The sequence below is a fragment of the Mirounga leonina genome, unplaced genomic scaffold (genome assembly GCF_011800145.1).
Source record: "Mirounga leonina isolate KUSES-001 unplaced genomic scaffold, KU_Mleo_1.0 Mir_53, whole genome shotgun sequence".
Classification (NCBI taxonomy): domain Eukaryota; kingdom Metazoa; phylum Chordata; class Mammalia; order Carnivora; family Phocidae; genus Mirounga; species Mirounga leonina.
In genome coordinates, this window is record NW_023270807.1 from 70,707,127 (window position 1) to 70,964,640 (window position 257,514).

The 257,514-nt window shown below is 39.1% G+C and overlaps 5 protein-coding genes, 3 long non-coding RNA genes and 3 pseudogenes across 9 annotated transcripts in view; 4 read left to right on the plus strand and 7 right to left on the minus strand.

Annotated features, from left to right (window-relative positions):
• The window catches only part of FRK (fyn related Src family tyrosine kinase), a 98,930-nt gene extending 71,728 nt beyond the window's left edge, over positions 1 to 27,202 (minus strand). The window contains exon 1 of the mRNA XM_034990334.1: positions 26,209 to 27,202. Within this exon, the coding sequence (XP_034846225.1) occupies positions 26,209 to 26,582 (374 nt within the window). The 5' untranslated portion in view covers positions 26,583 to 27,202. The remainder of the gene's footprint in view (positions 1 to 26,208) is intronic.
• LOC118001738 lies at positions 4,703 to 4,792 on the minus strand (annotated as a pseudogene).
• A 37,673-nt stretch (positions 27,203 to 64,875) lies between the features above and the next one.
• Positions 64,876 to 210,512, plus strand: NT5DC1 (5'-nucleotidase domain containing 1). The gene is made up of 12 exons (XM_034990335.1): positions 64,876 to 65,134; positions 71,221 to 71,312; positions 72,709 to 72,780; positions 74,546 to 74,652; positions 79,982 to 80,061; positions 81,386 to 81,470; positions 181,740 to 181,914; positions 183,638 to 183,735; positions 192,422 to 192,540; positions 193,662 to 193,814; positions 201,025 to 201,193; positions 210,174 to 210,512. Exons 1-12 carry the CDS (start codon positions 65,042 to 65,044, stop codon positions 210,287 to 210,289), a joined length of 1,359 nt encoding a protein of 452 aa, XP_034846226.1. The 5' UTR covers positions 64,876 to 65,041; the 3' UTR covers positions 210,290 to 210,512.
• COL10A1 (collagen type X alpha 1 chain) lies at positions 83,051 to 90,106 on the minus strand. Its single transcript, XM_034990337.1, has 2 exons — positions 89,948 to 90,106; positions 83,051 to 85,233 (listed from the first exon to the last, which is right to left on the minus strand). The coding sequence occupies exons 1-2, from the start codon at positions 90,099 to 90,101 to the stop codon at positions 83,363 to 83,365; spliced, it is 2,025 nt and encodes a 674-aa protein (XP_034846228.1). The 5' UTR covers positions 90,102 to 90,106; the 3' UTR covers positions 83,051 to 83,362.
• On the minus strand, positions 207,432 to 217,156 carry LOC118000576. Its single transcript, XR_004676502.1, has 3 exons — positions 215,809 to 217,156; positions 213,538 to 213,641; positions 207,432 to 208,687 (listed from the first exon to the last, which is right to left on the minus strand). It is a non-coding gene; the product is annotated as an uncharacterized LOC118000576 (long non-coding RNA).
• A 2,164-nt stretch (positions 217,157 to 219,320) lies between these two features.
• TSPYL4 (TSPY like 4) lies at positions 219,321 to 222,091 on the minus strand. Its single transcript, XM_034990336.1, has one exon. It carries the CDS (start codon positions 222,015 to 222,017, stop codon positions 220,773 to 220,775), a length of 1,245 nt encoding a protein of 414 aa, XP_034846227.1. The 5' UTR covers positions 222,018 to 222,091; the 3' UTR covers positions 219,321 to 220,772.
• Positions 222,092 to 222,146: 55 nt separating this feature from the next.
• Positions 222,147 to 226,873, plus strand: LOC118000577. Its single transcript, XR_004676503.1, has 3 exons — positions 222,147 to 222,223; positions 224,972 to 225,099; positions 226,027 to 226,873. It is a non-coding gene; the product is annotated as an uncharacterized LOC118000577 (long non-coding RNA).
• A 6,523-nt stretch (positions 226,874 to 233,396) lies between these two features.
• Positions 233,397 to 234,192, plus strand: LOC118001332 (annotated as a pseudogene).
• A 4,434-nt stretch (positions 234,193 to 238,626) lies between these two features.
• TSPYL1 (TSPY like 1) lies at positions 238,627 to 241,856 on the minus strand. The gene has a single exon (XM_034990348.1). The coding sequence runs from the start codon at positions 241,625 to 241,627 to the stop codon at positions 240,467 to 240,469; it is 1,161 nt and encodes a 386-aa protein (XP_034846239.1). The 5' UTR covers positions 241,628 to 241,856; the 3' UTR covers positions 238,627 to 240,466.
• Positions 241,857 to 248,769: 6,913 nt separating this feature from the next.
• LOC118000587 overlaps positions 248,770 to 257,514 on the plus strand; it is a 28,995-nt gene continuing 20,250 nt past the window's right edge. Inside the window, exons 1-2 of one of the 2 annotated variants that reach the window (XR_004676505.1) lie at positions 248,770 to 249,002; positions 254,791 to 254,951. This is a non-coding gene — a long non-coding RNA (uncharacterized LOC118000587). Of the gene's footprint in view, positions 249,003 to 253,385; positions 254,952 to 257,514 lie in introns of those variants that run through there. The other variant, XR_004676504.1, reaches the window with a different exon arrangement.
• LOC118000585 lies at positions 252,425 to 253,090 on the minus strand (annotated as a pseudogene).

Here is a 257,514-nt window from a genome sequence, read left to right on the forward strand (position 1 = left end):
AAAGAAAGAAAGAAAGAAAAAGAAAGAAAGAAAGGAAGGAAGAAAGAAAGGAAGGAAGGAAGGAAGAAAAAAAGAAAAGGAAGGGAAAGGAAGGGGAAGGAAGGAAGGAAGGAAGGAAAGAAGGTGCTATTAAGCTATAAAAGACATGGAGGAAACTTAAATGCCTATTGCTTAGTGAAATAAGCCAATCTGAAAAGGCTTGATACGATATTCTTCCAATTCTATGACATTCTGGAAAAGACAAAAATACAGAGACAATAAAAAGATCATTGGTAGGGGTGCCTGGGTGGCTCAGTCGTTAAGCATCTGCCTTCAGCTCAGGTCATGATCTCAGGGTCCTGGGATTGAGCCCCGCATTGGGCTCCCTGCTCGGCGGGAAGCCTGCTTCTCCCTTTCCCACTCCCCCTGCTTGTGTCCCTCTCTCGCTGTGTCTCTCTCTGTCAAATAAATAAATCTTTAAAAAAAAAAAAAAGATCATTGGTTGATGGGGTGGAGAGGTGGGGAGAAGGATAAATAGGTGGAGAACAGAGAAGTATTAGGCAATGAAAATACTGTGCATATCATAATAATGAGTATGTGACATTATACATTTATCCATACCCATAAAATGTGCAACACAAGAAGTAAACATTAATGTGAACTACGGACTTTGGGTGATTATGATGTGTCAATATAGGTTCATCAGTTGTAACAAATGTAGCACTCTGGTGGGGAATTTTGGTAACAGAGAAGGCTATGCATGTGTGAGGACAGGGAATATATATGAATCCCTATACCTACCCCTTAATTTTGCTATGAATCTAAAACTGCTCTAAAAAATGAAGTCTTAATAATAATAAAATATAAAAAATGTAATTAAATAGTAAAAGCTTAACACTGTAGTATCTCCTAATCCATTGGATCATAGTTCTCTCTTCATTCATTCATTGCATATTGATTGAACATGGTCCTTGGAATACAGTAGTGAAAAAACAGACAAAAATCCCTGTCTTTAAGTCAGTTGTATTCTACTAAAAAGGCAAACAATAAACTAAATAAATAAGTAAATTGTAGACTATAATCTTAGAAAGTGATAAGAAATTTTGAGAAGGTAAATGCAGGAAAGAGAAATAGGTCTCGCAAGATGTGTGGTGTCACCACTTCAAATAGGACAGTCAGAGAAGGCCCCACAGAGCTGGTGACATTTGAGCAGAGAATTGAAGGAGGGGAAGGAGCAGGCCCCATGGACATCCAGTGGAAGAATATTTCAGGCAGAGGAGAAGGAAAGTGCAAAGTCCCAGAGGAAGGCATGTGACCGATGTGTCCTGAATCATGGAGGAGACCAGTGTAGCTGGAGCAGAGTCAGTCAAACAGAGTTGTATGGGGCACCTGGGTGCTTAACCATCTGCCTTCGGCTCAGGTCATGATCCCAGGGTCCTGGGATCGAGTCCCGCATTGGGCTCCTTGCTCCTTGGGGAGCCTGCTTCTCCCTCTGCCTCTGCCTCTCTCTGTCTCTCATGAATAAATAAATAAAATCTTTAAAAAAAAAAACAGAGTTGTAGGGTCCACATCGAAACTTCCAGCTCCCAGAGGACAAGATATGTATCTTTCTTCTCTATTTCCAGTGATTAGCATGAGGCTTAACATTGCAGGAATCACTACATAAATGTTCTTGCCTAAATTATCAATAAATACTATCAATAAATATATTGATAAGTGAATTACTGAATGTTGTGAGTTGAATCATGTCCCCTTCAATTTCATATGTTGAAGTCCTAAGTGCCTGTACCTCAGAATATGACCTTACTTGCAAATAGGGTCATTTCAGATGTAGTTAGTAGAGGTCATATGGAGCAGAATGGGCCCCTAGTCCAATATGACTATTGTTTTTATAAGAAGTGAAAATTTGGAGACTCAGATACACACACATACCACGTGAATATGAAGGTAGAGATGGGGGTGAAGATTCTACAAGTCAAACCAAAGACTGCCAGCAAGCCACCAGAAGCTAGGAGAGGGGCAAAACATATTCTCCCTCATAACTCTCAGAAGGAACCAACCTGCCAACACCTTGATCTCAAACTTACAGCCTGGAGAACTGTGAGATAATACATTTCTGTGGTTTAAGCCACCCACTTGGAGGTACTTTGTCGCAGAGCCCTAGCAAATGAACAGACTGAATCAACGTTTTCCTCTGACAGAGCCCATACATAATGTTAAGGGAAAGCAAAAGAGATCCAATTTTTATTCATGAGGAAAATATAATTAGTAAAAGAACATATGGAAAAAGTTCAAGTTTGTTAGTATAGAAAAAATTTTTTAAAAATTGGATTTCCAGTCACTAGAAAAAATAATGATGATACTGTGTACTGACTATGGTTTTATGAGAATGTAAGCATTCCATACTGTCAGTGGAATCCTTTTGAATCCGTTTGAAAGAAATTTGGCAGTAAGCATTAAGAGCCTAAGAACTATTCATTACCTTTGGCTCTGTAATTTAGATTCTGGGAATCTATCCTAAAGAAATGATACAAAACATGGCAAATCTTTACGTAGAAAGATATTCTTTGCTATGCTATTCACAACACTTATAAAACTTAAAAATGGGGGGCGCCTGGGTGGCTCAGTCAGTTAAGTGTCTGCCTTCGGCTCAGGTCATGATCTCGGGGTTGAACCCCGGGCGTCAGGCTCCCTGCTGAGCAGAGAGCCTACTTCTCCTTCTCTGTCTGCCCTTCCCGCCCTCCCACCACCCCCCTTTTGTGCTCTCTCTCAAATAGATAAAATCTTTTTAAAAAATTAAAAATGGGGGCACCTGGGTGGCTCAGTCGGTTAAGCATCTGCCTTCGGCTCAGGTCATGATCCCAGGGTCCTGGGATCAAGGCCCCCATCGGGCTCCCTGCTCGGCAGGAAGCCTGCTTCTCCCTCTTCCACTCCCCCTGCTTGTGTTCCCTCTTTCGCTGTGTCTGTCTCTGTCAAATAAATAAATAAAATCTTTAAAAAAAATTTTTTTTAATTAAAAATGGAAGAAAACCTAAGTGCTAACTATTAAGAGAAGGGTTAAATAAATTATGGTGCATTCACTGACAAGAATATTACAGAAATTTGAAAAACTAATAAGACTCTATAGTACCTTAAAATGCACAGAAGTGAAAAAGCAGAATATATACACTGATTACTTTTATACAGAGGACATATGCATAAGAAAACTTAGAAAATATTTTTATATTTTTATATTTGTTATATATGTATATCACTTGGCAAATGTTTTTAATAATATTCAAGATTAGCAGCGTCAGGCAACATATGATTAAGTGCCAAAAATACTCAAGAGAATTTCTGAGAAGAGGAAAATCGCATTTAGCTGTAGTGGTTAAGGGGAGATGTAATGTAGCAAGTGGGTTTATTTAGAGATATATACATACATATATAGAGATATGGAGAAAGGAAAGGAGAGAGAATTCCTAAAAGACTGATATGGAACAAAGGAAGAATTTCTAAAAGATGATACACATCAAAAATGTGGACAGTTACTATCTCTGGATGTTCAGATGAGAGGAAATTTTTCTTCACATTTTTCAGTATTGTCTGAAACATTTTATAGTAAGCCTTTATTAGTGCCCACAGTCAGAGAAAAGTGAACTTACGTCCATTTTGGAAAAAAAAAAAAACAAACCTAACATAACCAAATCAGAGCCAGATGGCAGCTTTACTTCTCCCAGAACCATACCCAATGGGCTTCTCCCAACTAAGGCTGTTCCTGTCTCAATCCTGCTGACTCAGTCCATGGAGCTTGTCCCTAACACCACCATATCTTAAAGAAGTAATATCTACAGAACGAATAAAAGAGAAAACTCAAAATTCATGATGGCAGGCATAATAAACTTGTTTAATAATGTGGCATTCAACAAGAAATCATTAATAAGCATGAGGTATATTGATGAACATACCTAATCTACTCGTCATTGTTATTACATTCCATGTTTAAGCACATTACATTGTTAATTAATGTTGGTTAATATTAGAAATCCTGTTAATTACCACTTAAATGTCAAGTAGCATTACAGCAAACATATATTCATTTATATTTCATGTCTGTGTTTAATTTCTTAGGGGAGGGGGAAACATATTTGAGCTGCAGAAGGTAATTTTCAACACAGAATTGATTCATAATTTTTTTGTGTTTAGAACTATTTTTAGATGTGCATATATTGTACTGAATTCATTAAGAAAAATTCTTCATTAAAGATATAAATAAGAGAAAAATAAATTCAATGTCAAGGATTTTGAAATGTCTAGAACTGAAGTCTAGATATCTGTCTATTAATAATACAGACTTTTGTTGATGTTATTAGAAGTACAAGAGACTATTTTGTTCAAGTCCCAGATTTTCCCTTCTTACACTTAACATCCTTGAGCAAGAAAGACTGTGTTCTCAAGACCATGCAACGGCACACAGTCTACCACGTACTAATGAGAATGAGTTTGAAATGCCAAACACAGATGAAACATCATCACTAGTTAATTAAAAGGCTACTTTTTAATTCCAAGGGCTAAGTGGAAATACTAAAAAAGTCCTGTGGCAGAAGTAGAAGCCAAGGAGAGACAGATGAGGAATGGAGTCAGAAAGAAAGGTAATAGTGGAAATAGGGGATCCCTCTCAATGACATAGGAAGCTGCTGGAGAATTTTGAGCAGAGAAGTAATTTTAATATTCTGTCATTTAAACAGAGTCACTCTGCCTGTTGGATTGAGCATAGACTATATTTAGGGCAACAGTCACAGACTACAGAAATGACCCCTGAAAGTATAGTCTTTTAGGGCAATAGTCAAATCAGAAAGGCCAGTTAGGAGAGTATCACACAAAGCCAGATTGAAAGATTAAGGTGGGTTGGACTAGATGGTAGCAAGACCTGTCAGAGATGGTTGACTTGTGGATATATGCCCCAAGTAGAGGCAAAATGATGTGCTGATTGACTGGAAGTGAGGTATGAAATAAAAATGGGAGTCACGGTGAGTCCAAGATACTTGGCTTAAGCAAGTGGAGGTCTAGTTGCTATTGACAAAGAAGGGGAAGGCTTTATGGTGTAGATTCAGGAGCTCAGTCTTGGAAGAGGTAGAAATAGCTGGAATTTGGAGCATTCCATGTAGATAAAGAGATTTTAAGTAGATCATTGAACACATGTGTCTCAGATTGAAGGAGATGACCAAGAAAGTAAGGGCAGACGGGGAAGAGGAGAAAAGTTAAAGGACTGGGTACTATGACATTTAGTGGTCAGGGAGAAGAGAGGAACCAAGCAAAAATGTCTCAGTTGGAGATATAGGAGGAAACCAGATGAGAGATCAATTAAAGGAAGTTTATTAAGGCTAGTGGAGTTATCAAGTGTGTTAGTGTTAATAAAATAATTAAAAAGAAGACTAAGAACTGACCAATGGATTTTACAATGTGGAGTTTTCTTGGTGACCTTTGATCACCAAGGTCAAATGAGCAGGTTCCCAGAGTGGTAAGAGTAAAAGTCTAATTGCAGTCAGCTCAAGAGATAATCAGCCGGCAAAATTCAGATGTGGGGAACTCTACAGACAAAGGAAATAAATTTCAAGGAAATAGAGTGGAGGGATCCATGTTAAAAGAGATTTAAACGAGACAAATTACCCAACTGTAACATATGGATGTTATTTGGATTCACAAACAAACCATAAAAGAAATCCACAAAAATTTACATTCAAACAAAGTATCAAAAAAGGTTAATAAGACTTTGGGAAGTTTCTCAGTGACTGAATATTTGATGATATTAGGAATTTTTAAAAATTTCTTAGGAGTGATTATTATAATTATGTTTAAGAGTATTTCATGTTGTTTACAGATGCCTACAAAAAGAATTTACAGAAAGAATTACAGGATGTCTAGGATTTGCTTCAAAACAACCCAGTGGTGGGGTGGGAGTAAGGGTAGGAAGAAGGAATATGAGGATGAGATAAAATTGCCATGTGTTGGTAATTGTTAAAGCTGAGTGAGGAGACATGGGGGGTGGGGTGCTGATACTGTTTTCTATACGTCTGTAAAAAAATTAAAAATAAGAGAGAGAGAGAAAAGAAAAAAAGAGACCCAAGTATAGGCAACGTTTTCAAAGGTATGCCGTACAGAAGAGATTAATGTGCAGTAGCCAGGCGGGAAGAGGAATTAAGAGGAATTTAAGAGTTAAGAATGTTGATCTTGTTTGCCACTACATAGCTTTCCAAGATGAAATTAGTTGAAAAATCATTTAATTCTTTACCAACTAGAATTTAAATTGTAGTGGTGAATTTAAGAGAGGTCAGTAATTTTTATAAGAAATCAAGACCCATTATTCAATTTCAGTTGAACCGCCAGCAAGCTTAAGAATCAGGCCCATTCTAAACTTGCTGAAGTTTTTATTCTTTTCCAATATGATCACAGTCATTACTCATTCCTACACATCCAGCAAAAACATACTTTCAGAAACCTTCTACCTAATAATATTGATTGAAAAGCCTGTTTCAGAGTTATAATCTAGTAACATGTTTGATCAGCAAACTACCGTGCATGATAGCCAATAAATTTGGATTAAATGTAACAAATGCCTGAATCAAAGAAAGGAAGAAACAAGGAAAATTATCATATAATTCATGTAGCTACTCCTTAAAATCAAACTTGCCGACTCATTGACCTTTTAGTAGAATTACTATTAAATGTCTTCCTTAATTCTCCACTATACTGATTATTGTTTCCAATATTGGTGGCTAAGCTAACAAGTACTGAGTTTTTGTGTTGCCAACAACTATTCATGAATAAATAGTGAGCAGGTGAATGTCTGTTTCTATGGTTTCTATTTACAGTGGAGAAGAACATTCACAGTGATCTTTGACATTTGTTACTGTCCTTTGTAATAGAAATTTAAGTATTGTTTTCTCCTCCCTCATTCCTATCCTTAGTCTCCTTCATCTTGTCCTCATTTCAACTATTTTCTTTCCTTTTTTCTGGCTCTCTTTCTCAAGGGTCATTACCTCTAAGTTTCATTAAATATAATTCCATTTCAGTTTTCCATTCTTGAAAAAGTGTCTGGATAGAAAAGGAACATGCAGTAGATCTATCTGCTCTTTTTTAATAAGTTTGTCTGAACAAATACTTGGTTTCTAAAAATAGATCAGCAATTTAAGAAGAAATAACAAAGTTTCCTTCTGTGCTTGGACAAAGCCTCTTTCCATGACAAATCCTCGAGTAATAGGGATAGTTTCCCCCCTCTTTCAGCAGTGGCTGAGATCCCATTAGATAAGGTAAGCTCCAGGAATGCAGTGAACTTTGCCAATTCCTTGCGTTGCCCTCAGCAAATAAACTTACTTTCTGCTGGATCAAACTAAACCATTCATTACTTATACTCTTACTTCTTTACAATGGCACAAAATTATAGCAACCAAAAGTTGCTAAAATATGTTCAAATGCATAAAAACATAGGTTTGAAAAAGAAGTTGGGATCATTTTTCTCATAATACCCACTGTACTAAACTAAATCACCCAGTATGTACAGTGATCTCCGTCAGGTATGACAATGCAGTTAGAATGTTAAATCAAAATGCTTATTGACATATTTTATATTCCCAGAACCACTGAGCAAAGATGCCTGGTAGGCATTTCTTCTTTGCATTTGAAGAAGATTAGCTTTTGTTAAATTACTGTCAAAATTCAAATAAACTGAAAATACTCCTTTGAAAAAGATTTTTTTTTAATTGTACTTTGTCCATTTAATAAATGAAACAGCCTTCCAAGATAACTATCAGTCTACTTAACTATAAATGTGAATGTATAAATAAGGTGACCAAAGTAAGTGTGCTCTGTCCTAGGAAAAGTCATCATTGGAACCATGCAGAAGCTTATGGAAGACTTCCTCAGTATACGTTCACCTGTTTATTCTTTTAACTCCTCAAAAAGCAATTTCATATTCTGCATGTGAACATGTCATCAGAAAAAAAGAGTTGTTATTATTATTACTAACATAGCATTTCTTTAAACCATTAAATCAACAAATAACAAAGCCTTCAGGTTTCCCTAAGGGAGAATGTAACACACCCAAATGTGTCAGTACTTTCTTTGTGAGACTTTCTTAATCACTGGGAGCTAAGCAAGGCTATTAACTTCCTCTAATTCCCTACAAAAGTCTTTTGTTTTACCACCTTGCCTATACGGACCATTTTTCCATTAGCTAATGTGAAAGACTTCTTACATCACTATTAAGTTGCTTTAACCCAATTTGCATACAGTGTAGGAGGTCAATTCTTTTTCAGGTTCCAGAAGTCACTTACTTGGTTTCACTGTCGATGTGTGCATTTTTGTGGGTTGTTTTCTTTTTACTCTGTGAAAGATAATCTACACTAAAGTGTAATATATTACTGGATGGTAAAAAGAAGGTAGAAAGAAGAAGAAAAGGATTTAACTCACTTTCATCGACAATAATCAGCATTTTCTTTTTTTCACTGTGGCCCCAAAAGTAAAGCCTGAGATGAAAAACTGTATCTTGTTATAGTCTCCTTAGTATAAATGTTTATGTAAAGAAATGTAAAAGCCCAGGGATAATTTTTTAAACACGGTTAAAATAACATAAGCCTAGAATCACGAATTTCCCTATACGCCCGTATTTGTCCGACTTATTTCCATTCTTAGCAAGGCATCCTTATCTAGTCTTCCCTCAACCGCAAACCATGCCCCGCTAATTATCTACCTGCTCATCAATCTCTTATCCCACTTTCTCACACAGTTTCACTTCCTTTCATTTAGTTAAACACCAGCATTATATTCTTTTATTTTTGCTTATGGTAACTTCTGTTTGTTCCTTACATCTTCTTTTCTGATGTTTATTAAAAATCCATCTGACCTTTTTCCCACATTTTAAACCACTGACGCCCCTCCTTCCCTTTGTTCCAATCCTTCTCTTTGTTCCTCCTGCGTTTCTCTTCAGATGCACGTGGGTTTCACACAGGGTCGAAGCCCCCACTGACAGCACTTTCCAGCCTCAGTCTGCAGAATGAATCCGGCCCGTGTACGAACATACACTGCCTGCAATCCCAGGAACAAGGAGGAAGCCCGGGGAGGTTGTGTCGAATTCTCCAGCAAACAAAGATGTATGCCTGATTGAAACTGAGAAGGGAACAAATGAGGCAAGAGGCAGGGGAGACAGCACCAACCAGTGTTGGAAGCTCGGAAAAAAATTGGGAGAAATGTAAGGGAGTGGTGAGGTTGGGTTTTGACCAACAATCATTAATTGTATTCTATCCAACAACTTGTCATGTTTGCCTTAGAATTAGCCCCTCAATCAAGCTTAGAAAGACAATTTAAAAATGTATTCTTTAATTAGTATATAAAGATACAAAATTACCCTTTTCTTTCTAATTTAAGGTTTTAAAATGTAAAACATGTCTAGAATGATATTATTTATGTATTAAAGTAGGTTATATAATAGACCCCTATCAAATTCAGTATTTGTTCTATAAAACAAGAACAAAAAAAGAATTCAAAAAAAAGAAGAGAGAAGGAAGAAAATAAGCCAGACTTAAGTTCAAAAAAATGGTTATCATGAACAAGCATTCAACTGGTCTCTGAGCTTCCTAGTACCTAAGAATTTAAAAAAAAAAAAAAAAAAAAAGCAATGTGTAATAAAATTCTTATTATCTGCTATACGGAAGTAAATAATTTTTCAAGAGAAACAAACTTTGCCTGTGCCAATTTGTAATACAGTTTCCTACACTTTTTTTTTTTTTAGCACGGTTCCTTTTAGAATATCATAAAACCTATAACCCCGTATCCTAAAAAAGGCACAAATCTACATCACACAAATTTGACATGCAGTTTCAGAGGATTCGTGGACCATCTCAAGCCTATCTCTGGAGCCTCTAGGAGTCCATGGTTTACAGGTTAAGGATTCTTGTCATTGAAATTTGGAGGAAGGGCATCTTAAAAGTCATAGTGGATAATGACAACAAAAATTGCAAAAGCTGTATGTTTTTCTATCTTTCTTATGTATGTTAGGAGGGTGATATTAAAGGATAATTCAGTGAAAGTAATTTTATGAGGAAGGTAAAATCATGAACTCTATATGTTCAATCACAATATTTGTATGTGACCTTTTGGCCAGTACATTTGCTACCCTTTATTTCTCATGACACAAGTGACTTCTAATCATTTCTTTAAGTGTTCTACAGAAGTACAGAATTTACAATACTCAGATGAGTAAATCAGATAGCTACTGTTTATCATTCCTTCACTTTATTTTATAGTTTACTAACATGTATGCCTACCCAAACAATATGTTATTTGGTTTCCCTTATTTGTAGAATTTATAAAATAAAATCATATTATATGCAATCTCTTGAAATCTTCTTTTCACTCGACATTAGGTTTCCAAAATTCATCCATGCTGTTGCATACCACTCAATTCATCATTTTTGCTATTGTATAATACTCCATTGAATAAATAAACCACAAACTATCCCCTCCTATTAATGGGCATTTGGAGTAATTCTAGTCTTTTGCTATTAGAAACTGAGTTGCACAATCAACATTTGCTAGGAAAAAGGTTTTACTCTGGGGATGGGGCAGGGGAGGAATTCATAGGCCCATTATTAGTAGTAGTCTAGATCATGGACTAGCTGGTTATATGGATGTTTATTAATCATTATGCTTTAAAATTTACCATAAACTTGCACATATTATTTTGTAGTTATGAAACGTTTTCAAAAAATAAGGTTTTTTAAAGCCATTGATAAACTAGAATATTTTATTATATTAAAATTTTGGAAAAATGGGCAATTATGCTTTAAAAGCTATCAGGAGAGGCGCCTGGGTGGTTCAGTCAGCTAAGCATCTGCCTTCAGCTCAGGTCATGATCCCAGGGTCCTGGGATGGAGCCCCACATCCCGCTCCCTGCTCGGCCAGAAGCCTGCTTCTCCTTCTCCCACTCCCCCTGTTTGGGTTCCTGCTCTTGCTCTCTCTCTCTGTCAAATAAATAAATAAAATCTTTAAAAAATAATAAAAATAAGTAAAAGCTATCAGGAGTTTCATTAAGCACCAAAATTATCATAAGTGAAAAATTATCTGTTGGGATTTTTTGATCTTCACTAATTATCATGAAACTATTTTGCTTTCTACCACTTTACCAGGACCTACTAAATCAACAGCATGATTTTCCATTTTGTTAAACTACTGCTTCCTTAAGTTAGGCTTTTGATAAGAGCACAGAGTTCAAAGTGATTCAGCAGCAAAACCAGTATCTGCCTGTTTTCCTATAAGCTATTGCATAATACATATACAAGATATTGAGTCACTTTTGTATTGCTTTTATCTGAAATATCGCTGTACTCACTGTATTATAATAGCCTAAAGCTAAACAGAGGAATATTCTATAACTGTAGTATACAATAGAAGATAGTCAAGGCTTACCTAACCCACTCCTCATCTGTCTTCTAGGAAAACACAAAGAGGACCATATATTGTGTTTGTATATACAACATTAGTGCAAGAGATGGAATCTGAGTGCATTCTTTTTATTTTGTAAAATAGTACTACTACAATACCACAGAAAATAATTTCTAAATGTGTAGATGCAAAAAAAAATGTTTTTAATAAAATAAAAATAAAAATGTAGATGCAAGGTATATAATTAAGTACTGAAGTATTCTTAAGGAGCTGTTAAATGACTGAGTTCAATCTTCCCACATGACCCCAAAACTTGGAAGTATAGCACCAAAGAGAAAACTCATTGATTTTTCAAACAATTTTGGGAAGGCCAAACTGACCATGCTAAAAATGAACCCTCAACCTACTCTCGCTCTACCCCAACCACCAAATGCTAAATATCCCAACCCACCAGAAGATGTTGAAAAGCTACCAACTTTGATGCCCTACAGAGTGTGAGAACTGAAACCAAACAGACATAGTCCTTAGGACAGTGCATGCTCTGTTCAGCTGGGTTCCAACTGCCTCTTTTGATTTTGCTTTCCCTTAGCTGAGTGTCAGGACGAATCCAAGTCCCATGTGCAGAGCCCTATCATACAATATTCTTTCCTATGACTCAGCCCAGCCTAACCTTCCCAGTGCAGAGTCCTAGATGAAGCATAATGTTCCTCATTAAACTCTCTTCACCTCATGAAATCACCCATAATTATTTTATGAAACTGCTTTTTAGTGCCATCAGTAATCTCCAAGAAATTTGAGTAGTTTTTATCTCTTTCTCATTACTCCAATCTTTCTTTAGCATTTGACCCAAAAATCTCCTTCTTGACATTCTATCTTCTTATTTTGAAAAACATGCTATTTGTTTTTGTTCTACTTTCATGAATTCTTCACTGTTTCTTTCGGTGGCTCTTCTTCTTCTTCCTTGTATTAGTTAGGTTTTGCTTCAAAACAACTATTTAGTTAACTCATGAATCTAGAGGTGAGTGATTTGGGATGGGCTCTGTTGATCTTAGCTGGGCTTGACCATGAGTCTCCGGTCAGCTGGAAAGTCAGCTGGGACAAATAAGACCTCTCTTCACACAGTATCATCCTCCAGGGGGTTTGCTTGGTTTTTTCTCATGGTACTTGCAAAATTCCAAGAACAGTAAGAAAGCAAGTCCCAAGATGCAAGCACTTTTCAATCTCTGTATTTGTCACATGCACTATTGTTCCATCGGCCAAAACAAGTCCGTTGGCCAAACTGAGAGTCTGTAGTGTGTGTGGATGCAAGGAGATGTGAACCAACGGGGCCATTACTGTGATCTACACACTGCACTTACTCACCTAAAATATGGGCATTTCTAAAGAGGTGATCTTTGGTCCCTTCTCCTATTTCTTAGACTAACACTCTATTGTTCTTATAATCCTTGTGAAGTCTACAATAGTCTGCAATGCTTATTCTTGTGACATCTATAACACCTCTGTGTGAATGCCTTCAAAATTCAAAATTCCATCTTTATATCCATCACTCTATTAACAAGAAATACAAAGTCATAGGAAGAACAAATTATGAATTTTTCCAGTGAAGGTGAGAAAAACCTTCTTAGAAAAGGGTCTTATGGGCGCCTGGGTGGCTCAGTCATTAAGCATCTGCCTTCGGCTCAGGTCATGATCCCGGGATCCTGGGATCGAGTCCCACATCGGGCTCCCTGCTCGGCGGGAAGCCTGCTTCTCCCTCCCCCACTCCCCCTGCTTATGTTCCCTCTCTCGCTGTGTCTCTCTCTGTCAAATAAATAAATAAAATCTTTAAAAAAAAAAAAAAAGGGTCTTATGAGTTGAACCCTGAAAGAAAGGTATGATTTTTCCCAAACCAGGACTGATCCATGTATTTGTGTCTCCATTCATTCACTAAATAATAATTTTTTTAAGTGCATGCCACATGAGTTTGTGCTACTCTTATGGCATTTATCAGCATCTGTCTTATGCTAGCTGAGAAAAACAGCCCCTGACATCCAAGGACTACCCTTGTGCTATGAGTAGGCCTTGGTGTTCTCCCGTTGAACATAAGCAACCTCAGAGAACATTAACATCATCAGATGAGGCCACTCTGGGACCACGATGAGCAAGTCCAACACAAGATCAGATCACTCTGAATCACATCTGAATACCCACAAAGACATAGACATTGTCTAACCACAAAAATGACCAAACATCCGCTTATCTTGGCTAACATGAGTGACTGTTGTTTCTTTATCAATTACAGCCTTAATCTTGAACTAGTCTTCCTCCTTCTCAACAAAATTTATTAAAATACCCGATCATACAGTTATCCCCACTTCCTGACAGTAGTCAATCTAGAGCGAAGCCTTGCTTCTTTCAACCCTTCCCAAAATTATACCCCCAAATTCTATTATGCATTCTTTCTAACATGCTCTTACTGAGATGGTCCACTGTTGTCCATGCTGTGTTCTCCTTCCCCACACTGAGTAATAAACCAGCACAGGTATATTCCTGGTGGTCTTTGGCTGACAAGCACTGACATACAGTCTTGGTTTATTTGTCTTACCTCCAGAGATTGTTAGAATTCTCTGAGAAGAAGAAGCACTGTCTTGTTCATTTTGGTATCTCCCACTATCAAAAAACAGTGCCTTTAATAAAGTAAATATACACAAAATGCTTACTGAATGGATACATGAATCCCATAGACTCTATCTTTCTCAATGACTAGAAATGCTGAGGAGATTTTGGAGAAAGTGTCCTAAATCCTACTTCATAAACATAACACAAGCACCCTCCAGAGGGGACTTCTTAGAAGGGACTTCACCATCAGCACAATTCTGGGGCTTACAGGATGATGCCCCTCCTGTAATGAGAATCTTGGTATGTCATAATTGATTAATATTCAGATATAGAAGAAAAGATATATGTGAGATTGGAATAGCATCAGAGTGACTTTATATCTACCAACAATACTGGCCTTTCACAGGAACCATATGGGATTCTTCTGAATCACGCTGCCACTGTGGTAGGCAACATGTGTGTTAATGGAAATATTTATTTTGATATGAGATTCTAAATGCCTTTCAAAATAGATAGCTAATATAAATTCTAAAAGTTCTCAGTAATAGTATTTCTTGAATTACAAAAGCTCTTAGTTACAGCACTTCTTGAATTGCATTCCCATTTTACCCTTCAAAAGGCACAAAATTCATGAAAAAAATCTCTAATTGAGAAATTTAGTCTGAATTTAAAGGCCTACAAAATATGCATATGAATAAAAAAGAAGACAAATAAAAACATTTAAGAATCTAACACTAAAATTAAATCAATTTTTAAATAGGAAAAAAACTAATTGAAAAACTTTGTAGAAAAAAATGACCTCATGACAAAAAGATCATACACAAGGGACAGTCTATATGGCATCTGAAATTAATTAAATAAGCATGAAGGTGTATAATACAGATCACATGATCTACATTTGCAACTATATAGTTTAGCAAAATTCTTGTTACGTTAATCTTCAAAAAAATCCACATAAACTAATACTAAAGTTGCAGGCTTCAGGAAAACAGCCATAAGGAGGTCTAAAATACAATCAATCTGCATAACTACCTTCCCCCAGAAAAACTGGTCCAATCTTTCCAGTGCTAATAAGTGTTAAGAACTCCCATTAAAAATGGGAGTCAGAAAATGCTACAGAGAAATTAGCAGCTAATTAGTAAGAAAACTAGTAAAAAGAACATATAATTATTGTGTTTGGTAATGTTTTAGAATGTGACAGTGAAAAATCTATTAATATTCAGTAAAAGCATCAAACTTTCAGCATGCACAATCTGAAAAATATTTCATATACATAATAATTTGAAATTATGTCTGTTAAGCATAAAAACTGAAATTACAAGTCTGGCCCCATTACATTAATTTTGTAAATGGGTTTTGGTTTTCTGTCCATTTAAAAGCTCAGGCCAATAATTCCTTTACTCTAAATATAACCACAATATAGTTTAGTACGTATGTATATGATTTTTAAATACCATTTCAATAAGATTCACAATCTGTTTCTGGCTCGATACTCATTCTACATTATGGATGATATTCAAACCAATCTGTGACCCCTAAGTATTATTTCCCCAGGAGTGGATTAGAGCCACAAATTTCTGGGACTCTAGAAATTATGCTATTATGACTATGAGTCTAACCAAAAATTAAGACATGAACAATTCATTGAGAAAAGAATGCAAAATGCCCTATGCCTTTAGAAACTCATTAGATATTTCTGGTAGGTAAAAAAGCAACTCAGAGAAGAACTGTTAAAAAAAAAAAAAAAGGTAGTTTTGTCAGCTGCTCTTCAAAAGATCTGAGATTTGTAGATAAGTAAACATTCGTGTAATTATTCATTTACCCAAACAATATTTAGGGGTGCTTACTATTTAGGCACCACACTAAGCTCTGGGGCCCAAGGCAATGGCTCCTCTCTCCGCCTCCCACACCCAGAGCTTATAGTTTCTGATAATAGATAAGCAATGATGATGAATGATGTTAAAGGCTCTAAGCAGGTACACCTCACGTAGTCCAGAAAGTCAAGAAAGGCTTCAGGGAGAGAGGAACAAACAGGGTGATACTGAATATGAGTGAGCAGTAGTCAGGAAAAGAGGAGGGAGAGGTTTGTAGGCAAGACAGCCTGCTCATGTGAAGCCCAAGACCTCAGTGAGGGAGAGTACGGAAAAAAGACTAAAAGACACTCAGCATGTGAAACCCATTTCAGGGAAAAAATATTGTGAGCTGAGGTTAGAGTGGAGATGCACAAAGTATGATTCATTTAAGTATAAGTAAATGGGGAGCCATGCAACCCAGTAATAGGTAACATTTATGAAGCCCTTACTATATGTGAAGTTCTCTGTGATGTGCGCTTTTCACACAAATAATCTCATTTATGTCACATAATGACCCTATGAAATAGGTGTCATTTTTATTCCTATTTTACATATAAGAAACTTAGGCAGAGGGGTCAAATAATTTGCGCAAGTTCACACAGCTAAGCCATGACAGAGCCAGACTCAAATTTAGATCATCTGGTCACCCAGCCTGTGTTCTTAAACACATTTAAAAAAAAAAGGCAATTAGCATTATATTTCCATTAAAATTCTATGCCACTAACATTTTGACCTAGTTAAAATATCCAGCAAGAACCCAAAGGTTGCTCTGATTCTTATTCATGATATGGTGTTACCTCACTACAGTACTGAGAGTTGGGAAGTCCAAAGGGAATTTTCTGAGTTGATAATCAGGCAGAGTTAACTGAGGCAAAACCTTGTTTGTTTTTCTCTTGGGAATCTCAAGACCTAGTAGACAGGACCTAATAGTTGCCGAACAAAAGTTAGTTCTACTTTATCGTACAGAAGATTGTGTCTACTTTGGAAATGTCAGTTTGGTGAGATGTTTGACCTTTATTCATGAAAAATAACACCAGGATGTATCTACAGAAGCAAACTCAGCATTCAAATAAATTCATCTGAACAAAAACAAATTAGAAAAAAACCAATAGAATATTTTATCTTTCAAAAAATGAATCTGATTAAGTTGGAATTTAGGCTCTAATCTGGAGGACTGAAGCACAGTAGCTTATAAGTTAATTCACTCATATGAAAAATTTTTATAGTATTCATTTTATTTTTTTATATAAAATTTTTTTCATCATTAGTAATTTGTTGAAAACCTGAAAAAAAAATCAATACTCTTACTAGAGAAAGAGTTGGGTTTTTTGGTGGTTGTCCATTTTCTTTCTTTTTTTTTTTTTAAAAGATTTTATTTATTTATTTGACAGAGAACACAAGCAGGGGTGGCGCGAGCCAAGCTACTCATGCTGTTTGACGAAGTCCAAGTATGGGGGATGATCCTGAAAACAGGAGACTCCACAGCTGGCTCCTGCTCTTCTCTTTCATTTTGTTTATGGCAATCTTTATAATTGTGGGAATATTTCTGTGGTTTCATGATAAAGTGATTACTCATCTTAGTTACGCCTATCTAAGCAATCATAATGAAACTAATTCCACGAAGAATTAGTTTCTATAGAACAAAATAACAAGACAGTCACGCTATGTCTAGCACCTTTCTCTTTGCCTACTATTTTTTAGTTTTAGCAAAAGCCAATAAGCAGAAATCAATAAAGGTCATGTTAATCATTACAAAGGAAAAATGAAAGAAGGCTATGGCTGTAATCCAGAAAATGATCTAAGATTTGGAAAAACAAAAATATCCTAACATATAAATAAAGTTCCTCCGAGGCTGTCAGGAGGAGATGCTTGCAGCCTGATCCTGTGTCTGTGTCTCCTCATTCGCCGACGCCGTCCTTTCCTACGAGAGACCCACCCCGGCTGGAGCTGGACTCCGGCACAGGGGGAGCAAGAGAGGGAGAAAGAGGCTCCCCGCTGAGCAGGGAGCCTGATGTGGGTCTCAATGGGGGGCTCAATCCCAGGACCCTGGTATCATGACCTGAGCTGAAGATGGATGCTTAACGACTGAGCTACCCAAGTGCCCCAATACTTTGAAAGTTTCAATTGCAATATGCCATGCAAAACAACTCTTTCTTGGGGTGTCATTTCACTGCTTCTCAAAGATATCTTGAGATACATGTAATCAAATTTTACTATTCAGCAACTACTTTAAACTGCTATTAATTACACTTACACTTTAACTGTGATTTTTTTTTTTTTTTTTTTTTTTTTTTTTTAGAGAGGAGGAGGGAAGGGGAGGGGCAGAGGGAGTGGGAGAAAGAGAATCTTAAGCAGACTCCACATCCAGCAAGAGCCCAACAGGGGACTCGATCTCCGATTATGACCTGAGCCAAAATCACGAGTCTGATGCTTAACCAAGAGAGCCACCCAGATGACCCTTAACTGTGATTTTAGTGCAGTTTAGTTGGTTCCTCTTTTCCTCTCTTCTATGACTTTGCCATTATTCTTATAAAATTTATTTTATTTTATTTTAAAGATTTTATTTATTTATTTGAGAGAGAGAGACAGAGATAGCGAGAGAGAGCATGAGCGGGGAGCAGAGGGACAAGCAAGCTCCCAGCCGAGCAGGGAGCCTGATGTGGGACTCGATCCCAAGACCCTGGGATCATGACCGGAGCCGAAGGCAGATGCTTAACCGACTAAGCCACCCAGGTGCCCTAAAATTTATTTTAATTTAGCGGTTAATTATCATTTTTCTTGAAAATGGTGACAACTTACATAAAATTCATTATATAACAAATTAAAAGAAACACAGTTATGTTAACATAAGCATAATAGTTATATTAATATGAACAACCAACCATATAATATCTGTGATGTAATGTTTTATAAATTAAGTATTTTAGCACCATATTTATTATTTTACATCAAGGGATTAGAAGAGAATACATCATAATTCTATAGGTAATACAGTCACTTAATAAGACATTTTTCTAACTAAATTATTTGTCTTAAAATTCTTATGTTGGATTTATCTGAAACATTTATTTTGATAACAGCTATATTATTCTTATGATATATTTTACTTATATATGGAAATCTCTATTTTACTTAGTTTCTAAAACAATGTCTTATTTTCATTTTCCACATATATGCACTTAGTCTTCCTTGAAAACTATCACAAAGGGAAAGAAATAAATGATCTGGAAAAAGAACAATTACAGGATGACTTGCCTGTAGGTGATTTTCTAGTGATTTAAGCTACTCAAAGTAGATATGTCAGATTGGTTTGTGAATATACTGATGCCTTTGGTACAGCCACTGTGGAAAATAGTATGGAAGTTCCTCAAAAAATTAAAAACAAAAATATTACATGATCAAAAAATTCTACTAATGGGTACTTACCCAAATAAAATGAAAACCTCAATTTATAAAGACATATGCACTTCTATGTTTATTACAGCATTATTTACAATAACCAAAATACGGAAGCAACCTAAGTGTCCATCAATAGATGAACAGATAAGGAAGATGTGGGGTATCTGAAACATTATGAAATCATAAAAAAGATGAGATCATGCCATTTGAGACAACATGCATGGATCTTGAGGGTATTATGCTAAGTGAAATAAGTCAGGCTAAGAAAGACAAATACCATATGATTTCACTCATTAAAAAAAAACAAAAAACAAATGAATAAACAAAAAGCAGAATCAGACCTAATAATACAGAGAACAAACTGATGGTTGTCAGAGGGGAGGAGGATGGGAGTTGGGCAAAATGGGTGCAGGGGAGTGGGAGAAACAGGCTTCCAGTTATGCAATGACTACGTCATAGGGATAAAGGGGCAAGGCATAAGAAATATAGTCAATGGTACTGTAATAGCGATATATGGGGACAGATGGTAGCTACACTTGTGGTCAACGGAGCATAATGTAAAAACTTGTCAAATTACTATGTTGTACACCTGCAACTAATGTTACATTGTATGTCAATTAGACTCAAATTTTATATATATTTATATATATATATATATATATTCTGATGCCTTCATTTATTTATGTCTTAATAATAATTTTAATTTTTAAACTACATCATCCACTAATAAGATTCAAAAGGTGGCTTCATTACCCAGCTGAGAAAGAAGTCTACTGACATCCAGTTTGAAAATAACTAGGAACACTACGCACAACTTGTATTGGGTAGTTATCAAATTCAGCAGTATTCAAATCACCAAATAGTGAAGCTCCAATTCTATTTTAAAATGGTGGGGTAAAAGAATTCTCTTCCTTAGAATAGACCCCTTTATTTTTCAGTGCTACTTTCTTCAAGCCAGACAATGGCAATGATCTTAAATTAGATAAAATTTTGATAGAACTCTAGTTTGACACAGTAAAGAGGAGCACAATTAGGAAAATATGCCCTATACAGATGGGGAGAAATTCCATTACATTTATACTTCATAAAATTCTAACACTTTTATTTCATAGCATAAACTACCAACAAAATTACAAGGTACAAATATTTTTTTTCAAAGTAGCTCATAAAATAGTGAATAGGAGAGGAACTGGAAATAATCTGCCTTTATGTGGTAATTGAAAGGAGGAGAAAAACCTTTCCATTGAATGCTTTCATAGTTTAATTTGGTATAAAGTGTGTGAGCACCACCTAAAGCACACTTAGACAATTAGGCAAAGAACTTTTTAAACCCTTTGTGGATAAATGATTTGCTATGTGTAAATTGTACAATTGCTGACCATTTTGCTTTTCATCACTATATTGCATTAAATTTTTTTTTACAGTAAAAACATAGAATTTAAAGCCATTGTTCTTGGCTCCAAGATTTATATATGTAATTTCCATACCATTATTTTCTGGGTGAACTTTATTTCTAAAAACACTGTGAATAAAAAAATATAAATGGATGGAATACTACTCAGCCATCAAAAAATGAAATCCTGCCATTTGCAACCATGTGGATGGAACTAGAGGGTGTTATGCTAAGCGAAATAAGTCAATCAGAGAAAGACATGTATCATATGATCTCACTGATACGTGGAATTTAAGAAACAAACAGGATCATAGGGGAAGAGAGGGAAAATATAAAACAAGACAAAATCAGAGAAGGAGACAAACCATAAGAGACTCTTAATTATAGGAAACAAACTGAGTGTTGCTGGAGGGGAGAGGGTTGGGAGGATGGGGTAACTGGGGGATGGACATGAAGGAGGGCACGTGATGTAATGAGCACTGGGTATTATATGAGACTGATGAATCACTGACTTCTACCTCTGAAACCAATAATACATTATATGTTAACTGAATTTAAATAAAAATAAATAAATTTAAAAAAAAAGAAAAAAATGCAAACAGAGTTCTGAGTACTCAGACTCTAAGAGCAAGGCTTTTGAGAAATTCCATGTTGAAGATGTTGAAGAATAGCACTCATCTATGAAAGGACCTAGGAGTTCAAATTGAAGTTAAGGTAAATATAATAATTTTTCCTAGAGACAAAATAAGTCATTAAGAAAGGCTTTATTATATCACTTAATGCAAGATATTCAGAAAAGGTATTTCAAAGTGGAATAACAATCAAGTATTAAATTGGTTTATCTTTTAACAATAGCATAGTTCTTTTTTTAACATCTCTACCTCTTAGTATTAAAAAAACAAAACAAAAAAAAAGCTAAAACCTTCAACTGTTTTGCCCTGACATTGGTAACTCCAGAAGTATTTGCATTGTTTTCTCATTTCAGCAAGTCAAGAATAAAGACACAAACAGATAAATACTAATATGCATGCATTAAACTAGTCTACTTAGGAATTAGATGACTCAGTTTTCATTGGTTTCCCATTGCCTCCCATCTCACACAGGCAAATATAAACAATAATCTTTACTTAATGCTATATACTGAGCTCATTGTAAAATAAACTACATTAACTTCCACAGTATTTGAAAGGAAAAAAATAAAGTGTAACTTTGAAACACTCAATGAAGAAAGATATTAAAAGACTTCTTTGTGTAATTCCCCAGGTACTAAGGCACTGTGTGGGCCACTTGGACACCCTCACTCAGAAGACTGTTAACTGCTTAACTGTTAAGTTCAAATCACTACCACTTGAAATGGACTGGAATTCTAGAGGCTGCAGCTACCTGCACCAAAAGTATTGAAGGAATTTAGCCATTTGGTGGCAAGAACTCTCATTAATAACCTCTGTTCATAGATGAAGGCCATGGTGTACACTTAAATGAAAAGAAATGGTCCACGTTGACCAAGAGGCACAGTGGCAACATCTTCTGGGCATCAAGTTTTTATTCCAGTGGATGTGAAGATCCCAAGGGGAGCCCACTATAGGTCAGTAGTGACACACAGGAATACTGCTGAGAACCATTTCCAAGAGGAAAAATGTCAGGAGTTATGTGCAGAAAAGAAAAAGTATTCTTGGTTACAGATAGCCCATGAGAATAAAAAAATAGCCACAATATTTTAGTCATCTTATTTTGTGTTTGTTAGGCAAATATAATCTAAATAAGCAAAGGACACTGTGCTTGCACCTGTTACCCAGACTATTATCACTTTTGAATTGTCTTATTTCAGTTTACTTGTTTTCTTCAGCATTTGCTGTTTTGTCAAGTATGAATGTAGCTAAACCACTACATATGAGATATTAAGAGCTCAGGTTCCCAGACCATCGGGGAACCCAGAGATCTACGTGACCCCAGGGACCCTATAGATGAGCAAGCAGAGGTCCTAAGCAATTATATATATTGAATACATTTAAAATTAGTAGATTAAAAGGTTTTTAGAGTACAGGTCTTTCACCTCTTTGGTTAAGTTTATTCCTAGATATTTTATTGTTTTTGGTACAGTTGTAAATGGGATTGTTTTTTTAATTCCACTTTCTGCTGCTTCATTATTAGCGTATAGGAATTCAACAGATTTCTGTACATTGATTTTGTATCCTGAGACTTGCTGAATTCATTTATCAGTTCTAGTAGTTTTTTTGGTTTTTTGGTGTTTTGGGTAGAGTCTTTAGGGCTTTCTATATATAGTATCATGTCATCTGCAAATATAAAACTATAAAACACTGGTGAAAAAAAATTCAAGATGACATAAAGAAATGGAAAGACATTCCATGCTCATGGGTTAGAAGAACAAATACTGTTAAAATGTCTATACTACCCAGAGCAATCTATAAATTCAATGCAATCTGTATCAAAATACCAACAGCATTTTTCACAGAGCTAGAACAAGGAACCCTAAAATGTGTATGGAACCAAAAAAGACCCCAAATAGCCAAAGCAATCTTTAAAAGGAAAAACAAAACTAGAGGTATCACAATTCCAGATTTCAAACTCTATTACAAAGTGGTAGTAATTAAAACAGTATGGTACTGATTATAAAAAACAGACATACAAATCAATGGAATAGAACAGAAAAGCCAAAATAAACCCACATTTATATGGTGAGTTAATCTTCAACAAAGGAGGAATGAATATACAATGGGAAAAAGACAATCTCTTCAACAAACGGTGTTGGGAAAACTGGACAGCTACAGGCAAAAGAATGAAACTGGACCACTTTCTTTCACCATACACAAAAATAAACTCAAAATGGATTAAAGACCTAAACGTGAGACCTAAAACCATAAAAATCCTAGAAGAGAGTACAGGCAGTAATCTCTCTGACATTGGCCCTAACAACATTCTTCTAGCTATGTCTCCCAAAGCAAGGGAAACAAAAGCAAAATTAACCTATTGGGACTACATCAAAATAACAAGTTTCTGCACGGCGAAGGAAATAATCAATACAACTAAAAGGCAACCTACTGAATGGGAGAAGATATTTGAAAATGACATATCTGATAAAGGGTTAGAATCAAAAATATATAAAGAACTGATACAACTCAATACCCAAAAACCAAATAATCCAATTAAAAAATGGGCAGAAGATATGAACAGACATTTCTACAAAGAAGACATAGAGACGGCCAACAGACACATGAAAGGATGCTCAACATCACTCATCATCAGGGAAATGCAAATCAAAACTGCAAGGAGATATCACTTCACACCTGTCAGAATGGCTAAAACCAAAAACACAGGAAACAACAAGTGTTGGTGAGAATGCGGAGAAAAAGGATCCCTCTTGCACTGTTGGTGGGAATGCAAACTGGTGAAGCCACTGTAGAAAACAGTATGGAGCTTCCTCAAACAATTAAAAATAAAACTATCCTATAATCCAGTAATCATACTATTGCGTATTTACAAAAAAATATATAAAAACACTAATTCAAAGGGATACATGTATCCCTATATTTATTGCAGCATTATTTACAATAGCTAAACTATGGAAGCAGCCCAAGTGTCCACCGATAGATGAATGGATAAAGATGTGATAGATAGATACAGATATTTACATAGATATCTATAGATCGATGGATATAGATAGATAGATAGCAGAATATTATACACCTGTAAAAAAGAATGAGATCTTTCCATTTGCAACATGGATAGAGCAAGGGAATATAAAACTAAGGTAAATCAGTAAGTCAGAGAAAGACAAATACCATATAATCTCACTTATATGTGAAATTTAAGAAACAAAACAAATGAGCAAAGGGAAAGAGAGAGAGAAAGAGAAATCAACAGATTCTTAACTAGAGAGAACAAACTGATGAGTACCAGCAGGGATGTGGATGGGGGGATGGGAGAAATATGGGGTGGAGATTAAAGAGTACACTTATCATGATGAATAAAAAATAGAATGAGAAAAATATTAGTAGATTATGAGTTCGAGACTCTAATATAAATATTCTAGTATTCATTCGTATAGTATGCATGTTACGCTGAATATAAAACATACATAATACCATATCTTACCATACCGTATCTGTAAATCATATAGTAGTAAAAACAAACGCACATAAGTAAGAATTCAATGAATAAGATATTTCCTATAGATCAACACAGAAAACAATGTTTACGCAGATGATTTTCTCATTTGAGAACAATTCCATTCCTCAAAAGTCTAGGTTTCAATTCATTTCTATTTGGGCATAAAATAAGACCCTTCTTAACATGTATAGGTTCCTGGTGTTGGAAAGAATCTCAAAAATTACCAAACCTCCTTCTGTATTTGTATTTGAGTTTAGAAAGCAGCAGTACTGCCCCAATGGCACTTCCTTGCCATTTTATTCCCTGGGCTAGTAAAGGATGCTGTAGCTCTCATAAAAAGGAGAACCGTATGAGAAAATGAGTGAATCCCCAGTGGTTCGTTCCTCTACTAAGGATCCATTCTATAAAATGAGTCTGAGAGACATTCCCAGTCTTGGGTTTCACTGGAACCAGGCAGGAACAAAGTTAGGGAGTAACAGTCCCCACTTGCTTCCCAACCCACCAAACCTCAAGTATCCATTGTCAAGACTGCTTTACCTACTTTATAGTCAACCACCACTAGCCTAACCTCCCTCCTCCCCCACTCACCACGCCACCACTGTGCCTGGCACTTGCATGGATGGATGCATGGATGCATGGATGCACGGATGGGTGGACGGGTGGATGAGTGGATAAGTATATAAAATTTTCCTCTGTGGGTCCATCATAATTCACAGGATTTTTTTTCAATTATCAGAGTAGTCTTTATCGCCTCCTCTGGGGAAATACTGCCATTATATTTTCCTTGTTAAAACTTACTAAGTGTCTGTAGCTGGCCAGTTTCTAATCATAATAAAAGCTCCAAACTATCACAATTTGGGTAGCCTAAGTCCATATCTGGCACTCAAAGAAAAAAGCCTAGTCATGATTTTACTGGGAAAGAGTAGTGAAAAATCAGCATCTTCTAAATGTTACCCTGTATGTTAGTTGGCCCTGTGTGTGCCTAACAGAATGAAAAAGGATTAAAATTAGAGTTAGGGTTGGGGGTTGATGCTTCAAAAGTTTTAAAAGAGAGAGAGCTGGACTTCAGATTTGAAAGATTTAAGGAAGATCTATGATATACCTGCAAATGAAGTGCAGTTCTATTATTAAAGTGAGGCATGACTTATTTTAAGCCAAACCAAAGGTAGGGCATTAATTGCACCATTTGTTTACAGGGATGAAGATTCACGCAGGGCCCATGGATATACATATTGTAATAGAAGTCATTTCCACAACAATTACCTGCCAGTCTCACTCTCCCTTAGCAGGAGAGGCGTGTTTCGATTAGGAGGTTCTTACCAAGGCTTCCTCCTACTTTCTGGGCAGCTCTTTGGAAATGAGGGGGCTGCGGAGAGGTAAGAAGGAAAACTCATTACCCGCCCTCGGAGAGTTGAGAAAGTGTGGGTTTGTACTACTCACGGCTCTGCCTGCAGGCTCCTGTCCTCAGCCACATAGTTAGAAGGAACATAGCCCTGTAGCCGTTGGCCAGAGACATCTTCCCTTTTCTCCAAGTGCCTGGCAAACCACCAGCCCTCGCGGGAAGTGTCCAGGACTTGGAGCTTGTCGCCCGCGCGGAAGCTCAGGTCCTCTGCGGTCCTCGCCTGGTAATCAAACAGAGCCACAAAGTAGTGGCCGTGGCTTCTCCTGGGCTCCTGACTCTGCGACTGGGGAGGATCGGGGGAGCAGTGGGCCACTGGGTTCTCAATCACCACCGCCGGCTTGTCGGCCTCCTGGAACAAGCAGGGGAGGCAGGGCCGCAAGTTCGCCCAGAACCTCAGACAAGTGTTGCCCATGGTGCTGTGGTTGGGAGGAGGGGAGAGGGGCTTCTCCCTCTCCCCTCAGTCTCTGCAGATCCACTTTCTCTTCTTCCACCAGGCAGCTTGGAAGTCAGCACCAACTCCCCCGGCTTCCGAGAGGGTGCAAAGCCCTGTTTCACAAGGGGCAGACCTGCCTGCAGTGATCCCCGCTTGGGAACACGCACCTGCTTGCTTTCTGTGGCCGGAGCTGCTGCCCCAATGCCAAACTGAGTGGGAGCTGGGAGGCTGCTCGGGGAAAGATGCCTTTTCTTCTTGTCTGCTTAGGAATCCCACAGCAAAAATAAAATTAAGAGGGCTTTATTTAGACAAACGTCTGTGAACAGAAGAGTCATCTTGCTTTATGTCCCGAGGTAAAGTTAATAAGAGAAAGAGGTGAACTGCAGGTAAGATCGCATCTTGCCTCCGCCGGGAGCTCCCTCCCTGCTTCAGGTCCGTCTCTGTGGTCTGGCCGGTCCTGACCCCCACTGCTCTTTCCTTTTTGCTAATGATTAACCAACCAGCTGAGCCTATTGCCTTTAACATCCTGAGCTATGAGCTGACTGTGATAATTTCTCCTTACTTCCTGGTTTCCTTTTCTCTGTGATTTAAAAGAGATTCCTGTCCTCTCTACCTCTCCCTTCCCACACCCAAGAGAGACCAGCGCCCTCACCAGGGAGCCAAACTCTTAAAGCCCTGCCAAAGTCCATACTACCGGATAAACAGGCTAGCCCAGGGAGCTTTTTGTCTTGCTATGTTCCCAGCACAGATTTTTTTCCCCCGCTCATGAAGATAAGTAGGATTATTTTGCCACCACTAGGGGAAATTAAAAGGATAATTAAAGTGTCTAGATATTTGTTACTGGACAAATGGCAACTGGAAAAGAACTATTGAGTTCCTACCTTTTTTCATCACTATGAATAGATTTTTTTTTTTAAGATTTTATTTATTTATTTGAGAGAGAGAATGAGATAGAGAGACAGAGCATGAGAGGGGGGAGGGTCAGAGGGAGAAGCAGACTCCCTGCTGAGCAGGGAGCCCGATGTGGGACTCAATCCCGGGACTCCAGGATCATGACCTGAGCCGAAGGCAGTCGCTTAACCAACTAAGCCACCCAGGTGCCCCTGTAAATAGATTTTTAATAGCTTCAAAATATATTTACAGTCTGGAAAAATATGAGAGCAGCTGACTATAATGCTGAGACCCTGAAACACTGCTCTTTCCCACAGAGACATTTAATTTCCCATCTCTCATGTACTATTTCTGAAATACATACACATACAGAGAGATTAGGGGACCAGTAGAGAGAAGGAGTAGAAGGGCTGCATGTGAGCAGCTGTGGGTCTACAGGAATTCTGACTAACTTCATTGGTAGGACCTCAGGACCTAATGACGCTGAGATCAGACAGCCATCCTGACTGGCAGTGGGGTTTGCTCTACTTCCTCTTGTTTGGGACAGCTGACTCACAAATGTGTGCTCTGGATCCCAAGAACAATAAGGCAGAGAATGTGGACAGATCAACACACCACCATTTTCACTAGTAGAGGCCACTCTCAACTCATTTACGATGTGTCACTTGTTTTCATATAAGACATTTATTAAAATTCTCCACTCTAAAAAAACAATCTCTATATATGTTATTGGAGGCTTGACCTGGCTAACCAAGCCTCAGCACAACCTCAAAATTCCTGTTCTTTGACAAACAGCAAGGCATTTTTAGTAATCAGAATAATCAAACTCAAGGAAAACAGGGGGGAAAAAACCCCAGGGAACCATGGCCATGGCTTCAGCCCCATCTGCTCTTACCTGGTACTAAAATCAGTCATTCATGTTGGACAGATGACCTGGCTAGAACAAGACCTCATGTCAAATTCCCAGGTTTTTCCAGTTGTCTTCAGAGTTAGAGCAGAAGCACCAACTTAGCAGTAAAAGAAAAGCCGAAAGCTGAGCCACTTTTGGGTTGTCTGTTTGTTTGTGACATGGGACCGAAAATATAATTCTACATATAAGAGAAAATGGCAATTATATAATATTGAGAAGCCATAAGTATATTTTGTTTCAGACACAATATTAATTGTAAAAGTGTGGGATTCTATTAATGCCCCCATATAGAGGCATAGGATGCCAGTCTTTCCAGAGACATCTGTAGGATCTAAAAATGAAATGAGATTTGGAAGCAGCTAGAGAGGGGTATTCAAACCCAATTTGTAAGTGGAGTTTGAGACTTCAAAAATTCAAAGTTTTTAAATTCAGATATACCTCCATTATGGTCATGACAAGGCATTCTAGAAAAAGGCAAAGTGGCAGATGTGCACACCACAGTCACTGAGCTAATAAATGAAATTGAAAAAAGCGGGTGACCATCCGAAGGTGTCAGGCAAGCAATGGTCTGAGAAAGCTGAGCCATGGGGTGGGGAGAGAAAAGGTTTCTTTGTGTCAACAGTACCAGAACTCTGCAGTCACCCAAGCTTGAAGATTTAAAGTCATCTTTTTACTCTCCCCCTGGTTTCTCTGAGTTAATCAATCATTAAATTCTGCTCAGTCTTCCTTTTCATTTATTCCACAAACTTTTTTTATTCCTTCTGAATGACAGCTGGGTACTGGACAAAAAATAAATAAAAATAGAATATTCTTCCCTAGATTATTCCAGAGGCGTCCTAAGCAGTCTCCCTTCCTCTAGCTTATCCCCTACCTCTGACTCACCTTGCATACCACTCCCAGAGCAATTTTTATAATAGTAATAATGATGAGTGCTGGTAAAGAGTAACCATCGGGATTGGAGGGCTTTCTATGTACCAGGCCCTGTGCTAAGAATGTTACAAATGGTATTCATTTAATTCTCAGAAAATAAAAACAATAATACCTATGAGGTAGGTAGGGTTTTATGTTTGTTTTCAATTTTAAAGAAGAAACAAAGAGCCTGGGTGGCTCAGTCATTAAGCATCTGCCTTCGGCTCAGGTCATGATCCCAGCGTTCTGGGATCGAGCCCCGCATCAGGCTCCCTGCTCCACGGGAAGCCTGCTTCTCCCTCTCCCACTCCCCCTGCTTGTGTTCCTGCTCTCGCTGTCTCTCTGTCTCTGTCAAATAAATAAATAAAATCTTTAAAAAAAAGAAGAAAAAACCAAGACTCCAGGAGATTAAGTAAATTGTCCAAGCTTACATAGCCACCAAGTGGCTGAACCATGAGTAACACCCTGGTCTCAATCTGTCTCCAAAGCCTGAGTTTTGATGACTCTAAAAAGAAGCTAATGTCATTCTTCTGTGTAAAATCCTTCAGGATATCCAATGTGTTTGGAATAAAACCTAAATTCTTTATCAGGACACATAAGGCCCTGCTAACCTCTCTGACCTCATGGCCCTTCCCTGCTGCACACACACCGTGGGATGCAGGTTCCCCAGGAACTAGCGCTCCTGAAGCCCTCCCGCCCCCCCACCCCACTCCCTAACTTCCTTGTGATTTTTCCAGGCTGAGTTCAATTGATACTTTCTCTGTCATAACAGAGTAGAGGCCCCTACTCTGTGTACCCCTAAAACCTGACACACACTTCTACTTGGTCACCTGCTGAATGCCACTTGGTTCTCTTACTTGTTTGCTTTCCCCACAAGAATTAGATTTCCTTCTCTGAATCTTCAGTGCCTTGTACAACATCCAGTATGTAAGGAGTAAATACTCTATAAGTATTGAGGAAGGAAGAAAGGGAGGGAGGAAGAAAGGGAGGGAGGGAGGGAGGAAGAGGGGTCCCTGGGCTCAGTTGGTTAAGTGTCTGACTCTTGATTTCAGCTCAAGTCATGATCTCAGGATTGTGACATCAAGCCCCATGTCAGGCTTCTCATTGATCCTGGAGTCTGCTTAAGAGTCTCTTTCCTGGGGCGCCTGGGTGTCTCAGTCGTTAAGTGTCTGCCTTCGGCTCAGGTCATGATCCCAGAATCCTGGGATAGAGCCGGGAGTCCAGCTCCCTGCTCGGCGGGAAGCCTGCTTCTCCCTCTCCCACTCCCACTCCCCCGCTTGTATTCCCTCTCTCCCTGTCTCTCTCTCTGTCAAATAAATCAATAAAAGCTTTAAAAAAAAAAAGTCTCTCTCCTTCTCCCTCTGCCCCTCCCCCACCTTGCGCCCCTCTCTCTCTATCTCTCTCTCTCCCCCTCTCTGGAAAGAAAGAAAGAACACAGAAGGGAGAAAGGGAAGAAGGAGAGGGGAGGGGAGGGGAGGAAAGGAAAGGAAAAAAGAAAGAAAGAAAGAAGTGAAAGGAGGGAGGGAGGGCAAGGAAGGAAGGAGGGAAGGAAGGGCCTCACAGGGTGAGAGAAACACTGTGCAAGTCACTCACATTTGAGAACAAGAGTTCTGCAGTGTGAGAAGTACTGGGAGCACAGTGGGGGTGACTTTCTGTCCTTTGCCTCTAACCCTCTTTCCTCTGTTTCCTGAATGTCGGATTCCTTTGCCAGCTTCCTAGACCAGTTCTCCTGCCTGCAGCCAATCTCCCTCCCATCCTTGGATGGAGCAGACTGCCACCACATTAATCTTCTTTAATCACTCTCCTGAACAATAACCTTCATCAGATCCCCACTGCCTGGAAAATATGACTTGGACTTTGAGGCTAGAGAGTTTAACCTTACCCGATCTTTGTCAGATGTGCCCTTTCCACACCCTCCTTCCATATGGGCCTTTCTGTAGCCCTCCCACTCAGCCAGATTGCTTTACTGTGGCTTCTAACATGCTTTCTCCATTCCCACGTCTGATCCCACCTCCTGTCTCATTCCTCTGCTTAATATTCTTTCGCCTCCCAACAGACTCCTGCCTGCATTTTGAGGTCTGAATAAAAATCCCACACCTTCTCTAGGCCTTCTTTGTCCACTTCTGCCAAAATAATTTTTCCCTCCCTTGAGTCTTTCTGGCTTATACACAGCACATACACAATGTGAAATGAATTTAACCATGCTCCTGTATCCTACTTGCTGAACACTGCAACAGAAAATCCCACAGTTATTCAGTTTTATACCAAGACAAATTAATGATCTCCAACTCCTGCTAAGCCCTTAGCACTGCTCGACGTTCTTTTATATGCTAGTCTGGTCAGCTGCTGTTCCCTTCATTTTCTCATAACACTGTTGCAAATTTATCCACCATTCTTCTCAGTGTCTCTGTGGATATCCTCTTTCTCCAGTGATGACCTTGCTGCAGGCATTCACAGAAATTCCCAGTCTATTCAATATTAAGCAATTCAATTTCCTTTTCTTGCATCAAAAAAACAAAACAAAACAAAAAAAACCCTTAATCTGTAAATCCTTGTATGTTCTTTCCTTTTGGGACAGAAACATCTACTTCTCTACCCGATATCCAGTTTCTTCTTCCTTACCAACAGAACCTTACTTTTATAGAAGCAAAATCTAGCGATATATTTCTCAGCCCTCCTTACACCTAGAAGTGGCCAGTAAAAAAGTAAACAGAAATCCTTAGGCGGAGTTTCAGGACAGTGCCTTAAAGGAGCTGGACTTAGCCAGGAGGTCAATTCTTTTTTCCTTTCCTCTTTTCTCTTTCTGCTTCCCTGGAACTCAGTTGAGATGGCTAGACTTCCACCAGACATCTTGGACCATGAGGTGACCTTAAAAATGTAAAGAGCAAAAGGTAAAAAGGAACTTGGGTCTCAGGAGTACCTACCTTCAGACTTGTTTGCAATACAGGAGACAAATTATCTGCTATCTATGTAAGGTATAATTATTTTGACTTTTTATTATATGTACCTAAGACTGATTCTAACTGATATGCTTTCAGTGACAGAAAAGGTGGTTAAATCTCATGTCTTGTGCTCTTGATATTATTCCTTTGTAGGATCTGATTCCATCAATTAGCTCTCCTCTTGCCTTTCTTGGTAGGTACCTTCCTCAAAGCCTATAATCAAACTTAAGTCTCTCAAGCATTAAAAAAAAAAAAAAAAGAAAGGGAAAAAAAGAGAAAAATAGAAAACAATTGCTAAATCCTTTATCCCACTGTAGGTACCACGCAGCCTCTCTTCTTTCTTCAGCCACATTTCTCAGAGAAAGAGTGAATATTTCCTCTTTCCCATTTTTCTCTTCCTTCCCCACTCATAGACCGCAATCTGGCTTCACCTCATGCCACATCAATGAACTGGGTCCACTGGATGTCACCAATATCTTGTCATTTGTCAAATCAAATCACTCCTTTCCCATCCTCAATTCCATTTGACCACTCTTCACTGACAAAGATTGTTTTTAAGCCTCTTACAATGTTGTCTTCTTGATTTTCTCCTTTATTTGATAATTCTTCTCGGTAATTTGCCGATTGGTCTTCCTCCACCTATCCCTCAGAGTGAATGTTCACCGGGTTTGCTGGCTAGAACCCTTCACTGGGTATACACACTACTGGGTGGCCCTGCCCTTTGCATCTATGGCTTCAATTACTGATAACTCTCAAACCTCCACCTCCATCCCAACCTTATCTGTTGAGATACCAAACTATATAGTCATGGTCTATATAGAATGTCCCAAAGGCACCTCAATTTCAAATTCAACAGATCCAAAATAACATTCATTATGATTCTCTCAAAACCTTTCATTTTTATGTATTCTCTGCCTCAGTCAAAATCATGTCAAATTGCCTTAAGAAGCACCCTAAACTCCTCTTTTTTCCTTACTCCCCCTAGCTGATCAATGAACAAATCCTGGGAATTCAAACTGTTTAACATCTGCTTTCATTATTGACTTCCTCTCCACCCCACTGATACTGCCTTACCTCAAGACATCTTTGGCTCTTTCTGACTCTCTAATAATCTTCCTCTTTCCAATCCCATGCTCCCCCATCCATCCTCCACTTAGGCAGAGTGTTCTTACTAGAGTATAAAACTGCTCATATTGCAACCTTTTAAAAATGGTTTGATGAAAAGAAAAATAAAGGAGTAAATCAGTCCACCTGATATTCAACATATTACATAGCTACAGTAATCAAGACTGTGTGGAATCATCAGAAGAAGAGATACATAGATCAGTGAAACAGAACAGAGAACCCAGAAAGAGACCCACGCAAATATGCACAATTGATTTTGGCCAAAGATGGAAAAGTAATTCAGTTGAGGAAAGATAGCTTTTTCAACAAATGGTGCTGGACCAATTGGACATGCACAGACCAAAAAAAAAAAAAAAGAACTTTGACCTTAGGCTTATATCTTACACAAAAATTAACTCAAAGGATCATGAACTTGAATGTAAAATGTACAACTATAAAACTTTCAGAAAAAAATATAAGAGAAAATCTTTAGGATCTAGGCCTAACCAAGAAGTTCGTAGACTTAACACCCAAAGTACTATCTATAGGAGGAAAATTCATAAACTGGACTTTACCAAAAGTAAATTTTTGTTCTCAAAGGATCCTGTTAAGAGAAGGAAAATATAAGCTACAGACTGAGAGAAAATACATAAAGTATTTGCAGATCACAACTCTGACAGAGGACTAATATCTAGAATATACAAAGAACACTACAAATTTAACAATAATAAAACAAACAATCCAATTTGAAAATGTGTACAAGACATTTAACCAAAGAAAACATACAGATAGAAAATAAGCACATAAAAAGATGTTCAACATCATTAGCCATAAGAAAAGGCAAATTAAAACCATAATGAGATATCACTACACACCTGTCAGCATGGCTAAAATAAAAAATAAGACAACACCCAATGAGGAAGGTAGGGATATGGAGACGCTAGATCACTCATACATTGCTGCTGGAAATGTAAAATGGTACAGTCCCTCTGGGTAATAGTTTGGCAGTTTCTCATAAAACTAAACATGTAACTACTGTTTGAAGCAACTATTATACTGTTAGACATTTATCCCTGAGAAATGAAAACTCATGTTCATACAAACTTGAACACAAATGTTTTTAGCAGCTTTATTCATAACAGCCCCAAACTGGAAACAACCAGGGGTCCTTCAGTGGCTCTTCAATGGCCACCGACTGCCTTTAGGATAAAGGCTATATTTTAGAAGGAATCCAAGGCTCCTCATCACCTCACTCCTGCCTAACTCATTCTATTCCACTCGATATCACTCAGAGTTCTTAGGCAAATTAAGAAACCAGCTCTGGCTAAATTATGCTGAAAAAGAAGATACTGAAATGATTCAAGTGGTTTTCAGAGTCAACAGTAAAGCTGAAGAACAAGGTTTGTGAAAGCCAGCAGAAATAAAGCTGTGTGGCCATGTCCAGAGTCTTCCCACAAGGACAACAAGTCAGTGAGGGACTACTACCATCAAGGACATTGGGCACTTCCACTGGTTCCACCACTGGCTCTATCACAGCTCCACCACCACTGGATACTAGATGACACTGTCCCCTCCAAAGCATCTCACTCCAACTCCAGCTGTCAGGGTTCAGAGAGAACTTTCACAATGGAAGATGGGACTTTGCCTCCCCAACTCATATGGTAGAACTTTTCCCACTAGGATGTCCCAGAAAAAAAGACATCCTGGAAAGTGATACAAAATAAAACTAAAAATCTTAACCCCATCTAGTTTTCTTCCAAACTCTAGCTGTGGGCTCATGTAAGTCTTAAAGTCCCCAAACGTGCCTTGCTTCTCCATACATGTTAACCTTTGTCCACTCCTCTCCTTTTGCCTAGTATGGTTTCCCTCAGTTCCTCTCCCTTTTTGAACCCAAGTGTCCTCCAACTTATTTGCCAGATAAATATGGGTACTTGTGTAAGAGTCGGAGAAAGTGTCGCCCTCCTTAATTCTTTCTTGACAACTTTATTAAACAGAATTGACTACTTCCTCATTCGTGTCCCCCACCAGATGCTATAACCATTTCTATCATTTAGCTCATATCTGTCTCACCCAATCAATTCTAACCTCTTTATACACTTATTGTATGTAGCCTTCCTTTGCTTCCCATATCAACATAATGCCTAACACGGAATAGGTACTCAATAATGCATGCTGAGAGTGAACATCATTCATCTAAAACACAGATTGTAATACCTTAAGTCATTTAATATCTATTTATGTGTAACTGCATTGTTTTCCCCAAGCACATTGCTCTGTCCTTGAAGTTAAGTGTGTCTCTCATTTCTTTGCATCTCAAGGAGAATCTAGAACGCCATCCTACGCACAGGGGACCTCCCTGCTTCCCCTCTTGCTCTGCCACAAGTCTACTCTCCAAATGGCAGTCCAAATTATCTTTATAAATTTTTATTTTATTTTATTTTTCAAGAGAGAGAGAGAGTGGGGGAGGGGGGCCCAGAGGGAGACACAGAATCCCAAGCAGGCTCCACGCTCAGCATGGAGCCCAACACAGGACTTGATCTCATGGCCCTGAGATCATGATCTGAGCCGAAATCAAGAGTTGGACGCTTAATCAACTGAGCCACCCAGGTGTCCCCGAAATAATCTTTGAAAGTATTGGGGTGCCTCGGTGGCTCATTCTGTTAAGTGTCTGCCTTTAACTCAGTTCATGATCTCGGGGTCCTGGGATCGAGCCCCGCGTCAGGCTCCCTGCTCATAGGAGAGCCTGCTTCTCCCTCTCCCTCTGCCTTTCCCCTTCCTTGTGCTCTCTCTCTGTGTTTCTCAAATAAACAAAATCTTTAAAAATAAAAAAAAATTTAAAAATAAATAAAAGTATAACTCGGGGGCACCTAGATGGCCCCGTCAGAAGAGAATACAACTCTTGATCTCAGGGTCATGAGTTTGAGCCCCACGTTGGGTGTAGAGATTACTTAAATAAATAAAAAAAATAAACTTAAAAAATAAAAATATAAGGGCACTTGGGTGGCTCAGTCGTTAAGCATCTGCCTTCGGCTCAGGTCATGATCCCAGGACTCTGGGATCAAGCCCCGCATCAGGCTCTCTGCTCAGCGGGAAGCCTGCTTCTCCCTCTCCCACTCCCCCTGCTTGTATTCCTTCTCTCGCTGTGTCTCTGTCTGTCAAATAAATAAATAAATAAAAATCTTTAAATAAATAAGTAAATAAAATAAAAATATAAGTCAGATGTATGTTTTTCAATAGCTTCCCATCACTGGAAATAAATTCCAAACTTCGTATCTTTAGGTACAATGCCCTGCTGGCCTATCTCCAGCCCGCCCCCCCAATATCATCTCCCCTTTCTCCTTCCTTGGCTCTCTGTGGTCCAGCCAAAGTGGCCATATTTCTGTTCACTGAGGCAACAGCCAAGGCCTTTTTCTGCCCAGCAACTTTTTACTCACCATTCTCCAAGCCAAGAAGACTCCTTTCAGACTCTTCACGCCGATGTATCCTTTAGTTTTCAGCCTAGCTCCTCAAAGAGGTTACCCTAACCTCTGAACCTGGCTTCTCTCTTAGAGTGTGCTATTGGTTGAATTGTGTCCCTCCAAAAAGATAAGTTGAAATCCTACCTCCCAGTAAGTCAGAATATGACCTTATTTGGAAATAGGCTCTTCTTGGCAAAATTCACTTTCTTCCGTTGGCCATATACCGCCTGGCACCCTGGGATCTTTGATGTCTTTCATCTTAGCCTTCATCAGTCTCTCATTTAGCCAGCTTCAGTGGGATGAGACACTAGCCTGACACAGGGCAAATGACAATAATCTATTAGAACGAACTAAAGAATATGAAATATATTATGGAGAGCTCAAGTTACATATGAAGAAAATGAGAAGGAGGAGGAGGAGGAAGGGTTAGCATTAATACCTGAAGCACAAGGTAACAACTTAATTCTAAGTTTGTCCCAGTTTTCTCAGCCAAAGAGTACAATGTTCATTTCAGACCTGAGAAAGAGGACCAGACATATTTGCCTGAGACCTGAAATTTAAGAGAAAGTTGTGATTATTAGAAGCCAAAATGGACTCAAAAAAAAAAAAAGGGGATGCCGAATTAACCTCACTTTCTTTCTTCATATAGAATGGCTACACAAAGGAAAATTTTTCACTCGCAGCAGCACTTAGGAAATATCAGAGCAAATGCTGAGGTTTTATTTTCCTGCAACTGGTTATTACCAGCTGAGACCTTCACGGCATGAAGGACATGAACTGTGAGAAGCCCGGCTTGCCAGAGCCTTACTGTTCATAACTGAAGCATCTTTCCTGATCAATGACAATGGACTATGGCGAACATCAGCCAACACTGAGCACTGGCCTCATTCTGTCCCTACCTAGAGGGCGTGTTTTCAATATTAAAGAGCATAACCAGGAAACCCCATTTCTCACTGTTCAGAAACCATGACTATTCCCTTCAGTGAACTACTCAGTGAATTTCTTTACTGATATGAGTTCCCTTGCTTGCAAGAAAATTAATTCAGCTTTGGAAAAGAAAAGAAAAAAAAAACTCTTTAAAGCTCTTCCTTTCATTCTTTGGCACTATAAAAGACACGAAATGGGTGTAGTATATCTAGATTTCAGCAAGAGACTGAAAAATATTCTAAAGAGATCCATTAAGGGGATTAGATAAAGAACTTGCTTTCCAGAAGAACGGAGTATTCTTGTATATACAATCTCCTAGAAGCAGCTAATATGCCTGTTCTAAAATGGAAATAGGTATCCCTGGTTGACCCAGGTGGCTTGTCCTTGCCTGTTAAACAGATACTTCATTAATCAAGGTTCTCATCTACCCAGCAGCAAAATTATTTCAGCACAGGAACAGCTTGAAGATATTGCAGGTTCAGCTCCAGACCACTACAATAATGCAAATATTGCAATAAAGCAAGTCAAATTATTTTTTGATTTCCCAGTGCAAATATAACTTAAGTTTACACTATACTGCACTCTATTAAGTTTGCAAGAGCATTATCTCTAAAAAACAAAAGATAAAACCTTAATTTAAAAACCCTTTATTGTTAAAAAATGCTAACAATCATCTGAGTTGTCAGCAAGTCATGATCACTGATCACAGATTACCATAACAAATAGAATAATAATGAAAAAGTCTGAAATATTGCATGAATTACCAAAATGTGATACAGAGGCACAAAATGAGCAGATGCTGTTGGAAAAATGGTGCTGACAGACTTGATGCAGGGGTGTCACAAACCTTCCATTAAAAAAAATGTTATATCTGCAAAGCACAATAAAGTGAAGCACAATAAAACGAGGTATGCCTGTATTTGCAAAATTCCAATAGCATTAATAAAATCCTAACCCAGGGTAGGGGGAAGAATATTGTCATATGTCCAATCAGCATTTTCCAATTAAAAGATATATGCAATAGGTTTATTTCTGTTACCCAAGGTTGTAAAATTTTTAGTCATTACCAATAACAATTATACTGGCTCTGACTTATGCATACATGATTTTATATAGAAACAAAAAAATTCTTATAATAAACTTCACAGATTTAGAATATTCATGCCAAGTAATTGGGCAGAATTTCAAGAATTTCCTGTTCATCTAGGCCTTTTTTTTCCCTTTTGATAAATAAGTAGTATACTTGGCATTCTTTTTTTTTATTATTATTGGACTATCTCTAAATAATATTCAGGTTTCTACTATTCATATTAATGGTTATTGTTTAATTGTCCTCATGTTTTTAAGCATTTCTTTTCATTTGTTTCTTAATTTAAAAAAAAACTACTACCCTCATAAATTCCTACTATTTAAAGTCATGGTTAAAGAAATATTTTAGTTAACTTCAGACGAAAACCTCCAATAATTTTTCAAAAATAATGAGACTCTAGAAAGGTTAGATTTTTTTTTCAAGTGCTTTACACTTTAACAACTAAGCTCATAATAATTATGTTTTCGTGGTGTTTATATTGAAAATCTCCTGTTAAATCATTTATATGTATAGTCGTACATGGCACAGCAATTTACAGACTTGTGATTGGTGTAACTGGTGTCTTGGGTCTTGAAAAATAATTTTGGAAATTTAGGCAAGTGTCAGCATCTTACTGTTACTTGGGGAACCATCAAAGTAAATATATTTAATATAAAATAAAAGCCTATTAGAAGGTGGTTTTCTTTTCCTCAGTGGAAGTTAAACTACGAGTCACACCTATCTCCTGTGTACAGAATGATATATGTGTATCTGGTTCACTTTAACACCAAAAGCCTATAAACTGTGTACTATACTCATCTTTAGAAAGGCGCATTCATTTCAGTTTGGTTAACTGTACATATTTTTACATCTTCTCAGTTAATGGGAATTTCAGAATATGGACCTAAAACAGTATATATGAAATGAGTTGCAATTCCATTCTACAAGTCTAGCCCCAAATGTATAGAATGTGAGACAAACTTCCCTCTTATCATTCACTACTTGGGACGCCAGCAGAGGATCTGTCTCTAGCCACTGGAGGTCATATGTTGAATCTCTGTTAATCAGTTCATGTCAGATGCAATCAGAATTTTGTCCAATTACAAAGACACTCATCCACTAATCTATCAAAAGCAACTGTGTGTAACACTCATGCTTTAGAAGATTAAACCACATGTTATTAATGGAGCAGTTGAAGGAAGGACACTTTAGTAACTTATAAAACAGTGGCCTATAAGCAGTTACCTATTTCAGTAGTCCTTGGAGCTTATCTCTTTTGCTTCACTAAGTCAACAAGTATTTACTGAGCTCCTACCATGTGTCAGGCACTGGGTTAGTGCTTGGGGATATAAAATTAAATAAAGCAAGCATAGTCTCTCCTGTGTAAGGATATTATTACAAACAAAAACTGTGACCATATAAATACTGTCGATGTAGAGGGAGATACAGATCTAAGTAAGATATAAATTTGTTTGGACAGAATGTCCCCATCTTTGACTTCCACTATAGTTTTCTTCTTCTATAATTTATTCAACATATAATCATTGAACATTGCCTACAAGGCATCAGGCATGGCGGTTGCTCTTGAAAATGTTGACATGAAAACAGACACAGCCTCTATCCTATATAGAATTTATAAACTAGTAGAGGAGACAGTATTAGACAAATACAGAAATAATTAATAAATAATGGTTATTTGCTAAGAGCTATGGAACAGAAATACAAGTTCTATAAGAGGGCTATCATACTCTATTCTAGACAGCAGTCTTTAGATTTATACTTGTTTTATCTTTCTATCATCCACAGAGCTTGGAAAAGGACACTGAAAAAACTGACATTTAAATGACTATTTGTTGAGCAATTGAGCCCTGAATTTGAGAACTAGGTCAGAAAATATCACTCTTGAAAAGTGAAAATATTAATCAAAATGACTAGATGTGGTTATTATTGCTATTCAAGGGTATTTCCAGTTCTTTTCCAAGCACGTGGTAGAACTGTACTTTCCTATCATTTTGAGGATAAGCATGGCCTTATGACTTGCTTTAACCAAGGAAATGTTATTAGAATTGATGTGTATCACTTTCAAGGAAAAGCCTTTAAGAGGAAGTGTGCAATTAAGTGCATTTCCTTCCCTTACCATAACAACAATGTTCCAGATGAGGGATGATCTATTAGCCTACTTCTCTGGCTGAGCAAAACATGGCGCAGAGCCTCACCAACCAGGCGGATACATATAAGCTAACTGAGAAATAACCTTGGTTGTTTCAGGCCTCAGAGATTTTAAAGATTGTTAAGGATCGTAGCATTTAACTTAACCCTAACTGACTGATAACCTAGATGAAGTTAGACATCTATGGAAAGTGTAATGGGGGGAGGTGGGTAGGGAAGAGACACATCTACAAGAATATAAAACAAACTGCTGATAAGATTAGAGAGCTTCCCAAACCTCAGCAAAAGACTTATGGTGCTCCTTGAAAAAGGAAGTATCCCTTTCAAATGGATCCTAGAAAATCTAATGTGTTTGTCATGAGAAAGTTTATTATGTAATATAGGACTTGTGTGTATGTGACTGGTAAGTATTAAAAGAGAAGACAAAAAGAACGTGTCCCTCAACTGTACTCTGATTTTAACTACCACTTATTATTACAGAATTTTGGTAAGCATGCAAAAGTTTCCCACTCTAGAACATATTAGGTGAAGTTATCATCTGCTTGGTGACACTCAATTTCCTTGTCCAGATTCTGTATTCACTGAGCAACTTTCTCTGTTTTGGATTCCTGAATAAATCTTATTAGCCCTGCCAAACATACCTGTTCCTAGGAATTAATAATTTGACATACATTTGATAAACCATTCTCCTGTGAATATAACTAGTATATATTTTATAAACTTGACTGCTTGGGGATAATTTGATTTTTAAAGTTTCTAAATATGCATTATTGAGAACCAGGCCCTACGCCAGCGTTGATTCTATTAATGTACTGAAGCTCCAAAGCACTCCGTCTGAAACGGCTGTCAGCCTTATGTGACACGACATTTGGTCACTGTCACTGTCTTAACTAAAATAGCAGCTATGACTGGAAAGAATTACACAGGTTGAAGTTATGAGAAATAAGAAGCATTTACAATAATAATCTTGAGCTTAAAGGTAGACATGATGCAGAAGTTAAACTACTAAATGTTAAGTTGTTGAAAAGACTGCTGAATTTTTAAAAAACAATCTTTCCAAACTAGACTATGTTGTAACATTTAAGGTATTTATTTTTCGGCATTTGTAAGATATTACCATTTTTTGACATTTGTAAAATATTACCATTATGAATATTTTAAGAATTGTTACTGTTATGTATTTTATGAGAAAGGCATTATTTCTCTACCTTATATGATTTATAAGTTTAACCTAATACTTAAGTATAATTATTCTCAAAATCCAGTTTTCTTCCAGTTAAGTGTATGTATATATATATATATATACATATATATATATTTTAAGACTTTATTTATTTGAGAGAGAGAGGGAGAGAGAGCATGAGCCATGGCAGGAGGAGAGGGAGAGGGAAAAACAGACTCCCCGCTGAGCAGGGAGCCCAATGCGGGGCTAGATCCTGGGACTCCAAGATCATGACCTGAGCCCAAGGCAGCCACTTAACTGACAGAGCCACACAGGTGCCCCCAGTTAAATATATTTTTAATTTTATACATAGGAATGTAAGAGTGGGGCAAGAATTCATGTAACAGAAATTTGATATGCAATGAACTTGACTACAGAAATATCTATTCTCTTAAGCAATGGGTTTCAATAATTTTCCTCGAGTAATGCCGTATGTGCTTACTATAGGACAAAATGCAATGGAGGAAAATCATAGTCAATGATTTAGAAAATCTTAACTGGAAACAAAGAAATGTATTGAACTAACATGAAACAAAATGCATCAGTACAATAAAAATAATTTAAAAAAATTTAACACAAATCATTGTTAAAAACATTAAATAACAAAAGCACTAAACTTACTAAAGATGAGAGGGTTAAGTGGCAGTTAACTGATCATTATTTTCAAACTATTCCAAGAAGATCCTACAGTCTATGGCTTATTTTCCTTTGTGCATAATATTATGTGGGAAACAATTTTTCAATTCATGCAATAATATTTATACTGCACTTTTCCATATAAATGTGTTCATAAATATTAATCAATTCCCACAACAACACTGTGAGAAAGCTAAGAATTATCCAGAGTTGACAGACTGAGAGCTGAAAGTGATGTTTGGCTATGATGCCAAGGACTGCTGAGGGAATTAATAAGAGAGCTGACAACAGAGTCAAAAGTCCTGGCTCTGGCTGCTGCCAAGGTGAAGGAAACTGTCACAGAGCTTTCTTGTCCTGTCCTAACTCCTGGGCTCCACAGTGACACCACAAGTCACAAGCATCTTCTCCTACATTACCCCTGCAAGGTCAACGAAGCTATCACAGATTCTTCTAGCCTAGCTCTTAGTGTTTCAGAGGTAGGTGTCTCACTTCTCCTTAGAGAACATTAAGAACATTTTCAGCTCTCTGTCTCTGTCAAAAAAAAAAAAATTTCAAATCCGTAATTCGGAGACTTGCTTCAAGAAGTCTTCCGTAAGCCCGAATGACAGAATCTACTTAGAGCCAAGAAGGAATATCACTCACTGCATTCTGCAAAGTTAAAACCAGGAAACTGGGACTGACTTATCTGAATAAGTCATCTTGGTCTGCATGCTTTTAATGTTAGGAAGCTTGCAGTATGTATGCGGCATGCTGGTGACTAACCATCCCAGTGACCCAGGACCTGAAGGTCTCTTGGTACAGAGGACTCTCTGTGTTAAAACTAAGGAAGTACCAGGGAAACCCAAATGTTGGTTATCTTATCTCTAGGTAATGAAATATGCTGATGCTTCTTTATTTTATGTGACTGGTGAAATGAACATAACCAGTTGTCTTATTTCTGCAGGTAATTAGATATACATTGGGTAAAATTAAACTTGAGCAAAAATTTTCAAAGTTTTTTTAAAATATACCTCTTAGTGAGTTATGGCCAAATTTTCAAAGAGAGTAAAATTTCATATAGAGTAGTCAAATTGCCATGGGGTAGGACCATCAGTGTACAGAAAAATCCATGCTGAAAACTTATCTTAAGATTCTTTCCTTGCAGGGGCTCCTGGGTGGCTCAGTCGTTAAGCATCTGTCTTCAGCTCAGGTCATGATCCCAGGGCCCTGGGATTGAGCCCCACATCGGGCTCCCTGTTCCATGGGAAGCCTGCTTCTCCCTCTACCAGTCCCTCTGCTTGTGTTCCCTCTCTCGCTCTCTCTCTGTCAAACAAATAAATAAAATCTTTAAAAAAAAAAAATTCTTTCCTTGCATAAGAATCAGACTGAGATCTCTCAGAATTAGAGAGATCTAGTTCCCCTTGTCCCACCTCAAGGCCTCTTCTCATCTGCGGCTCTTAGCTACCCTATTTTAGAGCCCTAAAGAGTCCTAAAGAGTCAGGGACATGAGAAACTTCTTAAGGTTCTCCAGGATACACAAGAATCTGAATGGCTGCCCTGTTTTATCTGCCATGGCTCCTCCACCCTGTTGAGCCAAGCTAGATGAGATGCTCTCTTTGAGATTACAATCTGGCTGGTTACAACCTGGGAAGCCAGACACATTCCCTGCTCTGGGGCCTCCCCATTAACCCCTCTTTCGTGAGTGCTCAGCCAGGAGGACAGAAGTAGAGATCAGGCTCATTGCAATCACCCAAGGTCTCAGTTCTCACCTGGGCCCCTCTGATTCTCTTCTTCCCATCTGCTTGTTAAACTCTTCTCTCCCGTGGGGAGAGAAACCAGCTGTTAGGTCATCATCTATTCACTTCTCCGCTGTGGATGGAATACACTGCTAGGTCCCCCAGGTTTTAGCTCTTCTACAGCTACTTACTCTCTGTGTGACTATGAGCAAGTTTGTTTATTTGTTTTAAACTTGTTTTTTCAAACTTGTTTTTCTTTTTAACCTTTGTTTCCTCATCTGTAAAAATGGGGATTATTATAGTATTGACAGCATGTGGGTTGTTGTGAAGATTAAATAAGTTAATAAATGTGAAATGCTTATAAAAACTTTGACACAAAGTAAGCCTTCAACAAGTTAATAATATTTTCAATTTTGTTGTGATTATTTAAATCCAAGCTTTGAATTATAAAAACAGTAATAATAACTTTTTTTTTTCCTCTCAGAAGCTGGTTCTTACAAGAGAAAGCCTTTCTTTTACTACTCATTTCTGGTAAAGACTCAAAAGTCTACTTTGAAACTCAGGTGAGAAATTAACTCTTCATTTAGGGATCTTTTGTTTCCTTCTCTCCCTGGGGACCTAGGTCTCAGTCTTTTGCTCTGCTTCTAACTATGAAAGGAGTATCCCTCAGCATCAAATTAAGGAGTAAAGAGAAGAAAAACTTCTAGGTGATATTATTGTCCTTTGCCAGCTATGTGACCTTGGCAAGTGGCTTAAATTCTGAGCCTCCGGTTTCCTCATCTATGAAATAGGGAGAATAATAATTTTGTGATTGAGTAAATCAATCAACAAAAATTTACCGAGTACTATACTCCGGAAACCTTGCCTGGTCCTGGAGATAAAAACTTGAACCAGGCACAGTTCCTGACCTCACTGAGTTTACAGCCTAGTGCGAAAGAGACTAAACCAATAATTACAGACAAATCTAGTAAGTTCCATTGTGATGAAAGTGATAAAAGGGACCTCAACCTCGTCAGGTTGTCTTCCTGAAGCAGGGACATGTTAAGCTGAGACTAGAAATGGGGAGGGAGATGAGCTGCAGTAGAGGGCAGAAGAACAACAATGTGAACTTAACCAGTTGTTTTATTTCTGTAGGTAATCACATACACATGGGGCAAAGATCCCTTTCAGTAAAAAATGCCAAATTTGTGGGGCGCCTGGGTGGCTCAGTCGTTAAGCGTCTGCCTTCGGCTCAGGTCATGATCCCAGAGTCCTGGGATCAAGGCCCACATCAGGCTCCCTGCTTGGCCGGGAAGCCTGTTTCTCCCTCTCCCACTCCCTCTGCTTGTGTTCCTGCTCTTGCTATCTCTCTCTCTCTCTGTCAAATAAATAAATAAAATCTTTAAAAAAAAATGTTAAATTTGTCATAATAAAATAATGGCATGTGCAAAGTTGTGACATAGGTAAGGAATCTCAAGACTGTCCAGATGCTTAAAGAGGGCCACTGTGGCTGGAATGAACAGAGCGAGGAGAGTGGGAAGAGGTGAGAATGAAAAGAGGGGCCAGATGTGCAGGACCCTGTAGACTCTAGAATGTGAAAAGGTAATGAGATAATGAAGATAAAATTTTGGCACACAACTCTTCACTTAACATTGATTCCTTCCTGCAAACGTAGAGTTTCTTACCTTCATTATGGTTTTTCTTAGTGCTCTTTGTTTTTTAGTGTTTTAAGTTAAGCTGAGTCACTTCCCTCATACATTCCCATCTCCTAAGCATGTTTCTATTACAAGTACTCTCATCAAAAGTTTATCATCATTGTCAAATAATGCAAGATTTTTTTGAAATTATTCATATTTTCCTTACAGTATGTTATGAAGATATGCAGATTTATGTGTCCTACTTATATATGCAAATTTATAAATATTAAACAGCAAAGGTCAAAATTACTTACCTTTAAATTATTCTGAAGTAGCCTGTTCTATTCCAAAGCATTCTGTATCACCTTTCATTCCACACTTCACATATTTTACTTTCAACTGTGGTGTCTTTTTCTAGATTTTAAAAATGATTCCACTATTAGATTTTTAGGCTATTTTTTTAAAAGATTTTATTTATTTATTTGACAGAGAGAGAGAACACAAGCTGGGGGGGAGGGGGGTGGAGTAGAGGGAGAGGGAGAAACAGGCTCCCTGCTGAGCAGGGAGCTGAGCAGGGAGCTTGACAGGGCACTAGGGATCATGACCTGAGCTGAAGGGAGATGCTTAACCAACTGAGCCACACAGGCGCACTGGGACTTTCTTTTTTTTTAACAAATGAGAATGTGTGATTGTTTTTTATCTATTTCAGTCTTTGTACAACTACAACGATAAAGAAGCCAAAGGTATGAGATAGTCCAGAATAACCATGCTGAATTGTCCCTGATTGGTCTAAAGCCTTCATTGCATTTATTTTGAGGATGGAAACTAGTAAGTGAACTTAACTGCTCAAAGGTCACACATTTCCGATGAACTTTCATGTGTGTTTTTCTCAGACTTAAGTGGTACAGTGATCTGGCTGCACTGAATGGCCTTGCAGACCCAGTCACTAATTACATATATATTGTCAAATGAGTGCTCTGTGCACTGATTCTCTAAGTTAAAACAATAACAATAGCAACAACAATGATAAAATGTCTTTCACTCGGCTGCCAATTTGAATCTGAACTTGTCAGAGAAAGGTGTTGATCAGAGTAAAAAAAGTAGGAAGACAATATTATAAATTATTTTGATTATACGCATCTACATTCTCTTGAAAAATTCATCTCCCAATCAGTAAACATATTTTCAGCTACCCTAGAATAATTCTACATTATTCATATATCAGATTGACTCTGCAAAAAAATATAAGGAAAGAAACCTAAAAAGTTTTCATGCTTATCACATTAGATTAATGAAGTAATTCATACAAAAAGAGGCATATTACACATCCTATTTTATCTGTTTTTACCTGTGATGTAGGTGCTGTTTTTTACCTTTATTACAAAATAGAAAGCTGAGGCTCAGAGAAGTTAAGTAACTTACAGTATGGGTCAAGCCCAAAATTTTTGCCAAGGCATCTGACACTGAACTCCTGGTTCCTTTCCAGGCAGTGGAAGGATCATTTCCCACAAGACTCACTGACAGTAAAAATGCAGCCCTAAAACTCCAGTCCCCCCCGCCGACCTTGGAGCCCAGGGCTGCCTGGCCTTTCCTTTCATAAAGATTCCTGTTGACTTCAACCTGATCCGCAGGCAAAGTGGTCTTTAAATCCCAGGGCTTCCTCGCCACCCCATGCAAATTTGTAATTTGGTCTTTGTGGGTAGGATCACAGTGCAGATTCAATTTGATCTTTCTCTAAATTATGGCCTCTCTTTCCTCTGACTGGAACTGTAATTACCCCCTGACTTCTTTCCTGATTATTGTATTCATTTACACATTCCCTCACTCATTGAACAAACATTTCCTGACTACTTCCGACATGCCAGGGACTATGCGGGGCCCCAGAGAAAGCCTGTGCTTCTTTCCCAGAAGATGGGGAATCACCTTTGTGTGGCCACAGATCTCCAGACCAACACTGCCCACGACCAGATGCCTTCATTTGTTTCGCCCATCAGATCAACTCATACTCTTAAAGCAGTTACACAAAGCTGGACAAGGTGTGCCTTACAAGATAGTGGATATCAGACAACGAAAACTGCAGGAAAGTGGCTTTCTGACCCTGGAGGAAAGTGTCACATCTTCTGGATCCCCTCAATCTTTCAGCCGTTATGAACATGGCATCCCAGGATTTGTTGGACAGAGAGGTATTTAACTTGTTAGGTAACGTCGTTTATTCCCAAGGTCAAAGACAATAGAACACTCCCATAAGGACAGTCTTGTTCTATTTCTAAAGCCCTTTAACCAATTAAAAAAAAAAAAATGAATCTAACCAGCCTGGAGTCCAGTTATTGGATACAGGAAGATCTTAAAGAGTTTAGGATAGGTTCCTAATAAAAAAAGTTGGTTGTGGGAAGGGGGGGAGTTATGGTGCCAGGCTTTCTGTTAGGATTTTAATACTCATAACACCCCATAAATGAAGTGAATACCTTATTTGTTAAACTTGTGAAATAGAGAAAACACAGAAAAAAGTACATAAAACTTAAATTTACAGCTTAACGAACTGTTGCAAAATGAACACTCAGGTAACACCTACTCAAATAAAGAACTAGAATATTACAGGCACACTGATGGAAACTCTGCGGGACCCTTCCACATCATAGCCCCAGGCATCGCCCACAGCCAAACACTTCCCTGACTTCTAGGGAATTCAACTTCCTTCCATTTCCTTATGGTTTCACAGTCTAATTTACCATCTCTAAAACTGTCATTTGATTTTTTGCCTATTTGGGGGGGGTCATACAGTAACTATTCTATTCTGCCTGGCCTCTTTTGTTTAACATTATGTCATTAAGAGTCATCCATTTTATAACATACATCAGAAATCCATTCACTTTTATTGCTGCGTGGTATAAATTTGGTTGAAAACACCACAACTGTGTATTCTTCTGGGATGCAACTTTTGGATTGTTTCCAGTTTGGGGCCATTTTGAACAATACAATGAACTTATATGGATAGGCCCCTGGTATAAGTGTACACATTTTTCTTGCTAGTAGTGACATTCCTGGGTTGTGGGTTATGGGTATCCTCACCTTCACTAGATACTCCCAAACAGGCTGTGCTGATCTGTACTTCTACTACCAATTCATAAGTCCTCACTGCTCCACATCCTCATCTGACTTGTATTATTAGATTTTTAATTTTTGCCAGTCTGAAGAATAGTATCTCACTGAGGTTTTAGTCTTCGTTTTCCTGGATAAAAAGCTTTTGTACAGCAAAGGAAGCAGTTGATAAAACTAAAAGACAACTGACAGAATGGGAGAAGATATTTGCAAATGACATATCAGATAAAGGACTAGTATCCAAAATCTATAAAGAACTTATTAAACTCAACACCAAAGAACAAATAATCCAATCAAGAAATGGGCGAAGACATGAACAGACATTTTTCCAAAGAAGATATCCAAATGGCCAACAGACACATAAAAAAATGCTCAACATCACTCGGCATCAAGGAAATACAAATCAAAATTGTAATGAGATACCACCTTACACCAGTCAGAATGGCTGAAATTAACAAGTCAGGAAATGACAGATGTTGGCGAGGATGCAGAGAAAGGGGAACCCTCCTACACTGTTCGTGGGAATGCAAGCTGGTGCAGCCACTCTGGAAAACAGTATGGAGTTTCCTCAAAAAGTTGAAAATAGAGCTACCCTACGACCCAGCAATTGCACTGCTGGGTATTTACCCCAAAAATACAAATGTAGTGTGATCCGAAGGGGCATCTGCACCCCAATGTTTATAGCAGCAATATCCATAATAGCCAAACTATGGAAAGAGCCCAGATGTTCATCGACAGATGAATGGATAAAGAAGATGTGGTATATATTATTACGCAGCCATCAAAAAAATGAAATCTTGCCATTTGCAACGAAGTGAATAGAACTAGAGGGTATTATGCTAAGTGAAGTAAGTCAATCAGAGAAAGGCAATTATCATATGATCTCACTGATATGTGTAATTTAAGAAACAAAACAGAGGATCATCGGGGAAGAGAGGACAAAATAAAACAAGCCAAAACCAGAGAGGGACACAAACTATAAGAGATTGCTAATCAAAGGAAACAAACCAAGGGTTGCTGGAGGGGAAGGGGGTGGAGGGATAGGGTAACTGGGGGATGGACATTAAGGAGGGCATGTGATGTAATAAGCACTGGGTATTATATAAAAGTGATGAATCAGACCTGTACCTCTGAAACCAATAATACATTATAAGTTAATTAATTGAATTAAAATAATTTAAAAATAAAAATAAATAAAGATTTTTTATTTATTCATTTGAGAGAGAGAGACAGAAAGAGCACAAGCAGGGGGAGAGGAAGAGGGAGAAGAAGCAGATGCCCCGCTGAGCTGGGAGACCGACGTGAGGCTCCATTCTAGGACCAGGAGATCATGACCTGAGCTGAAGGCAGACGCTTAACCAACTGAGCCACCCAGGTGCCCCTCATTTTTCTGGTTTCTAATGATACTGAACATCTTTATTTATATTCCATTTGTATGCCCTCTTTTCTGAAGTGTCTACTCGAGTATTTTGCCTAATGAAGAAGAAATAAGCATTACTATAAGCCAAGTAAAAAAATGACCAGTAACACTTATGGGTAAAATAAAATGAGGACTGAAGATTGACCATTGGGTTTAGCAAATGGTATCACTGGCAAACTTAGAGTTGGTGAAATGTTGGAGGAAAAAGTTTGTGTGCTTAAGAGAGCATGAGAGGAGGGATCACAGGCAGTGAGACAGACAACTATTTCAATCAGTTTTCATTAAAGGGCGCAGAGAAATGGAATAATTTAAGATGAGAAAAATAACAGCATGCTTTTATGATGGTGAAAGGATTTAGTAGAAAGGAAAAATGTCACAGGAAAGGGGAGAAAGCACTGTTTTTGAGAGGATGAGCTACGGTGCTCCAACAGAGGGTTGGCCTTACATGTATGTGTAGATAGTTTATAGCAGTGCTTCTCAAACTTCACATGTGGGGGTTTTGTTAAAATACAGATTACTGAGCCTTACCGCCAGATTTCTGATTCAGTCATTCTCCAGTGGGATCCAAGAATTTCTGTTTCTAGCAAGTTCCCATAGGCTGCTGCTGATCTGGGGACCACAACATAAGAACGACTGCTCTCCAGTAACAGGAGGCAAGGTAGAGTACCTAAGCATATGTGCTAGTTAGTACTGGGTATTTTCCAGAAAAATAGAACCTTGGTCAACACTTGAAAGTGAAGATGAGGGGACATGGTAGCAATGTGACATGAGGAAAACCATAAAGTAATCATTTAGGACAGCAGTAGAGTGAATGCATCAGGGCAGTAAAGTATTATTGCATAATAGCATTAAGTACTCATTGAAATAGATGTGCAATGGTTGTGTATATTTTCTTCAGCCAGGATCAGCTGCTCAGGTGTAAATACAAAGAACAAAAAGAGTTGAATTCAACCTGTGTGTCTGTTACCTACTGCTGCATAACAAGTAACCTCAAAACTCAGTTGCTTAAAACAATATTTATTAATGTTCAGGAATCTACAGTCAGCTAGGTAGTCTTGCTGGTATGAAGCGGGCTTGGTTGATTGTGGCTGGGCTCACACATGATCTAAGGTCGGCTCATAAGTCACTGGGGACTGACTGATTTTGGATGGCCTTGCTCACATGTTTGGTATTCTCCTGACTATAGGCTGGGATGACTAGAGTGGACTGAGAAAATGATTCATCATCCCTTAGGGTAACCCAACCTTATTCACATAGCAGCAGGAATGCCACAGTGAGTGTGGAATCCCTCAACACTCCTTGTGACTCAAGCTCAGAACTGAAAAAATGTCCTCTGCTGCATGCTGTTCACCAAAGCAACTCACAAAGCTAGACCAAATTCAAGGAGAAATAGATTCTATTCCTTACGTGAGGGGTTGCAGGGTCATACTGCAAAGGGCATAGATAGATACAGGGAAGGAAGAATTATGTTGTTTAATATCTACCACTACCAGAATGTGATTTCACTAGTTTGAAGAGGTGAAAAAGGAATACAGGAATTAAAGATCAATTAAACGATTATAATGATTCTCTAAGGATGTATCAATTAAGTGATTATAATGATTCTCCATGAATATTCAGCTGGAAAAAAAATGAGAACATAATAGCAGTGAAAGACAGTGAAAAGGAGGTGGCAATCATTGGGTTGTAGATACCAGCACACTCAAAGTGTTGGAATTGGAAAGGACATGAGCTGGAAGAACAGAAGAGGGTAGTAATAGTATGACTGATAAGATCATCACAGAGGGGAAGTTACAGGAATTGAGAGGCTAGAGTATTATAATCATTAAAAAATAAGAAGTGGAGATGGAAAAATTACAATGAGCTAGGAGCTAAAATCAAGGCATGGGAAATGTGAAGGGGAGCTGCGGTAGGTTGATAAGTATATAAGCATGTAAATACAAATATATGTGTGTGTAAATATATATATATATATCTCTTTTAGAGAGACAGCAAGTATGCGTGCACAAGAAGGGGGCAGGGGCAGAGAGAGAGAGAGAGAATCTTAAGCAGGCTCCATGCTCAGCATGGAGCTCCACGCGGGGCTCAATCTCACGACTCTGAGATCATGACCTGAGCTGAAATCAAGAGTCAGACACCTTGCCAACTGAGCCAGCCATGTGCCCTTGAAAATATTTTTTGAAATTATGTATATACATTTTGTATATTGGGATAGGTCTGTAAAAACATATGTTCAACTTACAGTAGTTACTTCTGGGAAAAGAAATGATAATGTATTGAATCATGGTGAAAGGAAATTTTCGCTTTTATTCTATTTGCTTCTTTTTTTGTTGTTTCACCAAACACATGTATTATGCAGAAATAACTTTAGTCTAAAGAAAAAATTCAAATGGAAAAGTGAAATAGAGCTTTAAAAAAAGCAGAAGTGGCTGGCTTCCTGTTAGAAAAATCAGGATTTGAATTTCATCTCTAAATGAGTATATTCTTACCTACTTCTGTGTTTTGATGATTGAGTGAGGTAATTATTTAATGCCCTTAACACAGTATCTGGCACATGGAAGAAGCTCAATGTTTGCCACTTTTCCACTCACTGACAAGTCCCCCCACGCACATGCAAATACGCTGTGTGCACGTGTGCAGGTATGCACACGAGAGAGCGAGAGAGAGAGATGGAGGACACGTGTGGACCCAGAGATTCTGTGGCACATGTGTACTCTCCTTGGAGTACTTTCATTTTGGGGAGTGAAAAAGGAGAAAGATAAAAGGAGAAAATGGACACGTTCTTTATATTGCTTACCGGGCTCATTTCCAGACGAGACTAATAATAAATTATGCATATACTGACAACTTCACTCTCAGGAGCATTTATTCAAACATTCTCATTAAGAACTCTTCGCACATCCAAATGACATTTTTAAAAGAGAGCTTTAAGAACAAGAATAAATCACAGCGAATACTTTCCAAGGGTCAACTGTCATAATGAAGAGAGTTTAGTAGTCAGGGTTGTCTCAATATAGACAGAATCTATTAATAGAAACTAGCAGGGGCGCCTGGGTGGCTCAGTCGTTAAGTGTCTGCCTTCGGCTCAGGTCATGGTCCCAGGGTCCTGGGATCAAGCCCCGCATCGGGCTCCCTGCTCCGCGGGGAGCCTGCTTCTCCCTCTCCCACTCCCCCTGCTTGTGTTCCCTCTCTCGCTGTCTCTCTCTGTCAAATAAATAAATAAAATCTTTAAAAAAAAAAAAAAAAAAAGAAACTAGGAGAATTCTGTGACCCTCATGATAAAACAACAAAGTGTTTAAAATCAGTATTTTTCTAAATGATGTACTATTAAAAAGTAAGCATTGCTGGGTAAGTTAATTCTTAGGTTCCCAAAATGTTGGCTTAGGCCATTTTTACCCCGTGATTATATGGCCTGCATGTGAGCTTTTGGTGTAGAAAGTGAAGAGTCTACCAAAGGTCAAATAGAAAATTAGTGCCTGATACTTACACCAGTATTTCACAAGACTAAAAATTAATGGTTGTCAGAACACTGCCTGAAAATTGTGGTTCCAAGCGATTAAAATCTTTATTATAAACCTGTGAAATGTAAATCCTGGTTTATTGATTACTGAGAACATGGGATTCAGAGTCAAACACAGAGCCTCCTGCATCCCAGTAAGTGCTTCCAGGCACTCATTCAAAATTTCACAGTGGATGAAGATACAGAAATTAGGAAATGGAAATTCATGCATTCATTCAATGGATATTATATACCAGGTTGTGCACTAAGAATTGAGATACAAAGATGAACAAAACATAGTTCCCAGTCTGGAATAATTTACAGCTACTAGAAAAGCCTGACACAAAAACAGATACTAATAAAACAATCAAGAAGGTATTTCTAGGTTCCTGCAGCTAAACAAAATAATGTTATTTCCAAGGGTGATGTGGGAGGTAGCTCGCATGGGACTGGAAATCAGCAAATAAAAGAGGGTGTGATGGTCAATTTATTGAGCCAACTTGACTGGGCTAAGGGATGCCCAGAGAGCTGGTAAAACATGAGTCTATGAGGCTGTCTCTGGAAGACATTTGAATCAGTAGACTGAGCAAAGAAATTTGCACTCATCCATGAGGTTGGACATCATCCAATCTGATAAGGACCTGAACAGGAAAGAAAAACAAAACAAAACAAAACAACGTGGGGGGGGGGGTGGAGAAAGGACAAATTTGTTCTCTCTGCTTGAGCTGGGAAATCTACCTTCTCCAGCCCCTAGACATCAGGTTCCTGGTTCTTGGGCCTTTGGACTTGAACTGAATTATCCCACTGGTTTCCCTACTTTTCTACTTTGCAGACAGCAGATTTCAGCCTCCATAATTGCATGAGCCAATTCCTATAATCAATCTCTCTCCACACACACACACACACACACACACACACACCCTATTGGTTCTATGTCCCTGGGGAACATTTTGGGCAGAGTAGGCAGCATGAGGTGAAGAAGCCATACCAGATTGGCTTCTACCTCTATTTTATGTACAGTATTATAATTATTAGATATGTAATCTCCCTCTCTAAACTGAAGGCCCCTCTAGGGAAGGTACCATTGTCAACTTTTGTATTCTGGTATCTATCATAGTGCCTGGCACATGGTAGACTCTCAATAAACATTTGCTAAACTAAGAAGCCAAGAGTTTACTACTACTTAAAAAAACCGAAATCCTGATTCAATACAGCATTTCAACCAAAAAAGTGCCCAGAACACACTATTTATGCTAAGATATTGATCAGGTCCACCCTATCAACCTTGGAGGAGGCTCAGAGCTTTAAGAGTCCAGGCTGCCCCACCTATTGGGGCCAGATTCTTCTGTTTGCTTCAACATGCTAAATAAACATTACTATTTTCTACGTGAGCCATGATGTGAACAAGTTAGGAAAACACTGGACTAAAATATTTGTCGGAGTTTCCACAGAGTTTTGCTACTTTGAATTAGGGCAGAGAATACACAGAGTAGATCACAGATGGAACAGAAAGAGAAGAATACAGAATGAACAGTGGATTGGAGACAAACGACTAGCAGAGTGACACCATTCCCAGATACATTCTTACAGAATGGAATAAATTTCATTGACTATACTGAAGTGAATAGCTTTTAGAATAATAGCCACTGTAGCAGATGGCACTGATGCCCCATAACACAATTCCTTAGCCCACTTCTGATTTTAGCCACATCTCACATGAGAGCTCACACTAATAGTGTCCCACCTCAATAGAACCATGCAAGGTCTTTCTCCTTTGTGCCTGAGGATCTTCTCTGAGGTTAAAGGGGCTCCAACTCACACACAGCCTGAAAGTCAGGTGGCAGGTAACCCTCAAGTATAAGAGAACAGGAGCCAACAGATAAATAGTCAGACTTTCCTTCCAGTGTGCAATTCTGGGAAGGATCCTCTGTGTTTCATGGAACATCTCAGTGGAATTAAAGCACTGTTGCCTACAACATTGACCCTGATGTTACCCTTTCGTATTGTTATTGGCTCTTATTCTACTATTTCACTGCTGATTTCTGGGATTGCCTCTTAATAAACCACCTGCAGGCAAGTTTTTGTCTCAGGCTCTGTGTTTAGGACAACCCATCCATGAGAAAGATGCAGTACTTATACTAACCTTTGAGAAATTATGGATTTTCTGCAAACAGTAATAAGGGACAGACATGAGAACTCAACATTTCAGTGCACACTGGTGTGAAACAAGAACCATAAAATGAACTATGCCTGGAAGAAGAGAAAGCTTGACCTTTTGTTATCTTACCGTAACAAAAACTTCTGGTAACTTAAGGACAAGGAAGTTGGAAATTATGTCACAAACCACTATATAACATTCCTGTTGCTTATATTCATGTGTATAATTGTGTACCATAGAGTATGTAATATGAGTGAAATCATTTTCAGCTAAAATGTTTAGTAGCTTCCTAAAGTCTCTAGTTCAAGATTTCCTCTTAGATATTGTCATAGTTCCATTTCTCAAATCTAGATAATATTGCCGATGGGATTCTGGTGCACAGAGCAAACAAAGCCAGGGACATCTGACAAACTCAATAAGAATTTACAAATCAGTGACTGATTGGTTCCTTAATAAGGTTCTCTCTCCTTGAGTGCAAACTCATTACCTTGGTTCTTAAACTGTACATGTAATGCTGGACTAAACAGTGCCAGGAGCTGTGTACCTTACACAAGTGCGATTTCTTATTATCCAACTCCATTTCTAACTAGTGCTCCTGAGGTATAACTAGCTAATGTGGGCAAAAATCAACAGAACTTTCCTTCATCTCGTTGAAAATGGTGAAAGAGTTAACAAGCAGCAACCGCAGAATGACCAGACAATTGTTCCTTGTGCTGCCCATCCCTGCTCCTGACATACCCAGCCACGTTTTTGAAGGACCATGAGCCCCCTGTGAGTGGGAACTGTAGGAGGAAGTAGGGAGCAGATGTGGCCCAGGTTGGGATCACCTATCCCGTGGAAACCCACACTGGCCAACCAGAATGTTTGTGGTTGCTGCTTTCCACAAATCCCAATCAGTTTGAGTGGGTAGGGAGGTGTGAAGAATAAAGGAGGAAGGAGGTTTAAAAGCAACTTGCAACCAAAGATAGGAGAGATAATACAGGATTTTCTTTTTGCTTCCTAACAAGTCTTTTGGCCACCACACTGATTTTGTTAGATGGAAAGATCCAACACTACACAAATTTAGAAACCTAAACAATAGACCTTTGTTAACATCTTTATGTGTTTTTAACAAGTAGATTTAAATAGAAGTCATCTTAAAGAAAATTAATAAAGTAGATCACTATATTAAAGTTTTTGATGGCAAATACCTTATACTGCATCTCAAATTTTTTTTTCAAACAGTATTTATTTCTTCATTTCTTCATGTGTAAAGTAGGTTTCTTTAAATGGCATATACTTAAATCTTGTTTTGGTCAAGTCTGACAATCTCTTTTCATCTCTCTTTAGATCATTTATACTTAGTATAATTATCAATATGTTTGTATTTAAATCTATCATATTGTTATTTACTTCCTATTGCTCTCACCTATTCAGCATTCCTTTTGTTTTTTTCCTGCCTTCTTTTGTATTAATTGGATGTTTTTCAAAAATCTATTGTAGAGAAATGATGGTTGGAATGTTTAGCTAAAAACAGAAGTAGGGCAAACTATGGAAAAGTAAGTTAGTACCACTTCTGAATATACAAAGAGATTTCCCACAGGATCATAATACGTTCCATTGTTTTACATTTTCTTCTGAGAGAGAATGTTTAGAGTCTTACAGTAAGTATGCTCTGTCTGTTAGGTATAACAATAATCTATTAATCCTTTCACTTTGCCAAGAAAAGACAAACTGTTACATAGTCAATGTCCAGAAGTTACCCTGTTACCTGAGATTTTTCTGGGACAGAAATCCTAGATGCCTAGAATTGGATTAAATATGTCAACAAATTAATAAATCTTTTTTTAAAGATTTTATTTATTTATTTATTTTTGTGAGGGAGCACGAGTGGGGTGGAGAGAGGCAGAGGGAGAAGCAGACTCCCCGCTGAACAGGGAGCCCGATGCGAGACTCGATCCAGGACCCTGGGATCATGACCTGAGCCAAAGGCAGATGCTTAACCGACTGAGCCACCCAGGCACCCAATAAATCATTTCTAAGACTACTGATACTCATTTATACATTACTTTTCAAAAGGGCTGGTGTGGAGTATTTTTGTTAAGAGGAGTAAAAAAAAAAAAAATAGTGGAGAAGGGTGGATGGGCATGAGATACTCAATTTTTCATGCCTTTTTTTTCAAATATTAAATAAATATCATTACTTTTAAGAACACTTTCAAATATCTAATTTTACAGATAAGAAAACAGAGACAAAGTAATTAAAGAATAAAAAAATATCAACTTAGAAGAGGTACTTGTTATTCATTTAATGATACTCTTGTACATCATAAGAAATACATAACTGGAGAAAAATCAAAGACAAAAATACACAGGTGAGATGCATCCAGTCATTTAAGTCATAAAAGTAAACATGCTGCTCAAGAGCCCTGGAGACAAAGAATTTATGGATTCTTACCTGAGCCATGGGGAACTCCACACTGACTGGTTCACAGTTTATAAGGCATTCCTAAAATATGTGCATATTTGGATGCCCTTGAGGACTCAAAATTCTAACACACTTAAATATTTGAAAATTTGGAATCAAAACATAAATGGAAAAAGAGGAAAGAAGGGCCATGGATGGATGTAACAACCATTTCATTGTGCTCACATATTTTTTGCTACTATTACCACTGAAATGCTAACCAGCCTCCAAAAATACCTCCTAAGTTTCCCATAATCCCTTAGGAATACCAAATCCTAGGTAAAAAGGCTTGACTTAAATGCATCCATTAGCCTTTGTTTAGATATTTTGCTCATACTAGTATAATATTAAAATATTAACAGATTTGTTTCAAATTTTCCCCACCATTTAGAAAGTATTAAAAGTTTTCTCTAGGTCCAGTCCTCAGAGGAAGATTTTCTGTAGCAGTTTCTTGGTTTTGTATTCCAGCATGGACTCTAGACTCTAAAGCAGAAAGATCGTCTCAAATGCTGCATTAGTTTTCTAGGGCTGCCATAACAAAATACTGCAGACTGAGTGGCTTAAATAACGGAAATTTATCTTTCACAGTTCTGGAGCTTAGAAGTCCAAGATTAAGATGTCAACAGGTTTGGTTTCTTCCAAGGTCTCTCTCCTTGTCTTGTAGACTACTGCCTTCTTGCTGTGTCCTCACATGGTCTTTCTTCCTCTGCGCGTGACACCCCTGGTATCTCTTTGTGCGTCCAAATTTCCTCTTCTAAAAGGACATCAGTCAAATTGGATCAGGTCCACCCTAGAGCTTCATTTTAATTCAATCACTTCTTTAAAGGCCCTATGTCCAAATATAGCCACTACAGGTACTGGGGTTTAGAGCTTAAACACAGTAATTTGAGGAAAGCACAACTCAGCCCATGACAAATGCCAGGACACATCTGTTTTTCAAGTTCTGGGCTTTCTGCAAGAAAAAAATTAATCATAAAAAAATTTTTTTTATTAAAGATTTTATTTATTTATTTGACAGAGACAGCGAGCGAGGGAACACAAGCAGGGGGAGTGGGAGAGGGAGAAGCAGGCTTCCCGCAGAGCAGGGAGCCCGATGTGGGGCTCGATCCCAGGACCCTGGGATCATGACTTGAGCCGAAGGCAGACGCTTAACAACTGAGCCATCCAGGCGCCCCCATAAAAAATTTTTTTTTAAAGTTGGTTTCAGAACAGATACAAAGTAAATGTCTCAGGTAGAGTTGCCAAAATTTAGCAAATATAAATAAAGTATATCAATTTATATTTGAATTTCAGAGAAACAACAAATAGTTTCTTCAATATTAGGTCTCAGGGGTATTTGGGACATTCAAATTTAATTAGGCATTCGGTATTTTATCTGACAATGTTAGTCCCAGGGAACAGGACGGGCAGCATTAGAGTGTGTCATTTGTATGGGTCCCTGAGAAAGAGACCCTACAGCGTATCCCATTGTGAGGTTAAATCCCTTGCATGAGAAACAAGAGAAACCTCCACATGAGCTTGGGGATCCCAAAGCAGAGAGAATTGGGTCTTGATTCTCATTTGGAATTCTGAGAGAAGACAGCTTTGCAGAGTGTCCTGTGATAACAGAGAACAATCACTAGAATAGAAACAGTGGGTCACATCTGGATAGAGGGTCTGAGGCAGCCACCCCACCTTTCCACGCCGAAACACAGACCCTCCTTTTCTGTGGCCTCAAAGTCAAAAGTTTTCTGTGAAGCTTTCCTGGGACTCTCCAAGAGAGGAGCAGAGGTTGGCTGAGTGCGGAATGGCAGCCTAACATGGTCTCATGGCTTGGATCAAAACTAAACATTTTTCTGATGATGCTGTAACTAGAGGTGTTGCAGGGTCATGGTTGCAGCAGTCATGGTTGCCGACAGTGAGGATACCGTGGCCAGAGGTAACCAAATACTGACAGGGATGGGGAAGCAGGTGTATGGATGCCATTAGCCAAGGATCAGAAGTCTGTTCCCAGACTCCCTGGCAATATGTTAGCCCTGCTGCAATTTGGAACCCCCACGCCTCCCAGAAAGACAGCGAAGAAAAAGGGAAGACTGACAGTCAAAGAGAAACTCACTTTAACCTGGAACTAGTTGAGTTCACCTTGAGTTTATCCACACTGTATTCCAACTTAACTGCTGGTAAATCAAGATTCCCCATAATATGCTGTTAAAGTAGACTGCACCTGACCCCAAATCTCAACATGTGTCCTAATTAATTAAATTCCAATCCATTGCTGCATCCTTAGAGATCTTGCTGAATCACAATTCTGCCATTTAGAATTTGAGCTCTCTCTGCAAGAAGTCCTTGCATATTTTAAACGTTTAGTTATTTATTGAGATACAACCTTAATGAGAAGTTTCCTACCAAAGGACTTCATCTCACCACGTTCCCTCCTTCTGTCAAAAATAAATACACCCACACAAAAAAATAAAATAAACATATACACACACAAAAACCACAGTAAAATTTCTAAGTAGGCGTCTCTTCTTGTGGCAAGAGCAGAAAGGGAGAATAGAAAATCACTTTTTTTATTAAGAAACTTAAGGATTATTAAAGAAATCAAATGAAAAATATTCCTAATGCAGAACTACTGCCATCTTAAGGCCACTGCCCAGTATTACAAATCAGCTTTTGGTTCTATTTAGCTAAATGACTAATATTTAAGTGCTACCGAGATTAATTTTTAGGCATTTATATATATTTTTTTCAAATTACTAAATAAACATTATCGTTTCCCTTTAAGCAAATTATATGATCCAGGGAAGATGTGGCGATTAGATTGTATAAAAAGTTAACATTACAATGTTTACTTTGGGGTATTTAGAAAAGCAGTTTTTTCTATGGGTTTTTTTGGAGGGGAGCAGGAAGAAAAAGAATCTTAAGCAGGCTCCACGCCCAGTGCCAAGCCCAATGTGGGCCTCAATCTCACGGTCCTGAGATCATGACCTGAGTTGAAATCAAGAGTTGGACATTTAACCAACTGAGCCACCCAGGCACCCCAGAAAAATACATTTTAAACTAACGAAAGAACAAACAAACAGACCTCTCCCTGCCCCCAAATAACAGTTTGGTAAATAACATTTACAATGTAGATATCAAATTGCAGTATTTTAAATTCACAAAAGATCATTTAGTGAGTTATAGAGTCTAAAACAAGCTAGCTGATCACAAATTATTTAGGTAAATAACAAGTAAAAGGCATACCTAAGGTTAAAGTTGCTAAGTTATAGTATTAACTGTATTAAAATATAGGTCAGTAGTAATGATGAAATTCAATTCTAGAAAATCAGCAAAAATATAACTTATTTCTGAGCATTTCTAAATTATTTCATAACTTTCGAGTTAAAAGGAAAACTCAGTACACGGAATACTAAAAAAATCCTAAAATTTCACAGCATAGTATTAATATTATACTCAAATAAAAATACCAAAATCCTTAAAACCAACAAATAACTTAAGCAAAAAAACTTAAGCAGAAGTTCATGTCATTTAGGGATCTTTCAAATGCAAATACTATTTACTAAATCTGACCCAACATCATTGGTTAGGGTCAAATCTCCTTAATTAATGTCTTAGTTTGCTGAGACTGCCTTAACAGAATACCACAGACTTAGTGGCTTAAACAACAGAAAATTATTTCCTCACAGCTCTAGAAGCTGGAAGTCCAAGATCCAAGGTGCCAGTTGGGTAGGTTTCTGGTGAAACACTCCTTTTTTGCTTGCAGACTGAATCTTCTCCTTGTGTTCTCACATGGCCTTTCTTCTATGAATGCTTCAATGTGGTATCACTACTTCTTTTTATGACACCATCATTTTAAATTAGGGCCCTACTCTTGTGACCTCATTTAACCATACTCAAAGTCCCTATCTCCAAAAATAGTCAACAGTGGGGCTTAAGGCTTCAACATATGAATTTGGGAAGTGGGGAGGGAACGACAATTCAGGCCACAACACTGACATATTTAATATTATCACTCAAAGAAACAAATTAATTGGTCTAAGAACATTGAACTCTTTCTTGGTTGATAACAGAACAGCTGTGGTATTTTATCAGTACATGTGATAAAAGTTTAATGTACAGGAAAAAAAGGAAACATTTTTATGTAAAAATAAGCCCTATGAAGCAAAGTAAATGTTTATATTTAAGTTCATGATTAGGTAAGGAGTGGGGGTGGGAGAGGGAACCATTCCACATGTTCTTAAAGGAGTTAGAATGAGGTGTGAGGTATAGGCCAGGAAAGGTGAATATAGCTCAGGGAGGGGTAAGAACTCTCAGGATGCCTGGAGTGCATTGTTTGCTAAATTCTCCCACAAAATGTCAATGTCTAGACTCTAGCAGAGAGCTCTTTGGACCTGAGGAATGTAAGAAATGTACAGCTGTCACTCAGCAAGCAGAAATGTCTGTTAATGAGCCTGTCCAAGTCTAAGGGCCAACTCCAGTCCCAGGGATACTCACATCAGGAAAAACAATCCTTTTGTACTCTTCCCTCTGGCAATGAATGCACTTGTACATTTACATTACTAAGGGAAGTCCCTAAAGTGGGTACAAGATACCCTTCAAGGAAACTTCTGGCCTTCAACGTGTAGTCTACCTGGCAGTTTGACCTGGGCAGGCCTACTGCAGGGGGCAAAGAGGACCATTAAAGTCAATGTCCCATGGCCAACAGAGTCATAAAAGGGAAATAGCTACAAACTGTGAATCAATCCAGGTTCTTCTCTTTTGATTCACGGACATTAAAAACATGGTTGTTGGACTCTTATCAGTCAGTGAACAGCTCAATCTTCTTGAAGATTCTTTCCTCTTCCTATTCCAGAGAAATTTGTTTGGGGCTTTTTTCTTATCTATTTTTTTTTTAAATTTTATTTTATTATGTTATGTTAATCACCATACATTACATCATTAGTTTTTGATGTAGTGTTCCATGATTCATTGTTTGGGGCTTTTAAGAGCTATAATGGAACAAGTATTCAATTTATTCAAATGGGCCCACTAGGTATAATAAATATCCTACCTGATTGAACTATTTATTGCACTAAATTAATCCCTTGATTGGTCTATTGGCCTCATAAGGGTTAGTATTTGTAAGGGTTAAATGTAATTCTCAATGAATTATATTTTCATTATGTCATAACTATTGATTTTTTTTCCATTGGACAATGTTCCTTTAAATTTAACACAAGGAGTACAAAGATAATAGAATTACATTTTCTTTTTTAAAATATTGTATTTTCTCTTTTAAATAATTTTAAAGATCTCAAAGTCCTAGCTTTTCATATGGGTTCTCAAAATTAAATACCTTAAGCATCCATTGTATGCAACTTTTCTCCTATACACAGAGAATTGAGAGAATTCAGATTACTGAGAGAATTCAGATTACTGCGAGAATTCAGATTATTGCCACCTGAATCCTTTTGTGCTCTATAAATCTTAAAACCATCTGTGTGCAGAAAGTTTTCTATTCTGTAGCATGTTTTATCAACTTTCTGCTGTCCTTTCATAGAAAAATTCATTCCAATAAAAAATAGGATAATCAAGTAATAAAATAGCCAACGTTGATTTTTTAATCAGCGTTATTTTGCAATAATGCTCCTTCAACTCCTTCTAATAAATTTATTTTCTAATGCACTCCAGAGGGGAAATAGTGAAAGGTTTTTTAACTACTTAGGAAGCTACGAAATATTCAACCCCTAGAGAGCACGTGGGCCACGAGACCTTCCAAATTCTAGGCTTTGTCAAAGGATATTAGTGAATAGAATTTTCGCCATAATCTTACCTTATTGCGCACAAGAGCAAAGGGTCGGGTCTAACTTTACAGTGTCCTGGTTTCTGTGGCACCTTGAAAACGAAGGGGAGCCCCGGCTAATTTTGTGGCAAAGGTTATGTGCCAACGGGGACTCAGCCGCACCCCCAGGTCCATCAGTGGTGGCGCGGCTCCCCGTCACCCCCGCCTTCGGGACCGCGGGGCGGGAGGGGGAGGCGATAGGGCGCCGGCACTCGTTCGGCGGCGGCAGTCGGCGCGCCGCGCGAGGGGCGGGGAGAAGCGTGGCCGGGGGCGGCGCTCGCGGGCGCGGGAAGCACTGGAGGCCGACGCGCTGCGTCCCGGGTCGGGGCTGCAGCCCCGCCCCGGTCCCGTCCGGTCCTGTCCCGCAGCGTCCCGCAGCGTCCCGTCCACTGGCTCCTCGCGCCCTCCCGGCGCTCGAGGAGCTCTCCAGTGCTTCCAGCGCAGCCATGGCTCAGCACTTCTCCCTGGCCGCCTGCGACGTGGTCGGCTTCGACCTGGACCACACTCTGTGTCGCTACAACCTGCCCGAGAGCGCCGTGGTGAGTGGCGCGGGCTGCCCGGGGCGCACGGCGTGCACCTCGATGGCGGCCGGGGCTGGGCTTCCGTCCGGGCTCAGGCGGCGAGCGCTGCCGGGGGCCTGCAGCCGCCACGCCTCTGCGCAGAACTCGGCCTCCCACCGCGAGGCCGGGCGGAAGTGTGCAGCCCCCGGGCCCTGCCCGTGCGCGCCGCACCGGCTTATTGCGCCCAGCTATTAGCCAGCTTTGAGAGAGCGGTGGGGAAGAGAAGGGGCAAATTGTGCAGAATCGGGCTGGGGGAACGATTCCAGGGGCGGGGCCAGGGGAACTGGGGGTGTCTTTTGCGGATCCCTGGCCTTGGAACTTCCCTGCAAGTCATTCTGGGCTCCAGCAGCGCTCCGATACAAGCCACCTGGGCTTGTATTTGCCCGGTGTGCATTTTTCCTTTTGCGTGTCCATGCGACCACCTGTCAGTTTTTTTTTTTTTTAAAGATTTTATTTACTTATTTGAGAGAGAGAGAGAGCATGAGAGAGGGGATGTCAGAGGGAGAAGCAGACTTCCTGCCGAGCAGGGAGCCTGATGCGGGACTCGATCCCGGGACTCCAGGATCATGACCTGAGCCGAAGGCAGTCGCCCAACCAACTGAGCCACCCAGGTGCCCCACCTGTCAGTTTTTAAACACTGCAGTCAGGGAGAGATTGTGTGGTGTATTGGAAGGAACGCTAGCCGAAAAGCCATGAGAATCTTAGCCCTAATTTTGTCTTCTACCAAGAGACGAAAATGAACATTTACTGCGCACTTCCTACGTGCACCATGCCCCCTTTGCATAAGTTCGAATCCTAACAACAGGCTACTAAGTTGGGGTCTTCCCAGAACTTTGGAAAGAAGGGGGAGTGGAGTATGTCTGATTCCACACCCTCAGGTGAATGGTCCTCCCTCCCCCATTCCTTCGGTTTCATACGGAAACTGATGTAAAAAATTCACAGAAATTTTTTAGTCAAAGATCTCTGAGCCTTTTAAAAGAGCTGACTAGGAGCACAGTGGTCAGAGCAGGGCTCCACGCCCAGACTGCCCAGCTTAGGGCACCAGCGTGTCCATTACTAGTTCTGTGACCTTGGGCAAGTTCCTTAACTTTTTTTCAATCCTCAGTTTCCCCATTTGTAAAATGACACGAATAATTGGATTTACCGCAAAAGGTTGCAAGAATTAAGTGAGGAGTAATCGATGTGTAATGCTTAGAGCAGTGTCTGACCCATACAAGTGCTTTTATGGTTACCATCCAAACCATTTTTAAGCCTCACCATTTAGGTTAGCGCTCTGGGCCTCTGGTACAGACATCAGCCCATGCTGCTGCTCATCGGGGTGAGGTCAGTGCCCCATCGGAAGTTCAGGTACGTGTCAGAGGTCAAAACCGAGTGTCTGAATTGCTCATGTGCTATATTCATGTACAGATGCTAAAAAATAAAAAAGGTGTACCGTTCCTGCTTTCCTTCTATACAGGTGTTTCCTTGGTCATACTGAAAGTGGAGAAGGCTTTTCTTCTTGATCCTTTGGCTACTACTTTTTCTAGATCTTTGATTCATATTTTCCTTCCTCATGTGCCTTTCAAATTCCCTCCTGGAAAATGTGAGTTTTCTTGAATCTCCTCTGTGGCCACCTTCATCTGAAGGAAGTATTATTAAGCCACTCATGTTAAAACCCATTTTGTGCGTGTGTGTGCATCACATCCCAGAATGCAAGATCCTCGAAGACAAGCATTCTTTTCTACAAACCTCAAATATAAGGGAGGCTTAAAGATTGAAAGAAACCTAGTGTGTTATGGATCCTGTTTGGCTTAGAAATCTTTTATGAAATGTCAGCAGTTTGCTTGCTGTGCACCATAATAGAGTTGGGTACAGAGATAGACACGGGCTTTCCAAGTGGCCATGTATTGGGTGAAGATGCAGAAGAGCTGGTTTCAGTGCCCTGTGGTGAGGGCAGTATTGGACCTTGCTGCAGACTGTCTCCTTGTTCCTGGAGGCCCTCCCTCCACCACACCAACTCCTCTGTCAGATCTCATCTTAAATAGCATTCCTTTTGGAAAGCTTTCCCCTGCCCCCTAAAGTTTACCCTTTCATTCCCATCCCACCTCCAGTTTTCCATAAAACCTTTTAATTTCTTATAGCGTGTAAGCAGCTTAAAATTTCCTATTAACCTGTTGGAATCTACCCCTTGAGTCTAGAGCCGTGACTCCCTGACATCAGTATCTCTGACAGTTTCTTGTGTGTTCTGTGTGCTGAGCTGCATGCTTGGCATATACTAGGTTCGATCAGTAATTGTGGAATTACTGAATAAAAAATAGGTATTTTAATAACTGAATATGGCGCAGCCACTATTCTAATAAGCATTCAGTGTAAATGAACTGGTTAGATCTTTACAACAACTGTGAGGTAGTTGCTTTGTCACAGGCGTCGTTTAGCGATGAGGATAACGAGGCACAATAAGGATGAGTAGCTTATCCAGGATCGTCCCACTAACGGGCTTCTGTTCCCACCACCATGCTGTATGTGTGCCAAAAGGCCTAGAGGAGCCGCCTGGAGTGACTGGTGGTTTGAGCTGGGTCCCAGTGCAGGAGTTAAAGGGGGCAGGTGAGGAGGCAGAGGGGAGCGCTTCGGACAGAGGAAATACAGCCAGGGCAAGAGAACTCTGGGAAGTGCCGGGTGTCCAGCAGCAGGCGAGGAGCTGCAGGAGAAGATGGTGAAGTTAGTGGTGACTACGTCACGGAACACTGTGAGGGCCTCTCCCATCAGTGTCATAGGCACTTAATAAATGCAGAGTGTTATGCAAACAGGGGACTGGATGTGTCAGCTCACCTGGGGGCTCAGGAAAGCCATCCTGGAAATGATGACCCCTGTGCACCTCCTGGGGTTGCAGACTCAGAAGTGGATGGGGCCAGGCAGTTAGCCCCGATGTGGGAGTTGGGGTGCGGCCTGGGACAGCCAGGAGACTGGGTTTGCCTTCTGAGGACACAACCACACTCAACTCTTGCCAGCATCTATCTGCCATGAGGAAGTAGGGGCTCAGTCTCTTAAGAGATCTAATTCTTTTAAGATAAGTTAGAGATCTGGGGGCGCCTGAGTGGCTCAGTCGGTTAAGCGGCTGCCTTCAGCTCAGGTCATGATCCCAGGGTCCTGGGATCGAGCCCCGCATCGGGCTCCCTGCTCGGCGGAGAGCCTGCTTCTCCTTCTCCCTCTGTCTGCCGCTCTGCCTACTTGTGCTCTCTCTCTATCTTTGTTAAATAAATAAATAAATAATCTTTAAAAAAAAAAAAAAAGATAAGTTAGAGATCTGAACTTGTTAAAAAAAAAAAAAGAAAGAAATCTGACCTTGTATGAGAAGTCTCTCAATTTTTAAATGTTAGTTCCCATTTTCAAACAGCAGGATTATAGGGTGGCGAGACAGATTTAGCACAGAAAAATACAGAGCACCCAGTTCAATTTGAATTTCAAATAACAAAAACATTTTTATTAGATGTGTGTTCTGCAGGGGATGTGCTTATACTAAAAAATTCATTGTTGTTTATCTGAAAATTGAATTTAGCTAGGTATTTCCTATTTTATCTGGCAACCTGTAGGGGGAACCAAACATCATTTGTGGTCTGCATACAACTTACAGGACATGAATGTGCAGCTGATGTGCAGTGTGCGTTATTAGTCACGTAAGACTATGAGCGAGTCAGTGGCCCCAAAGGCTGGGAGAGGAAGGGGGCTGTCCGTGGAGGCCCTGTGCCATCAAGGTTTCTGGGGTGACTCAACAAAATAGAAAAAGGTCCAAGAACCAAGGCCTTTGGACTAGGACAGGTTTCAAAGGCACAGACTCCCTTATTTTTTCAGCACCACTATTCTCTGGTTCTCCCGGCACATTGACCTCATTCTCTCCTATTACAGAAACTTCTCCTCCATGAGGTAAGGAACACAGCTGTGGACGCCCCATTGGCAGCCCTGCTGGAAAGGGCTCCTTTCTCTCAGGAAGGTATCCAACCTCATTGGAATCACGTGCCCAGATCTTTATCAGGATTGTTAAGGGGTGAGAAAGTACAAGACTGACTAAAGTGCCTTGATCAGAGGCGAGTTTAAGGTAGCTTGAAAGTGGCCATGGTGGGAATATTTATACCGTGGATATGGGCATATGGTACTTATCAGGGCCTTTTTTTTTTTAACTGGCATAAGACTGATAATAAACAGCAAATACTTAAACTGAATCTACTTCTATGTCAGGCACTGCTCTAAAGCACTTTACATCTGTTAATCCCGTAGCACTGGTTCCCTGCGAGGCAGGATCATGATGTGTATTTTTTATTGTCCATAGTATTCTGGACCTCAGAGTGACTCAATACATTTTTTATTGATTTTTTTTTTTTTTTTATGATTGAATGAAAATCCATAGAACATGGAAAGCCAATGATTTTCAGTCATCTCTGGGCTTCAGGAATCCTGTATGGCCTCACCTGGACCCTACCCTAGCCTGTAGGCCTGAGATTTTTGGGTGGTTTTAAGAGCCATAACCATGTTTCTGAACCACCGCCAGGGTTGAGAAGTGTTGATATATAGTGTTGACATAATGTGAGCTATTAACAATTGACGTGGTTCAGGGTCACACTACATTGCATGGGAGTACATGTATAGTGATTTTAATTAGCTTTAGGACAGAGAACAGCTCTATTTGACAGGGAGCTTTTGGTTTCTCTGCACTCATCTCCTGACGCTTACACCCAACCCCCAAATCCAAGCATGTGTGGGCCTCTGGGTTTCTGGACTTGGTGTGCTCCCCTCCCTCTGGATTCACCCAGCTAACTGCTACAGCTTGCAGGGGTCAGTGTAAACATCATCATCTCAGGGAGACCTTCTTCCATCCCTTTCACTGTGTCTCTACCTTCTTCTCCCTTGTGCCACCTCATGCTGTCAAAGAGGCTTTGGGTTAACATAGAGAAGAAGGGTCAAGTTGCTCAAGTATCTTCTTGCATACTGCTCGGTCTGATCCCAGAGCAGCATTCTGCCTCAGATTCAAGTGCCTCTGGTGCTGGCTTAATAACACTCTTTGAAGGAGAATGGGGTAGGGAGAGTGTGGACCTTTATCCACCTTTTGCCTCCTTTTTGCTTGGCATACACAGTTCTCTAAAAATTTGAGCCAACTCTTTAGAAAAAATAAGACACATCACTCAAACACTTGGGATTTTGTCACTGAGAAATCAGAAGATCCATTTATCTTTGTACTTATTTCCAGAAGCTTCCTTCATCCTTTTCCCTCAGTTTTTCTTATGGCAGAGAAATAAGATATTTCCTGCATCTAATGGAAGCTCCTTGATTCCTCCTTCAGGTCATCTGCCTGGTCCCCATGTATATTTCCTTTTGAGACTACCCTGTGTCAGTGACAAAACTAAAACAACTTAGTGACAGGTTTGATGTCCTTTATTCAGGGGAAAATAATCTATGAATTGGGGAGGAACAGTGCCTCACAAGCACGGTCCACTAAGGATGGGCTGAGGATAGATGTAATGATAGAGTGGTCGATATGTTTATCATCGTGGTGATGTGTTAAGTAAGTTTACAAAGCTTTGTCAGGTCTTAATGATCTCCAACCCTTAGAACTCAGGAGTAAGATTGATAGTCATCCTTGGTTATGTAATTGTATACTGGTGGTCTAATTCTGCAATATAAAAAGACACAGTAGCTACCCGGGGCTCTCAGGGGTGGATAAATCGCTTGCATTAAAGGGGGATTGGGGCACCTGGGTGGCTCAGTTGTTAAGCGTCTGCCTTTGGCTCAGGTCTTGATCCCGGGGTTCTGGAATCGAGCCGCGCATCAGGCTTTCTGCTCAGCGGCAAGCCTGCTTCTCCCTCTCCCACTCCCCCTGCTTGTGTTCCCTCTCTCACTGTGTCTCTCTCTGTTAAATAAATAAATAAAATCTTTAAAAAGAAAAAATAAAGGATTAAACTGCAGAACTTCACAATTAGAGATATTTCTCTCCCATCTGCCCCATGAGTAACTCCAGTAGGTTTTCAAGTCTGAAATTAGGAATGAATAGTGAATTTTATATTTAATCTTTCTTTATTCCTTCTTGTTATTTATAGCTCATTTATAATAGCTTTGCTCAGTTCCTGGTCAAGGAGAAAGGGTATGACAAGGAATTGCTAACTGTGACTCCAGAGGATTGGGATTTCTGGTAAGTTCTTCTTTTTTAAGGTCTTCCCATTCCCTCTGATTCTTAAATGTTGCTGATAAAATTTTAATGCTTCCTCTTCTATGGAGACATAAAGTGAAATCTGAAACTGAGTCAAAGGACAAAATGCTTTCTATATTAAAAAGTTTTATGTTTCATGAATTAAAGCCTTTTCTACTTTAAATTTAGACTTATTTAATTAAATATGTAAATAACTGATTTGGATATTTGTGTATGGCTGAAGTTTGTCATAAGTTTCAGAGGTTATTAAGAACTGTCTCTAAAATTTACATTTTTTGTAAAAAAAAAAATTGCTTTATTGCCTTTCAAATACAGAACCGTAGAAGGGGAAGAATCATATTTTGAATAAAGGTCTGAACTGGGACATTTGGTTTTCTATAATTTGAATAGACATTCCTATGTCTAAGACTCTTACTGCTTACTTCTTTCCTGGGTTAGGTTTTTCCACTTCCCAAGGCTTATTTTGTCCCTCTTCCTCATCTAAACAACAAAATTAAAATCCTGTACTTTAACATTGCTCAGTGGAAAATTAATAATAACCCTACAACACACAGAAACACATGCAAAATTAATTCTAGAGCAATGATGTTCATCTATTACATATTTCTGCAATGTTTGGTTAGTCCTTTTTGATGTATCCCTTTTGTAAAAAGAAGAAACAGAAATATTTTGCTATATAAAACTGCTGACTCTAGAAATTTTACTGTGAACCAGAGTCAGTAATGCTTCTAAAGTACCCTGTCATTTTTTGTTTAATTCTCTTGGTATTTGGTGGCCATTATACCTCCTTGCTTTTATTATTCATAATAATGAATCTGTACCCACTTTTCTCCCCAAATCCCACAAGTCTTTTACAGCGAGGAACCTAAAACTTAGTATTTGACTTTATTTTAGTGGTTTTCAATAATATGCCCTGCCCAGAGGGCAAGTTTTTATAACCTGACCCAAATGGAGGCAATTTGTGAAGAGTATAGGAGAGAACCTGGCTACAAGCTTATCTGGCAGAATATAAATGTGGGCATGCATGTGTATTTTATTTAATGAAAAACATTTGCACGTTTTAACAGAGACATACAATGATGTTCCTTTTTTTTTGTTCTCTTTAAGTTTTAGATTCCTCTTTTTTAAAAGCATAAGGATTTTACAACCTAAATATGCTGTCTTTCAGTTTCCCACGTGACGATTTTCCTTATGTACTTGTTCTGTGGATGCTACTTAATTTTAGGATTCTTGGATATTCTTATTTTTTTGACTAGCGTATCATTCATGTGGGTGGGAGAATCCCTTTTTAGCATTGTGACTTTTTGAAAATATAGATTATTATTCTTAGGTTAGCTGAATCTGTGAATTGATTGGTAATCAGACTTTTCTATTTTAGTTGCAAGGGCTTGGCATTGGATCTAGAAGATGGGAATTTCATTAAACTTGCAGATAATGGCACTGTGCTCAGGTAATAAAATTTAGTTGTGAAGTCAAAACTTTTTTTCCAGGACACTTTGTATAGCATTTGATTGTTAAGTTCTGGGTTAAATAAGATTATTATTTTTATTAATCAGGTGACAGATCCTGTGCCTATGTTTCTTTGTATGACTTGTTTGAACAATTTAAATACAGATCTGAAAGCATTGGACTTAAAGGTCTAGTTCTTTTAAATTTAGCTCACCAGAAATATTTGCAGGAAATCCAGTAGAAATTTAATAACTTGCTTCATCTCATTGACCACCCCTCCCACAAAAGAGCCTGGGGATTATGTTGTGTTAGATAAGTGCATAGTTGCCTGGAATAAAGTTAGATTTCTTTTTATTAAGGAAGAAGGATAGAATGGATGTTGGGTAGGGGTTGCTGGTCTATGCACACCTCTCCTTCTTTCTCCATTTGTCCGAATTTGTCCCTTCTGTGCAGGACTGATGTTGTATTCCAGCTCCTTCTGCAGGTTTTTCTAGTCATTTCGAACCTTCATCCGTCTCCCTCTCTCACACTCAGTGCTGACGCCCTTTCCTTCCCTCCCCTTGGGGTGCACCAGGCACTTTTGAGTGTTGGAGAGCGGGACCAGCAGTTGAGAAGCTCCTGCCACCACTGCTCTGAGTCTTACAGAGGGCGCGAGGGAGTGGGCATCTGTTTCTCCCCTAACACCAATAGTAGAGGCAAGACAACATGGTCACACAGCTGTGCGATTTATTATTTATATTAACGTGATCCGAGTTGAAGGAAAGGACACTCAGCACGGGTTACCCCTGGTACATACTCTTCCTTTTGATATGTCATTCTTTTTGCACAGTACAAACTCATACTCTACCCTAGACCTTATCCTAAGGTGCAGATAACTAGAGCAGGTGTGGCCCCACCTCTGAATATTTTGTTACTCGTTTGCACGTTTCTTGCCTTGGGCAACTAGAGGTTATTTATGTATGTAGGTATGTATACATTTGTATGTACGTATGTGTACGTACTCTGTGCAGTTCTGACCTTAAACTCAGCTATCAGATTCGTACAGTGTACTTAGCCCTCTTCAGTCATAGTTCAAAGAATGTAAGGCATTCTACAATTTTGGTTCTTTCTTTCATTGTTATGTCTGTCTGTCCTCCTTCTTAACGTCCCTCCCCTGAGGTCTGACCCCCTCCATCCAAGTTTTAGCTCCCCCACAGTTTCTCCTGGATTCACTAGCTCATCTCCTTGATGCCTGCTTTCCTCCAATAGAGCAGATTCCTGTGCCATCATATGTTCTACTCCAGATTCCTCCATCTTTACATATAGCTTTCTAAAGCATTGTCCCCTTTATAGAAAGGAGCCCATTTTGATTTTTCCATTTGTTCTCACCCCATTGCTTTTCCCCCTCCTTTTCCCCTGTGTTCTCTCTGCAGCTGCCACCCAGTCTGTGCACATTCCAGTTAGACTACCTTTATCTTCAAACGACAACTTCTCAGGAAAGAATTTTCTTCCGGAGAAATAGTTTCGATATTGTAGGTCTAGAGCAGCTAGCATGGGGTGGACCTCAGAGTGAGTTGCTCCTGAGTACTTGCTTGTCGGTAGGTGGATGAAATGGACGAAGAACTTAGGGACATGCCTTATAGAGCCCTAAAGGGGGAAATCATCCAGTTGGAAACGGAAAAAAGAAAACTGCGTTCGTTTTAGGGGGGACCACGCATAGCAAGGCTGGAGGAAGGGGTATTCAGAGGAGGCACTGATGAGCATTGTACCCCGTCTCCCCAAACCAGGGCAAGCCACGGCACAAACATGATGGCTCCTGAGGCACTGGTGGAGGAGTATGGCAGGAAGGAGTGGAAGCACTTCATGTCTGACGCGGGAATGGCTTGCCGATCAGGTATGGCTCGTGCGGGGCAGCGCCACCATGGCCGCCCCTTGGGTTTTGGACCTTGGACCCGTGGTGTGAGGACAGGAAGCATGCCATCTTGCCTCCTCTTGGCCCGGATGCACAAGGGAGCAGCTGTGGTTTGATAGGAACAGGATGTGTTTTTCCACACGTGTCTCATGTCTCTTTGGCAGTTGATTCTGCTTTATTTTAGGTTTTGTTGATTCTCCTTTTACGTCCACTTGTTCTAGAGTGAAAAGACTAGCACCCAGGAATAATACATTCCTCAGTCGTCCATATTTTTTTATCAGTTTATTACATGCTCAGTCCTTGCTTTAATTTCTCCATTACCCATTTCTCCTCACATTCATACTACCCCCCATTTCTTGTTTTCTTGAATTCTCTTCTTTACTGCCAGCTCTAGTATCTTCTATCTTCTGCCTTTATCTTTTCTTTTCCCTTATTTTAAATAATTTCACACATTTTCCCCACTGTCTTTAAAGAAATTCACCATGTGTAAATATGAAAAGGTTTCTCAGAAATGATTTGTAGACATTGATGTGCATAAATTAATAAGGAATGATTAAGACATTGTTATAAACAAATAGATCTTATTATAATTGTTAGTTTTTCATTTGTTCTAAATTTTTGTGCCGTCTTCTCCCACACTTCACTTTTTTTTTTTTTTTAAAGATTTTATTTATTTGTTTGAGAGAGAGAGAATGAGAGAGAGCACATGAGAGGGGGGAGGGTCAGAGGGAGAAGCAAACTCCCTGCCAAGCAGGGAGCCCGACGCGGGACTCGATCCAGGGACTCCAGGATCATGACCTGAGCCGAAGGCAGTCGCTTAACCAACTGAGCCACCCAGGCGCCCCACACTTCACTTTTGAAATGCACTGTTCTCCTTCAGAAAATGTAGTAACCTGAGGGGCACCTGGCTGGCTTGGTCGGTGGAGCATGCGACTCTTGATCTTGGGGTTGTGAGTTCGAGCCCCATGTTGAGGGTAAAGTTTACTTAAAATAAAATCCTAAAAAAAGGAAAGAAAATGTAGTAACCTGAAAATAGTTGGAGTTACTCCTTGTTACAATTAGATTTGCTGTGTTACATTCACTGCCTTTTGAGAGTTTGTTTTGTTTTTGTCCTGAGATGAAAATGTCAGGAAATGAGTGCTCTTGGTAAAATAAGTTGAGAGGAAAACAGATTTCAAATTGGGGATCGAGATGGAATGCTTCCACACATCTCAAGTCCCAGTGGCTGGTGGAAGTTAAATGGGTGTCTGTGTAGCCTTTTACAGCCTAAAACAGAGAACGGCTATTTGCTCTCCAGAAGCAGGCAGTTGTAGATAACTTTCCCAGAAAGGCCAGGCACAGAGCTAAGTGTTACACTCTAACATCCGTTCAGAAACAGAGAGTACTTAAAGAAGTAAAGTATTTCTCAGCCAGGAAAAGAGCATTCACCCAGGATGACCCACAGTTTGCTCACTGCTCTGCCCACTAGAGAGCGCCACCTCCTGGAATCAGCAGCTTCCCTCTGGTGCTCAGTTTACCCAGGAGCGCTCTGAGGATGAGCTTGGAATTTATCTCCTCTTAATTGGGTTGGTTAGGGAAGTGTTTCCCATTTATGTGCTCAGTGGTCAGGTGGTGGTGACACATAACAAAGGCCTACTGTTCCTGCCAGATCATAAGGGAAAGCTTGATGCCTTCAAAAAGGAATACTATTTTTTTAATGTAGAGACATATAAAAGAAAAAAGTGGCCTGCGATTCCACAACCCAGTTAAACTTTGTTTACGTTAAAAAAAATAATGTGAGCATAGGGTTAGAAAATTTAAATATTATAGAAAAGAATAAAATGAAGAATTCATTATCTCCAACTCCTGTTGTCCCCCAGAATCCCCTTTCCCTGAAGCTTGTTTCTCAAAAGCACATGAAAGGGATCATACATTTCCTGCACTGTGCTCTTTTTAATTGACGTCTTTGAGATCCTGTCACATTAGCACACACACAGATGCACCTCGTTCTGTTAAATGCTGGTGTGCCCTGCCGTCCAGTGCCGTCCATCAGTCTGTTCCTAGTACACGTTTGCATTGTGTCTGGAGTTTGGCCGTTACAAACAAGCCTGCGGTAATGTTTTCATACGTGTGTATTTTGCACTTTTGTAAATTCCTAGAAGTGCTCTAAGGATATATAGGTTTAAAAATTTTAGGGCAACCCTCTCAGGTCCCCTCCATCTTTGGGAGCTTTATACTATCACTCAGTGAACTTTGTTTTACTATCATTCAATAAACTTTGCTTTGCTGCCCACCAAAAAAGAAAATAAAGTAAAATTTTGATCAGTATAGCCAAATAAGGACCTTCATTTAAGGAGAGCATTATAAAGTGCATTCCCTACCAGTACATTTAGGGAATTTAAAGCATTGATGGACAGAGACATTTTACTGACAGTTTATTTGATAATCCCTTTGCCAGTTGTTGCACTGGCAGGAGTATGGTTTTCATTACCAGCCAATTTCCAAAGAGCAAGTCCTTTTGATCCCCCCCACCCGCCGTCAACTGGTAGATTATGCAGAAACAGCTTAGTGTAGCAGAAACCACGGGGGAGGTGGAGACAGGTGGTCCTGGCTCATATTGACTGTTCCTTGCTGGGCAAAGTGATCTGGTCAATTACTAAGCCACTCTTAGCATCACTTTGCTCACCTTTAAGGGAAGGTGGTATCACTCATCTGCACAATTGAGAACATTGTGCTAACATAAATTGTTCTCTTGCCCTCAGTCACTCACTCGCCTCTGTTCTGTTACCAATACGAGTAGGCAGTTTACAAAGTACGTAGTGTTGGCAATGGCTTCTTGGGGAACGGTTTCTCAGTGGACAGAGGTTAAGGATTATAGGACTTGTCTGGACTTAGAGGCTTGTTTTATTGAACAGAACTCACTAATCCCTTTATTGCCAGTAAGCTCTCTGCTTCTAAGGAGGGGCGAGAGTCAAAGCTTTCATGGGGTACAGTCTTTGAATTTAGGTGGAGAAAGAGGCATTGAGAGCAGCCTGGCCCAGTTCATAGGTCAGGACTGAGCAAGCCTCGGTGTGTCCACACAGCGGTCATCCAGCCCACATTTGACAGTCCAGTGAGTCAGCCCCTTGGGTTGTGGGAGGGAGTCTCATTAAACCCATGAGCTGTTTGATTAGATCCCACCCAAGACTCACGATCAGTATTCCAGCTCTTTAACTGAATTTTGTGTTAATGGCCACAAAGGGAGCGACAGGGGAAGGGAAAAGCAAGGGGGCGTAACCAGCAGTGACGACAGTTCTCCTGCTGCCACGGTGCCCGGAGTGTCTGGCCACTCTGGTGTCACAGGCAGGAGAGTAGGTCAAGTGCAGGATCATGGACCTTGGGAAGCTGTGCCCACTGTCCTAGTCTTGGGAGCCCTGGAGCATCACGTGACCTCATAGCACAGCAGAATGTGAGCAGAAATGCACGTGGGATATTACCTCCCTTTTCCTCCAGATGCCTGGTTCCTCACACTGACAAAGCCATCCTGACCTTCCTGAGGGGTGAAAAGTAATCTAAGATGTTCTGCCAATAATTTCAGCTGTAAGAGTGAAAACCAGGAAGATCATGCCAACCAAACTATTTTTAACTGAGGGAAAGGATATGTAAACCCACACAGCCATATTGTGAATTAACAGGAGGAGAACTTTTGACTTTATTTCTTATACGTTCTTAATAATTTGATATGAAGAAGTGACGGGCATTAAATGACATTTAAAGGGATAGACATCTGGCCCCTGCAGAGGGTTTTCTCCTAATTTACCTGCGGCACTCCCTAATTCCAAAAATCCATTCCATTGTTAGATCATTCATTCATTCAACAAACATTTGTTGAGTGCCTGCAGTATGCTGGGTATCGTGCTTAGTGGACACTAAGGAACAAGACTGCTGTGTTCCATAGCTTCATACCTAGCTTGCAAATGGGAAGAAGGGAGGACTTGAAATCAGGCACCTGTAATACTGTATGCAATAGTTATGACCATTCGAAAAGTACTTTCTCACATTAAACTACAATCTGGCTTCACCTTTGGTTCTGTTTGAGTCCTCTTTGTACAAGGGTTCTCTAGGGATTCTAGGACATTGGGATCCCCCCAAAGCAGAGTGGTTGGTCCCGATCTGGTATACAGGAGTGAGACAGTGGAGACGGTGAGCCATAGAAGGAAGGAACAGTGGGGGCTGGATTCCACTGGGATCTCTGAGAAGCACTGAGAGTACCTCCCAGAGTTGTCAATCCAAGGGACGGGAGCCTTCACTGGCCCCTTAACTTGAGACTCACCCACTGGCTCCTGGTCGAGGCTTACCACATGAGCCACCTGGACTCCATAGCCTTCTGGGGAAAGTGCATGACACAGGTGTGCTTGAGGTGGGATGATGCCATTTAGCACAGCAGTGGCTGGGATCAGACAGGAGCCAAAGGAATGTGACATGGGTCATCAAGTGTCTGCCCAGGGATGGCAGAGTCCAAAAGTGACATCTGCACCAAGGAAGGGCTCCAGTTTAATTCTGTGCTAGGGCCAAACAGGATAAATTCAATCCCTCTCCTCCCTGAGATCCTGGAGTGCCTGTGCTGTGCTTGTGAGTTTTTCCCAGATAAGTACACTATGTCCTTACACGATGTGATTTTTTTATTATTATTATTTTTTTTTTAATGTTTTTTTTTAAGATTTTATTTATTTATTTGACAGAGAGACACAGCGAGAGAGGGAACACAAGCAGGGGGAGTGGGAGAGGGAGAAGCAGGCTTCCCGCGGAGCAGGGAGCCCAATGCGGGGCTCGATCCCAGGGCCCCAGGATCATGACCTGAGCTGAAGGCAGACGCTTAACGACTGAGCCACCCAGGCGCCCCCGATTTTTTTATTATTATTATTCCTCCATCGCTCTGGTTCTTCTCAGGTTAAACTGAAGGTGGACCAACCAGCACAGATATGAAAAGGTACTGTTGTGCAGATTACCTCATGGTGCTCCAGTGTTAGGCTGATGGTCTTGAAATTCAGTGACATTGGTACCATAAATTGTGGCTTTTTCATAACCCATTTTATATTTAGGGTATAGTCTAGTTTTTACGTAAAGTTTTTTTTCCGTAAGATCCTTGAATTAGGGATATCATTTTTAAACTTTCTTGTAGCTTAACCCTTCTTTAAAGACAGTGAACGCCTGTAATAAAGCCATTCTGAATTGAAATAGAGGCCCCTCTAAGTAACCAAACCGAAGTCTGGTGTCTCTTCAGCCAAGTTTCTGTGTGTCACGTAAATGAGGTGTTAATTTGTTCCCAGTGTAAAATTTTATTCTTTTTTAGGAAAATATTATTTTTATGATAACTACTTTGACCTGCCAGGAGCGCTTCTATGTGCCAGAGTGGTGGACTCTCTGACAAAGGTGAGCCAGGGACTCATTTTTCAGAAATTATGATAGGTATTCAGTCATAAATCAGAGGACTTAATTATATATGTCTTTTGAGTGAATTTTACTCAGTTTCTTCTTTGTGGTTTTGGAAGTGACTAAGGAAGAAAAACATAGAGAATTTGGTCAAATATTTTGGGAAAATTAAGTAGCCCTGACCATTTTTCCCCCCAGGGATAATAAACCTATTCTCCAGCAGGGGGTGCAAATGTCTAAAAAGAAAATACTTCACAGCTGGAAAAAATATTTTCTCGGTTTCATTAGCAGAATTAAAAAAAAAAAAATTTTAAAAATTCCACCTGTCCTTAAGCACTCTAAATAATACAAAATCAAAAAAATGAGATGAAGTTTTTAAATTCGTCATTTTGAACAGTTTGATGCGTGTAGACTTTATACTGTTGATGAAGACTGAATATACTTAGGGCTTACAATCTGTGAACAGACACCAGTTTTATGTCAGAATTACTTTTCTGTTTTGCATATGTTGTCTTTGAAAATCGTAACGATCATGTTATTAATAGAACATGGATAATGGTTTACTTTTGAGCCAGAGTTAGTCATGTGTTTGCGAGTTTCCGTTGAGCAATTATTTTATTATGTAGACGTTATTTACATGAGATGGGATCAGTTTTTCATCCATAGTGACTTCAAGCAAATGTATTAGTCTTCAGATATTTGAGAGTTTAATTAGAGACAAATGTCTAGTAGTTTAGATAGGAGGACACTGGTTAATAATGTTTCCAAGAAAGCAAGGCCTTGCAGCGTTCTGTGTTTCAATGTAATGTTTATTTGCATCTTGGTTTTAAAAAATCTAAAAGTGGTTTATGTTTTGGATTTGGAACCTCCTTCATCTCTCCTATAGAGATTTGCTGCTCTTTTTTATTGAAATCAGGTAAATGTGCGCTGAATTCTAAAGTAACCAGCTTTTAGGACTTTAGGACTTGAGGCTTCTTAGCCCCATTGATGCCCCAGTACCTGAAGTGGTACATTCTGATATCCCAAAAGCTATAACACTGTAAATTTACTCCTGAAATTTCTATTTTATTTGGGCTACATGAGCTATATTAATATTTAGTTGTATGTGTGTATATATGTATTTGTAGCAGTGATTTTCTTGGAAGATTTTTCTTCTTAAAGTCCCATTTAGAGAATGAGTTTTTTCATCGGTTATCTTTTCTAAATATGAGTCCCGATTTTAGATTACGGCCATATTGTAATTGCTTGCTTTTTTTTTTACTGTGCTTAAAAACATCATTATTACATGGGTTAACATTTGGGATTTTTTTTTCTTTTTTTTTAGCAGAACAATGGTCAAAAAACATTTGATTTTTGGAAGGATATAGTTGCTGGTATACAACACAATTATAAAATGTCAGCTTTTAAGGGTGAGTAATGTGAAGGGAGACCTTCTAATTGATGTTTTTAAATGCTGTGTGGCTTGTAAATTACTTTGAAGTTACCTATCTTGTTAATGTTCCTCAATTAGGACTTGATTTTATCTAAAATTTTGCTACAAAGTTGGTACTGCTTATATTTTAAGAGGTTCTTTTGAATTCCATTCTTGTTGCTTAAAAACAGGACTGGTTGACTCAGAATGGGTCACGGACATGGCCAGGTTGCACATGGGGCCTCACAGTTGAATCTCAGATTAGCTTGGTAAGGTTACTCGGAGGTTACTTCTAAGGAGTACAGGGATGCATTATCATAGATTACCTCGGGGACTCGAACCAGACTGTCCTGAGATACCTAGTGGACTGCTAGATGCTCAAGAGCAGTGTTTCTCAGCTTAGAAAAGGGTTGCTTTTTGATTGACATAAAATTGCCTGCCTTCCTTTTAACGTAATTTAAGTCATCAAAATAATCTTAACTATTGGGACTAAAAACATGTCAAGGCAATAAATAGTAACCGCAGAATACTTTTTTAAAAAATTACATATTTCTCTGACACCTGCTTATTTCCTTCCCTGAAGAAATCACTGCTTTGGGGAGATTGTCTCACTTGTCTGTGCCTGGTCACCGGCCCTCAACCCTGGCTGGTAGGTCCCATGTGGTCCTGTGGGTGCCTTTTCATAGTCCACACGGAGTGCTGGGGGGCGTGTGCGAATGACCATCCCCAGTAGAGGGCAGTAGCCATGACAACTGTAAGAGCCACCTACCCCTTTATTGTTTTTCTTTTATAAACTTTGTAAAGTGAAAACCCTTAAAAGAATGGTTGAGAATAGCAAATTGCTGCTCTCAGATAAATTCAGCATAAAAATCTGTTGATGTTACTTTATTGCTTTGTAAATAAGAAGTAGGTAAAACATGTCATGCTTTAATAAGTGAGGCACAGCTTAAAAGTTTTAAGCAGCAATATAAAAATACAGTACAGAGCATAAATAAATAACGTCTTTTCATTTCTAGCCAGATTTTGAAACCCTTGACGTTAACTATAATTTCACTAGAGTGGGAGGCTCAAGGTCCATATGGCAATAATCTGTAAACCCACAAAATCATAATCTGTAAGACTCAATATGGAATTAAATCAAATTAACCACACTTGTGTTAAATAAATAAACTAGGTTAGACAGCCATTTCCAAGTTGTGAAGGGTATATAGAAAGCTTTTCTGCAGTCACAGAAAAGTTTGAAAATGTTCGTGGCTAAAGCACCTTGCATTTCAGATTTTAACATCATCCTTTGGTTTTTTATTAGAACTGTAGGAAGTTGATGTACACCTGTACATTTGAATAGATCTTGACAAAGGGGCCATGTAAGCCTTCGAGTAATGCACCATGAGAAAGATCTTAGGGCATACAGTGCCTTTTAAATTTGAATATTCAAGTGTTTGAGTTCTAGAAAGACATGATACCCTCTGAATGTTTCCTAGAAGTTCTCCTGTTAATCAGTAGAAAGAGGCTTATTTTTTTTTTAAATGCTGAATTTCTGAAATCAAATTTAACGTGATTTAATGTCACATTTCAGGGTTTCTTTGTGATCATTTTTTTAGCCCAGTAGGACTTTCAGGGTGAAATTTTTAAATACTGAAGGAGTTCACAGAAAACTTTAAGGAGCCTTAGGACTGCTGACTAGAAATTCAAGAGAGTCTTCACCTGTTGTTACTACTGCTGCTCACTTTTTCGGGGGGAGAACTGCTTGGTCTGAAAGCTCAAATCCGTGTTTGGAAAATTGAAATTGGTCACGTTTTTTTGGCCCACCTCCATATGCACTTTGTGGGGCGCGGTGGAGTTGGGGAATGCCTTTTCAAGCAGACTTACATTAGCTCGTCGGCAATATGCTCACACTGGTGCCACCAAGAACCCCGAGAGAGAGGAGTGGACATACTCAGAGGAGTACAGCCCGTTCGACCCAGTGTTGGGCAGCTGGAGCCACACCTGGTCGTTCTCCGTGAGATCAAGTATGGCGCTCCCCGAAGCCTGATCCAGGTAGCCTTTGGCGTATTCGTCATAGGTGTACATTACAGGGGTGCCGTTCTTATACAGGCCCACCCAAACATGGGTCCCTTTCACATGCACGTGGTAGGAGAAATAGTACGTTCCTGGTATCCTGCAGGTGAAGATTCCAGTTCTTGGGTCATAATGCTGTTGCCTGTTATACAAAATCTTATCAAATGGGATGGGAATGCCTACAGCTGGGTAAGCTTTGGAGAGAATGACAGTGAAAGCAGACATAGGCATTCCTGTGACTCCCTGGTTGGCACTAACAAAAGGCCTTTGGTCTGCCTTTATAAAACCCTCAGACGGGGCTGCTTGGCCTGGGGGGCCTGGGGGGCCTGGGGGACCTGGGAGGCCGGGCTGTCCAGTGTGGCCCCTCGGACCCGGAGGCCCTGGTGGCCCGGTGGGACCATTGAGCCCCTTCATTGCTACGCCCGCTGGGCCAGGAGGACCTGGAGTTCCTGGATCCCCTTTAGATCCAGGGAATCCTGGAATGCCCGGTGGCCCAGTGGGGCCTCTGGTTCCTGGTATTCCAGGGGCACCTCTTGGACCAGTCTCACCATTGGGTCCAGGCATTCCCTTCACTCCTGCTGGGCCCACAGGGCCTGGGAGACCAGGAGGTCCTCGAACTCCAGCGTCCCCTTTTGGGCCTGGTAACCCTGGGTTTCCCTTAGGACCACTGCTGCCTGGTTCTCCCGGGTACCCTGGTTTTCCATCTAACCCAGACAAACCCCTTTCTCCCTTAGCCCCAGGGTGTCCTGCAGGCCCCACTGGCCCTGTCTCACCTTTAGGGCCTGGAATCCCTTGGTTGCCTGCCATGCCTTTTGGTCCTTGGGGTCCCATAGTTCCGGGGGGTCCAGTCAGACCTGGTTCCCCGGGATGACCTGCTGGGCCTTGTTCCCCTTTAGCACCTGGACTTCCTGGAAGGCCAATAGGTCCTCTTTGTCCTTTCAGGCCAGGCAACCCTGGTTTCCCAAAGCCAGGAGCCCCTGGGGGCCCAGCCATTCCTGGAGCCCCAGGGTGACCTTTCGTCCCAGGAATCCCTGGCTGGCCTGGGGCTCCAGTGGCTCCTGGCTTTCCAGTGCCTTCTGGTCCTCGTTCCCCAGGAGGACCTTGGGGACCTGGCAGGCCAGCTGGTCCCCTCTCTCCTGGAAAGCCCCGATCGCCTTTGATGCCTGGCTGTCCTGGAAACCCATTTTCACCTCTTTTTCCCGCTCCAGGAGGGCCAGGTGGTCCCATGGGACCCTGAGGGCCTGGAAGCCCCCTCTCACCCGGGCGTCCAGGAGCACCATATCCTGCTTCCCCTTTCTGTCCATGCACACCAGGGACTCCCGGTGCACCCTTTTCTCCAGGAAAGCCCCTGGGTCCTGGAGCTCCTGTAGGTCCTTGTTGTCCGGGTTTTCCTGTAACAGTAATTCCAGCTGGGCCAGGGATTCCGGGTGGCCCTGGTGGGCCCCGTGGTCCTGGTAAACCAGTTGGTCCAATTTCTCCTTTTGGTCCAGATGGTCCTTTCTCCCCTGGTTTTCCTGGGAGTCCTGGCAAACCTGGCTTCCCAGGGGCCGATGGTCCCGGTGGTCCGGGCAACCCTGGCTCTCCTTGGGGTCCGGGACTTCCATGGCCTGGTTTTCCTGGAGGTCCAGATGGACCTGGGTGCCCTCGAGGTCCAACGGGGCCTGGTGGACCAGGAATACCTTGCTCTCCTCTTACTGATACACCTAAAAAACATGCCCGATAGACACACCCAGAGAGAGAGATGATTAGTAATGATATTGCACTGTCAGTCCACTTTGGCAGACTAGTCTTTAATGGTTTCGGATAATACATTTTATGCTGTATTTAGAAACACTGCCAGAGAGGATGGACCATGGCTACTATAATACTTTCAGTACATCCTCATTATCCATGAAAATAAACTGGGGTTGAAGAATTTGTCTAGAGTAAGAGTACAGTGGGGTATTTACCCCATTTCTTTTGGGAATATCATCTACCTCGAGAGGAAAGGGGAAAAAAGGTATTGGATAGAAAGGAAGAAAAAGACAAATGCAGAATAAATGGGAAAACATTTAAGAACTATAACAGCTTTCTCTCACAAAAGCTATCCTATCAGACATCAGTGAGAAAATCTGTCATAGCCTGCTGAACGCAGCTTAGATGTATTTTTTTCACCCTCAGTACATACCATGAGCTCCTACACCCTCCTTTCATTGACTTAACATTGAAACAAAGAATTAGAGAATTAGATCCAGTGGGCAGAGTATATAAGATAGTATTAAAATGTTTATCTAAAGTTTTCTTTGATTAATGCACACAGTTATTGTTGATTTCACAGAGCTGTGGGTCCATTTGAACCAAATACTTCTACTGATATTATGAATTCAGTTCATAAATTGTTTATTCACTGCCTGTGACATGAAAAGGGCTCTTGGGCTACAAGTATGGGGAAGCACAGGATGCATCTTATAAGAGCTTCAGTCATGAAGGGAGTAAAACAAATGTCCCTGTGATAAGAGGTGTCCAGGGATTTGGTTTTAGTCATACAAAGGTGGGATTTAACAGAGCATTCTGGTATTAAGATATATAACTGGGGAAATATTACCATATCAGAGAATCTTTAGGCAGCAATCATCATAAATATCTATTATAAAATACTCTTTTCAGGGCGCCTGGGTGGCTCAGTCATTAAGCGTCTGCCTTTGGCTCAAATCATGATCCCAGGGTCCTGGAATCGAGCCCCACATCAGGCTCCCTGCTCCGTGGGAGGCCTGCTTCTCCCTCTCCCACTCCCCCTGCTGTGTTCCCTCTCTTGCTGTCTCTGTCAAATAAATAAATAAAATCTTTAAAAAATAAAATAAAATACTCTTTTCTTTCTCAGAGAAATTCTTCAATAGCTAGCAAAAATGGTAATAATTGGGTATGATTTAAATGTCTATTTGTAAAATTTGTATTAAAATAATTTTGTGTTTAATAAATCTTTAGGAAGATAGATAGAATGCCTGTGCATACTATTTAGATTCTTTTACTACTGGAAAATGGTTTGTAGTTATGGTAGATTTAGCAAATGGCATAGTTATTGAATGGTTTGGTCAAAATCCTGAGAATGACTTATGGCTGTGACTTTTGAGCCACATCTTTTTTGTACAAAAGTGACTAATTAATATACTTAAACTTTACCTAAATTTTTAATGGCTTTAGAAATCAGAATGAAGAGTAAATTGGAATTAATATTAAATGAATTATAAATTGCCTTTGAAAACATATGCTTATGGGTATGGTTCACATTAATTATCAATTGCTGGTACATTATGATATTTTTAAAAATCTTTCATATTAACTGGCATGCAAGATGTAGTAAGCCAGTAGTAGTTGCTAATATTATTCTCTTGGGTATTCCTGATATTTGAAATACATTTGGTAACAAATGAAATATAAAATACACAGTAGAATCATTAAAGTAGATACGCTAAAATAGGAACATTATTTTAGACTTGGATATTTATATTTTGTACTAATTAGAGTTATATTTCATTTTGCAAATATTTAAATGTCTGGAGCTTTATTCACTCATGGATTTTCAGAAGATGACATCAGGAAGAAGACTATGAGAAAAATTAATTTATGGAAAAGATCTCCATATACTCATATCATTGATAGATTGACTTTTTAGTGTACGTACAGTATAATGTCTATAAATATAAACGGATGTAATGTATTACAAATAGAATAGACGAATAAATAGAAAATAGCACTTTTTTTCAAATACAAACTATATTAGATTGAATGGGTTTGCTTCAGAATCTTATTCTGAATCTCCTAAAGGTCATATCCATACTAAAAATGACTATCTTAGTCTGGTTGGAAATCTGTTTAACTGTTAAAATAGGGAGGAAAAACAGTCTTACTGAAAATGACTACATAGTGGGGGTACCTGGGTGGCTCAGTCAGTTAAGCATCCGACTCTTGGTTTCAGCTCAGATCGTGATCTCAGGGTCGTTAGATCGAGCTCTACACTCAGCTTGGAGTTGGCTTGGGATTCTTTCCGTCTCTCCCCCCGCCCCGCCCTTACACTCTCTCTTTCTCTCTCTAAAGTAAATAAATGAAATCTTTTAAGAAAGAAAAGAAAATGACTCCATAGAGCACCATTTGAGACTGGAAGTCCAAGGACAGGGTGATCTCAGTCACTTGGAATGTTGCCCTCATAGGTCCTCTACCTCTTAATGTAAGAAAGAATGTGAGTTCTGTTGTCTTTGGGGGATAGCCCCTGTTTGTTGCTTGCCAATTAAAAAAAATGAAAGATTAGGGTGATACCATGCTCAAGGAAAAATGATTGCCCAGCAGAAAAGTTTCTGAAAGTCCAGAAACCAAAATAGTGGTTGATCATGTCAGAATATGGCACTCATGGGGCCACCAGCTCTGCATTCCTTTGCAGTATAATTTGGTGTGTTTTGGCTGAGCCCTCTTTGAGCCTGTGGTGAACAGATGGGCCCAGGAATTACATAGGCACTCTTTGTATTTCTGTTATCAACCTAATGTTACACGTGTATAGATTGTGGGCTTTTGTCTTCCTTTTAGTGCATTAGTGCCTGCCAGTGAATGGTAATGTGCTTGAGTTTCCACCTTGTATTATCAAGTAGAAACTGTAGTGGGTTTAGCAGTTAAAATGCAGCTTCTAAGTTTTTCATTTGTTAGTAAGATATATTTTTTCATTTATTCTGCAGAAATAGCCAGGATGACGCAGTACAGTAAGGTGGGAAAATAGAAATATTTTTAACCCTCCATAAGTGGTGCATTTGATTTTAAACTCAAGACTGTATGGTAAAATATAAAAAGCCTGAATTTGTGATCATAGAGAATATACCCAGTGATACATGTCCTAACATTTCACCTTGCCATTCATTGCTTCAAGGGAAGAAGCAGGTTTCCTTACCTTTTATTCTTTCATAACTTTTCTCCTCCTCGTATTTTATCTGTATTTTGAGACATTCAAGAGTTTTTGTGATGCACCTGTGCATTTATTTTTAAACATTAAGCTTCCTTTCATGAAATGTTTTAAATTTCATGTTTCTGGGCGCCTGGGTGGCTCAGTTGGTTAAGCGACTGCCTTCGGCTCAGGTCATGATCCTGGAGTCCCGGGATCAAGTCCCACATCGGGCTCCCTGCTCAGCAGGGAGTCTGCTTCTCCCTCTGACCCTCCCCGCTCTCGTGCTCTCTCTCTCTATCTCATTCTCTCTCTCAAATAAATAAATAAAATCTTTAAAATAAATAAATAAATAAATTTCATCTTTCTTTTTAAGAAGACAATCCTGTAAGTTTAATTTGCTGAAAATGGTCATCTCCAAAAGCATCATTTGTACAGTTTCCGGCAAATATCCTTAGCATTATTTGCAAGGTAAAATAGGTAACTATAATGAAAAATACTAAGGAAAGGAAATTTGAATCCTACAATTAGTTCAGATGATGCAGTTTAATTCAGTAGGTGTTTTTCAGGCAGTGCGTGCCAGATGTCATTCCGTGGAATTAGTGAATGTGAAACCTAATAATTGCCCTTCTTTGAGGATCTCTTAGTAGTGTGCATGCATTTTCTCACTTCTCTTCATAATATCTGAGAAAGCTGAACAGCTAGGGAAGAGATTCAGGAACAAAGCTAAAACGTATCTAAAGCTACCCACCGCCCCAGTAATACCACAGCGTAAGGTGTGGTAATACAGCTAATACTCAAGTACTTTACAGCGGGTAACTCAAACTTCCTAACAGCTCTTTGAGATCACTGCTGCTACTTTTCCGGATGAGGAAATTAAGGCACAGAGAGGGTAAGTAACTTACTTGCGGCCCCACAGTTAGTACATGGCAGTTAAGTCTTTGTACTTGACTACTAACCCCTACAAAAATGTCTAAGTAGTTAGGAAAATTGCCACCTCGTTTGCCTGTTAAATTGCGTGGAAAAGCGTTAGATTTCATTTGATAGTTAAGACTCAGTTTTGTATATATTGGTGGGCTAGCCGAATTGGTTGTACAAGTAAATGATGGTTAAGTATTTAGATACCTAAACCTGCTACTCTCTTTGTATAATTGGCAGTTATTTCTCGTTAAGACATTTTTAAACTTGATTAATTTGTTTTGGATTCATATTTCTACATTATGGTTAGTTTTTTGTGCAGAAGCGCCATTTGAGGGAAAAACTTTCCACACCTAAGAGTTCTTAATATCCTTCAGGTACATCTTTCTACTCTACTCACTGTGTAAAGGATATTAATGTTCTTGAATAGACCTGCTTTTTTCCATCAATCATTTTGTTTTAATATTTTGGACAAATTCGGGAGTTTGAAGATAATTAAACACCAAATAGAGTTAAAAGCATTTTGTTCAAGAGATCATTAAGATTGTAGAAAGCAACAACCAGTTGGTTAATACAGCAAAATATATAAAGTTTACCTTTACTCTTTATGGCATAGGGAATGAAGAACTGTGTCCTGGGGTTGGGTGGGGGACCTTTTATGCCTGTAGGTGTTTGGTATCGCTCAGCATAAAATTCTCCATGAACCAGGTTCAAGGACATTAGCAGCAAAAGGGCTGTTTGTGGCAACATGTTCTCAGATGGCTTCTGAAAAACAGAAAAGAATAACTTCCTGTTACTGACCTGTTTTATTTGTCTGGTGTTGGACACATGAATTCTTTATTTTGTTAACTACCTTTTTTACCTTATCCTGTTTTTAATATATTCCATAAACTGGAATTAGAAATTTTTAGTTATATGAATATATGACTTAAGTTGTTAGTGGAAACCACATTCAAGCAATCAAGTAAAACTGAAGTGATTTTTAAAGAAGAAATATAGAAACCAGAATTAGATGCCTGTATTAATAATTCAAGGTCTTTAACATAGGTTGAAATATCCAGTAATTTCAAAATAAACTAAATAGGACATACTTTTACAAATATGGTTTTATTAGGACTGTCTTTTTATAGAGACTGCTAAGGATTAAACTTTCTGAGTACACTTTAGTGGAAAGTCACTTTTTTTTTAGTGAAAAAAAACAAATAGTTAATTTATCGAGGCTCGTTTCTAAACAGGCTAACATGGAAGTCCACCAGAGCATCAGGTCATAGACTTACCTGGATGCCAGAAGTTCCTGGAGGTGGTTTCTTGGCAGCTTTTCTGAGCCCTCCTGTGTCCAGGTGAGCAGTGTCTGCACACTGGTACCTTCTCCAGAGCTGTCCTGCAGTATTTATACTCTTTCTCCCTTACTTCATGAAGTTCCCCTGAGTTTAAGCTCCTCCCCCCGAGAAGTGGAGAGTACTAATTATAGTGGAAAGTTCTATTGGGCAGGCATACAAGATCAGGTTGGGCTCTCTTTCCTTGTTTTCTTGCTGAAAAATAAACTCTTTGTCTTAAATATATATTAATAGTTTTAACCATGTACCATCTTTTCTGAGTTTTTATTTTAGAAGTTACTACTCAGATATTTAGGTTGGTTCATGATGGGATGATAATACGACCTTTGTATTTTTGAAAGCACATTCTTGTGTTATTTGGTTGAAAATATTTGGTAGTATATAAAAGTAGGAGAGGAAGTCTTTTGGAGGGGTGTGTGTGGATTTAAACCATCCTCTAAATTCTTCAATTATGACATAAGGCCCTCAGTGTGTCCGTTAATGTTCCTAAATTTTTATGCAGATAGCTTACTCCAATTCTTACTTACTTTTGAGCTTGAGAAAAACAATTAAAATGTAGGTATGTTGTTTTGTATCTTAGGATTTAATGTAAGTCCTTAGGATTTTAATGTAAGTTAATAAGAGAAATTTTAAATATGTTAATATCTACTTTAATTTTTACATATTAAATATTTTAGTTTTCAAACAGAGGCAAGACGTCCATGAATTTGATAGTAGAGTTAGCAGTATAACTATCCTGAAGGATTTGGACTCTTTATTTATAACACAATATGTTCAGTAAATAGCTTCAGGTTTTATTGCTTAATTTTGGATTTTACTTTAGAGTTGTAGTAGAGATGGCAAAAGCCTTAAGACATGATAATGTCATACCATGTCTGATGAGATTGTTGTGTTCATTTCAGAAGAAAAAAATTCCTCAAACTTTGCTTTCAGCTTTTTAAAAATATCAGTGGCTTACCTTACAATTTCCTTCAGGAATCTTGATTCAGCCCAGTTAGAAACATTTTTCCCCCAAAGATGAAAGTAAACATTATCATTGTCATTTTCAACACTTAGAATTCTCTTTAACAATATTAGGGGACTCTTAAAGTCAGTTTTCAGGATCCTAAAAAATCTAATACAAACAGGACATTGAGAGACCAAATTTTGTATCTTATTTAATTTCATTGTTTTGGAGCTAAGTGAAATCAACTGTACAGGTTAAGTAGGTGAGAAGGAAAATTCCGTAACAGGCATAAATAACAACATTTTTAAAACCTCTGCAGAATTAAAGTAGAATGGTTTCAGGACTGACTGATAATTGAAATAATTTAGTGTTTGACCAATGGATGGAATAAAGGTTTGTTCTTTTTCTTGTCCCTTTCTCCTCTCCTACATATAATTTTCTGTATTTTTTAGACTGAGCCTTTATAGAAGGGTAAATGGATAGCTCCCTTCACTGACTGCCTTTCTCCTAACTCTCCCATTTAAACCTTTCATTGGTTGCCATGTTTAAAAATCTACACTGTCCTATATGTCTCTATATAATATTCATAGATACATATGAAATATGACCTTTATATCAGTTCAGATTAACAGGAGAATTTGAAAATTTATATTCTCATCATTCTTTCATCACTTGGAGAATGTCTATGGAACAGCTTTTGTAATTATTATATGTGCTCTACTATGTCTTTAAGATACCTCAAAAGATGAGTAAGAGAAATGGCTGCCTTCCATCTACTTGTGGTTCATTTGGATAAGACTGTGAAAAAGTAGGTGAGGTTACATGGATGCTCTTGAAGGCTAGGCTGTAGAATTTGGGGGTTTTTGTTTTGAATTTGTTTTAAGGAATTATTACAAGTACATATTCTAGTATTTTTGTATGTCTGTATGGATACACACACACACACACACACATTTATTTATAATTGAGACTGTTACCCTGTTAGATAGCATTCATGTGGAAGTACAGAAGATTAATTCTCAGCTCTTCGTGCTGTGCACCTGTGTAGACCATTTGTTCATCTGTGGCTACTCAAGCTGTTTTCCGGGCTTCTCACCTCAAACTCTCTAGGTGTCTGTTAGACAATGAAAAGGTTGGGCTAGGTTTCTAAGCTCCTCCCAGCTTTAAAATTAGAGAATTCTTGTGTTTGAGGTGTTTTGCTGTTCCCCATGGTGAGACAGCGGGCTTGGCTCTGTTTAGTACTTATTAGAGACAAAGTCCATACCAGGTGGTCATATGCCTTCTTTTGGGGATATGTAAATACATGTGGGTATTTGTCGATCTATATTCCCCTTTAACTTTGGAAAATGTGGTGTCTTTGTTGGATAAGGCTTGGACATTCAACCCTTTCTGCAAATAGTATACTTATTTCAGCACAGGGAATCTGACTGCTATTTGCTTTGTTAGTCACATAAGAAGTACTGTCTTGTCCAAAGCAGATTGTAGAATCAGAATATTTGCTAGCCACACCCCACCCAATTGTGTATTTAAAACTATTTTTATTCTGGGAGCTTACTTGTAGCTGTTTGAAGTGACTAGTCTGTGGCTTTATGATGAAAACCCATTCCATTTAAAACAGAAAGCCATGCTCTCTAAACTCAGTAACCTAAGTGCATTTTTATAATATCAAATATGAATGTTTTTTGCACATTTAGCATTTAGCTGCTCTAAGCTTGCCTATTCATTTTCACTACCAAGGGTTAGTCATTAATTCACCAAATATTTTTTGAGTACCTCTTATGTATCCAGCATGGATATAAAAAGTGGGTGAATAATGTGCAGCCCCCACCTTTACTGGGTTTGAACAGTGGTCCGCAGTCTTTAAGGGACATGACACGGTTCCTTCAGTCTTCGAGGTTCGGTGATATAATGGTAGTTCCGAGATTATATTGTGAAAAAGCTCTTCAGGTGATCACAGTGGACTCCTAAGTTGGAATGTCTTGGTCTGGTATTGTTCTATAACCACCTTGTTAATATTAGCTACATAGTTTTTTGTCATTTTTGTGCATATACTTTTTAACTTTATTGTGGAAAATTTTAGTCTTATACAGAAATAGAGATTAGTTACAGTGAGTGCTAGGTACCCCCCGCCCAATTTAAACTAATCTCAACTCCCTGCCACTTAATCCCTCCATTCGCCATACGTCAAATTGTGGACAAATAGGGGCGCCTGGGTGGCTCAGTCAGTTGAGCGTCTGCCTTCGGCTCAGGTCATGATCCCAGGGGTCCTAAGATCCAGCCCCATGCACAGCAGGGAGTCTGCTTCTCCCTCTCCCTCTGCCCCTCCCTCCCTTCCCTGCTCATGCTCTCTCTCTTTTGCTGTCTCGCTCACTCTCTCTCTAATAAATAAAATCTTTAAAAAAATTGTGGACAAATACATAGTATCCCAGTTCACCTATGAATATTCAGTATACTTCTCCAGAAAATGAGTCATTTTTCTCTAAAACAAAATCTTCATCATACCTAAAAAATTAGCCATTTCTTAATATTATCAAATCCTTTAGTCCACGTTCAGATTTTCCCAGTTATCTTAATATATGTACACGCACGTACATGCATATGTAACACATACATACATGCATATGTATGTCAGTGCACACGTATATACACATAAACATATAGAGAGATATACCCACGTATGTACAGTATGTGTATATATGTACATAACATATTCGAATGTTTTTATTGATTGATTTACTGTTTGTTCAAATTAAGTTCATGGATTGTCCATAATTTATATGTTCCTGTTAATGTTTTCTCTCCATGTCTTTTTATTTCCTTTGCAGTTTGTTGAAAAACTGGGTCATCTGTTCTGTACAATTTCCCACAATTTGGATTTTGTTGTCACTTAAAATACTTTTCTGTACCCTATATTTCCTGTAGATTGGTAGTTAGATCTAGAGGCTTGATCTCCTTCAGGTTTGAGATGTACACACAAATACTTTTTTAGCAAGTACACTTCTTTTTTTTTTTTTTAAAGATTTTATTTATTTATTTGAGAGAGAGAGAGCACAAGAGGGGGGAGCGGGAGAGGGAGAAGCAGACTCCCCGCCGAGCAGGGAGCCCGATGTGGGACTCGATCCTGGGACTCCAGGATCATGACCTGAGCCGAAGGTAGTCGCTTAACCAACTGAGCCACCCAGGCGCCCGCAAGTACACTTCTTTATAGACCGTGGTATGTGGTACATTTCAATCAGGAGGCCCTTCATTGCTGGTTGTCTTTTGTTTTGTGGTGTTGCTAGGCATTGATCATTACCTAGATTCATTATTTCATTGGAGGTTACAGAATGGTAGTATTTGAATTCTATCATTCTTCCTGTGTTTATTAGCTAGAATACTTCTATAAACACTCCTTCATTAACTACTTGGTTACCTTGAAGTACATAGAAAAAACAGGAGAATTGCCTTTATCAATGTGCAGCCTAATAAGCTTATTTTCCTAGCATCCTCCAGAGGTGACCCTGTGAGGTGTTTGAGAGTCATTATAAACTCATGGATTTAAACGTATTTTATGTGTTTAAAATCCATGATAGTTATTACTGTTATTGCTCAGATTTTTTCCCTGTCTTTGGTCAGCAATATACTGACCAGTATATTAAACTATACTAAAATTCCCAATTCTCATGACAGTAACAGAGTTACTCACTTGCTTTGTTCCATAACACTCACAATTTCTCAGTAACAATTCCAACATTCACACCACAATATTGAAAATAGTTTAAAATTATTTCTGCAGTTCTTTTAGTATTTCTACTAGAGCTATATAGTCAAATTACCATGCTTTTGAGTCAAAACAGCCATAATGCTACCCACTCAATTCAGTGTTAGGTTTATTTGTTTCATCTTGCTTTCAATTTTTAGAAATGTTCTTTTTTTAAATTTAATTTTGTTTTATACTTTCCTAAAATACTTGTTTCCAGTGTATGCTGATAAATGTTTCACAACTGGCTTGGAGGTCGGGAGCTATGTTTGCTGATATCCATGATGTAATTCCTCCTACTGTGGCCAGTTTCAGGCTACCAAGGTAAAGACAAGTGACTCACAAAATACCTGAACATTTATCAAGCACCAGTACAAGCCAGCTTCAGCTTATACTGCATATTTCTCAATTCAAATTTATAAAACCAGGAATATTCAAAGAAGCCTGGCTTCTATTACTGACCTGTCCACCCTCTTTCACCCTCCTTCTATAACCTTTTTTAAAAATCTTTTTTGGTGGGGCGCCTGGGTGGCTCAGCCGTTAAGCGTCTGCCTTCGGTTCAGGTCTTGATCCCAGGGTCCTGGGATTGAGCCCCACATTGGGCTCCCTGCTCAACGGGGAGCCTGCTTCTCCCTCTCCCACTCCCTCTGCTTGTGTTCCTGCTCTCGCTATCTCTCTCTCTGTGTGTGAAAATAAATAAATAAAATCTTTAAAATAAGTAAATAAATAAAAAAATAAAAATAAAAAAATCTTTTTTGGTTTATACTTTTATTATTTTTTAAAATAGGTATTCATTCATATCTCCTTCTAACTTCTTGGATAAATGGCATAACAAAATACATACTATATGCTACCTTATTTTATGTAATAGTTTGTCTTGGAGATCATTGCATAGCATTATGTAAAGATGGTCCACATTTCCTTTTTCCAGCTGCATAGTACTCCACTGTATGATCATACTGCAGTTTTACACACGTTTCCCTGTGATGGGCATATGTGTTATTTCCTCTCTCTTGCCATTACAAATATTTCTACGGTGGATTAGTTTGTATGTGTGTATTTTTTGGCCAGAATATCTTCAGAAGAGATTTTTAGAACTGGGAATCATAGATCAAAGGGTAAATGCATATGTAATTTATTACATGTCATTAGACTCCCCTGCATAGGTCTTGTGTCATTTCACATTTCCACCGGCAAAATATGAGTGTTTCCTTACAGCATCACCAGCAGGATATGTTGTTTAGATTTTGTTGCATTTTTAGATTTTTGCCCATTTTACACATGAGAACTGGAATCTTGGTCTAGTGGTGATTTTGATTCTTCTTACAAAGCATATGGTTGAGCATCTTTTCATGTAGTTAAGACTGTACTCCTAGCTCACTTTTCTGGAAGTGTTCTCTGTCTTAGGAATATAAACCTCTTTTCCATGGTAGAGTTTGCACATGTTCTTCCCAGTTTGTCATTTGTCTTTTTTGCTTATGAACGTTTTTTTATTTTAAAATTCAAAATTTTCTTTTAAGATCTATATACTTTTTTTGTTCTGTTTTATTTTAAAGATTTTATTTATTCATTTGTCAGAGAGAGAGAGAGAGAGCACAAGCAGGGGGATGGGCAGAGGCAGAGGGAGAAGGAGAAGCAGGCTCCCCACTGAGCAAGGCGTCCGATGCAGGGCTCGATCCCAGGACTCTGGGATCATGACCCGAGCCGAAGGCAGACACTTAACCAACTGAGCTCCCCAGGCGTCCCAAGATCTATACACTTTTTTTTTTTATTAAAGATTTTTATTTATTTATTCATGAGAGACAGAGAGAGAGGCAGAGGGAGAAGCAGGCTCCCAAGGAGCAGGGAGCCCGATGCGGGACTCGATCCCAGGACGCTGGGATCATGACCTGAGCCGAAGGCAGACGCTTAACCATCTGAGCCACCCAGGCGCCCGATCTATACACTTTTGATTCAGAATATTATTGTTCTTTCATAGATGCAGAGCTATAAGGAACATGAGAGGTCATCTAGATCAATCATCTCATTCTTCAGAGGAGGAAACTGACTGTTATGTTCTGAATGTCTCCTTCCCTAATGTCTAATTGAGTTAAATATCTGAAGTGAAGAGCTGTTGACACGAGAGCCCAATGAAAGAAAGCACCACCGACTAAGCTAATATGTTCATCTCCTTACCCAAGGAGGATACTGATTTTCCTGTGTCTCCCTAATCCTTCAGTCTTTCAGCAGTGGAAACGGGAAAGGTGCCCAGAAGTGTATTTGGGGCACTGGGAGACCCACAGCGTCCACCACCACCTCACAGTACATCATTCCTCTTGAAAAGAATTTAAAAGAACATTCGTAGGTGCTATTACAGAGCCCAGGAGCTAAAAATGATCTATTTGTGTAAATAGTCTAATGTGGCTTGGTGGTTAGATACCTGCTGAAGGCTTGAAAGGAGAAATTCATGCATAAACACAGGTGTTTATGAAACCCCTGAAACTTCAGGCCAGGTCAAGAAAAACTGAGAGTCATTTAAGGAGTTTGAACAAGGGCTTTATATTCTATTTTCTGTTACACATAAATTGCTACATTACTTAAAGAACTCATAGTTTTGTGCCACAGGCGCTTAATGACGTCACCATCTTTCCAGAGTAACCTGCTGAGTTAATAATATAGAGCGTCGTGGCTCCTTGACCTCCGATCTTCTTGGCCACCCAAGAGGCTCTCGGCTATTCAAACACGTTCCTACTCTATTTACAAGTTCCGCTTTCACACACAGCCTCTGCTAAGTTGGAAGGAGAAATTAGACAGCAAGTTAAAGTGTTGAAAATTACCATTTTTAATTGGTGAAGACACTTTCTATTTGAATCTTTTTACTCCCCTGCTTTTTATCATACTTTAAACAACTCCAGAGTCACCAAGTACCTGTTGGTACAGAGTACCTAGAGGGTACCTGAGTACCTGTCGTTACAAAGCAAGGTATCTGTGCGTGGCAGCACAGACCGTCAGGAACCCCATCCTTGAGACTGTTGCTCGTGCAGCTCTTTAACTTACTCATAGTAAGAACTGCAGTGCATTCCAGAGTTTTCAGTTTAAGTAATGCTGGGCCCTACTCTACTTAGCCTTTGAGCAAACAACTTTGTTACCTGCCTGACAGACCTCTGCCCCTAACTGGGAGCTGATGCTAAAAGACTACTCTTGCTGCCATCTCTGGCCCATCAGTTACCCTGGCCAGGTCGCCTGCCTCCTTACACCTGGTTTCCTCATCAGTGAAAGCCCTAACATCTGCTCACTTGCTTTCAGATTTTTTTTTTTAAGATTTTATTTGAGAGAGAGCACACACGGGAGAGAACCTGAGCAGTGGAGAGGGGCAGAGGGAGAGGGAGAAGCAGACTCCCTGCTGAGCAAGGAGCCTGACATGGGGCTCGATCCCAGGACCCTGGGATCTTGACCTGAGCCAAAGCCTTAACCAGTTGAGCCACCCAGGTGCCCTCTTGCTTTCAGATTTTAAAGGTAATCACTATTTACAGAAAATGTAGGAAATAGAAAAGAAAAGAAAATTTGTACACCATAGAGATATAATGACTCTTAATAGTGGTGTTTTTCTCCAGTGACCCTCTTGGTGCTAAAATTCTATCAATTATCTTTAATCACCCAAGAGTCAAAATAACTCTTGCCACTTCTGATGGACAGTAAGGCTGGTAGACATGTTACAGTCCTATCCTGTTTTCTGTTATTTGTATTGGTTAGGAAACTTGGAAGGTGAGATAAGATATATGTGATGTGGTGGAACAGTGCCTGGGAATGCTCAATAAATCCGAATGATGATGATGTCAAAGAAGTAAATATCTCTGATTTATACTTGATTCCCTCTATACCATCAGTCTTCTCAAATGGTTGCCAGACTTTTTTTGAGCCTCTGCTGCGTGCCAGTTGCTAGATTAGATGCTGCTAACTGCTAATGATGCTCTTAGTGTCATGGGGAGACAGCAAACATAGCCTCTTACAGCCTTTGCTTTGGTTTCTTTTAGAATCTAGAATTCATGGGGTGCCTGGGTGGCTCAGTCAGTTAAGCGTCTGCCTTCTGTCCAGGTCATGATCCCGGGGTCCTGGAATTGAGCCCCACGTCGGGCTCTCTGCTCAGCGGGGAGCCTGCTTCTGCCTCTCCCTCTGCCTGCCACTCTGCCTACTTGTGTGCATTGCTGTCTCTCTTGGCAAAATGAATAAATAAATTCTTTAAAAAAATAAAATTAAAAAAAAAGAATCTAGAATTCACAGATTCTGGCATGAAAGGCAATCCAGGTTTCAGTCATCAAACTGTGTTCTCTCACCATACTCATTTCTGAATATAACTCCAGGACTGTGGGTCATTTATCATTGAAACGCCACTCTGTGCAGGTGGTGCTTGGTACAAAGCATGAACTTCATAAATATTTGTTAAACGCAGGGACTAAGAGTTTTAGGACACCAGATTTCAGTATTTATTGAGTGTGGGCATTTTGCCTCACACTTGTGGGCACCCAGAGGTGGGGCCTTTTGCACAGTGCTGGTTTGGGTCTGGGTCTTTTCAGTCCATGTCCTACCTTAAAATAACTCTGAATTCTTGCAAGAGGTCCCAGCATGAACAAGTGCTTCCCACAACAGCTTGCACAAAAGATGTTAACTGTGGCTGCTGTCTGTCCAGTGATTCTGTCCAACCAAGAATTTGGGAGTTAGATTTTCCAAAGACAGTGTTTCTCAAGGTAACCATGACAGGCGTATAGAGTTAAGGGAGGGGTCCAGGACAGGGGCTGAGATGGAGAGAGAGAGAAAAAGGAGAGGAGCCTGGACTCTGGGGAATTTAAAGGGATTTCTTTAAATGTCTCAGAACCTGAATGTTAACAGTTTCAGAGCAACTTTGTATATATATGCCTGTGCTTCATTTTCAAAATTTCCACACTCATCCATACCCCATCTACTTGTGGATACATCAGTTCATTCAGCTCCTCAGGAAATTAGATATAGAATATTCTATGCCAGGAAATAAAAATGGGCTCATAGGCTACAGACAGCATTTATTGATTCTTTCCTTTCTCAAAAACTACCTGTTAGCACCTTGTCTTTTGAATGAAAATACATGACATTTAAGGGGGGAAATGTTATTATTTGGAAAGAGAGTACTAGATGACATTTTAGAACACCAGAGTTTGTAAGATGAATAATTCGAGAATCACATTGAGCATCACTAAAAAATGAATTTTAGAGCTGCAGGAGACACTAATCTCAAGTTAAGTACCAGAAACTGGTATTTAAATTTTATTCATAGCAGCCTTAAACCCTTTTTTTTTTTTAAACCAACTTCATGGGGCACCTGGGTGGCTCAGTCGGTTAAGCGACTGCCTTCGGCTCAGGTCATGATCCTGGAGTCCCGGGATCGAGTCCCGCGTCGGGCTCCCTGCTCGGCAGGGAGTCTGCTTCTCCCTCTGACCCTCCCCCCTCTCATGCTCTCTCTATCTCATTCTCTCTGTCTCAAATAAATAAATAAAATCTTAAAAAAAAAAAAAAAAACTTCATGTAAGTCCTCTAGATTACAACAAGAGAGCTATGGGTTATACCTGTTACTTAGCAAAAGTATATTTGGGCAGAATTAACTTTTTCTTATTAAAATCTTATGCAATAGGTCATGTGATTACTTAATGAACAGTATAACTTCTATTACCAGAAAGTATTTTTCACAAGTTACATTGACTATAATTCAGTTGAAAAAAAAGTTTTTTAGCTATGCTTCAGGTGCTACTCCAACTTGTGGATCAACATACCACCCTTGGTCGTGTTTTTACAAATACTCTTATTTACTAAGCCAAGATATCTTTTATAAAATGGATGTGTGCAATACATACAAGTTTGTAGGCAAAACCAGATACCTTTTAGAGTTGTGAAATCTGTCAGGGAATGTCCAGCTGAATAGCTAACATTTCTTAAGCTCTTACCATGTGCTAGGTACAATTCATCTTTATTTCATTTACTCCTTGTAGCAGCGCATAAAATAGGTACTGTTATTATCCCCATCTTTAGACATGAAAAATTGAGGCCCAGAGAAGGTAAGCATCCGAGCCAAGATCACAGGGTAGGTGATGGTAGAGTTACGGTTTTCTATGGATCTATGTTAAGGATTTATGAGGAATCCAGTGTAATTCTGCATATCCGACTATTCAATACAGAACTCCTGCGTGGGCTGTTTTTTGTCAAAAAAAAATTTTTTTTCTTTGTCAAAAATTTGTGTGCAAGTGCAATTCTTCACTTGCTTTCCAGATCATGATCTCAGATTGGTAGAAACTGTTTTTCATTAATTCCGTTTAATTCAGATTTTGCTAAATAAAAAAAAGAAACTTCAATTAGTGCTAATGGTGCTTATCCTGAAGAAATGTCAATATGCTTAGTTCATAGCACATCATGGCCTTTTACAATGACTGAAAAGGAGGGTGGGTTTACCAAAAAATTCTCAGTGTTTTGGGAGACATTCCACTTCTTACTAATATTTTAATCCTAACAATGGATAAACCATAGTAAAAGTTAAGAGATTATTTGTTCTGAAAAAAGAGATGCCATTTAAGAAACCTTAATGTGGGATTCTCAACTTTGAAGAGTTTGATGATTTTTGGAAGAAAAAAGCTTTTTATAAACTGATTTATAATTTGAATTCTCTTATAATTTATATCTTAGTGACCTTTGACCTACTTTTTCAAATGCTAGTATTTCTTTAGGATCAAAATAACTGGACTTTGAGCTCATGATTAATTCCTATGTTTAATTCACTTCTGCCCTTCAAGTGGAAAATCTGGCACCAGAAACCTTAAATACATTTAAAATTTAGTATTACCCAGTTTTGAACTAGCACTAACACACTATCAAAGAATCTTTTTTCCTCCAAATTTAGGTAAGTTCAGTATTGTGTATAATATAGAAAGTTGTGTTCCAATATAAAGTTTCATTAGTATAACACCACTTCTTAACTTTGAGTTCATAGCAGTTTCATTAGTTAGAATTAGTTTTAGACATAATTTCTAAGTGGAGTTGATCAGGTGGCATGGTATCTATATGGGATTTTGCAAGACATGGCACCAACTTACAAATGCTAATGAGGTACATCTAGAATTTCACTTTTGGATCCTCATATTTTTATAGAATTTTATAATTAGCACAAGTTAAAAATGACAGGATTGTCTTTTTTAAGATTTTATTTATTTGAGAGAGAGAATGTGAGCGGGGGGTGGGTGGAGAAGGAGAGAGAGAATCTCAAGCAGACTCCTCACTGAGCATGGAGCCTGACATGGGGCTTGATCTCACAACCCTGAGATCATGACCTGAGCCAAAACCAAGAGCCAGGGGCTTAACTGACTAAGCCACCCAGGTGTCCCAGGATTGTTCTTAATTGCAACTATGATGTTAAGAGAATAAGGATACTTAGATTTTTTCCATTTTGCCTCCAGGCCTGCTTTTGGTTTTATTTCCCCTAAACCATAGTTTCTCACATTGGTAAATACTAGTTTCTAATTGCTTTTGAATTTTGCAACCAGTAGGATTTATATAATTGCAGCCAAGAAAAGCTTAAAAGCTTAATTTAGGAAAAGACATATTGATCATATATGACACATAAAATAATGCAGTTACAAAAGATAGATGTATGCTTCCAGTATAAAGCACAACTGTAAAAAGTGCAGATTAATGAGAAAATAATTATTTGACAAAAAATTCTAGTAGGAGAATTTAGGAGGGAAACATAGAGTTTTGTAGCCTATGGGAAACATCTGACCTTACTTATTACCAAATGTGGGTTTTGGGGGGTGAAAGCTCTCATTCTGTTAAGTAACAGTTCATGGGTAATTAACTTAAAGGCTCAAAATTCTGTGTTATTTGGCACAAATGTTGGTTAAACGCATGTAGATTTTAGGTAATAAAATTATTGTTTAGGAGTGCCCAGGTGACTCAGTCAGTTAAGCATTATTGATGTTTGATTTCGGCTCAGGTCATGATCTCAGGGTCGTGGAATTAAGCCCAGGTGGGGCTCCTCACTCAACAGAGAGTCTGCTGAAGATTTTCTCCCTCTCCCCCTGCTCTCATGCATGCACACACCCTCTCTAAAATAAATAAATTGTAAAAAATTAAAATTCTAAAAAATAATAATAAAGTTATGTTTAAATGATTCTATTTAAAAGCTGATTTCACAATAATATTGAAAAATATTGTATTTGAAAGCCATCTATTCTTAGATCTTATTTTACCCTTAATATTGATACAAAAATTCTTGAATATTTTAATGCCTATTATATGCTACAATGTAGCCGTACTAAACTGCTTTTAAAATGCTCTTGACTGTGTTAATGCAGTGTTAATAAATTTGTCAGAATTTTAAAAAACATCTCATGACAGTAAAGAGCACTTCCATGTTTTTAAATTTAACTGTATAACACTTTACTCTAGGATCCGGTTTTTCAAGTGAGAAGTGTACTTGGGGACCATGTTTATGAGCTATGTGGTTCTTTAGATGTTTCTTGACTTGGAAGGAAAGAGGGAAATAAGAATTCAACTTTGTTTTGCTTAAGAGATATTATAAATATTAAGTCATCTTCTTCACAGTAAGGGCCATTTGTATAAAAGTTATCTGTCTACAAGAGCCTAGTAAAGCACTTGGGTCTTCTGTTGGTCATTTTTAAATATCATTCTGTGATTATCACTGTAGTTAGATCTGATTCGACTTTGCCTTCATATTGGGCTTATATCTACTGACAGATCTTCTGTGTGTTAGATACTTTACTTCTCTCATTGGACCCACAAGAACCTTATGTGATAGATATATTAGCCTTCTTATTTTGTGTGGAAGGATACCAAAGCCCGAGAGCTTGATGGAATTAACACAGGTTCAACAAGCCAGTGAGTGGCAGAGCAGAGAGTTTGCGTATCAGGTTTAAAGGCTACATTGGCATTTTCCACAAGAGTATGCATGCTATCAGGTACTTTTAAATACTCTTCTTTTTTTTAATTTCCTTTGATTGTTGCTGAAATCAATCAACTCTTGCCCAGGTTCCACCCCTTGTACACTGTAGCTGAAATGCTAACAGAGCAGTACATTTGGCTAATATGCTTTCTCAGAGTAGAAGCAACTGCTTTGCTCTCGTGGCCACATTGGGCCTCTCTCCCTCTTCTGCCTTACATTGTTGCTTTCCATTGTTTTCAAGAACAAAGACCCCTTTTTATCAATATTTAAAATTGAGAAAGCTTTGAAACATACATAGTATACATGATTTTTTTAATACAAAAAGCAATAATACGAACACAGTGAACATACATACACCTGCTACCCAGCTAAAGAAACCTCCATTACTATTGCTTTTGAGGCCCCTGTGCACACACCTCCCTGATTGTGTTCCCTGAATTCCCTGTGTAGGTAACTCCGCTGAATTGGGTGTCTGTCATTCCCTCTGTCTCCAGGGAAGGTCTGCCCTCCCACATCCCATGCCCAAAAACACACATGTACATATCCCACAATGACTTTTGTTGTCACGTTTTCAAATTATGCTTAAAGGTATTGGACTGTGTGTGTGCTTTTGCAACTTGTTTTTTTGATATGACATTGTTTTTGAGATCTATCCATATTAATGTGTGTAGTAGTTTATTCATTTTTCACTGCTATATACATCTTCCCATTAGAGTAATTAGAATTTATTTTTGTCCATTTGATGATGGATATTTTAGCTAAGTTTTATTTGTTTGCTGTTAAAATAATGCTGCTTTAAACATTTCTATACATGTTCCCTGGCTACCCACAAAAGAATCTTTCTAGTGAGTTTTATCTAGAAGTGGGATACTGAATATACATATTTTCTGTTTCACTGGCAAATGCCAATTGTTTGCTAAAGCCATTTTATGTTCTACTTGTAGGGCATAAGAGTTACAACCACCTTGTATTATCTAAATTTTAAAGTTTGCCAATCAGTAGTTATAAATGCCATCTCATTAGATTTTTATTTATATATTCTTGATTTCTAATGAGGGTAAGCATAGTTTCATATATTTGTTGGTTGTTTGTGTTTACTCTTCTCTCAATGCCTGTTTATACCTTTGCTCATTTTTTATTGGGTTGTCTTTAATTTTTTAGCATTCCTTACATATTTTAGATATTAATTTTCATTAGTTATATGTGTTGCAGATGTATGGCACCTTTTGTGTTATCTGAAGCTACCATCTAGCCAAGAAAGACTATTTTTAAAAATAGTTCATTGAGACCCAGTAAGTTATTTATGTTACCTTTTTCCCCAACTTTCCAGTGGGACTTCAAGGTATTGTATCTCTGTGAAAGATGGTGGAGAAAAATTTTTCCTTTTATGACTTTCCTTTCTCTAATAAAAGTAGATGATTGTTCCTATTGTAGAATTTGCAGTTCTAAGATCACTTGTAAAGGTTCTGTATAAATCACTAACAGAAGCTTATGTTTAACGTTTGAAATCAAGTAAAAGGTGTATTTCTTTTTGTGCAATAACTAGCATCACATTTTCTGGATTGGAGTCCTAATTATTTCAATAAGTGATTTTCTGAGAAAAACACTATAAATATGAGATGTTTTTAGTCTAGAAAATGTATAGGAATTACTTTTTCAGGAAAAATTTCAAGTTACTTGAATGAAAAGACAAAAAGGATTTATTACCTCTTATTTTCATTTAATAGCTGATTTGTAGTACATGATGCAAATGGAATTGATGCTAGGATATTATTCCATTTTACTTTGACATTTGTACAACTTTATGTGGGGGCTAAATGGATACTGTTTCTAAAATATGAGACTAATATTCACAGGTGTTCTAATTTATTTTTAGAATTTGTGTGACCAATTTTAGTAATTTAAGTTTAAAAGACAAGAATACTACAAACACCATTTTTGGTTTTTTTAACCTTAAAAAAAGTTACCTGGCATATTCTTAGAAGAAAGTAGGGGTTGCATTGAGTTGAAAAAAAACTTTTTTTTGATACCATAAAAACCAAAACCACATGCAGCCTGATTTGGCTACTAAAAAAGCATCTCTGTAGTTTCAGGTTTCATATTTTATATTTAATGACGTATTTTATATATCGTCAATGCCAGTTTTATTCAAACTTATTTTTCACTCTTAAAACATTAAATGAGCTTGTAACTTGCTTCTAATAATTTTGTTGAAATTTGTTGGAATCTGAAAATAAACATGTACAGGAAAAGGAGATCTTTTGTTTATAGTGTGTGGCAAAAATCAAGGTTTGTACTTATAGTTGAGAAATGTCTTTGGTGACCTAGGCATCTTGATAGAATGGTAGTGATTCAAAGAGGTTCACAGAGTGGCTTGGAGTGCAGCAGGAAGGAATCGGTGAAATAAATTTATAGTGTTCTTCCACCCTTGAAAAATACAACTTGGCACTGCTTTTCTCATTTCTTCTCATTTCTCATTAACTGCCTTCAGACAGCAGAAGATTCAAACTCCTGTATATATCAGCTCTAAGAGAGATTTTTTTGTTGTAAAGGCCTTTGTTTTTTTTTAAGTCCCGAAGTCTTCATACAAGTCAGTCTGAATACATGGGAATCAAACAAATGCCCCCAAATATCTGGATTAACTGTTCTCTATGTATTATGGTGGGAAAATTTAGTGAATGAAAACATAGATGTTATGATTTATATTTTATTTGGAAAAGGCTATGGTTTTATCATACACCTTTTGCTATTACTATGAAATTCCTGGAGACAGGATTTTTATTCTTTTGAATAATTTTTAGGAGTAATAACAAAATACCTGATACTCATATTAAATTTGTCTCTGTCATGGATAGTATTTGAAACAGAGTTTTCACCAATATAGATAACATCAGAAGGAATAGTCATATTACATTTTCCCGCATTCTTATTTTCACTTTTTGGTTCAGAATGAATTAGTTCTACTACTCAGATTTTTTTTCCCTATGAAAACTGCCAAAAAGTCACACTATCCTTGTTTAGCCGTAGTTAAGGAATGGGAATGTGCCATTTTATTATGGCTATAAATTCGGCATTTTGCTGCGCTACATATTTGAGTATTTGATTATATATATTTTTTTAAAGACAAGTTTATCATTTTATGGATAAGCCTAGGAAATTATTTACTGAAAAAATTCATTTCATTATAAGCAAATCAAGAAGGATTATTAAATGCCATTAATTACAACATGGCTGAATTTGTAATAGTGTTTGGTCATGATGTGTTTTCTGCATTAGATTTTAATCTACAACAATTAGTAAGATATTTTTAAAACTTTATAAAAATGTATATGTGCATGGAATGTCTTAATCCTTCTTATAACTTGAGGAAAAATTGAAGAGATTAGAAGCCTTTTCTTTATGATTTCTCACGTAATGCCAAATAAACACAGTCATTAATTTTTTTTTTTTTTTTTTTTTTGTAATGAGGCTATCCAGAGCTCATTTATTACTGGCCATTTTGGATTTGGATATTTGGATTTCTAGAGCTTTATATAATTGGAATCTATTTTCATAACAAAAAATAAGAAAGCGAACGAACCTTTATTCTTGCTACAACATTGAAATGTTAACTTAAAAGAGAGCACCAACTTGGATTCACATACACTGAGTTGCTAAATATGTTTATTGAACTTGTCTTTCCTAGTTTTCTATATTAATTTAAATATAAGATTCTAACTTTAGAACTTAAATATTTGGGTGTATTTAATTTAAATAAACCTTGATTTCCAATAAACTAGTACATGGACAGAGTTTATTTGTAATCCACACCAGACTTTGGGACAACTATTTCTTAGACTTCACAACATTAATATAATCTTTAAGGGGACTGGGTGTGATAACAGGAAGTAAACCATGAGTGGTGAACCAGAGGGATTTGTCCCTGATGACTTTGAGCTAGTTCACCATATCCTAGCCACAAATATGTATGATAGGAGAATGAGACCTCCATTTGGCATGTAGTTCACAATGAGATTTTTTAAACAAGGAATCTTAGACTGACAGTACTGACTGTTCTCTGCAAAATTTTGTTGAAAGTTACTGGATTTATTTCAAAATGTGCTGGTTGCCAGCAGTGGAGACAAGATCTGTGGGAAAGGATTCGGTTAGTGGATGATGTTGAAATATTCTCAGAGGGAATGAATGAAGCAATCGTAGATTTGGTTCATACATCATACTGACACATGAGAAGTGGCATGCCTTTCAAATCTAATGCGTGAGCAAAGTTATGGGCATATGAGCTTCCCTTGGGTTTAAAGCATTAAAATAGACTGGAAGCTTCTTTAGGATCTTCTCCTCCCTCCACAAAGTGTGTTTTTATCTTACAGAGGACAGTTGGTAACTGCTTACTATTAAATGTCTCCAAATGAATTTGTTTTGAAAGATGAAATGTGATGAAATGAATTGGCAACAAAATATTTGGATTATGTACATCGTAAGATTTGAGTTCAATCGCTCTTCATTGTAAAATTCTAAAAAAAAAATTAATAACAAATTACTGGTGAAAAAGGAATACTGATTTTCAAAATGCAAAGTTTTCTCTTTTCTTTATTATCTCTTAGTAGGGAGATTGGTTACATCATTACTTCAGGATAAATTCACAAGCTTCCCACTTAAGATAGTAAAATGGATCCTAAGTGTTTTTAGAAATCCTGATCAGTATTATCTTATTATTTTCTCTTTATCTCTAACCCAATATTTATGTATTTACCATGTTATAATCTACTCTTTGTTTTTCCAAGTTTTTATTTAAATTCTAGATAGTTAACATATATGGTAAAATTGGCTTCAGGTGTAGACTTTAGTGATTCATCACTTACGGATAAAACTAAGTGCTCATCACAAGTGCCCTCCTTAATACCCATCACCCATTTAGCCCATTCCCCCACCCACCACCCCTCCAGCAATCCTCAGTTTTTTTATCTATAGTTAAGAGTCTCTTATGGTTTGCTTCCCTCTCTTTTTTTTTCCTTCCCATATGTTCATCCATTTTGTTTCTTAAATTCCACATATGAGTGAAATTATATGGTATTTATCTTTCTCTGACTGACTTATTTCACTTGGCATAATAGCATAACTAACCATGTTGTTGCAGATGGCAAGATTTCATTGTTTTTGATGGCTGAGTAATATTCCATTGAATATATATACCACATCTTCTTTATCCATTCATCAGTCCATGTTATAATCATCTGCACTTACTATTTCAGAGCTTTCTTTTAGGTGTTGCCAATGATCTAAAAACCGAATTTGTATTTTCTATCCAATAAAATGTGAAAATGGATTGTTTCCTCTTTTTCTGTAACTTACTGTTTGTTTTTAGGTGTTAGCAGTTCATCTTATTATTTAGAGAATGATGTTATTTTTAGCAGTAGTTGTGTAACTGAGTTGAAAATTATATTTGTAGCGGTACCTGGGTAGCTCAGTCGTTAAGCTTCTGCCTTTGGCTCAGGTCATGCCTAGGATGGAGCCCAGCATCAGGCTCCCTGCTCAGTGGGAAGCCTGCTTCTCCCTCTCCCACTCCCCCTGCTTGTATTGTCTCTCTCTCTGTCAAATAAATTAAATCTTTTTTAAAAAAGAAGAAAGAAAGAAAATTATATTTGTAAAGTAATTAAATAGAGTTTTTGGTACCTTCTCACTTCCTTTTAACATTTATGCAACATTATTTAGGAGCAACAAACACTTGCCCAGAATTTTGTGTCTGGCAATTATTTTAATTTTAGTATATAGTCTAGCTTTCTCGCAGAGCACTATACCAAGAAAAGTCTTCCCATATTTATTTCTGGAGAGTCGCATGGACGTGGAGAGAAGTCCTCCACCTGCTAATTCCACACAGATACCAGCCACATGTCGCACGGCCCACTTGTTGACCAAGGTTACAGTTAGTACTGATTAGAAAAACTTCATACTTTGTGTAGTGGGCAGAATTTGAGGCAGGGAGAGTCCCTGGGATATAATAAAGGAATGTAGATAGTCATAGATTTGAGTCTAGTATATTGTTAAGAGGGAATCAAGCCAATTAAGAGTTATTCAGGCTGCCCAAAAACTTTGGCTTTGTACCTTTTGAATATGTGGCATCAACCTGTGATGCTAAATAGCTTTCTACATGGACTTGGCTATACTTTGACCTCTCAATTTCAAATAAAAGGGGGAAGGGGAATTTCTCTGAAGCTACGTGGCTTAAGTAAATAATTGGGAGTTGCTTCACTCAAGATGGGGGAAAGAAATCCCTTTGTGTTATTCTGTGAAAATTCTCAGTTGGCCACTTGAAACTTCTTCCTTAAAGGAAGTGTGTGCCAAGGGTGAGGAGAAGGGTAAATGAATTAACAAGTAACATTTAAAGCTAGAATAATGTTTCTTTCACCTGTATCTTATAGTTTCCTATAATTATGACAACATATTTCTTAAGATTCTTTGAATTTTCTATGAATTCTTTCTGATCTACATTGTTTAAAAATCAGTATTAAAATTGACTAGAAAGTCCAGGAATAGATACAAAGGCACTGGGAAATTTAGTATTTGATAAAGATAGCATTTTAATCAGTGGAAATGGATTACTCATGGATAGTCACCTCAGAAAATAAAGTTGCCACCCTAGTCTCATACCTAACACCAAAATAAGTTCCACCAAAATCAAAGATCTGAGCATTAAAAAAAAAGAAGAAGAAAATTGCCATTAGAAAATGCGAGAGAAATATATACTTGTTAATATATATACTTGTTTAATCCTGGAGTCAGAAAGCCTTTCTAAGTATGACCCCAAACCCAGAAACCGTAAAAGAAGAGATGTACAAATCTGATAACATTGAAAAATATTCTGTATATGAAGAAAAACATAAGCAAAATTAAAGACAAATGAAAAACTAGGAGAAAAATTTTCAACTCATGCAATGAGTAAGGTACTAATAGTCTTAATAAATAAGAGTTTCTTTAAAATTGTACTAAAACAAAGCAACCCTGTTGAATAATGGACAAAGGAGATAAACAGTTAACAGGAAAGGAATATAAATAAATGGCTTTAAGCTTATGCCAAGATATACACTCTCATTCATGATAAGAAGTTGTAAATAGACATGCTGCTGGAAGTATAAATTGATAAAATTAAAACATTTTTAAATATTCACAGTTTCTACCCAAGAATTTCATCTCTACAAATTGATCCTTCAGATATAGTTGCATGTGTGTAGAGAATATGCCTACAGGATTATTCATTGCACAATTGTTTATAATAGCAAAAGAAGGAAACTGCTCAAATATTTATTCATAAGGACTAGGTACATTTTTGTACATCTGTACAATGGAACAGTAAATAGTCATTAAAAAGATGGAGGCACCTTGTTATGGACTGTTAGGGAAGGACCGTCAGAATATATTTAGTAGAAAAAAAAATGTGTAAAAATTGAGTATATGGTAAACATCACTTGTGTAAAATACACATAAATGCATATGTCACACAATTATCTCCTATAGTTTATGTAGGATAGACAAGGAACTATTAGGAGTGGTTGCCTTTTGGGAGAGAAAAAGGGTGGGTTGGTGGATGGGGTGGGAAGGAGCTGATTTTTCACTGCATACCATTCTTTATGTACCAGTATAATCTGTTCCAAAGTATAGCATATAAAAAGACTAAAAGCAAAAGAGAAAAGAATATAGCAATTGTTTTCATTGCGGTCTACTCTATATGCCATCCAAGGTGCATACTTTTCTGAGCACTTAAATACAGCGGTAGACAACTATAATCCTTAAACTTAGTTTTTTGTTTGTTGTTTTTTTGGTGTGTTTGGTTTGCTACAGCTACCAATACCAAATCTTTCATTGCCTTAGGACTGTTGTTACGAATATCAATTTTCATTATCCTCTTAATGTTAATTAATACAATTAATACAATTGTTAATTAATACAATTGTTAACGATCATGCCAGAATTTATTGTATGTATTTTTTTCAGTACATTGATTTTTGGTTACGAAAGTAATGGCTAAGTAGTTTATATAACAAAATCTTTACTAACTAAAATTTGAGAATTTTTTTTTGTTTTTCTCAGTGCGAAAGAAACAAATGAGAGAAATAATGTTTAACATTCAGATACACTTGAGGCTGGCTTAGTTTTTTTAACCATATTTTGAGTGGTTAACTTTACAGGCAGTCATTTCTATAATTAAATCAAAATGAAAGCTTAACAGGAGAAATAAGGATGTAGCCAAATAAATATCTTCAATAAATACATATTGCATGACACTGGTTTCTAAATTACAGCTTATTCTAAGGAGCCAATCCTTTGTTTTTTTTATCACTAGGACATACTAAAAATTTAAGTGGTGGAAATTTAACACTCTGCTCAGGCTCTCCTAGACATTTGGATTTTTAGCCTATTTTATGTGTTTATTAATTTTCTTTCTTCTTTATTATAAGACAGGTACATAATCCATGGGTAAACACAGGTGGACAGTAAACCAACAAATTTCTCAATATATTTTGTCTGGCAGAACATTTTGGGGTAATTATACATTTGGTTCAGAATTCGAAGGTTGTAGATGATGCTGTTTAGCAAATTCACACAATTTTACATTTCTCAGTGACTTTTAAATATTAAATTAAGAACTTTTTCATAATCAATGGCTTAAGTAATTGTTTTCATCATTGCAAAATTTCAGAGCAGTATAAGGCATTTCTATATACTAACTTATGCTTCTTCCTACTGTGCATGACAGGAAATTGAATAGACAGTATGTTTCTTTGCTAGACTGAGGCTGCATTCTTAGGATTATAATCTTCTAAATTAGTTCCTTGCCAGTATTAACAGAACACTGACCTATTCAAAGGTTACTCTAGTAGGATAAATAAGTTGAGTCTGAGATGGAGCTTTCCAAACAGTGGTATTTGAATAGTGAAGTATATAGCACTGTTGGTTTTAACAAAGGTAAACCAAAGGACAACTTTGGTTGAAAAGGGTAGCTAGACTTTAAATTGGAGAAATAGTTATTTTCCAAAAGAGTCCCTAGGCCTAATGCAAACGCTGAATTAAAAATAGTTGAGGGGCACCTGGGTGGCTCAGTTGGTTGAGCATCCGACTCTCGATTTTGGCTCAGGTCATGATCTCAGGGTCGTGAAATAGGGCCCCATGTCAGGCTCATGCTCAGTGGGGAGTCTGCTTGGGATTCTCTCTCCCTCTCCCTCTGCCCCTCACTCTCTCTCTATCAAAGAAATCTTTAAAAAAAAAATAGTTGAACTTAATGTTGATGCACCACATCAGCATACAGATTGGGGTAGAACCTTTGAATCTGGACTCTCCATGTAAAATAACTGGTGAAAGAATTACAGAATCAGAGAGCCTAAAGATTCTTAGCTCTTTCTCAGAGATGAGAAAATTAAGAAGAAATTTTGGTTTACATAAAGAATCAGGATTAGGACTCATGGCTTTTTATCTAAAATCCAGTATTCCAGGGCACCTGGGTGGCTCAGTTGGTTAAGCGCCCACCTTCCGCTCAGATCATGATCCCAGGGTCCTGGGATCGAGTCCCACATCGGGCTCCCTGCTCAGTGGGAAGCCTGCTTCTCCCTCTGCCCCTCCCCCTTGCTTATTCTCTCTCTCTCTCTCAAAATAAAAAAATAAAATCTTTAAAAAGATATCCGGTATTCTCCCTCACAGGTAGGTACAGTTGAATGTGTTGGTACAGTATTTTACCTTTACTTCCTATAACAGTTCCCTTTGAGGACTGTCCCAAAATTCTGGTAGAGGGTCTGAAAGAAGGCTTGCAGGCCATGAATGAGGAGACTCAAAGCACAGTGGCTAGATCATCCCTGGTCTGGTCTTATACAAGGGCAATGAAGCCAAGGCTTGAAGGGTTTTCTCAGTAGAGTGGCCTAATTAGTGTGTCTTTAAAGATTACTCTGGCTGCAGTGTGCAGCACTTTGGGGAGTCAGTAGTCACTGGGAGATGAAGTAAGAAAACCCTTACAGGGGGCACCTGGGTGGCTCAGTCGGTTGAGCGTCTGCCTTCGGCTCCGGTCATGATCCCAGGGTCCCGGGATGGAGCCCTGCATCGGGCTCCCTGCTCGGCGGGGAGCCTGCTTCTCCCTCTGCCCCTGCTTGTGCTCTCTCTCGATATCTCCATCACTATCTGTTCTCTCTCTCAAATAAATAAGATCTTAAAAAAAAAAAAAAAATCCTTACAGATGTCCAGCACACATATGAAAAGATTCTCAGCTTCACTAATCATCAGGGAAATGCAAATCAAAACCACAGTGAAATATCACCTTACACATGTCAGAATGGCTAAAATCAAAGAGACAAATAAGTGTTGGTGAGGATATGGAGAAAAAGGAACCCTCCTACACTGTTGGTGGGAATGTAAATTGGTACAGCTGCTATGCAAAACAGTGTGGAGGATCCTCAAACAATTAAAAATAGAAATACCATATGATCCAGTAATTCCACTACTGGGTATTTACCCAAAGAAAATGAAAACACTAATTCAAAAAGATACATGCAGCTCTATGTTTATCACAGCATTGTTTACAATAGTGAAGTTACAGAAGCAACCTAAATGTCCAACAATAGATGAATGGATAAAGAAAATGTTTATATACATATAAACATAAATGGAATATTACACATAAAAAGGATGTAATCTTGCCATTTGCAACAACATGATGGGACCTAGAGGGTATTATGTTAAGGGAAATAAATCAGATTGAGGAAAACATACCATATAATTTCACTCATATGTGGAATCTAAAAAAACAAAGGAATAAATAAGTAAAAAAGCAGATCCAGACCTATAAATACAGAGGACAAACTGATAGTTGACAGAGGGAAGAATGGGGGTTGGGCAAAATAGGTGAAGGGGATTGGGAAATACAGGCTTCCAGTTATGGAATGAATAAGTCATGGGAATAAAAGACACAGCATAGAGAATATAGTCAATGATACTGTAATAACTGTAATAAAGTGTGGTGAGCTTAGCATAAGGCCAGAGAGGTTGAATCACTATGTTACACGCCTGAGACTAATGTAACATTGTGTGTCAACTATACTCAAATAAAAAAAATTTTTTTTAAGGAAAAAAAAAAAACAAAATGGTGTCCTGGACTAGAGTGGTGTGGTGTACTTGAAGTGAGGGAGGTGAGTAAGTGTGGTATTTAAATATGAATTTTTAGAGATTGGGGCATTAATCTAGCAACATTTGGTAAGCTTACTTTTATTTGATGTTACCTGCTGTTGTTGCTCTCTTTCATATATCCTTGTCATGTAATATAATATCTGAATGTAAGGGGGCCGGAGAGTCTTGGAGTATTATATATCGTAAACATCAAATGTGAGTTTGGGGGGCGTCTGGGTGGCTCAGTTGGTTAAGCAACTGCCTTCGGCTCAGGTCATGATCCTGGAGTCCCGGGATCGAGTCCCGCATCGGGCTCCCTGCTCGGCGGGGAGTCTGCTTCTCCCTCTGACCCTCCTCCCTCTCACGCTCTCTGTCTCTCATTCTCTCTCTCTCAAATAAATGAATAAAATCTAAAAAAAAAAAAAAAAAAATGTGAGTTTGGGAATATCACTTAAAATTATATGTAATGCATACAGTGTTCATATTTAAATATTACATAAACTGATTTAGAAACTATGATTGATATTTAAGTTTTATAAGTAGAAAATTTCAGATTATATGTGATTTTATAGTTTTTTTAAAAAGATTTATTTACCTATTTGAGAAAGTGAGAGCACGCAAGCACGTGCCAAGAGAAGGGGCAGAGGGAAAAAAATCTTCAAACAGACTCCCTGCTGAGCCTGAGCTTGGAGCTAGAGACGGGGCTTGATCCCAGGACCCATGAGATCATGACCTGAGCCAAAACCGAGAATTGGACAATCGAATGAGCCACCCATGCGCCCCACAATCTTATAGTTTTTGATAAATGAGTGCATAAGGTGATATTTACAACTTTTTATGTCACTTAAAAATGTTACCTTTTGTTGATTGAAATCTTGACCATCTCTTGATTTACATATCTTTCTAAATTTGTTCAGGGATTAGAATTTGTAGCTCCTAATAGTTTTTATCACCTGCTTAGTCCTTTTTTTCTTTTTCTTCTGTGCAGTTATCCAGACCACCTTCCTTCAGTGCTGCCTTCAGTGCCTGCACCATCCACTCTGCTCTCCCTCTCTCTCTCTGCCTCATTAAGGTGCTCATATTAGAGTGGTGTGCCTTCTGCTGAGCCTGTCAACCATCTAACTTCTATTCATGCGTGCAAATACATTTTTACTATATATCATTTTCTTGGCTAACTTTTTCTTAAAATAACACAGGAAGAAAAATCCTAAATATTTTTAACTTACACTGTTTTCAGTGTATGCCCTGCAAATTATTGATTAAATATGATTTAAAGTTATTTATAGAACAAAATTTCATTCTATTCATTCATTTATTCACTTGAAATATTGAGCATTTGTATGCTGTTCCTTATTTAAGTTTGTTATATAGCACTATTCAATTTAAATAATTTATATGTGGTCTTTTGGTATGCTTTTAAAATTCACAATGTTACCAAGAAAACAGTACATATTGAAAAATGTGATATTTGATATTGAGTTGTTAAATTTAGGGTTAGGTTTATAGGTAGTGTGTTAGAAATTATCACTTTGTATTCCTACTTCCCATTTATAACGGGAATAAAGTCTGTCTATTTTAGCTTTTCTATAATAAATAACAGCTTTAAATCATACTTTTAAAAAGGCAGCAACAACAAATTAATTCAGTATAGCTTATAAATAATAGCAGCTCTTTTCCTGATTATTGAGACATTTGTAAACTGGCAATTTTGTCTCATCAAATATTCTTTTGTTTTTGCAGCACCAAGGCATTTATTTTAGATTCTGAAGCTTTATAAGGACACGTTATTTGGAGAGTAATTGATGCCAACTTTATTGAAAACACTTATTTTATTTTACTAAGATAATACTTCTTTGACTGAGATTCAGGATTACAGTGACCTAGTTGATTCCAGTACACCACTCCTTACAAAGGAGAAGGAGAAATGGAAATTTTGGAGGAGATGGGGTTTGCATTTCATAGTCTACTTTAAAAGGATGCACTGTCTTCATTTTCATTATAGGTTCAGTACAGTTGACTTCTGAAATGCAAATGGTAAACGAGATTAAGAATTTGAAATGGGAATATATGATGTGAAAATACAGGAGCTAAATGTTTCTTTTTCATCTGTTAATGATTAGAGTTTTGACACCTCAAAGTTCATTTGAAGTGTCAAACATTTAATTATTCAGCTTCTTTACTGCTTAACTTTCATCCTTTCATCCTGGTCCCTGCTTCTTTGCCAGAAGATAGATCTCTTTGCTGTTTGTTTCAAACATAAGAGAAAATACTAGATAAGTTAACTGCTCTCCCTCCTCTACCTTTAATTTCACCTGTTACGGTGATTATCACACTACCATGTCAGAATGAGCTGCCTTGCTCTTTCTCCCAGCAGTCCATCTCCTGTACACTGGATTCATGCTCCTCTGTCTTACATGGGACTCTCAGTCTGCCATCTCTTCCCCATCATGTCTTCACCATATCCTTATGAAAGCCCTTCAACATATTCAAGACTTTGAGTGCTATAAAATAAAAAGAGAAACCTTCTGACAGCCCTGCAGTTCTTTCTCTTCTCCTCTCTTCCTTCACAGCCATATTTCTTGGATAATTTTTCCATACTTTTCTATTTCCTTTTACAACAGCTCCATTCTGTTGTTCTTGATAAGGTCAACCAGAAACTCCAACTGGCTAAGTCCAGTGATCTATCTTCAGTAGTCATATTACCATTTTTCTAAACATATAACTTTATACATCATTCTTTCTCAAAACTCGCTCTTATCTTTCTTATTACTTCTCTCCCTGGTTTCCTTCCCAGCTTGGACTTTCTTCCTTGTCTTATTCCTTGACTTCCTTTTTCTGCTTTGCTTATCCCTTGAATGTTGAGATTCCTAAAGGTCCTGTGTTTGGTCCTCTTCTTTGTATTGCAGGGGCTACTTGGATGCTCACTGTCATAAATTCATTCACCCTTGATTTATATGCTGCTTTCTCCCCAGACCCATATTCCTAACACCCTGTTGGAAACTTACTAAATACCAGGCGTTAGGAATCAGGAGACTATTGAAATCATCCTCATAAAAGATGGTATAGAACTGAACTCAGGAGGGTCAGAGGGGATAGAGAAGTTAGGTGTTTACAAAATATAGTAAGGAAGTAGAATTTCAAGACCTTGTATTTGTATTCCCTTTTATCAGGGGAGTGGAAGTAAAGGAATGAATTTGAAGTTTTAGGCTTGGTCACTTAGAGGTTTGTGGCTCCATCCATTAAAGATTCAGAGTATAAGAAAATGAGCAGGACTGGGACGCCTGGGTGGCTCAGTCGGTTAGGCGGCTGCCTTCGGCCCAGGTCATGATCCCAGGGTCCTGGGATCGAGTCCCACATCGGGCTCCTTGCTCAGCAGGGAACCTGCTTCTCCCTCTCTCTCCCTCTGCTTGTGCTCTCTCTGTCAAATAAACAAAATCTTAAAAAAAAAAAAAAAAAGAAAATGAGCAGGACTTTCAAAGATGATGGTTGTATCTTTGAAAATGTAAACTTGGAAGTATCTGTTGAACTTCAGTTGTTCATTTGACTTGTATGAGTATAGAGTGCCGGGGAGAGATCTGGTATGGAAATCATGGATGTAGAAGGAACCCATCGATAGTAGACACTGAGGACACGAGAGAGGATACAGAGCACAGAATGTCACAGCTTGTCATAGACACTATCACATTCAAACCCCTTCTCTGGCTGTTTCTCATCTCCACACGTAACCTTTGTTGTAACTATGGCAAATTACTTGACGTTCTCTTAATGTGCCATGTTTTTTCGTTGTGTTAATACTCGTTGATCAGTGTCTGAAAACCTTCGCCCATCTATGAATTCCCTTTCTTATCTCCAAAATTTAGCTCAAGTAACATCTCCTCCAGGAAGCAGTAATTAGGCTTAAGTATTTCTCTCTCTCTGCTCCCATAGTGCCTTGGGATAGCACTTACAACATCTTTCTGTGACTTAATATATATGGCTCATTCCCACTAGACTGTGTTTTCTATAGGCTTAAGGCTTGTGTTAGCAAGTTTAGGAGCCAAATTTGCTAATTTGTTAAGGTAATAGAATTTTTTGTAGAATGTTTTATAATTATATGGTTCATTAAAGTATAATAAAAATAAGTTAAAAATTAATGCTTGGCCACCTTAATATTTAAACGTGACTTTTTAAAGGTCCGCTAAGAAAATGCTTCTGAGTCCTTGATTAGGCTCTGTGAGCTCACCAGAGAAAAGAAACAGTAAATTTCAAAAACCTATAATTTCTCTCCATACCTTCTTGTCTTGTTTTTATAGCATAATAAAATACAGAGAAATGATTGCTTTGTACTTTACCACTAGATGGCTGAATTACATTGCTTTTGGAAAAGAAGTAAAACCTTAATCGTTTAAAGTAGCCTACTAGGTAATATTTAACAAAATGATATATAATTATAAATATACGTATGTACTTACACATTCACACACACATACATACATACATACATATGCACACACATAAATAACTTACTCTCCAAATAGTCCAGTTAATTGGAATTAAGAATTGTTTCTTAAAAACTTAGAAAAATTATAACCTTGTGTGATTTTAGCTATAATTTATAAGATATATTTTGATGAGATGTATAAAAGATTGGTATATTTTAAAATCATGTCTTTGCATGGACTATCCACAAACATCAGTGCTTAAAAGTTTCACAAATCCCTTGAGGGTGAATTTAGCTCTGTTAGAGAACTCGTGTTTGTTGTCAGATGAAGACATTCACTTTTTCCTTAAACACAGTGTTTCATAGAGTTTTGTTCAACTGGAGTTCAAAATGATAGAATAGGTAATATACTATGTCATTTAAATTTTCAGTGTAAGACATTTCCAATTTTTAAGTCTCCTTGAATCAAGTCTTGGTCGTAAGTGCCTCTGTTTTTGGTCAAGATTCAGGAATGCTCTCTGTGAAGTTGAACCATAGGAAATTACCATCTTTTGGTATCAAAAACTCAAACATCAACTGTCTCATGTAGTCCAACCTAATAGCTTTCTTGTTTTAGTCATTTTCATTTCCTACAGTTCATACAGTGACCTGAATAATTGCTATTTGGGCTGTTAAGCTTTGGTATGCTAAAGGTTTGACCTTAAAGGGATGATTTCTTTACCTTATCTGTGGAATTTTTGTGGAAGGCACATACACAGAAATGCAGTCTGGCAAAATGATGTAATAATAGGCCTTACTGAATGGCCAGAAGATTTTCCAAGTACCATTTCAGTGTAAAGTTACATGTATTGCATTCAGAAAGTTCAGGGTAGGGGCGCCTGGGTGGCTCAGTTGGTTAGGCGACTGCCTTCGACTCAGGTCATGATCCTGGAGTCCCTGGATGAGTCCCGCATCAGGCTCCCTGCTCGGCAGGGAGTCTGCTTCTCCCTCTGACCCTCCCCCCTCTCATGTGCTCTCTCTCTCATTCTCTCCCCATCAAATAAATAAATAAAATCTTTAAAAAAAAAAAAAGAAAGTTCAGGATGCATCTTTGAAAATAGGACATGGTATCTAAAGGGAATATTCGTAGGGTTATTTTGGTTATGTACTAGTTGAAGTGATTGACCAAAAAAATTTTAAAATGTGGGTCTCGGGGTGCCTGGGTGGCTCAGTCGATTAAGCATCTGACTTCAGCCCAGGTTGTGATCTCAGGGTCCTGGGATGGAGCCCAACGGGATCAGGTCCGTCTCCATGCTCAGTGGGGAGTCTGCTTGTCCCTCTGCCCTTCCCCTCCCCCCCCCCACTCATACTCTCTCTCTCTCAAATAAATAAATAAAATCTTTTTTAAAAACACGGGTCTCAAATCAACATTGATTTGTAATGTATTTTTCCCCCTTGGAATACCATTAACATAATAATATACTGATTTTATTTTTGGTTACTTAGTGGTAGTGTTAACATTTAACTATAACATGAAATTTTAAAGTTATTGATAAACACATTTAATATTATTTTAACAAAACAGCAAAATACATGAAGTGATGTTTTTGGCTAAATTAGGACTTGCTGTCAGTGAGGCCTTGATCTCTCTTTCCATTCCTATATCCTAACACCATCCATGGTAGTCCACTTTCTTCTTGGGCAGGCATGGTTTTTATTTTTTTTTCCTGAACTCTGACAACAAATTCACCCAAACATGGTGTACTCCTTGCTGCAGGTGATCATGCTAGTGTTTTGGAACTTTTATGTCAACCTTATTTTAAGTCTTCCAGCCAAATGTTGATTTAAAAATACATAAAACCTTGTATTTGCTCTTTTAAAAAATGCTGGAACAGTGAGGTAGTGTTAAAATAGTTTGAAAGTACTGTTCGTGTTGTTTATTTGGTAAACTTACAGGTTAATTTAATTATGAAAGGAAGAGGTCCTCTCTGAGAAATATTTGGGTGTTTTTATGGAATTAAGCAATTCCTTATTTGTCCTGTTTTATTTCACCCATCAAACTAAAAACAAAGCAATGTTTGGCTGTTTATGCTTCAGGATTAGAAGATACTTCTTAGCAGAGGCAATTACATTTCTTGACTCGGCTATCACATCTCGTAGATGAAAAATAATGAGTTGTTTTGAGAATAAAATTAACATTTTTATGAGGTAAAAGTAGAAAACATTGTTCAGGATTTTTTTTTAAAAAACCTACAACCACGCCATCTTTATCTGTTGTGTTTTTACTCCCTGTGCAGATTTGAAATCAGGCTGTTAGAATAGAAAGAACTTCATTTTGCCGTGAGTGTATAGACTTTATACATGCCCAGCTGAATACAATATGGCATTGGAATATTTCTCCCTTTGGATTAATTAAGGGTACAGATATTTAACATGATTCTAGTGCTCTTAAGCATTGATAGAAAACATACGTCATGATAGTTACACATAACCTCATCTCCTAACTACTCCAAGGATCTGGGATAATCTGTGAAAGGAGTACTGAGCTATGTATAGTACAGAGTAGGAAGGAAGAGGTCATAAAGAAGACACAGATGAAGTAAGGGAAGAGAAATTACATTTGCTAATTGGGGATGGATGGGGAAAGCATGAGGAAGCCTTCCTGGAAGTAAAGATAATTTAACGTTGCCCTGAAAGATGAATTTGATCAGGTAGAGACGGGAGAGAGAAGTCAGGTGGGATGACCCTGAAGCCATCCTTATCCTGCTTTTATATTTGCTTTTAAATAAAAATTCATTGTATCTTAAATAAGAATTATGTTTGAAAATTACATCAAAGATATCTATGGGGGTGCATAGGTGGCTCAGTCGGTTAAGCGTCTGCCTTCAGCTCAGGGCATGATCTCAGGGTCCTGGGATCGAGCCCCATGTTGGGCTTCCCTCGGGGAGTCTGCTTCTCTCTCTCCCTCTGCCTCCTGTTCCCCCTGCTTTCTCTCTCTCTCTCTCTCTCTCTCTATTTCTGTGTCAAATAAATAAATAAATAATCTGAGGAAAAAAAGGTATCTATGGATATGAAGACAGTAAAGCTCAGATGACAATAACTCCGGCTTCCAGTCCTCTCACCCCCCCCCAACCCCCCCGCCATCACAGCACAACGCTTCCCACCATCCCTGTGCTCTTCTCAGGGCCCCGGTCCCTGAACCCAGCCCCTGGCCCATGGAGAGCCACGTACTCCCTGGGAGAAGGCTTGCTGCATCTTTTCTCAGGACAGCTTGTTCATTCTGTTCTGCTTTTCTTTTCTCTTTGCCAAAGTATGTTCATTCCATAACACTACCTCCCCTCTACCGAAAAGACAGGGAAGGGAGGAGATTAAGCTTTGGGCTGCACATTACCTGGATTGTTTGGGGTGGAAATGGGAAAACAAAACTAACCTTTACTTATAGGTATCTCAGATATTTGTCCTTTTTCCCTCTGTCTCATGTTTTCTTTATTCATGTGGTCTAAGAGTGAGGACCCCCCCCCCATCTTTTGAATTAATTGCAGTGCTCTAAGCTTCTGTAACAATGTCAAATTGTGCAGGACCACTCTGTTGTGAGTGGAACCCTAGACAGATAACTTTTATGGACTTTCATGGACTTCCCCACTCTTTCATTCTTTCCTGCTACCTCAGAACCTCAGAGAGTAGGAAATGAACCGTGGGGACAGGTTCAAAGGATTGAAACTACATTGACAAACCGTCTGCCAAAAGCCAGCATCAAAGACTTAAAACAAAATGTTTTGTTTTGTTTTGTTTTCGTAATTCAAAATATATTGACATGAATTGCTGAAGAGATTTGAGTTCCAAGGGAGATCAAGTATGTGTGAAGTTGAAATTTTTTCAAGTTATCCTTTTACAGTAGACTGTAACCAAAAGCATATGAAACCACAAGAGAGGGTACCTCCACATCCTCCCCAAATTTGGCCCCATTTTTTAACAAAGCAAAACAGTCAAACTGAATTAGAACAGAGAGCTGATGAAGAGGGGCAGAGAGGTGGCAGGTGGGCTTGGGTTCAGAGGCTTTCAAGAGGGAAGTCAGAGACTGAGGGTGAAGCCCAGCAGCCCACCTGACCCCCACCTAGTGAGGCTCCTTCTGAAAGCCCTGGGGCCCGGGATTTGTGCATCTTTTAGACGACCCACAGCATTCTTAACGTACAAAAGCAAAATGCCTCACAGGCATTACAAGAACATAAAAACAAAAAGCACACATATCCATTGTACCTTTTTGTCCTTTTCTTTCCGGTCGTTCCTTCCCATCTTCTATTTGACACTTAACCCTTCCTAGAGAGAAAAAGCAGCACACTGGCAGCTGGAGCTCAGAAGAAGGCAATTCCTCTGAACTTGCAAGGACTTTGGAATTTCTTTCGCTCGCTGTGATGAGTGCACGGTGCCCCACTGCCATTCTTACTACAGAGTAACTTTGTCGTTAACAGTACTGATTCTTTGTAGTTGGGAGGCATTGCGTTTTACTAAAGTGAGAGCAGGTCTGGGACTGCTTTTAAAGAGGACGCCTCACTTGAAGAGACGTGAAATTTCAAACACCCGTTTCGGTGCATCTACATGGATGCTTTCCTCCTGCTGAAATTGCCTACTCTGGTGTCTCTTCACATCCAGGGGGTAAAAAATACTGTCATTCGTAAAGGATTCACTTTTTAATTTAACCACTGCTTAAAATGAAGACAAAAATTACAAACAATCTTATGAGACACAGGAAAAAAGTATCCTATTTTCTGTAAATACGTTTTATTATCTCTTCTCAGAGATTGCCGAAACAGTCACAGCCAGTGTTCATGCCCTGTTTTGCATTTAATTACATTATTGGTCATAGCAACCAACTGTCATACATTTGGTTTCTCCTACCTGTATTTGCTGAAAAGGTCCCTAAGTGCTTGTTGTTGGCTGCTCTTTAAAAGTCACTAGTTTGTCATCCCGGTGTATTCTTCGGTTACACACGGGCAGAAGTTCATAGATGCTGCCAGTAAGAATTCCAGGAAGGGTAAAAACAATCCACTCCTTCCAGAGCTGTTTGGGGGTCATTTTTGAACTTTGTACTTTTTATACAAAGCTCTGCTGAATCATATGCTGGCCACCGAAGGATGGTCTGCCTTCTGATTCATTTCCAGAAGAGAATAAATTTCTGTTGTTTGCCAGCAGTCAGTGACTTTTTGAGATGTGGATGGGAATTGGGGAATTTGTGTTAATGCAAGAATGGAATGACACCTTGGCATGAACATTTGCCCTGGGGTGGCTCAGAGAACAAATCCTTCAGTAGTTTTAATTAATAAACCTAAATGATGTGTGCATTTTAGAAGGAAAATTACTTTGGCATCTACTTACCTACTAACCAGCAACGTGAGGAAGTTAATACAGGAGACTGGCTTCTTAATGTCATTCTTTTCGGATCAGTGATATTTTAAAAAATATGCAGTGTATTTATTGATTTTTATTCTCTCTTACTCCTTTTTAAAATTGACTCAGCTGTGTGTTTATTCTTATCGAAAGCCAGAGAAACTTAACCTTCTTTTTCTATAAAGACAAAAGAGAGACTTCATACCAAATCTTCAGTCCTATTCCCTTTTTTGTTCACATCCTTTTTCCTAATTATCCAGATTTGACAATTTACACATAAATGATTGTTCATTTTTTCCCACTTCTTTGTTCTTTACTGCCCCCAAGTCTAGATGTACTATGAATTATAGACTGTCCTAATTGTTGAAGACCCTTTTTCAACATCACGACTATGTCAGATTTTCTTGACATCATGTAAATAATTAATTTACCCACTTACTGAATCTTTGTGCTGTAGCTGTGACCGGTATTTTTTGTTATGCTCCTGAGAGCCACACAACGCTGATGACCTTTTCTACGTGCTGATGAATGGAAAAACTTTCTATTTTTTTTTTTTTTTGAGAGAAAGAGCATGAGTTGGGGGTGGGGGCAGAGGGGGAGAGAGAATCTTAAGCAGGCTCCACGCCCAGCATGGAGCCCGACACAGGGCTCAATCCCACGACCCTGAGATCATGACCTGGGCCGAAATTAGGAGTCAGACACCCCACTAGCTGAGCCACCCAGGCGCCCATGGAAAAACCTCTTAAAACCAGGTCAACAGTATATTTGGAAAGTAGTACTGTTATAATCTACATCTATGGGAAACTTGTACATTTCCAAAGGGGCCTCCTTTCATGTTATATCTGCCAAAGAAGAAAATCATTCCATGAAGTCAATTTCATTATGGTTGTTTCTCTTTAAAGATGAGAGGGCTGGGGGCGCCTGGGTGGCTCAGTCATTAAGCGTCTGCCTCTGGCTCAGGTCAGGATCCCGGGGTCCTGGGATCGAGCCCCACATCGGGCTCCCTGCTCGGCGGGAGGCCTGCTTCTCCCTCTCCCACTCCCCCTGCTTGTGTTCCCTCTCTCGCTGTCTCTCTCTGTCAAATAAATGAATAAAATCTTAAAAAAAAAAAAAAGATGAGAGGGCTGAAAATATTGAATATTCCAGTTTCAACTTTGAATTGAGAATAATTTTTTTCTCATTAGGAATTGAGCTGATGGAAGCATCTTGCTTTTCTTGTCTTTCTGAATTTTGTTCAGTAAGTAAATTATTTGGGGGAGCCTACTATGTGCAGAGGTGGTTGTGCCAGGCATGCTATAGGAGTTATAAAGATGGTTAAGACCTAGTTCTTGCCCTCAAGAAAACTAAATCACAGATGATTTAGAGCATTTGACTTTAGAAAGATCTTTATAGGCTTTTATCACGACGATCTATGTACTTGTAATAAAATGCATCCTATGTGTAAGTGATATACTTTATACTTGAAAAGCATTTATAAAATTAGTTCAAATAGAACAATGTTCTAAGGCAAATAAAAATAAATATTTGTGACACTGACTAACTGCACTAATTTCATTTGATGAAATTCAAACATTTTATAAATTTATGAGTGTTGTTTGCTTCTTTTCTTAATCCTTCTAGCCTCCCATCGGTTTCTAAATTGATTTGAATTGCTTGAAAACAATAATTGTCCTCAGTGTCTTGGAAAGTAGAGCTTTCTTAGAAAGTACAATAACTGTGGCCATTGTTGAGTAATTACCTTGCATAGCTCCCAAGTTGTAATGAATAGATACGATCATTTAGCCCAACCGAAATGTAAAATAACTTACCCTGTGTATTTGGTATCTGTTTTCTGAAAATGTTTTTATTTCACCTTCTGTGGGTGAAGGATATTTTCTCTAAGATTGGAAGTCTAAGTTAGTGGTTGTTTTCCACCAAATGTTCTATTTTCTGTTGTTTTGTGTTGGAAGTTAATTGTCAAATTGTTCTTTAGAGGGTAATCTATTTTGTTCAGACCAGTAAGAAAAATTTCTCTGTTTTCGGTTTTTAGCTTTTTGGGGGATGTTCCTTTGTACAGTTTTATTTTTCTTTATCCTCCTCGGGATTTGCAAGACTTCTCAAATGTGTGTTTAATACCATTGGTTGGTTTGGGGGAAATTCTGAATCTTTATCACCAAAAATATTGCTTCAGTTCTTTTTCTTTCTTCTCTCTTTCTGGAATTTCACTTACAGATGTTTTAGAAGGTATTTTTACTGATGCTTTACATCTCTTACCTTTTTGTCAATATTTTCTCTTCTGTTATTTGTCAGTTTTCTTCTGATCTGTCTTCTGACCTCTTTTCTCATTCTCTCTTTAACTGTATCTAATCTGCATACCTGTTTAAACTTTAATTTTGGTTATGGTATTTTTCAGATCTAGAATTCCATTTTGTTCCTTTAATATTTTACGGTTCCCTGACAAATCTTCATTTTTATCTTGTAGCTCCTTGCATTTACTATGCGTGTTTTTTTAAGTCCATCTCCTTATACCATAGGACCCCCTGTGGATCTGGTTTTATCATCTGTTTTTCTGTCTTTTTTTGTTTTGTTTTATTGTGTTTTCATGTTATATTGTCTCTGTGTATCTGATAATTTTTTATTAATATCAGCTATCTTATAACAGTTATAGAAGAAATTTGTGTCCTATGATGGTGACTTTCTGCAGAGAACTTACCTTTGCTTCTGGCAAGCAGCTAAGGCACTAGCAATCCTGCAATACTTTTAATTCATTTTTCAAAGATTGAGATGATTTGGAGTTGTGCTTCAGGCCGATGAGAACTGTATCATGTCTGGTTCACACTGACTCATATAGTATTGTCCTTTGGGTTACCACACAAATCGTGGAGGGTTTATTAGCCTCCAACCAACCTTGGGAGGTACTGGACTCTTTTTTTGTGCCCCAAGCTTCTTGAGGCTTCTTAGACTTTCTTTTACCTCTTTTGGAATTGGTGTTGCCCCTGATTCCAAGAAGAGGCCCCAGGTTTCAGCCTTACCTGTCTGGGTTTCTGCCTTCCTCATTTTGTCCCCTTAAATCTTCATTGAGTTTTTGACTCTCCAGTACGTTTAAGCATATATTTTTTTAAACCTTGTCCAGTTTTTTTTTTTTTTTAAAGAGAGCAAGCACGTACATGACCAGGGGAGAGGGGTAGAGGGAGATGGAGAGAGAGAATCTTAAACAGGCTCCACGCCACTCCGCACAGAGCCTGAGACGGGGCTCGATCCCACGACCCTGAGATCATGACCTGAGCCAAAATCAAGGGTTGAATGCTCAACCACCTGAGCCACCCAGGCACCCCTCTAGTTATCCTTCTGATTCAAATTATAAAGTCCTCCAAGACTGGAAGAAAAACCTGGGGCTGAGAGAGGGACAGTCCAACATTTCAAATTCCTTCAGGCAGAAGGGGAGCTGAGAAGAAGGTCAGATAAAGGAAGGAGAAAAGTAAAACAAAAAAATAGGGGAGAATGGTGTCCTAGGGCTAAAAGAATAAAGCAGTGACCTGTTGAGCTCTCAGGTAATGTAAGGGCAGTTAGTTGGCCACTGGATTAGCGATATGGAGGCCACAGCTGACATTGTCCATAGCAGATAACTGTTCACTTCAGTAAGAAGACTAGTTTGAAAGAAAAATGGGAAGTGAGGAAGTGGATATGATCAGTGTAGACAACTCTATTGGTTTTTGCTGTGAAGCAAAGAGAGAGGGAGTGGTTGCTAGAGGGATGTGGAATCAAAAGAGATAACTTCATGCCCCCCTCCCCATGATTGAGGGTGTGACCTGAAGGAGAAGAAGAAAATAATGGTGTACATGTATGTACTTTTTTTTTTTTTCTTTTTTTAAAGAGAGGGTCCCTAGGACACAGGCTTAAGTTAAACCGAGTTTGAATTTCATCCTGCCACTTAACTGGTGTGTTTGGGGGCAAATTACCTAACTGCCATTCTCTGATAGAAATAATTCCTATTCCCTACAGTTGTGAATACAAACTTAAATATGAAATATATATAAAATGCCTGATTGATAGTAAGTAATGAATCCCCTGCAGTTACTGATTTTGTTGTTACCTTTAAATCCTAAAGAATCTATGTTCAGAAACAATTAAGAACTATTTATTTATTTATTTATCTATCTATTTTAAGAACTCTTTATGCATAGAGACCTGTTTCTTAGCAATAGCCAAGCCCTGACTGTTACTGGACTTCGCTTCCCCAAGGCTTTACCAAGCTACTTGCTTGCCATTTTCCAGTGTATTTATAGTAGGTCATACTTTAGCTGATCAGCTTGAAAGATCTTGCTCTCCTCCCATCCCCCCATCATCTTCGAAGGCCAGCTTATCTTTCAGACTCCCAACTCGAGGATCACCCCTTCCCTGAGACCTTTCCAGACACATGCTTTCCCACATAATTCTGTGGTTCACCCCTGCCTTTCCTCCTCTGTGACCTCATTTTAGCCTGTTACTACCCTACCACTCTTCTTTCGATTTGGTTCACAGAGCTGTTGGTCTCTACTGGCCTGTAATATCTTTAAAAGTAGTAAACGTTCATCTTTGGTTTTTATCCCCAACACAATAATTGACCCATAGTAGGTGTTCAATAAGCTGTTGTTGAATAAATTAATACATGTGTGAATGAATGGTTAATGTAATCATCACCACTGTTACAGCTTTGCATATTTTAATGCTTAATCACTTTATTTATTAATTACTTGCCAAGAGTATTATTTTACAAAGAATACAAATCATAAAATCAAATACGTATGTGAGGCTTGGGCTTGTTGGGTTCCCCGCCCCGCCCCCCGGCTTAGAAGAGCATTATTTTGTGAAAGAGGTTTGAGACAGAAATTACAAATAGACACTGTTCCAAAAAGCCACTACACTCAAGGTATCCAGACCAAAAGCAGAACTTGCTTGTTCATTTTTCAGCTATTCCATATTCTGCCTAAACTTTTTCTACTAAATAAAGATACTCATCTGCAGATTATGTGAATTCTTAGAAAATACCTACTTAGTGTTTATGGTGTAACATAAAATCAGTTTTCTTACTAAAATCAGGTAGAAGCTCTCTAATGAATGAGCAGTGCAGGATTTATAGTGTTTTCACTTCTTCTAAAACAAGTCATGTTTTTTAAGTGTTAGTGGTGGTAAAGATGATTATTAAAATAAGAATAATTGGATTTCAGATCTGCACTTACAAAATGTTTGTTTAAATCATAATGTCATATAACTTGAGAACTAGTTTCTGGGGAGACTTGGAATAGGGCAGTGATGACATTGGAAGACCACTTATTCCACCTTTGATGTGGCTGGATTTTCCCATAGAGATCCCCTGCACCCCTCTGCTTTTCTCTGCTGTTTTCGGTTCTATTTTGGATTGTAAAGATTACTCCAGAACTCTAAATTTTTAACTTTCCTCCCATAGTAGGAATAGTGGGGCTGTGCTGGGTAACTGGGATGCAATGAGGAGCCTTGGGACAACCATTTGTATGATTGTGTAATTTCTGCAACTCGTGTTTTGGTGTTAAAGATAGGCTTAGCAAAAAAAAAAAAAAAAAAAGATAGGCTTAGCGACTGCCTTCAGCTCAGGTCATGATCCTGGAGTCCTGGGATCGAGTCCCGCATCAGGCTTCCTGCTCAGTGGGGAGTCTGCTTCTCCCTCTGACCCTCCCCCCTCTCATGCTCTCTCTATCTCATTCTCTCTCTCAAATAAATGAATAAAATCTTTAAAAAAAAAAAAAAGATAGGCTTAAAGAGTTGCCTTTAAATTCAGTTCCTATGTCCAAGGAAGTCCGAGGATGAGAGTCTTCTGACTTATTCTGCATAGTGGGAAGGATTTTGATGATGGATAAGCACCCAGATGAAGGTTCCAGTATCTTAAAGAAGAAATTATGTTGTGGAGGGACGCCTGGATGGCTTAGTCGGTTAAACATCTGCCTTTGGCTCAGGTCATGATCCCAGGGTCTGGGATCGAGTCCTGCATTGGGCTCCCTGCTTAGCGGGGAACCTGCCTCTCTCTCTGCCTGCCTCTCCCCCTGCTTGTGCTCTCTCTCTCTGACAAATAAATAAAGAAAATCTTAAAAAAAAAAGAAAGAAAGAAATTATGTTGTGGAAAGATTGTGAGGAAGAAGAGAGAGCTAGGTTCTTGTCCATCCTAACGCTATCACTTTCATCCAGACTGTGTAGGAGTTTAAACAAATTTTGGGCTTCAGTTTTTTCCATCTGTAAATCAAGGTGATTGAGCATTTCCTGACCTTTATAAATTTGTGAACCCTTTTCTAAGTAATGATCCATGATTCCCTCATTGAAATTTTGAAAATTATTTTGTCATCTTTACATGGTATAGGATTTGATATAATATTATATATATTATGTTAAAGATTATATAAGGTTTATTTTAGTAATACTCTTACAGTTATAAAAAAATTTTGTTTTCTCTGTATAACAGGTAATATATTTTGTTTAATTACATAAAAAATTATTTGTAGAGAAATTTTTAAGTGTTTGTTATGTTCCTTTATGTGTTAAGGCATCAAAAATAGTCAAAAACTTTTCATGTCTGGATGTCTGGAATTCTTGGATTTTGACCACTAGGAAAATCTACTCTCTTTGTTCCTGTTTGGTTTCTAAAGAATAAGATAAGAAAGAATGTTTCAGGGTTCAATTTGCAAGCATTTCTCTATGATCTCTCACTGCAGGTGTGGATAACCACTTAGGATAAAATGATCTTTATATTGTTTCTTTTAACCTTTTTTTTTTCCTGAACTAACAGAGATATCTTGATTTGTTGCATAAGAAATTTGATCAGATAAATGCAATTCACAGAAAAGTTCAAAATTTGTCATCCTTTTGCTTCCTGTCTTTTTTCTGTAGTCCATCATGTGAATAAATTCAACACAATATACTAAAAATAACTAAAAACACTATGTAAGTGTCAAAACCACAGCCACTAGAAATGTCCATCTGAATGATAAACTGACTATGTACCTGTCTAGGAGGCAGCTTCTTGCCACTCACAAGAAATACACATCAGGGCTCTCAAAATTTTGTCTTAGAGGGCTACACAATTGGAACTTTTAACAGTAAGTTTTAAAAAAGGTGGAAATTGGTACTTTTGCCTTTAGCAGCCTGAAATTGAAATACCTTTACCTGTCTAGGCTGGTGGCCAGATGATGTAGAGAAATAATGAAGACACTGGAGGTGTCCTCTAGCTGCATGGTTTCTGGCCAACAGGAAAGAATATTCTAGTGTTGTTGGTATGAGGGGATGAACAGTCTGTCTGTGCATGTTAGAGCCTTGAGCTTCATTCACGTGGAGTGTTCCCATCTGAGCAACAGTGGCGGAAAAGCTGAGTGATGGCAAGTGCTCCTCAAAACCACATACAGGTCAGAGAACCCCCTTGGCCTCCTCTTCATTCCTAGATATGTTACTTTAAAAAAAAGAATTGTTGTTATTGGTTTATAAACTTTTTGTTTTGGAGTAATCCCTAAACTGACAGGTAAGTGTCAAAGATAAGATGGAGAGATCCTGTATAGCCTTCATCCAGTTTTTTCTAATGTTACCATTTTACAGTGCCGTGTGATTGATTTGTCAAAACCGAGACTCAACATTGGTACATTACTATGAATTAAACTCGAGTCTTCATTTGGATTTCACGAGTTTTCCACTCACATGCTTTTCCAGGATCCCATTCAGGATACCACATTGCATTTAGTCTTCATGTCTTACTATTAGTCTCTTTTGGTCTATGGCATTTTCCCAGTCTTTCCTTATTTCCATGACCCTGACAATCTTGAGGAGTACTAGCCAAGTACTTTGTAAAATGTCCCTCCATTTGGGTTTGTCTGATGTTTTTCCCATGACTCAGCTGGGGTTGTGGGTTAGACCCTCACAGAGGTGAAAAGATATTCTTGTCGCTTCGTATCAGGGATATATATGCTTTCACTGTAATACCAGTGGTAACGTTAACCTTGATTACCTAACTAACCAACATAGCAGTTGCCAGGTTTCTCGACTGTGGAGTTACTGTTTGTCCCCATTTCATACTCTGTTTTTTGGAAGCAAGTCACTAGGTCCAGCCCACATTTGGGGTTGGGGGATTGAGAAGTAAACTCCCATACCTGAAACAGGGGATACAAAGATACTTTTCTGGAATTTTTCTCTAAGAAACATTACAGATAGACCTGCTAACAGGACTCTCTTCAGTGTTAATTCTTTTCCTCTCTCCCAAGGCAAAACATGGTATGCATGTTCACGGAAATCCAACTCAAATTATGCCCGTGACTAGATTTGACTGTATTTTCACCACCAATTATAAAATTCAGACTGCAAATGTTACGTGAATAAAGTATTCCTTATTCTTGTTTGTTTTCATGATATAAGTAATGAAGAACAACTTAATGAAGAGTAGGCAGACTATAGAATTCTGGCATCTTTCCTTTACTATTTTAATGAAGTTCTTTTGTTTTTGTTTTTTAATGAAAACCATCTTGAATTTTTATCCAGATAAAACCTAGACTACTTCTAGCTCCCAAACTTTTTTATTTTTTACTTGTATTTTGCTTTTGCTGTACTCTTTTGAAGGATGCAGTCAGTAATTCTACCACCTGCTTTGCAACCTGCTGGTAACATAGGACATGGTTAATTCAGTCTAACAGGACTACGAATATTGTCGCTTATAATCTCTACAGAAGCCATGTTAGAATAGCATAGGTTTCCTGTAGTTTTATTTATTTATTTTTTTAAGATTTTATCCATCCATTTGACAGAAAGAGAGACAGCGAGAGAGGGAACACAAGCAGGGGGAGTGGGAGAGGGAGAAGCAGGCTTCCCGCCGAGCAGGGAGCCCGATGTGGGGCTCGATCCCAGGACCCTGGGATCCTGACCTGAGCTGAAGGCAGACGCTTAACGACTGAGCCACCCAGGCGCCCCTTTCCTGTAGTTTTAAAGATGCATATGAAAGAGTTATGTTTTGTAATAAACTGTTTTGATCTTTTGCTAACGGTCAGGTTATTGCATAAGCACCATAATTATTTATAAGGGATAGAGAGTTATTTCCATGAGCAAGATTATCTATTTGTTTGAAAAATCAATGAATCGGTTTAGTTTATAGACTTTAGAAATTTAACTTTATTGAGATACACTTTATACACAATAAAACGTACACCAGTATGAGCGCTCTGTCAGGTACCCTGCGCGTTCCCCAGTCTTCTTATGAGTACCCAGGAGAGGCCTGAGGGAAAACCTTCCAAGTGAGTGCAAAGACCCTCTGGTCAGGTGTTCTTAGCCACTTCAGACTCACGTGCTGTCCCACACGTGGCTTGTGGCAGTTTTTTAAAATCGTAGCCAGCGTCTTACCAGCTTTGATTGCAGCTGGCCCTTGTCCCCCACCGCACTGCCACAAGTAAGCTAGGTCGTGCGTCCTCTCTAGCCCACCTCTAGTGATTCCTAAATTTCCCACGTGTGGGACAGTGACTTACCAGGCAAGATTGCCTTTGCATTTGGAGTCCTTCCAGATTTAGATCTGACAAGGGAGACCACAGACACATCCAGAGTCTGTCTGGTTTCTTCTTGCCTGACAAACTGTCCTCCTCTGGGGGCTCGTTCTCCAAGTTCAGCCACAGGTCCAAGATATGAAAGTGACCTCTTCCTGTTTCATTTTTTCACATTTCTCTGTGTTCGCAACTCTTATGTGTTTTTTACAGAAATGTGCTTTGTTGAGGTTTATCTGAGGATTTGCTGTGCTCTGGGCAAGAGTGAAGATCTTCTACATCCTTCCTCATCCAGACCAAAAGCAGAACTTGCTTATTCATTTTTCAGCTATTCCATATCCTGCCTAAACTTTTTCTACTAAATAAAGATACTCATCTGCAGATTATGCGAATTCTTAGAAAATACCTACTTAGTGTTTATGGTGTAACATAAAATCAGTTTTCTTACTAAAATCAGGTCGAAGCTCTCTAATGAATGAGCAGTGCAGGATTTATAGTGTTTTCAGGAAGAGCAAGAATTTTACAGATTTAAGCACAGTAGGCTTAGTGAAAGGAGAGAATTTATTCCTTATTTGTGCTATTTTTTTTGCAACTTCCCTGTTGTTTCTGCCTCCATATTTTACTGATTATCAGTATCTCTCAGGTCACAAGGAAAATTAATTGATTATACTGTACTTTAAGATACTCCATTTTTAGATTTTGCTTACTTTATATTAAGTAGTATGTAAGAGGTAGTTTTATTTTTTTAAAGGCAGATCCCCTTTTTTTTCTAGTCATTTTATTCTTAAGCTTTGGAAGTTAACAGAATCATAGCTTTATTTTCATCTTTCCTTTGATATTTTCTTAATAACTGCTTATAGGAAAATTATGTATATTAGAATCCTCTTAGATCTATACTAAACATCATTATGGTGCAGCTATAAAATGGAACTTTCACCATGAACTTCTCTCATGAAGTATAATAAAGTGTTTCTTTTGTTAACAGGTTCTCATAGTGTTAATAAATTTCTCAAGCATTTAATAATTTTTTTTTTTAAGATTTTTATTTATTTGCGAGAGAGAGAATGAGAGACAGAGAGCATGAGAGGAAGGAGGGTCAGAGGGAGAAGCAGACTCCCTGCTGAGCAGGGAGCCTGATGTGGGACTCGATCCGGGACTCCAGGATCATGACCTGAGCCGAAGGCAGTCGCTTAACCAACTGAGCCACCCAGGCGCCCCAATAATTTTTTTATATATATCTTAGTATTATTCTTGAGATTTCTTTTTCGAAATATATATGTAATTTTAAGTGTAGAGAAGTGATATCCCTTTTGGAGGAAGAATTTGTTATAACAAAAAAGTCATAACCATAATTTAATTCACATAACCAAGTTAAGACATGTGGTATACTTTGAGCAAAACATTCTAAACTAGAAATTTTGGCTCCATATTTGACTTCTTGAAATAAACTGTATAATCAAAACAATTGGATTTATTATAGATTATAATAATCTAGTGGTTATTTAAAACAGAATTATACCTTTGGGGCTGTTTTGACTTTTTAAATAGGGGTATTTATCTAAAAAAAGATGTCATTCATTATATTTTAGTGATGTATTTTACTCTTATAGATATCTGAAAATTCTTCTGAGGGCTTATGATTAACATTGTCCCTGAGAAATCTTAACAGCTGTTAGTACTGATGCTTTGGGAATGGAAGTATTGGAAATAGTTATAGCAAAGCATATTAGTTCTCATATATAGTAAACTTTTAGAAGAGGAAATTGAAATAGAGAATGAAGGTAACATTGCCACAGTTGATTTAGAAATAGAGAGTAATCAAGATCTTGACTTTTTGTATGATTCACTTATTACATGTTCTGACACAATTTTTAGAGACTCTAATATGCAATGTCATCATTACCATTGTGATACCTGGGGCTTGCCAAGCACTGTGCAGAAGAAAAATCTGCATAATAACATTTCAACCCACAAGAACTTAAAATATAGAAGAAGACAACATTGGCAGCCATCTGAGTACATGGCTTACAAACAGATGAATTAAAAACAAGAACCCAATTTCTGGGAAAAGGTGTCTAGCTGGATATACTGGAAAGAACTACCGAGGTTTTGGTAAAATAAGGCACAGTATTTTTTTTTTCTTCTTAAATTGGAAAGCTGGAGTTAGAATATCAGATGCTGGTTTTTCTAGCTCATTCGTGAAATTCCTATTCTGACAAGAACTAATCAAAACTATGCCTGTCTTCTGTCCCTGCCTTTCTGTCTGGAAACTTTCATCTTTCACTTGCTACTTCCCCTGGAATGGAAATACCAAAATGTTTCTTGAAAATGGTAATTTAGTAGTTAACGTGTGTGTGTGTGTGTGTGTTAATTTGTATGATAACACTTTTTTTAAAAAAAGACATTGTAAGACACTTTTAAAAATTTGTTTGCCTAAGAGACTGTACGTATGCTACAGAATACTTCCCCGGTCCCATTAACTATTCTTAACTTGTTAAGGATCAAAGCTAGTGGGAATGGTAGAAGTTCATGAGCCATTCTCATCCCTTGAGAACAGTAAAAAAATCCCAGTCAGTGTTCACCAACTACTTGGTTTGTTTCACTAGTTCTAATACTTCTTTTTCTCCCTGTCAATTCATATGTGGTAGAATCTCTGACTTGCATAAAATGGCCAATGCTTCTTAGAGCTTTTCACTTTAAGTAATAACATGCAAAAAAAAACCCAGAATAGTGAAACCTTTTTACATAACATACAGATTTCCTTCAACCAATACTTTTAGTTTAATTTAAAACCACAACCAACCTTTTTTCCACATTTGTTTTCAACTTTGTTTCAAAATATTGATATACTAAAAAGGAAGTATATAAACAAAAAATTTCTGTTAGAGACTTAAGTACTAGCAAAAGTCATTAACTTTTCTGTAGTAGTTAGCTAATAAACTGATAGTAGTACAAATTTCTTTTTTTTTTTTTTACAAATTTCTTTTTGTATTAGTCTATGTTTTTCATCTTTCCCCTTTGAAAACATCTTTTTCTTCCCCCATATAATTTTAGAAAATTAATGGGAACTTTAGATACAATTTTATGTAATTCCTTATCTTATTGAATTGAATACTGGGACCCATGTGTGCTTAGAAAATATCTAGAGTACCACAACTAATATCTGAAGTTCCCATTTATAATGCAGTTTCTTAACAATAGAATATGTAACACAGTTTAAATACAGATATTCAGTAGTGTCTCACAGAATGAGTTCATGCATACAGTTATAAAAATTAAGTCTTATTACATGAGCTTTCCATTTCCAACAAATTCTCAATACCAGTGATTAAGTTTCGCTTCAGATTATGTGCTTTTGCTATTTCCCTTGACTATTGATAGCATTCATGACATACTTTTCGATTAACTGTGTTTTTCATTCACGAGTGGTACAGACTTTAAGGGCATTACATTCATTAAGAAGCTGGAGAGAACATATCCGAAGACAGGAGCCACTGTAAGATCTAGACTTTATTATATCTGTGATTGAAACTCACCACTTTCTAAATACTGTGCATGGCTTCCATTCTGTTTCATTGTAAAGTGGGTTAAAAATATATTCATGAACTTTCCTCTCTTTAATAATATAATTTTTTAAAATACGAACTTTATTGCTAGATTTAAAATGCTTGTCATAGACAAGAATGTTTGCCATTTTTTGAGATAGACTTTTGGGATTAAAATAAGTACATATACTATGACCTGTCCTACTGTGCTATACCTCACAGTGTCTATCAGACATACCTCTCATAAAGAAGTCTTTGAGGGCGCCTGGGTGGCTCAGTTGGTTAAGCGACTGCCTTCAGCTCAGGTCATGATCCTGGAGTCCCTGGATCGAGTCCCGCATCGGGCTCCCTGCTCGGCAGGGAGTCTGCTTCTCCCTCTGACCCTCCCCCACTCATGTACTCTCTCTCTCTCTCTCTCATTCTCGCTCTCTCAAATAAATAAATAAATCTTTAAAAAAAAAATAAAGAAGTCTTTGAGACTGAAATTTCCTTTGCATTGAAATTTTATCTGCTTCACAAAATACTGTATTCAAGCCCTGTGCTTGTTGGTTTCCTTAGATGTTTTAACTCAGGGAATTTATCCAAATATTTACAGGAAAATAAATATAATACATTAAAATACAGTCAAATCTTTCAAGGCTTCTTAAATAATCTAAGTAATTAATAATGTTCTAAATGTTTTCTAGTATTCTGACATAACCATGTGAAAGGGCGTTAAAATTCCATTTGTGTATTTTCTCCTGAGAAAAGAGATGGACTTTTTGCTGTGTTTTTTACTAGAAAAGACCTAGCTCCTTAGAGTTTGGAGATTGGTTTTATAGTCAATATAAAAGCATTATCTTTCCACTACAGTGAGTTTCCTTAGTGAAACTTTTTTTATCCTAAATATCTAGTTTTTATAAATTGTTTCATAGATAATGAAAGTTTTGTGTGTGTGTGTGTACATAGTTGGAACCTGTACTAAATTTATGAGATCTAACTGAAAGTGAATTTGCTTGAAACTCCTCATTCTATAACAAGCTGAGTATAGACTCAGGATACTTTCCTTATTTAGCCCTTAACTTGAAGTCTTCCTTTCTTGATTATTGGAGGGGATAGAATGAATCCAATAGCCATCTCTATATTTTAATGTCCACACATAAAAATTCTGAAATTGGACAGTGAACACCTTGGTCGGTTTTATAAAAAGGGATTACTGCCATGAAGTAGAAAGCTAACTACTTCGAGCCTTTTCTGCTTATGGTACACAGAAGGCAAATTACCAAGTGCTCCCACCTCTCAGGATTGAATTTTTCAAACCTGGTGGTATTGGCAAAGACAACCATGGTATTGGTAAAGACAATTTCATTGAACAGTCTACAATTTTATCTCACTTCTGGAAAAATAGAACAGATTCCCTCTAATAATAAAACTCCTTGATTGATCCCCACCCAAAAATGTGAGCATCCCAGAATGGCAACAACAAAAAACAAAAATCATGGATAGATTCAGGTGAAGACCAAAGAATGCCTGCAGCTCCCAACACATCTTCTTTTGGAGTGTCCATTTTATAAATCATCATGCCTTAAGCAGCACTTTCTTGACTATATATACACTGCCAGCTCTTCAGTTCTTTTTTCCTCGGTGTCTGGGGGCACAATGCTAATTAGCAGTAGTAGAAAGAAAAGATGTTCATAATCTTCATTTTTATGGTTACACAAACGATTAATTCTTGGCCCTAAAACAGTCAAGGCAAGTGAAATTGTAAAATAAAATATGTTAATCCTGTTTTTTTCTTTTTATTTATTTAGCCTTCAGTGGAGATACTTCGCTTGAGGCAATATGGTTGTAAGGACAGGGATAGCAATTTATTCCAGAAATAGTATATAATAAGTATTTTCCTAGTGTGTGTGTTTCACTGTTAATGTCGAAATACTCCTCATCTTATGATATTCAAGTGGAGAATTCTGAGAACTACATTAGCATGAAGACTGACGTTCTTTTTGTTTTCTTTTTTTTAAGATTTTTAAAATTTATTTTGAGAGAGAGAGCGATAGCGAGAGAGAGCACGAGCGGGGGGAGAGGGAGAAGCAGGCTCCCTGTGGAGCCCGATGCGAGGCTCGATGCGGGGCTCGATCCCAGGACGCTGGGATCATGACCTGAGCCAAAGGCAGACGCTTAACCAACTGAGCTACCCAGGCGCCCCTTGACATTCTTTTTCTGATCAGGTATTAATACTTTCATTCAGAAATTTCATTCAGAAAGTTTTAGCATTCATGTTGTTTTCCTTGGATATTAGCAACCACAAAGACTTCTTAGAAAATTTAACATACGTTTATTAAATTGTTTTAATCATCCCCAGGGCCATCAGAAAATGGTTTTGCATGAGCATTTGGCACTTTAATGACTGGAATCTAAAGCAGCTTCAGCAATAACTCAATATGTGTTACAAGATTCTCATGTGATCAGGATACACCTAACTTTGCCCTAGTTTGTTCCAGCCACACCCGGGATTACTTAGAGTGATCTTTTTTTCTCTTTTGGAAACACAAAGAGTGTACATAAATGCTAGCAGGATTCTTTGTGATAAGAAAATCCCTCTTACCCTAAAAGGTTTGTTAGCCAGTGATCCCTCTGTAGCAAGTTCACATTTATTCACATTTATTCGAATCTAACATTTGAATAAAGTTAGAAAAATAGAGATAGCATGGGAAATTCTAGCTCTAGGTGCATAAAATAGCAAGAAGCACAATAAAAATCTTGGGGTTTTTTTTTTTGCTAAATATCATCAGGTTTGGTATAAAATTGAGAAGGGTTTAATCCAAAGGATAATGTTTATTTCTTTACCTTAGATGGTTATTTTATATTATTTTAATTAATATATTAATTATAAAGATAGTCTGAAAAAGATGTATTTTACTTTAAATATTCTCGTAAAGGAATAGAATGTCTCATTGGTCACATTTTGGGGGTACAAGGGAACCAGCTCTGAAAATAGTAGACAAAAGGAACGAATCAAGGAATTATGTTCTTTCTTTTTTACAGATTCTTTTTTTTTTTTAAAGATTTTATTTATTTATTTGAGAGAGAGAGACACAGCGAGAGAGGGAACACAAGCAGGGGGAGTGGGAGAGGGAGAAGCAGACTTCCCCCGGAGCAGGCAGCCCGATGTGGGGCTCGATCCCAGGACCCTGGGATCATGACCTGAGCTGAAGGCATACGCTTAATGACTGAGCCACCCAGGCGCCCTCTTTTACAGATTCTAATGCAGGGTAACCAAATAGATGATTCAGGAAAATTTGTCTTTAGAGAAGACTTCGAGCTTTAACAACAACAACAACAAAAAATGGTGGTGCACCTGGGTGGTGCAGTCAGTTAAGCCTCCGACTCTTAGTTTCAGCTCAGGTCATGATCTCAGGATCCTGAGATTGAGCCAGGCATCCAGCTCCTTGCTCAGCACAGAGTCTGCTTGACTCTCTCCCTCTGCCTTCCCCACCCTTTTTTAAATCTTTTTTTAAAAATGGAAAAGGGATAGAATTGACTCCACATTTTGCAATCCCTAATGAAATAATGGATCTAGGCAGTGTTCATCAGTGGCTGCTAAAACTCTTAGAAGACTGATGGAGAAGGTGATAACACCTATTTGACCTATTGATCATTCTTCCCACACAAAAGAAGAAACAATCAGGTATGTATCATATGCCTCCTCATTGGATGCAACAGGAAATACAAACATCTATAAAATTTTCATGCCAAAGGAAAGAATGTCCAATGGAAAAAAGACAGTCTCTTCAACCAGTGATGTTGGGGAAATTGGACAGCCACATGCAGAAGAATGAAACTGGACCATTTCCTTACACCACACACAAAAATAGACTCAAAATGGTTGAAAGACCTAAATGTGAGACAGGAGTCCATCAAAATCCTAGAGGAGAACACAGGCGGCAACCTCTTCGACCTCAGCTGCAGCAACTTCTTCCTAGACACATTGCCAAAGGTAAGGGAAGCAAGGGCAAAAATGAACTATTGGGACTTCATCAAGATAAAAAGCTTTTGCAAAGCAAAGGAAACAGTCAACAAAACCAAAAGACAACCGACAGAACGGGAGAAGATATTTGCAGATGACATATCAGATAAAGGGCTAGTATCCAAAATCTATAAAGAACTTATCAAACTCAACACCCAAAGAACAAATGATCCAATCAAGAAATGGGCAGAAGACATGAACAGACATTTTTGCAAAGAAGACATCCAAATGGCTAACAGACACATGAAAAAGTGCTCAATATCGCTCGGCATCAGGGAAATCCAAATCAAAACCTCAATTAGACATACCACCTCACACCAGTCAGAATGGCTAAAATTAACAAGTCAGGAAACGACAGATGTTGGCGGGGATGCGGAGAAAGGGGAACCCTCCTACACTGTTGGTGGGAAGGCAAGCTGGTGCAGCCACTCTGGAAAACAGTATGGAGGTTCCTCAAAAAGTTGAAAATAGAGCTACTGTATGACCCAGCAATTGCACTGCTGGGTATTTAACCCAAAGATACAAATGTGGTGATCCCAAGGGGTACGTACACCCTGATGTTTATAGCAGCAATGTCCACAATAGCCAAACTATGGAAAGAGCCAAGATGTCCATCAACAGATGAAGAAGATGTATATATATACAGTGGACTATTATGCAGCCATCAAAAAAAAAAAAAAAACTTGCCATTTGCAACGATGTGGATGGAACTAGAGAGTATTATGCTAAGTGAAATAAGTCAATCAGAGAAAGACATGTATCATGTGATCTCACTGATATGAGGAATTCTTAATCTCGGGAAACAAACTGAGCATTGCTCGAGTGGTGGGGGGTGGGAGGGATGGGGTGGCTGGGTGATAGACATTGGGGAGGGTATGTGCTATGGTGAGTGCTGTGAATTGTGTAAGACTGACGAATCACAGACCTGTACCTCTGAAACAAATAATACATTATATGTTTAAAAAAAAAAAAAAGAAAAAGATAGTAGGAAGGGAAAAATGAAGGGGGGGAAATCAGAGGGGGAGACGAACCATGAGAGACTATGGACTCTGAGAAACAAACTGAGGTTCTAAAGGGGAGGGTGTGGGGGGATGGGTTAGCCTGGTGATGAGTATTAAGGGGGGCACGTATTGAATGGAGCACTGGGTGTTATACGCAAACAATTAATCATGGAACACTACATCAAAAACTAATGATGTACTGTATGGTGACTAACGTAACATAATAAAATTAAATTAAAAGTTCATGCCAAAATATCAAACCCAGATTGCATTAAACTTCTTGAATCACCAGTTGATAGGAAGTAGAACTAAAGTGACAAGGTAACTGACACTGTAGTGATGCAATAAGCAGAGTCCAGGAAGGGGGAAGTGCCATGGGGAAGATGACCCAGTTCCATCAATAAATAAATGGCAAGGAAAAAGAGTCAGGACTGTAGATGAGGAGCAATTTAATTAAATTTAAATGCAATTTGTGGGTCTTGTTTGGATCTTGATTCAAATAAACCAGTTGTAAAAACAAACTGGGTAGGAGACACTGGTGACATTCTCAACACTGGAAAATGGTGGATTAAAGAATTATTGTTACATTTGTCACATGTTCTATGGTTAGATAAGAGACCGTATCTTTTAGATATACATACTGAAGAATTTATGAAGTGATATGTGGTGCCTTGAATTTAAGATAATCCAGCTGAGGTGTAGGAGAGCTATATAGACGAAGAGATTGATAACTGTAAAAGCTGAGTGGTGGGAATAGCAGTTTTATTATACTGTCTTCTCTATTTTTCCATGTATCTGCCAATTTTTATAATAATCTAAAAATAGTGATAACTTTAGGACTGTCAGATAAATAAACATTGTAAACATTGGATACTTAATATAAAAAAGAGTATAATGTAGTATAGATACAAAAGAATCTTATAAAAATATTAGCAAATTGGGCGCCTGGGTGGCTCAGTTGGTTAAGCGACTGCCTTCGGCTCAGGTCATGATCCTGGAGTCCCGGGATCGAGTCCCGCATCGGGCTCCCTGCTCGGCAGGGAGTCTGCTTCTCCCTCTGACCCTAAGCCCTCTCATGTGCTCTCTCTCTCTCATTCTCTCTCTCTCAAATAAATAAATAAAATATTAAAAAATATATTAGGAAACTAAGAATATATAAAAAGCTACTCCCCTCACCACCAGAGTGCAAGATCAACTTAACATTAGAATATCAATTTAATTCATGATATCAGCGAATTAAAGAATATTAGATTAAAGGGAAAAAGTCATGATTACATGCATAGATTCAGAAAAATCCAGTTGGTAAAACTCAGTGTCCATTCGTAATTTTTATTTATTTATTTATTTTTTTAAGTCTTAGGAAACTAGGAATAGAAAAGAACTTTGATCTCATTACAGAATAGCTCTAAAATTTCATGCTCTTATCGAAAGTGTTCTCTTTGAAATTGGAAATAAGACAGGGCAGCTTGCCATCACCACTTTCATTCATTATGTAAAAATCAATTGTGTATCCAGAGCTCAGCACAATCAGAAACTAAAATATTTTAACTACCATTTGCAGTAACATCACAAAATTTCAAGTATCTAGGGGTAAATGAACAAAACCTGTCACAAGCTCATTATGCAGTAAATTGTAAAATATTTTTTAAAGATTTTATTTATTTATTTGAGAGAGAGAGCACACAAGCAGGGGGAACAGCAGCAGAGGGAGAAGCCGATTCCCCGCCGAGCAGAGAGCCTGATGCAGGGCTTGATCCCAGAATCCTGGAATCATGACCTGACCTGAAGGCAGACACTTAACCGACTGAGCCACCCAGGCATGGTTAGCATTAAAGAGTCTGGTGATCTCAGTGGTTGGTGAGGATATAGAGCAAATGTGAACCCTCCAAACTGCTGGTGGGAATGTAAATTGGTTGAGCTAGTTTTGAAAATTGTTGGGTATTATCTTGTAAAGTTGAAAATGAACTTTTTCTGACTCAGGCATTCCATGCCACAATATATACCATACAGAATGTTCTTACTGGCATTCACGATAGCCCAAAATTAGAGATAACCCAAGTGTCCATCAACAGTGCAGTTGACAAGTTATATATCATACAATGGAATTCTACTCACAAATGAAACTGAAGAAATTCTAGCTATTCCAACAATAAGGATGAATCTTAAAAACATAGTGAGAGAAAGGAAAATCTAGATACAAGAAGTATATATTCTATGATACAATTTATGTAATATGTAATTTTATGTAATAAATTGTGGAATGGGATAAACTAGAGCACAGGTAACTGATCAAACCAGAAAAGCAAAGATGTGAGTACCATGAATATCATCAGGACAGTAGTTACCTTTGGGCAGTGGTGTTGGAGGGTTTCCGGGCCCTGGAAGCGTTTTATTTCTTGACCTGGTCAGTGATCACATGAATGTTTGCTTTATAATATTTCACTAAAGTGTAGTTTTTTGGTTTTTTTGCTTTATGTGCGTATTTTTTACAGTAATTTCTTTCAAGAAACACCTATAAATTCTGAGTTAAGGACATAAGGCCCATTTTATAACTAGTACCTTGTTTTTTGTTTTGTTTTGCTTTTATTTGTTTAAAATTATTTATCTCCATCATCTTAAAGCATGGATTCTAAGTTTGTAATTGCAGTGGATAAATAAAACATTTACATTGATTCACACATTAGAACCTTATTTAAAACAGACCTTATAAATCCTTAGAAGTTGTAACCTTGCACATTCTCATCTTATAGCAAAGTCTTCACCTATCATTACCTTGATTTTTCCGAAGATACATCAAACAAATCTGGTTGAAATAAGATGCTGAGGAAAACCTTTCCTACGTGAATTTTGCTCTCTTTCAATTTCACTCTTGAGAAATTTTTTTAGGTATAAAATTGTGGTGAAAGCTTTACCTCAATTCATTAACTAGAACTTATTTCTCTCTTAGACCATTAGGATTGTGTAATCCTCCATCTATGTAGCTACCTTTCCCCATTTTGAGTGCCAGTAAGCTCAGAGTCCAATTTGTGACTTCTATATAATCCCTGTATCACTATGTATTTGCACTTTATTTTTTTGCGTTGTGTTGACATTTTACTCTAATTTCCTTTGATCATGATGTGTATTCTTTATAGATCTCTATCTTATTTGTAAGCATTTCGTAAAAGTACTTCAGATCCTTTGTACATTAGGAAGAACACGTGAATGAGCATTCAGACAAACAAGGGAGTGCGGGGTGACACGGGGAGACTCGGAGACTCCGAGACTGCTGGCCCTCTGTAGTTCCTGTGGATGAAGTAAAGTTCAAAAGTTTAAACCTGCCCTGCAGACTGTTTTTCTCTCCCTTAAAAAGGCTCTTGCTTGTCAAGTGAAAGTAAATATTTATAGTTGGCTATGGTAAAATGTTCTGGGGGTGAAGAAAATGATTTTAATAGAACTGTACCCTTAATGGGAGTGGATACAGAAATCCATTCATATGCAGAAGGGGGGCCAGGGAAGCAATGGCCTGCAGCAGTGACTTAGTTAAGGGTGAAGTGCTTCTTAGCGTCCATTCAAAGGAAATACGTAATTATTTTATCGGAGGCCAGGCTATATGTATGCGTGGGCCTTTTGAGATTTTTTTCTCTTTTTTTCTCTCGAATTGTCGAGGTACCTTTGTGGAAACAGGATTTTTAAGCTGATTTCAATGAAATGCACGTCCTTCTTTTCATGCTTTTCAGAGAGTGGCCAAGTATTGTGAGCAGCATGATATCATGGAAACTGCACGAGCTCTGTTGAAATATGGGCAGATTAGTTCATCTCTCTGCATCAACCCCAGGGCTTTTTTCAGCTGTCCCATGGGATGGAACACAGAGCCTGTAGTGGGTGTGAAGTGAGATGAGGTGTATGAAGTGCCTGGCATGGAGGAACGAGTCTCTGTATGTTTATTTTCTCCTCTCCCTCTCACCACATTTTCAACAAGCAAAGTCAGCCTCCCCTGAGACAACACAGGACTTTTTAAAAATTATTTTCCTATTTTTTTTCTTTTATTATCATGTGAAATCCTGTTTTTTTCCTTGAAACGTGAGGTTATGGCCACATGATGCAAGGAAGTAATTTCTGGTGGTTCTTATTTTGAAAGAGAAGGCAAGTTGTTCTGTCAATAGATGGATATAGAGAGAGGGAAGTGTGGATAGTAATTTGGATGAGGGAAGAGAGGTGAGGAAGACAGTAGGTGGGATAAGGAGTTAGGGCCATTGTATCTTGAGAAAACACAAACAAACCCCCCATCATGTTAGGTGCTCTTTTTACACAACTAAATTTAAGTCAAGAGGAATAAAAATGACAGTGGTTGTGGGGGTAAACATGCAATGCAGAAAGCCTTCCCTTTTGCACAACTGCTTGCTTTATTGGGTCTTGAATAAAATCAAACAGGAAAGACTTTAAACCTGCAAAACTGCCAAAAATGTAGTGGTCTCTGGATCCTTGACAGCTGGACTGCCAGAATCATGCAGTATGTAAAATGGATGGAAGGAATTGTTCTGCTGAGAAGCAAGTGACAGGTCTGGTGGATTTCAGTAATCCGAGAAGGTACCAGAACCACACTCTTACAGCTTCATTGGGTGGGTTCGTGTAGGGCTTCTCCACGGTTCTCATTACTAGTTAACCCTATTTATAAAGACCAGTATATGGAACTCCTAGAATTTCAAGCTGGACAGGCCTTGAGGAATTGTCTGACTCCAGCTCTGCATTTTAAATTCGGAAACTGAGGGGGCGCCTGGGTGGCTCAGTTGGTTAAGCGACTGCCTTCGGCTCAGGTCATGATCCCGGAGTCCTGGGATCAAGTCCCACATCGGGCTTCCTGCTCAGCGGGGAGCCTGCTTCTCCCTCTGACCCTATCCCCTCTCATGCTGTTTCTCTCTCTCTCTCTCTCTCTCTCTCAAATAAATAAATAAAAAATAAAAAAAATAAAAAAAAAATTAAATTCGGAAACTGAGGCTCAGAGGCCAGAAGTGACTTCCCCAGAGTTGCATAGTGAGTGAGCATCAGAACTAGGGGCAGGGCTTGAGTCTCTGGACTCCTGAGCTTAAATGCTACTAGCAGGAGAAAACGTTCTTTAAAAATGTAGTGCGTTTCTACCCATTTAACATTAGTTTGCCCTAAAAGTCAGTATCTTACAGAAAGAGAGAGAATAAGTAACTCCTATCCTTCCTTCTGTAGTTTGGCAAGAATTTATGCTTCTGACCCAAACTCTGCATCAATTGCTATGAGATACAAAGCAAGGAAGAGAATTGGACGTCTTCCAAAAATGTTAACTATAAGTAAACACAAAACCCTGCTGGACTTACTCTGCTGTAGCTCCCATTTCTCTGTGGAAGGGGAAAGTGAGAGGAGGTTCAAAAGAAAGAAAAAGGTTTTTTAGTGCAAGTGATTTCTACTTAGTAGGGGCTTCATAAATATTTATGGATAGATTTATTGTTTGTTGATAAGATGAAGTAGCCTACAGCAGTTACTGTCTAACTCAAAAGGATTTTTATGTATGTGATTAATTATCCATAGGAATAACCACATCTCCATTATTCAATATGCATTGTACCACCAAGTATATGGAATGAAGTCAGTAGGAAAGTACTCTGTATAAACTGCCTATAAAGAAAATCTTCCTGTTGCTAAAAATCATCTACAAAATTGTCTAAACATTGTTGTGTAATGTAGGTTATATAATTTTCTAGAATCACCATCTAAAATTTGAGTGTCTTGGGCGCCTGGGTGGCTCAGTCGGTTAAGTGTCTGCCTTCGGCTCAGGTCATGGTCCTGGGTCCCGGGGTCCTGGGTACCACATCAGGCTTCCTGCTTAGCGGGGAGTCTCCGTCTTCCTCTGTCTCTAGCTTGCTCTCTCTCAAATAAATAAATAAAATCTTTTTAAAAAATAAAATGTGAGGTGTTCCTCCTAATACCCAAGTCCTTAAAGTATGTATATCAATATACAGTATTTCAGTGTTTGTATTTCCTGAAACTTCAGGCTGCCAGGTTTTTATTGTTTGTTTCTGTTGTCACCAGCAACAGAGCAGGAAACATCAGAGATGAATTCAAATCAGTTTGGCTACTTGTGAGCTACACTGATTGCGCTATTTCTTTTTTTTTTTTTTTTGTCCAGAATAAAAATGAGTAAAAAAATCAAGGAAGATGAGAATTGGGGCTTATCAAATGCATCCAATTAATCTCCGTTTGCCCATTACTCAGATGAAAATTTATAATCATGAATATCATGGTAAGAATTTGTCACATGGACTTTCAATGCACTTAATTAGGTATGTAGAGAGTAGGGGTGTATGTGATATTTAAGAGATGAATGTGAGTTTGGACTTAAACTGTGTGACCTTGGCAAATTAATTAACCCCTATAAATCTTTATTTACTGATATTTAAAATTGGGATACATAATATTCTTGTAAGCTAATGCATATAATGTGTTAAACAGAGTGCCTAATGTGTAGTGAGCTCTGAATAGATATCAGCTAATATGACTTAGGAAAAGGCATGATTCTCTTTTTTGTATATAATCACATATTCTTTTTTTTTTTTAAAGATTTTATTTATTTATTTGAGAGAGAGAGACTGAGAGAGAGCGCACATGAGAGGGGGGAGGGTCGGGAGGGTCAGAGGGAGAAGCAGACTCCCTGCTGAGCAGGGAGCCCGATGCAGGACTCGATCCAGGGACTCCAAGATCATGACCTGAGCCGAAGGCAGTCGCTTAACGAACTGAGCCACCCAGGCGCCCTATGTGAATATTCTTATAAAATGCATTTCTACTTTACAGGATTGCACACATTGCCCCCCTCCCTCTCCCACCATCATCTGAAAAAGAAAATTGGGACTAGAGTTTAAGCATATACAAATAAAAAACTTGAAAGGGACATTTCTTTTTGCTCAAATTGGATTCTATGTTTCTGTTAATATTTAAGTTTATAAAAACTGAACTGAACTTCTTTTCCTTTTGATGTAAAGTCAAAAATAAAATCTTAACATGAAAGAGTATTTTGTGCATTATAAAAGTAAATATGAAATTCAGAATTCTGAAATTTAAATTTCAGGTTTTGCCTCATATCTGTGGTGAGAGTGCAAAGCTCCCACTAACCAGGATGTGTCTAGTGCAAACACTAGTGTTTCAGTGTTTCTCAGAGCACATATCCTCCTGGTGTTAGGCTGAAACCCACTTCTTTGTGCTCGCACTATCATGGGTGAGCCTGCTTCCCCTGGTTCCTCACACAGCATCTTGAGACCCCATTCTCCTCCTGAGTGGTTTCTGGTTGCACTTGACCTTTGAGAGTCAATACCTGGAGTTGTTCCTAAGAAGCTATTTGTGAGACATACCTGGTTTGCCAGAGTATGATTGGGATCACTGTCCCCTTTTGTATGAACGCTACATTTTCAAAGGTGGACATAGTAACCCCAGTGCCTTACAGACTCTCACGTATTACTTGAGAAAGCTTGTGTTTATGAATCTTTGGCCTTCCTTGACTATTCAATTTGTTACTATAGCAGCCCTTTGTGTAATGGCTTTTAGTTTATTTGTATTTTTCTCCTAGTTCTGTGAGCTTTTCCAGTGGTTTATTTACCAGAGCCCTGCCCCATAGCATCTAGTAATAAATAAAGAGTGAAAGTACTATCTTTCTTTCCATAGGAGTGTTGTCATTGATAACAACAGCTCTAAAAAAAAAAATGATGTTTGACTTCAAAACAAAAGGCAGAAAGAGTTCATGTGTTAGGCAGCTGTGGTAGAAGCAAAGAACGTGGACTTCTGAAAAACAAAAACTCGGTTTCAAATCTGAAACTGGTCACTTACTTACTGTCTCATCTTGGCTAAATCTCCCAGTCTCTCTAATCTTAAACTGTTGTCTTTGTGAAATGGAGAAGATAGCTTCCTTCATGGGCTGAGAGCATAAAATAAAATGCGCAAGCAGAGTTTTTATTAACTGAAATCAGTACCAAATAAATGGAGCTCATTAATGCACACGGGATACATCTCATCTCTGTGCTAAAGGACACATAAGCAGAAGGTTATCTTCGTTCAGGCATTTAACAACAAAATAGCGTTTTCAAAAGTTTATTTATTTGTTTACTTATTTATTTTGGGGGGGCAAGCAGAAGGGGGCAGAGGGAAAGCGAGAGAGAGAATCTTAAGCAGGCTGTCCAGCACCTAGCCCACCAAGGAGCTTGATCCTAGGATCTTGAGATCATGACCTGAGCTGAAATCAAGAGTCGGACTCAACTGAGCTACCTGGGTGCCCCTCAGAAGTTTAATTTTAACTCTGCTGTAATAAGCCTTGAAGTTTTCAACTTTATGTGTTGGACCCCAATGTACAATTTTGCTATAAAAATTTTTTTTTTTTTTTTTTTTTTAATTTGAGAGAGAGAGAATGAGAGACAGAGAGCATGAGAGGAAGGAGGGTCAGAGGGAGAAGCAGACTCCCTGCCAAGCAGGAAGCCCGATGCGGGACTCGATCCCAGGACTCTGGGATCGTGACCTGAGCCGAAGGCAGACGCTTAACCATCTGAGCCACCCAGGCGTCCCTATCTATCTGTGATTCTTAAATGAAGGCCGATTCTGAATTTGGAGGAGTGGCCTATTGACTCCTCAAGATTCAATTTCTGTGGAATTATTCCATGATCACTTTTTTTTTTAAGATTTTATTTATTTATTTGAGACAGAGAGAATGAGAGACAGAGAGCATGAGAGGGAGGAGGGTCAGAGGGAGAAGCAGACTCCCTGCCGAGCAGGGAGCCCGATGCGGGACTCGATCCCGGGACTCCAGGATCATGACCCGAGCCGAAGGCAGTCGCTTAACCAACTGAGCCACCCAGGCGCCCCAATTTTGCTATAAAAATTTGAGGATTTGGGATGCTTGGGTGGCTCAGTTGGATAAGCGCCTGCCTTTGGCTCAGGTCATGATCCCAGGGTCCTGGGATCGAGTCCAGCATCGGGCTCCCTGCTCAGCAGGGAGCCTGCTTCCCCCTCTGCCTGCCGTTCCCCATGCTTGTGCTCTCTCTCTATTTCTCTCTCTCTGTCTCTGACAAATAAAAAAATCTTTTTTAAAAATTTGAGGATTTGATGAATTATAAAAAAGCAAAGGCAATTAGAAACTCTGGGTAAAGTGTTGTACCATGATGTCATGGTCCAATTACAGTGCAACAAAAATGTGGCATGATTTTAAACATTTATGAAAACTAAGAGAAGGGAATTTACTTTCTTCATTCTAGTAATGTGCTTTTTTGAGGACAGATCATAAAAACGGACCTCTAGAAATAGAAATGTAATTCTAACATATTACTTGTCTCTGCTAGGAACAATATTTATACATCATAATACAATAAACAGGTTATTTGCCTTTAATTTTTAGAAACAACTTAAAAGCAAAGCATAGAAAGGTGAGTACATAATTTGAAAACAAAGTAAGATGATGGTCAGAAGTTAGGATGCAGAACAAGGTTGGTGACTTGGTGGGAAGAGAGGGTCACTAATCATCTGGGTTATGTGGTGGGGAGTTAAAAATTGATATAGCAACAGGTAGAGCTTGAAGTGCATTATTTACAGTTAAAAATGACTAGTAAAAGAATAAAATTAGGGGCACCTGGGTGGCTTAGTTGGTTAGGTGTCCAACTCTTGATTTTGGCTCAGGTTGTGAGGTCAAGCCCCACATTGAGCCCCATGTCGGGCTCCAAGCTGGGCTTAGAGCCTGCTTAGCTTCTCTGCCCCTAACTCTTCCCTCTCTGCCTCCCTCTCTAAGAAAAAAAAAAAAAGAATAAAGCTAAATATAACTATAAAAATTATAAGCAGGGAGAAGGATGATAAAGGGTAATGTGAGTTAAGTTAATCTTCATTCTTAGTTGGAAGTCAGTGGATGTTGCCTGAAGCTTATGAACTAAGAACTCTGACTGTATTATTTAGATTTGTGAATCTAAATTATCAGGAAAGTTAAAAACAAATGGCCAGAGATGATGACTTTTGAGAGCAGTACTGAAGAGGGGCAGGTATGGGCTAGAGCCCATTGTTTTTCTTTTTTTTTTTTTAAGATTTTATTTATTTGACAGAGAGACACAGCGAGAGAGGGAACACAAGCAGGGGAAGTGAGAGAGGGAGAAGCAGGCTTCCCGCAGAGCAGGGAGCCCGATGCGGGGCTCGATCCCAGGCCCCTGGGATCATGACCTGAGCCGAAGGCAGACGCCCAATGACTGAGCCACCCAGGTGCCCCTTATACCAGGGTTTTATACCAAGATTTCACTCATATGTGGACATTAAGAAACAAAACATGAACATAAAGGAAGGGAAGGAAAAATAGAATAAGATGAAAACAGAGAGGGAGGCAAACCATAAGAGACTGTTAACTCTGGGAAACAAACTGAGGGTTGCTGGAGGGAAGGTGGGCGGGGGATGGGGTAACTGGGTGATGAACATTACGGAGGGCACGTGATGTAATGAGCACTGGGTGTTATATACAACTGATGAATCACAAAACTCTACCTCTGAAACTAATAATACGGTACATGTTAACTAAATTGAATTTAAATTAAAAAAAAGATTTCATTATAAAAATCATGTAGAAGAATGTTGATTGTCCCAAACATTAGAAATTTTATGGGTGCGCTATTCTATTTCCTGTATATTTTTATTAGGTTTACCTTAAATTTTTATTAACATTTTTTTTCTATCGGAGAGGTAGCAGTAGTGTACTAGATTAGCTTGGGCATGGCCAGATTGTGACCAAATCATTCCTAAAATATTCATTTTTAAGAATAGTTCATTACAGGGGTGCCAACAATAGTTCAAATATTCTGCCTGTAAATACTACTGCACTTGAAATTAGTACTTTGGTATTTCCCTTCCCCCTCCCCCAAATGTACATAATTAAGGGTTAGAAAGATGGCTACCAGACATCTTCCAAATTTCTGGATAAAGAAAGCACATTCTTTAGAAAACAGTAGACTCAGGGGCGCCTGGGTGGCTCAGTTGTTAAGCGTCTGCCTTCAGCTCAGGTCATGATCCCAGGGCCCTGGGATCGAGCCCCGCATCGGGCTCCCTGCTCTGCGGGAAGCCTGCTTCTCCCTCACCCACTCCCCCTGCTTGTGTTCCCTCTCTCGCTGTGTCTCTCTCTGTCAAATAAATAAATAAATAAAATCTAAAAAAAAAAACAGAAAACAGTAGATTCAGTTGTTAATCAGCCAAATGTGTTCATTGACAAAGATTCAAATGTAGATATAGATCAATAGCAACTAATAGCAACTAAGCCGGCATCATGGATGAGGATTGAAGATGCAAGAGAAGTTCTTTCTAGCACTAACTTTGGGAGAGACCAAAAAGAGTTGTTTTGAACCACAGTTTGGGAAGGAGAGTGGAGATGGGGAGAGGTTCCCCACTGTCTAGCCATACTTGATAACAAGCATTTTGGTCACCTGCTCATTCATCCTTCCATCCTGTATTTCTTTGAGCACCTCCTGTAAGACTGTGGTTGGCGTATGAGGTTATTAAGGGGCTGAACTTGACATTTTTGTTGTCCCTGTGATCTCCTGATCTCATGCTACCTCCAGGAGTCAGCTTATATCACAAGAGGACAGTTTTCCTTTGCTTGCCAATCATATGTTCCATAAGTGTCTGACTTCCTTGATGGCTTAGACCTCAAATCATCCAGCCTCAGCTTTCAGGAATTATGCTTTTAACTGATTATTTGTATTTTCTAAATCACATTTGTCATTTACTAAATGTTAGTTATATTCCTTAATTTTTATTTATATTTTTGCATCACTCTAAAAAAAAATGACCCCCCCCCCCAGGAAAGAGACCAGTTAATCAAAATTTAAGCCTTTTGTACTTCATAGTACTTAAATATTTCCCAGATGTTTTCCCCAACCTATAAGTCAACCCATTATTGGCAATTAGTTTGATTTAGAAGACATAGTTTTCTCTTTTCAATTAGGTATTTATTTTACTAGCAAATTATATAAAATTGTGTCCGTTTGTAGTGTATGGAAGCCTGAGGCTGGGGAACAAGAGGAGTAGCTTCATTACACCAAACAAAATAGCACATATCCCTGTCTGCTATGACATTTATGAGGATTTACCAGTGTTGCTGACTTTCTGTGTGGGACATACTTGCTGCCTTAAATTCTGCAGGCTCAAGAATGCTGCCTCAGTCTCTCCAGCTTTTCCTCTTCTACTCGCGTGGCCTTGTTGTAACGAATCCACAGAGCTTACCCCGAGCCAGGCACCATTCTTCATGAGGCAAGGAGGGGGATACTTCGCGTTCTGCCCCTCTTCTACCCTGGTGTTGGCAGGATCCTCACATGGAGTTGCCATGTTTTCTCCAGAGTCCTGTCTGGTAACACCCGATAAGCTCTTTTCCCTCTCACTTCTGGAGGGCCGACCTGGTCTCTCGTGGGTCCTCACCTTCTTACGTAGCTGTATGAGTTTGTTGCAGCCACGGGGTTGTGGGGTGTCGGGTCTCCTCGACTTCCTGCGGGACAGGCCGTCCCCCGGTCTCCTGTCCACACACCTCCTTTCCCCACGTTTAATTTGCCTGCTGTGCTCACCTCTGCTGTTGCCTCTCCCTGTCTAGGGCCTGACTAGGCATGAGGCTTCACAGGCTCCTGGGCACTGGTGTGCTTTGCCAGGTTAATGACACAGATGTCAGGTTTGTCCTAACCCATGATTGGCAGACAACATTTCCCCTCACTGGGGTCACTTGTAACTTTGGTTACAAGTCTTTGGACTTTTTACAAAGCCCACAGAAAGGCCTTGATTTTTCCCTACTAGGTCTCTGGTTACCATCTTGTCTGATTTGAAGAGCGAAGCAGAACTGAGTTCTTAGAAAAACTGGGTTGAATAACTCTCAACATTCTTGACCCCCACTACCTTTACCCCGGCCACCCAGGTCTGAAGAACAAACAGCCATGGTGTGTGCTGGTTAATAGTAATTTTAGTGGCTGTGATGAGGGTGAAGGACAATATCGCACAAAGATAAAGTTACCCAAGTTTTGAAGTTAGGGTATTAGGGATTCAAATACCAGCTCTACTGCTTCCCAGTTGTTGAGCTTTGGCCAGTTGACATGAGTACTTTTAAATTCTCCATATGAAAATGAACCTGATGGTGGCACTTATCTCATAGGCTACTTTTGAGGATTTGATGAGATAGTGTGTGAAGCTGCGTTGCACAGGGCCTGACACATAGAAAGCACAAAGTAAGCTTTGGTTCTTTCCTGTCGCTGCTACTGACGAGCAGTTACCATGTACCAGACATTCTAGTGCACTGAGCACTTTACACGCATGTGTCTGTGTCATGAGGAGCTCCCAAAATAGAATCCCCTCAGTTATATGGCTCCAGTCAGCTCCTCTGCATTTTCTCAGAGGCCAGTGGCAGTTTATGGCCCCAGGGCACACGTAGCTTGCTCAGAAAATGTCCTTTATCGACTTGTTAGTAGCTGGAGTGAGCAAGCTTTTTCTAAAGCTTCCAGGAGAGACCCTGGTAAACAAAAGGGTTCTTTCTTCTGTCAGACTGCTGGGTGGTCACTGACTACATCAACAAACAGGGATACAGTCACTCACTTCCTCTCCAAATTGCGGTCACTGAGCAGTGAACAACAGTTTCTGGGTCACAGCCATCTACTGGTAAGGCTCCCCAGTTCACTGGCAGATTTCCCCAGCCACCTTACTGTTCTGCTCAATGTGTCCCTGAGCCAGAAGACAGCGGCCAGTGCGGCCAGGTAATGATGGCGTATGTGGAGATAGGCCTTCCCTTTTCAGGCTGATTATGTGTGACTCTGCTCATGCTTGAGGAAAATTGTTGTTCTGTTCATGCACTACTTAACTGAAGTAACTTATTTTAAAGTGGACTCCTTCTGTTTGTCCCATACGTAAGAACCAGGGGAGTCTCTCTTAACCCATTGTAAGCCGTATTCCTTAACCAAAATGGGGGACTTTTTCTTCTGATTGGCTAACTCATAAGGTTACAGAAGCAGAGTTTTTCGTTATTGTCCCTCATAGCCACCAACAGAGAAATAATTCAGCAAGAATAGAAACTCTGTAAAATGGGTGCCTGGGTGGCTCAGTCGGTCAAGCGTCTGCCTTCAGCTCAGGTCATGATCCCAGGGTCCTGGGATCGAGTCCTGATTTGGACTCTCTGCTCAGCGGGGAGCCTGCTTCTCCCTCTCTCTGTGCTGCTTCCCCTGCTTGTGCTCTCTCTGTCTCTCTCTCTCTCTCTCAAATAAATAAATGAAATCTTTAAAAAAAGAAAGAAAGAAACTGTAAAAATGAGATGAAGCTCCTGTAGTGGTCATTCTTTTGGCTCCAGGGCCTCTCATTCTTAGAGCTATTGTCATTTTGAACTGGAAATTCTTTGTGGTGGGAGATACAGTGTGCCCTGTAGGGTACTTGGCGACGTCCTTGGCCCCTGTCTACTGGATGCCAGTAGCAGCACAGCCCCTACCCAACAAAAATGTCCCCAGACGTTACCAGATGTCCAGGAGCTGGGCAGTGGGGGTAACGAAATCAACCCCAGTGGAGAACTTCTGATGTAATATGATTAAAGACTTCTTTCTATATAGGACAGAATCTCCAGTGATTTCTTGTAGATAAATAGAAGAGTCTGTCAAATATCCCTGCTGAGTTTTTCTTCCTGAGAGGACTTCTTTCCTTTTTCCAGCCTGTTGTTAATCTGGTCTTTGATGCCATGTCCTTATCCACAAGACAGCAGGCAGTGGAAAGAACACTGAACTATCATCAAAAGACTGAATTTTCCCCAACACTGCCATTATTAATTAGCCTTCATCTTGAGCAAACCCTTTAATTTCTCTGAACCTTAGTTTTCCCATTAGTCAAAAAGGTTGTGGGAGCGCTTGGGTGGCCCAGCCAGTTGAGTGTCTGACTCAACAATTTCGGCTCAGGTCATGATCTTGGGATCATGAGATTGAGCCCCAAGTTGGGCGTGGATGGAGCCTGCTTAAGATTCTTTCTCGCCCTCTCCCTCTGCCCTTCCCCACCCCTGCTCACCCTCTCTCTCTCTTAGAAAAAAAAAAAAATTTAAAGAAAAAGGTTGTGGAAATGAGAGAAGTATATATTTGAAAGCACCTTTAAAAATTAAAGAAAGCATCCGGCACCCAGCTCTTGGTTTCTGATACCATTCTTCACTAAAGTGAACCAGGGCTCTTTGGAGAAATGTCTGACTGTAGGACTGGGGCAGGCAGTAGACAAGATAAGCCTGTCACATCTTCAGCCTTGGAGTCAGAAAGTAAAGAGGTGCTCAAAAAATGATGATAATGATGATGATGGGGTGTATCACAGGGACAGAAGAATCACATAACAGCTTCCCATGGCAAAAGCACAAAATAAATAAAATAATATTGGATTATAACCCAAAGTATAAAACAAGTATCAGTGAGCCATGCTGATGTAAACAATTGAACAAATAAATAAACGGGGAGAAGGAACTGATTTCCTATGCAAAAGAATTCCAAATAATTTATGCAGACACTTTGCCCTCAAGATGGTGAAATATAACTCCTTACTCCTTAATTGTAGGCTGCACATAGGGACTTCCTTCCAAAGAGTACAGTATGGAAAGGGGGACAAAAGGGTAAAATCACAGTGGAGAAACCTGACTAGCATGGCCTCAACCAGCTGATCAAGTTCACCTCATATTGATAGGATGGACCCTTGATGTGGTGGTGTGCTGAAAATGGCATCTAACCTCTGGTCTTCCATCTAAAAACCCATAACCCCCGTCTCACTATGAAAAAAACATCAGATATGTCTCAGTTGAGGGACGTTCTATAAAATCGCTGACTAGTATTCTTCAAAACTGTGAAGGTCATCAAAAACAAGGAAAGTCTGAGAAACTGTCACAGCCAAGAGGAGCCTACGTAGACATGACCACTAAATGTAATATGGTATCCCTGGATGGGATCCTGGAACAGAGAAAGGACATTAGGTTAAAACTAAGGAAATATGAAAAAAGTGTGGACTTTAGTTAATAATGTATCAATACTGGTGCATTAATTGTGACAAGTATATCATAATATTGTAAGATGTTAATGATAGCAGGAACAGTTGTAAAATACATAGTAATGCTCTATACTATCTTTGCAATTTTTCCATGAATCCAAAATTATTCGCAAGTTAAAAGTTTATTTAAAAAGTCACAGCTAAATTCAGACCCTGTTATAAGTAATATCATTTTATCCAGAAGATACATCATCAAGCTCTAGTATATGTCTTCCTTAGTTTTAAAGGTTATTCATGGAGTCTATCTCCAACTTCATTCTCATGGTGACCGTTAATATCCTTTATCAATCATACTTCATCTCTCCTCCTCCTAGCTTGAAATAGTTAGGTTTCCAACATGGAGGCTGAAGAGTATCCCGTATCACCTCGTTGGCATGGATCCTGGGGCAGACCAGGTTTACTTTCCCTTATGAGGAAGTCCACCATTGGCCCCCTTTTCTTCCTCCCCCTGGTCAGAAGAACAGCTTCCTCTACAGCTTACAGGTGCTTTCTTCTAACCAAGATTTGGGAAGTTTCCTATTTGGTTTCTATTTTCTCGGGTGAGAATGAAAATACCATGAGGAGGAGGTACTATGGCAGCACCTCTTTATAGCTGTGGAAGGAAACACAGATCTTCCCAACGAGTAGTGTAACTGGATCTGTACAGAATAGGGATGGAAGAGGGGGAGATCCTTCAGAATGGTAAAACCACGGAGGAACAATACACTAGAGGATGAACAATTTTAATGTAAATAACTAGAACTGTGTCCTCTATGACATTCTCGGCTTTCTGGCTTTAGCCCTGATACTTAACTATATAATTGGAAGTTGTTCCCACCATCTTTATTTCATTAAACAGTGTTGTTTTATTCATTCTGTAAATATAGCACTGTATGTAAATATATATTTGAACATGGTACATTATAGAAACTGAATTCAGAATTACTGTATTATATAAAGAGCAGTGTTCTGTATCTCTTACATGGGTGATAATCTCTTAGTGATAATAAATTAACCAATCAAGGTTCCCTAATATGACCAGTGACTATGGAATCAACTCAGTAGTGCTTTTCAACTCAATGAGGTGAGCATTTCCCTTAGTCAAGTTACCTGATGATACCCAAAGTGGGCGTTTTACATAAAAATAGTAACATAAATGACATGTACTTCATGACTCTCCAAAGCCTTCTCCTCATTTAGGCTTGTTCGTCATTCATCCCACCCATGAAGTAGGGAAGGCAACATAGGGCCTTGATCTGACCAGCGAAGACAAGGACAGACAGTCGAAACACAGGTGTACAGCCTGAGCCACCTGATTCTGGGCAGTGTTCCCCCTTCCAGCCCACGCTGCAGCCTTGGCATGGTTTCATGATTATAATTACTACTTTTACTTTTAAAAATGCTCTCTCTGGACCAAATCATGTTTGCTTGCTATTTTGATTCAAGGCCACACTGTCACTGTATGCAGCCGCGACTGATAATTTTAGGAATGGTGGACTGAAGTTAACCTAGAGGAGCACTAACCCAGAGAACTTCCTCAGTGATGGAATGTTCTGTATCCACGCTGCCCCGTGTGTGGCTGTTGAGCACTTGCAGTGTGGCTGGGGTGTTGCAGGAACTGACTTTAAATTTGTAGTTAATTTAACTTTAAATAGCTACATGTGGCTAATGACCACCGTGTGTCTAGACAGTTTAGGGATCCTCCATTATGACGCAGGTTCGTCTTATAAGTTACCTCTAAGCACTGCTTGGGCACTCTTGGCCATTCTCTGCCATTCTTTTAGAGAAGAATGATCTTTGAGAACCTTTTTTTCTTATGCTTAGGATATTTGTAATATATAAATAGGCAGCACAGAGTTTCTTCTAAATTATGACCCACTTAAATTTAAAGCTGTGAGATCTTCAGTCAACACACTGAGTTTAGGGGTGCCTGCATGGTGCAGTTGGTTAAGCGTCCGACTGTTGATCTCAGCTCAGGTCTTGATCTCAGGGTCGTGAGTTCAAGCTCCTCACTGGATGTGGATCCACAATGGATGTGGAGCCTACTTAAAAAAAAAAAAAAAAAAAAAGTTCACTGAGTTTGGTTCACCATACTCTTTTTGGTAGAAATGAGAAGACAGTGATCCATATGTCTTTGATTACACCTTTAAGAGATTGAACCTTTAGAAAATTATTATTGGCAAGAGGTTTATTTCTTTAATTCTAAAAACAAAGGGCTATTTTCTTTCACAGATACAAATCTGTTATTTGATGCCTGCAAAGTTCAATGACACTTTAAATCAGGATTGAGTGATATTTACAGCGCCTGACAAAAATCCAGTCAACATGATGTTTCCATTAGATTCAATGGAATTCTGAGATTATAGTCAGGGAGAAGGGGAACTGTGGTTTATAAATTCATAATGCATTGCAGAGAAACACTATAATATTAAAACAACAGCTCTTTTCATTACTCTTGTTGTTAAATTGAACAACTAAATTTAGAAGCTCTATGGAAGAAATTAGAAAGACTGACATTTCTTAATTATCCAGCAGGTCCTTGACTAAAAAATCTCAAGGAATGAGGAAAAGACATAAAGTAACAGATACTACTGGGAGTAATATAAAAATTCAGAAAAGAAGTAGGGGTGCTATCTCATCAGAAACTTTTTTTTCCTTCTAACATGGCTTTTGACTTCTTAAATACTTTTTAATTAGGTTTAAGAGACAACTATCTTCCATAGATTATGATATCAGAAAAACACTTTTTAAGCTGGGAGACAGGAAATAGTGAAATTGATCTAAAAACGTTATTTACTATAAATTTGAACAAACAAAATTACCAAATGCTTGCTTTTTAATACTTAACAGTCTTTTGATGTTGTGTTACATAAATTCTCTTTTGATGTGACTCTTTAATTTCTTTTATCACACTTGTTTCTACTTAGTTTCTTGAATTCATTGTTATGGTCATGAAAATATTGTGTCAGTTCTTTATAATTACTGCTGTCAAATACTGTTAAACATGAACATATTTTCAGCTAATAGAATATTTTCAATCCCCATAAGCCCTCCTCATGCTCCCTTCCAGCCAATATCCCTTGCCTGTAGGAACATCTAACAGTAAAGACTAATTTCACCTGGTTTTTAACTTTATTTAAGGAGAATTAGGCTGTGTGTGCTCTTATGCCTGGCTTCTTCAACATTATGTTTCTCTAATTCATCTATATGGTTGAATGTAACAGTAATTTATTGATTTTCCTACTGGACAAGATACCATTATGGCTATACCACAATTCAGGTTATCATTCTAGACAATTTATCATTAGTAGACATTTGGGTAAATTTAAATTGGGAACTATTACAAATAATGTTTGTGTACCTGTTTTCATGTTCTTCTCAGATCTATACCTAAAAGTAGAATCGCTGCATTATAGGGTAATAAGTGTGTGTGTTTAGTTTGGGTAGATACCTGCCAAGCAGTTTTTCAAAGTACTTGTATAGTATAGGAGAGTTCCCGATACTTTATATTTTCAATATCCTCACCAATATTTGAGATTGTCAGGATTTTGTTGTGGGGTGGGGGGAACCACTTAACATCTATGATAATAATCATAATTTAGCTTTTGGGAAAAGCTAGTATGGAGCAACCACAGACAGCCCTACACACACACACACACAGACAGAGTGAGCATCAAGTGTCCCCACTCTCAACTTGCCATAGACCCATCCAGAAAACACCTTGAAGATGATAACCTTTGCCTCAGTTCACTTTGGGCAATATGATTGCAGTTTGGTCCTGAAGAGAAACAGTTGGGTAAGAGAGAATGATGCACTGCTGTGAGCCTGAAGGCTTTTGGTGGGGTAAGAAATACTTGAGGAGTTAATAATAGTGGAATTTGCCAAGTGCTCTTAGATAAGTGTGTCTGGTGAATTTCATTTTAAGTAATTTGATTACAAATAGCTCTCAGTTCACCGAATTGAATTCAACAAACTTTTTTTAGTGAGTGCTTCACTCCCAACCTTGTATGTTATAGAAATGCAAAAGGAATGAACGACGATGACTAATAAAGATACAAAAAGATGCTCTACTTTGAGTCAGGAAAATGCAAGGTATAATAAATGGATGCCCGTTTGCATCTAGTAGATTGGCAAAAATTATGTCCAATAATATGCTCTAGTGAGAGTACTGTGAGGGTATTCACATACTGGACTGCTGAAGTGTTAAAACCACTCTGGAAGGAAACTCGATGTCGCTATTAAAATTAGAAGTGTACAGGGGCACCTGGCTGGCTCATTCGGAAGCACATCCAACTCTTGATCTCAGGGTTGTGAGTTCCGGCCCCATGTTGGATGTAGAGATTACTTAAATAAATAAAAGTTAAAAAAAAGTTAGAAGTGTACATCTGCAGTGACTAGCAGTCTCATTTGTAAGAACAAGCCCTAGACAAATGCTCACCTGTGCACAAGAAATCATACCCAGTGATGTTTACCCTAAAATTTTTATTTTATTTTATTTATTTATTTGACAGAGAGATGAACAGAAGAGCACAAGCAGAGGCAATGGCAGAGGGAGAGGGAGAAGCAGGCTCTGCACTGAGCAGGGGGCCTAATGCGACACTCGATCCCAGGACCCTGAGATCATGACCTGAGCCGAAGGCAGATACTTAACCATCTGAGCCACCCAGGCGCCCTACCCTAAAATTTTTAATCATGAAAAAACTCTTCAGTAGAGGACTGATGGGGCGCCTGGGTGGCTCAGTCGGTTAAGTGTCTGCCCTCAGCTCAGGTCATGATTTCAGGGTCCTGAGATCAAGCCCTGCATCGGGCTCCCTGTTCCGTGGGAGTCTGCTTCTCCCTTTCCCTCTCCCCATTCTTGCTTTCTCTCTCATTCTCTTTCTCTCAAATAAATAGAAAATTTTTAAAAATTCTTGAAAAAATAAAAAGGACTGGCATAGCCATCTGTGGTATGTTCATACATGGATTACTATGCCATGGTTAAAAAGAATGAAGTATCTCTAGAATATAAGCTCTGTGAGGGCAGGAGCTTGGCTTTTGTTCATTCCCATGTCTCCAACCACTGGAACAATGCATGGCAGGCGTGTAGTACATGCTCAGAAATTATTAGTAGAATGCATCTGTAAGTACCTGGCTGACCTCCAAATCATGCTGTTGAGTGAAAAAGCAAATTATAGAAAATATGTTTCATAAAATACATATGCATGTATGTAAGTTCATAAAAACTTATTGGAAAAGTATACGCCAGCATATGAAATACATATGTGTGTTTGCACCTCTATAAAAACTTATATGGAAAGACATACACCAAAATGACAACAATGTTACCCCTTAAGGGCAAACAAAGGGAAGGGACAGAATTTGGCAATAGTATTCAGAGAAGACTTCAGACTTTTCTGCAGTGTTTCAGATTTAGAAAAGGATGTTTTCTTGTATTAGGTAATTACAAGATAATTTTAAAATGACATTTTACTATGGAAAGATCATTTCCTTGTTGTCTGGCAAGTTGAAATACACTGAGTAAAGAGCTCCTCCCTGCAGAGCCCCACGGCCTACATACAGCCATACAGTGTGTCCAGGCTTGCTGGATTTAGTTTTCCAAAGGGAATTCCTCGAATATATGGAATAAATTAGAAAAAAAAGCTGCAGTGATTCTGCATATTTAGTTATAAACCAGCTATCTGTGTTTTCATCTTCATTCTGATTTTATATTTGAAGAATACATTTAAAAGTGTTTATTTGAAAAGAGAAGTATTTATTTGCACTAATTGCGTTCACATCTTTACAAAAAGGCTTCAAAATACCTTAATAAAGGAATAAAAAAGGTTAGTAGAAGTAGACAGTAAGGGATGTGGAATGAAAGGATCAGGAAACCAAGATTTTCATTCCATCATGCTGTTTGCTCCTTGTCTGATGATAGGCAAGTCAACCTCTCTAGGCTTTGCTGTCCTATCTGTGCAGTGAGGAGATGGGGTTTTGTGGTCCCCAGCGTTCTGCCCAGTGCTCTGTGAGGAAATATAAACAATGGCAGTAGGCCATCCAGCTTTGTGTTTTGCCCTGGAAGGGACTAGAGGGACAGCGCTGCCTCCTCCTCAGTAGAACTCTCAGGGTTTTTTTTTCCAAATATGTTTTGAAGGTGGGCGCCATTTTGATAAGGGAAACCTTGCATTTTGGACCCATGCAGGCCAGTTCTATGATGCAGTGTGGCTCGTAGCATTCCACAGTTGACTAACTGTGCTTAAGCCAGGGTAGTTAACAGAGAGGGTTTACTGCATGCTGAGCACTCTCCTGAGGGCTTCATATACATTGTCATGTTTAATCCACATGATAACATTATGGGATGGCTTCTATATTATCATTTCATAGCCAACACACAACCAAGTGTACAACTGAGACTCGAATCAGGACTGTCCAATTTGCATCTGGGCCACACAGGACCACATCCTGTGTGTGTTGTGTGTGTGTGTGTGTGTATCTGCTCCATACAAAACTGCTGTCCTAAGATTTTTTTTTAGATTTATTTATTTATTTATTTATTTATTTATTTATTTATTTGAGTGAGCGAGAGAGAGAGAGTGAGAGAGCACAGCAGGGGGAGAGGGAGAAGCAGGCTCCCTGCTGAACAGGGAGCCTGATGTGGGACTCGATCCCAGGACCTGGGATCATGACCTGAGCCGAAGGCAGACGCCCAACCAACTGAGCCACCCAGGCGCCCCTGTCCTCTGAAGATTTTTCAGCAGGAATGGAAATGCCATTCTCCTTAACTCAATAGCAACAGCTATTACTTAATGAAGTTATCTGCAAATCACAGATTCTTTTCTCCCTTTCCTCCTACTCTGTTCTAAAATGATTTTATTTGCTGACATGAGGCATTTAAACTCCTTTTGAAGTTTTAGGTGGAGTTCTTATCTGGAAGGAAGAACATTTGTCATGGTTTTCAGAGAAATTGAGCTGCTCCTGGTCAGCAAAGAGGTCTAGTGAGATTTCCTTCCATTCACATTTTCCTTCATTGAGTGCACATAGTTCATTTAGTTTTTATTGCTAACATTTGCCAAACACTGTGAATAAAATATTTGCCTCATTTAAATTGAATTTTGAATATTTCCTTCTTGGTTATGGAGTAATTGCAGGCTTTCAGGTTCTCTGGATTTATGTTGACAGTGACTTTCCTTTCAAAAAGAAATAATCTGATCACTTATGTCATATGCTTTCTTAACAAATTTTTTCTAGGTCAAAAGTAAGTCCGAATATAATTATTCATCAGTAATAGTTTGATTATTACAGTGTTCTTTTATTCAGGTCTTCTGGGAACCTGTAGTATCATTGTTTAATAACTAGATCTGTTCTCTGCTTAGAACAGATTTGTTGTACCTTGTTCTCTGAAAGATTGAAGATCTACACTAAATATACACCAACATTTCTACTTCTAAGACCTTGTAGCCTTGAGAGTCCATGTAACTAAAATTTATGATAAGTAGTCCTCATTTAGATTGAGCGGAAATAATGGTTTATTTTATTAAACCACATAATACTGTATACTCACTGAGATTTCAGATGAGTATATCTAACCTCCTTAAGAGAAGTTTTAATTACATTACTTTATTGAATGTGTTCTATGTTCCTAGAATCTAGTTACTGTAATGCTAATCACTATAATGGCACAAAGAAAATTGCTTTATGGAGCTTAAGGGGAAGGTAGAAATCTATTATGCAACTGGTAAACTGTACAGAAAAATATATGAACAAGAGTTGGGAGTACGTGAACAAGAACATAGTGGTGGGCATATGCAAGGGAGAGAAAAAAACAAGAAAAAGTGGGACTTGAGCAGACTTCCAAAAGCAGAGTGGAATTGAGAAAAGCAGAGAAAAAATGGGTTTTGAGGGAATAGCTTCAGGTTAAGAGTGGGAGAGGCTGGACGGCTGGCATTCTGAGCAGAAGCACCGTGGTGGGAACAAATCCATCCTGTTGTTTGTGCAGGAAGAACCTTTGCCTCCAGTTCAGGGTTCACGTGGACTCCCAGCCCCAGACCTCCCTGAAGTTCATGCTCGGTTGCCTTTGCATCTGCTCTCTGCTGAGTTGCTCCTCCTCCCCTTTACCACATACTGAATGGCCCTCACTGACCAAGGCCAAACTAAATCTCAGCCTTCTCTTGAAAGCTCACCTTGCCTGCTTGAGAAGTAGTCCTTTTCCTCGCCAGCAGCCCTGGCAGGCTGGTCATCTGCTTTGCCCCGTGCGCTTTGGACTGCACTTCAGTTCCATTTGTCCCCTCAACACTGAGGCCTCCTTGCAGGAGGGAACCAGCCATCTTGGTATTCTGGATGCCAACACAGTGCCTGGCCCCAAGTAGGCACTCAGTAGGTGAACTGTGTGTTTTCAGGACTAGTGGGAAAAATAATTCTCTACCTACATTTCATATTACCATCAATAGCATCCATAGTCATAGAAATAAAAGTTTTGTTTTGTTTATTGTAGACTTACTGTGTCCTAAAGAAAGAAAGCGGAGAAATACCTTCTTTGCAAAGCGCTTAGTAATATATAGATTAGATATATGTAAAGACTGAATCCTTAACATTATTTTTAAGATTTTTCATGTTAACCCAGCAGAGTTGTTGTTTGATTTTTGGTTTTAAAAGTCTCCTGCCTAAGTGTTTAAAAAATACATATGATTGTCATCTTAATCGGACGATACGTTTGTCCAAAAAAGTAGCCAAGATATAAACTGGTTGTGTTAGCAAAACTGGAAGGAGATAGAGTGAAAGAAATAAAAAGAATCAGGCTAGAGGAGAAAATAGAGAAGGTGAAGAGTGCTGCCTAGAGTCAAATACCCTCTGGAAGCCAGCCAAACCCAGCGTTCCTGGCCTGCGAACCCTTCCTGCCCACGTTCCGCTGTTCTCTCCCTGAGAGCCTGCCCCTCCGACAGAGGCTGCTGCCCGTGTTAGGTGTCCCCAGGCTTCCTCTCCTCTCTGTCTCCTGACGGATTATTGTGGCCATGGGGCTGCATTCCCATCACGAATTGATTATTTATGTTCATTTGGGAGCTGAATTTAGTATAGTGTGTATATACTAAAATGCTATCTGGGCATTCTCTTCAGCTGTATACTTCAGGAGCAGGACCAGGTTAGAAGAAACACAGTGAAAGTTCTATTTGAGCGCTTGAGTCCTCAGTGGGAGGCAGGTTTTTTAAAAGACATTTGTACTAAATGCACCCTATAATATCGACTTTATGACTTCTTTGTTGCTGTTCTTGTTTCTGAGCTCTGTGTGCCTCAAAGCTAGAGAAATCAATGGTAATTTTTTTTTTTTTTTTTTGAGGGAAAGTGTGAGCAGGGGAGGCGGGGGGCAGAAGGAGCGGGGACAGAGAATCCCAAGCAGGCTGCACGCCCAGCGCAGAGCCCGACAAGGGGCTCTATCTCACGACCCTGAGATCATGACCCAAGCCGAAATCCAGAATCAGCTGCTTGACCGACCGAGCCACCCAGGCGCCCCAATGGTAACTTTTTAAAAAAGCAGTCAGCATTGGCACCTCTCTGAGCCTACTTTGCCCCAAGCTATCCTGTTTTAGTTCTCATTTTTTCCAGCTTTCTTCTGGAGGAGGTGGAAGGTTTCAAGTCAGAATCATCAGTGAGCCTATTTCCTCTGGTGAAAACAAAACCTTTTAGATGGTGATGTGCCTGGCAAAATACTCGGAAAAACTATCGGAGATGAAACTTACAGCGTATCTCTTTGAAGCTAGCCCCTAAGACTGGTCCCAGGTTTTACCTGGAGGCATCTTTACTTTGCTGTCCCAAGGAAAACACTGTTGCTTCTTACGCAGCCAGTTTGTGAGGCTGTGTTTCGGCAATAGGGCCTTTATTCAACCCCAGGCTGCAAGCTCTTTAGGTCCCTCTGATGATGTCATCATGTCATCATGTGCATTTCTTGGATCTTTCCACTTCCTCTGACATTCACCAGGAAAATACTAGCCGCCGTTAGCTTTCAGCCGTGGGCTTGTGGTTCTTGCTGTGACCCGTGCTGTCGTTCTATTGACAAGCAGACCAAATGGGCCTGAAAACATTTTATTCTGAGACTAAAAAGAAAGTCTACCAGAATCATGAAGACAATGGCAAAGGCATATTTCGATCTGTTTTAGCAAGGAGAACCCTCTTCTGGCCCGGTAGAATAGACTGTTAGAGGAGCCCAGGCCAGAGAATAATTGAGAGGCAAGTACATCATGCCTGGGGATCTGCTGTGATGAAAAAATACGCAAAGGTATTTATATTATCTTTCAAGAAGCAGTTTTACCATGAATGACTTTTGAGTATTCATTCTGCTTGAGAGACTGCATAACCTTAAAACAGTCTCTCAAATTAATGAACTTAGTAATCATTCTTGGTACGTTCTAATACTAAGTTATAACTGTTTGTTGTTTATTGTTCCTGTCCTATAATTATGAAACGCCATATTTGTATCAGGAATCAGAAATGTTTTCTCAAAGGACCAGAAAATAAAAATTACAGGCTTTATAACATTTGAAGAGACTTACATAACATTTGAAGATGTAAAAACCTCTCTCGGGGCGCCTGGGTGGCTCAGTTGGTTAAGCGACTGCCTTCGGCTCAGGTCATGATCCTGGAGTCCCGGGATCGAGTCCCGCATCGGGCTCCCTGCTCGGCAGGGAGTCTGCTTTGCCCTCTGACCCTATCCCCTCTCATGTGTTCTCTCTCATTCTCTCTCTCTCAAAATAAATAAATAAAATCTTAAAAAAAAAAAAAAAACCTCTCTCGGCGGGCAGGCTGTGGTTTGCCAAGTCTAGTCTTTATGATCACGTGGCAAGTTTTGTCCAGTAGCTCTCCCCTCACACACAGCTCTGCCATTATTAATCCTCTACTGTTTGCCAGACATCAAGAATGTAAAAAAATGTAAAGACAGTTCCTTTTCTGAAAGATTTCGCAGTCTTGGGAGGAAGCAAAACACACAAGCACAGTTGCTGCTGGTGTTTACTACTGTGTTGGGCAGTGGATGTTGTCAGTGGTTGTCGGTGGTGTCCAGAGGCGTTGTGCCTGCAGAGGGCCGCCTGGGGAACACGGTCTGGTGACAAGCCACAGGCATGCCTCATCAGCAAAGGGGGGACAGTGCATTCCAGGAAGGGAAATAGTATCTATTCCTTAATGTAATACACTTGTTTTGTTTTGTTTTGTTTTGTTTTGTTTCCATCTCAGTGTAAGATCTGTGTTCCAAGATAATTACATAGATAACTTCAGCTCAGTAACTACAGAGTACTCCCATAGAAATTCTGGGGAAGGGCGCCTGGGTGGCTCAGTCGTTAAGCGTCTGCCTTCAGCTCAGGTCATGATCCCAGGGTCCTGGGATCGAGTCCCACATCGGGCTCCCTGCTCGGCGGGAAGCCTGCTTCTCCCTCTCCCACTCCCCCTGCTTGTGTTCCTGCTCTCGCTATCTGTCTGTCAAATAAATAAATAAAAATCTTTAAAAAAAAAAAAAGAAATTCTGGGGAAAAGCCCATTATTCAGTAATTACACAGCAAAATAGGATACCATTTAAGGAACTTGACCTCTGCTTCTTTTTTTTTAACTATTAGTTTTTTAAATTTTAGAGCGGGGGAAGGGGCAGAGGGAGAGAGAGAATCTTAAGCAGGCTCCATGCCCAGCATAGAGCCCGATGCAGGGCTCAGTCTCACAACCCTGAGATCATGATCTGAGCCAAAACCAAGAGTCGGACGCTTAATCGACTGAGCCACCTAGGTGCCCCTCTGCTTTTTCTGAACATGTTATTTTGCTTTCATAGACACTGATCACCAGATAATTTAGACCTGAAACACAGCTTTAAACATATAAGCAACGAGGTTACATACATTATGTAAGTGAAGCAGTTACATAAGGTTTAGTGGACTAGGATTCCTGAGCACTGTATTCCATTCCTAGATTTGTCACTGACAAGTTTTGAGCAAAATCTGTAGTCTCTACTCATCTTTATAATCTAATTAGAATCTACTAATTCATCTAAAACAGGACAGGGTTGAAGTAGGTGATTTCTTATTTTTTTTTTTTAAAGATTTTATTTATTTATTTGACAGAGTGAGGGAGCACAAGCAGGGGGAGCAGTAGAAGGAGAGGGAGAAGCAGGCTTCCCGCCAAGCCGGGAGCCCGATGCGGGGCTCGATCCCAGGACCCTGGGATCATGACATGAGCCAAAGGCAGCCGTTTAACCAACTGAGCCACCCAGTGCCGCTGAAGTAGGTGATTTCTAAGGCCCCTTCCAGTTCTAGATGCCGTAACTATAATTAGACAGAGTGCGTGTCAGTAGATACTTTTTTCCTCTGTGGAAATTTAACCTGATTTGTCCAAATCTCAGACTCTCACTTACTTGAATTCCCATCAATCCCAAAGGCCTTGAACTGTGATAACTATGTAGTAGTATACCATATGCCAAAAAAGGGGGGGGGGACTTACGGTGTCCTTGAACTTACAGCGTGCCCAAATGCTGTACCCCTGGAGAGGGAGTATCGCACAGGTTCTGAAAGGGGACTGGCTGCGTTCACATCCTGGCTCTGCCACATTCTGGTTTGTAACGTTGGTCAGGTTCCTTAGCCTCTCCGTATCTCAGTTTCCTCAACTGCAAAGTGGGAGCAATAGCGGTCCCACCTTGCAGGATTGTTACTATAAGTATTAAATACAGTCATAGTTGTAAATGTCTTAGAATTGTGTTTGGCAGAAATAAGCACTCAAAGTATGTCAGTTATTATTATAAATAAGATAACTATATATAAGTCCATTTATAAGATTTGATATTAAAATGTTTTAAAATAAATGATAGTGCCATTGGAAATTGCTCAAATATGATGGTGAACAAAAAAACGCAGGTAAGAAACGATATGCAATATGCTTAAAATTGCCATAAAGTTATGTTTGCATAGAGCATATCCTAGTAGGAATCATACCAAAATATTTGTATGTTTGGTAGCTGGTCTGAAAAGAGAGCCTCTAATGAATTATACCTCCCAGACTTTACACGCTTCTGTTTTCTTTTCCTTAAAAATGAGCTGGCTCCATCTAATCAGTAAAATGCAGCAGAAATGACCCTCTAAGACTTCTAAGAGTATGTCATAAGAGTCCTTGCAGCTTTTACTTTAGTATTTTGGGGCAAGCTCAGCTTATCCCGAGACTGAATGCTGTGGTAAAGCCCAGGCTAGCTGAGGAGCAAGGCGGTTCGCCAGCCCTCATTCTTCCCGCCATCCCAACCCGGTCAGGTTTGGGATGGCGGACAGCCGGTGAAAAATCCTTAGATGATTCCAGACCCAGTGACATTTGACTGACACACCCCCAAATGAGAGCCACCCAGCTGAACGCTGAACTCCGTCAACCCTCAAAACCATGAGGTAGGATAATATACTGCTGTTTTAAGTAAACTGCTGTGTGTGAGCTGGTTTTTATATAGCAGTAGAAAACCCAATATAATGAATTTTCTATACCAAGAATGTATCGTTTAATAAAATCAATAATTTAATCTCTTGAAACAATGTTGTTTTCAACATCAGTGTAGTTTCAACGTTAAGAGTATTATTTTTTATATGTTTTTAAGTTGTACATTTGGTCATTTCAACCTACAAATTAATAAGAACAATACTTTAGCCACCCTAAATAAATGTAAGTTTACTGGACTTTATACATGTAACAAAGTACAGGGTGGTCCAGGAATTACATTTATTTGTGTAGAAATTCTCTATCAACTATTACAGAGAGTCTCCTTTTTTCTAAGACCTAGGTATAAGATTTCTCTCAACAATGACAAAGGGGCATATTGAATGCTTTTTTTTTTTATTGGACTGCTCTCGTCTGGGAAATCTAAATCTGTGGTTCTTAACTTCTCAGGAGTCACGTGTCCCCAGCCCCAGGAATCTGATGTAAACTAGAGCACCTGAACCTGCTCTGCTCCCTCAGACACACACAGATACAGGGAGGAGCACCATGTTACAGACAGTGTTAGGATTTCCTTCACCCACTGAAGCCCATGTATGTATGATGGGTTAAGAATCTGGTCTTGGGGGGGGCGCCTGGGTGGCTCAGTCGTTAAGCGTCTGCCTTCGGCTCAGGTCATGATCCTAGGGTCCTGGGATCAAGCCCCGCATTGGGCTCCCTGCTCCGCGGAAAGCCTGCCTCTCCCTCTCCCACTCCCCCTGCTTGTGTTCCCTCTCTCGCTGTGTCTCTCTCTGTCAAATAAATAAATAAAATCTTTAAAAAAAAAAAAAAGAATCTGGTCTTGGGGGGGTAGGGGGCTTAACAGGTTGAGTGTCTGATTCTTGATTTTGGCTCAGGTCATGATCTCGGGGTCCTGGAATTGAGCTCCACATCAGACTCCCTGCTCAGCAGTGAGTCTGCTTGTCTCCCTCTCCCTTTGCCCCTCCCCCCATTTGTGCACATTTCTCTCTCTCTCTCTCAAATGAAGAAATAAATCTTAAAAAAAAGAAAAGAATTCTGATCTAGGGCATTATTATTCCTCAAGACTCCTTAAGCAGTATTGCAGAATATTACACATAGATCCTATGTAGTTGTGTTTGCTATATTAGATATTAACACTTTTCTATTTTATCGTCCATAATTCCAAGTTTTATATTACAAAAGTACAACCTCTGCCAGAATAATTATCTGAACTAAAATGGCCCACTAATTTAAAACTTTAGTATTTTTTCCCTTTTCTTTTTCTTTCTTTTATTTATTTATTTTTATCAACTTGGAGTAACTGGCCAGGTGGCATTTTACAAAAACAGACAGAGGATACAACTGATGCAGGCCCAATTTGGGTGGAAATGTGTGGTGGAAAACAGAGTAACACCTCAGGAAAAGAACTGCTTCTACAAGTTCTGGGGGTCCTGGGTGCAGATGTGGCAGAGACTTAATATCTCTAGCAGGCTTCCCTGTTTATATCAGACCCTGTGAGACCAGATACTGAACCAGTAATTCTTTGTGACTATAATCCTTATGTGTGTTCGGAAGTTGAGTTCCTCCTAGTTAGTCTTAGTTCTGCATACTTTTGGCTTTATTAGTAAGAAAAGGTATTTCTGAAGACCCAGGATGTTTCAACTAAAGTAATTAAGGCAACAGTGCACCCTTGTGATAAAATACAATCTTTACAATGCATGTTTCTTTGAAGACCAATCTGTCTTTTGAAGAAACCTTGAATGTTTTTGACTTGAGGTTAATGGGGGAAAAACCTCTCAGAAGAGTCCTTTTTTTTTTCTGTTGTAATCCGTATGTATTTCAGCAACTGGTTTTTACTGTCTCAGTTTCTAAGTAGCTCACATCTGAAGTATGTGAAAAGTCAGAAGTGCTATGTAGAATTTGCCTTAAGTACTTGGTAATTTTAGTTTTATTTAAACCATTCAAAAGATGTATATTAACATAAGCTGTACATGTATTTATGTTTTGTAAAGATATATACAAAAGAAACCGTTGTTATTCTTTGGAGGTGAACAATTTAGAGCTGCTTACTTTTATTTCAGATATTTCTAGAAGCATTTGTGAATTTTTTCTTCATATATCTTGAATTGCATGGACAGGAAAACTGGAATTGTGACACTTTTCCTAAGCATCTTGTTCTGGTCTATTGCTCTGTAAGAAACCACCACAAAGTGTAGTAGCTTATTTTGTTATCGTCACTGATATTCTGGGCTGAGTTGGATGCTTTGCACTTGGGGTCTCCCAGGTGGTTGCAGGAATGCAGTCATCCGAAGGCTTGACTAGGCTGGATGTCTGAGGGGTCGCACTCATAGTTGTGGGAGTTAGAGCCCCGACACTTAAGTTCATCTGACTTGCTCCTCACAGCGTGGTGGTCTCAGACTAGTTGCACTTTTTACGTGGCCCCGGCTTCCAAGAGACAGAAAGTTAGAGCTTCCCGGCCAGTTAAGGGCCATACCTGGAACTAACACAGTGTCGCTTGTCCCACGTTCTATTGGTCAAAGCAATAAAAGGCCTGCCCACATTCAAAGGATTGGAGTGGGCAACTCCCAACTCCGGACACGTGTGAAGTGGGCAAGACTGCTGCAGCCATCTTGGGAACTCAGTCCATACACATCTTTTCCTGGGATATGATACTTAAAGCAGTAATACTTAAATACTAAGGACTATCAGCTGGTGTGGGAAATGGTTAGAAATGCACATTTTCAAACTCCACCCAGACATACTGAATCAGAAACTCGGGGGGTGTTTCAGCTAGCCTTCTGGGTGATTCTAACGTACCCTAAAGCTTCAGAATCACTACTCTACGTAAGTCCTGAAAGAATTGAAAGACTCCTTGAAATCACCTTTTGGGAAAGATTGTATACGTAAAGCAGAGATACGTATCAGAGGAGGAGAGACGCTGTGGAAATGGGAGTTCATTGTGACTAAAGTTCTCTGGCTCTGACATCACCACGGAGGTGTAGGTGCAGGTGGAGACTGAGATCAAAATGGTCCGTCCGAGCCACCGAGTTCAAAGGTTTGCGAATGTCTGATTGGCCAGGTGTGAATCTCTGGAGCCTATCAGCGATCTCTAGGGTGGGGCCCGGGAATGGATGTTTGTTGCGCATGCTCAACAGGTTTCACTGTGCTCCCAGGTTTGGGAATCACAGAGTAAGGCATCGTAACCTGCTACCTGCTCTGTTCCCCTATCAGGTCAAATGGACCAAGCCAATCTTCCTTAGCACTGTCTGTATTCTTGCATTTCAGTGTTCAGCCGTCATATCCTTCCCGTTCTCTTCGTTCTCGTCCCTCGCACAAGCTTTCCCTATCAGACAAGGTCTGATCCAGTGTTCATGCCTGCGTGTGACATCACACATCAACAGCAACTAATACGGACTGATTGCTTATTACGTACAAGGCTCTATGTTAGGTGATAAAGTAATGGAGAATTAAGAAGCCCTTGTCCTCTGAGAGCCTATGATATACAGTGCAGCAGGCAGGATATACAGGTAATAATAGCAAGAGTTCTAGTTCTTAGATCTTAGAGCAGTAATCCTTAAAATTACTTGGGGAGCTTTAAAAAAATACCAATGTCATCACCCCAGCCCAGACCAATTAAACCAGAATCTTTTGAGTAGGGCACAGATACAGAGATAGAAGTCAAATACTATAAATTTTATAAATTATGTTTTTCAATATATTATATACTTCATTTTCCAGTTCTTATGTGTTGTCCTTTTCCAAACATTATATTTAGCATGTAGATTTTCACTTTATTCCATCTAGATACTCTAGATTTCTTTACTTAACAAATATATTAGATAGAAACAAACCAAATAGGGACCATAAACAGGAAATCTGTCCTAATATTAAATTTGTTTCATCTTTTGCCCTCTGTAAATAAAAGTAATTTAGATCATAGTTAACCTATCGCTTATCTCATCCTTCAAAAAATATTTTAGTATCACTTGGCCCAAAATAAAGTATATATATGTATTCATTCTGTCATCTCTTACAGCAAGTATATTTAAACAATTTAGAGATAAACATTTTAGCTGTTCACTAGCATGCTGTTCTATAACTTGTAAAGGTTGTAAACATTTCTGTCTCTCCTATATTATGTTCTACAGTAGAAACACCAACAGACCTTAATTGGAGTCTGATGGTGGAGGTGTTGGCATCCCGGCATCTCTAATCCCCTTGGCCAAGAGCTTTGAAAACTCCAGCCACAAAATCACACAAACAGTAGGGACACAGTTAACAAGAAAAAATGCTTACTTATTCCGTGAAGACAGAAAGAGTGATGTGGCACAATTGTCTGTTAAAATTAAAAAGTATATTTTTTAATATTCAAATTGTACTTCTTTTTTTAACCACAGGAGGTCCCTAAATCCTCAGTCACGTTTTGATACATTCAGGCCATTTTATGTGCATGTCAGACTGTTGCAACACTTTGCTATTATTTTCATGACTATATTAACCAAGTTTTTAATATAAAAGAGGTAAACTTCTATTCTTTAGAACTAGCTTGTTAAAAAATGTACTTTTAATCCCATCTGGTTACAGAAAATACCAGCATCTAAGGAGATAAGAGGGGTGGAAAGGCCAGGAAAATGAGTTACATAAAGTGGCCGTGAAATAGAATTCCTTTGAAGTTAAGTGAAAACACAGGCTACTTTGTGAGTTGACAACAAACAAGACCATTCCTTTCTTTCTGCCTTAGGTCTAAATTCCCTGTCTTGTCCAGTCAATGTTAACCTATCAGTATAAGAATATAATTAAACACGATTATTTTTTTCAATAGGGGTAAAAAAAAAAGAAGGTACTCTAGATAGGATGACTTTGACAGGGCATGAATAATATAGTTTGTTGTCACAGGTTATATGTTACAAATCATATTATTACTTTAATTTTAAGTAAACAAATATTCCTGTGTCTGCCCCCACACTAATTTAAGTGGTCATTCATTGAGTGACTGCTCTGTGCCAAGCAGAAAGACAGGCTCCCTACGTTTAGGAGTTTACAGTCACTTCAGGGAGATAATTTAATGGACAATTATAATCCAGTGTAGTATGTTCACCCTAACTCCTTTGATTTAGTAGCTTGATTTATTTCAATAAAAATATGAGTCTGTATTATAGACAACAGTACTATATTATAAACTTCAAAATTGCTAAGAGACTTGATCTTAATTGTTCCCACCACAAAAAAGGAAAAGAAATCACAGAGGTATTAGCAAACACTAGGGTAGTAATCATATTGCAATATGTAAATATAGCAAATCAACCCATTGTACATCTTAAGCTTACACAATGCTATATGTCAGTTATATCTCAATAAAAATAAATTTTAAAAAAGATGAGTGTGTACTTGTGTAATTATATCTATTCCTTTAATGATTTGAGGTTACAAGAGAATGAAAATATATTCCCCAGTAGTCAGTGATCATTTATAATAAGAGCAACCCATAATCTACCATTGGGTATCTGTTTGTACAGGACTTGGAGATTTTAGTTTGTTCATTTTAATCTGGCTTATGAACAAAATGAGAACACCCGTATTATTGCCTCAGGGAATAATGTTCTCTTACTAAAGTATTATGTGTGCACGCTTTTGGGTCGTTTATTAAAGAAAACTAATAAAACCAATTTAGGCAAGAATTTTCAAATACAGTATTTAAATGTATGTACTTTATTTTTTTATTCATTTGGAAATGGAATAGTTTTGTAGCAGTAATTTATATTTTGATCACTAGATGGCACTAAACACATACAGCTATGGAAAACAGCCTTTTCTCAGCTGCTGGTTCTGAAAACACACACTTAAGTATGTAAATGTTTTCAGCATTATATACCACAAATCTTTTGTTATCTATCCCATAATATTTCTATTGCTACAAAAGCTTTGTTTTTCTGGGTGAAAGAATTTCACGTATGACTCCCTTCGGTGTAATAAATTCTGACTCAGCCTCTGCCATTTATTTGGATAGTCATTCCTCAAACTATTCTGTTCTTAGCTATTTGATTTTATTATTTTCTCTTTCATAAATTAGCCCTTTCTTACTAGTACCTTCTCTGAAAAACAGATTTTTTTAAGGGTCACTACTTAGTTGTACTATATTAAGAGATCCTAGGGATTTACACAGTGTACCTGTAGGGCAAAATACAAGAAGAGCGTGGACTTTGTTTTTGTTCTCGGTCTCCTGATGTCTGAATATTATTCTTACATTGTAACATGGTTGTTTTTTTCTTTTTCTTTTTTTCTTTTTTTTTTTTTTGGTCTGGTTGTGATTAATACTTGCAGTATATCGGGTTCTGAATAGATACCGAATAGAGAAGCTATAGGCTGCAAACAATAGATATCCTTGATATTTAAGCTGCTGTTAAATTGACTTATGTGACCAGAAGTCCACAATTGGGGGGGGGGGGGATGTTCAGCGGTGGTTAGTTAATTCAGTCTCTTAATTAGAGATCTAATGAGGTCATCGGGGACCCAGGTTCCTTTCAGATTTCCACTTGGCCATCCTGGTTCTGTCAGACTTGGGCTTTGTGCTGGGGATGGCTGCAGTTCTAGGCAGGATGTGGAAGCCAAGTCCAGAGTGGAAGAGGGGATGAATACTCTGCTATGTAGATTTCTTCTCCGCTGCCTTACAGGACTCCAGAGACCCCCAGCAGAGTTCTCAGGTCCCGTTGGCCAGGCCTGGGTCTCTGGGACTTCCTAAACAATCCAGTGCAGGGGGAAGGAATTCCCACGACAGGTTAGACTGACAGAGACCCATGCCCTCCCTGAGCACCCAGCCCCTCCGAGGAGGATGAAACCTCAAAGAAAATCAGTAGCTCCAGCAGAGAAGAAGGCGGGAGGGTGGATTTGGGCAGGCAGACAACAGTGTTTGTTACCATTTCTGGTTTTGTTGCATTTTGTATTTTTGCTTAGAGACTCTTCTTTCTCCTGGTTTCTTGAAATGTTACTTTCATAACTGTTATTTTAAGTGCGTGAGACTGTACAGAATTACAGGAATAGCCCTTATCTGTGCTAGAGCTTAGTGTCCATTACAAGCTCTTTCTCCTGTGGTTTTGTTTATGCTTGTGTCCTTTTCTTAGCAGTTTAAAGAAAGCAGTAACTTGGGTTCTCTCTATCTGCTTACTAATGCTAGCCCCCAGAGAATAGTATCTCGAAAGTACTTTATGAATCTAGTAGCGTTTCAGGCAAATCTGCAGTTGTCTGCTAAGTACACACAACTTTGAAGGCACCGTGTCAAGCACTGCGGGTGCGTCTGACCAGAACTTCTGGAGGTCTTGGCAGCATCTGCCTCAGAGCTCAGATTGACCCCTGTTGGCTCTGAAGACTCCGAGGGGCAGAGCCAGCAAGCCCACCTCGGTGATGAGAAGCCCGTCAGCTTTTGCTGTCCGTGCAGTGCCTTCTGGCCTTTTCCATTTGACATCCCAGCACCTCTCGGAGGCTGTAATAGACTGGCCTTCTGGTCTGAGTTCCATCTGAAACTCTCCTGTGACTCTGAGGAACCCAGCTGCCCTCTCGGTTGCTTCACGCCAACGACACCTTTCTGGTGCATTGTCTGAATATTTATTTGTCATTTGTATTCAGCAAATAATTTGTTGAATGATTGAAAGAATATTTATTCATTGACATTTCAAATGCTGTAAGGTTTTCTCTGATTTAAAACTGATCATGTTGTGTTATCTGTTCTAATAGTTTATCAGTTCCTATCAAATAACCAACAGGCATTCTCAACTGGCATTCTCAATCATTGTGTTCTTAAGGAAAGAACAGGAAGTATTCTTTTTTTTTTCATTTTATTTTATTATGTTATGTTAATCCCCATACATTACATCATTAGTTTTTGATGTAGTGTTCCATGATTCATTGTTTGCATGTAACACCCAGTGCTCCATTCAGTACGTGCCCTCTTTAATACCCATCACAGGCTAACCCATCCCCCCATCCCCTTCCCCTCTAGAACCCTCAGTTTGTTTCTCAGAGTCCATAGTCTCTCATGGTTCGTCTCCTCCTCCAATTTCCTCCCCTTCATTTTTCCCTTCCTACTATCTTCTTTTTTTTTCCTTTTAACATATAATTATAGTAATATTTGTTTCAGAGGTACAGGTCTGTGATTCGTCAGTCTTATACAATTCACAGTGCTCACCATAGCACATACCCTCCCCAATTTCTATCACACAGCCACCCCATCCCTTCCACCCCCCACCACTCCAGCAACCCTGTTTGTTTCCTGAGATTAGGAATTCCTCTATCAGTGAGATCATATGACACTTGTCTTTCTCTGCTTGACTTATTTCACTTAGCATAATACCCTCTAGTTCCATCCGTGTCGTTGCAAATGGCAAGATTTCATTCTTTCCGATGGCTGCATAATATTCCATTGTATGTACGTGTATACACACACACACACACACACCATCTTCTTTATCCATTCATCTGTCGATGGACATCTTGGCTCTTTCCATAGTTTGGCTATTGTGGACATTGCTGCTATAAACATCGGGGTGCACGTACCCCTTCGGATCCCTACTTTTGTATCTTTGGGGTAAATACCCAGTAGTGCAATTGCTGGATCATATGGTAGCTCTATTTTCAACTTTTTGAGGAACCTCCATACTGTTTTCCAGAGTGGCTGCACCAGCTTGCATTCCCACCAACAGTGTGGGAGGGTTCCCCTTTCTCCGCATCCTTGCCAACATCTGTCATTTCCTGGCTTGTTAATTTTAGCCATTCTGACTGGTGTGAGGTGGTATCTCATTGAGGTTTTGATTTGGATTTCCCTGATGCCGAGCGATGTTGAGCACTTCTTCATGTGTTGAACAGGAAGTGTTCTTAAGAAGCAGTTAATAACGGCATCATTGCTATGTCTGAACCAAGTTTTTCTCCTTTTAATTTTATCTATAGCTTTGAGAGAGATGAACTGATTTGAGACTACACTGAGTCAAAAAAAAATTTTTTTAAAGAAAAATCTCCTTGACATTTTTCTTTTTCAGAAAACTGTGGAATATATTTTCCAGAAATAAAGAGAGATCCGGGCAGATATTTACACACTTGTCCTGACTCTGTAAAAAAGTGGCTCCAGCAGCTCAAGAATGCCGGGAAAATTCTCTTGTTAATTACGAGTTCGCACAGTGATTACTGTCGACTTCTCTGTGAATATATTCTTGGGTAAGTGATGAGTCTTTCCACTTTCGTGGTCTTAGAAAATACTGATGACAGATGAGGCCGGTGCTGCCTTACAAGTGCTCGCCCGTGACCAGAGCCTCATATTAGACAATGCTGAGTGACCAGTGGCTGTTTCTCACCATCTGCCGACGGCAACACCCCCCCAAGTACAGTTTAGCAAAGCACTATCACTAGGGCCAGTATGCCCATAGCCCGCCAATGGTCTGGACTTTAGAGGTTCTGAAAGGTTGATGGACAACATGTCCTGCAGTCAGCGCTCCATGAATTCGGCTTCTCGGCTTCGGATGATCACTGAGGGCCACTGAGTTGTGGATTACGCTCCCTGACACCTGCCTGGAGTACCACCCCTCTGGTCCTTTTGGTGTGGAGCCGTTACTCCGCCATTCAGCCCAGCCAGGGATGAGACTGACATCCACGAAAGTCAAGGCAGTATAAATGCAGAGACTTCAGACAGACATGGGTTCAAGCCCGACCTTGCAACCTGCTCTGAGACCTCAGGTATGTTCTGGAACCACTCTCGTCCTCGATCTCGTCATCTTAAAAATGGGACAGTCATACCGAATAGGTGTGAGTGGGGAGTCTAAATAGGGTAGCACAGGTAAAGTATTCAAGTAGTTGGTAAGCTTCAGTATCATTTATTTATGTCATTCTTGTGAGCAATACCAGGGAATATCCATGGTCACAGCCAGATTGTAAAATGGGCTGTTAGATCCCCCGCAACGTTCCTTCAGACTTCAGCAAATACCAAATTGCCGAGTATGAAGCAAATTTCACCGTCAACACTGACCTCTCGCTGACTTCTTTAGCCTCCTGATGTCCATGTTCCTCAGCACATGTGGGTTTAGATTGGTCTGTAGTATATTTACGACCTACCAGTGGATTTTCTGCTTTCTGAATAATACGTAGGCCTGGGATCCTTGGAGTGAATTAAGGCAGGAGTCCTGGATGCCCTGCACGGTGCCTCTTTGACCGTGAGACTCTGCTGTCCTGATAGTGGGACCGTGCTTCAGAATAAGCACTCTTACTTTCTTTTTCATTTGCATAGATAACCCAAGTTTTTCTTCCTATCTTAATTTTCTCTTCAGTGTAGTTTAGATTTGCAAATATTATCTCCCCCAATGCTGTGGTGAGTCCCATCTTTCCTTTGCCATCCCAAATGATCCCTAATATAGTATCAAATACAGACTAAAGAACTATTATTGTTATCTAAAATTACCTCATTGTACGATTACACTGATTTTCAAAATAATGTATCTTCTTCATATTTGAACACTCTAAAAGATGTCCCCTGACTTGATATGATGGTAGCTTTCTGTAGGATCCATGTAACATACAAAATTATTAATAGCTTCATGCTAATAAACCCAGAATTCAGGCCCCACATTTGAAGACCTAGTTCGTGAATATTTTTGTTGTTAGAAGCTATTGAACTCATTCACTGTAACTATTACCATCATGAGAAGGCCAGCTTAGACCCAGTTAATGAGTTAATGTGCATTTTTTCCCTCTTATGTATATACTTCAAGGTGTTGTCAGAAGAGTAGTACTCAACCACCTTCTATTTCTACATATAAAATATAGAGAAAGCATATAAAAGTTAATCAAAAAATAAGAAATGATTCTGTGGTCAGATAAAGCTTAAGTTCTATTTTATATGGATTTTTTCTAATTCCTTAAAATTATGACAAATACTGTTGCTTTTTAGGAATGATTTTACAGATCTTTTTGACATTGTGATTACAAATGCGTTGAAGCCTGGTTTCTTCTCCCATTTACCAAGTCAGAGACCTTTCTGGACACTTGGTAAGTTAACATTTGTTTCTTCCTTCTCTTATTTAAGATTTGTTCATTCAGTTACTTAATAAATACCTGTTGGCTGACAACCATGTGCAAAGTACTATGTTAAATACAACAAGGGGTATAAAAGTGATACCAGGTCTTCTTTCCCCTCACAGGAATACATAAACACATTGAGCAAGTCAGTAAATGCGTGGGGATAATTATAGGCCTCAGGCCGTGTTAGCCGTCATGAAAAGAAATGACTTCCTGATGAGGTAAACCAGGAGGACACCTTAGATCTATTGACTAGGGAAGGCCTGTCCAGAAAGATCTGGCAAGACGACTTACCAGGCAGGATGTGAGGGACCAGTAATGAGAAGAGCAGAGGAAAAGTGGCAGCAGGACAAACAAATGCACAGGCCCAGTGTGGGAGTACTTTCGGCGAGTTCCAATGACAGAGAAGAGGCCAGTGATTCAGGGGGAGAGAGGAGAGGAAGTTGGGGAGGCAGGAAGCCTCATGCACTGTGGAAACGGGTTTGAATTTTATTCCACAAGCTCTGAGAAGCTATTCAATTGAGGTATGAGTGACACGGAGAGCTCTTTGGCTGCGAGGTGGGGAATGGATCGAATGTGGGAAAGATAGGCACTGAGTGTCCCAAATGAGAGAGTGTGGTTTGGTCTGAGGAGGTAGTACTAGAGATGGAGAGAAGTAGACATGTTTAAGATGCATTGTGGAGATGGAAAACAGGACTTGGTGATGCTTTCAGAAGCTGAGGATGAAAAGAGTAATCAAAAATGACTTGTTGGTTTTTCTTTTTTCTGAATTGTGCAAATGGGTGAATGGTGCTACTAATCTGCAGCCATGAGGAAAAACACAGAGGAAAAGTTTTTATGGGGTGGGGGTTATAGCTATTAGGAAATCATTTTTTAACATGTTAATCTTGAAATGCCTATAAGTTATTCAACTGGGACTAACAATTAGGAAATTGTATAAATGAGCATGGGATCCAAGGGAACAGCTTTAGGCTCAGGATATAAATTTGGGAGAGTGATTAGCTCATGGGATATTTTCAAGCCATGGGCTTATATGAGATCAAATGCAGAGAGAATGATGGAGATAGAAACCAGATTGTAGATAGGTACCTCCACATAGTAGTTTTTAAACAGTTCATCCTTCTATCTTTGATACTTTTCAGTTAAACAAATACAGTGCAAAAAATGCAGTAACTTGTTAGCATAAGTTCATGCATTTGTGGTCTCCAATATGTTAAAGAAAATTTGGCATATTTTTAATGTGCGTTGTTTTCCATTACTGGTGTACGTGTGAAATTTTACTAAAAATCTCTGTGGACCATGGGGCACCTGGCTGGCTCAGTCCATAAAGCGTGCAACTCTCAATCTCGAGGTTGTGAGTTCAACCCACACTGGGTGTAGAGATTACTTGAAAATAAAATCTTAAAAAAAACAATCTCTGTGGAACAATATAAGGACTACTATAGGTACAGAACAGGTATAGATATTCTTGGAATATGAAAATCCTGCAGATAAAATTAAAAAAAAATGTGTTGAGTAGTTATGTATTTAAATATAAATTTGTGAAGGGGAAATACTTAGTTTTTTTCTGTTTGTTTAACACAAAGAGTATTATTTGAATTCCCAGTAACAGGTTATTTCTTAACATCAGGGATTTATAGGAGACATTAAACCAACATATAAAAAATACCATCACTCTCTCCCTTTCTCCCAGACCAGGGTTTCTTAACTTTAGCACTTCTGAGATTTGGGGTCAGGTCCTTCTTGGTTAGTGGTAGTAGGGGTGCCGTTCTGTGTGTGGTAGGCTGCTTAGCAGCATCACTAGCCTCTAATCACTGGATGCCGGTAGCATCCCATATCCCAAGTTGTGACATCCAAATCTGTCTCCAGATGTTGCCAAATTTGCCCTGAGGAGCAAAACTGCCACAGTCGAAAACAACTGTCTAGACCATTCTCATTGATATATATGCATATTCTTCTATCTTCAGTTTAAAAAAACATAAAATATGCCCTGATTCTACATTGTCTTCCAGCTAAAACCTCAATTCTCTGAGTACCTTCACAGCTAAAATTCTAGAAAGAGTTGTCTATACTCACTGGTTCCACTACCTCCAGTGAACTCTTCAAAACACTGCAGACGGGCTGGCCACCTTATATTCTTTATCGTCATGACTTGACTATCCACAGAATTGCCCCCCCAGCGACAAACCTCCAGTCTCTTCCCCCTTTCACATCCACTATGCTGTGTATCACGTCCTGTTTAAACCGCCTCATCCCTGCTCTCTGCTCAGAATATATGGGATTTCATGCTTTTCCTGTAGATACATCGAAAAGCTTGCCTCTGTTTTTTTCACATCCAGAAGTGATTAGACTAGAAGATCTCTAAAGTTCTTTCTAGCTCTAATTTTCGGGACCTCCAATTTAAAATATTTCAGTGGAAGATGCAATGAATCCTGCAGTTTTTAGTTAACACAAAATACTTTATTCCCATTTTGAGAGCAATAAGATTGCCAGAACTGTTATTAAAAAGAGGATCATACTAATATTAAAGAAACTCTCATTCATGATGTTCTGTTGTAGTGTTCATTTTGGTGCTGATTCTGATTCTTTGCCTACCTCTAATTGTTTCCATTGCTGGTTTCCCTTCACCTTTCTCTCACTCTACTAAAATATTTTATTGCAGTAAAATATTCACTGTGCTCAAAACCAATACAAAGTAGGTTATCAAAGTATTTTCACACAAATGAAACTGTGTAGTTAAATAATAGCTGTGAATAAACAGCATTAACACAAATTTAGCTTCTAAATCAATATGTAATTTTCTAAGAATTGTTAACAATAGTAAAGGAAAAAATTGTTGATCATCATTGTTGAATTCACTGATTTCCAAAAAAAGAAGAGTCTTTCATTATGTTTAAGACAATTTATTCCAGGGGCGCCTGGGTGGCTCAGTCATTAAGCGTCTGCCTTCGGCTCAGGTCATGATCCCAGGGTCCTGGGATTGAGCCCCGCATCGGGCTCCCTGCTCCGCGGGAAGCCTGTTTCTCCCTCTCCCATTCCCCCTGCTTGTGTTCCCGCTCTCGCTGTGTCTCTCTCTGTCAAATAAATAAATAAAATCTTTAAAAAAAAAAAAAAAAGACAATTTATTCCTTTGAAGAGTAACCAGAGAAAAGCCTGATCCCAGTCCTGTATACTGTAGTCCCATGAACTTTATGATTAAACAGCATATTTTCCAAGCTTCACACCTGTTTCTCTAACAGATTTTTCCTCAATATTAGTGTCAAAGTATACTACATTTCATATTTTTAAAAGTATCTCCATTAGTTTTTAGTCAGTTTGGAACTAATATCCATTGTCTCACGCTTCTTATTAAAGGTTATTGTTTTCCAGCATTTCGTATTAACCCTCCTTTCTTCAGCTATCACTCTGATGGTTTCAACTATCACCTATATACTAATGACCCCCAATTCCTTATCTCTGGGCGTCACTTTTCCCTGACTTACAGAGGCGTATTTCTAAATTCTCCACACCCTGCAGCCCTGGCGTTGCAGGAAACCTGATGTGCTTTTAACAACCCATTAATTTCCCCTCCCATCTTGGTATGCTCCTCTTTCCGTACTCCATAATTCCATTACAACTTTTCCAACGGATCTTGCCCAAGCTAGGAAAATCCATCATCTTCTCTTCCTCTCTCCCCTTCACATCCTAACCTGTCCTTCAGTTTTCTCAGGCTGGTCACCTACCACGTTCCTGCCACCGCCCTTATCATCCCTTGTGTGTACTGCTACGCTCCCATCGCTGCTGGGTATGACAGTGCTTAATGACTGATCCCCCAGCTTCCATCAGCCCTGTAACCCTCAAACCATCCTCCATCTGGCAGTTAACGTTATTGTACCATGCAAGTCATGTCAGTCGGCTCTTGCAGCCTCCAGTGTCACGTAAATCAAATCACTGCTCCAAATGGATTAAAGGCAGAAGTAAAAGTAAGGCAGAGGAGCTTCTGGGATGGAAGGCGCCCGGTGAGCCAGTCCTCAAGGGCAGGGTGTCCTTGCGACTGTCGCACAGGCCTGACGTCAGCCGTTGTCATAGAGACGAGAAGGGGCGAGTTGCACCCGAGTTGGCGGGAGCCGAGTGCCTCCCGCCAGGCTGACCCTTACCAACCCTGCTTAAGGATTCTTTGGGGGGCGAGGAGGCTCTTCCAGGCAAAGTGTGCAGCATCCCTCCCCATCACTGGGTGATTCAGCTCCTCGCCAGTGCTAAGGCCTTGTTGGGGTCGGGGGAGAGGAGTCCATCTTGCAAGATGGTAAATTCGTTGAGGAGAGCAACCGTATCTTTTTCACTGCTGTGTTCCCCGTGCTGCCAGGTACCCCTCCCCCCGCCCCCAATTTGGGAATCACAACCCAACTCTCTGTCATTGGTTTCTTGACCTGAACTGTCACCAACACACCGACTCCCAAATCTTTCCCTGAGACCTCTTTTCTAGAGCCTCATACGGTATTTCCTCCTGCACACAGCTAGCTCTACTCAATATTCTGAAATCAAACTTGATATTCTCCTTCCACCTAGAAACAATACAACCTAACATGCTGGCCGCTTTATATTCTTTATCTTCAGTACTTGACTATCCACTGAATTGCCCCCAGCGACAAACCTCCAGTCTCTTTCCCCTTTCACATCCAGTATGCTGTGCATCACCTCCTGTTTAAACCGCCTCGTTTCTGCTCTCTCCTCCCTTCCCGTTAGGCCGGCATCACTCTTTTCCCTAGGAGTCTCTTAACTCCTCCCCCTGCCCTCACTTTGTACCTCTCCTTCCCTACATGTCTTGCCCACTGCCCTCAGATACTTGGCACAGATTTCCATTTGTCACTTCCTTTAAATATATTTTATGTAATTCACTTATTACTGTTAGGCATACTGTACATACTGCATAGTTAATCACATGCACACAGAATCTCCTTGGCTCCCCACTCCATGTAGCATCCTAAGGCAAATTCCAAAATCTGGTTGCTAAGTTACCTTTTCATCTTCACTCTGCTCCCTACAGAGATGCCCATTAGTCTATTCTTGCCAGAATGAACACCTTCTATTCCTCTATCAGGTTTTTGTTCCTGCTGTTCTCTCAGGAAATAGATGAGTATTTCGCAGACTATAATGTACACTCACACCACCTAGGGATCCTGTTAGAATGGAGATTCTGGTTCAGTAGGTCTGGGTATAACCTTAGATTCTGCATTCTAAACAAATTTTCTGGTGAGGCAGATGCTACTGGTCAGATCACCAATGACAGATTTTAGTAACCCCAAGAGAGAATGTCTTAGTGCAGTTAATTGAAGATTGTTATTCTGAAAAGAAATAAACGTCCCAGCATATTAGGTATGGAAACGAGCTAGGTAGTTAAGAATGTTGCTCACTGGGGAGCCTGCTTCTCCCTCTGCCTGCTACTCCCCCTGCTTGTGCTTTCTCACTCACTCTCTGACAAATAATTAATAAAATCTTAAAAAAAAAAAAAAAGAATATTTAAACTAAAGGAAAAGACTTTGAATTAACTGCTATTAGTTATTAAAGAATTAGGAATATCAAATGAATAGTAAACCCTCAAAACCAGAGTAGATAAGTAGATATGCTATTAAATTTGCTCCAAATTACTGAAGTATTTATTTCTCTTAATATGTAATTTCCTTTTTATGGCTCCCAACACAGACAAGCATTTTAGCCGACATTTTACTTTAAAAATGTCTTATTGGGAGCACCTGGCTGGCTCAGTGGGTAAAGCAGGTGACTCTTGATCTCGGGGCCATGAGTTCAAGCCCCACATTGGGTCTGGAGCTTACTTAAAAAGATAAATTTTAAAAAAAAACATTTAAAAAATGTCTCATCGCCCATGCCAAGGGAAAAAAAAAAAATGGAGAAAGTGTGTATAAAAATGCATAATTGGAGGAAAAAATTCTAACTCAAAAATGAAGAAGGGATATATAAAAGTAAATATGCACTGTCCAGTCAGGTCCACATAATATAGGAAGGAGTTCAAGGAATCAAAAGAATTCTAAATATATTTTTAATTATAAGTCATTGTTTAGTAAACCTCTAGCAAGTCAGAGATTGCTACCAGAATATAAGCATCCTAAAGACAGGGGCTTGGACCATCTAGTTCACTGCTATATACCTCATACCTAAAGTGTTCTGTAAAATATAGTTGAAATAAAGAGTTGAAAGAAAAAAAGAAAATGAGTTTTTTCCAGGTCAGTCTATTTGATCCCACCAGGCTGTGAGGATACTCTGTTTGTAACATTTTCCTTATAACAACAAAAGAATGGCAACATCTCATATCTACCAATAGATGACTATTAATTATTGAACATGCTCCTATTTTAAAAACTAAGCAGATTGCAATGTATTATCTAGAGAAGTTTTAAAAAATCACATTGCAGAAAAGTGTGCCAATATATGCATTTAAATAGAGGGTTCATGGGTATAATATTAATTGCCAAGACTGCTGTTGTAACAATAAACCACAGACGGAGGGCTTAAACACTATAAATATATTTTCTCTTACTTCTGGAGGCTAGAAGTCTGAGATCAAGGTGTCAGCAGGATTGGTTTCTTCTGAGGCCTCTCTTCTTCGCTTGTAGATATGCATCTTCTCCCTATTGTCATCACATGGTCTTCCTTCTGTGTCCTAATCACCTAATTATGTGTCGTAATCAGTTCTTATGTGGACACCAGTCGTATTGGATTAGGCCCACCCTAATGGCCGCATTTTAACTTGATCACCTCTTCAAAGGCCCTGTCTTCAAGTACAGCCACATTCTGAATTATTCTGAGATACCAGGGGTTAGGGCTTCCACGTATGAATTTGAGGAGAGCACGGTTCAGCTCCTAACAGGTATTACATACGCCAAAACTCATCACATTGTATGCTGGCAATATGTGCAGTTCATTGTGTATCAGTTATACCTCAGTAAATGTGTTTTTTAAAAGGGAGCGGAAAGGAGTATATATTTGCTTTATCTGCATAAAAGAGTGGTTACCTTTCTGTAGAACAGGTAAGTGCATAGCAGAGAGAGTTCAAAAATGGGACTTTTGATATATGTAAGTATATTACCGATTCAAAAAAAATCACATAAATACATACTACTTAAACATTAAGATAGTAACACCAAGCACATTGGGAGTTGGGGGAACAGGTGTGAGCGGCCACGTGAGCCACATTCAGGCAGCTGTGGGCTGAGGTCAGTGGTCACGCACAGGTACACAAAACTCTTCTTAACAAAATTCTCGTTCTCTGTGGCAAGATTTTCTTATCTAAGGTAAGTTACAGAACTTACCTTTGTTTAAGATTGTTAGCCGTACCCTTAACTGTGTCATTTCCCCATAGTTATTTTGGAACTCTTTTACTAAAATTTTACCATTTTGTGTTTTTACTTTTCTTGTCCATATGCTCTTACAATAAGAAAATAAAAAGTTTGATTTACTAATTGCTTTAATTGATTGCTCTTCCATCTCTCTGTCCAACCCTTATCTGTTTCCTAATTTTATTCAGTCAGTTTTGGGGGAATGTGTATGTTACAGGAACAAGTTTGAACTTTGGTGTATGAGTTTTTTTCTCCTTCATGGTTATAACCCAAACATCCATTAATCATTAAGTTAGAAGATTTGAGGAATAATTTGGACATCTTACAGAACTTAGGTACAAAAAATTTTTCTGAATATATATTTTCATAGGAAGAGTTCTTAAATTAATGCATTCTACCCAGTCCAAAAAAAAAAAAAAAGTTTTAAATTAAAGCTGTAACATAATTGACTTGTATGAAAATAATACTGGTTTGCATTTTTCATAGTATAGCGCTGTTTTATCAATCTGAGCAAGATTGTAAAAACAATAAACTTTATAAAATGAAGTTCAAAATGCATTCTAAAGTCTACCTTTTTTTTTTTTTTTAATCCATTGCTGACCTATTCTTAATATAATGGAGGGGAGTAAACAGCACTGCATTTGAGCATTATAGGAGGATACCAGATAAAAATTTCTCTTTTGCTATAGTTGTATTTGTTTATAGTTGTATCCATGAGCCATATCCAGGTCCAGGAATCCAAATTTAGAGATGGTTTATGGTTCTGTCTTACCCTCTGGTCTTCTAGCCCCATTTTGAAGTCCTAAGGTAAACTGTGCAGTTTGGTTAATAATAAATTACTTGCCAGCTTTGAGATCTTGAGCAAAATAACTTCCCTGATCTTCCTTTTCCTCAAATAAGAGGCTTGTTGTGAGGATGAAATAATATATACCTCCCCCATTATTAACATCCTCCCCACAGAGTAGTACATTTGTTTCAGTTGATGAACCTACATTGACACATTATTATCACCAATAATGGGGGAGGCCATGCATGTGCAGAGCCAGGGGGTATAGTAGAAATCTCTAGACCTCTCAGTTTTGCTGCTGACCTAAAACTGCTCTAAAAAGATCATTTGAAAAATCCTACATATACGAAAAATGATAGATCTGTGGATCGAGATCTCCACGAAGGACCTGTAATGACATAGGTGCTCACTGAATGCTAGCGCCTGTCCCCACATGGTTCCATCTCGTACATACCCTGCAGCCGTGTGCGGTGCGGTCTGCCCAAATGGGTGCTCTCACTTGGTTAAAAGGTATATGATTGTCAAACTCTATTTTCAGAAAATGATGAGGAGCAGGAAGCACTGCCATCTCTTGATAAACCTGGCTGGTACTCTCAAGGGAATGCTGTCCACCTTTATGAACTTCTGAAGAAAATGACTGGCAAAAATGAACCCAAGGTATTTTCTGATTGAGGTGGGGTTCTTGATGCCCACTTGCAGACATGAACCATTATAAATTAAAACCATAATTCTAAATGCATTCAGCTTAGTTATCTATGGGGAAATCATCTACCTCTGCCTATCTGCCAATCTTTTACCTCTTCTGCTTAAATAAGCCTTCTCTCTGTGATCTAGGCTGGACCTTTATCTGTAACAGAGAAGAGCAAAGATTCCAAGCAGGGAGCCACAGTTCTAGGGGATACACTGGATTAGTGTGTGGGATACCTGAGGAATAATATCGTGATAACAGTCCATCAAACGAATTTTATATGTAAAACAAACATTAATTGAAATTACACCACACACTAGCCTAAAGACACGCTTGCTTTTGATATCCTGGTCACATTGTTGATGTTGGACATTGGTGCATTTTTTATAGCAGGACACTTTCTTCTAAACAATGTTTACCAGAGAGATCGTGGGTAACTGACACCTGCTCCATCGGCTCCCACATTGCCATAGCCCCCTGGGAACTCTTGAGGGGTTTAATAGAGCATCCTGACTTGGAGGTTCTAGTTCATACTCCCTTATCGTTTTCTCAGGTAAATGTAAATTGAGGGGTGTGGATTAGATCTATGGGGCTTTGCCTCAGAATACCTGGGGAGCCTCCCAGAGTCCACTTGCCCAACCTCACCCCCCCCACCCCCGTCAGATTGTTTCAGCCAGTCTGGGTAGGTCCCAGAAACTCTTGGAAAAGCAGTTGTGATGTGTACTCCTGCGAATATAACCCATTGTAACAAGTCATCTCTACTTCTCCACCAGTTCTTCAATTCTAAAGGCAGCTTTAACTGTAAACATATAGACTCTGGCTTCTTCAGGAAACTGAATAAAATCAGCCTCTGCCTTTCTTCGGCCTGCAAATGCACTGTGTCACTTCTTACAGCAAACCTGGTGCCCCACAAACCAAAGGGGGCAAGTTGACAGTCGCCTGTGAGGTAGTCAAGGAAGTTTAAGATGTTTATGTAACTTTCGTCCTATTCTAATAGGTATTGAGGAATTTTTTTTCTGCTTCATGAAGTGAACACCACTTTCTTTCACAGTTCTCATGCCTCAAATAGAATTTGCTATCTGACTTACAGGTCGTTTACTTTGGTGACAGCATGCATTCAGACATTTTCCCAGCCCGTCATTATAGTAATTGGGAGACAGTTCTCATCCTGGAAGAGCTCAGAGGGGACAGAGACAGGAAGCCTGAAGAATCAGAGCCTCTAGAGAAGAAAGGAAAATATGAGGTAAGGGTTTCCTTCTGCTCCTCCCTGGAAGGAACAACCTTTATGTTTGACATATCTTAAAAAGTGCGTGTGCCAAGAGCGACGAAATCTGTTGGCACTTATGGTGATCTTCTTGCTATCTCAGCTCTGTTTTTAATCTTGTTGATAATTTTTAAATAATGCCAAGATGACACTGACCATCTGTCTTCCCAGCTCTCTTGCTTTCATCAAGTGCTATGACACCATGGGTGTTTTTTGGCTAATGCTGAGGCGACCAGATCCTGACTCACTATAGTCATACCCTATGTCTCTTTTGCTTGGCCATGAAAGCTCTTCTGCTCTTTCTTCATGAGTATAAGTTAATAAATTGGTAGCTCCTTTAGACTTGCTCCTGAGCTGCCAAGAATAAAACTTAGGTGAAAACTTGAGGTAAAATATGTCATAAATCTGAAAAGGGTAAATAGTATATAAAAGCAAAAAAGAAGAAAGATCAGCAAATAATATGCATTTCTAAATTCATTCCAGTGGAACAGATAAAGAAGGAAAAATTCAAGTCAAGAAACAAAAAATAACAATAAAAAGAAATGAGCTATTAAGCCACACAGAGACATGGAGGAATCTAAAGGGCATACTACTAAGTGAAAGAAACCAATCTAAAAAGACTATATATTGTATGATTTCAGCTATAGGACATTCTAGAAAAGGCAAAACTACAGAAAATAAAAAGACCAGTGGTGCCAGCGGCTCAGGAGGGAGGAAGGTGAATAAATGGAGCACAAGGGATTTTTATGGTCGTGAAACTCTTCTGCACGATACTGTAATGGTGGAAACATGACATTATGCATTTGTCAGAACCCAAAGAACTATCCAACATAAAATGTTAACCCTAATGTAAACTACAGACTTTCATTAGTACTGGTTAATTCGTGATAACAAATGTTAATAATAGGAGAGACAGTGGGGGGAAGGGGAGGCAGGAGGGGGACAGACGTATGAGGACTTTCTGTACTATCTGCTTTGTTTATCTGTAAACCTAAAGTCTATTTATTTAAAAAGTAATAATAACTATAAGTAGACCCAACAAAATGTTAGATGTTAGATGTTTCCATTGAGTAGCATTTAGTCTTCAACATGACATTGGAAGTTCTTTGGACTATTTGAGTTAGGAAGAGCTTTAAAGCAGTCTTATAGGAGGTAGGCCTTGTATCCTGAGTGACTTTGGAGAAGGTTTTCACTAAAGAGAAATTAGGAGATTTGGTTTCTTCAGAATGATTTGAGAATTACAGTTACTGTATTAAGAAAATGAAGAATCCATGGGAAAGTTTCCTCCAACATTTATAATAAACAGTAGCCCCATCCTTTTCCCATGACCCCTTTCTCTTGTTAATTAGTTACAAACACATGAACAGAGTTCATAATTGACTTTTAGACAGGAAATGATGCGTCAACAGCTTGAAAGTTTTATTTCCTAAGACAGAATTGGAATAATGTCCCTTTCCTATCAAACTCTACCTCCCCAACCCACCCTGCTCCACTGAACATGAACGAGGAAGCAAGGAACAGGATGGTTTGGCCGAGTGACAAGGTTAGAATAAAGCCCTCAGAAGGTTCCAGTTTTAGCCCTGAACTGTCTTCCCATCTCATACTGTTAAGATTCCAGGAAAAGTGGAGTTGTGGCAGATGGATTCCCCTGTTCTGCTGGGGTCTGAGGCAGGTGTTTTGCTGCAGGATTCCCAGCTGTGGCCTAAAGCATTATGTTGAAAAAGCAGAGTATTCTTGTGCAACTTGACTCCAAAGTTATCCTGGTCAGACTGAATGCCACCATGTTTTTGTAGTTTGTTTTGAGGCAGTATTTGTATTGATGGGCACATCCTTAGCAAATGTTTCAGGACAACTTAGTTTTCTCTACTTTAAGGACAATCTTCTAATCATACATCTTTCTGCTTATATTTAAAAGCAGATTTAAAATTTATTAAAAACAATTGTGGGTGGGGCGCCTGGGTGGCTCAGTCGGTTAAACGGCTGCCTTCGGCCCAGGTCATGATTCCAGGGTCCTGGGATCGAGCCCCACATCGGGCTCCCTGCTGAGCGGGGAGCCTGCTTCTCCTTCTCCCTCTATCTGCCGCTCCCCCTGCTTGTATTCTCTCTCTAATAAAAAATAAAAAATCTTTAAAAAAAAAAATTGTGGGTTTTTTTTTTTTTAATTATCTTCTAACACAACCTAGGACCACGACTTCTAAAAGCCAGACTGCTTTCATATTTAAGTTCCCCTGTATTCCTATACACAGAGCACTTTTTCCATCAGCACATCAAAGCCTGGTATAAGTACAGCATGTCATGAGAATTCAGATTCTTTCCTGCTTCCCTGTGGAGGAGACAGGAATACAGACATCCTCAGTTGCTATAGGAGGAGGGAAACAGTCCATAAAGAGAGCTAAACAGAAAGCATCTTGTGAGGGTTCTTCTGTTGATTTTGTAATTATTAAGAAAAATGTCATTTCATTTTTCTAACCAAGTGTCATACACAGAATATATATCACATGCAGTGTTTTAGTGAGTACAAAACCTGAATGCAAAGGGATTTAATTCCTTGTTCTAGTGAATTTTATGCAGCTTAAGTGAACTTCTAACAGTATAATTTAAAAACAAATCAGATCATTTCAGGATTGATGCACTCACTGAACAAAAACATTTACTACATTCTGTAGAGATTAGCATTTTGTTTCACTTAGGCTTGAATTCAGTTTCTCGGATAGTTACAGTAATTTCACCCTCCATAAAACCATCTGGAATGTGAAGGTCACTTTTACTTCCCTTCATTTGTGACAGGAAACTCAAGATAAGGACGGAGAATATCTCAAATGGCACTCTAAAGGCTTAAATAAGAAATTTTTTTCGAAAATCTTACTGCATCTGTTGATTATCCACTCTACTATATTGGAGCATAACAGATAAGCAAAAATGGCCCATTTTAATAATTAAAGTAAACCTAGTTAAGGAGAGAGATTAAGGAAGAATAATTTGTTTCCATTTATCTATGTTTTGGGAAATAAAAGTCACTTCATTAATCCTGTAATTACTTGGACAGTCTTAAATCTCATAAGATTAGCCTTCAAAGGGAGCTCTCCTCTTTAGCTTCCTTCATTACTATTCTCATCTGTTTCTTCATTTTAACTCAAAACAAATAAAAATGTATTCTTCAGCTTTTTAGAGTAACATATTATGAAATTTAGGTGCCAAAATAATTCATTTTAATGATGGAAATTCTCAGCAAACCAGAAGGGGCCAGCCTTTTAACTAGAGAAACGCTATCCAACAAAACCCAGTGAGAATATAATCTGTAATGGAAAAATTTAATGAGGAAAAAAAGCCATACTTAATGGAGACACATGCTCTTCAAGGTTCTGAGCTAGACAAAGGATATCTGTTATTAATTATATTGTGTAACAGAGCGGTGGCCAACACCACAAGAAAAAGAAATACAGAATTAAGGTTAGAAGATACAAAATTGTGATTATTTCAGAGTTGTATGGTCATTAGCATAGACCACCTTAGGAAATCAGCAAACTATTATAACTAAGAAGAGAGTTGTGAAAATGCTGGATCCAAATCAGTATTCAGAAATCAATAGCTTGGGCGCCTGGGTGGCTCAGATGGTTAAGCGTCTGCCTTCAGCTCAGGTCATGATCCTAGGGTGCTGGGATCGAGTCCTGCATCAGGCTCCCTGCTCAGCAGGGAGCTTGCTTCTCCCTCTTCCGCTTCCCCTGTTTATGCTCTCTCTCTCTCTGTCAAATAAATAAATAAATAAAATCTTAAAAAAAAAATCAATAGCTTGGGGCACGTGCGTGGCTCAGTCAGTTAAGTGGCTGACTCTTGATTTCGGCTCAGGTCATGATCTCAGGGTCATGAGATCGAGCCCCGTGTCAGGCCCCGCACTGGGTGTAGAAATGCTTAACATTCTCTGTCTCCCTCTCCCTCTGCCCCTCCCCGCTTGCATTCTCTCTCTCTCTCTCTTAAAAGAATCAGAGGCGCCTGGGTGGCTCAGTTGTTAAGCGTCTGCCTTTGGCTCAGGTCATGATCCCGGGGTCCTGGGATCGTGTCCTGCATCGGGCTCCTTGCTACACACGGAGCCTGCTTCTCCCTCTGCCTGCCGCTCCCCCTGCTTGTGCTTATTCTCTGTCTCTCTCTCCCTCTCTCTCTCTGACAAATAAATAAATAAAATCTTTTAAAAATAGAAAAAAAAATGACTTTGTATCATTATTAAATATTTTTGTTCAAGATACCTGGAATACTGTTAACCAGTGGGTAAAAGACAGGGAAAAGGGTCTTACAACACCCATCTAGATGGAACCTTATGAAATTGCCCTTTTTCGTATGTCTAAAATAGTTGAACATCAGGACTTTCTTATGGTTGAACCTAATAAAAACCAACAGTGAATTTATATCTGTTGAAGTAAGAAACTGGAAAAGGTATCCAGCAGTTGACTGACAGGGAAAGCTTACACAGGAGGAGATACCTATCCTCACTAGTAATCCATGAAGCACAAATTAAAACAATGGTGATATTGATACCACCTGCAAGCAATCAGACTGATAAAAGTCTGGATTTTTAAATTGATTTACTAATAAAATAGTCTGAGATACATTTCTATGAGTTAGATTAGAAAAACATAAACTGGGATGAATATTGTTCACTAAAGCTTCACTCCATTAGACAACTCTGTACTATAATGAAATACACTTTAATCTTTATTTTAGTAAACAATTATTTGGCATTTCAGTCAGAAACAAACACTGTTTCATTAAGAATTACGCCTCCGGTGCACCTGGCTGACTCACTCAGAAGAGCATGACACTCTGGTCTCGGGGTCGCGAGTTCGAGCCCCACATTGGGTGTAGAGATTACTTGAATAAATAAAACTTAAAAAAAAAAAAGAATTATGCCTGGAACATAACCACTACCCTTTAGAAATTCCCAGAATGAAGAGTATATCTGGGGCAGGGACTGTGGTTAGGCCTACTAGAGATACTTCTCTCTCAGTACTCCAGTGGGTAGCTAAAAAATAAAGCATATTTTTTAAAAGAACCAGTAATTTGAATTTATATCAGTTTGTTGGCTTTATGTTCCAGATACATTGAAAGCGATAAATAATAATTGTGTCCTCATTCCCTTCTAAAAAAATCTTCCAAAAAAAAAAACAAATAAGAAAATTAGACCAAGTTGTTTTTTTACTACCCATTAGACAAAATAATAATAATAAAATTAGGGAGTTAAGTGTGGGGGAAAAAATTTACCCTTCTAGATTGCTGTGTTTGGGGTAGTTTTTAAATTAAAACCAATTGACCATTTTTTTTTTAAAAGCCAGTTCCCACTTAAGATGAAGGATAGTTCATAAGGAAATGTTATTCCTTTTCAAAAAATGTAGTCCACTCAAAGCCTGTTCACCATGTAATGGAAATGTTACTTGACTTTGATGATTTGACTATTTTGGCGACTGCTGCAGCTATGTAATTTTTCAGTTTTATCTATAGTAATAGTAAATATTTGAATACCACTGCTTTGAAGACATTTTCTCTTTTATTCTCATAAAAGGTATAATGAGTTTGGAGTTAGATTCCTTCAAATTACTTTCTATGAGACATTTTTTTTGTTAGGTTTTTTTCTCAGCGCTCTTTTGTAGTTAGTTTTGTCAATAAAAATAAGTTACAAGTTAGGTAGAGGAAACTGGTTATATTCAGGGCTTTTTGTCGTTCTTGAAAACGTCTTACTTTTCCATGGTGGTCAGTGACCCTAACATGATTATTCATACACGTACTTTTTTTTTTCCTTTTTCAAGACTGTAAATGGATCATTTCTAATTTATATAAGTATGGAGAGAAAGAGAGATCCAATATAACTTAGTTTCCATATGTATAATACTCTCTCTTATATAGATTCATCCTTAATTAAATCTACTTACACTGTAATTGAGAAATAAGATTTGGTAGCTCTGTGTATGTGTGTACATATACATACAAATTTTTCAGAGCAATACTCAAAATTTTTATCACAAGTGTCAAACATAAGAGCTTATTGGATTAGCAGAGATATCTTAATAAGACCATTCATTATTAAAAAGTCAGTCTAACACCAGTCTCTTGTTCAGCATATACATATACTGTTTTTAATTTATGCAAGCCTCTTTGCTAAGAATATCAGAGACTTCTGCTTCAGTCACACACAGTTCCTTCTTTTTTTTTTTTTTTTTTAGATTTTATTTGTCAGAGAGAGAGAGTACAAGCAGGGGGAGCGGCAGGCAGAGGGAGAAGCAGGCTCCCTGCTGAGCAAGGAGTCCGATGCGGGACTCGATCCCAGGACCCTCTGCCTGCCGCTCCCCCTGCTTGTGTTCTCTCTCTCTTACAAATAAATAAATAAAATCTTTAAAAAAAATTTAAAAGATGACAGATTTTATAACCCAGATTATATGGATATGATGGGAGTCTTTACAATTCTTACTTTTATTCCATATCCATAAAATACTGAGAAGTATTTTTTAATGAATCTTTTAGTCTACAATTTTTATATCCCTGCTCTGACTTAGACATTAAGTCTTGAAGTTACAATAATATATAAGAAAGTTCCTAATCTTCTATAGTTCATTGTCTGCCAGAAGTGAAAAGTAATTAAATAGTACGATAATTTAAAGTTAGCATGAGTAGTAGTATATTAGGAATAAACTCAGGGTGGGAAAATGGAGAAGACCTCATCGATTACCTGAGAGTGGGACAGTTAAGGAAAATGTCCTAGATGGCATCCAGGCCAGATCCCAAAGGATGAGAAAGGGTTCCCAAACAAAACCAGGGGAGGATACTCTTCTTATTATTTTTTTTTTAGGGAGAGAGCATTGGGCGGGATGGGAGGGGGGTGGTTGGCAGAGGGAGGAGAGAGAGAATCTTAAGCAGGCTCTATGCTCATCAGCACAGAGCCCAATGCAGAGCTCGATCTCACCACCCTGACTGACATCATGACCTGAGCAGAAATCAAGAGTCAGATGCTTAACCAGCTGAGCCACCTAGGTACTCCCAGAGGAGGAAAGAACTTCTAAGCTTTGTTTTCCTTTTTATATAGTATCTGGTTTGGTTAAAGGTAAACTACTGAAATTCCTAGAGTTTTTCTATTTGATTTACTTAATGGGGGAAAAACTTACAACATTGAAAATTAATCATAGGTTTCATTGTTCTCTTGTTTCAGGGATCAAAGGCAAAGCCTCTAAATACATTATCTAAAAAGTGGGGCTCTTTTTTTATTGATTCAGTTTCGGGACTGGAAAATACAGAAGACTCATTGGTTTATACATGGTCTTGTAAGAGAATCAGTACTTACAGCACTATTGCAATTCCAAGTATTGAGGCAATAGCAGGTAAGCAGAAAAATACTTATAAAACTTTAGCTGTTACTAAACAGTAATGACTGTAAGTACTAGAATTCTTGCCTTTGAAAGAAGAAAATCTTCCCATGGCATTTATTTTTCTTGGGATACACCTACGTTATGGCAACCTAGGTAATTAGGACCTGCCTGTCTCCTGGAGCCAACTACAAAAACTGGATTTTTTTTTTTTTTAAGTCTGCTTGGAGTCATAGGATAAAAGGAAAAATTACCAGGACAGGGTCCTGAAGAAGCCACGTAAGGTGTACCTGACTTTTGGAGCTGCTTTTCCCTTAGTGTTTGGTGTTTGCTAATTCTAAAGAGGGCACCAGGGGAAGTAAATGGACCTTTCATTAGCTTCCTGAGCCTACAGGCATAGGAAGTGGAAGGTAAGGTCTGCCAGAGGAGGGGTGGACCTGATGGACTCTCTTAATCTGTGTTGAGACCCTGAATTTACCTTAAAGATAACTAAAGCTCAGTGTTAGATCAGCTGAATCCCTAAAACTGGATTGAGAATATTCTCTAGAGGAAGGTAACATCAGTCTAGGACTCATATTATTTCTAAAAACAATATAAGGTTCAGCACATAATGAAAAATAGCTAGGCCCACATGGGTATGAGACTATACACTAACAGAAATAACAAAATTAAAAAAAAAAAGAAAGAACGAAATTTACTATTGCCAAGTACAGAAAAGAAAGGACTGAGAAATTTAGTAGAGACATAAAAACAATAAAGAGAATAGATGTTTGAAATATTAGAAAATCAAAATTAAAAATTAATGGATGTTTAAAGCAGATTAGACACAGTTAAAAAGTTAATTAGTGTTCATAGCAGCAATGTCCGCAATAGCCAAACTGTGGAAAGAGCCGAGATGCCCTTCAACAGATGAATGGATAAAGATGTGGTCCATATATACAATGGAGTATTACTCAGCCATCAGAAAAGATGAATACCCAACTTTTACATCAACATGGATGGGACGGGAGGAGATTATGCTAAATGAAATAAGTCAATCAGAGAAAGTCAATTATCATATGGTTTCACTTATTTATGGAACATAAGGAATAGCATGGAGGACATTAGGAGAAGGAAGGGAAAAATGGCTGGGGGGAATTGGAGGGAGAGATGAACCATGAGAGACTATGGACCTGAGAAACAAACAGGGTTTTAGGGGGGAGGGGGGATTGGTTAGCCCGGTGATGGGTATTAAGGAGGGCACATACTGCATGGAGCGCTGGGTGTTATACGAAAACAATGGATCGTGGATCACTACATCAAAAACTAATGATGTATTGTATGGTGACTAACATAACATAATAAAATTAAAAACTACAAAAAAAAAAAAAAAAGTTAATTAGTGCACTGGAAGACAGGCCAAAGAAAATATCCAGAATGAAGCATGAAGAAAAAAAAAAGAAAAAAGCAAGATACAGAAAAAAGGAAGATAAAGAAGAGGGACTAAGCAACATAGGAGATACACTGAGAAGGAATAAGATTTCTATAATTGGAAACCCCAGGAGATGAGAGAATAAGCCAGAAGCAATAGCTACAACTTTCCAAAAATGATGAAAAGAAATAAGCCAAAGGCGTAAGAAGTCCAAATAACTGAAACAAAATAAATAAAAACAAATCCAAAGTTAACTGCTAAAAACCAAAGATAATTAAGAAATATTAAAAGCAGCCAGAGAATTAAAAACATTGATTTCAAAGGAGTAAGAGTTAGACTGACATCTGACTTCTCCCAAAAACAAAAAAGCCAACACAGTAGAACAGTATCTTTAAATTGCTGAAAGACAATGGCTATCAATCTTGATGGTAGTCAACATCCAGTAAAGATATCATTAAAGAATAAAAGAAAAGTATTTTATTTTTTTTTAAGATTTTTATTTATTGAATGATTGATTTGACAGAGAGAGACAGCGAGAGAGGGAACACAAGCAGGGGAAGTAGGAGAGGGAGAAGCAAGCTTCCCACTGAGCAGGGAGCCCGATGCGGGACTCGATCCGAGGACCCTGGGACTATGACCTGAGCCGAAAGCAGATGCTTAACCGACCGAGCCACCCAGGTACCCCAACAAAAGTATTTTTAGACAGTCAAAAATGGAGGAAATTTATCTCTAGAAGACCTACACTAAAGAAAATACTAGTGTACTGTTCTTCAGGCAAAAGAAAGAATGATCCCTGTTGGAAGACTGAAAATGCGAGAAAGAATATACAGCAACAAAGGGATAAGCTACATGAATAAATTAAATGAACATTTCTGTTGGAAAAATTTTTTAAAAGTCCTGACAGTTTTAAATAAAGAATTTTTTTATTTTTATTTATTTATTTATTTATTTTGAGAGAGAGAGAATGTGTGGGTGAGTGGGCGTTGGGGGATGGGGACAGAGGAAGAGAGAGATAATCTTAAGCAGGCTCCAATCCCGCATGGAGCCCAACATGGGCCTGTATCTCACAACCCTGAGATCATGACCTGAGCCAAAATCAAAAGTCGGACACTTAACCAACTGAGCTACCCAGTTGCCCCTAAAGAAAGAATTTTAAAACATGAAAGACTCCACCAAAAAACTGCTAGAACTGATACAGAAATTCAACAGAGTCACAGTATATAAAATCAATACAGAGAAATCAGTTACATTTCTCTACACTAACAGTGAAGCAAAAGAAAGAGAAATCAAGGAATGGATCCCATGTACAATTGGACCAAAAACCATAAGATACCTAGGAATAAATGTAACCAAAGAGGTAAAGGACCTGTACTTGAAAACTATAGAACACTTAAGAAAGAAATTGTGGAAGACACAAAGAAATGGAAAAACATTCCATGCTCATGGATTGGAAGAACAAATATTGTTAAAATGTCTATGCTACTCAAATCAATCTATACATTCAATTCAATCCCTATCAAAATGCCATCAGCATTTTTCACAGAGCTAGAATAAACAATCCTAAAATTTGTATGGAACCAGAAAAGTCCCTGAATAGCCAAAGTAATGTTGAAAAAAAACAAAGCTGGAGGCATCACAGTTCCACACTTCAACCTGTATTACAAAGCTGTAATCATCAAGACAGTGTGGTGCGGGCACAAAAACAGACACATAGATCAATGGAACAAAATAGGAACCCAGAAATGGACCCTCAACTCTATGATCAACTAATCTTTGACAAAGCAGGAAAGAATATCCAATGGAAAAAAGACAGTCTCTTCAACAAATGGTGTTGGGAAAATTGAACAGCCACATGCAGAAGAATGAAAGTCAACTACTTTCTTACACCGTACACAAAAATAAACCCAAAATGGATGAAAGACCTAAATGTGAGACAGGAACCCATCAAAATCCGAGTAGAGAACACAGGCAGCAACCTCTTTGACCTCAACCACAGCAACTTCTTGCTAGACACGTCTCCAAAGGCAAGGGAAACAAAAGCAAAAATGAACTACTGGAACTTCATCAAGATAAAAAGCTTTTGCACACCAACAGAAACAGTCTACAAAACTAAAAGGCAACCTACAGAATGGGAGAAGATATTCGCAAATGTCTTATCAGATAAAGTATCCAAAATCTATAAAGAACTTATCAAACTCAACACCCAAAAAAACAAAAAATCTGGTCAAGAAATGGGCAGAAGACACGAACAGACATTTCTCCAAAGAAGACATACAAATGGCCAAAAGACACATGAAAAAATATTCATCATCACTTGGCATCAGGGAAATACAAATCAAACCACCATGAGATACGACCTCACACTGGTCAGAATGGCTAAAATGAACAACTCAGGAAACATAGATGTTGGCGGGGATGCAGAGAAAGAGGGACCCTCTTACACTGTTGGTGGGCATGCACACTGGTGTGGCCACTCTGGAAAACAGTATGGAGGCTCCTCAAAAAGTTAAAAATAGAGCTACCCTATGACCCAGCATTGCACTCCTAGGTATCTATCCAAAGGATACAAAAATAGTGATTCGAAGGGGCATATGCACCCCAATGTTTATAGCAGTACTATCAACAATAGCCAAAATATGGAAAGAGCCTAGATGTCCATCAACAGATGAATGGATAAAGATGTGGTGTGTGTGTGTGTGTATATATATATATATACACACACATATATATACACACACACACACACAATGGAACACTACTCAGCCATCAAAAAGAATGAAATCTTGTCATTTGCAAAGACATGGATGGAACTAGAGGGTATTATGCTAAGCAAAATAAGTCAAAGACAAATACCACATGACTTCACTCATATGTGGAATTTAAGAAAACAAAATAGATGAACATAGGGGAAAGGAAGGAAAAATAAGATGAAAACAAAGAGGGAGGCAAACCATGAGAAACTCTTAACTATAGGAAACAAACTGAGGGTTGCTAGAGGGGAAGTGGGGATGGGGATGGGGTAACTGAGTGATGGGCATTATGGAGGGCACTTGAAATAATGAGCACTGGGTATTAGATGCAACTGGTGAATCACTAAATTCTACCTCCAAAACTAATAATACAGTATATGTTAATTAAATTTAAATTAAAATATATTTTTTTTAAATGATGCCAATGGCAGTGGGACAGTTGGAATTAAAATGCCCTAGCATCCTTGTATTATATCAAACTTATATGGTAAGGAATAAGAGTATGTTAGGTATTATGCATGTTGTAATCGCTAGGATAACTACCAAAGAAACTGTAATGAGATACATACTAGGATAAAATCTAAAAGAAAACAAAAATGGAAAGAAAAGAGTATGAAAAATAAACAAGGTATGGAGAATATTCAGGAAGATGACAGATTTAAAGCTGAGTAATTATATTAAGTATAGATGACAAAAATCTCTGATTAAAGTCCTGAATGAAATAATGAAACCCAACTATGGGCTGTTCAGAAAAGACATCTCTGAAATATAAGGACACAGAAAGTTTGAATATCAAAAGATGGCAAGAGCTAATACCATGTTAATGGTAACTAAGAGAAAGAGTTAGCTACAATAATGTGAAACAAAATAGACATTAAGGAAAAAAATCCATTATTAACATGAAAGAGAATTACTTCATAATAGTAAATTCGGTTCTCAGAAATATGTATCTGAAAGTCTGAGGTATTCACAGGGCCCCTGATTAAGGTCAGAACTTAAATCCCTCCATTTTCTTTTTTTTTTTTTTTTTAAGATTTTATTTATTTATTCATGAGAGACAGAGAGAGAGAGGCAGAGGGAGAAGCAGGCTCCCAAGGAGCAGGAAGCCCGATGCGGGACTCGATCCCAGGACCCTGGGATCATGACCTAAGCCGAAGGCAGACGCTTAACCATCTGAGCCACCCAGGTGCCCAAATCCCTCCATTTTCTTAAAACTAGGAAACTGCTGAAAAATCCACTCTGCTTTGCAGAGGTATATGTTTTTGCTCATTAGTTGCCTGAAGTTCCCCTCAGAATTTGGCAACACGCTTGAGAAGGAAACCAGCTGAGTCCGGTTCTCCACCCATTCCTTTACCGCAGATTCTTAGCCCCTCAATTTTTGACTGCACCCCTTCAAGACTGCCAAAAGCTCTGCTAGTTTTGCTGCTTCTAACTGCCCCTGCCTCCAGGAAGAATTCAGGTGCCTGAAGGAAAAAGCTGTGACAGAATGTCAGCTCACTCTCTGCTTGCTAGGCCTTCCCAGGAACTGAGTTCTCAGGTCTTAGGTTGCCTCTCCAGTGACTTCACCCTGATGTTTGTATTTTATTCAGCTTTCCTAGTTGTCCTAGCTCCAGTTTATAAGCAGAAGTCTACTTACGTTTTTGTTTTGTTTTGTTTTTTTAAAGATTGTATTTATTTATTTGACAGAGAAAGACACAGCGAGAGAGGGAACACAAGCAGGGGGAGTGGGAGAGGGAGAAGCAGGCTTCCTGCCGAGCAGGGAGCCCGATGCGGGGCTCGATCCCAGGACCCTGGGACCACGACCTGAGCCGAAGGCAGACGCTTAATGACTGAGCCACCCAGGCGCCCCCTAACCTTAGATTCTTCTTTCTTGAATTGGGGATAATAGCAAGCTGCATTTCCTCTCTCACAGGATGGATGTGAGAGAAAGTAAAGCAAAATATTTATCTGAATTATTGATAGGGTGATGATGATGATATGATGATAATTACAACCCTAAAATACATATAACCTTCCAAAAAGTCCATTCTCTATGCCAGCGTACAAATCCAATATGTCAGTATATCCTCATTAAAATAATATCTCATTCTCATTAGTTTCAAAAGAATAGTTTAATTTTCATTTCGTTCCATGCCTAAACACATAAGATTAGATAGAAAGATAACCTAAATATATTTCTTCCTTTTACAAACAATTTCCCTGTAAAAGAAATGGAACTTGTAACTTGAAGGAAGGGGCTAGCCCAGAATTAAACTATTATTTTCAGTTTTTCTATTTCATTCTTCCTTTATTTCAAAGTGATTCAAATTTATAGAGAATAAAGTAATGTGATAAAGCCAATGAATTATTGCAATAGTACGTGGATAAAAACTGGTTCAATGGGATATCGTTATGAAATAGTAAGAAAGTCAAAGTAAAGTGAATCTTCATTATTCTAGGATTTAAATATTTCTCCGAAGAATGAGAAAATAACCCCCTCTCCATCTTCTGGGGGTAATTACCTCTCCTTAAAGAAGCAGTATTAACATTAGTGCATCTCCCATTTTCATTTGCCAAAAGCTTTCTTCCACAGCCCCCTGGAAAAGAACTTGGCTCTGGGCTTTTGTCTTCTACCTTTTCTCAGGAGAAAATATTAAGGACTTAACAGCAGTCAAACAAAGCTAAACATGTACCGATTTTTTGTGGTGAAAGGAGGAGAGAGTTGATGTGTCATGTTCAATTGTTGATTTTGATGTCCAGGATACTTCCTCAGAAAGCAAAGTGTTAGTCTCTAAGTTAGCACTCTGCTATGTTCACATTCTCATAAAGAAGTTCTGTCTCACAGAAAACTTGAAATTGATTATTTCAGTAACATATTCAGTAAAGTTGGATACGACTGTGTAATTTACCTTATTTCTCAAGTAAGAAAAATAGCTGGGAGAAAAATACTGATGGCCATGGCTTCAGACATGTTGAGGATAGAATCTTTATATACATGTTATCCTGCTAATAGCTTTTAAAAAAAAAAGATCCAGAGTTTTTCTGTTTCTGTTATATTTTATGTTGAACTTACTGTTCAAGAATATTTGTTCATTTTGGCTCACTTCATTTAATTGCTAGCTAATATGGTTGATATGTGTATTTAATACACAGAGTTTAATAGAATATTGTTGTGGTAAATAAGAATTCAGGATTTGTCTGTCTTTCTCTTTTCTTCCAAAGAGCACCAGAAATGACTTTCTTGTAACAGATGCCATTCTTTCCCTCTTGTTGAATCCCCAGTCTGGAGATCCTTGTTTTAATAGAAGAGTCATCTGATCTCACCTGGTTATAAAATGCCCAGATTTCTTAACAGATCTTTTCTGCTACCTGGAAGAGAAAATGTTTGCTTTAAGTGAGATAGAAGGTGAAAAACAAATACTCCCCCTTTGCCTCTTAAAACCTTTTTGTAGTCATGAAATGTTTCATTCTTAATGAATATCTTGTTAGGTTTGGTTATCTCATTGACATTTAAATACAAAGACTCGTCTTTATAGATTGTATAAGTTTGCATTTGCTAGCTATATATACATTATAATGATGATTGGTTTATAAGGATCATGATAATGTAACCATTTTTAACCTTTTACTAATAGCTACGCAGAAACCTAAACATTTACTTCAGCAAATGTATAGGAAAGACAGAGGAAAAGATAACTGGTTGAACTCTTAGCCTATATCATTTTGGTGGCTTATCAGAAATCCAAGACCTCAGATATATGATTTTAGAAACTCAGTGTTAGCAATTTACTTTCCAATGCCTTTTTAATGTGTGGCTCAAAATATACCACAGCTAACTGAGCAGTCAAGACCAATGAAATTCACTAATATTGAACGTTTTTCTGTTTACAACATCTTAAGTTTCTCAGGCATCAGACAGGCAGTGTTCCTGCTTCCCTATTTCTAGCACTAATGTTTTCCTCATAAGGATTAACTGCTTGGACTTGATGATTCTCACTGGCATTTAATATAAAGTATAATTTTTATGCTAGTGTCATTTTCAAAGTACTCAGTACTTCTAAATGATGTTTTACTTGTGAGATTTTGAAATAAGGATTATTGCCCAGCATCTGCATGTGGAATGAGTATCATACCATGGCATATATCATAACGTTTCACTTGTAATATTTCTGGTAATGTTTCCTTGGAAGAAATTTGGGAAGAAGATATCTGAAGGCTAGCTTTTGAGAAATTTAAAGATGTCACAATGTCTCCCCATCAATAAAGTATGCATTTTATGTTCTCTCTCTCAATTTCCCTTGTGGCTGTGCATGCACGTGTGTGAGAGTGTGTGTGTGTGTGTGTGTGTGTGAGAGAGAGAGAGAGAGATGATTATCATATGGAGAAAGCTGCCACATTGTGTATATTAAAATCCTTATTTATCTAAGCATTCAAAAATTATTCTTAGTAACTCTATTACTGGGGCCAAAAGATTATTAGTTCTCATTTACCAGTTACATGATGCTCTGAGTAGAGCCTGAGAGACTTTTAAATTAAAAAAAATAATTAGATGAGCATGCCTATTTTATGTGTTAACTTTTGTACAGAGAATGTTAAAATTTAACTCACTAGTTAGATCTCTGAAGATGATTTATAAAACTTCTAAATGTATCTTGACTTAAATTATTGTAAATTTTATGGAGAAAAACATCTATACTCTTCATGTTAGGTGCAACCTATCCAGGTGACAAAAGAAATTAAAATCACGAAATTCTAAAAAATAAGTTTTATTATCAGTGACTCAAATTTTGATTTGTTTATGTTTATGAATGGCCTTTTGAGATCTGGAAAATAATAAAATTGTTCTTTTTCCCAGAATTACCCCTGGACTACAAATTTTCAAGGTTTTCTTCAAGCAATTCAAAAACAGCTGGCTACTATCCAAACCCTCCATTGATCTTATCAAATAATGAGACACTGGCAACCAAATAAACTGTCTTTACTGAAAAATGAAGTGAAGAACTATATATGCAGCAAGTCTACTGTAAAAATGTTACCTTTCAAAAAATACTATAAAATGCTTTATAGGAACAAATTCTTAATGATAACTGACCAAGAAATTGATGTTTTTTCCATAGGTCTCCTTTCTGTATAGACCATCTTTATGCCCAACAACTCTCATTACATTAAAATCTCAGTATCTTAGAACTGAAAAGAACCTTAATATTTTCTATACCAATAGTTCTGAGATTAGGATTCATCTGGGGATTAGGAATCACCTGTGTAATATCTACATGTATTCATACACACACACACACAATTTACACATATGCCTAGACCAGTGGTTCTTAAAGTGTAGTCCCCAAACCACTTGCACAGCATCACCTGAGAATCTGATAGAAATACAAATTTGCAGGCCCCATGCAAGGCCTGCAGAATCAGAAATGTCGGGGATGCAACCCAGCACCCTGTGTTTTAATATTAGTGGATTCATATACTAAAGTTCAAGAATCACTAGCTAGACCATAACCTCCAGAGATTGGTTTAATTGGTCTGGAAATATAGATGAGCACTGACATCTTTTACCTGCCCCAGGAAAAGTGCAGCCAGAATTGAGAATAATTGATCTCTATCTGTTCCTTCCACTTAAAACCAAAAATACTGAGTCTAGTGAGAATAGGCTATCCAAGCTATCAGGTTTTATGCTATTCTTAAGTTTTCCAAAACAAGGAGCTAAAGAGGATTTCTTGTGAGACCACACAGCCAGTATGGGACAGAAATGAAATGAGAAGCCAGCTATTTCAACCTCTAATGTTACTCATAAGGGTTTTTCCCCCCCAATAATGTTAAAGGCTATATAATTAATTTTCATTCACTTTAAGGTATATATTCTCAATGGGACAAAAATTGGTTCTTGGGGTGAAAAAAATACTAGATAATGCAATGAATTGTGCCCCTCCAAAGCTCAACCCTACCCAGTAAATCTTACTCTTTAGCATTAATTTCTCTCATTAGGGAAAAACAGAATTTAAAGTTAAATTTATTAATTAAATTTAATTTGGTTGAATTTAATTTTTCTCCGGGGTGGGTAGTAATGAAAAAAAGATTGGGAAAAATGCTTTAAGAGGTTTCATAGTTATATTACAATCCAGGATTATTGTGTTCCATGTGCTTCGTATAGTCCTCGAATAGTAGCTACGTGTGGCAAGATGTCTGGAGCCAGATGTTTACAATAAATTCCTGGCTACTCTTTATGTTATAATTTCGCTCTGTCCATCATGGACAGTGTCAGAAAACACAATGGTCACTATCATTATTTTACCTGGATTGTAGCAGAGAACTTAACATATTGATGCATGCAGTGAAAAGATAAATATTTCATTAAATTTTTAAATGCTCAAATAATCCCAAAGGTATTGTGGGAATGAGTATCTCAGGGTGGGTAAACAGTTACTGAAATTTTTTCCTCAGTGTCAGTAGCTCTGTTTGATATCTACTAATAAGTATATGGTAATGTACTTAAAACTGATTTCCAAAATCTTATTGGAATATGATAACGAACACACAGTCAGCTTAGGGCTAAGTGGAAGATGCTGTCTGACGTATACAAATAGATATTTAATTTCTTTAAAAATAAAGCTGTTTTCCCTTATGTGGATTTATTTTGTCAATGGGAAAGAGGAATGTATCTTTTTTTCTTTTTTAAAGATTTTATTTATTTATTTGAAAGAGAGAGACACAGCGAGAGAGGGAACACAAGCGGGGGAGTGGGAGAGGGAGAAACAGGCTTCCCGCTGAGCAGGGAGCCCTATGCAGGGCTCGATCCCAGGACTCTGGGATCATGACCTGAGCTGAAGGCAGACGCTTAACGCCTGAGCCACCCAGGTGCCCCAAGAATGTATCTTTAAATGCTTATAAACTATTATTATTAATATGAAAAATGAGAACCCCAAAATATGTTAATTGCACTTTTTTGGTCACTAAGGATTGAAAAAAAATGGAACTCAAATCAGAAGTTCCCATCCTACTTTTACCCGTACTTACCTAAGGGATCTGAACAAGTTACCATATATATCTAATCTGACCTCAGTTTTTTCCATCTTGTCAAAAGACAAGGTTAGAGTTTTATTTCCAAGTTTCCTAATACCCTTCTAGCAGAGTCAGTTCTTCTAATGAATGTTGTTTTTCTGTTGGATAATTAGACTTTTAAGTTTTTTTATTTCATTTTTTCTAAAAAGTGCCAGTGTTTCTAATTGGATCTGAAAAGTAAAAATAATTTAAAAATGGCACTATAAAAGTTAAAAAGATATTAGAGAAGAAAAGCTATATATTCTTTAATAAAGTTAAATGAAGCAAGAAAGCAGGAAAATTGTGTAAATGGACGGAGGACTTAAGTTTAATATTAGCATAAGGCAAACATTCATCATCTGAAAGATCACTACAAATAAATGCAAGAGATTTTAGATTTTCTTTGCTGGCCACTGTTGGTCTCATCAGCAGAGGTAAGATCTGAATGTCACAGTGGTAACAGTTTGTCAGAATTTCGTTTTTGGAATATTGAGGTAGAGAAACCTCAGTTAAACCATGAATTGCAATCTAAAATCAACTAAAGTTTACTCTTGAAATTCATGGGTCTGAACTGCACGGGTCCGCTTATATGCAAATATTTCTCGATACAGTACTGTAAATGTATTTTCCTTATGATTTTAACATTTTCTTTTTTCTAGCTTACTCTATTATAAAAATATAGCATATAATACATATACAAAGTATGTGTTAATGTTATCGGTAAGGGCTCCAGTTAACAGTAGGGTATTAGTAGTCAAGTTTGGCAGGGGAGTCAAACATTACACATGGATTTTTGACTATGTATGGGGGATGGGGCCCTAATCCTCACATTGTTCAAGGGTCAACTATACTTCTGAGTTTTTTAAACTTGAAATCAGGTATTATTTCCCCACCAATTTTCATATCCAACAACTTTAAATACATGTATTTAAAGCAAAAAAAAAAATATATATATATATATACACACACATATATGTATATATACACACTCATACATATATACACACACATTTATTGAACTGGTTTGAATGAAAAATCTATATGATTATTGTATATAACAAACCAGCATAAAATAGAATGTCACACTCTCTTTGGATATAATAACCTTGACTATATTAGAATCACATGGATAGCTTTTTCTTAAATGTGATGTTACAGTAACATTCCCTTACCTCTTCTCAGAGTTACCGTAAGACCCACTGTGCTGCCCATGAAAATCCTTGGGCATGGTCCAGTCCACATAGGGTGAATTCAAAAAGGTATCTCTTGTTGGTCTCTAGAAATAATGGCAAAAAAATAACGGCTATAAGTGCTAACTCTTCACCAGGCTACTTCATGTTCCTTATTTATCCCCTACAGCATCCCTATGAGGTGTGTATAATTATTAAAATTTTACAGATAAGGACATTGAAATTTATAGAGGTTAAATAACATCCTTGCTCAAAATTGTACTGTTACTAAGGAACAGAGTCTATACATGAGCCCAAGTTTCACCCCAAAATTCATGCCCTTAGTTGACTGACACATAAAAGTCTTCGAACATTGGAAAAGATCGGGGCAAATTCTCAGTCTAAAACCACACTTCAATTTAACAGTCACATCATGCTAGGACATGTGAGGGATTAGAAATACACAGGCTCTGTCCTAAAGTAACAATTTAGTAAAAAATATTAAAGCAAAGATCTATAACATAGAACTTACCTGGAAGAGTAAAATAGAGAACCAAGAACCATGGGAGTCCTAAAACATATAATGAAGTCTACTCTTCTTGGAAGCCCCATAAACTAAAGTTATTAGTAAGCAGGTCTACTCTTTCTTCATATTCAGGTTCAAACATTCACCTTGCACACTTAGCAAATTTCCCCTTTGATGCTGAGGAAACCAAAATGGAAAAGGAATAATGAAAACCGATCCAAGTAAACTTAATGGGAGATGGGATATCTGGGCCTATTGAGAGAATTTGGGTCATTAATTAGAATGACAACTACAATATCACATAGACTGCTTGGCAGTCAGGTTCTTATACCATGCACCTGTTCTCAGAGTCTTAAAAAAAAAGACTATTTTACTTTATCAGTGCTTTGGCCTTGGCACTTTCTTGGTAAAGATTAAAGCTTAATAAAGTTTAATAAAGAGAAGAATGGGGCACCAGGCTGGCTCACAGTCGGTAGAGCAGAAGACTCTTTTTTTTTTTTTTTTAAAGATTTTATTTATTTATTTGACAGAGACATAGCGAGAGCAGGAACACAAGCAGGGGGAGTGGGAGAGGGAGAAGCAGGCTTCCCGCAGAGCAGGGAGCCCGATGTGGGGCTCGATCCCAGGACCCTGGGATCATGACCTGAGCCGAAGGCAGACGCTTAATGACTGAGCCACCCAGGCGCCCGAGCAGAAGACTCTTGATCTTGGGTGTGAGTTTAGCCTCACATTGGGGGGGTAGATTGTACTTAAAAAAAAAGGGGGCGCCTGGGTGGCTCAGTTGGTTAAGCAACTGCCTTTGGCTCAGGTCATGATCCTGGAGTCCCAGGATCGAGTCCCGCATCGGACTCCCTGCTCAGCAGGGAGTCTGCTTCTCCCTCTGATCCTCCCCCCTCTCATGCTCTCTCTCTGTCTCATTCTCTCTCAAATAAATAAATAAAATCTTTAAAAAAAAAATTTAAAAATTAAAATAAATTATTAAGTGCCTATTAAAAGCAATCACCATGTTGAATCAATTAAAAAATATTCAAATTCTCTAAATTTAATACAAATGTCAACACTTCTTTATAGTTCCTAGCAACTAAATTTCATAAATATAATATTTAAAGTCCTTTTGGTACATTTACTCCCTTTGATGAAGGCAACAAACTGCTAATTTCATTTATTTTTGCAGCAATTATCAAGATTGGGGCACTTGGGTGGCTCAGTCGTTAAGCATCTGCCTTCGGCTCGGGTCATGATCCCAGGGTCCTGGGATCGAGCCCCGCATCGGGCTCCCTGCTCCGCGGGAGGCCTGCTTCTCCCTCTCCCACTCCCCCTGCTTGTGTTCCCTCTCTCGCTGTGTCTCTCTCTGTCAAATGGATGAATAAAATCTTTAAAAAAAAAAAATTGCATTTGTAAATTTCAGTAGTGTTTTAATCTGTGACTGTATGGAACCCTGTATTAAGTGGTTAAAAAAAAGTATCCCTTTCAAAGACCAATCATGAATGAAGAATAACTTCAACTGAGTCCTGATTATTCACATAAATACGATTTTTGTTTTATGACAAATTTAGTATAGATGTTTATAATAATGGAAGATACCCTAGGCTTGAAATAAAAAAATTCACGTCTCTGTGACTTGCATCTTAGGCACATTTACTTCAACTTTCTGAGCCTGTTTTCTCAACTGTTTAAATGGAGATAGTAAGACCTGTGTCAGGACTATGAAAGTAACATGAGAACACAAACGGATGTGCGGGACATACCTCAGATTTCTGGAGATTGTCAAACCAGAGACGCTATCTCTGACGCAAATCAGGTATCCAGGGCTCAAACTGTGACTCTGCGGAGCAGGGGATTCAGTAAGAATACAGGTAATTTTTGTTTGTTTTTATGATAAACACTGATTACAGAAACTGGAGTCAACTAGAGATAAAGAAGCAGTAGCAGCAACAGGAGTGGTGGGGAGAAGGGACCCTGAGTAAGGAAGGTTAGAGAAGCCTTTTGTCAGTCTGGTCTAAGCTGAATACCCAGAAATGGAAAAGAATGCCCAAGGAGATTCTGTTATGTGGGCACCAGGGGAATTACGAAGAATGACCCTACTAACGGCAATATGGCCTGAGCAGACCAAATGATCCTTCTTTGGTGAACAGAGGACAAGAGAACCTCGCAACTGATTTGAAGGTCTGCATAAGGAATTATTTGGGTCTAGAATTGAGAAAGAAAAACAAGGCAATGAAAAGAAATGGAACAGGGATATAGGAGTAAACCAACTGACTAGTAAAGTGAAACCTACATAATGTCTAATTGAGTCTAATTTTATTAAACAGAACAGAAACCATGGTAATCTAACAATCGAGGGGCACCAACCTACTAGAAAAATGAATACTATTGGTTAAAGCTGATAATAAGCCAAGGGCAACAAAAATGACATTTTTCTGACCATGTCCAGAAAAGGATAAGAGAAAATGCTTGACACAAGTGGTTGATGCAGAAAAAAATCACTAAATTGAAAAGGTAAAATGAACACTGTAAGGAAAATTTAGGATTAAGTTGGGTGTAGAGTTTGCAAAGAAAACCTAGCTCTCTAAAACTTAAAGTTCTCCAGGCCTAGAAAAAATTATACTTAAGTAAAACTTCCAAGTATGGATTGCATCAAGAGTCAGCAGGTCTGTTTAATAATAATTTGGGGCCATTTATGTAAAATTTTTGTTTAGATGGCTAAAAATACCATTCCTTTTCACAGGTCTTGCAATATCCATAGCTCCCTCAACTCCAGAGATTGCAGAAGTATTTAGCTTCCAAACCTTCATGTGACAACTGCTGAACAGCAAAACATAATGGTAATTAGATTGAGATGTCTGAGATCATTTGTTTCTAGACACTGTGTCACAATTTTTTTTATTCTTTTTAAAGCAACACACTTGTAGGAAAAGAAATTAAGCACTTACAGAATACACAAAGATTAATTTCTTCCAAAAGTCTATCTTAAGCTCACGGAGAAAAGAGTTAAGATCAGTTAACATAAAGGTAGTAAACAAGAATGGTGCATTAAGAATAGTTTTCCACAGGGGCACCTGGGTGGCTCAGTCGTTAAGCGGCTGCCTTCGGCTCAAGTCATGATCCCAGGATCCTGGGATCGAGCCCCGCATCAAGCCCCACATCAGGCTCCTTGCTCAGCAGGAAGCCTGCTTCTCCCACTCCCACTCCCCCTGCTTGTGTTCCCTCTCTCACTGTATTTCTCACTGTATCTCTCACTGTCAAATAAATAAAAATCTTTATAAAAGAAGTTTTCCACTAAGTGAAATAAGTCAGAGAAAGACAAATACCATTATGATTTCATTCATATGTGGAATTTAAGAAACAAAACAAGGAAAGGGGGGAAAAGACAAATCAAGAAACAATACTCTTAATTACAGAGAACAAACTGATGGCTACCAGAGAGGAGGGAGTGAGGGGATGGGTTAAATGGGTAATAGGGATTAAGGAGTGCACTTGCTAAGATGAGTACAGGGTGATGAATGAGACTGTTGAATCACTATATTGTAGGCCTAAAGCTAATATAACACTGTATGTTAATTAACTGGAATTAAAATAAAAACTTAAAAAGCCAAAAATGTTTTCTACTAAAAACAGTATTTTAAGTAAATGACTAAAATCAAGAAATGGTGCTTCAATTACCTTCAATAACTGCACTGGCTGAATAGGAAAAATTATGTTCATGAGCATGCAGTTAGTTAGGCTTCTTATTTACCCTTTTCCAAGAAAAAAATGTCTTAGAAATTTGGTGGCTTTTTTTTTGAAGCTTCAGGAAAATGCTTACTGTGACAATTTGATAACTTTAATGAATTCCCAACCTTTTATTAGCCTAGACAACACAGAACTTTATTTTTATTTTTTGGTGAAAACAAGAAATACAGCAGAGCGACAGACTTTATTTTTCCTTTGAGCACAAAGAAGACTAAAGTACTTAATGATCCTTGTTTAGTTTGACAGAGCAATTCTACAAGTACTTACACTTAAGGTTAGGAACATAAAATGTCAAGTACAACGTTATTATTAGGGCAAGAAATATCAAGACAATAGAGTTATGTTTTTCTTTTTGAGATTACTTTCACAAGACAAAGCAACAATTTGCAAAATTTCAAAGATCACATTCAAATTATATTTCTTAGAACTATATATACAGACAGGCCAGAACAAGCTGATAATATTAATGAATATTCACAGGTGTCATACTGCACAGGAACAAGTTTGATATTTTTGCACACATTCTCAATTACAAGCAAAAAGCAGGCCTGTAAATGTCAATTTTGCCAGCAAGCAAAAATAGAGAAAGGAATTAGTAGGATTTTACTCAAATACAGCATATACCATTCATCTTCCACATAGAAAAGAACACTCCTATAATAATAGAGAGAAAACATCCAGACTTGCATTTTTGTGTATAAAAATCTACTGGTGAATTCAAGGGAATTAGGGAAAACTACTCCAAGCATCCTCTTTAAACATCAACCACTTTGATTCTCCCACCTCTCCTGGGAAAAGCTTCAGGGACTCTCCCCACCATCCCCAACCCTGCAGGGTTCCAGTCTTCCCTGTGCCTTTCCAAGCCTACTCCACAGCAGGTTCATTTCTGTTTCTGGGCTTTCAGGTTCCTCAGCCCACAGCATCCTCCCCACTTGCTGTGCCCAGACCTCCCAAACACACTCAGAGCTTAGAGCAAGGCCTTCAAAAAAAAGGAGAAAGGCAGTCATTACTAGCACTATATACCACCCAAGTAAGACAGCCCTGACGGCACTGCTGTCCCACCTACTGGAACCTGTCCTGGAAATCCAGACACCACACATCCCCATACCGCCCTAGGAGGGTAGCCTGGCATCTCCCACAGTGTAGACTGCAGCCTGCTCCCTGTTTTGGGGAGAGAAGCAGGGAAGGAAATGCGGAAGTGGAGGAGGGAGAGCCAGGAAGACCAGGCCATAGGATGGAGGCCCCGGGGACATCAAAGCAGTAATAAAATGGAGGACAGAGGTGACCCTCAAAATGCTGCCCTGGGGTTATTTCTAAGTGATCCAAGGCCACCCCCCCCCCCCCCCCCCCCCCCCCCCCCCCCCCCCGCCAAATTTCCATGTTTAAAAAAGTAGAGTGAAACTAAGTTTTGGTTGCTTTAGACCACACCCTACTCTGGGTCTGCCTTAAATCCATCACTGTGAGGCCCCCTGTCTTTCCCCTCTGCTTCTCAAACTAAACTCAAGAAACACAGGTTTTGGAAAGTGGACAGGGAAAAAGGGTGGGGTCATCAAAGTTGGCCCAAAGGAACACTGCTCATAACTAAACAACCTACAGGTCTCCTTTCAGACCCTACTAAAAAGGAAGTAGGGGGGAGGCATGAGGGCAGAAGAGCACAATTAAAAGATCTGGAGTCTATTGTACAGTACCTTTCTCCCTCTGGACACAAGGTGAGAGCAAATTAAACAAAAAGCCTGCTTTTGCCAGTTTAGTTTTCTGTTTCTGAGCTGTAACTGTTTCAGAGAGGGAGGAAGGGTGGGAGAGGGAAGCCGAGAGAACAAGGTGGTGGGGGGAGGGAAGAGAAAGATAGAGACAGATACACAAGAGGCCCCACAGACCAGAAACACCTCTCCCTCAGTGCCCCCACCCTAGCAACTTTATCCTGTCATTCTGAGAATGAGTGCAAGAGTTAGGAGGGGGATACCTAACAAAGTTGCCCAAATAAAGGGTGTTTGTTGGCTACAGCCCAGAAAGCCTAACTGCTGGAAGTGAACCATTACCAGCCTTGCTTTGGGCACTATCATGTATGACTGCCCAACCTGCCCAACAGCCAATTGGGTTTATAGATAACTACTTGATGGGGTAGGGGGTCTGAGGGGAAGTTCCCTATGTGCTGCCTGGGATCTTAAGTCCACAGATAGTTGCTGAGGAAGCAGGCAGTGGTGCCTCTGCAAAGCTTACCCAGAAGGCCGAGAGCAGGTTTGGGTGGGCCATAGCACAGACCGTCATACTCACCAGTACCTGTTCACAAAGCAGAGTGCCCAAAGGCAAAAGAAGACCAATGCAGTAACACTGAACACCTCTCATCTGTTACCTCATTCATGCCTCGTAGCCCCCACCAGCCCCCTTATTCTGCCAGATAACCAGCTGGGTGGATGGCACAGGCCAGGAAGGCAGCTAGGAGCCAGTCAGTGGTAGCCAGAATGTCCAGTTTGGGTTGACGGCTGGCATCATCTAGATCAGCTTCATCTTGCAGCAGTGAAATTCAAAGAACTTGACATACAGTACATGGGTATCAGGAGGACAGTCCGCATTAAGTATGAAGCCCAGCTAGTTATTTGCAAAGGTATTTCAAGCTTCTTTGGGGTAGATAACCACTTAAAAAACTGGGAAAAGACCATGGTCACAGACAGGGCTCAAGGCATGCAAAGGAAGGCAGTGCCTATCTATCTACAGCATCATGTGCATGGCATAGAAGCAGTGCAAGGCCATGCACTTGGAACATGTAACAGGATACAGAAGAGCATGAAGGTCCAGAGGAAGAAGAACACAAGCGTATAAGAGTCAACCTTGCAACTGATTGTTGAGGATTTAGAAGAACCAAAGAAAATACTCCAGTGTGAAGAGAAAGCAGATAGAAGACTGCATGCTGTTGGCTAAGCATAGGTTCAAGGGGAGGTGGTGAGGAGACTTGTGCAGGAGCTTCTCATAAGGTCATCAGTTAGCCAGACTGGAACCTGAAGGACCTGGGGCTCTCCACTGGCTGCCTTGCTGGGTCTCGAATTCCACGGCGAGGCCCTTCACCCATCAGGTAGTATTGTAGGGGATTGGGCCACAGTTCTGCTTTGATAATCTCCGCAATCCTGTCGAATTCTAGAAGGCTGTGGTCTGAGAACCAGTTAAAGAAACTGGGTATAGTGTTTCCTTCCCGATTCCTGTGGATATGGGACTGGGGGTCTTGGCCCCTGTGCCAGCGGATTGGAGTGGAAAGAGACACCACCCTGCCAGAGGATCTGCGCTCATATTCTTTGACGAGGCCCTCGTTCCGGAAGTAGGGGTTGCTCTGAAAGATGAACTTGAATTTGCAGCCTGCTCTGGGGTGTTTGAGCTCCTCCACCTCCAAATTGATCATGTACCTCATCATGTCTTCATCTTGGCCACTGATCATAGGTGACAGCTGGGGGTGGTTCCGAAAGGCAGTGACCCAGAAACCTGGGATATTTTGGATAATGAAACTTCTGCGCTGCATATGAAGCCTTCGCATGCGGCCAAACTTGCGCTCCAGCTGAAGGAAGGCCCTGTCAGCCTGGGCATTTACATTTGACAGCTCCTGATCGATGGCCTCCAGAGAATCCATGCAGTTATTGATCTTCGGGGCCTTGCCCCGTGTCTCCTCTTTCATTCCTCCTACCACCTTTTTTTCCTTCTGCATCACCTTCTTTTCCTCCACCACCTCCTCTGCTCCTCCCTCCTTTTCCGCAGCCGCTGAAACGGCGCACTTTTTTGTCACTTCCTTGGCCTTCGCCCCAGGCATCATCTGAGACCCCAACCCCCCTGCGCCACAGGCTTCTAGAGCCTTCTCCCCAGCAGGGCCCTGCGGCTCTCTACGAGGACAGCCATTTTCCTGGCTATTGTCGGTCGCCACCGCGGCGGAGGCTGAGGCAGGGGCTGCTGCCAAACCTTCCGTGGCAAGAACCTCTTTCTGGCCCGATCTGGTCGCTACGCGGCCGCGACTCCCAAAAACTCGAACGCGGAGCACCGGGGCACAACTAGCGGGGTTCTGGGGTGCGCCTCCCTCCGCGGCGGTCTCCAAGCCGCCCTCACCTGTGTCCGCCATCACCGGCGTCGCCTCGGCTTCCTCGCCCGGGCACTGGTTTAGGTCCGGATGTGCCGGGGCATGGTCGCCAGTAGCCAGGTCGCAGTCTTTAGCGACAGGAAGATTGCTGCCCTCATCCAGGCCGCTCATTTTGGTAGAAGGCAGACCTGCAGGAGGAGAGCGTCCCTTGTCCTCCGCAGAAGACGCGCTCCGCCCCAAACCGCCCCTCTCTTCCGCTCGGGAGGGATGCTGCTATGGCAACCGGTGACATCACGGCAGCGGCGTCGTCACATCGCGCGAGAATTCGCTGAGCCTTGTGATTGCGACGGTCAAGGGTATGCCTTTGTCTTTGTGTGGTAAGACGGGAGTTTCGTCGGTCTGGGAATGATTTGGTTTACGTGACTGGGTGCAGACCAGATTCAAACATGTGCGAATTGTGTTAATGTGTATTTCTAAGGCTCTGAATGCATTTCTAAGCCACCTACACTGTTAATTTTCTCTTAAAATATTTACCTAAAAGATAAGAAAGGTTAAGTAATTGTTCGAGTCCGTCAGCTCATAGGGCCTTCCGTGGATGCTAAGGTGGACTCAGCAATTCACATGCCTGCTTTTTTTTAATGTACAGATTCATGACTATTACCAAAAGATTGAGATGAGGAGAGTTTCATCTTTCTTAAGAGAAGTGTTGATTTAAAAACTTAGGAGCTGTGGAAAGGGAGGCTTCTCTCATCCTAACGACATAATGAAGAAGTATTTCATGTATTTATGTATGTTGGGCAACCCCTATGAAGCTGTCAGACAATATTACCTCTTCACTTTTAACTAATATAAGTAGCAAATGTATTTTCCTTACTTAGAGTTGACCCACACCTGTGAGCACGCAAATTTAGCCTTTAAGCATTATTGAAAAAGACGTGATCTCAGATTTTAATTTCCAAAATTGTACATATATGTTGCTTATTCTCAGGTCATAATCCTAATCTAAAAGGAGTTCTTGCTTTAATAATGCCTGTGGGCATGAAGCCAGTAAATATTTGCCAAAATTTGCCCCTGTGATAATTTACTGCAGGATGGAAGCAGTAATCAACTGTTTGGGGCACTGAAACTATTAATTGTCCAAATTAAAATATTTTAAGTAACATTTAAAATGTTAATGTTAAAATATTTACTTAAAATTTCTCTTTTCAAGTTGGCTCATACAATTCATCTAACAGTAATGTCAGTACTGTTCTATGTGTTGTTTTGTTTGCTGGAGTACGGAAAAACTGGTGTTAATCCTTAGATGAATACAAGAATGAAGGAAAACTTAAATTTTGCATATTTTTAACATCTTAAATTCATACTAGAAAAATGTTTATGATTATAACTCTTCGTAATAGAAACTACACTACAGAGCACCCTAGATTATGATCACTTTTAAATTAGGACTCAGAAGAGGATCCAGTGCAAAGTAAGGATGTAGGGGAAACAGATTTACAAAAAAGTAGCAGGTATATTGAGGGAAGTAGTGCAGACCCTGTGCAACTAAGAATGAGGTGCTGATAGACACTGGCAGACATTACAGAGAAACAGCCTCTCATGCAGCTTCATAGTTAAGCTCACAAAGATTTACTAGAGAATTTATAAACAGTTAAGGTATTTTTGTACCCCTAATCAGCCTACTCAAGGACAGACTGTCCAGATTGACTGCTGCAGCTAATCAGATAACCCATAAAAATTGTGCAAACAAGATTCACTCTTCTCAGACTACAATCACTTTTCTCTCCTTTTTTTCCTCTTTTAAAAAACCTATTTTGCCTCAGTGGGGTGAAATCAATCTACTGATTTATCCTCTTTGTAAATAAGTAAACAATGTGCTATAATTAAATGACTTTATGACTTTGGGTTATTCTTTGACACTACTCTGCCTTGTTTCCTTTATTAAGAAATCTTTGCAGTGTGGAAGGATTAATTCGCTAGGATTATAACCTGAGCCAAGAAGCAGACAAGCAGCAAATGTTGAATGAAAGTTCCTTTGCCGTACAAGAAAGAAAGAATTTGCTATTTGCAACAGAAAATTAGAAAATTAGGTAACACTGCTACTACCTGTGAACCTTTTTTCTCGTTGCATATACCCAAGTTTTTTAAAAGATTTTTATCTCTACTACTTGAAATATCCCCATCCCTAGCTTTAATTATTCCTGTCAATGGAATCATTTTCCACTAATAATAACCTGCCCATTCTTGAAACTCCATTCAAGCCTACCTCATGTAGATTGCCTGAGGCATTTTAATGCATTTAATTTCATAAACAAGGACCCAGGAAGCACAGAGAAGTTAACTCACTCATGGTGAGATATTAATTGCCAAACTGCCTCTTCCCATCTCCTATGCATAACCTTTCCTTATCACCCTACCATTCTGATAGTCCTCTGAATTTCTATAGCTCTTATGACCTTCGCCATGCAAATTAGAATTTACCTTCTATCTTTAACTTTCTTGGTGGTTTTATGCAGATCAGTCTACTCATCCCAGCTAGACAAGGATGGCTGCGTAGTGGCTTCTTCCTTGGCATCTACTGTAGTATAGCCTAGTGACGATCTCGTTGAAGATTGCAATGAATTTGATTATTTGATTTAAATGAAAAATTTAAAAGGTTTTACCAAAATGAATAATATGACTGTGCTAGTATTTTATTTTGGGTTGAGTGGATATATATTATAGGTATGAATCATTTTATCTGCATATTAGAATATTGGATTTTGGGTACACAACAAAGCCTGTTCTGTTGGCAATTGGCAATAAGCCTCACTACAGAGAAAAAGATATATCAGTAACACGACCATATGGAAAAATATTTGCAGGAAATGCCATGAAAATCTAGGAGGTAATTTTCATTTGCCACAGGACTAGGACTTTAACAAAAGTTCAAATATAATACAGTCAAATAGGAATGACTTTACTAAAGTGTATAGTAAATACTGGAAAATTTAGGAAATATCCGCTGTTGTTAATCTTGAACAACAAGTTTGTCTTTTCAAAATGATAGGGTTTCTGGTTATATATTCATTATAGCCTACATTTATTTAGTGTCTTCTAAATGTGTTATCTCATTTAATCCTCAGAACAACCCTGTGAGGTAACAATATTATGACCTCCATTTTACATTACCTCAGAAGGAACTCAAGCAAAGAGGAACTGAGTGGTTTATCCACGGTCACACAGCAGTGATAGAGCCATAATCTGAACCCAGGTAATCTGACTCAAGAACCTGCACACTCACTCTTTATATTGTCTGCAATTCTACACAACATATAAAATGCAAAGGCGCTTTCTTAGAAATAAGACCATATGACCATCCCAATTTAATGTTAAATCTTATCGTCCTATTCCCCTCTGCCCATCCAGAAAGATACTAACAGTTGTTAGGGAAGTGCCCAGTCACTAAAAGGAGAAACAAGAATTCATGATCCTGGATTCAATGCCATTAAGTCAACAGTTCTCAATCCATCAGATGTTAACATTCCCTTAGTTCGGGCGCCTGGGTGGCTCAGTTGGTTAGGCGACTGCCTTCGGCTCAGGTCATGATCCTGGAGTCCCGGGATTGAGTCCCGCATCGGGCTCCCTGCTCGGCGGGGAGTCTGCTTCTCCCTCTGACCCTCCCCCCTCTCATGCTCTCTGTCTCTCATTCTCTCTGTCTCAAAAAAATAAAAAAAATAAAATAAAATAAAATAAAAACATTCCCTTAGTTCATTTGTTATTTCTTTATTGGTATTGTGTAGACCCAGTCTTATTGGATGAGGGCGAAAGACATGGGCTGCATTTGCATCTCTGCCTTCATGAGCAATGGAAATTTGGGCAAGTGGTTTAACTTTTTTAATCTCAATTTCCACATTTTATAAAATGGGAATCATTAGGGGCACCTGGCTGGCTTAGTCAGTGGAGCATGCGACTTTTGATCTTGGGGTTGTGAGTTCACGCCCTAAGTTGTGTATAGCCTACTTAAAAAAAAAAAATGGGAATAGTAAGATCACTCAACCTGTCTTTATCCACTGCTCAGAGTAATGGGTCAATATTGTAATGTGGGTGAACCTTCCTTGTAAGTCGCTTTCCTGATGTTGCTTTCCTCCTCCCTCACCCCCATCGCCATCTTTCTTTTTTTCCTTCTTTTCTTTAAAAGTTATTTCATGGACCATTACAGCCAGAAGATACTGAATTTTCAGACAGTTTCCCCTAAATGACCCTTAACTTATGGAAGGCGTCATGTCCCTATGACTTGAATCACCTCTCCAGGGCTCCAAAGCCCAGAATTAAGTTGAGCAGCAACAGAAGCTTTCTATGGAAACGTTTCTCTTCCTCAGACAAGACAAAGGCATCATCAGCAGACAGACCCTGTGTGTCCAGGGCCAGGCAAAATTGCCATTTCCAACAGAAAGCTGTCCTGCTTTTTGGGAAAACAATGGCTGAAGAACAGCTTCCTTCACATTCAAAGAAGATGCTAGTCTAATTGAATTTCTTGCAGGCAAGAATCAAGGGTGGATCTGGCTTTGGTACCAATTCAGTGTGAAGTTTGTTGTGGTGGCCACAAAAATGCACCTCACAGTCTTCCAAATACAAGGAGAGTAATTGTTCAGGAACCTGAATGCTGCACCCTGCATCTATAGCCTCCTTTGCATCCTGGCCATACCTCCTAGGAGCTGCTCCAGCCAATGACTGAGTATGGCTAGGAAACTAAGGCAAGACCATTGCTAGAAGATGTGGGACTCAGCTGACAGCTGACTCTGGCTGGCTCAAGGACTCCCTATTGGCCTTGCTGAATCTTCCTTGGATGGCACAAGAGACTAGGACACTTCCACCCAACTTTCTCTTGCTCTCTTTTTCATTCAGAATCAGATTTTCTTTCTGGTCAAATGCCTCTTCCATCTTTTTTCTGGCTCCCTCCCCATTTCACTCACTGACACAGTCATTTCCCCTAATAAAATCTTTGCATTTCCCCTAATAAAGTCCCCTAATAAAATCTTTAATCTCGGGCGCCTGGGTGGCTCAGTTGGTTAAGCGACTGCCTTTGGCTCAGGTCATGATCCTGGAGTCCCGGGATCGAGTCCTGCATCGGGCTCCCTGCTTGGCAGGGAGTCTGCTTCTCCCTCTGACCCTCCTCCCTCTCATGCTCTCTGTCTCTCATTCTCTCTCTCTCAAATAAATAAATAAAATCTTTAAAAAAAAAAAATCTTTAATCTCAGCTTGATTCTGCGTTTCAGAGGATCCAGAATAACATATTTAACAGATCATTTAAACCTCTTAGTTCCCATTTTTGTATCTTGTAAATTGGGGTCGGGGGACAGAGAGAAGAGCTAGAAGCGGGGAAAGACTTAGTGAAATAAGAAGAAGGTCATGCCTACACTAAATGACATGATGAAGTAGTCAGATGCCTATATCTTAGAATCGCTAGTTCCTTATGTATTTTGGAGATTAACCTCTTCAGATAAATGGTTTGCAAATATTTTCTCCCATTCTGTAGATTCCTTTTCACTTGATTGTTGATAAAATAAAAAGTGTAAGTATTAGAAAGTTTTATGTCAGAGTTTGGCAACCGTTCTCATTCTTAATGTTAAATGATGATGTATCTCACAAGCAGTATGGTAGCCATAGAATTTAGAGTAGATGAAATAAGTTGCTTTCAGGGTATGTGCACCCCGATGTTTATAGCAGCAATGTCCACAATAGCCAAACTGTGGAAAGAGCCAAGATGTCCATCGACAGATGAATGGATAAAGAAGATGTGGTATATATATACAATGGAATATTATGCAGCCATCAAAAGGAATGAGATCTTGCCATTTGCAACGATGTGGATGGAACTGGAGGGTATTATGTTGAGCGAAATAAGTCAAACAGAGAAAGACATGTATCATATGATCTCACTGATAGGAGGAATTCTTAATCGCAGGAAACAAACTGAGGGTTGCTGGAGTGGGGGGTGGGGTGGGAGGGATGGGGTGACTGGGTGATAGACACTGGGGAGGGTATGTGCTCTGGTAAGCACTGTGAATTGTGCAAGACTGTTGAATCTCAGATCTGTACCTCTGAAACAAATAATGCAATCTATGTTAAGAAAAAAAAAGAAGAAGAAGAAGGTAGTGGGAGGGGAAGAATGAAGGGGGGGAAATCGGAGGGGTAGACGAACCATGAGAGACGATGGACTCTGAAAAACAGAGGGTTCTAGAGGGGAGGGGGGTGGGAGGATGGGTTAGCCTGGTGGTGGGTATTGAGGAGGGCACATTCTGCATGGAGCACTGGGTGTTATGCAAAACAATGAATCATGGAACACTACATCTAAAACTAATGATGTAATGTATGGGGATTAACATAAGAATAAAAAAAAATAAAATAAGTTGCTTTCAAAAAATACAGTGTTTAAAACAGCGTGAGGAGGAAGGAGGGCCTGGCTGGCTCAGTTGGTAGAGCATATGACTCTTGTTTGTTTGTTTGTTTGTTTGTTTGTTTCAAGTTTTTATTTAAATTCTAGTTAGTTGGGATGCCTGGGTGGCTCAGTCAGTTAAGCATCTGCCTTTGGCTCGGGTCATAATCTCAAGATCCTGGGGTCGAGTCCTGCATCGGGCTCTTTGCTCAGCAGGGAGCCTGCTTCTCCTGTCTGCCGCTCCCCCCACTTGTGCTCTATCTGACAAAAAAATAATTTTTTAAAAAAAATTCTAGTTAGTTAAGATACAGTGTAATATTGGTTTCAGGAGTAGAATTTAGTGATTCATCACTTACATATAGCACCCAGGAGCATGTGATTCTTGATCTCAGGGTCTTAAGTTCAAGCCCCACGTTGGGGGTGGAGTTTACTTAAAAAATAAAAAAAAGAATAACAGTGCAAAATGTTCTCATATGTAAAATGGTGCTAGGTTCTAGGCTTAAATAATGGATTTTTCATCTATATGTTTAGCACTGGGTAATTACTTTATATGGGGCACTATCCCTCACATTGCAGGACATCTAGCTTCCCTAATGTCCCTAATGACATTACTGGTAACACCTACATTCATTTTTTTTTTAAAGATTTTATTTATTTATTTGAGAGAGAGAATGAGATAGAGAGCATGAGAGGGGGGAGGGTCAGAGAGAGAGGCAGACTCCCTGCTGAGCAGGGAGCCCGACGTGGGACTCGATCCCGGGACTCCAGGATCATGACCTGAGCCGAAGGCAGTCGCTTAACCAACTGAGCCACCCAGGCGCCCCTACATTCATTTTATAAACAAAATAACTGGGAAATTTCCCGAACACCGCAGGAAGAAGTCCATATATACACTGATAATCAGTTTGTAAATGCTTGTGAATGATATGGTATTCTCATTCCTGGTCACTAGAGGGAGGAAGTAGTCTGACTACAACAGCACCTAGACCACCATAAACTAGACCCATCTCAAAACAACTCTTTACTGTGCTAAGAGAAGTTAGAGCTTGGTGAAGAGGATGACGAATATTAAGTGCTGTTATAACTAATCACCCAATTGACTCAAATCTCAATAAATACACATTCTCCACATTTCTCAGTGATATTGACAGTTCTGTACCATTTCAGCAGCCAAATTCCAGAAGTGTATTAAAACATTTGAACTACTTTAGCTAATTCTGTTCTCTTTTTTTTTAAGATTTTATTTATTTATCTGAGAGAGGGCACGTGCGCACACGAGGTGGGGGAGGGGCAAAAGGGGAGGGACAAACAGACTCCCCGTTGAGCAGAGAGCCCCACACAAGACTTCATCCTGGGACCCTGGATCATGACCTGTGCTGAAGGCAGACGTTTAACCGAGTGAGCTACCCATGTGCCCTAATTCTGTTCTTCTAAAGAAAAGTAAAACCAAGCAGTTTAATTCAGACAGCAAATATCAAGAACTGCATTTTTAAATACAGGTAATAGTTATAATCTGATAGAGCAAGAAAATACATCCCTTTATAAAGCCATTCATGAATAGATTGGGAATAACTTTAAGGCTAATAAATTTATACTTAATTAGGATTTTACATATGTTTTTGTGCCAAAATTGTAGGTTGCTGCAATATAGTGGGATGTGCTGTAGCTAGAAATGAGAAACCCTGCTTGAATACAGCCTGTGTTACTCACATCTAGGGTAATACACTTCAATTTGCTACACCTTTAATTCCTTATCACATGGGGATAGTGATACAAAGATTGTAGGATTACAAACATGAAAGCATACATGGAAATTCCTGGTATTTTTTTTTTTTTAAAGATTTTATTTATTTATTTGAGAGAGAGAGAAAGCATGAGGTGGGGAGGGTCAGAGGGAGAAGCAGACTCCTTGCTGAGCAAGGAGCCCGATGCGGGACTCGATCCCGGGACTCCAGGATCATGACCTGAGCCGAAGGCAGTCGCTTAACCAACTGAGCCACCCAGGCGCCCAGAAATTCCTGATATTTTTAACAACCCTCTGAGAAGATTCGAAGACAAAGATGTGTACTTGGAGCAGAATTAGATATCCAAGGTTTAAACTGTGACTCCATGGGGCAGAGAACTCAAATGTGATTAAGAATATAGATAAATGGGGCTCCTGGGTGCCTCAGTCGTTAAGCGTCTGTCTTCGGCTCAGGTCATGATCCCAGGGTCCTGAGATCGAGGCCCACATCGGGCTCTCTGCTCAGCAGGAAGCCTGCTTCTCCCTCTCCCACTCCCCCTGCTTATGTTCCCTCTCTCGCTGTGTCTCTCTGTGTCAAATAAATAAATAAAATCTTTAAAAAAAAAAAAGGATATAAATAAATATCTTGTTTTGTTTTTATAATGAAAACCAAATTCAGGAAACTAAGAGATGAAGCAGGAGCAGCAATAGAGTTTAGGGTAATGATCCCCCAAACATTAGCATGCATTACAATCACCTGGAGTGCTGGTTAAAATACAGTTTCTAGATTCCACCTCGAGTTTGATTGGACAGGACAGGAGTGGGGTTCTCAAATTTGCATTTCTAAAAGATTCAGGTGAACCTCATACTCCTGGTCTGGGGACCACCCTTTGCAATCTACTGCATTAGGATAATGGAGAATAGTAGGTTGAAGTGAAGAGTCAGAGAGAAGGGTCCAAGTAAAGAAGGTCAGAGAATTGTCTTGTAGGCATCTGAATGTGCAGAAATGAAAAGGGAAACACAGGAAGATTGTTGATTAAGTATGTTAGTACTACTTATAGGTCAGTATGTCCTGAGCAGACTCAACATCTTCAGTGATGTGAGGATAACAGAACCACTTAGTTTGTAAAGTAAGGAAATCTCTAGAGAGATCAACTTTTGCCTGGAATTGAAGGAGAAAAGTAAAAAAAGAAAAAAAGTAATTCCAAAATTGGGATTATAAATGAAATTATACAGAAATAAGAATTTGCAAATAAAATCATGCAAGTAGAGTCAGCAACTTTTTTTTTTTTAAGATTTTATTTATTCACTTGAGAGAGCACAAGCACAGGGGAGAGGCAGAGGGAGAAGCAGACTCCCTGCTGAGCAGGGACACCCCTCCCTCCCCCGACTCGGCTCAATCCCAGGACCTGGAGATCATGACCTGAGCCAAAGGCAGATGCTTAACCATCTGAGCCACCCAGGTGCCCCAGAGTCAGCAAATTTATTTAAGCACAGAAAAAAAGTCAAAATAGTAGAAATGGGCAAATGCAATTCCAGTTTTTGAATTCATGACAGTATTTTTAAATCTATTATTTATTGTTATAATTTACATACACTAAAATGCATGAATCTTAATTGTACAGCTTGACAAGTTTCGACAAATGGATACATCCATGTTATCACTACCTAAATCAAAATACGGTGTGTTACTCAAATAATGCAATATATGTTAAGAAAAAAAAAGGAAGAAGATAGCAGGAGGGGAAGAATGAAGGGGGGGAAATCGGAGGGGGAGACGAACCATGAGAGACGATGGACTCTGATAAACAAACTGAGGGTTCTAGAGGGGAGGGGGTTGGGAGGATGGGTTAGCCTGGTGGTGGGTATTGAGGAGGGCACATTCTGCATGGAGCACTGGGTGTTATGCACAAACAATGAATCATGGAACACTACATCTAAAACTAATGATGTATGGGGATTAACATAACAATAAAAATTTTAAAAATAAATTTTAACACCTTGGAAAAAAAAAAAAGATATGGTGTGTTACTATCACCCCTGGAAGTTTGCTCATGCTTCTTCCCAGTTACTTTACCAACCCTAAGGCAACCACTCTTTGGATTTCTGTGACCATAGGTATGTTTCCCATGCTACTGAACTTCATATATATGGAATTATATAGTATGTACTCTCTTTTTTTAAGTTATTTATTTATTTAGAGAGAGAGAGTATGCATAGCGAGGTGGGGGGCAGAGGGAGAGAATTTTAAGCAGACTCCGCACTGACCACAGAGCCCAGTGCAGGGCTCGATCTCACTACCCTGAGACCATAACCTGAGCCAAAATCAAGAATTAAACGCTTAAGTGACTGAGCCACCCAGGTGCCCCTAGTATGTACTCTCTTATCCGGCATCTTTCACTTAAAAATGTTTTTGAGATGCATCCATGTTGTTGCATGATCAGTAGTTTGTTCCTTCTTGTTGCTGAGTCATGTTCCATTGTATGAATACACCATAATTTATTCACTCACCTTTGGTGGACATTGGTTTGATTCTGGCTTTGAACTGTTATGAATAAAACTGTTATGAACAGTCTTGTGCCGTATGTAAATTATACTTTAATCAAGAAAACAATGACAAATTCCAAAAACAAAAGAAGATCTATTTTTAGGTAACATCTTTGGTCATTTAAATGAGCAAAGAGAGAGGGCTACTGCACAAATAACAGTGAGGTGGTAGGGATTAAGTATTTAATCACTCAATGTTAGCACTATCAATGTGATCAAGAAAATGCAAATGGATTCAAACTGGATATGTATACAGACTAGAAAGCAAGTGGAGAACACACTCATTTGCCAATACTAAGCTGCCATAAATTCTGGAAACACAGTTTGAAGCTTAAAAGAAATGCACACTTGGAAATGAAGTTACTATCTCAGAAGACATTCATAGGCTTACGTGTATGAATCAGTTGCTGTGGCTGATTGTGCAATGCAAACCTCTGCTCGATTAGTGGACCTCAGCCTCAAGAAATGTGTGCTAAAATCAAGCCCTTAATAAGAAGACCCATATTTCTAGAATTTTATAGAGGAGTACATGAATCTTAAAATAAGTTTCTATGTATGTGGTCAATTTGGTGCAATGTCCCAACTGGGTCTATCTAGAACTGTAGGAAATAATCCAACATCACTGATAGCTCTTCACAATAATATGTGCTTCCTACTTACCTCCTAAAGTCTCCAATTATAGGGGCACCTGGGTGGCTCAGTCGTTGGGCGTCTGCCTTCGGCTCAAGTCATGATCCCAGGGTCCTGGGATCGAGCCCCGCGTCGGGCTCCCTGCTCCGCGGGAAGCCTGCTTCTCCCTCTCCCACTCCCCCTGCTTGTGTTCCCTCTCTCGCTGTGTCTCTCTTGGTCAAGAAAATAAATAAGATCACTCTTTTTTGTGGCACCTCGGAGGCGGTAGGCTGCTTCAGGATGAAGCTGAACATCTCTTTCCCAGCTACTGGCTGCCAGAAACTCATTGAAGTGGACAATAAACACAAACTTCGTACTTTTTATGAGAAGCGTATGGCCACAGAAGTTGCTGCTGATGCTCTGGGTGAAGAATGGAAGGGTTATGTGGTCTGAATCAGCGGTGGCAATGACAAACAAGGCTTCCCCATGAAGCAGGGTGTCTTGACCCATGGTCGTGTCCGCCTGCTGCTGAGTAAGGGGCGTTCCTGCTATAGACCAAGGAGGACTGGAGAGAGAAAGTGCAAATCTGTTCAGGGTTGCATCGTGGATGCCAATCCCAGTGTTCTCAACTTGGTCTTGTAAAAAAAGGGGAGAAGGATATTCCTGGACTCACTGATACTACTGTGCCTCGTCACCTGGGGCCCAAAAGAGCCAGCAGAATCCACAAACTTTTCAATCTCTCTAAAGAAGATGATGTTCACCAGTATGCTGTGAGGAAGCCCCTAAACAAAGAAGGTAAGAAACCTAGAACCAAAGTGCCTAAGATTCAGCGTCTTGTTACTCCACGTGTCCTCCAGCACAAAGGGCGGTGTATTGCTTTGAAGTAGCAGCGCACTAAGAAAAATAAGGAAGAGGCTGCAGAATATGCTAAACTTCTGGCCAAGAGAATGAAGGAGGCCAAAGAAAAACGCCAGGAACAGATTGCCAAGAGACAGAGGCTGTCCTTTCTGAGAGCTTCTACCTCTAAATCTGAGTCCAGTCAAAAATGAGATTTTCTGTGACAAATAAGATCAGACATCAAAAAAAAAAAAAAAAGAAGATCTTTAAAAAAAATAAAAATAAAGTCTCCAATTATAGAACAATCTTTTAAATAGTATTATTACCTTGATGGAAGTTGGTCAAAATTCTCAATTATACCTTTATCTGAGTACTTTTATATTTTCTATTTTTGGTGACTGATAAAAATAAGCTATATTAACATTTTAAATATTTCTCCAACTTTCTGTTTTGAAAGATTTCAAACCACAGTTGAAATAATACTAAAATATTATTACTGCCATTAAAAAAAAAGTGATCACTACAAAGTCATTTCCTTTTTTGACAAGGGTATTTGAAAGACAAAGTACATCAGGTATTATGGACTGCATCTGGGAGGAATTGGCACACTTTCTAATCCCTCAGGCTGGAAGGGGCATCATTCCCTAAATTCTAAAGAGGTACCAAGTTTGTTTGCTGATGCCCTAGGACAAAGTTAAACTGGGGGTGGGAGTGGGGAGAATAGGTGGAGCCATAGTTTATAAAAGATCCTAGGGGCGCCTGTGTGGCTCAGATGGTTGAGCGTCTGCCTTTGGCTCAGGTCATGATCCCAGGGTCCTGGGATCGAGTCCCGCATCAGGCTCCCTGCCACCCAGGTGCCCCACTCCCCAGCTATTTATAATGGGCAGTTGGGTTTGAGAAATATTAGGCTAGATAACTGTCTGGATGTAAATTAAATGTGAAATTAAAATGGAGAGGAAGGTAAATGGAAATTAATATTTATTACATATTATATGCCAGGCATTGTGCTTGGCATTTTCACTCTAACCTGTATTAACTATGTTAATACTTAGAATCTTTTAACACAGTGCCTGGCACATAGTAAACTCCCAAATGTATGCTTTCTACAACCTTATAATGACATTCTCTAAATACATCCTGGGAGAATATTAGCTTATAAAACAGGTTATTATCATCCCTGCATTATGGACAAGGAAACCAAGGCTCAGAAAAGGTATTTATTTTGGCTAATTCACTAGTTAGTAGATTGTAAAACTGTGATTTAATCCCAGTTTAAAGCTAGTGTGTCCAGGTACCTGGCTGGCTCAGTCAATAGAGCATGTGACTCTTGATCTCAGAGTTGTAAGTTCAAGCCCCATGTTGGATGCAGAAATTACTTAATAAAATCTTTGTATAAATAAAGCTAGTGTGTCTTCTCTGTCTCTTCAGGCCACTAATAAGACATCTGGGTATTTATAAAAATTAGCAGCTTCCTTAAGTGGCCCTTTTTACTTTTAATAGAACCATTTCTTCCTGACCTATTCTCAAAAAAATTACATTAAATGCAAATCCTCAAAAAGTGAAGCCAAAAAGTAGACATTTTCCTAATGTGGCCTGACAGAACTCTTCTGTAAGTCTTGAGAACTGCAGAGGCCAAAGAAAATGTATTAAAGTGGCCCTTCAGAACTGAAATAAAACACTTGAAGCAAACATGGAGAAAGCACTGCTCACAAATGAAATACCTCCCTTATATATAGTGAATGGATAAATATTATATCCATCACATTCATAGTCTAGACTTCAATTATATATTGAGGGAGGGGAAGTTAGCCCTGAAAGGACGGTCCTGATCATCTCAGACACCTTTTTGCCATCTTAATCCTGAGTTTTCTTGTGCACATGACTGGTTTGAGTATGTGAATTTGCTGAAGAGGAAACATTCAAAGAAAAATACCCCCTCAATGAGACAGTGAGTTCCTCAAGAGCAAGGACAACTTTCACTTTACTATCCCATATAATCCTTAATAACCAATACAACATAATAATTGCTGCAAGGCTCCACTACTTTTCAAAAATAAAATATGCTTCAAGTGGTGAGCATTGAATTGACGTGATGCAATGCTAGATTCAGATTCTTTTTGTCTGTTGCCTGGCCAATTGTTAGAAATTTAGAGCCTATGTTAACATACACAAAATGGTATATTTGATAACTGAAATTTTCTTTTCTGAGCTTCATGTACTGTTTCTGTTCTGAGCTACATTTTTATAAACCAAAAATACAGAATATTTTATTCTAGAAAAATATGAAGCTACAGGTCCTAAATACTGTTAAGGGACTCCTTTAGATAACCCAATATAGTAACTACCAGTGCCAATTTGACACCCAGATGTACCCTACTTATATCCAGAAACATAATTTTACACATTATGTTTTGCAAAGTATGGGGTATATCTTTTTTTTTAATAAGATATTATTTATTTGTCAGAGAGAGAGAGAGCACAAGCAGGTGGAGCAGCAGGCAGAGGGAGAAGCAGACTCCCTGCTGAGCAAGGAGCCCTTCACAGGATTCAATCCCAGGACCCTGGGATCATGACCTGAGCCGAAGGCAAACACTTAACAGACTGAGCCACCCAGGCATCCTGCAAAGTACTGAGTATATCTTAGGTACTCAAGGAAAAGTTGATAAAGGACATTTCATTTTTACCCTTTTACCCACTGGCATCTAGCTATACTTTACCCATCTTAAATTTTAACTAGATAACCCTTGTCTTAAAGTCACAAAAAATTTCATGGAGGAAAGTTTAATTTTCACATGTATTTTATACACTTTGAGATATTCAAGAAGCCTAGAACCATGCTGTCCCATCTAATTTAAAATTTACCAGTAGCACAAAAAAATGGGAAGTTTTTATTAATATATTTATATGTACTTATCAAAAATATTACCATTTCAACATGCAATCAATATACAAAATTGAGGTATTTTACATTTTTTCCATACTAAGTCTTTGAAATCCAGTGTGTATTTTATACTCAGAGCAGACCTCAATTTGGACTAGACACATTTCAAGTGCTCAGTAGCCACTGGTGGCTAATGGCTACTGTATTGGACAGCACATGTCTAGAGTCTAACTCCTATCTCCAGTGTTGTCACCTTAAAATATACAAAAATAAAGCACATAATTGTTGATCCAAAGTTAAGTAATGCTCTGTTAAAATGGCAAGTGAAAGGTTAAATGTTACAGGGTTTAGACTTTTCTAATCACTTAAACAAGAAACTTGCTTTTAAAAAAGGCTTTGTAAATTTTTTTACGTCAATTTTACAATTGCCTTAAAAACCGTAAGTCTTTCTGGGTACTAGGTATTTTGTTCTTTTTTTCCATTTGAGTTATTCATTTTGTCATTCAGTACTTATCTCATAACAACTCTGAGCAAAACATGCTAGAAGCATAAAAGATATCCCATCACCTCCGCTTTCACAAAGCTTCCAAACTAGATAGAAAGAGTGAAAAATCTGTGAAAATGTATTTGTATTTTACTGTATCACCTTGTCATTTGTCTGCTTATCAGTTTTTCCCCAATTCTTTAACAATAAAGGGAATGACTTTATCTTCTTATCCTTACCGTCCCAAGGCCTGACAAAATGCCTTACTAAGTATTTGTGGAATTCACTGTTAACAAACTATATGTTATTTTCCAGAAAAGAAGTCCCTGTAAGCACACCAAGTACTCGAGAAGACATTTCATTTTCCCTAAGGGAACAGAAAAGCTGTAAGGCAGAAGAGTTACCTCTCAGGCCTTGAAAAATTTGACACAAATAGAAGGTGGGGAGGTTTGAAGAAAAGAATAAGTTTTCACAGCTAAGAAAGTATGAGGATAGAAGAATTTATCACTTATGATAGAAATTGTTTGCTTATTAAATGTGCAAGTGAACAAAATTAGAACCCAAATGACCTGAGAATATCATTTACAGAGACAGAAATGGAGGCTTGAAGGAAGTGGTGGCGCTATACAAGCTATATAGAAAAAAGTGACATCATGAGTAAGCACTTGCAATTGTTAATTTTATTTTTTATTTTTTATTTATTTATTTTTTTAAATGATTTTATTTATTTATTTGACAGAGAGAGACATAGTGAGAGAGGGAATACAAGCAGGGGGAGTAGGAGAGGGAGAAGCAGGCTTCCCGCGGAGCAGGGAGCCCGATGTGGGACTTGATCCCAGGACCCTGGGATCACGACCTGAGCCAAAGGCAGATGCTCAATGACTGAGCCACCCAGGTGCCCCTTATTTTATTTTTTAAACGATTTTATTTTATTTGAGAGAGAGAGAGAGCACAAGAGGGGGTAAGGTCAGAGGGAGAAGCAGACTCCTTGCCAAACAGGGAGCCCGACGTGGGACTCGATCCCGGGACTCTGGGATCATGAACTGAGCCGAAGGCAGCCACTTAGCCAACTGAGCCACTCAGGCGCCCTGTTAACATTTTAAAGCCAAACCCATAGCAACAACCCTCCCAACCTTGCAAGGTACAGTAGTGTGCCCTAGTTCCTTACTTTTGGGATAATGTCTGTTGTATCCATTTTTAGAACTTTAAATTCTATAATCTGTTGTTATTTTGAACAATTTCTTCACGCATGTTTATGGGCGGAGTGAAAAATAAGAAATCTAGCAGAGTAACATGCTTTTATTTTACTAGGACACATATAAGGAAAAACAAATATGGCAATGTTACATTTCCAATTTGACAGAGCAATCTCACAAGTATTTATATTTAGGAAAAAAAAAAACCACATCAATTACTAAGTTGTTACCAGGATAAATTATCAAGTAAGACAATCAAGCAAACATCTTTTGTAGGTTATTCTTCCATGAGAACAGCAATTTCCAGCCTTCAGATTCTGACAAAATCAAATTACACAAATTATATTTCTAAGGATACAGTTTTAACAGAAACAAGAAGTAAAACTGTTATTTTTTCCAAATATTCCCAATTGAAAGCAAAAAGAAAGCCTATACCGCTCAATTTTCCCAGTAAGCAGAAATAGAAAATGTTATTTTACTAAACACCAAAAAACAAAAAACACAGTATCAATCTTCTGAATAAATTAAATCAAATGAAAACAAGAGAAAGCACCCAAAGTTGCTTTGTTTCTTTAAAGAACTCTTCTCTAGGCAATACACTTAACACTCCAATCCCTTTCAATTCTCCCATGGAAATCCTGAGAAAAACTATTTCTCCTCCCATTACCACTGAAAGAGAAAATCTCTTCCTTGAAGGCTCTGTCAGCCAGTCTTAATCTTAGCCCAATTTTTATCTTGCTCATTTTTGCCTGTGGTCTTCTGTTCAGTTTTCCCCACTTAGGGCACCCAACACAATCTCTGGTTCTTCCATCCACCATGAACTAGATCTGTCTCCCTTTAAATGCTCTATGTGTCACCAAAGGGGGTGGAGGGTGGGGAACAGAGCAGAGGGAAATAAGAGCTCCAGCAATCTATTTTACAGGACAACCTGTCCCTGGAAATAATGAAGAGCTAAAGCCAAATTAAACTAAAAGGACTGCTTTTGCAGACGCTTTTGAGCTTTTTTTTTTTTTTAAGAGACAGGAGACAGATGGAGAAAAAGTGTACTGCCACCCTGGCATTTAATCACGTTCAGGGTAAGGAGAGGAGGCACAAGAGGTATACCTAAGTTTTGTGTGAATTTACTAGTTGAGGCTGAGAAAACCTGGTAGTTAGAATGGACACCATCCTTACTCTGGCCATAACGATAAGGTCTAACTTGTCACTAGCTTGATCACTAGCTTGACAGTAGTGTTCTGGATCATGGAGATGGAGGGAAGAGGGGGGTGAGGAATCAAGGAGGTCTTTTGGGGAGAGGAATGGAAGGGTCTTTTGTGTGCTGGCAGGAAACCTGGGTCCACCAGCAGTTCTAGAGATTCTGGTCTACCAGAAACCAGACAGAGAGCTGATGATTATCTGCAAGGTAGGCAGGAGCCCAAAGTGGGTGGGCATAGCCAGTAGTAGGCAGTAGGAGGTGACCAGAGGTGCAAGAGCAATGGAGTTACATAAATCACACAGACCAAGTGGCACACTGCTGCTCTCTCTGCCCCACAACTGTCCACAGGCTACGTGCCTGTACTAAAGGCAAAGCTGGAATTCCAGGTGCTAAGAGCCAGACCAAAGGCCCTGGAAACAAACAGGGTCCACGCAGTGCAGATAAAGGCAATGCAATTTACAGCTTGGCCTAGGAGTTAATGTAAATCATGACCATGCAGCATGTGACAGTAATGCAGAATGGCATGAAGGCCATGTGGAAATGGAGGAGCATGGCCTTGAAAGTCTCAATCTTGAGGTTGAGAAAACAATGTCCAGAGGAAAAAGGCTGTAGAAATGTCAGGAAAGGAAAAAAAAAAAAAAGGGCAGAAGGCATACCCATTTCTGTTGTCCAAGCACAGGTCCAGCAAGAGGTGGCAGGGGACCTTGTGCAGTATTTCCAAAGGCTGAGATTAACCAGACTGGAATCCAAAGGGCCTGGGGATCTCTACCGGCTCTCGTATTGGGCGACGTCTGGCTCTACGGACTCCTTCACGCAACAGGTAATACTGCAGTGGGTTTGGCCACAAATCCTCTTTGATAATTTCAGCAATCTTGTCAGACTCTGGAAGGCTGTGGTCTGAAAACCAGGTGAAGAAATTGCAGACGACATCTTGGCTCCTGCGAATGAAGGACTGGGGTTCATGGCCCCGGCGCCATATGATTGGAGTGGAAAGAGACACCACTCGGCCAGAGGCTCTGACCTCATATTCTTTGACAATAAGCTTGTTTCTGAAGTAAGGGTTTCTTCGAAAGAAGAACTTGAATTTGCAGCCAGTTCTAGGGTGTCTGAGCTCCTTTACCTCCAAATTGGTTATGTACCTTAACATCTCTGCATCTTGGCCCCTAATCATGGGGGACAGCTGGGGGTGGTTCCGAAAAGCAGTGACCCAGAAGCCCGGGATATTCTGAATGATGTAGTTTCTCCTCTCCAGGTAGTGGCGACGCATCCGCCCAAATTTATGCTCCAGTTGCTGAAAGGCCCTGTCAGCCTGAGCATTCACAGTGTCCAGTTCCAACTGGATGGCTTCCAGGGGGTTCATGCGGAGATCCATATTCAGGGGTCGGGGCCCTGCTTCTTCCTTCACCTCCTCTACCACTCTGTTTTCCTCACTCATTTCTATTTCTTCACCTACTTGCTTCTCTATCTCCATCTTCTGCTCCACCACCACCTCCTCCTCCTTCACTTCTTCCTTCACCACCTCCTCATCCACTGCTACCGAGAAAATGGCGCACTTCTCAGGCTCCACTTCCTTGGCCTTCACCTCTGCCACCACCTCAGACCCCGGCCCCTCTGGCTTCTCCCCACCTGGGCCGCGCGGCTCTCCACTCTGACAGCCATTTTTCAGGCTGTTGTCCGTTGCCACGGACACCGACACAGCTTCCAGGCCTTCCGTGAGAGGCGGAGCCTCCGCCTGCCCCGCTTCGGTCGCTGCGAAACCGCGATGCCCACCGCCTCGGATCTGGGCAGGGTGGCCACAGCCCGCGGGGGCGTGGAGGGCTCCCCGCTCCTCTGGAAGCTGAGGCGGTGGGAGCGCGACCGTGTTCAAGCTTCCCGCACCCGGCTCCGCCATCACCTGCGACACCTCGGTGTCCTCACGGAGCTTCAGGCACTGGCGTGGGTCCAGGTCTTCTGGGGCACGGTCGGGAATCGTGAGACTGCCGCTTTGGGGGAAAAGGGACCTCTCAGCCCCAGCCAGGCCGCTCACGTCAGCAGCAGCCTGACCAACGGTAGATTAACGGCTGTTTTCCTCATAGAAGCCACCCGCTCGCCAGCCGGCGCTTGGCACCACCCACCCTCTAATCTCGCGAGCGTCTTCGCGAGGTTGACGTCTGACGTCAGGGCCGTATATCCCACCAGAACGCGAGAAGTCGCCGCTTTTGCTCCGCCCTTGCCTGCCGTCCTAGCTTGTTGTAGTTTCACTTCTGTGAATTTAGTGGGGTGAAGCCGTCGTTTGACTTACGTTAATAAATGTATTTCGGACTCAGAGACTGAAGGCAGTGAGGACCCTCCCTGCGATGCCTCTGGAAACTGCCTCCAGCATGTAAGCTGGGGTAATTGTAGCGATCACAGCACTGCACTGCCAGTTGTTGTCTGAAAACATGTTTTACTGGTTTTGCCTAAGTATTTTTCAGGCAGGAAGGTAAATCTATTCCTTGTTACCCTGTAATAGCCAGGAGCAAAAACCTCTTTATTTTTAAACTAACTTGAATAGCAAATTGTTTCTCTTTTCTCAAGTAGAAATGACTGGCCTCTAACCTTACTGGGGGAAAAAAATTACTCCGCGGCTTTTTACCACTAAAGTGACGCATAGTATTCCTTGCTAGTTCTAAATTTATACTCTGCCTCAAAGAAGAGTTTGTGCTACATAATGTCTGCAGGAATTAAGCCAGGGTCAGTTCGCTGAATCTTGCTTCGTGGCCCCTCACTGCAGGAAATTAGAAAAGCTATTTTCAGTCCAATAATCTATTGACGAATTTAGTTCTGCAGAGAGGTAGGAAAGGTTGTCCCTATTGAAGTATGTGTTCATGGCAGGCAGTTCATAGAGCTTAAGAGGGATGCCAGTGTCTGGTTGTTTTAGTTTGTTGACTTGTGAAGAAAACTGGTGTTAGAGAGTTACAAGGCCTCAGAGAAATACCAGTGGGGGACCTCCCTCCACCATTTTTATAAAGAAAAGCTAATTAAAATGGATAATCAAGATAGTCTTGAAGTAGAAAGCAAACTTGCAGAATGCCAGTGTGCAGTTCGTTGACTCAAAGTGCAAAACAGGCCAACTTTTTTCTATTTGCTTTGCTTTGGATTGTAGGCTATTTTTTTTTTTTTAAAGATTTTATTTATTTATTCGTGAGAGACAGAGAGAGAGAGGCAGAGGGAGAAGCAGGCTCCCAAGGAGCAGGGAGCCCGATGCGGGACTCGATCCCAGGACCCCGGGATCATGACCTGAGCCGAAGGCAGACGCTTAACTGTCTGAGCCACCCAGGCGCCCTGGATTGTAGGCTATTTTAATAATGGCCCCCAAAGATGTCCTCCTCCTAATCATCAGAACCTGTGAATATGTTCTCTTCTGTGGCAAAAGGGACTTTGCAGATACGGTTAGGTTAAAGATCTGAAGATGGGAAGATTACACTGGATTATGCAGGTGGGACCCATGTAATTACAATGGTCCTTATAAGAAGGAGGTTGGAGTGTCAGTCTTTGAATATATGACAATCAAAGCAGAGGGGAGAAAAAGAGAGAAAGATTTGAAGGTGCTGTGCTGCGGACTTTGAAGTTGGAGGAAGGAAACCAGGATCCAAGGAATAAAGGCAGTCTCTAGAATCTGGAAAGTAAGAAAATAGATTCTCCCATAGAGCCTCCAAAGGAACGCAGCACTGCCAACATCTTTATGATGTCTAACCTCCAGAATATAAAAAAAATTAATTTGTGTGGTTTTAAACTACTAAGTTTGTGATACTTTGTTACTAAAGCAATAGGAAATGAATACTGGTTGGATTGAAGTTTGTTGCATTTCTGTGTGTGTCATGTTTTTCCTAGCAGCAGCTCCTCCGTCCTTGTCCATTGCGTCCTCTGAGCTCCTGCCTCCTGCCTCCTGCCTCCTGCCCAACAGCTGTGATGTATCATATCCTAAGCCTCTTGGTTATCAAGACCAGAATTAGGCAATATCCAGAAAGAGAAAATTAAAGCCAAAACCTATCACAAAAGATATTTGACAAGACAGTAAACTGCAGAAGGACAGTCAGTTTTGTTTACCACTGTTTACTAGTACCTAGCACACTGCCTTGCACAGTGTTACATTATCAGAATGTTAAATACAGGAACAAATGAACAGAATAGTTTCTCCTCCTGGTGTTTGGTGCTTGGCTGACAATTACTCTTGTAGATAAGAATGAATAATGGAATTTTCCACAAGGCCCACTTCTTTCTATTGCCGTGAAATCATCCTCTGTCTTAGAACTGGAATAATCTAATTTGGCCCAAAGTGGAAACTTTTATTACTCTAATATGCCTTCTGTTTTTAAGCAGAAGACTCTATTGCCAGGCTTTCACCAGAACTAGATGTGGCTTTATTTGTCAAAGGCACTATTATGATGTCTGCAAGTATATTTAATTAGTGCTCTGACTGATAATGTTAGGAACAACTCCAGTGATAGATGGTGCATATAAATGTAATCAGGATTCTGGTGAGTCTAAGTATTGAGACACTGTGGAGAAACCTTTCCTTCTCTTACTATAAGTACATTTGGAAAAGCCATGATATGGGATATTTGGTTGAATATATACAGAAAATGAGGAAAAACTTAAATTTCTCCTAATTTTAATTGTCTGAAAGTCACAGTAGGGAAATGATGTGGTGAAAACTCTTCATTATAGAAGATGGAGAGTGTAAGTTACAGTTACTTTTGAATAAGGGAAGGTCCAGCGAGAAACAAGGATTTAAAGGGAAAAGCAGATTTGTGTATTCTATGCCTTTTTTTTTTAAGAGAGAATCCTTTCATGGAAGAAAGAGCTCTTTAGGATTTCAGTCTGCACCAAGTTTCATGTGCTCAAGGAGTCATTTCGCCATGCAGGAAAAAAATTTATGGTTGCTATTTGCCACAGAAGATTGTACTTAATATATTAATAGTATTATTTGCAGCTACTACTTGCAGAAGTTTTTCCTTATCTTTTTGAACCTAAAGTCTTTTTTTTTTTTTAAGATTTTATTTATTTATTTGACAGAGAGACAGCGAGAGACGGAACACAAGCAGGGGGAGTGGGAGAGGGAGAAGCAGGCCTCCCGCAGAGCAGGGAGCCCAATGCGGGGCTCGATCCCAGGACCCCGGGATCAGGACCCGAGCCGAAGGCAGACGCCCAATGACTGAGCCACTCAGGTGCCCCAAACCTAAAGTCTTAAAAGAAATACGTGTCTCTTTTACATGACACACTCATCTTGCTATCTAAAATATTCTCTTTTTAGGCAGATACTGTTCATTCTCTAAGACCCTATCACAAACCTATCTTGCTTTAGAATGTGCTAGGCATTTTATATGTATTAAATTGTCAAATTTTATAAAAGAGGAAACAATAACTGAGAGGTTAACTAACTTAACCAAGATCATACATAAAAACTCTTACATTCCTCCTCCTTTCTCCTAGGGGCAACTTTCTTGAACCACTCTATGACTCATTAATCTTCCTGCTCTGAATTCCTACAACTCTTTTTATGAGCTGTGCCATGCAATTGAGCACTTAATTATACTCGTCCTCTTAGTGACTCTGGTTGTTTCATGCATGTCAGTCTCAGTATTCCAGCATCCCAGCGTCATCAGTGGGAGAGGACACAGTTGCTTCTTCTTGGAGCTGAGATTTTAGTAGACCCTTAATGATAGCTGTTGGTTTGAATAAAACAAAACTTTAAATCATCTTACAAAAGCTAACGGTGTGTCTGTACTGACAGTACATTTTATTTTATGGGCGAGTATATTTTGGCTCTGCTTCATATATTACCTTTGTGCATTTTTTAAAACTTAAATTCAGTTAATTAACATGTAGTGTATTATTAGTTTCAGAGGGAGAGTTCAGTGATTCATCAGTCTTGTATAACACTCAGTGCCCTTTTTTCATCTTTTAATATAAGATATATTTGTACATTACAGAGCATTTCTGTGGCAATTTGCAATAAACCTCACTACTCAAAAGGTAATCTAATCTTTTCTAATGTGGTTCTGTGAGAAAATATTCACAAAAACCATGAAGTTATTTTGCATCATATCAAAGAATCACAGATTCTTCAGGAATGATTTCTCAGGTGATAAGGAGTTTAGCAGAAGCTCAGACATTTTTGTTTTGCAGAAAGATATGTTTTATGGTTGTAATTATAACTTTCATGTATTTACTGCTTCTGATGTACTGGCCACTGTTGTAAACACGATCCCATGTATTGTATCATTTAGTTCTTATAAAGAACCCTGTGAGTTAGTGCTATTATGACCTTTATTTTACTCACTAGGGAACTGAGGCAAAGAGAGACTGAGTTACTCATTCAAAAAGACATAAAAAATGGTAGACTCGGGGCACCTGGGTGGCTCCATCAGTTAAGCGTCCAACTCTTGATTTTGGCTCAGGTCATGATCTCAGGGTCATGGGATCAAGCCCTGCATTGGGCTCCGCCCTCAATGAGCAGTTTATTTGAGAATCTCTCTCCCTTTACCCCTCTCCTTGCTTGCACTAAATAAATAAACAAACAAACAAACAAACAAGGGGCGCCTCGGTGGCTCAGTCGGTTAAATGTCTGCCTTTGGCTCAGGTTATGATCCCAGGGATCATAGTGCCGCGTCAGGCTCCCTGCTCAGTGGGGAGTCTGCTTCTGCCTCTACCCCTCCCTGCCACTCGTGATTTCTCTTTCTCTCTCTGTCTCTTGGGTAAATAAATAAAATCTTTAAAAAAATTATAAATAAATAAATAAAATCTTTAAAAAAATGATAGACCCATGATTTGGATCTAGGTAGTTTAACTGAAGAACTTGTGCTCTCTGTACAAAATGTGAAGTTACTCCCTAAAATAAAAGCATAAAACTATCCTCATTTAATGTTGAATTAATACACATTTATCTGCCTCCTATCCATTGCCCTATCCACAAGCATATTAATATTTGTTAGGAAAGTACGCCAGGATTTGCTTTCTGTTTAGAGGAAAAGTGGTTAATCATAATACCTAAATTCAGTATTTTGTAAACCCCATCAGACCCCCATCACCTTTTTTAGCAAATTAGTCTTTACTTTCTTGACATGAAATTCATGGATAATATAACCCACCTACACAAATTAATAGAAAAACATAAATGTAATGAATTGACTCTGATATATAAGAGAAGTAAAAGTAATTTATAATAGTATCTGTTTCAATATGCAAAGGCATTATCATGCTCACATTATAAGAAATGACAAAGTAGTTAGAAAGTTACACCTGTTGTTGTAATCACCATGGATGGAGACTGATATAGGTAGGTTTTACTTGTGACTCAAATACCCTGAGTAGCATTCCTCTTGGTGACCAAATGTCGGTTAAGTTCTGGAAAAGAAAAAGGAAGAGTTCCCCAAGATTGCCATGGCTCCGTATTTCTTCCATTGTAAAAAAATACATTTTCACCAAAAAAAGAAAGAAAGAAAAGAAATACATTTTCACATTTCTGCAACCAAAATATGTCTAATAAGCACTATCAGCCAGGTGTCAGTCATGACGTTATTGTCATTGCCTGAGCATGTGAGAACTTAGTTATTACTGATTTCATTCTGGACAAACTTTAAAGACCATCTGAAAAAGGGATGCAACTGTAGTTTGAAAACTTTCCATCAATCTCTTTGGAAGTCTCAGAAAAGTGCCAACATCAAAACTTAAATAATTGATGTCTTTGTCCTTGAAGAAAATCATAGATACAAGAGTTGAGCACCGTTTTAAGAAATATAGCAATACCGAAGTAGTTGAGCGTAGGGAGGATAATATTGTTTGGAAAAACCTGGATACTGACAACTCTGAGTCAAAAACTGTTGCAGAAAATTTTCTGAATATGAGGAAATTTTAGAAATACCCTAACAATTTATTTTGCTTTTGTTTTTCCTTTTATATATGTCCAAGTGTGATAGTTGATTTACATCTAAATAAAGTCTAAAAGAGCTTTTGAAAGATAGAGTAAAAATTATGTATAAAAATGCATTGTGTCATAGTTTAATTGGCAATATTTTTCTTTTTTTCTGTCTTGGTGATATTTAAATAATACTATATTTTACAATTGATAATGTCTTAAATTAGATAAAATGCCATAGTTTCCTTCTGGGAGTATTCACTGCATGGTAAAACAGTGCAAACATATTTCATTTTTACATGTAAAATGATGTTAAATTCCAGGCTCACATAAATAAATACAGGTGGTTTTCCCTCTCTGCAGTGGGACAGTTTTGTTGTTGTTAAGGACTTACTGTTGGTATATAGCATTCCTGACACTACCTAATGAAAGCGAATAACATTCTTTTTAATAGCCAAAATACACCTCCACAAATTTCTAATACACACCAAAGGAGGGTACATCTACTGAGAATCTGTTACTTAGTGGGCATGGTATTCACATTGATTTTTCACTAGAGGGAGCAACTGGTCTTTAAGAAAGCGATGTGAACTTTGGAATGGTCTTTCACTACAAATGAAATACTCCTGTAAGTTAAATTGAATCATAATCTTTCACTCCCATTATGCTGTAATTGTTATAAAGTAGTCTTCTCAAATAGGGCTTAGATTTGTTATGATGGCTTCTAATAATCAAATCAGGCCAAAATATCTCATAAGACCCTACCTACTCCAGCAAGGTCCCTACCTGTGTAGACTAGTCATGGACCTGGTTTCAAGTTCCTGCTCTGCCACTCACTGTTTAACCCAGGCAAGTCACTTCCTATCTCTGAGCCAGTGAATCTCTATGTTAAATAGAGATTGTTTTAAGATTTTATTTATTTATTTTAGAGAGAGTGAGAGAGCACGAGCAGTGAGGAGGGGCAGAGGGAGAGGGAGAAGCAGACTCCCCGCTGAGCAGGGAGCCCGAGGTGGGGCTTGATCCCAGAACCCTGAGATCATGATCTAAGCTGAAGGCAGACGCTTAACTGACTGAGACACCCAGGTGCCCCTAAATAGAGATTATGATACATACTTTACCAGCCTGTTAGGAAGATGAAATAAGATATGTGTAAAGTTTAGCACTGTAAGCTTTCAATTAATAAAAGGTAACAGTATTGTTTGTATTGTTTTATGCTAATAAAACTTACATATATTAAAATTAAACTATTGTACAAGGTTCAATCAGGCACTAAATTCCATTCTAAAAATTGTGTTTAGGATTCAGACAATAAAGACATCCATGTGTATTAGAGTGGTCAGTGAAAACTTCATCCAGGAAATGAGACTTGAATTGGACTCTGCTATAGGTAAGAACTGAACAACATGAAAAAGAGGTGGGAATGAGGGCATAGTAATCACACTTGTTTACTGCTCCAGCTATTTCAACATGCATTCTAGACCTGTACTGTCCAGTACAGCCACATGTGCCTATTTAAGTTTAAATTAATTAAAATTAAAAATTCAGTTCATCAGTCACACTGACCACATTGTAAGAACTCCGGAGCAACATCTGGCTAGTGGCCACTCTTGGAAAGCATGCATGGCAGGAAGTCTATTAAACAACGCATTTTAGACATACAGTATCTTCAGGTTGTGGGAAAAAGGAGGCTTGCTGGTACTAAAATGCCATTCCACAGTCATAGCAGGCCTATACTCTATAAAAGTCTTAAAGAAAAAAAAAATCACTTATTAAAATTCATCCTTTCAGTTAGCATTTTTTTTTAATTTTTATTTATTTGACAGAGAGAGCACAAGTAGGCAGAGAGAGAGAGAGAACGAGGGAGAAGTGGGCTCCCTGCTCAGCAGGGATCGTGGGATCATGACCTGAGCCGAAGGCAGCCGCTTAACTGACTGAGCCACCCAGGGGCCCCTAGGTTAATCATTTAAATAACCAATAAAATTTATGCTTAGTGGGACAAGCCTCTACTATACTTTTAGTAAAGTGAAATAATTTAAAATAAAATGAAAAGAAAATAATGAATGTGAAACAATTAATGAAAATAATTATGAGGAATTTTTATATCAGCGTGAGTCATGGTAATTTGCTTGGTACAATACCAAAAGTGGACAGTCAAGCCATTTAATAAATGTGACTTTTATATTTGAAAACATCTCAAAATCCTAAGGTTAAGAAATTTCCTCCAAGGGAAAATATTTCTATGCATTTTCTAGATAGTATGAAGTTCAGATAAGTAGCTAAATCCTTTAAATATTGTTCCCGTGAATTTGTGTTGCCCTGTTCCTTAAAACTCCAGAGCCTCGTATATAATCTTACAAAAATAGTGTAATTTTGTTTTTGTAGAGTCCCAAGGTCAAAAACCTTTTTTACAACAGTCAAACTTCCATGATAAAAAAAAAAAAAAACCAGTCCTCTTGTTTTAAAACAAGTTTCATCTAAGTCATTTACTGCTTTCCACATAAAAATTAACTCAGTATGAAAAGTGCATAATATGGTATCTAACTTGATACTTTGGTTGTTATAACACTTCATCTGTTAGCTGAGAACTCTGACTTATGGATCCTTTGGCTCTAATACTATATTGCAACTTCCTTTGGTTTGTAAGCAAGCCATACTACGCACATCTATTTTTAAAATGTGAAAACTTGATTTGGAAAGAGACCATCATTCATTCATTTGGCCACTAATAGAAATGTTCTCAGCCCTGGGGCGCCTGGGTGGCTCAGTCGTTAAGTGTCTGCCTTCAGCTCAGGTCATGATCTCAGGGTCCCGAGATCGAGTCCCACATCGGGCTCCCTGCTCTGCGGGAAGCCTGCTTCTCCCTCTCCCACTCCCCCTGCTTGTGTTCCCTCTCTCGCTGTGTCTCCCTCTGTCAAATAAATAAATAATCTTAAAAAAAAAAAAAAGAAATGTTCTTATCCCTTCTATGACATAGGTAGAATTTACCTTACTATACAGATTAGGTAATCTCAGGTCAAGTGACTTGCCTAAAGTTACCTAGCTTGTAAGTAATGGAGTATGGATATAAACCCAGTTTGCCTAACTTCAAAGCTCTTCCTACTCTGCCATGTTGCTTTTCTGATTTCTCGAAATCTTTAACAGTAACCAGGGAACTCAAGGACTGCTGCCTGTTTCCTGATAACTTTTTTCTAGGGTTTGTGTCTTCTGTAGCACCCAGAGGACTTTTATGCAATGTTGGCTACATTGATTGAACGATTCCACATTGAAGGCTAACTTATACAGCCATGGGAACTTGAATATCTTAATCTAAACAGAACTTATGGCTTTTAGGAGACAAGTACCCTCAGTGGAAGCATTTATTAAATGTGGGACAGATTTAAAAAACAATACCTCCTGCTACCACTGATATTTCTAACTTAACAGCATTTCCAGATTCTTACATGTGGGGCTCAGAGATTTCAATTGCTGATGAATGAACTCAAGGATAAAAGAGCTCTAACCAATAAGTATTTCACTAGTTTTTACTATTCTATACTCAGGAGGAAGTTTTAAAAATAGAAGTTTGTTTTCAGGAAATACATTAAGTCCAATTTGGAAATGATTCTTGATAATTCATCCTAAGAAGAGAGAGGAAGTATGCATCCTTCCTACCTAATATGTATCTACCCATGTTGGAAACCTTTCCCTGATTTAAACAACAGAGGGAACGTCTTAATTGCTTACTTCTCTCTCAAAGAGAGAACATTTTCACAGTTCAACTGCAGTGAAATTGTTGATTCAGTGCTGATGGAACACCCTCAGGAAGAACCCAGACCCAAGCAAGAGCCCAGACAGCTTGAGGAATGGCTGAAAGATAAGGCCATTAGTGAGCGGGGATGGTTAGGTAAAATCGAATCTGATGGCTAAGCGCCTTGTTTGTGTGTGAGAGAGAGTTATTATTCTATGTGCATAATATATAATAGATATATGTTTTATTTTTATCTTATTTAAATCCAATTAACGTATAGTGTATCATTAGTTTCAGATATAGAGTTGTTATTCATCAGTTGCATATAACACCCAGTGCTTATTACATCACATGCCCTCCTTAATGCCCATCACCCAGTTACCCCATCCCCACACCCACCTCCCCTCCAGCAACCTGCAGTTTGTTTCCTATGATTAAGAGTCTCTTATGGTTTGTCTTCCTCTCTGATTTTGTCTTATTTTATTTTTCCCTCCTTTCCCCTATGATTATCTGTTTTGTTTCTTAAATTCCACAGATAAGTGAAACCATATGATAATTGTCTTTCTCTGACTTCTTTCGCTTAGCATAATACCCTCCAGTTCCATCCGTGTTGTTGCAAATGGTAAGAGTTCATCCTTTTTGATGGCTGAGTAATATTCCATTGTGTATATATAGCACATCTTCTTTATCCATTCATCTGTTGATGAACATCTGGGCTCTTTCCATAGTTTGGCTATTGTGGACATTGCTGTTGTAAACAATGGGGTGCAGGTGCCCCTTTGGATCACAACATTTGTATCCTTTGGGTAAATAGCTAGTAGTGCAAGTACTGGGTCATAGGGTAGCTCTATTTTTAACTTCTTGGAACCTCATACTGTTTTCCAGAGTGGCTGCACCAGCTTGCATTCCCACCAACAGTGTAAGAGGGTTCTACTTTTTCTGCATCCTCACCAACATTTGTTGTTTCCTGACTTGTTAATTTTTAAATATGTGTTTTAAAATCCTGTGACCGATAGAGCATATTGGAGGTTTTTAAACAGGGAACTGACATGGATGTGTCAGAAAATAACAATTTTTTTTTTCTCAGCAATCTTTATTCAGTTCTGGGGGGAATGCCTCCCTTCCCATGCTCCTGTCCCTCTAGCCCCTCTCACCCCAGGGCTCTGTGGGATTCAGTGTCCTCCTCTGTTGAGAGTAGGTCCTGGGGCCCAGAGGCGTGGTCTGAAGAATATTCAGGACAGCTGGTCCCTTAGTGGGTATGCTGGTCTTCTCTGTTGTGGGGAAGAAGTAAGGTGGGCAGAAATACTGCCCACCAGCACTCAGAGCTCCATTATCTCCCCAGCTTGGGTTGCAGGGTAGTAGGGGGTGGGGGTGTCCCCTAGCCTCAGCAGCTGGAGGGCCTTGGGGATCAGGTTCCCAGGGTAGTGCCAGAGAAGCAGCTCAGAGCAAGGGCTCCTGAGTGGGGGCAGAGATGGGGGGAAGTCATGGGGAAGCTGCAGTAAGGGGGGTCATTGTGCAGGCTGAGTCCAGGGAAGTGGGGGGCCATGTTCTCTTCAGAAAGGAACTGTTTGCACAGGGTCTCCTGCTCCTCCTCCAGGCGCCGCTTGGTGCTCATGGGCACAGCTCTTCGGAGAGGGGAGCTCACGTCCCGGGTCTGGGGCATCCCTGGGTAGCACTGGGCCTGACCTGGGGGGCCTCATTCCAGCAGCTGCTGCAGGATCATAGAAAATAACATTAACTGCTACATGGAAAAAGGCTTGAAGGTTGTACGACTAAAGGCTGGGAAACTAGTTTCAAAGTGTTATAGTAACTCAGGCAAAGATTGATGAAAGTATCTTTAGAAATGTGGTGGTGGGGCGCCTGGGTGGCTCAGTCGTTAAGCGTCTGCCTTCGGCTTGGGTCGTGATCCTGGAGTCCTGGGATCGAGTCCCGCATCGGGCTCCTTGCTCAGCGGGGAGCCTGCTTCTCCCTCTCCCCCTCTCCCTCCTTGTGTTCCCTCTCTCGCTGTGTCTCTCTCTGTCAAATAAATAAAATCTTAAAAAAAAAAAAAAAAGAGAAATGTGGTAGTGACAGAACAGAATATTTAAGAGAAATAATAAAAGAATTGACTGAAACTAGGTATGAAGATGAGCAAGGAGTTTGTTTCTGTTTGGACAACAGGAATGAGTGGAAATGTGAGTGAGCTATGGAATATAGGAAGAGAACCAGATTATTACCAGGTTATAATGGGCAGGAAGACATCACCAGTTCAATTACAGACAAGGGGAGTTTCATTGTGAATCTGGGGCAGCCCATCAGAGATATGGGAAAATAGATTTGGCCATTTGTAGGTCAGGAGAAGAGTAGGGTTGTTCTGTGAAAGGGAGGTATATGCAAATGACCTCCAAAGGCCAAAGGAGCCAGAAGACCAAAGAAACAGGCTTACAAGTCCAGCTTGACTGGAAATGGTTTTTATTAAAGGAACTTATGGATAAAAGCATGTCTTGGGCTGCCACAAGACAAGCAGATCTCCACAACCCAACCTCCTTTAAGACCTCTTTTATAACCCTAGAGACTAGGAGTACATGTTGAGGGACCACTCAAGAGGAGAATGTTTAAGAATAGTCATATCTCCAGGGCAGATCATGGATATTCTGCCCTGAAGGTGTACTTAAGTGTGTGGAGGAACAAAAGAATGGGGGGGAGGGGGAGGAGGGCATGCTCAAGAAGGTTTCAGGTCACAAACTGGTCATCATGGCAGATTTGTCCAAGATGGCATTAGTCTGATTCACACCAGGGTCTACAGATAGATTTGGAAGTCATTAATATATAGGTAATGAAGGATAGTTGGAAGAAAGGCAGGCAGGGACAAGGCCCCCACCCCCGTCCTAAGAGGAAAACTACCCTTAAAAGGAAAAAGACCCCATGCTGTTATTCTAGGCTTTACTCAGTGCCCTAGCTTTAAGTCTTCCTACTGGAGGACTTAAAACTTGTATGTGACAAAAAGGAAGGGAATGGCCTTGGACATCCTAACCCAGGCCTGGGGGCCAGCTCAATAGCCAGTGGGATATTTAAACAAAGTGCTTGATCTGGTGGCCTGCGCTGGCCAGCATGCCTTAGGGCAGTGGTGGCCACTACCCTCTTGGTCCCCAAGGCTACAAAACACCACCCTGGAAGGAGCCTTCCACCCTTTCCCAAACAAACAACTACCTGATAGGTAGATGAGTGTGTGGACAAAAACCTGATTGGGTGACAGGTTCTTGGGGGTTAATCAGATTAAAACAGCCCACACCGAAGAGCCCATAAAAACCCCTGGATTTAAACACCAAATTGGCAACCCAACCCTCTCGGGTCCCCTCCCTCATTGGGAGCTTTGTACTATCACTCAGTAAACTTTGTTTTACTGTAGCTCAATGAACTTCGCTTTGTTACCCACCACTCTTTGTCTGGTCTTCCTCTTCATTCTTAGAAGCGATGTGACCAAGAACTACGTGCACCGAAGGACAAGAAATCCTGTAACATAGGTGATAGTTGAAACTATCAGAGTGGATGAGAACACAAAGACATGTAGAAGAGAAGAAAGGAGACCCAAGAGTCGAAGTCTGTGGAACACTGACATGAGAAAGACAGGTGAGGTGGGACAAACAGAGGAATTGAAAAGTAGGCATTAGTGATAGGAGAAGAACCGGAAGAGTGTTGTCCTAGAAGGCAAGGGAAGAATGGACTTCAGGATGCTAGGGTTCAGAGGGTGCAGTCATATCAATGAGACAAAGACTGGGAAGGAAAGTTCCTGAATTGGGTAGCTGTGAGGGAGAGGGTTACAGAATTAAAGAATGAGTGAGAAATGAAGAAAGTATAAATAGCCTGAAGCCAGAAGGGAGAATATAGGGAAAAAGAGGAGACATGAACATAACAAGTCCCTACCCTACCCACCCCCAATCTTCATTACCAATTACCATTGCAGAGCGAAATAACTTGTGCAGAACATACCCTCTTAGAACCCCAGGGTATGTTGAAGTGAGTAGAATATTCACCAACTACTTAGGGGGCACTTCCTGTAGTGAATATGGTAAGTGTTGAGGATTCCAGAATAGATCTTGTTCTTGCCCTGAAAGATTGTGCAGCAGGATGGCTGCTGATTTGCACATAAATCATTACACTGCAGTTTCAAAATGGGAATGTTAGGCATATTTTACCAAGTATAATCTGAACACTGAGCACAGGAATAAAGACCCAGCAAGTGCCTGGGGGTTAGGAGAGAGCTACCTAGAAGAGGGAAACTTGAGCTGGGACTTGAAAGAAGAAGAAAGGTGAGAGAGAGGATGCTAACAGAATGGGAGATGGGATGGGAAACAGCCCAGGCAAAGGCAGACAGGAGGGAGGAAGCCTGCTTGTGTAACAAGTGTAGACAAAACAGGGTGGCTGGTGGGGAGTAGGGGGTAGGGAAAGGGAGAGGAGAAGGCTGGAACGTGGGTTGGGCTGTATTGGAAGTGCTTTGAGACTCACTATCTGCTGTCAGTGTCCTACTGAACTCTGACAGTGTGCATTTTTTTTTTTCTATTTAAAATTTGCTGGCTTCCTTCCAAATTTTTAATTGGGTCTTTATATAAAATGAGATGAGATGCAACATCCTAATTAGTCAACAGTAGAACAGGAACCACAATACAGAAAATTTAAAAAAACAAAACAAAACAAAACAAAACAAAAACAGCCTTAAAGATTTAGACAAGGTGAAGCTGTCTAGGTTTTCAGAAAGCAATAATATACCTCCTGAAAGCTGATTGATAATGGTTTTCAATACTATTAGTTTCAGTTATTTTTTTTAACACATTGACTAAATCCTAGAAGAAAATAATTTTAATCCAAAGCTATAAATCGATTTACCTAAAGGGAGAAAGAAAATTGCAAGTTGTCATTTTATTTCCATTCTAAAAATAGCTAAAACATGATCATCATTACAAGCCTCTCTGAAAATAGAACTTCATTAAATGGGACTCCACTGATGAAAAATTTTCCATAATCTCATCAGTTTTACTTTTGCTTAGCAAATCTTCTGTTCATGGTTATTGTAAACCAGTGATAAACATGGTATATTGGAGTTATGTTTACAATACTCAAGACAGATAAGCCCTTCCATTCAACTTCATCCATCTTGGAAACATTTTTTCGGTAAAAAATATTTCTGAAATCCCTAGTATGTGCGAGGAACCCATTTTAGGTACTGGGAACATAGCTTTGAACAAGACATTCCAAATCACTGCCCCTTAGGAGTTTACATAATAGTGTGCAGAGAGACAATAAATATGAAAACATATAAAAAGATATTTGGGGGGGACCAATAATTGCTCTAAAAAAGTCAGTGAAAAGAATGACTGGGCTAAAGTAATAAATAAGAAAAGGTCTTTGTGGAGGGGATATTAGAGTTAAACCTGAATAGTGAGAAGGGGATCTACTGGGAAAAGCATTGTAAACAGAAGAACCAACGAGCAGAGCAAAGACTGAGACGAATCTAATCAACAAAAGGAAGAGAAATATTGTAAACATAACTCCAATATACCATGTTTATTACTGGTTTACAAGCTTTACTTAGGAGGTAAGATCAGAGAGATGGGGTAGTCAAGCCATGTAAGGCTTTGAAGGCTATGAGGAAGCTAGATTCTAGGTGGTAACAAGAATCTGAGTTGTTGCTAGGGTGGTGGTGACATAATTGGATTCATACTTTGGAAAAGGCATTTGGCTATTGTGTGGGGATCGGGTGGGGAGGAAGAGTGGAGGCAAGAAAGCCAGTGAGGAAGCTGCTGCAGTGGCTTGAACTAGGGTTGTCACTGTAGAAATTATGAGAAGTAGTAAGACTAAGGAAATGATTTGGATAGGCAAATTAGAACTATTGGTGCTCTGCCCATATCCCCTTGGCATTCACTATTTCAGTGCATGCTGAAGGCTTCCAACTGCCTGGCCAGAATCCCAGCTTCCTCACCTCTGCAGTGGAGAACAATTCTGATACATGTTCTACACCATCTTCTCAAAGGACCCAATAGGCTCTGTCCATTATCAGTAACCTTGTCCATTATCAGTAATCCAGCTGTCCTTATCAGTAACCTGCTCATCATCCACTATATTGGCTTCCTTCCTTCCTTCCTTCCTTTCTTCCTTCCTTCCTTCCTTCCTTCCTTCCTTCCTTCCTTCCTTCCTT

What these genes read in the sequence shown, in the direction of transcription:
- NT5DC1 (XM_034990335.1), top strand. Translation starts at nt 65,042, where the DNA reads ATGGCTCAGCACTTCTCCCTGGCCGCCTGCGACGTGGTCGGCTTCGAC. An exon ending in GGGAATGGCTTGCCGATCAG is followed by an intron (nt 74,653 to 79,981) that starts GTATGGCTCGTG and finishes ATTCTTTTTTAG; the next exon opens with GAAAATATTATTTTTATGAT. An exon ending in CTCTGTGAATATATTCTTGG is followed by an intron (nt 181,915 to 183,637) that starts GTAAGTGATGAG and finishes GTTGCTTTTTAG; the next exon opens with GAATGATTTTACAGATCTTT.
- COL10A1 (XM_034990337.1), bottom strand. Translation starts at nt 90,101, where the DNA reads ATGTTGCCACAAACAGCCCTTTTGCTGCTAATGTCCTTGAACCTGGTT. An exon ending in CTATGCCATAAAGAGTAAAG is followed by an intron (nt 85,234 to 89,947) that starts GTAAACTTTATA and finishes CATGTTTTTTAG; the next exon opens with GTGTATCAGTAAGAGGAGAG.
- TSPYL4 (XM_034990336.1), bottom strand. Translation starts at nt 222,017, where the DNA reads ATGAGCGGCCTGGATGAGGGCAGCAATCTTCCTGTCGCTAAAGACTGC.
- TSPYL1 (XM_034990348.1), bottom strand. Translation starts at nt 241,627, where the DNA reads ATGGCGGAGCCGGGTGCGGGAAGCTTGAACACGGTCGCGCTCCCACCG.